We start from the raw sequence: 224,634 nt of genomic DNA, 5'->3' as shown, positions 1-224,634 counted from the left end.
GGGGGTTTGGGGCTGAATCCCATTTTCAATAATATCATTTAGTGAAAGTAGCATTTGGCCAAAGCAGAGTGTGATTTTCACAGAACAGCAATAAAATATTTAGCATGTTTATGTTCCGAAAAATTAAAAACCAGAACAAAATGCACAAAACGAAACATTGTGCTGAAATGGGCAGACTAGACTAGCCTTTTGCTAGAATACCTCTGGTTTTGCCCTTTGTCTGAGAAATGCTAGGCAACTGACAATTCCCACTTCATCAATAGGAGCTGGGTATGCTCCATCTGTGATGAGCTCTGATCTGTTTACAGTCCTGCTTACAGCTGCTATTCCAATTTAAAAACATTCTACGAGAAAGCTTTTCCTGTTTATAAGCTCACTTAGCCAGACTCTGGTCCTCCTGGTCACTTAAGCACACATGTAACTACTGTGCAGGAGCATATTCCTGAACTTAAGAGAGGCCCTGACACTGTAAGCAGGGCCAGGTTGTTTGAAGTTAAGCACAAGCTTAAGTGCTCTGCTGGATTTTTGCCCATGCTGCCAATCTTTTATAGTTAATCATTTATCACCCCGCTTATGTTCTGGTAGTTATGCTTCAGTGTGCAAATATGTAAATTGCTTTCATAAAGCTCTACGCACTGAGCACAAATAATGCTTCCTCAGCCCTTTGCAGGAGTTCTCCAGTCCTGTGACACCTCAGATAGATCAAGCGACACTTAGAACTGGCAAGAAAGTTACTTCTCCCTTAATTAAACAGAATCATTACCGTGTTCGTCTTCTTAATGGTGAGGTGCATTCACAGACTTGCAAAGTAAGCAAATAAATAATGGCCAGTTAGCTCTAACCTGACAAGAATCACACATTTTGCCTCTAGAAGCATGTACACCGATCCATCTTCCTCCTCCACTCCTAGAGTGAGAAAGGGATCAAGCTGTCAAACGTATCATAAGCATACTTGCATAACTTTGGCACAGGTTAAGTTAAATCACTGCCTACAAGGGTATTTGCAATGCATCACAAGGTAATTCTCCCAAACACCAGTGACCATTTTAATTTTTCTTTCCCTCCTGAGGTTAATTGCTGTGAACTACAGGGGAATGTCACCTCCACTTACCTGTGCTCTGTTGCTTTGTATTCAGAAAGCTCAAAGCTGCTGTGATTTTTCACAAAGAATTAAAATTGCCACGAGGAGAGAAAATATAGTTACTGCCATTCAGTTCCAATATATTTATTGGAATGATAGGCAGCAATGGTGCCTCACTGAAATAGAGCCTTAAAACACAATTAGTTGCAGTTCTATAAATTGCAGAGCCAGTTATTCTGCGCTCCTGCCCGTGGGCCTTCCATGCACCCACTAATGAAAAGGCTGCCTTTCCCCAGATGTCAGGTACTTTTGCAAAAAAACGAGCAGCAGGAAGGGAAAATGACAGACTCTGTTCCCTTGCTCTGTAGAACAACTTTTTGTAAAAATTTATTCTCTGTCAAGCAAACTGCCTGAGAAAAAAACACCACAGTCAGCTACATTTTCTAAGAGGAAGCTTGAACACTGCTCAGATTGAGTCACATTAAAACGAATTAATATCGCCAGCTGGTCTCACACTCATTACTTGACTAAAACTAAAAACTAAACCTCAAGCTTTAAGAATAAATTAAAAAAAAAACCCCAAAAAAACCTCCTAAACAAACAAACAGAAAAGCAGCAAACTAAGCAAACAGGCTCTCTTATGATAGACTGGCTGGATCATGACCCACTGAACAGGACAAAACTTGTCCCCTGAGCTGTCCTGGGTTTGGCCACTGACTGCAAAATGCTCCTAAGCTTCTGCTGCAGAGTTGGGCTGGCAAGTCAGGTCCTGGTCCACCCAGGACACAGATCACTGGAGAAGCAAGGGTAGGAGGGATCCTCAAGGGGAACCCTCATGCTTGGGAAAAAGAAATCTTAGGCAGGGTTCACTGCATGGCTGTTTTGGTACTGGAGGGGAAATAAAGCCCCAGGAAACGAGGAGCCTCAGACAAATTTCAGGAGGCTTGAGTTCAGTGCAGCGTCTGGATGAAGATTTGGCCATCATCCCAAATACTAGGAGGTTTTCCTGCACTGTGTAATTCTTTTAAAATGACATGCATATTCATTTCTTCTTTTGGCTGTAACTACCAGTTAATTACCAAGTTACATTAAAGCAAGTAAGTTTGCAGCATTTTAAAGGAAATATAATGTATTAATGTTGGTTAGAAGAGACACAGATAGATACCACTTTTATGAAAAAATGCATGGTGGTGAAACAGATATTTTCCTTTCACAGTAGGTCAGATATAACAAGCCCTTGATGGAAAATATCCACTCACTTCTGGAGATCTTGTGAGATGGAGACACAAACATCTGAGCAGCTAAATATAGTTCTGGATAGCAGTGCAGTAAGTTCTAGTGTCTCTTAACTTAATATGGAAATTGATACAAAAATAAAATCACAGCATTTTCAGTGCCTGTCTCTGCTTGTGTGCTCACCGGGACTCACACCACCAAGTTTCAGCCTCTGTTGAAATTACTCTGAAGTTTTTGTCTTGCACTGCCTCACATGCCAAGAAGGCAGAATAATGATGTCCATCAGTAAAAGGCCACGTCTATTGAGATATATAAAGGTTACTCCACAGAAAGTCAATATGAGAACTGCACTGAGAATGCCTTGTCCTTCAGCATTTCTGCAAGAGCAATAAGCTAAGCTTAATTAGAAGAGTCTAGGTCTTGGTCAGAGATTTCCCCAGCCATAAATGCCAGTGGTTCAATTTTGCAACATTTGTTACTGGGCACGCGCCCTTTGGATCAGTTTGGGGTTGCTGAAGCTTGGGGTCAGGCATAGGCAGGAAGAAGGAGGAAGATGAAGTAGTGGGAATCATGGTAGTGAAGAGCCATGGTAGTGACACATGGCTTTCTCATATTTCTCCTCCTTTCTCGCTTCGAGGCAAAAGCGTTGGACCTGGGTGTGATTGCTTTTGCAGTAATCTAAATTTAAATTCCCCAGGCCTGACTGCACTACCCCGTCCCCTGCTCAGCCACTGGCCCCAGCATCAGGTATGCAGGACTTGGTGGCTGTACACTGTGTCACAGAACAATTCAGGTCAGGAAGGACCTCCTCACAGCAGAGGTGACACCCCAAGAAGGAGGGTGCAGATGGCAGGAAATTCAGAGCAGAAGTGAGCTCCATCCCTGGTCTTGTCCTACTGCAGTCACAGATGGTTGGGGGGAACTTGGTCTGGTGCTTTCTCTCCCTGTCTCAGAGAAAGCACTGGATGATACCCAGCTGTTATTAACAGGTTTGTCAGCAGCAGTGACCTGAGTGAAAGGTAAACCTTTAAGTCAGCTTCACTTCATGTAACACTAGAGGCATTTGCTCTTACAACTCGCATGGAAAATAAAATGCAAACAAAACAAGGTGTGTTGTCATCCACTTTATATTATCCACCTTCAAAGCTAGAAAGTTATGCCAAGCATAAGTCAAATAAATAAGGAAAATATCAACAAGCTTGATTTCAAAGGTCGTGGGAAGAGGGAGAGTGCCATGCTTTCAGCCTCCTCCTTCCTCTTTTCAGTCCTCAAATGCTAAAATACTGTGCCCTGCCCTGGGGTGAGGAGGGAGCCCTTGCAGGAAGCAGCTGAATTCAGAGCCTCTGTAAGCCAATGAACTGAATTCAACACTACACATCCTTATGAACATAACTAGTCCAAGAGACACCAGTGAGAACTTGGTGACCATCAGTTGCTGTGACAGTCAGTTCTGGCTCACCACAAGTCCTGTCTCATGGATGGATAATCGGGACTACTCTGGGGCTGTACCACACACCTGGCAGCTCTGCAAGACAGGTTCCCAGATCTTCCCCAGCCATGGCAGCTCACAAAGCAGCTTCCCAAAGACAACACACAGGAGAAGAAAGTTTTTCACCTTCAGGCTGGATGGAGCCATGTGTTGATGGAAAAGGGGGCATCTAGAGCTGTCCCATCACTCTGACACACAGCACACCCCAGAGCAGGTGCAAGACAGAGAAGTTCTCTCTTCCTTACCACAACTATAGCTCCCAAAAATATTCTCTTCAGCTGGCTCCTGCTCACAGAACCCCACATCTATCAGATGCAGAAGCAAGCATGGCACCTTCCATGTTCTCATTCTTTTTGCCAAAGACATCTGGGAGAAGTACCCCCACCACTCCAAAGCCGTGGGAAAAGGGACTGAAGGATTCACATAGACAAACTGGAGAAGTAATGAGCATCACATCCTTACAGATTAGCTGAGGTGGAAGGAGCTGAAAAAACATTTGCATTTTGGCTTCTCCAAACTAGACATTGCAGTTTAAGGTTAGGGTGAGACCATGAATGTTCATTCACATATTTGTTCTCATTCAAGAATGTGAAGACTGTAGCAGACTTACAACTAACAGGCACGCCATGCACTGAAATTGCCAAAGCTTGCAAAATCTGATTTACTCGGTGAGGGAGAAGGGAAAGTTATTTCGTTTGAGTCATAAGAGGTCTTGATATAATCTAAGCTTCACCATTTCTGAAGAAACAGCTCACTCCCTGGGCAGATATCAAAAGGCTGCTGTGTACAGCCTTGATGACACAAAAGCAGAGAACAATTCCTAGCACTGGAGATTATAAGACCTTTGTATCAGCTGCTCTTCAGTACAGTTTCTCTTGCATTACACGACCTGATGGGCACTCTGGGTTTATAGTTAGCTCTTCAGGGATCCATGGATCTGAAATGAAGAAGATAGAAGCTTTGCAAGGCTTTTAGTTAAAAAAAAAATAAAAATTGTGCAGCCCTTTACATAAGCAATAATGTTGATCTACCTGCCTTTCCCTGCCTGAGGTTTTCACTCTCTGGAGCCTCACCTGCTCCAGGAGTCAGAGAGTGTGTAGCTCTGCTGCACATGAAAGAAGGCAGGCAGAAGGGCTTGGGGTAATTCTGCCTTCATGCCCTTCACAGAAAACATGAGCTGGAAGACCCTCCTGGCTCAGAACCCCCTTTCTGTGGCCTGAATCCTCTCTGGACCCCCTGAATAGGGATGATGATGCTTGAAGACCCACAAATAGAACAAAAGAAGGCTTAAACCCATCCAAGCACAACATTTCACTCCCTACCTTAGCTGCTAAGTTTGGGGGGCACTTTTTATTGCTGATGCCATTTGTTTCAGGAGAAGAACATGCATCTGTGGGAGGGAAGAGTCGACTTTGTCACACACCCCATGGGGTTGTGTAAAGTAGCTGAGTGGGAGAATTTTTGACACCTCTCTGTGCTGGAGTCAACCCAGAAGCACAGGCCAAGACTCCAGCAAGAGCCTCCCCTGGGGAGACACGAGAATAGCACAGCCAATCCTGCCTCTCCATGAGAGCTGCTCTCCAGCACTCCTGTGGCCTCCGATAGAAAATGAATTCACAAATGGCACAGAGATGCAAGGAACCAGAGGGGGAAAGGGAAAGGTCAGCTGAGGTTGCTACCACCATGGCCCAGCCAGAGCAAATGGCAAACAAGAACAAACCCCTGCAGAGCAGCACTGGGGAAAAACAACACGCATGTTGCAAATACTGCCCTGTGCTCATAGTCCCCTTTCTTCTCTTACAAGGAAGGATGTAAGAAACAAAACCCATTTTGTAGAAAAAGGTGCCATGGAAACCATAAGCAGAAAGAGTAAGTGATGCAGGTTGTACTTTGCCCATTCATTTCCACGTGCCTGCATACCAGAGTAGATTATTCCTGCTACCACAGATGAGCAGCACCAGATGCAGTAGGCTGAGATGCTGTTTTATTACCAGCCCCCTGTGGTAAGGAAAGGCATCAGGTTTGAGCTCCTGTGCATTCTCCCAGGGATCCTGCAGTGCCAGCAGTATGTACCTCCTAATAGGCAGGACATCCACTCGGTCTTGTCATAGGTAACAAGCAGTTTTGACAAGCTTGCAGAAGGTGTGACTTAAGGGTGGCAGCCCTGTGAGTCCCACATTCCTACTTTTTCAGTCAATTTCTTCACATCACACCAATGCCAGCTGTTCAGCTGCTCCCATGAGTGAATTTGTTCTACAAACAGTAGTTCTGCAAAGCAGTCACTCCAGCAATGGAGACTGGGATGATCAATGGCTTACAGCTTTGTGTACTGAAGGGACAGCACTGTGGCCAGAGGTCTCAAGACATCAGTTTGGTCACACAAAGCTGAGGATACAGTACCCACAGTCATACAGTATGCTGTAGATGCTTGTGGAGTGAGGCTGAGGCGAGGATAGCTCTCCATAGCGGACACCCACTGGATCCTGGAACAAGTGTGGCACATTCCCACACCTACACACAGACTTTGCTGCAGTGGCAACTTTCCCACTGCTTGTGGTTGTTCCTTGCCTTGGCTGTAGGGTACAGCCACCAGCACCAGGCACAAGCCCACCTTTAGGTGTGCAGTCTGCAGGTGCAGCCCGTAACAAGCGCAAAATACCTTCTGCAACTGAGGCCAACTGTGAGACAACATGCCCAGTGGGACCAGTGGACCACTACCTAGTGGAAAAAATTATTCCCTTAACAGTACTCAGACACTCTCATGAGGCACTCTGATGCTGCACAGATGACTGCAGACCTGTGATGCCATTTTTTTCTACAGCAAGCAGATGGAGGTTTGTGACCAGTTTCTCACAGCCAAACTTCCTGCAGAGGAATGACTAGCTTTCAGTGTTAAACAGACATGTGACCATGGCCAAATGCCAGATGGCTGGAAAGAGCATTGGAGCAGCCCTCCAATGATATATGTCTAGCCTTGGCTGCCAGCATCATGCACCATATGTATCAGCTCCCAGATAGAAAGGCCTGGCTGCAAGTTAGGAGTGTGACACACAGATATTACATAGCACAATTTTTAGTGATGCCATTGTAGAATGGGCCAGAATGAACAACATTTTTTCTTTTCCTTGCTTCTCACTTGTAATCAGTATGCAGGGAATATGCATTAGATTCATTGCGCAGCCATTACTGATGCTTGTAATCAGCAGCAGAACACAAGTGAAAAGGAAAACAAGGATAAAAAAAAAAGCCTCCACATGGCATCACTCTCTGCAAACTAGCAACTCCAGCTGCAGTTTCATGACCTCTTTATGCTGACCTAAGTCTGGGCTGCTATGGAAACAATAAGCCCTAACCTTCCTGCCCACCCTGTCATGAGCTGGCCCAGGGAATTTGACTGCTATTTAACCAGGTTCCTTTTCATTTGAATCAGCTACCTGAGTGTCATGCTGCTCAGCCCGCCCAAGCTCAGGAGGCAGCAGGAGAGCACAGTCAGCGGCAGCAATTTGCAGTGGGATGAGCTGAAAGATGTTGTCTTACAGCAACAGCTTCACAGCACACCAGCCTTAACCTGCCTCAACATATCTCACAGGCATGCTGACACGGCTTGCAGAAAAGCACAGCCCGTTTCAGAGATATTCCAACGCGTGTGCCACATCGGTAACACAGAAACCAGTGATCTGCCCAGACTGATTTCATTCATGCTTTAGCCTGGGACGTGCTTATGTGAGACATGAAACAAAGCTAGAACTTTGCATGCTCCTAATGAGAGTATGTGTAAACAAACAGCTGGCAGCCAAGTTATAACAACAAAAAAACCCCCATCTCCCCAAAAAACCCAACCCAAAAGATAGTTGCCTATGTATTTTAGAAAGAATTTTGTTGCTGTTTGCATTTTCAAGAAATTTGTATGCTTGAAGAATAAGAGCCTTTTCTATTCCATATTCCCGTTGGTGTCTAAAAATGGCAACCCTCAAATGCAAATTTCAGTCATGTGACAGCATTTAATCTGTATCAGCAGAGCACTCTGATCCCTGGATGGGATTTTGGCAGTCTAGTCCCATTAACTGTCATTTATGTTCCAGAGCTGGAGGTTGGTTCAGAGGAAGCCTGAAGATGCTTTATCACGTGGAATGGTGCTTAGTCCTTCTGGGATGTCCAAGTCTCTGTGTAGTTAACAGCTGGGCCAGTCCATTCATCACCATCATAAATATGGTCAGCGACATCACCAGCACATAGTGGCTGATGCTGCAAGGAAGAGACAGATAAAAAAAGTGAGAGAAAAATACAAATTTGCAGAGTAAGGAAAAAAAACTCTGACATAAACAACCCTCTGAATAATTTTTTTTTTCATTTTAAGTAGGTCTAATTTTTCACCTAGGATATAATTTTATATAAGCAGCTCTTAGAAGACAAGTATTATAGCAGCACTGTCATGTAAAAACCCAAGTCTGTGACAAAATAAAATTGGTGGGGGACAGCAGAAAACACAATGGAGTGTACACCAAGTGAGTAAGAGGTACCAGGTGTACTTTCATTCAAATGGGTAATTCAGTGTATGAGAATAAAACAATTGCAAAACTTTTATTTGCTGTCAACCATAACACAGAATCTAGAGAGAACTTGCCATCAGGCAGACGTTGCTTGCTAGTAAGACAACTCAGATATTTATGTCAGATGAAGTGCAATTTTCTAGAGAAAACACTATTCTAGTGACAAGTAGCTTTAAGAAGAAAAAAGCAACATACAGAACCAAAACCCCACTATTTTTTCACTCAACATTGCTAAAATCTGTAGAATTCTCTGCTGTGGTAGCACATGCAAAGAGATTAAAGAGGTGAGTTCAAGAGTGGCTAATAAACACAATATGAAAATGTAGCTTCTGGGTTAGGAAGGCCTTAAGCCACTACTGATTAAAAGGCTAACAAGCAGTGAGCTTGTTCTCCACTTGCTCAAATTCTGTTATCTGATGTTCACTGGTGTTGCAGATGGGCTATTTAGAGTCAGACTGAGATTTGACATTCAGTCAAATCTAGGACATTCAGTGTTCCGTGTTCAATGGGTTCAAGGCCCATTTGAAATTAAATCTGGCTAAGGATGTCAAGAATAACAAGAAGGGCTTCTTCAAAGACACCAATAACAAAAGGAAAACTATGGAAAAAGTGGGCCTGCTACTGAATGGAGCAGGGACCCTTGCAACAGAGACTGCAGAAAAGGCTGAGATAGTGAATGCATTCTTTGTTTCAGTCTTCGTTGCCAAGGCTAGCTCTCAGGAATCCCTGACCCAAAAGATCAGGGAGAAGGTCTGGAGGAAGGCAGACTTTCCCTTCATGTGGTACATCTGGGTTACAGACCATTTAGTCAAACCTGACATCCACACGTGCAGAGGCCTCCTCAGCAAGTTCACTGATGACACAAAGCTGGGAGGAGTGGCCAATACCCCAGAGTGTTGTGCAGGCCTTCAGAAGGACCTCGACAGGTTGGAGAGAGGGAGGTGGGCAGAGAAGAACTGCCTGAGATTCAACAAAGGCAAATGCAGGGTCCTACACCTGGGGAATAATAACCCCAAGCACCAGGACAGGCTGGGGGCTGACCTGCTGGAAAGCAGCTGTGCAGAGAAGGACCTGGGGGTCCTGGTGGGCAACAAGCTGTCCATGAGCCAGCAGTGTGTCCTTGTGGCCAAGAAGGCCAAAGGTATCCTGGGGTGCATTAGGAAGGGCATTGCCAGCAGGTCAAGGGAGGTGATCCTGCCCCTCTGCTCAGCCCTGGTGAGGCCACATCGGAGAGCTGTGTGCAGTTCTGGGATGCTCAGGACAGGAGAGACATGGGGCTCCTGGAGCAGGTCCAGGGGAGAGCTACAAAGATGATTAAGGGATTAACAGACTGGAGTACCTCACCTGCAAGGGAAGGCTGAGGGAGCTGGGCCTGTTCAGTCTTGAGAAGAAAGTGAGAAGGGACCTCTTCAATGTCTGTCAGTATCTGAAGGGAGGGCACCAAGAGGATGCATCCAGTCTCTTCTTGGTGGTGCCAAGCAAGAGAACGAGAGGCAATGGACACAAACTGGAACACAGGAAGTTTCACCTGAACATGAGGAAGAACTTTATTGTGCAGGTGACTGAGCACCAGAACAGGCTGCCCAGAGAAGCTGTGGAGTCTCCTTCCCTGGAGAAAAGCCAACCAACCCACAATCCTGAGTAATGTGTTCTGGGGGACCCTGCTTGACCAGGGAGCTTGGACTAAGTGACCTCCAGTGGTCCCTTCCCACCTCAACCATTCTGTGATTCTGTAGGATCTGAATCAGGTACTGTTAATGTAAACCACTAGTCATTCCGAAACCAGAAATCTTCCAAAGCCAGTGACATTTCAGGTTAGAGCTGCAGACGAAACAGTGCTGCACCCGTGTCCATTATGCATCCAGTGGGGCTTTGGTTTTTCCTGGGACTACTGAAGAAACTGGCACTCTGACATGAGAGGTACCCATACCTCCTGATGCATCCATACCTATTATTTCAAAGTAGATGGCTCTTTAGGACAAACAGAGTAACTTCAGACTCCATGAAGTCTGAGTTTAGTCACAAAAAAGGATTGCAAGGAACGCTTGCTGGCTTAATGACCTGGAATTTCTGCCAGAGGACTCATTCAGTTTGAGAGTTCAGCCACAGAAGAGCAGTAAAGCTCATAATGCCATTGCTATCAATCCTCACAACCCTGAGACTGTGACAACTCTGGCGCTAGCCTAGCACAATTTAGCCCTGTGAAGTGGAGAAGCACCAGCTCTCAACAAAGCTGGGCCACTAACAAGTGTGAGAGAATAAAAGTAATCCAAAAAGTTCTTCCACAGCCAGGGTGCCAGAAACCAAAGGACCAAACTGTACAGAGAACATGAAAACAGACTTGATGCGCACAGTCAGATTTTTCTGTTTCAGTTGAGTCTGACTAGAACATTGTCGGCATTTCGTCGACAAACGGGACGGGGAGCCCGGACAGGCATTCCAGGAGCCTTTTTATTATTTTATTCCTTTATCAGTCTCACATACAGAGTTGAGACAGATGGTACAAAGCTCACACCATCACAGGCATCCAAAGACTTCTTTGTTACAGAGCATTCTTAAAAGCTTCTTAGCAAATTAGCATGCTTCTAAAATTTACAGACAACTGTTTTAACCAATCCCCAACAGCGCACGTACATCTGTTGTATACAATACTTGCTTGTTATGCTTTTATATAACAATGTACAGTATTCCATTATTAAGCTTAAACTTATCGATCTTGCTAGGCATATTTTTTGCAACTTCAAAACCTATCTCAGTCAAACCTAGAAACTCTAACCATTGTTTTAATGTCCTTGCTTGCTATATAATTGTATCCTATCTTCAAGTTCTCAGCTAGAGCTGATTCCTAAATTCTTTTTGCTTTCTTTCTGAAACCTGCTTTTCTTTTCACACCTAACATCTTTTCCACCTTTTATGTTTCCCCACAATACATATCACAAATGCCTTGCTCAAAATACACAGTTTTGAGAAATCAGTTAGAAAAATCCACCAGCATAAAAGGGTTCAGACCTCAACAAGCATAATGGAGCAGCAGAGTAGCACATCTACAGGAGCCAAGCTCCTGTCCTGTTTCTGTGGGAAAGGTGTAAGAAGACACACCTAGAGTGTGAAGTCAGGCACAAAGTCTACTGTCACCTGGGCAGTGCACTTTGGACTTTGTAGTTCACAGCACATTTACAACAAAGATAACACAACTCCCTCAAGAGCTGCCCTTGAAAGACCACCGGGGTGTGGTACAGCTTTGGTTTCAGTTCTCCATGGGAAAGGACATACTGACAGATGAAATTTAAACCCTTGCTGCAGTTATCTTCATGGTGTAATGTGCCCTTGAGGATTGTACATTCACCACACGTAGATAAGGTTGCTGGCTCTTAAGGGAACAGCCACTTACAGAAAGCTATGATTTCCTTTGGCATACATACAAAATACATACATATATATGCCATGCATGGTCCTCAGACAGGTATCTGAGTTCTTGTGCACCCCCTAAAGGAGCTCTTGCAGATATCATCAGTGATTTGGCAGGGCATAGGGAGGGGCTTTCTCAAAGCAAAAAGGTGTCTTCAAACTCTGCTTAGCCACCTGTCAGATGAGGGACTGGATCCTCCATACTTTTGTAAAGAAGACAGTGTTGCACACACTTCTCCCTTGCTATACTGCACAAGGCTGCATAGTTGTGCGCCTTTAATAAAATATCAGATGTTCAAAGATAGATAGATAGATATTATGCCATAGAGCAATTAAAAACAATTTCAATCTACTTGTCATGTAATTACAAACAGCCAGCATCTCTGGGACTCTCAGCAACTAGTACTGCACTGCCTGCGGGCAGCTCTACCTGGTAAATTACTTCTTAGGCTGGGGTAATGCTATCTTTAAACAAAGAAAACAAGACTCTTACAGCTATATGCCACAATGGCAGTGGCAAAAATCTTGATCCCTATACAATTCAGAACCTGCACCCTTGACTGTATCTGTAGTTACAGTGAAGGAGGTAATTCTCAAAACAAGCTTTCTGTTTTGAGAAACAAAGCTGAGCTAATGAGAAAAAGGAGTGAGATTCTAGGATCCAGGCAAATTAGATCCACTTGGAGGAAGAGCAATTAAACAGGTACAAGAGAATAGCATAATGGAGCATGGTGGGGCAATGCTTATAAAGGATGAGATGGTAGAGGTAGCAGGTGTAGGGGATCATGGATGATCTACGGTAAGGCAGCACTGTTCAATGGAAAGGTGAGCGCCCCATGTATGGATCAATGTCAACAGGCAAAGATGGTGATAGTAAATTTTTTTTATCAGGGAGCAAGACACCTGTTTCAGCGGCAAGGAACCACAAGGAGAACATATGAGGTACTACCACCTCCTGGCTTTGTTTGTGACAGTGTATATTGGTGAGAAAAAAGAAGACAAGAAGAATCAAAGACAAGAAGAATCTAAGACATAAGAAAAATAAGGGGGGTAAGCAGTGGGAATCAATCTTGCTCCAAAACTTGGCTTTCTCCCAAGACAGGCTAATTCCTAAGATGACAGACCTCATTAGAAGCTAGAAAGACAAGAAGATGGAGTAAGTTACCATAGCAATTAAAGAAACTAGAAACAAAACAAGTAAAACAAAACCAACTTGTGCAAGGACTTGGACAAGCAGCTCCAGAAGAGTCCGGATACATTATTTCTATATGACATGCTCTTTGAACTGTTCCCAAGCACACACTGAGACCCCAGATTTAGATTCTGAATTTAAATTTCCTGCTTTTCCAGTCAGGATGCCACACCCTCTCTCCTCAGTTTCACCAAAACCAAATCACAAAACCTTTGTTTTAACAGTCAGAGCTAGAAGCCCCAGCATCCCAACCCTGAAATCGATTCCGTTATCCCTAAAACCTAAAAAACCAGTTTTGTGCTTTATCTATGTCCCCTGACCTCTGAAACTGCAGAAGAACAGTTAAGATCATATCTTTATCTTCCAGCACCTATAAAGAGAAGGAATAGTACAGTATCTGTACACTATACTGTGTCTGTATATAGCTATATAATAGCCATATAAAGAACCTTTAAGGTTTATCTTTACTATCGGGTTATACAACTATTTACAAAGTATGTATACTGTAAAGATATACTAGGCTTTAAAGGCTATTTCTCTCTCTTTCTGGAAAGGGACAGATACAGATACATAAGCACACCTTTTAAGCTGCAGAGAAATTATTTTAGTGACAAAGAAGCTGAAAAGCTAGCTATTCCATTTGGCTGTTATTCAAAAATAAAAGGATCTGTCAGAACAAACTTCTCATGATTGTGTATTACACACTGATACATCAAAAACACTAGGAAAACTACACTATTATTTTAAAGAAATTTAATGGTGTGTTTTTCTGGGGCAAATGATGCAGTTCAGGTATATAGGTAGAGGACAAGGTTAGCAGACCTTAGAAGCTTGTGTAAGCTGCTGCTTTGAGTTCCACATTCACTGCAAGATTATTATCCCATTATTATATCAAAACAATGAAAAGCACTCTCTGAAAGACAAGCTGACATTGATTTTGGCATGATCATTAAGAAAAGGGGATAGAAAACTTTCTAAGAAGCCATAAATATTTATGGTAATTGATAATTTACTGAGAGGAGGGAAACAGTGGTGCATTGATAATTTGCTGAATGTGGTAATACAGGACTGTATGTTGAATCTGTTGTTATTCAGCATTTCATTAATGAACTGGAAGAGTGGAAGAGGTAAAAATCCGTTTCCATTCAAAAGCAATACTTATGTGGCATGGTGAATTCCACCGGGAGAATAAAGACATCATATTGTTAAGGCAAATGTGAGGCATGGTAAAATGTCCTGCCATGTGGTTAAAGCAAGGTAGAATAGGATGTAAAAGCCAGGAGTTAGGCGTGAAATTTTTAAAAATAGAAAAGTCAGTTCAGTGAACAAACTTTACTTCCAAACAATGAGATCCACTAGGAAAGAAAACATCAAGGTGAAAAAGCAGTGAAGGTCTTTTTATCGCAAGGGATTTAAAGCCATCTCATTTACGTGAAACTTCGCTATTGGACAAACCAAATATTGCCTAATGAGACTCCTCCTCAACTTGCATATTCTTAGTAGAGAGAGAACATAAAAAACTTTTGAACTGTGGTAATTAAAAAGCTCATCACCACAAAAAAAGGATGAGTAAGGAAACATATATCAAAACTTTACAAATGTGGCACATACACTGCTGGACTCTGAGAGACTTTAGAGGCATGAACCTCCACCAGGCAATTAAGCTGCTGCTTTTCCAACTCTGATTTCACTGATGTGGTAACCAGTAATGTAACACAAACCCAGATATTTTTGCTGACACACACATGTGCACTTCCTATCAATGTGACAAGAAAAAAACAAAAATATGAGAGCAGCTGTCCCTAAGAGAGCTTCTATTCTTTGTTCTGTGAAATCCTACAAAGGTTTTGTTGAGATGCAAGGAGTTGGGGGAAAAAAAAGAACCATAATTTCCTTAACTGACTCAGCCTTCTCAGGAAAGTTTTGGCAACGTGGAACATGTCAACTGAGGCAGGGTATTTTCAGACCTTGCTGTCAAAGCAGCAACAGACAACACTGCAGTGAGAATGCCACAGAGCTGTCACACCACTTGCAACAGGAGGACAGGAAAGAGTTATGTTAGTATCTCACTCCCACTGGTTTTGGGAATTGCTCAAAAGCCCTTGAAGCTCATCCTCCCTTTCAGGAACAAACAAATAAAAAATTTTTGTGCTGTTGTCTGCTAATTTTGCCAAGCCTGAGGATCACACATTAGAAATGTGCTCAGAGGAGAAAGTTCTGGTGCTAGAGTAATGGTCATGCTAGATGAAAGAAGGACCACTTAGCTCTGCACCTATGGCTTCATTTCTTTTCTTATGCGACCTAATTATTTTCCTTATGTGCATATACACACATACATATAAAAGATATATAAAGAGACTACAATAAAATAACACAGGTGGTAGAGTCAAGCACTCAAAAGTGAAGTAATGACAGAGGCTGCCTGAACATTATGCATTTCCCTTGATGCCCTAGGTTTTCACTTTTTATATTTTTCAAATCCTGTACTGCCTAGTGTGTAACTCTGAAGTTTCTTGTGGCCTGTTAGCTGCTGTTCTCTCATGCTAGTTAGACACAACTAGGTTTGCTCTCCAAGGACACCCAGATTGTCCTAGGCCCAAGATGTGTAAACTAACATCTGAAGAGAAGGGCAAACTTGGGGTAGTTACATCATTAACTGGGGTTGTAATTGGAGAATTGATCCTGATATGCAAATGAACCAAACTTATAAAACTGTGAAAAATCCATGACCATCTGTCCATCTTGGGTGTAGCCTTTGGCCTGCCCAGGGTGTACCTTTGAAGGCCCTTCAAATAAATACTTACCTTTATTCCCTTATTCTTGTCTAGTCTCCGTTTTTAGGTGGCCACTTCAGGCATCACCATGTAAAAAATTAATCACAAATTACTCTTTCAAAAGGCCTTTTCCAGCACTTTCTTCACTGATCAAAACACACAGAGGGGCAGAATTACAGTGGTGCATAATGAGTTCTCCTAAACTCTTCAGAACAAGGCAACCTTCCAGCTGAAATAGATCCAGCAATGCATTACTGTTGTAAAGCTCTATGCTATGAAGACCATGTATCAGAGAGGAAGTTTTTGGGTACTTGTAATGACTTATATTTTTGCTGCTAACTTCCAAGTAAAAAGCTTCTTGCCCAACAGAACAGAAAATTTCTGAGGTCTTTAATATCCTTATTAACCTGCAGAAAAATTCAAACCAAGGGATGAGGCCATCTGACTTACCATAAACTGACCACAGCAAGGATCTAAGTGTACCTCTGCCCATTAGAAACCTTCATAAGGTAACGATAAGCAGGAATTGGAACCTCCAAAGAAAACAGGTAGAATATGTGTGCACATGTGTGTCCACACGCTGCTGGGAACGTTGGGGCTCACAAAAGCAAAGTACAGAGTATATGTAGACTGAACAGAATATTAACTATGGCTCACTCTTCAGCTTCAGTGTAAATAACAGTGTCAAGTGACCAGATTGGCCGGATTAGTAACAATGCAATCCCTACTAAGCTTCTTACAGCATTTTATCTATTTCCACAACTCAGGGAAGGTAAATCTGAAACGTGTATTCCTTGTATTTGAGGCTAATATGACTCATAATGCAAAACAAATTCTCTCATTTTAGCTGTGATTTCTATGTTTAAATGCTACACTCTTCCCCAGCTAGGGGGAAGATAAGTGCATGGGCCTTGGTAGCCACCAACATACTTACACAAGGCTCACTAATTCACAGTGAACTGTATGTGGAGGCTTAAGTAGATACAAGACAGTTAACAACTTTGATAAATTGTTATTTTAACAGTGATTACAACTAATTAAAACCCAAAACATTAATTAAGATAGGTTTTGTTTAATTACTGTTTAAACAAATCCTACTAACTGTATTTCTTGCCATGCTGGATTTATTAATTACTCCATGTTGCTCTGGCACAGATTTTAAGACACAAGTTTTAGCTTGGAATATGTATGCATATGTGTGCACACGTGTTCAAAGTATGTGGAACATCCCTGAAACATTTGATTAAGGAGAGTAATTGGAAAAAGTTCCAAGAGTTATGAGTAGATAAACAATAGTATGAACCCATGAAGCTTTAAAAATGCAACAGAAGCTAAAAAGGTACTGTACCTTGTTCCAATATCCAGCCAGCTTCCATAATCTTGAACCAAAAAGAAAAAATGCTAGGAAATAAAACAACTTTGATTAGTACATAAAAACTGCACAATTTGGAACAGAAAATTAAACGCCAATTTTTTCAGGCTGCTTACTCCAAATTTCTAATTCTTCACATAGAATAAGCACAAGACCTTTCCAGGAATGATCATTTGGACCACAGTAAAGAATAGTCTAGGAACCAGAAATAAATTTAACATGGTATCAAACAAAAACAGCAAGAGATGGACCAAGTTCTGTCTAGCTTGGCTTGCAAGAAACAGAGTAATACCAGAACTTTTTCAATTGGAAAAGCCAAGCCACTTCACTGTTTGAAATAAGAAGATGCCAAATAATGCATAGTGCCTAAAAGTTTTCATAGAATTTCAACACGAATGTCTTTGGGCAACTCTGGCAGTTCTCCACCTGTAAAGTGGGAATAATGTTGCAAGAAGATACTACTTGTCTATTAGTGAATTACCTTAATTCTAGCTGGTGGGCCCATTGATTCAAGACCACAAACATGTTCTCTTTTTTTCTCCTGCTACTTTCTCATTTCTTGATTTAGTTCCCACTTTCTCTTTTCTTGACAGAGTTCCTACATATCAAACCTTTTTGGTAATTTCTTTTTTTTTTTTTTTTGTACACCAAGTACATACCTGCTAATTGTTTCAAAATACTTAAACCAAAATAGGAGAATACATGAGATATAAGAATACATGAGATATAAGACCTGTATATACTGGGGCTTGCTACACACCAGTAAATACCTGTAGTCTTCTTTTGGTTTAGTTATACTGATTTTATTAGTGAAATGCTATGAATGTGGTTTATTGGTATACTATTTCTTTTCCTGTGGAAGTTACCCAAAATCAGATTAGTCACACAGACTTATCTGAAACTTGACATAACCAAACCTTCTCCTTTTCCCACTCTACAGAAAAATTAGCAATTATTTGGTTTTTACTCATTGTTTTTCCAATCAGGTGATATTTACAGATCACACTGTACTAGGAAATAAGATCAGGAATGCTTACTCCAAGGGACAAAACAAAACCAGCATGTATAAAGTGACAACACAAGCTCTACCTGCTGGTTTGAAAAGGTTTCTATTTACCTTGTGATACCCAGTGGCATGCGTGCCGAGTTGAAGACAGTTGGAGTGGGCAACAAAATACATACTTTTAATCTGCAAAACTGTGTTGGGGTATTGTTCAGCTTTGGGTTGTTTTAGCTAGCTTGGATTGTGGCTGCAGGCTTTCTGAAGATAGCATTTGCTGACAGCTTATTACAAAGGGCACAAAGTGTGTTCTCAGATGTTGCTGATCTCCTGGAGTCTGACAAGCCTAATGGAGCTGGTGGGTAATGCATTTCTCCTTTTCCTCTCTTTTTCAAGAGAAGTTGGGGTGGGTAAAAGGTTCAGAATTCCTGAACAATTAACTAAACCCTGCACACAGCTAAAACTGATATTCTTGTTTAATTTTTTCCAAGGAATTTGATTGCAAAGCACATGAGAAACTCCAAATGTTAACTTATTACTTCACTTTTGTCTCTTATTCTTATGAGAACATTGCTTCTTCAGAAGCATTAATTACATGAAATTTGAAGAGCAGTGATTGGAAGAGTTTTATCTCTAAGTTATGCTAGGATTTCAATCCAATTCTCTGCCCTAGTTACAAAAACTTTGAAGTCTGAAACAAATTCAGATCTCTCTTGATGGAATTAGGAAAACTCTCTGCTTCTTGATCTTATTTGAAGAGAATGTGCAACAACAACTTACCAAAGCCATAATGTCTGAAATCACAAGAACAATGAGGAAAAGGCTGCAAAGAAGAAAAACCCAGCAAAGTCAGACCATTGACCTTCCTTTATGGCCACAGATATTAAAAGAGCTTATTAAAACCCACAGAAAGAAATTAAAGTAAGATATGATTTCTTGCATTTGCCTTTCAAACACTCAGATACATTTCAATCTATTAGAAAACAATTAAAATACATGACTAGGACATCTGGCATTTATAATTTCACATTAACAGAGCTTCAATTTTTCCATGGAGAAACCTAACATGAGTCATATTTTGGAGAACAAAAGAATCTTACAAACAGCACCTGCCCATTCCTGAGGGAGCTGTGTGCAGGTTAGACCAAAGCAAGCTGATTTAGGAGCTTCATGATGGACTCAAAGAGCGAGGAAAACTGTTTGGCAGATTCCTGAGCCAATCAGTCCCTCCCTGATAACCACTCTGCTGGGTCAGAGGCTGCTGAAGGAGGTGCTTGCCTCCCTTCAAAATCTCTGGATGCCCATAACCTGCTCTGGGAACACCTTGCATTTTGGGGGCATGCTCCCAAACCTGTGAGCCTAAATATCAGGTAGCAGGTTACTTCTGGAAATTAGGCTGTGGCTAGTAAAATGAACCAGAAGGAAGGAGGCAGAGCTATTTTTTCTCCCCCATTAACCTAATCTTCTTTTCCTCAAACTATGTAAATCCTAAATTACATGAAAGCAATCACTATAACTGGTTAAAACTGGTTTCTAAGTTAATGACACTGAAGTAATGTTGCAAACAGCTGACCCATTAACAAAAAAGTCTTTAACTAGAATACAGCTAATTTATCAGTACTACCATCATAAAACTACAAATGGGTTTTTTTGGAAAATGTCCTGCTGCAGCATTGCATGAGCATGTACTGGGGGGATACCCATACCAATGCCTCCAAATGAGGAACTTTCTGATATTGCCTACATCATACATCTCAGACTCATGGAAAGGCTTCCCTCCACTAACCTATGGCTCAAGTAGGATGTTGCAATCTTATAGTACTTAGAAGGCACTCAGCTAGACGGCTGTTTTTTCACAGGCAAGCTCCAAGAACATATTGGGACAGAATATTCCCCGGGGTAGGGGGGGGAAGTCTTTAATCTATAAACAGGGAGTTTAGGAGCAATTTGTCCAAATCATAAAAATCCACTTTTTGCCCTTCTGAACTGCAGGAAGCCTTTCACAATAGAAGGACAAGACTAATTTCAGGGCATGTTATACACTGCAAAGACAAGATTGTTCCCAGGGATGGCTTAATTTATCTAGCAGGGGCTGCAAAAGCAGTATGAAGTGCAGCACAGACTTCAGGATGTGCTGACAATCAGAGCACAACCTCTCCAGGGATCCTGGGTGCTCCCTGCGGTTTCTGCCTTGCTCCCGGGTGGATGCTGTGGCAGTATCACTGCATTTGTTACCTGAGCACAGCAAAATGAAGTTGGCACAAACACCAGACAGAGTTACAGCCACAGCCTCATGAAGTGGCACAGAAATACTTGTGTCCCTTGGCTTATGAAGGCAGTATCTTTTCCCCTCTCACACACTCAGATGGACACTCCATAAAAGTTTGCAATATCACCAGTGCTGCCAAGGCAAGCATTCACAAATTGGGAAATGCTGACCTTTATGATGCTTGAGCCCTAGAAATGGAAATCACTAGCTGGTCATCTGAGCAACCCCAGGTCCTCAATGCAGCCCTGCTCTTGTACAAGCCTTAGTGATGAGGATGAGCACCCTTCCTTGGGGATCCAAGGATGGCAGAGGCACAGTGCACACACAGCTAAGGCAGAGCAGGTAAAAGGGGTGGTGAGCATCGTGCTGCTGCTCCAACAGGGAGTCAGATTTTGGGCTACCCCATCTCTCTGTGGTACCAGGTGGTGGTGTACAAGGAGACAACAGGCAGGAACAGGCAGGATGAAAGCAAACAGAAAAGCATCACAACAAGCGAGGGCAGCTTCCTCACGCTCAGCTGAGCAACGTGCAGGAGAAAGTCTCTGCAGTCCTCCTGCCACACACAGCAGGACTTTTGGTCAACCCCACATAAGATCCCACAGTGATAAAACCACATAACCATGTGACAGGGACCTCCTGCACCTCAGCACCATCCATAATATCACACGATGAGCAGAGGATTCAGTCATGCGCTCTGGGTCTGCTGAATGGGGTGAGCAGGGCTAACAAAGGAAATTAAAGTCTTGAGACAGGGAAAACATGAGGATATTTCAAGTCAAGGATACAGCACTCTGTGAGGCTGAGCACCCATACTCTCATTTCTGAAAAGTCTTTAGAGATGGGGAAATGACTGGCAGCCATCTGCTCCTACTGCAAAAAATACGTAATGCTGAACACATCTGGGAAGCACTGAACTGCAACGCAAGGACATCCAGTACCCCTTTTTTTTTTTTTTTTAATGCTATTTGTGGTGAGGTCAGTGCTACAAAGCTATAAACTGGTTACATTACAAATAGGCTATTTTAAAAATATTATGCTATAGGCAGAGACACAGTATAAAGTAAAAATCAGAATTTAAATTATGCTCATTTTTTAACATTATGGAGAAAAAAGTGCTCCTTCTGTGTAGTGTATTTCCAACAAAGAATATTAAATATCTGATTGTTTCAGACAAGGCCAACACTTCAATTTATACTCATTTATCACTAAGGAAAAACTCCTGAGCTTGCAGAAATCACTGAACAAAACCCCAAGCCCTAATAACAAATAAAAGCAACAATGACATCTAATAGAGTTTTTTTTAAATTTACACAGAGATTTGAAAATTCTGAATTCTTGCAAAATAGATTTGAAACCCATACTAATGCAGAAATATAGCACTTAACATACCTCTTAGAAGACAGCTGTGTTGTGACTTGAACAGCTTCGAAAGCACATGATACCAGAACAAACGGGATTGCAACCTGTTTAAAACACAAGCTATATTTTGGCTTACAGTCATATTTACAAAAGAATCTGGGCAGGTTGTGGAAACATTTTCCTGTTTTGGAAATTATCACAGAATGGGTGTGTTACAAAATAAAATATTGGCTAGACAGGGTAGAAAATAATTTTGCAGGAAACAATTTCAGTAAATGAATAAAAACCCCCTTCCATGGTCATAGCTGAGCTGCAGTGAAATAAGCCATGAGGTAATATGGAAAACTATAATTAAAACATATCCTCACTTTATTTATCCATTTTAGCACTAGCAATAAATACTTAAACGAAGCTAGAAGACAGAACTATTCAGATCCAGCATCTAACATGAGAGGCTGCAGAGTTTCAAGTGTAATAGGACAATCACATCACAACCACAAAAAAGAATGAATACAGAAGGGATTCAGTAAGGCAAGGATCACACTGCCCCTCCAGGGCCAAGTCAAGCAAATGTAAATGATTCAGTAAATTAAGAACACAACAAACAAGTTAGAAAACATGAATGTTGCCTTTTGTTCTTTGCAAAGTTGATTTGCAATCCTTAAGCTGGCAATGCATAAAACCTGACTTCTGGCATCCAGAAAGTTTGCACCACTGATCTGTGTCCTGCAGGACAACACGCAGTGTACCTGTAACTTAAGTCTGCTTTCTCTGGGACAGACACAGCAGAAAAGCAGAGGTAGGAAATACTGCTTATTTTAGTAATAACCCATAAATTTGGTGTCCCCCCTTCATACCTCTGGCAGATCCCCTACTCAAATACTAGCAAAGAGCTACCACACCCTGCCTGCAAACCAGAAGTGCAACCCAATCTTTGACAGACTATTAAAAAAATATAAAAAATAATAGCCATTGTAAAATGACAACCTAATCAGTAGAACATTCAAAGCCTCTATTTGACGTAATGTAGATAGAGCTAATTATATATATATATATCCTCAACATTTCCATAGCTATTATACACTGCAGGAAAAGCTTATAATTTTTAAAATTATTTAAGTATTTTCAACATTTGAAATTTCCATTTTAATACAATAAACTGACCTAATGCTGTTAAATTACACTTCCAAGAACTTTAGCTTCTCTTTTGGGAAACAGAATGATCTCTCTAGAAACACTACAAAGGCTGAAAGATTCACACATGGTTAAGAAGCCTAATGAAGCTCAAATACATAAATATGTTTTTGTGAATTGCAAAGTGACAACTATGTATGTGATATGTTATTTATTCCACAGTTCTTTGAGAAAATTTCACCAAGATAAGATTACTAACCTTCAGTAAAAGCAAGCCTCCCATCATGAAGGGACTGAACACAGTCAAGAAACAATAGACAGAAGCAGGATCAAAACTAGAGAAACATGAAAAAGACATTACATATCTTTGAAATGGTGTTTTCCATTAAAAAAACAGAGCATTTAATTACCCTGTAACACACTGGGTTGTATATACATTTTTAAACAAGGCTTCCAACTTTATCTTCTCTTGATGAAATATTAAATGAGCAGGGACTGCCAACCTCACTTTTCTTTCTCTTCAATTTTTTCTCTGATTGTGTTTTTCAAGGTGCCATTCTGTTGGTGGGCAACCAAGCTCTCTCTGTTCATCCTGTCAATAACTTCTAATGGAATTGAGACAACCTCACAACCAACAAGCCCAAGCTCTTAGGGAAGTTGTTACAGAGAGCAGAAACAAAATAAATTATCATTCCACTGATTACTGCTTTGATTCTGCTGCCCTGATTTTGCTAACTAAATTTACGCTTTGTATGTCAACCACAGGAAGAATTTTTTGTATTCTGTGTCTCAAATAAATGAGTAAAATTTACCTGTTAATAGAAGCTATGTTTCCAGTGCCAAAAAAGGCTGTCACTATGAAAAAAACCTAGATGTATTTAAGGAAAATACACTACAGAAATGGCTGCAATAAAATAAAACCAGCATTTCTCATCCTTCATTCCAGTTTACTTTCAAAATCTATCATGAAACCACAAGAAGCTGACTCACTGTTACAGGTTTACAATGCATTAAGAAATCCAAAGCATTTTCTAGCCCTACCCTAGATTTCACACACAACTATATCAATTTTAAAAGACACAGACTGTCTGAGTAAGGTTTTAGAGCCTTTCTTGAGACCCCTGTAAGAAAGCTGCAGCTGGCTTTTTGGATCCCTGCCTAGCAAGATAGGAACATCCGTGGACCACAAACCCAGCTATGCATTCAAACACAAGCTTTTGCAGAAAGTAATGACCTACGCACGTGCTCTACACACCAAAAGAGATGACTTTATTGAGGAACTGACCATGGAAGAGGTAGTTGGCTCTTAAAAAAGGCTAAAGGTTCCTATGCCATCCTTCCTATAGATTTTTTTGTCCAAAGATTATGCTGAGTCTACCCTTGGCAATATGGGACTCCCACTTTTGTCCTTACTTGAGGGAGAATGACTCCGGCAGTATCTGTACAGCTGGAAATTTTTTGATAAACCTTACTTTTTTCATCTAGATACAACACTTGCTGCTGCATGAGCCCATGAAAGGTATTTTTCTTGCTCCTGAGCTCATTGGAGCCCATTATAGCTCACGTGGCTACAGCTGAAGAATGGTTTTTAACTGGTTTTTAGCATAAGGCAGAGGGTTAGTCAGTGAGGATGGGCTGCTGTTGCCAGAGCTCCCTCTGGTCCTTTTGCTCCTGTTATGGCTCCTGCACTGGATCATCTAAATCTCTCCACAAACAATTTGTTACCAACTGTTCAGTAAAATCGCTGGGATTCTGCATGCAATATTTTGGAAGGATTAGGTCAGCATAACTGAAGAAATCATGCTTCCCAAGAGTATCACAAAATTTCAAGTTTAGTAACACAGCAGTCTAACAGCCTAGCGTGGTTCTGCTGGCTGAGATTTATAAGAAGAACAGGTCTGCAATAAAACAAACAAGAAAATACCAGTAACACATAGGTCTAATCAAAATGCTAAGCATGAGCAATTTGAATCTTTCCCTCAAAGACCTGCTGGTTTCTCAGCAGATGCCAGCTACTGGGCCTGGTGGAGGAGCCTTGGGACAACATTAAGACACACAGTTCACAGGGTCATAATTGCAGTATGACTGCTCTAGCAGAAAAGGTGTTTCCTCTACTACCACTATTTCTAAACATTAAACAGCATCTAAATTAAAAAAAGCCACAACATATTTTGAGCAGGTAAAGGAGACTGCAAATTAGTTATTTTTTCAGGAGCTGAGCAAAACACATTCAAGTATTTTAGATTAAAGTGGTGCTCACTTGTGGGGCAGTGTGAGGAGCAGAAAAGGCCTTTACTCTGTGCAAGCACTGTACTACCAACACTGTTGTGATCACAAATGCAAAACAGCCTCACAGTAGCTACTGTCAAGAAAATGAACTCCAGCCAAAACCAACACAGCTACATTCCAGTGTTAAAGAAGTGCTACACTAGAGTTTTAAAAAATACGGTTGGATTGCTTGATGGTTTTTGGCTAATATTTAGCATCTGACAGACAGCAGTAGCTTTACTGAAGTTAGCAGATTTTTTGTTAAAATAGCAAATGAAATTGATGCATTATTGCAAGGTGTCTCAGCTCTTTTAGGTATACTAAAGCAAACAGAAACATCAAACCTCTAGCAAATCATTTTGCCTTCTTTCTTAGCACTAATCTGCCTTCTTAAATTGGTATCTGTTACACTGTGTCTGCTGCAGGTTGCCAGTGTCCAACAACACGGTTTCAAATTCCAAAAGCATGGACTCTGTGACTGTGACCCACCCTTTCAAATCTGGTTATCTGACGAACCGTAAAGCCCATCTCTGTAGGAATCAGTACTGCGACAACTTCCTCCCCAGCTACAATAACTCACCTGCACTAAACTCCCCTGTGTTCTAGACTGACCCACTTTCTCTTCGATTTGCCCACCCATCATCCTTGCTGCCAAGTAGCTCTCACTTAATTGCAGTCCCACAATGAAAGAGAAAAATGACAATGTTATCAACGTACATTGTTTAAAAAAAAAATAACAGCTGCATTATCAGTTACAGGAATGCAAACTAACTGCTATGTTAGTGAACAAACAGCTGTTCCCTCCTAAACCCATATAATTTCTACCAGTAGAAATCACTTATGATATAAATAATTCTCAGCCATATTCTGGGAACATGTTTCACTAAGAGCCTGCAGGAACTTTCCTTCTTGTTTCATCTGCTTGCTACCTAACGTTTGCTTCCTAACACACTGCCATACTCTAAAAATGAGAATAATATCACCTACTTCAACTGATTTGTGAAGGTGAGCAAGTTCCCTCCTGCCAAAATGTAATGAAACAAAACCAAACTGAAAACAGAACTCCTTAGAAGAAAATTTACCTCAACTGCAATGGTCCTAAGTGGGCAAGGAGCCAGATTCTAAAACAGTGCATTTTTAACTGAGAAAAAAGCGTAATGTACAAGACCATTGCCTTTTGAGCAATATGAGTCAAATCACCTTTATCAGCTTCTGTTCCCAGTGAGTACCAGGCTACAAATTTTGATTGCAGATCCTTTTGAAACAAACCCTTTTTTCCCCCTGGAATGCAGCAAGCAGCAAAAGGATACAAAGAAGAAGGACCTCCGGACGTCATCCAGGTGGAGCTGTCGAAACTGAGTTATATCCACAGCACAGGTGAAGTTGAAAACAGCAAGCTGGAAAGACAGCAGAAGAAATCAATACTAAATATCAACTAATGGACTTTGATAGAGCCACCATATTTTTACTGAAATGAATGAGAAAAAAACCTGCTTCCCTATCATCTGTTATTAGAGTACTATAATAAGGACTGCAAACCTTTCCCATGTTTTCATTATATTTTAATGAATTAATGAATCTGCCAGAAAGACTGTACAAGTGAGATGATCAAATGAACAGTGGAGCTTCCGCTGTTATCTACACTAAAAATGAACTTCTAAGCCTTAGATTTATAATCATCTTTTTTCATCAGAAATATTCCTCCTACACACATACACTTCCACTGCTCACATAAGCATATGGATAAAGATCCTCAAAAATAAAAGACTGCAATTATCCTCATTTGACTTATTTTGTGAGTGAAAATAGTAAAATACTCTCCATCTCCTTTACTCAGTTCTCAGCACAATATCACTTGACATGAAGAGAAATTATCTTCATGGAATTTAAGAGGTCAATGAACTCCTTTACACTGGGGAAAAGAAAAAAATCAAGTAATAGACATTCAACACTGATAACATTTTAATTTAAAATAATCTCTCATCATCAGAGAATTGAGCTGGTTTCTCTAATACAAGATTTACTTTGCAGCATATATTAACAGGCATTCTAGGGATCATATTTTCTAATGTAAAAACAGGAAGCAGGGGTAAGTATTATTGTTCCTTTCACTTGAGAATGTTGACATACAGGGAGTGACAACTTCAAACAGAATTATAGCCTACCTATGTTCTTTTCATTTGCATTTGATTAATAAAGTGTTCATGGTTTAATACTACTTTAATAGAATTTTATTTTACAATAAAGAGAACACCAGACTAACATCAGACAGGCAAGCATCTCAGATGGCTTGTAACAAGATGCAAAAGGTAGTGTGGGTTCTAGAGTGGAAGAGAAAATACATCCCACAGATACTAAACACCTTCAGTCGCAATCGTGCCATCACACTAAGTGTAATTTTGATATTCAGATTCCATTTCTATTGCTTAAGATGCTACAAAACACACACAAATTATCATAAGTAAAGGTAGCACAAACAGAAAGTGATTCCTGGTTTTACTTCTGTTTTTTAGCCTTGAATTGGTAGAGCCTCTCTCAAGTTTTGAAACTGTCTTCCTTGTAGGAGCACCACAAAACCACAGTATGTGTCAGGTTCAATCTGATGACTGCCTTGGCTCAGGTTTCAACCTCCAGGACATTTCCCTAATTATGAGCTGCAAAAGGAAGGAAAAATGTGTACCAACACTTCTCTTCAAGTGACTCTGGCCACTCCCACACATCTGTACCCAGGAGGGCTCGTCTGGGAGAAGCCAGGGAGAGCTGTGGTGCACACCCACCTGGCTCCAAGGACCCAAACCACTGTAACTGGCACTTCGGATCTGGCCAAAACAGCGCCACAGCTCCAGTTTGTTCAACCCTAGACCTAATCTAAGAGCTAAGTTGCAGCGTGAGCAGCATGGCCTTTGCAAATTGTTGACAATATACTAAATTTTAAGGTGGAAGAAATTGTACTGATTACAAAATTCCCTCTTCTCCTCCAGGCAAATCTGAGAAGGTGCTATTTCCAAGTTAGTTTCCAGTTCCTTGTCAGTATAAACAGAAATAAGTCTCCATCTTTGAACAAAGACAGGACAAACTCAAATGAAGATTTCTAATATTTCCTATGGGTCTTTTCAGAAATCAAGTAATTTTTTTTCAGCCTCTCACTTGTGAGTCTGTGATCAGACCAAAAAAAGTACAGTGACATTGTACTTACTCCGAAGAGTTACTGCACCTTATGCTGAATTATCACTACATTTGACAGAGAGAGCTCTGTAGCCTACAGACCATACCACTGTGTCTTACTAAGTCAAACTGTCTTCCTGCATTCCTAGAAATGGCTCTGATGTGCAATACCTTCAATAACATGAGTTACAAGTCTTTCTTACAAGGTCATATTCCTAGTTCATGAAACAGCTAATACTGGCTTCCCAAACTGAAAAGAAATGCAAAGTGTTCCTCTCTGAAAACCACTCAGAATATTTACTGCACCCTCAAAAAAAAAAAAAAAAAAACCAAACTGTTAATTAACCTGATATATCTATCAAGAGCTGTTACCTTTGGTTTGAGTGAAAGACCATAATGCTGCAGTGCTTCTTGTTCCATATTTATCCATGCAAACATCAAACCAAACAGTGCCAGTGGAAAGAGAGCTTCATATCTGAAAAGTAATGTAATAATCATAGTAAGTGCAGTCACTGACAACTAATTAACATCAAATGCTGACATGTTTCTTCTTTCTTCACACAAAGGATATACCAAGACCTAGTGGCATTCTCCCCCTTCTCTCCCCATTTCTGAGTACCCACAGTTGGCTGAATTTTAAAGCCATACAGTAGTCAAATGGCAAAAGTAGGAGAAGCAGAGATTGATTCAGCTTTGTCATGTTTTGCATTTTTTTGTTTAATGGCTGCCACAATGTTGCATGAGTACCTTCCTTAATTTTAACAAAACTGGAATAAAGTTGAAAGAAACAGGAAAAAAAGAAACATATTTGACATTCATTTTCTGCAAAATGAGAAATTTTTTAATGAGAATGACTTGGAACTGAGGGGTTACAGTCCAACTTAAACAGCAACTAGAGATTGTCTCTGTAGGACCTGATCACACAAACTCATTATGGTGACCTCAGTTTGGCTCTCAGGAAAGAGACATCTGTATAATAAAAAGAGCATTACATTTTACTTCCGTGAAATGTTCTTTTCTTCACTGTATTCCAATCCTTCACAATAGCAGCATCAAGTCACACTCTAACCATGGCCACTAAGCTGTTCTAGTTACACTCTCAACCTCTGAGGAGTACTTCTGGCTCCTACAGCACTCAAATTCCAAAGTATGAGTGTACTTATGTGAGAGATTAAGACCCCAAGATAACATAAGGGTATAAATTGAAACTGCATAATACTCAGTTTCTCCAGTTGCACTTCATGGTACCTCCTGTGTTTTTTTCTTTCAGGATAAAATTATAATACTGTCACTGACTATAATACTGGTCCTGACAAGATTGTAAATGTTTTTCTTTTTACTTTTTCCTTCTTAGACACACACCTGTTTGTTTAAAAAATAAGGAAATCATTGCAGTTAATCTTGGTATTGTTTCCATTGGGCTACAAAGCAGTTTCAAATTGGAACAAAAAATTTTGAGTAGACATTTCCACTTTAATTATCTGAATGACAGGCAGCTAAACATGAAGACAAAACAATTGTGTTGTCACTAGTAGAAACACTACAACCCTTACAATGGTCTACACTTGCCTACAGATTAAATGCCTTCAGCTGAGCTGTTGACAAGTGGTTGTATGCAATGCTCTTCAGCTGGCTTCAGTACTTCCACTTAACTACCCCTAGAGAGGTGCTGCAATTACCCAGGCTATGTGCTGGGTTATCAGGACATGGTATAAGAGTGCACTGAGGAGAGAAACACTGGACACTGTTGGCACCAGTGCCTTGGGTTTTGTTTTCTTTTTTAAAAATTGTTCCAAATTTTTTGGGTCTATTTGGACATTGTAGGAAGACAGCAGAGAGCTGTCAGCATTTACATGGTCTGGTGCAGGGCCAAAATACAAAGAGGGAGATTGCCAGCCTCAGAGAGAACAACATTCATGCTTTATCCAGTAGCCAGCACAGGCTAAGAAGGTTGAATGTAAGAACAGGTGTGCAGTCAGGAGCAACATTAGGATCAAAGTCTTAATGGGGAAGTGGGAGAAAGAGGATGCAGAAGATTAGAAAAAAAAAGGAGATGCTTCAACTAAAATGAGAGTATCCACAGGAGACAGCTATTGTAAAATGTCTGCTGCAAGATGTTTTATTCCACTTAATTTTCCAGTGTAATTAAATTCAGAGAATAAGTGGGAGGGGAGGCAGAAAGAACAGTTCTTATACTCCCCATTAATTATGCTCTTAAGAGCTACCAAGTCTGAAAAAAAAAGAAAGGGTTGGCTGACACAGTGTTTTCTTCATTTAAAACATCAGAGAAATTGACTTTTATCCAAAAAGAAGAAAGGCCTGGTCTTTAGGGGGAACAACATCCCTTTAAAAAAAAAAATTACTTCCACAAAAATCTCTCAGAATAAAATTTTCCCTCATTTTAGGACTACCTGTTTCCTGGCATACATCATTTAAGCCATAACTAGACACCAGTGCTGAGCAGCTGGGAGAGAAGCTATTTCCTTTTGTTTGCAAAAAAGCACACATCAAAACAACAAATGGCATAAATTAAACCAAACTTTCTTATTTTGGTGCAAGGTTGTTTGAACACACACCTTTCCAGCCACTGCCTTGACTAGCTGAAAGGAATGTCAACAAACTAATGTTTATAATGCAAGGAGGAACATGAAAGTTCCCCTGAAATTTTATTTAGTAAACTAAACAAGGAGATAAATGCTGGAAGCACGTGTTACACCTTTAATAGAAATGTGCATGAGATGAAGCAGTTTCACATATAGCCCTGGATTTTCATAAGTAAAACCAACCCAAACAGATTAAGAATGAAGTACCCTGTGCTGAAGAGTAGGTAGGTGGACATCAGGGAGAGCAATATGCTGAACAGCCTCTGAAAGAGAAACGTGGGGCTCAGTAGCAGCAACACTGGGGAAGAAACTGCAATAATAAGAAGAGATCCATCAGTCACATCATGCAAAACATTTCATACTCAGTAACAAGATAACTTTCCTCAAATCTTGACATTTTATGTACAGAAATTCAATACAGATCATACATGACCCAAGTTACTTTTGCTAAAGAAAATCCAGTGTTTGGAATGTTTCACATTCATCAAAAGTAATTTCAGTTCTGTATCATTTTAATTCCCTGTCTTTCTACATCACAGCCTTTATAATTTCTCATGAACTGATGTTAGTAAGTCTTCAAGATGATGCAGAAGCACTACCCTAAACCCCAGTCAAACCTGACTGTTTAATACTACTCTGAGAACTACTTACCATGGCCCTGAGGACCCCTGGCAGCTCAAAGACTGCAGTGACAAAGCCACTGCTCCACTGTACTAGAACCACAGAAAGGCTTGGGTTGGAAGGGACCTTAAAGATAACCTAGTTCCAACCCCCTTACCATGGTCAGGGATACCTTCCACTGGGACCAGGTTGCTCAGAGCCCCATCCAACCTGACCTTCTAACCTTTGTAATTCAATTAGGGCTACTGCAAAAGTGAGTAAGAGGAAGAAAAATAGGAAAGATGGCCAAGGCTTAAAGATGGGAAAGGGAGAAGGAAAAGCATTGCTCTGATTTAATCTTTAAACCTGATTTTTTAAATTCGTATGAAAATTGCATGTTTATAAAAAAGTATGCTGACAAATAACATTCATGTGATCCTTTGTTGCAGTATAGTAACTTCACATTACTGAATCATTCAAAGGCTGCATCAACAGTAAGTCAAAATTAATCATCACTCTAAGGAACACAAAACTATAAGACATGGGAAGTACTCGCTTGTGATTATCATCATTGTATACATTAGTATTTATAGTAAACACATCAGTGAAAGAGGTGAGGAGGTTTCTATGTCCTAAGTCAGTGTGTTTTATTTCCTGGCTTTCAGCCTTGGCCACTGCTACAATTACAGAGTAAGTGACTTCAAGGGGCTCCAAGAAGGCCCAATTCAAGGAGGAACTCCAGGGACCTCACTGCAAGTCAGAACAGCTGGAAATAAATTCAGCATGGCAACTGGCCTCTGTGAATTACACTCAACATATCAGATGTGTATCACTCTGAGTACAATCATAGATGAGAACAGATGAGTGGCTGGTAGATGATAATTAATCTTTCTCTTCCATCTCTGGTGTGATACATCAGATATTAATCCTAAAAAGATCTGCACATTTCTGGCTGACCTAAACAAACCTCTGTATATGACCCCAGTACACAGTTGTGACACCAAATTCCTCAAAATTTGGCAGGTTGCTACAATAAATTTCCACAGGTGAAAATTTTAAGACATAATATACATTCATTTAGAAATATCTGCTAATATTAAGATGGTTCTGAAGGACATGGGAAGCAATTGAATTAATGTTACACCTCCTGGTTTTGCCTTTATGTTTTTAGTTAAGTACACTGAATGAACCATACAGTCTAACAGCTAAAGCCGGTTGGACACAGGCCTGCAGGAACCCAGCCATCACTAATTCATTTGCCTGGTTCCCCAAACGGCCGCCTTTCTCAAAAAAAAAAAAAAAAAATTAGGTCAAAGTTAAAATTTAAACAGTTAGGCTTCATATTAATCAGAATAAATAGCTAGGAAGGGTGCAAAAATTCCCTAGAAAATTTCAGAAGTATTATTAGCATCCTGACACAATAATAAATCAGTATTATTATGAACAAATACTGATAACTGTGTGTTTCTGGGTCTATAAATACACAGAGACATGCAAATTGAGAGTTCAGTAACAGTGCCATTCTTCTACAACTAAGGAAAAAGCTAAAGAGGAGTTGGGCCACCTGTAATCCCATCAACCTGGAAAAACTACAATGAGTTTGGTGCCTTAATTCTTATGGTGTGTCCCATCTGGTACACACTGGCAACAAGGCAGGTGCTAGTTGTGGTTATGGTAATGACAAGGCATTTCTCTCCAAGAGGAGTACTGAGGACATGTTGGATGCCTTGGTGTTTTACCTGCTTCCTTCTGTGTTTAATTATGGAGAGCAATTTCAGCAAGTACACAAAGCTCCTACCTTGTATATCATATTCACTTAGAATGATTACTTCCAGTCTGAAAGACTTTGTTAAAATATTCAATACTACTGTGGCAGCAAGTAAACATTTTGAGTACCTACAGTTTACTTCACTGTTAGCTTTATTTTTATCATCACCCACAACAAAGAGAATTTCTAATATACTTTTTCCTCATAACTCTAAACCTCTCTGACTGCCTGAATCATCTCTTAGATGAAAAATGTTTCTCTTTCATCCTTACACAGGAGAGAAATATAACCTTTACACTCAATTCCTGCTCCACTAAGCCAAGCAGGACTTCATCGATTTCATTGACTTTACAACTGCAAGAAATTCATCCACACAGAGATCCCCATTTAGCTTAGCAGGCTACAAAGAGTTAGTGGAGCATGATGGAAAGGCAAATGCTCCAAAGAAAGCTACATTACTAAGAAAGCATTGCTCACACACACACTGATCACAATCACTGAACTTCATCTTGAATCCATTTGCTCAAACAGAAGCAGGATTGCTAAAACTGACAAGATCTGCTTAAGTTAAAACAATGTCACCAGTACAGGAATGTACAAGACAACCAGCAAGTAGGTAAAATGCACCACAGTTCTTTCATTAAGTTATGCTTAAATTCCTGATCTTGGCCTGTAGCAAAAAGCTGCTATCAAACTTTGCATGGGATATGTTTAGCTCTAAAACAAACGCCACATTTCAAATCACTCAGGGATAAACAGTGCTTAACATTTTCTTATGGAGACCTATAGAAATTATTTTCTACATAAAAATATGAAAGGCATTCCTTCACTGCATTCCAGAACTCCAGTAACAATTCCATTTGCTCTGTTTAATCACACAATGATTTTTTGAGTGGTGAAAAATTCAGACTTGTAAATTGCTTTTTTCTTTAATAATTAGATTCTAACAGATATCAAAAATATACAATCATCATTATTTCACAGATATTTTGCAAGGCAGCTCTCAAAATCACTCCTACACCCCAAGGTTCTCTGCCATCAGATGCAGCTTCAAGTTTACACTGAATTACAGCAACAACCTTTGGTCATTTCCCTATGCTCAACCGGACTGCTTGTAGAACATCTCAGATCACCCATATCTGACTCCAAGTGAAACAAAAGGGGAATTTATGCCATTATACCCCTAAAAGGGGTCTTCAAAATATTCAGAACACCCAAAATAAAAGACAAAGCTGGTTGTAAATCAAAGGTATTTGCATTTTATCACAAACTTAAAAAGGAATAATATTTTAGAAGACTAACACATTTCTCAAAAAAACTCACTTAGGAAAGCAGACATACAGAAGAACTATCAGCAGTCAGATAAAGGAAAGTAAGATGCTAATGAAAAAGTGACATCACCCCCCACCCAACCTCAGACTCCACAAACTGCAGGCATAAAAGTTTGAGAGGGAAGATTTTCTTACCTAGAGTCATCCAGCTAATAATTTGATTCATTACAGGCAATCCCTGTTTGTTCTTAAGACTGTTATGGGTACTGCTCACAACATATGTTGAAAGTGCAACACTGAACATCTAGAAAGAAGAAATCAGACAATGAAACAAAATTCATGTATGGATCTCTGCCATCCCATACTAAAGATGTAAATATGCTTTAGAGTTGCATAACACCTCATCTGAATCACCATAAGAACAGGAAGTCATATATATAGCGTCAAAAATTTATAATTTTTTATAATTTACAATTACCAGCTTTTTAAAGCTTCTGTCTAAATTACTTTTTATTAGTATTCTTATTTTTCACTTTTGCTATTTTAAAGTAGCATACACAAGTGACCTGGATCACTGATTTGACATGATATGCTCTTTGTCAAGAGTAACTACTTAAACACACATGCAAACCACAGAAAACACGCCCCCAGCCCTTCAAGGTGCACTCGTCCTCAAACAGCAGCCACAAAGAACAAGCAGAGCCTTTGGCTTTGCTGCAGAATTGGGTAAGGGCAAAGGGGAAGGCTCCTGTAAGAAGAAGCAGAAGAAATTGGAGGTGGATTTTAAGAGATGGAAAGAAGTTGTTGGGTTTTTTCCCCCCAGTTAAACTGACTGAACCACCTCAAGCAGAGCCCTCTGCCTTGCAGAAGCAGAGAAGCTGGAGAGGTATTTTTTTCTTTGACTAATTCAAGAGACACCATTCAGTGATCAAGTACATGCAAAAAACCTTATGAAAATTACCCCATGAGTCAGTAATTTTTGAAAGGTGACAATTATCCAAGAAAACACTTGAGCCAAGTTTTCAATTACTGCTATTTATTCACAACTCTGCAGTTCCACTAAAAGGCAAATCAAGCATGCACAGTACTTTGCAAACGTGCTTTAAAACTGCATTACAAGATGTAATTGCTGTTGCGGCTTTTTTAGTGCACAGCAGCTACACTGTTCACATCTATCACTTTTTACCATATGAATAGCTGCTATTTCCCTGCTAGACGCAGTGCTACCTAGTGGGATCAGCCCAGAGGATACATTTAGCATCAGCATTCTTTTTTGGCAAGTTTCACAGGTGCTCAGTATCTGCTGCTTCTATTTAATTTCAGGCCATAAGAACATGTACCTCGTATTTCTTTGTGACATCAACAACCGAGGTCAAAACATTAGGCATCCAAAAGCTCAGGGAATTGGACCCTTTAGACCTCTGGTGTTTACTTTGGACACTTTTGCTGTATTCAGGTCAGATCTCTCCCCTTTGATATATCTTATCAAGTTCTTTTTAGTGTCATGAGTTCTGCTAATCCCTCTGATATCCCTTAGGCACTGGTGAAGTCCCTTTGCACTGACTTTGTGCCACCCTCCATAATATATCCTTTACCTTGGAAGACTTGTCCTGGCAACATTAGTAAGCACAACGTACTGCTGCTAGATCTATGCCAGTGTCCAGGGAAGGGCTCAGCACGTGCTTTTGTTAGAATCTGTGTTTGCCATTTAACTAAGTTCAGACAGCTCTTGGCTTCCACCAACATCTCCAGGACAGAGCAGAAGAAACTTGGAGGTGCACACAGAGGTCTCCAGCTAAGAACCTGTCTCCCTTCATCCTTCACAACCTTCTCTGATGCTCAGAAATAACTCTTGAACATCTTAAGAGCAGGTCTCAGACAAACATACCCGCAAGTCACAGCTAGAAAGAAGAAACCAAGGGTGACACCTGCAGTCCTGACACTGCCAGCAGCTCTGGCTGGGAGCCCTAAGCATCAACCATCATAACAACCCATAGGGAGAATGGCAGGAGAAACAGCGTCCTCAGCTGGGCACAAGGCTGGTAGAAAACACCCTTCCTGTCCCCTGGTTCCATCACTATGACATGGATTCCTACTGTTTACTTCTCCTCTTTTAGAAGACATGTAGATGTTGCACTTAGGAACATGGTTCAGTGGTGGTCTTGGTGTTAGGTTAATGGCTGGACTTGATCTCACAGGTCTTTTCCAAGCAAAATTGTTCTATAATTCTAATTTAGAGGAGGAGACTAATAAACTGACCACCTTGGACCCACAGGAAGTCCAAATCTCCTGAGAATAATAACTTGGTGCAACATTATCAACCAATGAAAACAGCATGATATCAGTACCGTGGCAAAAACTGGACATCACCTATGAAACTGATGGCAAAGAGAAACTGGCGCTCTCTCCAGCAAAAATGAAGTTATACAGTAAACACTGCAGCAGTCTAGCTGATGGATTATGAATGACTCCTGTTTTCATCATTACTGAAGCCTTAATGACCTCTCAGAGATCATAGAGTTAAAGAACTGTTTAGGTTGGCTCAGGTTTAACTCATCAGCAACCCCAAACATTAAGTAACAGTGTTATCAGAGGAAAGCATAACCTTTGATGACTGCCTCCAAACACCACCTATGGGGCACCTGAAAAACCTACTTTTAAGAAATCCCTTGGCAGATGCAAAGAAGGAACCTGATTGAGTGTGCTTACCTATTTGAATTTCAGTGGCCTGATCACCGTTTGCCACTAAAAAATAGGTATTTTCCCCTGACTAGGGGATTCATCTCACCTTTAAAACTGTCTGGGAGCTGTAAATCAAAACTCAGGATTTCAAAATGCTCCCAATGAGCATTTTTGAAGATTACCGCTTCCTGTTCCCACTGAGAAGTCCAACTCAAAGGAAAATATAAAAGTAGAATTAGGGAATTCCATTGCCTAGAAATACTAGTATTCTGACAAGCATTTTCCTTTTGTATTCCTGTATGTTTCAAAGCCGCTAAATGTAACCTAATCTCAAAACAAGATATTTATTTAGAAACACATATAATGCCTCTGTAATGTCCTTTTCTTCCTCTACATCTGAATAATATCACTTCCCAATCCTTCCCTTACCCAGAATGTGAATGGTGGATCCCGTATTTTCCATTCCCAATTAAGGTACCAAAACAAAAATCTAATAAGAGACTAGTAATTAGATGTCACTATTGTAAAATATCTTCTGATTAAGAGGCAATTTCAGGAACTTTATGATCTTCTTAAAAGTTGGGAGGAAAATGAAGATGTTACTTCCCGAATAAGCAGGCAGAACATCTTCATCTAATTAAGTATCACTCTGTGAGTGGATTTCCTGATTCTCTAAGTTTGCTCAAGAATACTCTGGCATTACTTTTTTTACTATGGACCTATTTTTTCATCATCATGAGATGCTGCAGCAGTTGTGTGGTGAGTTGGGTTGGCCAGTCACCTGCTGAGCTGGTCCCTCACTCCCCCATCCAGTGTAAGCTTTTTTCAGGCATTCCAGCAAGAAATCAATTGCTGAGTGTATGCTGGAAATTTATGTTCTAAATGCTTAGGAAAGGAACTGACATCTCTTTTCCACATGTAGGCTGAAAAAAGTAAGAGACATAACCACCAAATTTTACATGTGTTCATGCTCAGGTAAAGCCATTTTAAGCATCCATTACTCTTTCCCTTCCTCCTTTCAACCAATTTGAGCTCCATACCTAAATCACAGATAGAATGAGTGCATTGCTTTGCTCAGCAAGAAACGCCAGCACACACTAAATCATAACCAATAAAGCTGGTCCTGAAATAAAACCAGTATCTTGTAATAAGTTGAGGGGAAAAAAAATAACAAAAGACAGCAGACATGCAAGGTATTATTAGAATTTTAAAGCTCTCTAGAACTTAATTAGCTCCTAGTATGAAAAACACCTACCTATTTCATGAAGCTATAATTCACCTGAAAAAAGACTTAACCCACAGAAAACCAGCTCAGTATCAGTCTCACATTGTTTTTCTACAGCCAGAAACTGGAACTAGTTCAGCCTCCTGAACCAGCAAGCCTGTCCTCAGTGTGCACATGCAACTACTGAAAAGGTCTTTGGAAGCCATGTACACCGACCAAAAGTAGGACAAACTCTCAAACTCTCCACACGGAGCATCAAAATCTATATGCACATCTATTTATCAATCAATATAATTATGCACAGGATGGGCTTTTGGGAACACAGCATGACTATGTTTAAATACGTGCACATGGTCCTCTTGAAACAGCCAAGGAGAAAACTCTTAGGAACAGCCATTTTCATCTTGAAAATTGTGGCCTTGGTTGAAACATGTTCTTAGAAAGTAAAAATTTGCACATAAAAACCCTCTAACATACAGAATTACTGAAAAGTAACAACTGACCTGATAAAAATATACTTTCAGATCTTCATTATCTCTGTACTTATTTTCACTTTTACAAAGAGATGCCAATGAGAAGAAAGATATCAAGAGGGTCAGCAAACCAGCTGCTATTCTGCAAAAACAAACAAAAGAACAATAAAATTCCAGAAAATATCAACAAAAATGTCTTTTGCTGCTGTATGCTGTCTTGTTGCACTTGATATCCCACACCAGATTCAACCCCAGAAGCACTTTGGCTTTCCTAATCTATCCTGAATATTCAGTGTCTCCAGGTTCCTCCTGGATCATCTAATCCTGCTTTCACCCCTGTGTTTCCTTTTTATGACTGAGCTGAGTCAGGAGCTCCCTGCTCCTACCATACAAGTTTTATTAATGTACTGAAAAGCCCTGACTTGACAGATAGTGCCACTGCTCAAAAACAGAAGCACCTATTTCTCACTGGGATTCTGATTTTTCCTTCTTGTATCTTCTCCTCCAGCACCAATTTATCTTCAACATCCTGACGTGTCACATATACATATATTTTTAATTGCTGCTTCAAGTCTTTCCAGCTTCAAAACTCCCTTGAAAAGTTTCAGATAAACACAGTGTTTCAAAGGTAAAATGTTTCATCAGAAGAATAAACAGAAAGATGTACAGCCTGGGCAAGGTGAATATAAAGAAGTGTCAGAGAGGAAGATCTGATGGTAATTTAATTCCATTTTGATTTCTGAGCTGTGCACATACATTCTAAAGAATAGAAAAACCTCAGTTGGGACCAGCAGAAATACATACAGGTGTACATACAGCTGAGAGGCAGTAATATAATCCAAGCAAATCTGTGCTGAATATTTCTAATGTGCCCAAGGATCAAGACTAAGAAGGGTTTTCAACAGACAGATTTAAAACACAGTAGAAAATATTGAGGCAGAATGCCAATAATCTTGGAAATATCTGGGCTCTCAATTCTACCTGCAATCACATATTACTGCTTAAATCCCGTATTTCACTGAGGATCAAGCACCCTGGCTCTGCTGAGGCACGGTACCATCACAGTCTAGGGTAAATTCACTCTTTCTGCAGTAACTACAATGAGACCACAAGCCTAACCCTTCAGGCCAGCCACCTGGATTGCATCCAGATATGAGAGAACGCTCCTATGACCAAAGAGTGGCTCACAAGAGGAGAGGGACAGATAACAAAGATGTACTAGAAAAACAATGCAAATCAACAACTGTAGAAAATCAGACAAGCAATACCAGAAAGGAAGACTCAGGACAGAGATGCAGAAGTGGACAAAGAAGAGACACAGGAGACACTGAGGAAGAAGAGAGTTCTGCCTATCCTGTTTGTTTCCTTGAATATCTCATTAGTACAGAGTGCTATTCAAAGACAGATTATTCAAAATTGCATGGATAAATTCTGAAAGATGCTGTCAAAAGTATATTGCTTTTGACTGAATTCTTATTCATGGATCATAGTGCTGTTTACCATATTTGCACCCCACTGAAGCTTCCCTTTTAATGATCACCTCTATTTTCCTGTAAAATTTGCAAATTTTGTATTATGAGAAATGTTTCCCTTGACAAGAAATTACAGAATAACACAAAGACCAAATGGATATGGCAAAAGAATTAGAAGTCTATTTTCATTCTCATTAGTGAATAACTGAGGTCTATATAATCATGTTATTTAAATTCTGAATTTCAATTCCTGTCTCAGCCAGATTTCAATAATACAATTCCTCACACATACCAAAAGGCAGCCTAAATTTTGAATCAAAGAGGGAATAAAAAATTTAAAGAACAAGATGAGATTCTTACACCAGAGGAATGTTTGGTTCTCTTCCTACAACAGGCATTAATGGAAATACTGCCAGGAGCACACACAGGAGAGTCCAGATCAATGCTTTTGTCTAAAAGAAGAAGGAGGTCATGTGGACAGACAATTGTCTAATCATAAAGAAATACTTCAGGGAACTACTAATAGCTACTAGTATCTCCCATGAGCAAAGACCCTGCATGACCCAGGAGTAAAATTAGCTAAAAAAAAAAAAAAAAGAGCACAGGGTCATTGGTATTACAGCACTTCAATTTAACACAGAAAAGAATTTCATTTACATAGCTGTCAAAATCCCATCAAAGACAATGATAATTAAAGCTAAGTTTACACTTACAAGCACCTTCTCAAAGCGTGGCCTTCACACACATTGCAGGCACCAGAAATCTGTCAATTGACCTTATAGAAGGAAGGCATAAAACTAATATTCTCAGAAGGTTGCAGCAGTTAATTAGTCAGCATTGAGAGAGAATACTCTGAGAATATGGTAACATTATCCAGTCTTTGCATCTATGTGCCATTTGATTTAGCCACCATAATCATCTAAGTAGTTCTCTAAACTCTTTGCTAGGAAGAAAAAAAACCCTATCCCAGGTGTTTTATTTAACTAAAAACATTAAGAGCTGTATCATTTTAAGTTTTCAAGTTCAAGTCAAATTCATATTCCTGAAAGGAAATTTTATGCTACAAAACATCATCTGTGTATATCCAGCTTGAAGACAAGTTACTCGATAACTCAACTAGAACAAAAAAATTGTAAATTAACAAATACAAGCCTCCATCTTGACAGCTCTTAGAGAGCAAGACTTAGCAATTTGACTCCTTTTCTCTATCCCAGGACCCTAGGTTTTAGGTATCCCCTGAAATAAGAGATGTTGGAATCAATTAATGGAAGAAATGTATCTTAAATTAAATTTCATGCCACTTCATGAAAATTGAGGGTTTTTCTTAAGAAAAACAATACAGAAAGCTGCCTCTGAGGAACAGCGTGTCCCAGCTGATTAGACAATAATGAATTGACAACTGCCTTTCAGTTATCTTCAATTTTTTTTCTAATAAATGATCATATTAGTTAAATGGTGACACTTTCACCAATCATACATGTCAACACCATAATCACTGCAACAGTTTGATAACTGGTGTGCATTTCATATGATTGAGTCAAGCATTTTTCAGTGATCAACAACAGAAAACTGATAGCTAACTCATAGCTACCTCAAAACTCTTAAGCACTCTTACGTTGCATAACAGATCTAGCCAGATCATACTAAATTCCCTTGCTTTGCTACATGCTACCCATGACAGAGATTGGGAAAAGAGCATAACTGAAAAGGAATTCAAAGCAGCATTCCAAAGCATTCCCAACATCCTAAGATGCAGTCCAGCTGTTCACCATTTAAAACCTTGAGCAAAGCAATACAATACCTTAGCTTGAATCCACAGCTGTGTGATCACTGGCCAGCCAGCAAAGACAAGAAGGCCAATGGTGAGTGCAGAGCGGTAGAAAAAGCTGAAGACCTAATTTAAAAAAATTCAAGAAGGGACTGAAAATCAAACACATTAACTCCTCAAAGAGGTAGAATATTAGCAATGAGATACCTTTTTGATACATAAGGATAAAATACTTACTAGTATTTCAATTCCCAGTATACAAACCAAGAGGAATCCTATAGATTGACCCATATGAAGTGACAAAACATTTGTGGCAAGGTCTTGAATAACGGGAATTCTGTTCAAAATGATGGAACAAGATAACATTTATTAAAAAAAAAAAAACAAAAACACAGAAATAACATAGAATTTTACCTTTACAGGACAAGGATGGGGTCAGAACACAAAAAAAGTTAGAGGTATTGCTGGTCCTGCCCAGACCCCACGCGTGATGGCCAGATGATCATTCTGCCCAGTTTTACTTGATAGAAAATCTACAACAAAACCCTCCAGCTTTTTTCCTCCCATATTTGGCACATCTTCGCCAGTGTTTGGACAAGCTTCAGATTATTCACTACCCCAACTGACTCTGAGTATATGAATATTTTTGGTTTATGTTGTGCTTAATGTCTGTCATAACTGATGAAACATTCAGAAGCTTTATAGAGAGAAAAACCTTCCCTGTTAGCTTTTCCTGTGCTTTATGAGACAGCTCATTATCTAACTGCAGTTGGTCTCATTTTCTCTGAATAATACTGAGTTGGTATCTACAAATTGCCAGTAGATCAGGAAAGTAAATAGAATCAGAAGATAACAAGTATTTTTGGGCCTGAAGTAAAAGGAGACCCAAACAAGACAAATATATTTCAATATGGGAGCACATTCCTCAACATGACTAACATGTGTTCTCCAAAAGTAGCTGGTGTTCAGCACACTTGACACTTTGCAGGATCATTTTGCAAAGTAAGTCAGCTGCTACAGGTATTTGCAAAGATTTTAGCACTCTTTTGCAACAGCTATGAGAGTACTGAAATTTTTTTTCATGGAAATAGTTTATTTTATCTTTGCTAATAGAAAAGATATCTTCTAGAATTGGCAACTGTATCAGTCTGTTTGGACACTACTCATTATGTCAACTGAAATATAAACCAGAGTCCTTTGGAATGTCTCAGGAAACACTAAAGGAGGTTTAATAAAATTGTATCTAACTTTTTTCTCCCAAATTTATGGGAAAAATTTAATTCTCTACAAAAAGGAAGTCCAAACCTGGTCTTAAAACAGCAGTAATAAATTGCATTCTTTACTTACTCTCTCAAAACTGCATACCATACTGGCACTGGCAAGAGACAGTATACATAGTATGTCCAAGGACATGTTTGAATCAACAGAAAAAAAGCTATTATCATTCCAGCAGAGGCAAAACTGTAGAAGAGTACAGTAGATTTCTGAAAAACAAATGTTTGGACAAACATTCTTGAAACAGGAATAACATGTTTTAAACTACACACTATTTTCCATTTGTTAGTTACACAGTAAAACAAATGCTATTTTAACACAGCCACACAAGCTGCCATGTGTCTCTACACAACTCTAGACCAAGTTGTCAGCCAGATTAAAAAAAACAACAGTAGGGTTTGAAGATCTAATTGTAAATGTGTCTCTTCATAAGGTCCTGCAGTAAAATCTGCATGCAAAAGGCATACTTGTACAATCTGGAACACAATATATGCAATGTTTAATGGACACTTGAAATCCATCTGAAGTTAGAGATGCTAAGAGTTTTGGGAAAAAGAACTCTGAAGTTTAGATTCTAAAACCAGAATATAACCTATTCAGTTCAAGTTCATAGCCTTACAGTCAAAGCATTTAATGAAATTCCATCAGCATATTTCCTCCTCCTGCTTGAGACATTTGTAAGAGAAGTAATTAAACTAAAATATTAAGCATTAACTCCTACCAGAAAAAAAACACAACTATTCAGGATCTAGGAACAGCTACAAAAGGAGGATTGTGACCAATCTTCCACAGGAGAAACTGCCTTGCTCAAAGAACCCACAATTTCAAAATACAACAGAGGACTAGTGTTGCACAGCACTAAAAGGTAACATAGCTACAACTGTTATTATATTTAATCCTAACCTACAGCTCCTGCTTTGGGCTTTTCTTAGTAAAAGAAATTCGGTATGGGATTAGAATGTTATGTACTCAAAGAAACATGGTCTCAGACTGAGAGCACTCTTAAGGAGAAACATCAAAGAAAGAAGAAAAATGTTAAAATGGGTTATCTCAGACAGGCAGGTCAGTCCTAAATCATCAGATAGCATCTCTTTTTTGTGCAAAGAGAAGCATTAAACAGTCATTCTGCATCTGCCTTTTATCTGGTCATTGAACTATTCTTCCTTATGCAAGGACATTCAGATATCAGAAGAATTACTGATAAGGGAAGATTATGTACAAGTTTTAAATAAACAATTTAATCTGTATGCATTACAACTGGACATAGCAAAGGCAGCTTTTAGTGTAGGTAATGATGAAGACACTGTTTTCTTCTGCACAAATGCTAATTTTTTGAAAGAGTTAAGTAGACAGATACACAACTACATTAAATATGCTGAGAAGGAGAGACAATCAGCTAGCAGTTCACCTAGATGGATTAACATCTTTTCTGGCTCACCCTCCCTGTAACTGATGTACAACTGCCTTGATCTAAACTGACAGCAAATGCAAGTTCTAAATGATTTTTAAAATAGAATTTTTGCTAAGATATGCCATTAGACTAAGAAAGGATATGTCATATAGAAAGCTGACCTAGGGCAATTTTATTAGTTTTAAATTTTACATTTGCTGACATATAGACAGAACGAATATGTATATATATGATATGCACACAATATAATTTATCACTGAATAAGTAAACACACACAATCAACATTTTATTCCATATAGCGACATAAATATTATAGAGTCCAATATACTCAGTCATGCATTGAAAATGGAAACCAGATTTGCATTTCTGTAAATGTTTAAAATAGATTAAAAGGTTATGCTTCTTGCTAGGCAAAACAACATTCTATACCAAAAGAAAAAAAAACTGCTTTTTTTTCCATACTCAGCGTAAGAAACAAAAACTTTTAAAGATATACAGGATATGCAGTTCCATTACTCAGAGGCTCCTTGATTTTAAAAGGTGGTGCTTTGCAGGAGGCTATTTGTCAGTGGTAGATTACTCTCTGCAAATTTCTTTAAGTTGCTCCAATATAAGCTATAAACCAAATAACTTCTGTATATGAAGCATTAGCCTCGCTTTGTGATTCTCCAAGTATTTAGGAACACTAAAAAGGTTTCTACAGAAAAGGGCCTCTTATGAAAACTGAGGGAAGAGAAATTCTATCAACAAAGAACTAAGAAACCGATTTTTTTTCTGCCAGTGTCACTAGCATAAAATCTGCCTTCAACTAGTAAAATCAATATACCAAACTAAATCTACGTCAACTAAGAATGCAAATTTTTTCCTTAATGTAGTTATTAATATTCCTGATACTCAGTCTATTTATTGTAATTATTTTGTTTGTATCTAACATAACATGCATCCTGAATTATCTCCTCAGTTATTTGATGAAAGAAAACCTAAATCACACAGTACAGCACTTATGAATATTTTCCATTTTAATTTTGTTTGAGCATTTTCATTAAAGGTCAAGACTATCTCATTTCAGCCAGTAGTAAAAACCTCAAGACAGCATGATAGGAATCTTCTCAGCATATTATATTGAAGGCAATAAAGATGCTAAGTGAGCACTCATTCTCACCTACATTACAAAATGAAACAATTCCTTCTATTCTGAACAAATTCTTGAAGTTTGGGAGAATTTTCCCTCCCCTGCAGGCTTTAATCCTTCTCTAGTGAAATGCTAGCTTTTTGCCTATTCACCTTTTTGAGGTCTCTTTCCCTGATGAATGACTGAAAATAAATTAAGTTCATAGGATTTTATACTTTGTGAAAAATCAAACCATAATAATCTTGTCAAAAAGAGCTTCCTTCATCTTTCATGTCTTCTGCTGCACACTTGCAAATCACAAAGATCAAGAGAGCACACCAATCTGTGAAACAACAGCTCACCTTCTATCAAAGCAGGCTATACATTTTAAAAATGCCACAATTGGACTGCACAGTTTCTGAGAACAGATGTAAAATTGCCAAAGAGGGCAGGAACAAAATAATTTACGTGCTGGGGTTTTTTTGGCCTTACAGTGAAGAACATCAATGAAACTGGAAGGCTGTATTCTGTATTCTTCTAAACAATTATTATTATAACAGAGTGCTGTTGATGCTGAAAATTAAACCTGGGAAAATCAAACCCGGTTTAAAGACAGACCCTTTAATAGTTTTAAATCACTATGTTTGCTTACACTTGCATTAGCATCTCAAATGGACAGCTGCAGGAAGAAAAACTGAAGAAGCACAGTACTGCATACTCAGACTTACGCAGTTTAGGAATACTGATCCTAATCAATGGATTTAGCAGCAACACTACACAGGATTACAGTAGCTGGAAAACTCAACACCTTACAAAAGAAGTGTAAGGTGTGCAATTTATCCTGCACAGAGTCACTTAGCACACATATAATACTGAAAACTGATAGAAAAAAATAATTGAATGCTTCCAACCTACCTTTTCATTAGTTGGGACAGTCTTGGTCAAATTGGTGTGGGCCTTGATAATGACCAGAATCACGTAAGTTGTCCAGCCCACAAAACCCACTGCAATACTTAGACCCAGGAATAATCTATCATACTTATGGTAGTAAGACAAGCCTTCCAAAGCAAGGTTAATCAGGGTTTTGCACAGGGCTACCTGGAGGCAGACAAAACATTTAAGCAACATATTAGAAGAGTGTGAGCTTCCCATTCCACAAATTAACCTGACAGCAACTGGAGTTCAAGCAGTTCCACCACTCTTGGCACATGTGTCCTCTCCATGCTCAGGTATAGTGTTTTGGCCAGCACCAACTGCTGGAGTACACACTGCTTGGGACTCCTGCTGGATATCAATTCAACCATCACCTGGCTCCTTCACCATCCTCCCTGGCCATGACAGTCATTAGATGGTGAAAGCTACACAGACAGCACACCTTGAACACCACCTATTAACAAGCATGCCACTTTGTTTTCCCACAAGCATTTGACTGTATACGTTCCAGTGTAAGTTACCCCCTTAAAAAACAGTCACGTGCTTCTGAAGGCACATTTACATAGGAGAAGGATTATGGATGCAACTGAAACATGGTCACTCTCCACAGCCTGAAGCATTCCCTGCCTGGGGTTTGATGTCCTCCACTTCAGTAAAGCCTGATACTGCAAGAACCATTGGTGAATTCAGAGACTAAACTGCAGTCCCAGATTCATTCACAGAGCATCTGCTTGTAGCTCTCAGGACATAAATCACTTGGAAACAAAAAGGGTTGTACCCAGTTGTAGCAGGTTCAGTTCGTAAATTGGGCAGAAACACCAAGTGTAGTGGTTTGGTCCAAAATACTCATTACTTACTTATTTACCTTCTGTGAGATAAGAATTAGGAGAAAGCAAAGCAGGCACAAAACTTAAAAGAATATAAAGAAGTTTATTAACAGACCTAAAAGAAAGAAAAAAAAAAAATCATACCACACCTTCAGAACACTTCTCCTCCCCTCACCTTTCTCCCTTCTCCCACTGACAATGTAAAAAGACAACCCTTGAGATTTTCAGTCAGTTTACCACTTCCATAACAACCCTGTTCAGTTCACTTAGGGAGAGGAGCCTCTCTTGCTCATGCTATGGAGACATCTCCACAAGAAGTTCTCTCATGGCTCAGTATCACAGCGAGACAGCCGCCCAGGTTGGTTCTCTGCTCGCATGTGAGAGTCCCTTCCCACAACTCGCAGCTTTCCCCACAACTGCTTTCAAGGGTCCAATCTTGAGCTACTGGGGTACCATTTTAAGGTTGAGCTGTTCAGAAACAAAGGTTCTCTTCATCCATCTCTGGGAGCATCTTCATCTCTAGGAATAAAGGCACTCCCCCTTCCCTGGGAGAAAAAGGATCCTCATCATCTTCATCTCTAGGACTATCTCTGGGAGCATCTCTAGGAACTGAGGTTTTCTCCTTTCCCATTTGGAGCAAGAGTCCTCATCACTTCCATCTCTCCCTGTTCAAACTTCTCATCAAATTACAGCTGCTTCAGCATTTGCTTATTCCAGCACAGGTACTTTTGCTCACAAGTACAGTTTGAACACTCTATGCCCCATGCTTTCATGAAATTACAATGGGTACTCTGTTATATCATAGTCCATCACCACCATAGCTTTACAACAGAATTTCAGCTTCTAAGCATTTCCTCTTTCTCCTCCCTTAGGGTTTCAGCTCTTCCTTCTTTACTGACTTTGGAGCACTAAAAGGGTTAATCTCACCTGGGCCTTGCAGATGGAATTCGCTTATCGCTGTTGGTCACATGATCTTTGTTGGGCAGCGGAGCAGTTTCAGCTGAATCTTCAGCCACACTGGAGGGGGGGGTGTGTAGAGCCAGCCCGTGCCATCTGCACGGAACAGGGACATGGGGGCTGTGGGTGGAACAGGGCTACACGGCTACAGGATGGCTGTGTCCCGGCCCCGCTGGGCTGCACAGGCCCAGGCCAGTTACCTGTCCCAAGGCCGGAAGCAAGAGAGAGCTTTCCCGGGGCTTGTCCATTCTTAAATGTGGACCACAGAGGCATGTCATGCTTTTTTTTAAGTGGATTAAAAAACTGTCAATATTCAAACTAGCCAGTTGATAGGTTCTGTCAGGTCATAGAGGAAGCTGTAAGCACCTCTTGGCAAGAAAATCACTTCTGGAGCTATGCTAACCCATGACACCAGTCTAACCACCGGTCCCCTCACTCCATGCCTCCACTGGGGAGACACCATGATAAAGACCATGGGTTTTCCCACCATGAGTGTCATTTGGGTGTGCTGACCCCTGTGATTTACCCAAAGACGGGAAGCTCATCTGTGTGATTTGGAAGAGTACAAGAAGCAGCTGAACTTACACAATGAAGGTTTTTTATATGTGCAGGTATCCAGTTGGGATTCAAAAATGACAAACACAGAAAAAGGTACGGCAACTACTGAAGAGATCACAAGTCTGCCAGTGGGCAAACTCACCCCAAATGACATCTATTCTATACAATTATGAGCGCATATTTGCAATACAAAGAGCTGCAGGGTTCAGGCAAAGAATCATCCACACCCCAACTTCTGGGAATGGAACAATCTTTCTGCATTGCAATACAGGATGCTGAGGACAACCAGGGCAAGGCACAAGTCTGATGTGTGAGTGATCAAAGACTGAACTTAAACCCCTGGAGCACTCCAACAAACAAGGAGTAAGATTTACATATAACCAACAAGACAAAATTGCAGGTTCTACTCCTGAAATGTATAAAATGTCTCCTAAAAGTAAATGTGACAGCCAAGTAGAAGTATTAGGAAACAAAAAAGAAAACTTTCTCCCACAGCAAAATAGATCCATTTATTTAAGACGAACTATTTCCACTTTACAACAAAGCAAGTAAAAAGGCATAAGAATAAAATAGATTTAGCTGTCCTGTGCATAAAATAGTAATTTATTACCCTAAGAATCATATTAGGAAAAAAGAACTGAACCCTAACACATAATGGAATTCTTCCATGCATCTGGCAGGTTAAATATAATCTTACATATTCAATATTTTCATGTACTTTTTAACACAGAAGTCAATGACCAAACAAAAACTATTAAATTGAAAAAAACCGGTTAAAATGAAAGACTTCTTGGTATAATTTAGCTCTACAAATTCTTTCTGTGAACATCAGAATACAAGTACCAGTGAACCTGCACCCACTGAGTACTCTGTCACACAGTGAGTGTTAGCAAGTGCTTAGGAACGTAATACTGGAACTGAGAAGCATGGTTCTATGTATGGGTCCCAGTCTGACACACTGAAATGTGAAAGTGAAACCATGAACAGTTGGTTCAGGTAAAAGAAGAAAAAAAGCAGGATCTGTGATGAAGCAAGATACCACACTTTTTTTTATGCAACTAGCAGCCTAAGAAGTGTCAACATGAACTACATTCCTCAGTTTATCTCCCAATTTACCCTTTTCTACTGTGGAAAATAAAAACATACACTGTGTGTCATTATATTACAGAATGGCAACAAACAATTTAAGAAGTATGAGAAAAAAATACAGTAGGTCAGTATTATTCATTATAACTCATATCAAAATGCAAAATTTTGGAGACTTCCAGGGGGGTTTTGAGTCAACGAGAGGTGCATCATAAGGAAGGAAAAAAGTTTTATTTCTCAGTTCATTTTGATTTAAAGAAAACAAAATATTTACATAGAGCCAAAACAGACTTACCGCTTCATCGTACTTCTGCTGCTGAATATAGAGTCTTATTTTTTTTAACAAGTTGATCTGTTCAGAATCAGAAAGAGGTCTGTACAACAAAATAAAGAGATATTAATGATTAATTTTTTCTGCTCATGAAAAGAAGAACTTTGCAATTAGAAGAATTAGTCTGTAATGAAACCAAAATATTCTGAACTTCATTAGAAGCAATTAGGTAATTAAGACTAATCTATTCCTCTGCATTCATCTTCACACGTGTCAACACAGCTGCTTTTTAACTTATCTCAAAATCTTTGCATTAACAGACATTTCTTTTATGTAGTTGATCCCATCTAATCTGCTGAAAATTATCTCCCTTGTGCATTATTATTGAACATTGGTCTGGACAAGAATCATGGCACATACAAAAATTAAGCAATTTAACTGATTTGAATATGGCTGTAAGCAGTTTATAAGATAGCACTGGATGATTTGCTTAGGTTCCACGCTAACAGTAGATGATGCCTAACAATCTTCTCTTTGGAAAGTATGACCTTGTCTCCTGTTACACAAGCAGCTATCAGCTGAGTCCCCAGAGCAGGGGATAACACAGTTACCTGGCTACACTGAGGTCAGTGATAAAAATCTCTTTGATTTTAATGAATTTGATCATCAACCTAAACAATTGCTACCATTCTTCCCTTACAGAATGTAGTAACAAGGACAAATAAGCCAGTCAACCAAACTCCATCAAATGAAGGGAGAAGGACCTGTTGCTCCTGTACCATTTTCTTCCCAAGTTTAGGGACAGCAGCAGGCCTGAGAATCCCAGGCTGACCCTGCATAAGTTATAAGCCACAACACAGTCACTGTTGCTCTAGACACCACAGGCAAACCACCACGGGTCACAGCTTTCTGCAGCCAGTGAATGCACACAGCAGTTTTCCTTCACACCTTCCACAACACAGCAGAGGCACAGCACCAGCTCTCAGCATCCACAGCACAGGATGGCCCAATTGCATGCCTCTCTCTGCCACACCTGCTCCTTTACATGCCTCATAGACGGACCACCAAACTCATGTTTCAGGCAGTGGCAAATCAGGTGACTCCCACCATTTAAATCAGCAGCAGTTGCCTGGGTGGTCACTCAGCTGAACCATGGGAGCAGGTCTTGATTTTATGCAGCTGCTGCATAGAAATGCTCATTCCTGCAGCTCCCAAACAGCTATGAATCACTTTTGCCTACAACCCAGTTGATAGGCTGATACAGCAGTTGATACATCAGCAATACATACATATCATCCTTTGAACCATGAAATATATTCCACGTATTCTGTGCCTGAACAACCTGAATTTTTATTAGTAGTAACATCCTGGTATATTTTGATGCTATTTCATTAAGTTCAGAGCACAGTAGTATTGTGCAGGAATCTTCCAAAACACTGAATAATTGGAACAGCAACTGATCTTACTTTTGAGAAGAGTAAGTAACTGTATTAAGAAAATGTTTGTCTCTTTTCAATCTAGAAAAGAATTGAAGGATGATACCTATAAACAAGTAGGAAGAAAGAGGTCCCATAGAAAAGGAAAAAGGGAGAAAAAAGATGGTCACAAGGTCATGGTAAAAGTTTGATCACCTTAACTTTGAGGGGAAACAAAGGATTTTAGAAACCAGACTTGAAAAATAGCAAAGTGAATGTTGGTTGTTTTCTGCACCTTCATGACATGTGCCTCTGGAAGCCAACCTTACGTCTGGTAGAGGAAAGGGAGCAATACACCCACCCAAGGTGGGAGTTTCACCATGTGTGGAGATTAATAGGAGGAGGGGAAAAAAAAAAACAAACATATCTTAGATTTTAGGTAAAGATTAAAAAAAATCTGGAATAAATATTCAGAAGCTTTATTTAGGACTTAAACGCATTCAAGACGTTCCTATGTTCCCTGTCTCATTTTTATTGTTTTACCCATACTGTTTTCTGTGAATTATATCCTTGTCATATTCAATGCAAAATCTTCCAAGCCAAAATTATATTTTACTTCATATTTTTAGTCATTTAGCTATAACCCACTTATTATCTTTTTATTCTCACTGAATCATTATATTATTAATGAACAATAGTCTTCACCTATTCCTTCTTAGAGGACAGCACCTAGGATCTCTGTACATGGATGGTGTAACAGAATAAAAGGGGTTTTCAAACAGTAAAATGTTGAGTAAGTCAAACACTGAAAGCAATTATTTTGTCAAATGGGGTTACCATTGGCAGGTGCATTGTTAATTTTCAAAAGCTAATATTATAACACACGTTTTACCTTCCTTACATATATATAGTTTTCAAGAGGTTGAATTTACAATTGTCTAACAACTGTTTTTGTAAAATTTATGAATTTCACCAGAAACTAAGGATTATTCATATATAACTATGAAAATGCAAGGAGTGATCATTATCTTAAGATATTTTTTACCTCTGTATTAAACAAAAAAGCAAAGAAGTGATTAAAGAATTTTTGTATTTTATACCAGACTAAAAAGGTTACCAAATATGCTGATAATCCCTCAATTAAAGAATAGGCCTAGCTCACCATAAGCAGTTTATCATCCATTGAGGACACTGATTCACTTCCTGAAGCTTACAAAGTAGATGAGAGATTTAAAAGAAATCTAGATGTAGCAGAAAGCATAGAGACAAAGATGAGCCATGAACAAATATAGAAAGTTGCCTATGAAAAAAACCCATGGACTTTAGAAATGGTGGTTCTATAAAATCTACAAGACTTACCAAAAAACAAAACCACAAGGAACATTTAAATCTGAGAAGCTAAAGCTTGAGCTGTTCTTAGCACCACTTGATTTTAACTTAAAGTATTTTAAAGGTCTCCAGTAGTATACAGTGTTAGGAAATAATAAACTGATAAGATTTATCTCCCTGTGTTTTACTGTACAGCATCCCAGAGGCACTAGTAAATGTCAATGTATTCTCAAGGTGACTTAATACATACATCCACACAAGCAATGTTAATAGCAATGAAGTGAATTTACTGATCATCATTAGAAAGATTCTGAACTCTAGAAGGAAAACTACAGTGTATGTGTATATGCTCTTGCCAGCTATCCGTCATCAAAATCCAATTCTAACAAATTCAAGATGAATAGTCTTGACTAGTAAAATCTGAGGTCTTCTTCCATAACACAAAAATACCTGTCCTATTAAGAGACACACACAAAGAGAATTCAGTCAGAGGACTCAACTCTGTCCTTCTTTCCTTAAAAGTATTGCCAAACACATGCACTGAAAAGTGTAGTACTCAGAGGTTTAACTCAAAAAAAAAAAAAAAAAAAGCAAGAACTCCATGGTCACGTAGATTATAAACACACACACATCCACAATACCATCAGGATTCTAAAGACAAGATTACATTCTTCCCAGAAAACGATGGTGGTTCTGGAAGAGTAACTTTATTTTTCATTATGGCTAGCAGAGATTAACTTCCTGGTTCCAGACAGAAATCACAGCTTCATCCAAGAATAAACATAATTAATTATGAAACAAGATGATTGGGCTAATCATGCAAGTGCTTGTAAACTCTCTCTTCTGAGATGTGAGTTACCCTTGTCATAGGTATACCTGACAAAATTAATCTTTCCAGCACATCATTCATGCTTCATATAAGCTAAGCTATTTGACAGCAATTCACAACAAGACTGTGATGAAGAACATTCACCATAGCAATGTCAAAGGGATCTCTCTTTGGCCAATGAGTCTTGTTTATCATCACACTACAGAAATTACCATCCCCAACGTCATAGGTAGCATGATGCAGTCAAACCATGAAATAAAAAATCTCAGAACAGAAGGAGATGCCTTGCAAATATATCTGTATCCACCACTGCTAGTTTGTTAATTTTATTATGCCTGGTTATTTGGGTAAAGATTTATGGTAATTTTATTGCACAGTAAATTTTCCAGAATTCTACTACAGAAAGTAACCCCTTCGTGTCTGTCTTAGTTGAACACTTAAATTGCTGCAGATTTAATAATGAAAGTCAAGGAAGGATCACAGACCTGTAGATGAAAAGTACAAAGAGAAAGACTGAGATCTTCACCTAGCTCACTGTCAGATGAAAACAAATTTATTTCAGCTGCTTCACTATACACACAAACCCCATGTACCTGTGTCAGCTCATGCACATCTACACCCCTCTATCACTGCCTTTTCACTCTCCCCATCAGAAAAAAAGAAAATACTGTGCATCCTACAACTCTTTAAGAGTGGCAAGATTTGCAAAAGACAGTGATCACATTCCTATGACCCTTATCCAACAGCAAATCAGAAGAAGCTGTACAGCAGTCTTCTACCTTTTTATACTGGCTCTCTGGGAGATGGGGAGGAAAGCACCAGCTCCTCCTGTTGATGCAAAACTAAAAAGCTAAAGGAGATGGACACACATCCCTTGACCCTTGTGATAACCCCATGATGGGAGCAAGCATTTCAATAAAGTCTGATAGGATTTTGTATAGGTGACCTTCTGAACACCATATAAAGGAGAGCATCCAAGGCCTCTGCCATCCAGACACTGCTGGGGGCAGGTGCCAGTGCCTCTCTGCTCTCTCCATGGGAGAAAATTGCCAGCAACAGAATCAGCTGAGTATGTTCAAACTCTGTTGCCGCACATCCCTCTGTGAGAGCGCCATACTACAGAGAAGAGATGGCTTCCACTCCAGCAGTTCAGCAAGCAGCTGAAATAGTACTTACAGGACCCACTATTACTGCTTTGATCCACACAGCAATAATTTGATCCAGTGCTGGCAAAATGTCATCTTAAAAGTGCAGATATAAGACTGGCCTGATGTTTTAGCGGGGCTGCTATTCAAAAGCAACTGAGCCAGTGCAGCAACAGGCTTCAAAAATGCAGTCAGTCTCCCCTGAGAGCTGCCTTCAAATATTCCCAGTGCACAACAGAGACGGCGCCTGAGAAAGCACCAGGTGGGTAATGGGAGAGTAGAGACACAGATCTTGCATTCAACATTATTCATGTAGCAGAAACATGATTGCACACTTATTTCTGTTCTACATCAAATTTGCTGCAGTTAGCAACCCATGAGTGCAGACACTTAATATTGATGACAATGCAACCACAAATGAACCCAACTTTGCCATTCTCTTGTTTCTTTCCAAAGTACTGTGCACAGTCTTGTAGGAGCTGAATGAAATGCATATGAGAAAACTTTCCCAGCTCATCCGTAGCAGAGAACAATCAGAAAGACAATGAATGGCAAGGGATGCAAAGTCTTGAGTTCATTCAACAAAATGTGGAAAAATTGACCAAATAAATATTTCAAAAGTCAAAGTCTGGAACCATGATATTTACTTTCTGTTGAACTTGCTGTGCAATACAAAGTATATGATGTTACTGGGGGCAATGATCAGGAAAAAGAAAGCTGTTACAGTTCTGTGGACCTCACCAAATTACTTATTTACATTAATTTTAATGGCCAGAAGCCAATTTTCTCCCATTTTCAAAATGCGTTCAATTCCAGTTCTTTAGATGTGCCTTTTCAGAAGAAAGAACTATTTTACAGTATCTGCCAAAGACAGACTGAAAGCACATACTATGAGATACAGAGACAATCCTTTGCATACATTTTAGTTTTGATCAAAGAGTGAAGCTTCAAAGATTAAACAATTTGGTGGGTAACTCAGTGATCCTTAATCTGTTTAGATGGCCTTAATTTTACTGGTTTACTAAAATATTTTCAGGTAAGCTGCTAAAAGAGGCAAGTCCTAAGAAACCTGATTTTCATAATTAGAAGATACATGTTGATTACAGATTTTTAAAATTACAGCCATAGTTTTAGTATGCTAAAGTTGTGCTTTTTAAAAGAAAATGTGCTGTACATAAACCTACAATAAAGAGTTTATTACAGCTTCATAAAGCCCGGAACCCACAATATTCCCTCTCCCAACTTAATCTAATCTCTTTGCTCCTGCTGTTCCACTGCCAGGAGTTTCAGTTTTGGAGGTTCTAAATTTCAAGTGGGTTTTTGTATTTCTGGATTTTCTGACTACTGTGTTTAAAATTTTAGTCAGGTAGTCTAGTTGTAGGGTTGTAGTCAGCTATCTTTGCAACTCAGTTTTCCTTTTTCTTTTAAGAAGCGTTAAAAAGCACTGCTGGCACTCCAAAAGAAAGAAAAGGATTAAGGAAGTCAATAAGGCTCCTTTAAGTTCTGAGGTTTTTGTTCTTTAATGCATAATGAAATGAAAGGAGGACACACACTTCCACAGGCCAAAGGTAGCAAAAAGTATATTTACTGACACATTGCAAAAGCCCATCGGTACCTCTATTCTTTTGTATTCATCAGATTCACAAACATGCAGAGGAGGACAGCAGGACATCAGTGAACCCACAGGAAATGGTCTGACTGCTAATGCTCTAACCCTGGACTGTCAAGTCTCAGGAATTAAAACAGCCTTTAATATTCGCAAATCAGAATCCCTGATGTAGCATATTCAACTGCAGAGTGCCTTAGGATATTTATGTAAATCCTTTAGATAACAAAGATGAGAGAAAAAGGAGCTGACAACTAAACTGCCAGCTGCAAATTCACTGACCAGAGAAGCAATTAAGGTAACTGGGCTGCACACAGCATATTTTGCATGTAAACTACTACAGCAAGGGCTTCAGAGAATCAGAGGCCAGAAGGGAGGAGGCCACACTCTGAAATTGTCCCTCTGGCCCCCTTAAAGCAGAAGTGAGAAGCTGGATGCAGGCAGGGATCATCCAGGAGCTGGGGGTTTGTACAGAAAGCCATAGCAGGACATGATGCTGAAGTCTTGGAAAGGGAAACTGCTTTTCAGAGAAGGTGGAAGATCCTTGAAGGAAAAGAAAGGCACCATTTTTAAAGTCTCTTCTATTTTAGTACTACAGGGGAGGGATATGTGCTGACTCTAAATAACACCCTGCCAATGCTGCAAGTGAGCCCTCAGCTCTCCAAGATACATGATGATTTGTATCAATGACTTATGTATGATTTATAACAATGAGCTGGATCTAGGTATCTGCAGTGTTGTGGCTATGTAGCGTTATACCACAGCTCCTCTTCTGCTCCACAATCCTACATGCCAATCCTAAACCCTAGTGACCATTTTTCAACCAGCTGCATCCAGAGCAGGCAGTTTGTGCTGTGCTGGGCAAGTACCTACTAGCAGGGCCCCATGGCCACCAAAACACATCTGGGAGACCACCTGTACTGATCCTGACCATGAGACCATTGTACTTCAAGGAGTCAATGATCCACATAGCAGTTACCCTCAGTAGGCCCAGGCTTGTGGTGCCCAAATACCTTGGCCATGGGACAAACCCAGTCAGCTGGTAGAACAGAGGAGCCTGCAGGCAGTTCCCACTCTGCAACAGGGACTACACTGCCTGCCTGTCCTCATGTATGTAAGAGCTGCAAGAAGTTCTCATGTAAACCTCCATACTGACAACAGAATATATTACCAGAGATGATTTCTTAATAGAAAATAATATAGCAGCTTGAATGACCAAAACAAGGGAACTTCCCCACAGCCAGCATCTGTGTCGCAACATCAGAAAACTGATCCAGTGCTCCATGAACACAGGGTACCCAGCATCTGAAGGGACATACGATTTACTTGCTATCTGTATTCTTCTGTTTGTTTTATATTATTAAGACAGCTATTTTATTAAGCTATTGGTTATTAGGCCTTTATTACTGATATCCAGAAAGAGTTCTGTACTCTGCCCCTTACCTCATGCCCTGGAGCAGAGCATTCTCTGTCCATCCCCTCCTACCACCTGCTGTACACCCTCCCTCACCCCTATTGCATGAAGTTCCAAGAAAAGGCCAAAAGGATTTATAATACAAGGAAATAGAGAAATATACATTAATCTTGTGATGCTTTATCTTATACACCAGCCTTTTAGCTCCTTCTAAAGACCTTACCTACTTCCTACTTGATAGTATATCCAATTACATCCAGTCCTCCTGCGCAGAAGCCGCTGCCAGTTAGCTTTTCATGTACACACTAAAAGCTCCCGAGTGCACTTCTGAAACTCAAGACCAGCAGGATGTCTGCCTTCTAAGAGGATTGCATCCTCCCTGAGCAGCAGAGTGCTTCAGACATGGCCCATTCAGTGAGAGAGAAGCTGACAATTTTGCCAAAGAACAGGCATTGATTTCTCCCTAAAGAGATAATACCTATACTATTTAATCAGGAGGGCTTTTTGTGAAAATTAATACAAAGCCATTCTTTTCATTTGAGCACTTTGTCTCTACAGCACTGAAGTTCTACTTTTTCATGTATATACACAGGTTCTTAAAGTCAAGGGTGGAGGGGAGAGGGCTGCCAGTCTGCCTCCCACCACCAGCAGGCTCAAGGTGCCCACACTGGCCTGCTTGTACCAGCGGTCCCAGCAGCAGCCTTATGCCTAGATTCACACCTGATAACACAATGGGGACAAAGTAGAGAAAGGAAAAGGCTAGCTTCCTTTCCAGGGTTCACTTGAAATTGATAGAAGCTGCTGTCCTTCATTCTTGACCACAGGATAAACGGGCTGAAATCTCTTTGCAGATAAATCACTGCTTCTGCTAAATAAAAGGTCCTCTGAAGACACAAAGTGTTCCAACAAACGTGCAGGGAGAATAATCACTATTAGACTATCCTTCCCTACTGCAATATTTTCACCCTTTCCTCTTGGTATTCAATTCTTAATGTTTGCTCTTGCAAGCATTATCACATGTATCACAAATATCTTACGTATTACCAGTTATTTCAATAAATGTAATTTATTTAAACAAAACAAGAATATTATGTTTCAAAGGATGTACTGACATCTTAAGGAACCCTGCCTTGCTCAGTGGTGGAAAAGAAATCACTTGCTTCACTTTGATCCAAATGTCAATTTTGTGGGAATATCTATTATTTAAGTTTTGAAAGGCCATCAGACAGAGGGAACAATGTAGTGCTGTATCTCCAGTCATCAGAGAAAGGAAAAAAAGAGAGGTATTTGTGCACATGGCAGTTTTTTGAAGTTTCTGTAATCTTCAAAGACACTCTACACTCTATTTCCTTTTCTATCGCTGACAAAATACATAATGTGCAATTATGTGGAAAGACTCAGTCTCTACATGATTGATACTTCCTTGCACCAAATCCATACAAATGTTTAAGGGAGTTATATCTCAATTCATACTAGAGGGTAGAGCAAAGGAAGAGTTACATTTTCTTATGGAGAGAAGTACATTTTTATTTAATAGCTGTACACTGCACATTAAAAATGCAGTGACTGTCTATATAAATAGGCAAGTTATAACTCAATTATACACACAAAAATAATTATTTGAGATGATTAATATGTAGTATTCAGACAATTAGGTTACTTTAAAAATGCAGCATAAGGTGGTATGAGATTTTTCATCTATGAGAAGATAGCCCAAGTATCTTATTTAAAGTCAAGTTTCTATTTCCTGCTAAAAAACCCCCAACCATTATTGATATAAACTTCAAGCCATTCAATAAAAAAGCTCAGCTAGTGGTAAGCAAGCACTGATTGTACTTTAGCTGTTCATCTCTTGGATTTATTTCTGTGCAGTGGTTCTTAAACTACTGCTCCTGCCATCTTACTGTGAAGCACCACAACCTGAACAGCTGGAAGCACAGCCATCCCTGGAAGCACTGTGTACACCAGGACTATGCAAAAGGACTCCTGTGCTTCTGTGCAATTTAATATCTTAAATCTCTTGTACCTGTTGGGACAATCAAATTGCATTAATTGGTTACGCAGCTTTTAGGGCAACACTGATGCACCATTTACTCACTGCACTACACTGTCCTTCTGATACTTCTTGTAGGATTACTTCCACGGTCCAGAGATGCCAATTTGGGGAATGATTTTGCAACAGTAGCATCTGGCCCCTTGGCACACTCATCTTTGAGCTGTGCCAGCTTGGCAGTTGCCCTAAGGTACATCAAATGGTCAGAAAGCAAAGATAGTTCACTATCCTGGACATCAGTTTTCCTCTGTCAGCAGCCTTCAGCTTTGTCCTCTCACTTCCTTCAAAGCATCTGGTATTTTGGCACCTGCTTTTCTTACACACAAAGGTCAAAGCGTTGTACTTTTCTTCTCAGAATTGCAAGGAAAGCCTCTGATTTTGCTAAGCAAATGGATTTTGAAAATAATGTCTTTTGTATTTGAGAAGAAAAGGTAGGAAGAGAAAGGAAGTGGGAAGGAAACAAATTTCAGATAGTAACTTCTTTCATACATCCAACTGGAACTGCAGGTAAGTATTCAGTATCAGCAAGGGACACTATTCTGCTCTTGCACATTCACTCCCCTGGGAGCGGGCTGTGCACCTTGCCTTGCAGAATCAGACACTTGGAGCTGAGTTTCTGAAATGTATTCTCAACAGTTTCACAAGTACCCTCAAGATACACTTTTATCCAGATTTGTTCCTTGATGAAAGCACTTTGATAAAGCAAAAATGGCATTACAGGCAGCCAGACACATCCTTATTAATAGACAGAGCTATCTAAACTTTAACCTGCCTCAAGACTGGCTCTTCAGTAGACACTACTGAAGTTTCCATCACATAACACAATGATCAGCTCCATCCTTCTTCTCATCATTATACACCTGACAGGTGGATTTCAGATAGATGCAATTTAGATCCAAGTAGGAAAGGGCACATATCTACTGGCCGCCTTCATTTCCGGTCTACTGTGCCAGCCACATTTCTGCTAGGGATGAGATTCCCTGGAGAAATCAGAAGCTTTATATCAATTCAACATTCTTCTTCTGTTGCCAACACTTTAAAAATAGGCTTATTTTATCCATATATATATATATATATATATATATATATATATATGTAATCTAGCTTAATGCTTTTGGTGCAATATATTCAACATACAACTCAAACACTAGTTTTTGAGTCCTTGCAGCTGAAGGTCATGAACAGTTTTCACTCACCCAGTAATAAAACACCTGAAAAATCAAACTAGAAAACAGGATTTTCCCCTCAGAATACTAAAACAAACCTTTTAATGCTATTTCTGACTAAAAAATTAAGTTCGGGTTTTTGTTAAGTTGCAATTTCTATAGAACACATTGTTTGTGAATATATACTCCCCTCTCCACCCCCTCTGAAAACTACATATTCATTAGAAATTGCATCATCTCTAAAACCAGAATGTCCCAATCTGATCTAGACTCAGATTTCTTCTGGAGCTCATATTTACATTTCTATTATACAGACTTTATTCAGCTACATCTTTAATTTAGGTAATTTAAGAAATTCAGTTCTCAGAGATATCTTTGTCCATTTTCAGGTCATCAAGTTGCAGAAATAACACAAAATCTGTAATAATCACAAAAAAAAAAAATTTAAAATTTTCTACATAACTTCATGATCCCAAAGCACTTCAGACATGAATGAAACTTCACTAACCTCCAATAAACTATGAAGGAAAAAAGCATTATGTGCTGGAGCACACACTTTCTGAGCTTCAAGTTACATATTTCAGGCATCAGAAGGATAAAAAAAGGGTATAACTGCTTTGTACAACTGAAAATGAACAAAGGTGGAAGCAGTTATTTGTGTCTGAAGGAAAAGACAGTAGTGCAGAAACACAGCACAGAACTGTGCTCAGCTGCAGCAGCAGGTAAGGCCAACCATAGGTTAGTACAGATCAGGGGTCAAACCTGACATTAAACCTGGGCTGACAAGTCCCGAGAGCATACAGCTATGCAGAAACACAACCTCCACACAGTTACCAGTTACTCTGAAATGTAGCACAGCATACCAAGACTTCTCTTGCTTGGGACAGGAAGTAGGTGTCCCCACACCTCTGCATTTTTAACTTCTCCTGAAAAAGTAACCATACCCTTCTACACCATTTTCTCTACCACCAAAAAAGTGTCTCAGCAAAGACAGCAGAAGGGGATACATGCCTTTCCCTCTCTATCTCATTCAGATTCAAGCATAATTGTTTGAAGAACAGATGTGGTTTGCCTTACACTAATATATCAAATCATGCACCTGCAGCTGAAGTTTAGGCTTGTGTTCACTGCACACACATTCAGTCATCTGAATGTGAAGGAGGGGAAGGAGGGATGGATCTATAGACAGGTCATGCCTAATACTACCTCAGGTCTTCCTTCGGTTCCTGCAAGTTGGAGCACTAAGAAGTTACTCATCTGCTTAAAAGTAAGTTTGTGTTCAACCACTTCATCCCAACTATTAGTAACAGGTTGGACAAGACCCTTTTATAGCTTCCCAGACATGAGCCAAGTTTTGAAAGTCGAGAAAAGCTGTGAAGACTAATCAGAATCTGGCCAAACTACCCTCATCCCAGCACACTGTGGGTGAGTATTTGCAGTAATGTGTGACCATCCATGGTATGAGTCTTTCTGCTTTCCTAGAATGAATAAACAGCATCATCTTGAAACAACAAAGAAAGTCTTCATCCCCACAACATGTAAGCACAGGCATCTCCTGTAAGGTAGTGGATTCCCTGCCTCCTCCAGCCCTACTGGCTGCTCCTCAAAGCTGACATATTCCTTGCCACAAGAGACCCTTGGCAAGTGATTAATAGCATGCCAAACTTGCAGTCTTAGCTAACTAACACAATGGTTTGTTTGTGCATGTATAATCCTTTAGACACAAACCATTGACCAAATCTGGGACTAAGTCAGGACCCAGCTGCACCTAAACTCCCTCTGAGAAGGTGGTTAGAATGTAATGGGGTCTTTTCTGAACCTCACAACTCAACAGGAGAGTCTCCATGACAGCTTTTTCTGACCCATCCTCTATGCAGTAAATAATCAAGTGTACCGTGCCACAATCTTGTCTGTGACACTGTCACATTTACTATCAAACATGGTGAAATAGCTGGTTTATATCAATGAATGTGTTATTACTTCTCTCTGATGAGCGAGATGCATCACTCCATCCATGACATTTACAGATCCAAGGAATGATTTTGGTCTCAAATAAAAACCTTTCCCGGAAGAACTATTAATCCAAATTTTGATTCAGAAAAAACTGAAGAGTATCTGAAGAAAATAAACTTATTTTTGCCGTGGACCATACCAAAGTAACAATATGTTTATACCAGGTTTTAGTTGCGTTTTCAAAGTGATAAATGTTTCTGGCATTTCCACTTAAAACAATCAAACATATCATAAAACAGGAAAGACGCCAATCCATAAAGCAATTGGTAATACTTAGTTCCTTTAAAGATAAATATAGCATTAAGAAAAGCACATCCTATTTTATCGAATCAGTCTTAAGGAAAGGTAAACTTTAAAGAGCTGTGAAATCAAACTAATAGTCATTTATCAAAGAGGACTGGCCAAACTTTCCAGAAGGGCATTTTATTTCATACAGATCAGTAAAATCTTTGATAATGCAACTGTCATTCAGAATTTGTTCTAAAAGATTCATTATGTGCCCAAGATTAACTTGAGTCTCAGAGACTGTCTCAAACCTTTCCCTTTGAAGGAGCTAGAGGCATAAAATAACACAGTAAATGTCTGTTCAGACAGACAGCAATCATCTTTAACAATAACCATACTTCTCAGGAAGTGACTCGAGTACTTTTTACTGCTGCTATGATTTAAAGATCTTAATTAACATCAGCTCTATTTCCCAAAGGAAAACAGCTGCTCCTGTGACAAGGCATTTTTGGAGCACTCCACAAACTGAGAGCAGAACTGAACACTATCACGCACACCCATGGCAAAGCTTTTAAAAACCTTTACAGAAGAAAGGAAAAGGAAAAGGCACCTTTAATTAGATAAGACAGAAGGGTGAGGGGGGCAGTAAATGTTCCATACACTAGAATAGAGTTCCCAGATAGACAAATCACTGCAAAGACTCCTTCACAGCACTGGAAACACTAAGACTAAGCAACACAAATTCTTAACATTGTAAGGTTCTTTTCTGGATGCAATGTATTTTATTTATTCTTCATTAGAATTTAAATCGCAGAAGAAACAATCCTTAGTTCAGTATATACATATATACAAACTAGAACAGATTGCATTTGCTGACCCTCTAGAGATTTGTATCTCCCAAAGAATGCTGCAAAAACCATAGCAAAAAAAAAAAAATCATTGAAATTACTGTGCAATCTATATCACTATACTGTCAAAAAAAAGTTTAGACAAATAATCCTTAATGGCAAATTAAATGTAAGGAATAGATTTTAAAAAATAAATTTATTTTAAAGTTCTGGTGAGAAGTAGTAGTTAATTGCATAGAGTTCTAGTGCAAAGTTCCATAGTCAGATAAACACTGTCACCTAAAAGAAGACTTAAGAGACTGAATGTGTTGTTGCAGCTCACTGAAATACTGAAGCAAGTGATAAGACAAACAATCAGGTAAAATAATCATAGTTTTTACAGACACTTACTTGAATGGTGTGAAAAGAAATGACAATGTGGTTTTCTTTTTCTGACTCATCTTAACCTGCATAAAAGAGCATTAAATCATTACATGCAAGTTGCAACAAGATTAAAAATTGTATCAGGAATTAAACTACAAAAAAATCACAGAAGATTTCTAAGACTTTGGAAAAGAAATGAAATAACAGTGTCAATATACTGTCCATGAAAGTGGGTGTTATACTCCAGTATGTGCAACTCCTCTGAGTTCCTGGAAACTCAGACCTGCTCTACAGTAAATAAAATAAACCATGCTCCAGCCACTGATATTCTCAGGACTTCTACAGTTTGCAGGATAAAAGGAAGATATGGCTAGAAGTGCTATCAGGCTTCAGTGCCGACCTCCCTCATTGAAACCAGCACCATTTATGCCAGACAAGAACAGTATACTGCAGCAAACACCACCAAAGCAATGCTGTTAAATCAGTTAACCTGCACACAGACAAAAACAGAAGGTTTTGATGCCATCAGAGACACTTGGTCCAAGGTCCTCCAAATCATCTTTAAGGCCTCCTGCAGCTGCCTGACTCAAGTCTGACTGTTGGCATAATGTGCAGCCAGGAACTTTCTAAGCACACTACTTGTAAAACCTGACAGGTGGAAGCAGCAACCTACACATTTCATCCTATCCATCCAAGGCAACATCATCTCCAGGGAGCACAAACTGTGGTCAGGTCAGTCCATCACAGGGAAAGTAAAAATCCACTTGGCACATCTAAGCCAGTGCACTACTTCTGCTTCAGCAGAGAAACACAAAGGAAATTCAGACAGGATCATTCAATACAATGCTAGAAAGAAGCCAACAACAACAACAAAGATAATCCAGCACTACAGAACAAGAATACAAGTAAGCTCAAAGGAAAGGAGAAGCAGAACTACTTCTTTTTAAAATAATCTCAAAGATACCAATTTAAGTGAAAAAGATCTGAGTGACATCCTTAATTCTTAAAGCAGAGGTCTTCCAACTGCAGAGGCAATATCAGTGTGCTTCAAACTTCATGTCCAACCCTACCAGTCACTTTCCCTATCACATGCCAGCTTTTCCACTATATTTTTGAAAATGAGTCTGCTGCTGACACTGCCACCCTGGTATCCACACCTTTGTGAACCTGGCATTCACAAAGGGACAGAAGATGCCGAAGGTGCTGATCTCCTCATGTCATCTCATGCTGGTTCATTGTTTCACTATCATGACATGGATTTCCAGACAGGATAACAGTTCTTTCATGTCTCAGCTTCTGTCTGTGGAGGATGGTTTTCCCTCAGAGCATTTCTATGCCTTGCCAAAACTGGGATTTGGGGATTTTGGACAGTTTCTTACTCTACTGCATAGTGAAATAGAACCATTTTGTTTGGACCACTCGTGTTCTCATAATGTAATTTCCAATATTAAATGAATCAAGACAGAGAAGCCAGAGATGAACACTTGCAAAGCAAAACAACAGATATAACAGCATTAGCTAAAAGTTAATTAGGCCACTAATTTAATTTCTTTAATGCACAGGAGCCTATTACCTTTGTGATCTGTTTGTGTACTGACCCTGACTAAAAGCCTTGTCTCCTGGCCCCCATTGCAAAGGCATTATTTCCCTTCTCCAGCATTCAGATTCTACCTACATACTGCAAGTAGGTTTACATTAACACCAATAAACATCACCATTTTTGTTAAGAATCAAGAAAAAAGTCATTCATTCTCCTTACAAAAAAGCAACCAAACTTGTTTATTAAAGTCTTTCAAGCTTCTTCAGGTAAGTCTCACAGCTATTCAATTAAATGAATGTGCATTCAATTTTAATCCTTTCAATTTAGCACACTATGTATAGGACATGTCATATAATTATTTTACATATAGCAACAACTATTATTCAGGTAAGTTGGGGTTTTTTACCATATGTTTAATACCTTAAATTGTTCAAGAATCTGAACAGCGTTGGTGAACATGCTCTCTGCTTTGAAATGAGCACTACTGTTCAGATACTCCAAAGGGAGAGTTCCCTGAGGAAGAAAAATACACATAATAAGTAAAAAAAATTAAATGAAATAACAGGAATTTCTCTTAACTGAATTGCTGGCCAAATGAGCAGTAAGAATACTTCAAATTACTGCTGAAATAACTCATGTGACTCCTTTGAAAATACTCTTCTTGCACAGCTTTGCAACATCACTGGGATTGTTTGTAATACCTCAGCTTCTACAGGAATGCAAAAAACATAAATAACAGAAGTTGTTATTAAACTACATACTATAAAATAATATAAACTCAACCACTAATCAGAAGCCATTTTTGAAATCCCTAGAAGTCTTCCACCCAAAGCCTTGCCTGGGCCTGACTCAGTCCAGTACTTGTGATAGGAAAGGGAGCAGTTCCCATGCCACCCGCTATGCACACAACCAGCAAGGAGTGCAGGACAAGGTGAGAGACATTGGGGCAGAGTCTCCAGAAGAAATACTTTGCAAAATATGCTGTAAATAGGTGTTTTATATGGGAAACCAGCAGCATGAAGGCAGACTAATGAAATGCTAATTGTCAATTGATATTTATAAGGCAACTTTTGGACTATGTAACAACACATGAGAGAAATTAGAAGAAAAAGCCATCTCACTATTCACTAAATTAGAGGCACAAGATAACATCTGAAGGAAGTACACTAGTTTAATCAAGAAATAATTGAACATTAAATTGCAGGAACTAGCTTGTTTACAAGCTTAGCTTTCACTATCAAAATCACGCTATTCAAACCATATTGCATTTTTACCATCCCTAAAAACAAAGTAACAAAAAACTTATATAGCTCAAGAGTATAAAGTTGCAGATTACAATAGGACCAGCTGCCTTTCCAGTTGAAAGCCCTATACAACACATAAAAAGATTTAAGTCTGTACTCTAAACTAGAGACACACACATAAAATTAAAACTACGAGCAGTTTCCACACCTTATAGCACTTTCACAAATGTATAATCTTTCCCCTCACACACCTCAAGTCTTGTCCCCAACACCTCTTCCTCTATGGCAAACAGATTTTTAAAACATAGAAAAACATTTGTACTTCTTACCACAGAGTTCAGGGGGAAAGGCACACCGATAAGGGAAGCCATCAGTGGTGCTACATCAGCCTGTGCAAACAGAAGCATTCCCACGTTAACATAGTTTCAGCCTCTAGAGCTAATAAATTTAGCTTAATTTTAACATATCTGCATTTGCAAAAGGTAATTATGCAATACTGCCAAGTTATAACATAAAACTCTCCTTTATAGTTTTTTTGGTTTTTAGTTTCCAGTAGTCATGGCATGATTAGATTCAAAACGTGAAGTTCCACTGCTGATCAAGCTTCAAAAATACATTTAGTTTAAAAAGCAAATATAACCACCCCAGTATTTATTTGCAGGAATTCAGCACCTCTTTTACTGCACTCAGAGAGGCATATCACTTTTTATGACTATTTATATGACCAAAAGAACTAATTTCATATTTACAGTTTTAAGCAATATACTGGATATACTGCTCTTCACAACATTCCTTATCCCATGCTTCCACAGCATTGATTACTCACCTTCTCCCCTTCAGAGGGAGTTTCTGCACTTTTTTTATGTCGAGTCAGCCCTTGGAAAGGCCCTTCAATCTACACGAAGGCATTTCATGAAATAAGTTACCATTACCTTCTACTCGTGATAATAAACACTGCCTCTTACCAGTTTTATATTTTCCTTCAATATAAAACTATGCACCAAAATTCTTTGTTTCTCCAGCATAAATCTGAAGAAACTACAATGAAACCACAGGCACTGCGCCAGCCTCAGATCTACCAGGCAGACTCCAAACCATTATTTGTAGAGAACAATACACTTGGAGTGTAATGGTAATTAGAAGTCTCATTTGCTATTTTTACCCATAGTCACACATGTACTACAGGACAAAAGCTCTGTCTTTGGGAACTCCATTATCCAGGACAAAGCAATACTCAAGACTCTTCTATACAGTCTCAAAACAACATTGCCATAACTTCTACCAACCTTGAGAGGAAAGCTAATCTCTAGTTTTGTACCAGGGCTTTGCTGAAAGCAGTTGATCCAGAACATTCACGATTTGAACCTTCTAGCATGACATTATTTCCCTTGTTTGAGTAGGTTTGGAGTCCGTTATTCATATATTGGGTTTTGTAGGATGATAGGAAGCAAAAAGCACCATGGTTTAAAAAAGCTTGACTGATTACGGATCAAAGGATAAGGTGCTCACCTTCTTTTCTTCCTTTACAGTACTAATCATCTAAATTGCAAAATACTTGGGCCATAATCACAGATGAAAAAACCCCACAGTTTACCATGATAACAAGAAATGGTTTTGATTCAATGACAGAAGCTTGGGGGACCTGGTATATTGTACTGTGCTCTTCCTACAGCCATGTGGGATCACTTAAATGGGACAATAATGCATCTTCAGGAGAAGTTGTATGCAGCTGTCACATGTCAACAAGGAATTTAAACTTATCCTCATTATGTTATTATGGCTGCTGTTTCTAGGGAAATGGTACATTGGTATGATCATTCCTTCAAATTAAGTGAATTACTTTAAATCACACAAAACACATAATTTAAGGTGAAAATTTATGAACTATTAAATTAGGTACGTTTGATACCTGATTGACATCAATCCTCTTCAAGTTCTCCAGTTTCCATTCTGCAAGAAATAACAGAGCACCTGAATCTACACAGATTTGAAAGGAGTTATTCAGTTGACATTTAATATCTTGTTGCAATTTTCTGCAAAGTGTTGGTACTAATGAAAATTATGATTTTACATTAGGATGCTAGCTCAAGAAAGATGGAATTCAACAGGCAGGAACAACAAAACGCATTCATTTCAGCTTACATTTTCTTTTATCCAGCAGGATAAATTGCTGCCTGCAATTGTGACCTAGATCAGTTCAAGAAAGGCCAAGGTTTTTATTTTTTTCAGCACAGTGATGTATTACCTCCTGTGCCAACTAAAAGAACCAAACTTGGGTTTAGGAGACTTATAGAATCTCTTCAATAGTTTGTAAAAAAGGCTAATCCAAGGTCCTAAATGCACTGGTACAGTGTGGTACAAACATTACACCCTAAAGCTTTGGCACATCATACAAAAAGCTGGTTGAAAATTTTATTTTCCTGCTCTATGCTGGCCTCCAAGGAAATAAAGAGAAAATTGCTTGCTTTCTTTGGGGGTGGAGAGTTATTTAAAAACAGAGTTTAGCAAGGTTTGGTTTTTTCTTTCATATATTTGCAGTATTGCATACACCAAACTTATTTCCAGCAATTAGTTCATACCACTGCTAGCATGAGGGTCTGAGCACAGGTCCACTGTTATTTGGTCCCAGAAGCACCCTGAAGAGTCGATTTGTACTTTAACAGCAGCAAGACAGCTACAGGGAGCTCCCATGGCAACACAGGGGCAGTATTAGCAGCATTAATCATGAATTCTGCTAAACTCACACCAAAATGAACAAGTTTGCTTCCTTTTGCTTCCCAGAAAAGGAAATGGATTTATATTTCGGGAAACAGACTCTTACCCATATTTCTATTACATAAAGGAATTGCCTGTTTTCCTTTTAAGTACAATTTTCCGAAGAAAAACACTGGAAAACTGTGTATGCACACACAATGCACGTAAGGTAGGAAGAAACTAGGTCTGCTAGAGAAAACATCTTGATTTGTGAGAAGTTTTTTCATCTCCACATGCCCTACTCAGATATTCCAAAATGCAGAGCTGAAGACATCTGCTTTGGACCAGGAGCCATAGGACATTAAGCCCAGGAACTCCTGAGGACTGGGACACACCTGCAGACTGGCCAGTCCGGGCTGTACTCCCAGGAGTGAGGTGCCTTGGCTTGGTATGTGCTGCCCTCATGATTCCAGCTCACTGTCTAGGTTTCCTGTAGTGTTCAGCAGTTTTCTGCCCACTTGATAGGGGGGGTTTTTTTGCCTTTATCCTGCCCTGCTTTTACTGCAGCCTGCTGGGCTGTCAGATGCAAACAGTCCAGCAAAACAGCAGGGAAGTTCCAGTTCAAAAAGAGGCTGAGGATGAGGCTACATGAACCAAAGAAAATCTCACATAAAACCTCACAGAAGCAAAACCAGTGGAGGGTACACTGAGCTCCCTCAGCTATGGCAAAGCAGGCTGAGCCCTCTACAAAACAGGTTTGTGTATAGGTGTCATCAAGCACTCCGCGTTCTGATGCTGCAGGAGGCTGTGCCTTCACTCACAAACTCCTCTGGGCTTGCACCCCAGGGCCGACCATCAGCCCATGAGGAGCCAGAGAGCAGATCTGTATTCTCTTTCTCATGAAGGGTCAAACCAGTAGCCAAATGGGTAATAATACATGTTGCCCCCAGGACACAAGGCTGCCATAACAAAATCTTTCCAAGAGGATTGCATGACCAGGCCTGAGGGAAAGCAGAGCACAGGTGAAGAAACTAATGAGAAGGCTGTCATCCCAGAGCAGACTCTGTGCCCTTCTGGCCATCCAAGGAGAACATAAATTTCTCTGTGACAAACTGGACAAGCGAAGTCCTGCCTGTTGGCATTGCCTTTGGAGGTATGAACCGTCGATGGCAATAATGAGAAGAAAGACAATTCACTGAGCTGCCTACAGCCTGCTTGCACTGAACAGAGCATAAGAAGTTTGTCAGCATTAGAAACATTCTGTCGATATTTCCATAAACACTTAACTCAGAGAAGTTAAAAAGGATTGTCAGTAGATGAAAGAACTTGAACATTGGTGCATGTAACTAGAAATGTAAGCCTGACACCTGCATACATCAGTGACACAGCAGTCTTGAAAACGCCCTCTTCCCCTGCACACAGTCACAGCTGCACTTGTATGGAGCAGGAAGGACATATTCAAAGAATATTTCAAGAGAACTCTTTTGAACAGCTTTTCTTTTATATGTTAACTTTATGAAAATATCTGGGATTGTAACAATGGAGTAGCTGAAATGTATTGACCTGTGCAAGTGCCAAGTTCCACTTCAATAATTTTCTCTTTACTTCTAAGCTATGTAACCTTCTAGAAGGTTAAACCTTCTGATGCGCCACCATAGAGAGAACAGTCACTTTTTAAGAAGATACTTATTACTCAAATAGAAATTCAAACTCCCAAGATACTCAGAGAGACTCAAATCTCCAAAAGAGATGATCCTTGGCAATTAAGAATCTGTAAAGTTAGTGTCTAAACAAAGCAACAATGTGCTTGACAGACACAAAGCAAGTCCAAAATGAACGGAGTAGAATCTGATGTTTGCTTTGGTGTGCTCAGTTTTTTGTGTGGTTATTTGGTTTGCTGATTTTTTTAACCATCAGAAGGAAAATATGAAGCAGGCACAGCAGGGTGCAGTCAAATGTCCTCCTTTAAGAAAATACACATTGCCTAACAGATGAGGGCAAAATAGCTTCCCTTATTGTGCACCTGGGAGTCAGCTCAATACTCATCTTTTTTGAAATCTCTCACAACATTTGCATCATGACTTGAAGTCAAATCCTGAGGTTTGTACTAAAGATGCTGAGAATCAAGGAAACTGACAGATGTAAAATTCAGCGATCACAGATCAACCCTTACACATCAAGTGTCTTTAAAAGTCTAGCAGATCAGCCACCACAGACACCAAGATAATTTGTTTTATTCTGTTTTCCTGTTTTTTCTACAACTCATTTTCAATTTTATCACAGATGTCATAGTTTTATAGCAGCAGTTAGGCACAAAGAGTGAAATGTTGGCACTGTCTATATCTGAAAAGACCTAATCTGTTACCAAATACCTTCTTGAGAGCAGGGTGGAGTTAAAACCTCAGGGCTGAAGAAATTTTTGCCTGTTTTCTCTAATGTACCTTGACAAACAATCCAATAAAATAGAAAGTCATTACCTCATTGATTGTGAGCAACAACCCGAGACTCAAGACATCTTAAGAAACAGAGCAGGCGACAAGAATGGGGCACATGAAAGAGGAACAGTTTGAACAATTTAATTACTCATGATTCTCTAACCCCACTGACATTTCAGTAAGACAGTGTTTATTACATTATGTATGTGAAATAATAAAATTTTATTCTTTTTTTAAAAAGCTTACTCTTAAATAAATTACAAAAGGGAAAAACAACAGTGAAGAGTCAGAATTTTTCATTGAGAAAAGCTGTTTACATTTCCACAGCAGCTACAAGGATGCAAATGAGACAAGTGAGCCCCTGGAAAGTCTGCAGGGTTGTACTGTGAAGCTAGAAAGGAGTCTTTGAACTTGTGAACTTATCATGTTTCTGTACAAATAGTTTTCCGCCTCTGGGAGTCTTCCTAAAAATTAAGTCTCCTCTGGAACTAAGTTTTAGAAGCATGAATAGCCTCCTGTCAACAAAGAGAGAAAGTTTTCAATTCTATGATTAGAAAAGAAAACTGACTGATGTGATCTGCCCAATTTTGCAGTAGCTTCCTTAGGCATACCCTACCACCTTTTCTTTACAAACCACACAAAGCAAATCATACTTACTAAAATGGAATAGAAGTTAGTGAAGATCAACAGGTGAGATAGTTAAAAACATCTCAGTTTCCACCAGAATCTTTCACTTAAGCTTTATGTTTTACCTACCTTTCAAAAAATTGTCTTCAAAGAACTGGGATGTAACTTGCTGTGGATAATTTACCCCAGCACCCCAAACAATCAGTGGTGTTAAAGTTTCTGAGGGATGACCAGCTCCATGGGATCCTAAGACACACCAAACAAAAAAAAAAAAGTATAAACTTTAAGACATGTTGTAAAAATAAACAAAACCTACATGCAATAAAAATATGCACACATGTACTAAGTCTTGTTACAGACATACCAAAAGCCTGTTACAGACAACCTATTCCAGCTTCCTTCATAGCTTATTTTTATGTCACTAACAATAAAGGCTAAATTCCAAGTTTTAAATTGGGAAATCAGTTAAGTCAAGACTGTAAAGATAGAACTTTAAATATTAAAACCCCAAATATTTAACATACAGAAACTAAAGCCATAATATTTTGAAAGCCTCAACGTATAGAAGAGTTACCTGCTCAAAACATGTGCATGTGTTTATCCTGAGCATCTCAGTGAAACCAGGAATGGCTAATTTCAGTAGAATTAGGCACATGTGAAAAAAATACACAGAACTGATCTCTGAATAACAATTAGACTTCCACTTCAAAACCAGGAAGCAATATGCATTGCAACTGTCATCCTTTCCACAGTGATAGAAGCTCATTTTTAAGGTTTTAAAGTCTAGTAGCACATTCCTTAAAAATTGATAAAACATTACTTTCTTCCCTAGGGAAATTGATTCCCTCCGGATTAACATATCGGCCACCAAAAGCAGGAAGGTTGAAAACTCTGACATCTCAGCAGCAGTTGTACCAAAGCAGGAGCTACACAAGCTTGAAAGAAATGATGGTCATTGAACCCAGTGGGTGAGGTACAAGAATAGTGAGATAACCCAGCCTCAAAGGGAAGGACTTTGTTATACAAGCCCTATGTGGGTCACTGCATGGTCTACAAGATTACACATCTTCCTTGTATTTGCATAGTCACACGCTCTTCCCTGTCTACAAATATATATTTTAATGAATACAAAGGACAGAGAAAGCACACTGTTGTACAGCCTCAAGGCTATTCCCAATTTCATACCCAGTTCTGTCCTTAAAACAATCACTGAGGCAGAGCTGAGGAGCCAACTTTGATTACTTTAAACAGCCCAAAGCTTAAGAACACACTGGTCTAGGAATTAGATTTCTGATGTTCCTGGGTGGGCACACTCTGGGTTCAGAACACAGCAACAACTGCTCTTCTTTGCAGAACTTGAGGAAAAAAGCTTAGGGAGAGAGCACTTCCTCCATCTTCCAGGGAGCAGGGATTATTTCTTTTATCAGTTATATTCTTACTACTGCAGGAGGAAAGTGGTATTTTGGTGAGTTTACATTTTAGCCAAGCCACCAGCTCCATCAGCATTTCACTGAGATTCTGCCTCTATGAATACTTTAAGGTAGATACAGCTGAGAGAGGCAGCTGTATCCACTCCCTCCCTGTTATACAAAACGAGGTTTCAGACTGATCTGAATAAAAAGAAGGGAAGAAAAATAATTATTTTCAGCTGGGTCAGTTCCAGGTCCACTCCCCAGCACCCTCCAAACAGAACTTTTCAGGGGAAAGGGGGAAAAAAGGTGCTGTTGTTTAGCTCTCTGTTCCATGGTCCAGCATACCACAGAGTAGTACTTGTGCCAGGATGGCAGCAGGAACAAGAGGCCAAGGTGAAGGTGGGTGTGGAACACCCTGTGTTGATGGTCAGCAATTCCATCTGACAACAACTGAAGGCAAAATCATGGGGTCAGACTGAGAAAGTAAGTGATTTCATTGGCTTTTGCCAGCAACCACAATGTCCATGTCTAATTCACATCATATTCTTTTCCCTAATAGGTCACCCCTGTCCTTCCACTGTTTAATTTGTTTTAAAGCTGGTGTACATCCCATTCTGCAAATAACCACTGAAAGGCGGCAGCAGAAGCTGATACTACCAACCAGCTCAAATACCAAACCAGCTCCTGAACTGTCCTTCAGACAGCTCACAATGGACCTGAGTAGTACCTCTGGGTTTGCTCTTGGATTCACTAAAGTCAACTTCAAAGTTATTAACATTTCTGGCAAAAGATCAAGCTTTTTCTTCAAGACAGAAAGAGGTGACAGAAAACTGTGACAGACCAGTGGTTCTCAAAGCCTGAAGAAGCTACTCCTATCACCTTTTATTCCCTCTTCAAAGGATCCAGTACATAACGAGAACACTCCTGCAGCTCACTCTGGAAGTGAAGAAGGCCAACAACACCCCAGGCAGTGTTAACAGAAGCATGGTACGGGGAAGGGATTATCCTCCTTTAGTTAGTACCTGTGAGACAACCTCTAGACACTGGATCCAGTTTTGGGCTCCTCTGGTACTGGAAAGACACCCATCATCTGGAATGGTCTCAGTGAGGAGCACTCGCCCTGTGAGAAGCAGCTAAGGGACTGGGACTTGTTCAGCCTGGAGAAGAAATAGCTTTGGGGAGGACATACCAGAGCATCCTACCTGTAGCCCACTGTGAGGGGGTTTGACAGGGGATGGAGCCAGGGGGTCACTGTGGTGCAAGGTGGGAGGATGACAGACATAATTTGAAACAAAGGAAATTCAGATTGCAGATAAAGAAAACCCTTCCGCCCCCGTGAGGGCAGGCAAGCAGCAGAGCAGGCTGCCCAAAAGGGTTGGCTCCATCCCTTTGAGGTTTTAAAGGCCCTGCTGAATAAAGCCCTAGCATCTGTGTCTGACTCCAAAGCTAATCCTGCCTTGAGCAGGTGGTTGGACCTCTTAAGATCCCTATGATCGTATATATAAAAATATATATACACACCCCCCTTCCCTATAAAAAAACTATGAAATAATTTCTTGAAATATACAAAAAAGTATAGCAGAATTAAAATTTTATTGCAAGTGGCAGTCAGCTCAACAGTAAATAATAGTCAAAGTGGACTATTTTGCAAATGAGCAGATGGTAATTAGGCTGGTTTTGAATAAATATACAAATATTTTTGTCATCTCTGATGACAGAAAAAGTCTGCATCCCTTCAACTGAAAAACTTCAGAATTTCACACACTGAGTAAGATGCTGACTGTTGTTTCACCACAACCATGCCTGGAGCAGCCTTGGTTCAAAGGTATCATAGTAGCTGCAAACACACAGCATTGGAAAAGAGATTTATCATTTTCACTGGCTGCACACAAGGACAGGAATGTTCTTAAGATTCTTGAAAAAATAAGAAAGAACTAGGGAAAAAATGTCTAAATGAGTTTACCACTGTAAACTCTTCTCATCTGCCCTCAAAGCATTTGGCCACTGCGGCCATGCCCTTCCCAAGTGCCCTCTGTGGGTATCAGCACAGTTGGCCCCTGCCTCACTCTCCTCTCTGTACTCTCAGCTCCTCCACCTGTCTCCAGCAGCAGTCTCCTCCAGAAAGATAACACAGCAGTCCCATCCTTTCTGCTGTGCTTAGAAGGCCAAAATAAGCAAAACGATTCTCCAACCCCACTACAACCTCTCCCTGTAAAGTTTTTCACCGGCTCCTGAACAGATTTCCCACATTTTCGAGGTGCTTTAGAGAACCAAAATGAGAACTGTGTCTCCCAGAGGAGATGGAACAAGACCAAATTTGCTGCTGGCAGCCAAATAACACCATCTCTTCCTGCTTGAGGTGGTTTTCTGCAGAGATCTTTCTATCCCTAGTAGCAGTCACTGAGGAAGTAAAGCTTTACCTCAGTGTCTTTTTTCTGTCCAGAGATCAAATGTAGCTGTCACAGCAATTTGCATAGATTTTCATATACAAGCAATACTTAGGTTACCAAATCAAAGCAAGGGGTACAAAGCTTCTCATGGGACAGCTCTCTAATCATACAGCAGATGCCCATAAACTCAACTGACTTAACATTTAAAAAGACTCACCCCAATCTGTCATTCCATGGTCAGAAGTTAAAATAAATGCAGTCTTTCCATCATTTCCATAGAAATCGTCAATCAGTGAAGCAATTTCTTTCACACCCTCATCAACTTGTTTAATATTCTCCTGGTATTCCCTTGAAAAATAGGAAAAAAATGTTACATTCAAGGTGGCTCTCACATTTGGTATAAAGCAAGTTATCCATGATCATAAAGCCCAGTCCTTCAAGTACAGACAGCTTTAAACTCAAATGAATATCAAGCTAAAAAAAGGCTTCCTAGATGTAAAATCTTTCCTGCTTTAAGTCTTACTGAGATATTAAGTCATTGCAGCACAGTCTGCAGATTACTGAAACCACAGTTTCAAACAGATTTGTATTTCAAATCTGACCTATCCTAGACATAAGACTATAATTTTACTACTCACAGCTGTCAGGCAAGTTAAGCAGAATGCCAAAACTAAGGAATTCTGGAAAACTCAAACACCTTAAAAGGTAAGTTGCAAAAATTGCTTTAAACTGGTAACTAAATAGCAAAGAAAGATCTCACCAGGCAGTCAGTGTTTTGAGATGATTAATAGATCAGGACAGACCCTAGTTTTGTGGAATAGAGGCTAAATAAAAAATTTGTGTATTTTTAGAAAAAATGACCATGATTAACTTTCAGACAACTAATTTCCTATCTGTTGCTAAAGTCAATTTTAAAACTCTGTCTTCAAAACAATCATAATAAATGATCATTAGACATACAGCAAGTATGAACTTCAGAACGATGTAGGAAATCAGAGAATTTTAAAAGTATGCAGGCATCAAGAGAAAGATGTAAAATCCTGCAAAGCAGGATGTGAAGAAATGAAAAGGAAGTTCTCAAATAACGCACTTTAAGACTGGTGATCAGAGCTGTTAATTGAAACCCTTCTCTTTGTTTAAGCGTAATAAGGAAAGCCAAAACATAACACCAGAATTTGCAGCCATTATTGCTGAGCTTACTGTTGTCCATAAACTCAACAATACCACTTCAGCAGTGGGGTATGTGAAAACTGTATCCATTTTATGTTTAAAACTGCATTTCCTACATATCCTTTAGATTATGTGTTGGCTATAACTAAGACAATCTGCTAAAAATCAGACTTGAGTACAGGAATATGACCAGGCATACTGTACAGAGCAAAAATCTGTCATTTCTGCAGATGGGACCTTAAAAACTAAAATAACCCCAAAAGTTCAGAATGTAGATAATCATGGTGACATATATGACCCCCAACACTACAAGCTGTGTTTCTGGTTTGATAAATTTCACTGTTAAAAAAGTTACTATACACATTTAAAACTAGTAAGAAAGATATACTTAATATCTCAACTACCTTGAGTCTGGCCGATGAGCATGTCCATTGGTGTCTATGCCTAGCAAATGCAGGAACAGAACCACTTTCTCTTCATTCAGTGCAGAGAACAATGTTTGATTACTTCTGGAAGAATTAAAGAAGCTCTGTATGGAATAAGCCATTAATATATTAATCTGAGTAAAATGAAAGAAGATAAGCATCTTATAAAAACTAAAACACTGCTGTTTCCATGTCAAAATGCTAGTAGTTATTAGAGTTTAAAAAGAGGAAAAATAATGACTTCCCAATTACTGCTTGGAGGACAACTGCTATCAGTATGGTCATCCAAATTTTCAGCTTATCTAAGACAACATTTAAGTTGAGGTGTTCTTCTGTTGTTTGCGGGGCTTTTTTTCTTGGGTTTTTATCTGTTGGTTTGTTTTGGTTTTGTACAGGGTTTTTCTGAGTTTGCATAGGAAGAAATACATCATCCCTTCTTTCCTCCTGTATAAACAAATTGATGGACCATTCCTGAGTTCCTGAGACCATTTATGGCTCTATATTTCTACTGATTTACTGAATTTAAACTGGAAGCAAAGGTCTCAAATACACTTGCTTTGGAAGCAGGTTCTGCAGGACTGAGATACCAAGCTACAACTTGTTTGCAGAAACTAAATTAAAACAGAACAAAGCATGACATGCTTTGCAAATACATAAACTACAGAACACATATCTGCCTTGCACATGGCCTACTTAAGCATCCCTGAGGCAGATGCCATGGGAGGATTTTCCCCTCAGATTGAATGAGTCTTGACATGGCTATTCTGTGTTAGACCAGCCACATTACAGCAATGCAAAATGCAGGCAGACAGCTATTCCAGAATCAGCTCCTTAGTAACAGCACTGCCCAAGGAAACAAAGTTGGGTAGGGTTTTAGTTCAAAGAGCATCAGGAGAACCTTTCAGTACACTAACATAAGTGGGAGTGTCTTTGAACTTCATGCAAGAGTCCAGGGAAAATGCTGGTAGAGGCAGGGAACCATTTCTGCCACCAAAGGACAGGGCAGTCCACCACACAGCTGTGATAATGATGGAGCTCTTAAAATCTAAAGCTCATACCTTGTGTAAACAAAAGTCACTGTACCCAGAGGAAGACCAAAGTGGCAATGAGGATATCACAGGGAGCTGTGCCAGGAAACCATGGCAGTATGCAATTCCACTTTTCTAACTCCCTGAGTACACACAAGCCGCACGGACTAATATTTGCATGCTCTCAGCTTCAGCTCTTGTCTAAACAAAATCATGACCAAAGTCCAGAGATATTTTAAATAAAGATACAAGAACGAAATCCAATTACATTAAATAGCAATATAATTATTTTTAAGGAGATTTTCATTTCCCGCAGAGATCTGTCCACCTGCACATATTTGACCACAGACTGAGGAAGCTTTCCAGAGCACACCAGTAATTTGCAGGATACAATAAAACTCTGTTTCCTTAATTTTAATTAAATAAAAGGAAATCAAAACAAAGTATATCAAAACAGACAAACAGGAAACTCCCAAAATTAAATCCTAAACTGTAGATCAATATTAGAAGGCACACGTTTTTCTATCACGGAAAGATTAAGCAAAAGAAACCATTCAGAGGAAGGCAAGGCCTGAGCTTCTCTTCTCCCACCAGACAAGCATCCCACTTTCCCAGTCCCAGCCACCTCATAAGCCAGAGCAGCAGCAGTCATAAGAGTTTGCCCAAATTCTGGCCAATTACAAACAAGATGACTAAAGGAAGATGAGTGCAACCTAAGATGCAATGTCTTTTCCTAGAGCAAACAGTAAACTTTATCCCATAAAACTTAAAAAAAAAAAATCACAAAAAACAACAGGAAGCTCATCACAAGGAGTGATGGCTGATAAAGGTGGTGAGTTGGCAAGCAGGATACCAAACACACTAAGGGCAAAAAACACTTCACCTTCCTCTGGATATTGCTAAACTGTTTGTCCAGAACTATCCTTGTATCTCCTGATAAAGGCCACTTCTTTTTGGTACTCAGTGCTCACAAAACTTGAGTCCTACCTCTACTCAACACTAGTTTCCAACCCGTCACTATATTTTAACTATATCTACCTGTCTCACTCTTTTTTGTTTTTGCTTCCCTTTTATTTCCTCTATTCAGCAACATTACCTCCACTGTATATGTAAGCTGAATCTCACCAAGAAGTTTCAGGGACAGCAGTAAAGGACTAAGAGGCCGAGAGCACTCACTTTTTCCAGTCTCAAGGAAAAGCAGCTAAGGAGAGGTCCCATTGTTGCATACAACCATCTACCATGAGGGTGAAGGGAACCTCAATCCTCTGATGGAGCCAGACTGATCAGAGGGCCTCAGAGATGAGACAAGGGGAAACCCACAACTTGGAATGTGGGAAATTGCAGTAAGACAAAGAGACTTTTAAAAATTATTTGGTAAACCATAACTATAGCCAGATATTGGAACAGCTGCTTAAAAGGTTTGTCTGTAGATGCTCAAATCTTGACTGGGCAAGGCCCGAGCATGTTGCTGTAACTGAACCTCCTTCATGCAGAGAGCTGGACTCGAAGACCACTACAGCTGCCTTCCAAACTTCTTTTTAAACGACTCTGGCAACTTTTGTTTGATTTTCTGGCAACTAACAACAAAATAATGCACTGGTTATAACTGATATGCAGGTTGATGAGATGAACAGTAAGTTCCACATTAAAATTCTGTTGTAGTAGTTTAATTAGTATTACATTATAATTAAGTTCACAGCTTGCTGTAAATGTTTTAGTTATGACTGTGTGAAATCTTGATCTAATCATCTCCCTCCTCAGATGGGAGAAAGCAAAGAAAAAATAAAGACTACTTAGAAGGTCTAAAAAATGATTTACGGATGTCTGAACAAAACATGAACTTGAAAATGTTAAACATCTAAGTAGTTGGGAACCTTTTGTTCCCTCAGAGTCTTCCATGGAAGCATGATTCTTTAGTAGAGCTGATAAACTGTTGCTGACTGCATGTACTAGAGAGACCAAACAAACTTCTTCCTTGCACAAAGCTCCTTAATCTAGGACAACTTAATTTAATTGCCTTCTTAAAGCTGTGCACATTGATTTGTGCTGATGGGAGAGTTGTAATAGTTACGCCAGTTTTCAGACGCAAAACAAAAGTACAAAGGCAGGACAAGGCAGGTTTAGATCCATCGAGCATGATCATGCAGAAGACACCAACACATTTAAAAGAAATCATACAACCATTGTACTGTTAATGAGAGCAGAGCTATCTGCATTGAAATCCACTGGCACAAATCAACATCCGGTCACAGCACTGTCTGCAGAGCTTCAAAGTTTAACATAATTCAGTTCTGGACTCCGTCCACTACCCTGCACAGAAGGGACAGTCTGAAGGCTTGGATGGCCTTTTTCCAGCAGAAAGGGGACAAAGGAAGAATGGAATACTGTGTTCAAAATGAGAAAAGAATAAAGGAAAAAAAACCCACAATTTTTGGCCATCTGCATCTACATGTCCCTTTCAGTGAGAAGACATTAACTGAACATTTTGAGCATATTCTACCCTTTGATCATAATAAATTGTGGTTAGGCCATTACTGGAACTCATCTGCAAGACTGAGTTCCTGGAGTTTTAAACTTTTTACCCAAAAAAAATGAGTTGAATCTTCCAAAACTATTTTCCACTAATATTTTTAAAAATCAGAAATGCATCAAGAAAACCTTTTTTTTTTCCCATTAGTTGATCTAGACTCCCAGTATTTTGCTCCTAAGTTTCTTAGCACAGTCTCAAACTATGATTTAGGTAAAGGTTATTTAACTGAGAATCACTGAGCCACATCACAGTAGATTAAACTCCATTCCTTAATAATTTTAAATGCTTCTTAGAAAAACCCAACAAACATACCAAAAAAACCCCAAACAACCCAAAAACAAACAAAAAAAAACCCCAGTCAATCAATTCCATGCCCATGTGGAACTCCAAACAACTCCCAAGTTATTACTGCACATTAAAATTGCTGAGTTTTCATGCTGCTGAAGATAAAAAATCCATACAGCCTAGTCTATGGTATATTTTCTGTCCCTAGAAAGGGTTAGGATCACCTTGTATCACAAGGAGACATGACAAGAACTATCAAGTGTTTGTCTTGAACTATCAAGAGCTATCATTTTTCTTCCAGTCATGATTTACGCAAAGATACAAATAAAAAATAGTCAGTTTCCCACCTCCTGACAAATTTACCAGTAGCTGGCATTTTTAAAGAGAACAAGCAATTCGCACAAAAAGAGTGCCAGCACTAGCAGCCCAAACATGAATTAGCCATTCTTCATTTTATCCCCATTGTTTTTTGGGGCAGAAGAAGGTACAAGTGACCCTCACAATGCTTGGGACCAGCGGATTACACAGCAGAGAGGAAGTACATTTGGTGTCTTTTGCTTCCTAAAGAGACAGAAATCCAGGGACCACGTTGCCCAATATGAGTTAAACAATATATTGTTAAATACTCGAGATAAAACATAAAGGAGGAAAAAAAAGAGTAGGCAAAGCAAAATTTAGATTCCAGCATACTGCCATTCCTACGTATATATAATCTCACTAGCATAGCTGAAAGTTGTTCAAGCTATAATAGCAGAGTGACCTCGGTTTCAATAAGCCTCAAGTTTCACACTCCTGAAGCAATTGTTGATGTGTAGTTGAAGAGATGGTTAATGGAATGTGTGGCTTATGCCAGTCAATCAAGTCCTATCCATTCACAGTATGGAATTTTAGATGGGCAAAATAAGTCTTAAAAATAATGGTGCTGGCTCCAAGGAAAAAGTAATCAGTAATGACATGTATTTTAAATATATCATTACAGCTTGAAAGGATAAATGCCATTAGGTGTTCTGAAGCAAAAGAAAGGTAGTACCACCCTCACATACTTGTGCAGCTCCAAATGACAGCAGGGTGCAACTTCATGACAACAGCTATTCAAGTGTAACTGACAGCCTAATTTGATTTGTATTATTCATATGCATTACAACACACAACATGGCACAAGTGCACATTCAGGGAGAGGATGGCACTTAGAAAAAAACATCTTTTCACTTGCAAACTCAGAAAATCACTTCCTTTGAAAATTAGCAAACTACAATGAACTTTTGCACCCTATGTCACTGTTTAAAGCAGAACCACCCTTCACTTCCTGAATAGATGATGATTTGGTTTATTGATTTATTTTGTTTTATTTTTTGTTTGATTTGATTTATGCTGGTTAGCTATACTAATGCATACAGCCCAGAGACCTTGTGAAAAATGTTTTAAGTCTTAAACTCCATTAACACTGTTATGAAATCCAGAAAGTAACTCACTTCATTGCTTCAGTGATACAGATATTTATATACCAATGCCCACGACCAGCATTTCTTAACCCAGAATAAGTGAGGCAGCATGGAATAACATAAATATAGGAATTAATGAATAATCAGAAATCATGTGCCTTAGACTATTAACACTTATGGTGACAGTGTCACAGAAAACAACAGTCATGAACCAGCACTGACCCAAGTCAGCTGAGCACAGAACCACATCAACAAATTCTACAGCTCTATGGCCTACCCTGTCTCCATACCCTCGTCCCCCAAAACAAACTGTGACTCCTCTGGCAGCCACAGCATAGTGTGAACCACAGTGGAAAATTCGGAGCCAGCTACATCTATCAAGAAAAGCCACACTGAACTATTATAGTCAGGGTACAAGCTTGACAAAAAAAGTAAATAATATTGTCCATTTTGCTTTCATAAGGAAGACTTATCATTTCTGCCATGCTGCAATACCTGTTGTAAAGTCCTTAACTAATTGCATTCAAGATCTTAAAGGGGTCTGTAGTACTCCAGGATGGGTTTCACATTATAGGCAAACAAAACAAAGAAAAGCCAAGAATGTTTTTAAAGGGTACTTTTATTCATGTTAGTTTTTTAATTAGTATTGAATGACAAATACTTCCTTTAAGCATCCATTACACTTGTCATGAAAGTTGATTCAAGAAATTTTTACTTATGACCCCAAGTGATAGGTCTTTCAAAACTTTCTTACTTTCTAATTCTATGATAAAGCATTTACATGTTCTATGATAAAGTTAACATGCAACTGTGCTTTTTATAAACAGGTAGCACAAAAAGATTCTCTGCTTACCTTAACATGATTAAAAACCCATATGTCAAGCTTGGCTGCATCTTCTGCTCCAAAGTCTTCACTTTCTGCTGCATAACAAAATGTATAAACATGATCTCCAGTAGCACCTGCAGAAACAATATAGATAGCATACAAGATACAAGGTTTTTTGCTTTTCTCATAGTCAAAAATACTTTCATGCACAGGAGTACCAAGAATCTACCAAGAGTGATGATCCTGAAAGAAGTCAAAGAAATTTTCTCCTTATTTTAAACTTCCCCATAATTAATCTTTTTTTGAAGCCTGGATACCATTTTACCTCATTAGCTTATCAGCACCTCAGAGGAATGAGGAACAATGTTATCCAGTATGCTCAGGCGAGGAAATAAAATATGGAAAAGCAGATAGGTGAAACCTAAACCCCAGTTTAAGCAAATTCAACAGAATTTGGTTTTGAAACAAAGAATTTCACTGAGAAACTTCCAACCAGGGAAGATACATATTCATAGTCTCATTTGAACACAGTTTTGGGGGCAGGCTGTTTAAGAAAAATATGCTCCGCTTTTGGTAGTTCAATTGAATCACAGAAGACAATGCCTTATCAATGAGGTCTTTTCCACAGGAAAACATCATATATCACATATAACAAAGGCACCAGGAGGGTTACTGTATATCAATTCTAGCTATCAAAAGCCCAGGGGACAACTTCAGGGAGACAATATTCAAACTCTCCATCTTTTATAAAACAAGCATCCAAAACAGAAAAGGAGGAACTACTGGACTATGTTCAGTCACAAAGTACAACACAAGGGCCACTGATGTGCAAACACATCATCTGGATAAGGTGACTTCATTATCTATTGACTATCAAGGGAGCAGAGAAGGGAGCAGGCAGGGGGAAGACAAAGACTGGCAAGAAATTAAACTTCAGAAGTCCTGAAAAGATTTGAAGCTAGGTGAAGTTTAATTAAACAATTCAGTCAATGGCAGAGCTGTTACAGCTCAGGGGTGCCATTTATACTGTGACTATGTAAACTCCCAGAGGGGAAAATGTTCTTCGATCAGTTGATGGCCAGAGAGAATATATCTGATTTGCTGGATGTACAATTATATAGTGCAGTTCTGTAAGCTTCCAGGCTTGTGAATGAACTAACATCCTAGCATAAGGGAGTTACTTAGCCAAGACTATGTGGAAACCCACACAGAGGGTTGCAGGTATTTCAGGCCAGGAAGATGAAAGCTGGCACAGATTTTCTGGTGCAGCTCTCCCCTACACCCCGGAGATGTTACTACTACTTATAACACAGAACACTCACTGCAGTTCTCAGTCTAAAAGAAAAGGAAAAAAATACTGCCAGGCATTAAAAAGTGAATTCAGGAGCTCCAATTGGGGGATAAATCAGTTCAAAAGAAAAAACAAGTCCTGTCCATCACTGCCAGGATGACTGATAGTCTAAGAGGATAGAATGCTGTAGTGTTTTTCCACAGCGTCACAGCAAACCTGAGAAGTCCTTCCTTGAGAAGTGCCACACCAAAGAAGCCAAATGACAGCACACAGCAGACAAAGCAAAGGAACACATCTACCACTTACCCATTTCTAATTTCTACCAAAGCACTGCTATGAAGAGAAACAGTGGCAAAATGAAGTCATACCAGGAAAGTTTTGAAGTGGCTGCACAGCTTATAAAATAACTGTTTCTTTATTCTTTGGGGGTTTTTTAGTAAGAAATTCTATTACACAAGATTTTATGAAGTATTACTTTAGTTCTGTTGTTTGAGGGGGCAGGCAACAGTATGACAATGCTTTTTTAAAGTCTGGGAATGAGGAAGCAAAGATGGGATGGATAGGGAAGTAGAAGAAAGCTAGGGATGAAAACATCTTTTAGAGGCAAGCACAGAGCTCTGCTGGGTTTGATGATGCCATTACACTATGGGAAATAACTGGCGGTGCCAGAAACTTCCAAACAAGATACCACCTATTGCTTTTGCTCTCTTCTCTGCCACTATATCTCGGCATCAATATTCAAATATTAGGATCAGGGATCAAGTTACCAATCTTACAATAAGATTTACGTCCCGCTGAAAGTTAATGTCTTGCTCTGCTAGGGGGCAGTTCCTGTGTCTGACAAGCCTGCCATGGGTCAGAGTCCAGACCAGCAGGAGAATTTGCTAGCAAATTTTGCAGGCACAAAAGAAGGGGAAAAAGAATAAATGCAGAAAGACAGTCAGACACTGAGCAGGACAGAGTGTGGCCATCAGAGAGCTGTCATCAAATCCAGCCATGCGAGGGATATGAAAAATTCTGCACTGTTTAACAACAAGGAACTAAACCAGAAGACAGAGAGGCCTGTCTGTCCAGAATAACCCTGACAATGGTTTTTCCCAGTTGTTCCCATGGTTTTGATGATACCCATCTTCATACTCAAGTTAAAAAAATGACCCTAGCCTTTCTGGAAGCTTCCAAAAAAGAGAGGGGAAGCCCACAAAGCAAATGGCAATCTGGGTGCAACAGACTAGTATCTTCTTCCCTTCAGAGAAGCAACAGTCTCAGCTCCTTTTTCAGCATGACATTTAATACTCTGGAATATACTCCAACCCCGACTGCTGACAGAACAGTACAGGGTTGGATTTTTCAGGTCAAACCTCAAATCCTGGCAAGTCTAGAAGAGAAACTCAAAGTTTTAAGGAGTACTCTGGAAACAAAATAGGCATTTTTAAACCACATTACTTTTAGATCATTTCAAGGTTATAATCTAAAAACATCATAGAAAATAAGTTTAAAATTAGCACTGTGAATTTGTGTATCTTAAGTGAGTTTAACTATTAGAAACAAATACCTTTTATTATTTTTATATACTCAAGATACAAACGTACTTCAGACATTTTCTCAGACTGAAATACTAATCACACAGTCATTAAAACTTTGACAAATTTAGATTTCACGTATACCTATTTTCATATTTTAAAAAATCTGTGAGCATTTTTCTTTACTTCCTTACAGGACTCTCAACTATTTTCTTGAAATATCTATTTTATTACAACAAAAGTACCAGGAGAAAATAGACAGTGACAGGAAACAAAGGATTTTCCTATCCTTCCCAAAACACGGCCGGTGTCATATAGTCTTTATGCAACATCCAATGCAAGTGGTGAAACATTAAAATTCAGAACATTTTGGCATGATAAAATATACACAAGAAGAGTCCTGCGGCCTCACTAATTTGCAACATGAAAAGAAAGGGGCACATGGCTTAATTTCTCTCTATGTCCTTCTTGGCTTTTTTGTAAAAGTAAAGATAAAGAATGAACACTTGATTCCTTTCCCTTCTGTATTAGAAAACTTGGCCTCTTTGAAAGAAAGGGAACTCTTTTTCTAACTAAATGAAGTTAATCTGTCTTTCTATCATGAGAAACCATGATTCATGTTCTGACACAGCATCTCCTTCACAGATACACGGCTGCACTTTAACTTTGCCAACTTTGGGAAGTTTTCCTCCCCCCTGCAAAAGGAAGCTGCATTGTTGATACCACTCAGAACAAGCCGTATAGAGAGTATTATCCTTGCACATCTCTTCAGATAACATCAAAGCTGCTCCCAAGTCCTCTGCTTATCATCTTACTCAAACAAAACCAGTAGAAGGACAGGGCTCTGGGAAATTCTTAAATTCCCCAAATATTTTCCCAAGAACATATTCCTAAAAACACAAATAATCTGTGCAAGGGCAACTACCTTTCCCCTCTCCCCAGCCACCATCACACTATTTCTAAATACAAACGGCAATCTGAGGTCGTGGGAAATTACCACGAGATATTTTTACAGCTCATCATAAATTTATGAGGCTTAAGCAAAGAACAGAAAATAGGGGCGTGGGGGGGAATGTCAGGATGTGAGGGGGAAGACACATGAGTTCAGAAAAAGTTCAAGAATCATCATGAGAAAGATGATGTATATTTTTTCTAAACCAATGTTACATTCCACTCCTCCCCTGCCTACCCCATTTTTCTTATTTGTCAATACCAATGCCTAGAGCAGAGCAGCAGCATATGCCCTTAGCTTGTCCCCTTTCACTTCAGTCTGTTTATTCTGAGATTATGTGAAAGGGTGTATATGCACTCATTCTTCCAAGAAAACAACAATATTAAACTTGGAGAACCTTTAAACGTTTGAAGTGTCGCTCAGCAATCTCTGCATGCTCAAACACCAATTGCACTGGGCTGACAAGAGTTTAACAAACTGCACACCACGGGCAATAGACCTCAGCTTCAGGAATAGTACCAGGAAGTTCTTGCATTCAGTTCTTCCCCTACATATTAATGTTCTGAGTAGAAGTAGGATAACCCACAATAAGCTACTTCTCCAGCTCCGACACTGAAAAAGCATGGCTGCAGTTCTATCTCCCAACTCACTGGGAGCTGCAGACATACAAAGAAAAATCCCAGCCACAGGCTTGCAAAACAAGAGCTTCAAACCTCAACAAAAAAAAAAAAAACACTAGGTCCTTATAACTAAAGGTGTGTTTCTTTAGTATACTGACAGAATTAGCTAAGGTCTATTTAAATGAATGAGTAATAAATAGGGATATCCTCATCAAAAGCTTGCTTCCTTTCCTCCACCCCATCTTCATTTCACAAACTAGAAATCAAGTATACAGAAATACACAAACTGAAAATACTCACCTTCTTCTCTAACTCAAAAAATCTAAGTCTCTCTTTTACTACCTGTTGGGGTTTTAGTTTAGTCTTAGGTTTTCCTGTTAAAGGAATTTTCTTCCATATGCATGTTGCTAGGGGACAAATAGCTGTACTTAAGAAAGACAAAAAGGGGAGTGGGGCGGTCCTGGCTACTCTTTTGTCTACACCTGGGTGTGGGGTCAGTTCGCTCTGAGCGTCCGGAGAGAGAAGCTGCAGAGAAAGGAGCTGCTGCTTCTTTCTTTTTGGCCGTTCTTTCTTCCTGCTGGAAGCAACGCCGGGACCCCAAAAGCCGCTTTCCCTGCCCTGCTGGAGACCGAGCTGTGGCTGCCCTGCCCCGCTGCTGCTTCGAGCTTTCGCTACGCTGTAGCCCTGCTCGCCCTGCCTGCCTGGGCCTCCGTGGGTTTTTCCCATCTGGATACATCTCGTCTGCCACCCGGGATTTGCGTTCGTCCCTGCCGTTCCAGCCTGCTGTTCCTGAGAGCCCAGGATCAACTGCCCAGGGGTTTGTGAAGCCTTTGTTCCATCCTTCCCGGGATCCCAGGGCACCAGAGCCGCGGGTTTCCCGAGCTCGCTCCGGAGCGCCCCCTGCAGCCGCGGGGGAACCATCGCACCTGCCCTGCTCACCGGGAGCCGCCAGCGCCCCTGCCGGCTGCGAGCGGAACTGCACCCGAGGGGAAAGGGCCCGACAGCCGAGAAGGCTGGGACTGGGTTTGTGATTGCTGTTACTGCCATAGTTGTTGTTGTTTTGTTTGACTGGTTATATACATATATATATAGAGTAAAGAACTGTTATTCCTATTTCCCACATCTTTGCCTAAAGGCCCTTGATTTCAAAATATAATAACTTGGAGGGAAAAGGGGTTATATCTGCCACTTCAAGGGGGGCCTCTGCCTTCCTTAGCAGACACCTGTCTTTCAAAACCGAGACACTACCTGACTATGTGTTAAAGATGCATAAAATTAAGTCTTACCTTTTGCAAACATTGGCAAAATATCTGGGCTTCCCCAGCTCCAGGTATATTTACTTTCATTGAAAACAGAGTCAAATTCTACTGGATTCTCCTTCCATCCTGTTAAATAAATATTTAAATAAGCATTTAAATGGCATTGCCAGAAGCTCTCACTGACTGTTAAAATTGATAGTCCATGCAAAATGTTGTAGGGTTTTTTTATAAGTTTCCCCTATATTATTTCACAATGAACTCCAATTTGTGAATCTTGATTTTAATTCCATTTCAACATCTGTTATAATTAGCTCCCCGTTCATTGAGAAGTTAACTGAATACCTAGGCCAATCTCATTATGCAGGGTTTCAAACAGGCAAAGCACACAGCTGGTTTACCTTCTAAACAGCTAAAATTTTCCTGAATTCTGCATCTCCTGTTGTCTGAACTCAGCTCTTGGCATTTCGGGCAGTAAGGTACACACCTGTACATTTTCAGAAGTCATGTCACACTTCCTCACAATAAAACCTTCAAGATTTTTTGTTTCCACGAAAAGGCAATTGACAGAAATAGAGAGATGCTCTTAACTAGGTATTCCTGCCCATCCTGCATTTGTAGTGGTTGTCAGAAGGAAGAACCTTTTCATTAGGAACATGGACAAGACCAAGTAATTCCTCTCGCCTTCCCTGTCCAAAACCAACACACATGACTAGTGTTGAGGCCGGTAAACGTCGGGGAAAGCAGAGGAGCACACAAAAGACCAAGTCAGTAATTTGAAGGGTTGTTCCATATAATTAAGCCCCAAGCACTCAGTAACAGCTCTGGACAAAACACATGCTTGGGGCTTCTGCTTTATTTTGGTCTTCAACTCAAGCCAGCAATGGTTCAGCTGAGATACTGCAGCTCATTTCGTGTTTGAAGCATCTACTTAGCCATACCCTAGAGTATCCCAAATGATAATTGAAAACTCTGTTACATGAAGAGGTGAGGCCGTAAGATACTTCTGCTTTTAGGCTCAGGGTGCTAAATTCAACCATGTTACAAAATATTAATTTATGTAAGCTATTTTCCTAGCTATCAATATTAGAAGTAGGAAATCCATCCAAAATTACTGTTTTCTAAATGATCTTGGCATATAAACTACAATGCAGGTATTTATCAATAATCACCCAGAAGCCCAGCACATCACTGAAACACCTTACTTTGGAGGACAACATTCAAAGCTTTAGGACCAGCTTACCTTTAGCAACTGCACTGACATCTTCATAAAATCCAGCTATAAGTGCCACATGCCCCGGCCTGGATTCTGTTGGGACCCGAGTGTGAGAGATTCCCCAGCTGCCATTATTCTCTAGAATACTCCTGAAAACAGGATTCAAGGCAGTTAACGTTCATGACTTGTTGAACTACAACAAATTGCAGATAAAACGAGTGACCGGTAGATGTGAGGCAGGAAATGAAAAAAAAACCCCTAGACTAAAACAGATTTTCACTACCACCTGCTGTGCAGTAAAACAAGCAGAAGATTAACCTGCAAGTAGTTCTATATTATAACACTGCACAGAGAACATTACTATTGTGGCCCATCAGCACTGCAAACAGATGAGTTCAGCTGGTGTTCTAATACATGTAAAATTAACATATTGGTTTTTTCTGCTCCCTTCCTCTTTAGCTTCCTTTTTTTCCCCCCAACAGATTGTTTCTGCCTGGCGTTACTCTTCTTTGTTCTTTCCATTTAGTCTGAAAGTGTCTAGTTCAATCTTATCTTACTCTTTAAATACACTCCATTATAATTAGCTCTTGTGACCAGGTCTGCTTTTATCTGTGCTGAATCTTGGAAGAAACACCAAGAGAATTCGAACCCCACATAAATCTAAGGTGAAAATAATCTTGGCAACAAGAAGAAATTTAAGTAAACCTTGCATCTTTTTCAATTACACTGAAGTGAAGGAGAATACCTGCTCACCATATACACAGAAATACATCAAGTGTCTAGGGTTTATACATATACAATAAATAGTTACAACAGATAAAAAGCAAAGAAAACAGAGGACAAAGCCCAAGCATAAGAAACAGCCTCATAAACTATTCTCATCTGCCTAAGATCTGAACAGCTGGAGCCTGTCAGGAAGCAAGACGTGAGCATTACCATACGCTGTTTTCTTGTCTCCACCTTCTGGAAAGAGAAAGATTCACTGCTCGCTGTCAGAGCAAGAGGAGAAAGAAAACAAAACACAACAGGACATATCTTACAGTGACTTTTAGGAAAAACCAGCAGAATCTTCTGAACACATTCAAAGCAGTTTTTAAACAGTCAAGTTACCAGGAAATTATAATTTTGTTGTTCACGATATCAGCTACCAAATTTGCTATGTTTATGTGTTTTAGCCCAAGTAAATTCTACGTTCATGCCTTTAAACAACCTAAAACTTCAGGCTCCACTCCAAGCTTGCAGCATTCACTGTTTGTTTGTTGGGGGTTTTTTAAACTCATTTTAGACCTCACATTCTCAGACTTACTTGAAAGTTCACAGAACTACCTGGAATAGCCCAAATATTACAGTATATAAAAGCATATAGAGACACAGCACTCTAACATGTTATTCCTAACTCTCATCTCAGCTAGGAGATACAGTAAGTCGTACTGAAAAAATTCATTTGAAAAAGAATTTATGTATTACTTAAAGCGGTTTCTTATTTTTCTCACAATAGGCTGATCAGGACTGTATTGCACTAACAGTCATGGAAGACTTAAAACAAAAATAAAACACTTGCAGCTCTCCTCAGACTTCATTGTAACAACAGGTAGGAAATTGTTTTAATTAGAATTGGATTTCTTTTGAATTGGAAAGTAATTCTTTACCTTTGTTTGTCAAAAGTAGGATGACTTCAGGATCTGAAGTCAACAACATCACACACCAGGCAAAAAAAATGACATATAAAGATGTCATTTACCCATTCAAAATTCATTTAGATGAATACTTTGAATGACTTTAAGGCCTTTTACTCATAAGAACCACTGAAAAAAATTAATTTCCATGACAGTATAAACATTAGCTGCCCAAAACAACAATGGTTAGTATTAATATGATATAGTAATATGGCTGAAACATGACAGGCAAAGAAGAAAACATCTTCCCTGAAATCACCATTGCAGCAATTCAGGTCACTTACTGGCCCTCACAGCTGTGACAACACTGCTGAAAACCAGATTTTTCAAGGATATGTACTTGGTGTACATGTATTATCCAACAATCTGCTTCAAGCCTAATGGATATTTATATTTAATTCCACGTACCTACTAAAAATTTGTTTCTTTTAATAGCACATTGCTTCAAGAATGGTTCTTGCTCATTTAAAAATAATCTTTCCTTATTAACAATGCAGTAGTTCCCAAAGTATTCCACTTGGATAAGACTAGTAATCTGGCTGCAATGCTGCCCACTACTATAAAGTGGCTAAGGGACTAAACACTTGGAATTTAGGAATGAACATGCAAAAAAGTAAACTTCATATTAAATTGCATATGCTTTGAGTTAGTATTATTGAAAAAGGAATGTTCAGACAGCAGTAACTTGGCAGAATAAAGAAGGAAATAATTCCAGAAACTAACATCTGATCTTGTCATTCCCTTTACGAAGTTAACTCATGGAAGTTGTGTAGCTCAAAGAAAAGGTTCAGGGACAAAACACTGAGCCTGCTGCTTTGAAATTGTGGCAGCTCATGTAACAGATCTGAAGATATGCTCTGGGCTGCCTGAACCCCCCACATTTCAGAAGGCATGACATGCTGCATGTTTTTTTCTTTTCATCATCTCTCACATACACATGCTCACACACATATGTACTTCTTATGCAGAACCAGGGATGAGAGAAATACAGACAGCACTTCCCACCTCTGCTCACATTTTCTTCCACTTGGTGACCTACCAGCATCTTTGCTTGCTACAAGGTAGTTCTTCCCCTTCATTCACTCATGTACTTTCAGCACAGGCAACAATGCTTTATTTCTACAGATTTTGAAATAGAAAGTCCCCAACTCCACAGACAAGGTAAAGCAGAGACAGCAAAAGTCCCAATTTTCCAGCAGTAGACAAGCTAATACATGGTTTAACTTTTTTCTAGATAGGCATGATAATGCTGAATGGCTGAAACTTAAAAACTCAAATCATTTAGTGAAAAAAATACCCATTATACCTCTTCCCTGGCCACTACTCACCACTGCTCCTAGCATTCACACCTTGATGGTGTTGGTTGGTGATGCAAAAGACCAACAGTTTTACTGCTAAGAAAAGAAACTGCTCTGGAGTAAGTGTGAAGTCCACTACTAGAAGACGATGTAGTAAACTCAAATTGATGTGGCAGACAGCACCTCATAAAAACAGTAACAGCAGCAGCAGTAGGTATGAGCAAGCCCATATGGGCTGGCAAGCCCCGTAGCAAGGAGTCCTCACATTTCTGTACTACTTTTGCAGTAGTGGACTGCAAAAACCCTAAGAGCTTCAGATGACTGATTATCTGGGCTTGCTCTGATATTCAAGCCAGGTCAATTCTACCACCACATGAAAGTAGTCTTATTTAATACCACCTCTTTTTTTCAGTCTAGGAAATTAATTCTTATGATCAAGTAATTATCTTGATATAAGGAAACAGGGAAAGTTAATGAAAATTGGTTCTAAGCACACAAGGATATGACTTTCAACACTTTTTTAGCAGGATTACTTTTTCACAGCCTTAAACTAAATCATTCCTTTAAGCAATTAGACACACACTGTAGAGAGCACAAGGAAGGCAGCAGGGTCATGCAGACAGGAAGGGTGGAACAAAGAGGAAGTGGCAGTCTCCTGTTAGATCCATTCAGGACATCTCTTTTAATCACTCCTTAAAAAGTTTCGTCAGTAGCTTAGAATTAGAAGACAAGAAGTTAATGAACTACTACTCTTAAACTGAGCATCCAGGAAGCAGTTTAAATTAGCGACTGCCAGGCTTCAGAATTGATACCACACTGACGTGAATGGAGAAAGTTCACTCCCCTCTCAGTTACCGGCCATCTGTAGTGTTCAGGGGACAATATGGACTCAATTTACACTGTCCCAGTTTTAGTAGCTTTCCTGACAAGGGATACCAGCCAAGCTCACACATTTCTGCACAGTGTAGCTCTTCAAAGTTTGTTACTTCAAAGGCAGAGGGAAGGCAGCACTCAAGCCACCACAGTTGTCATTGTTCTTCTTGTTCTTTTTTCAGTGTTACCTAGAGCTGCCTCCAGAAGCAAAACCTTGTGGCTCAGTAGAGTTTTGGACTTACCGCAGGTAAGGTGCCCGGGGTGTGCCATTGCTGTTTAACTCATACAGAGAATCTGCTCGCAGACCATCAGCAACAAAAAGCACAAGACGTTTGGCCGGAGGCGGCAGTGGAGTCTGTTGAGGAGTCATTCCATGGACGAGGGGAGAGCTGAAGTAGATGTCAAAAATGGAGACCAAGAACACACAATGCACAAGGAGCCCTGCAAGTATGAAGACTGGTATATCCATGGCAGCAGCCGGCTGGCAAAGGCAAAGTCCAACACTAAGAGAGAGCAAGAAACCTAAAGTTAGGCAGATGAGACATCAGAATCAATATTTATTTCATTTGTTATGGAATGGCAGTACAAAAATCACAGTCATCACTCAGAATCCAGAATCAATTTCTGTTTCCAACAAGCTTTTTCCCCCAGAACTTCTGGTCAGAGCCACTGCATGACTAATTCAGAGTTTCAGATAATCATTATGTCTCAGCAACTCATCTCCGGTGTTTAGGGGTTTATTAGATGGCTTCAAAAGATCACTGAATCAAGCCATTTGTTTTGTGAGCTACATCAGCGACAGAAGACTCAGACAATGCAATGTCTCCGTGAACACACTACCCTCTACTGGCTGGTTGCACGACAGAGTTGAAGTCTGTTCAGGCAAATGCAAGCCAGACAGCTAAAGAAAGCCATCCTATAACAAACATCCATCCAACACTGCTTTTTTTTCTTCTCCAAGTTTGTCATCAAATCTGGGCTCATTATACTCTGCCTAGAAACTGAAACCTTCTTTTAAAAGAGCAAAGATGCTGTGCTGAGCACAGAATGCTATTCCCTTTCTAAAACAAGTGACAGAAGCGCAACAGCTGGAGAATCATGTTTCACAAATAATTATATTCCCTTTTTGAATGCTTTTTTCCCCCCTCCCTGTCATCCTCTGATGCCATGTTAGAGATACAAATATGCTTAATAACAGGTATGCTGGAAAATGTCCGTTTTTGCCAAGTGTGCTGTGGGGATCATGTGATGACTCCTGGAGATAAATATGAATATTGGCTGAGGTAAGTGTGGGACCTGAGCCTGCATGAGGCTCAGTTCTGACAAAAGACTTAGTGCTGTCCAAGTTTCTAACTTAGTTATTGAAATATTAGCTAATTATCCACCTTAACCAAACACCATCTCCATTCATCAATTAAGAAACAGATGTTCTTAACAGCCTGGAAGGTTCAGACTACCTACATAAATACGCAGCTCTCTCTAAAAGAAACAGGTTGTTTAAGAATCTAGTTAGTGCTTCTAAATGACTATATATATATATATTATGTTTATCTTGTTACTTTCAGAATTCCAGTAGCTGAACAGACACAGGCAGCTACCATATGGTAAACCTACCACTCTTATCAAGTAAGGATAAAAGGCTTCACTACCACATAACCTTAACTCTGATCAAAACTTTGAAAGGTGTTTTTTAAAATAAAAAACTTAAAGGGCCAGGAAAACCAGAGGAAGAAAAAGAAACACACTAAAAAAAAAATATTTAAAAGATAATACATATTATTACTTACTAATCCAAAGAAAATTCAGATCTGCATGCAACTTAACCATAACTTCCAATTCCACCCATTTGCCTTACTGAAACACAGATACAACAACTCCAACTCTAATCTGAAACATTACTATAGCAATTTCTCATTTTAGAGATTTGGAGAGAAAACCACATTAAAAAGCGGAGATAACAAAATACAACATCTCAAAGAGACATGTAGCAGTCACATTTAAATGAACAAACAAAAACTTTTTGTTAGTCGGGAACTTACATGCTTTTATGTCTACAAGTGAGATTCCAAGAGATTTGGCATATCTGTAAACATCAGTTTGCTTATTTTTTATTTTTAAGTATTCAGAGTTCCTGCATCAATTTAATATATGAAATCACAATCACAGAAATACCACTAAATTCAGTGCCAGAGCTCATTTTATTCAGTTTTATTTTCCATAGGGCTTTTTCTTTTGATGCAGTTGTGCTTGATAAGAGAATCCGAACTACTCACGCCTTAAACTGATGAGACGAAACACCCTACTAAACAAAGCAGTTACTTCTATCAGATACTTGTTGCATGCTCCCAGTGCTACAAAAAATTCTATAGCTTAGCATATTCTACGTTGTTCTAATTAAAGTATTAGTAACCTAATCTGTTTTCCGCACTAGCTAATTCTCTTTGCTTTAATTCTCCCCAGGCCTCAGTCTTTGCTCACAGAAAAAAAGAGCTCAAGCAACACAATTCAAATGTAATGCTTAGACTGTAGTATCTATAGAATTAGTGAGAAAAGAAAAAAAGAAAAAGATACTTTCTTTTGCAACCACAGTTTGACTACATTACACTAAACTATTTATCTGGGCCCAACACATCCAACTGCTCAACATCATCACATGGTTTCCAGACAGGCAGCTCCCAAAGCACCTGCTCCTGCCACATCCCTCACAGCCGCTCCTTCTGCCTGTACCTTAGCTTACACTGCTCCTTGAATGCAGGACTTTGTGTGTCACCACTGTGACACAACATTGTGAAAAGTATTCTGTCCTCAAGCTTACAAATACTTTCTCACAGGTACAGAGGCTTTGGAAAGCTCCTAATTGCACTCAGCTGAATGCAAATTTCTCTATAGAGCCTGGTGCTTGACTGTTCAAGACAAAAACACGAAAGGCATGGAAATAACAAGGATAACAATTTCAATAACAATTTCTTCCTCACAAGAAAAAAAATAACCAGGATAAAAGGAAAAAGTGGATTAAGCACTAGCTTATAGGAAAAACCAAAATCCACAGCCTGTCGAGAGAAGAAAAATTGAAAGGTATTAAGCACACACACTTTTGAGGATGAGGAGCCATATCTAAGTATTTATGACTAGTGTCAAAATATCTCTGCCCTCAGGTGCTTGGCCATCAAAAATGTGGATAAACAAACTGTCACTTGAAAATACATCTTACATCTTTCTGTCAAGAAAACTTAAGCCAAGGATATCTCAATATTTTTGTGTCCTATGATATTTTTGCAGGCAACCCCTTAGCAAGTGATTTAGTGCAGCACCTTCCACAGCCCTTATTTTCACAGGGCAAAACACAAGCTTTGCTCAAATTCTGACTGCATTACTCTGCTTTATTCTGTTAAGTCATTGCCTATCACACCAAGAAGAAAGAAAGAAGCTCTCAGTCTTGTAGATAAGAGAAGCATCTTGCAGCCTATTTGCCACATGTCATTTCTTACTGCCCACCCAAACACATCACTTGTTACAAAAGAATCCTAATACAGTTCAGACAGCCAAATCAGCTCCTTTACAGCCTCAGCCCAACAAGTAAGCAATATATCAGACTCCAATTTCTTCCTTTCTTTCTACATTTTTCACCTTCTGTCACCATCTCCTAAACCAAATACAGAACCAATGATGATACTGTCCAACCCCCAGTATGTCAGACCTTAAACTATTCCAATAAAATATTTTTGTTCAAACAATTTGGAGTCAAAAACACAAGCTGGGGTGTATTCTTAAACAAAGACCCTTCTCAGATCCTTAACAGGAAAGTACTAAAGATCCACCAGGCTACTCACTGCCCGTTAAATTCGAGTTGTTCACATGAACAAACGGAGCAAGTAGAAAATGAGCAGTGCCCAGGTGATGCCAGGGGCTGCAGAAGACTTCAGAGCTTCTCACTTCATTGGATGCTGTACACAAGCAGAGAAGAGAGTGAGAAGATGCAGGGGAGCTATCAATCTGGGAGACAGCAAGGCAGAACCAGCAGACACCTTTCTTAAAGTCTAGGAGATTAAAGAAAGAAAAGTAGCAAGGACCTTCTGACTGCAATTAATTACTTTTCCAGAATAAAGTGACACGTGCAGATCAGAGAAGGATTTTTTTGGTGGTTCTTTCCCCTCACTCTGAATTCTCAGGGAGAAGGTTAAGCTCCCAGCTGGTGGCAAATGGGATGAAAAGACTCTTTCTTTCTTTGTATTCACACACATCAAAACAATACCAAAAAATCGTGCTATTAGCTACAAGTTCCTCACCAGCAGCCATGTCAGTGCAAAGACTAAAACACCCAGACTGTGAGGGTGGCAGGGAAGCAAGACAGCTGCAATGTGCCACGCAAGCCCAAACCTTCTTCCCATGAGCTTTTCCCTCTTTTCAAGTTCATCTGTAATTTGCTGACAAGACTGCTTTTTTTAAAACCTTCTTTTTGACTCATGCCATAGAAGCTACATCCACAGCACACCAGGCTGGACCAGGTCCCTCAACAATTAACAGGAAAGCTGACATAATTAAATGCAGCACTCATTTTCCCCAAGTAATCTACATCTAAGTTGCATTGCCTCTGAAGTTACAATCTCTCAGCATTATTTATAAGGCAACGAAAACCATACCTCTACTGCAACACAATATAGTTCTTCACTAGAAATGTAACATTTCCCTTTTATATTTTTCTTTCTCCAAATATGCAATAAAACATGCACAAAATACTGCATGGAATATGCCCCATTGGCAGGAATATTTTCTTAAGGACAACGAAGTGTCAAAACAAGGAGCTCAAGGTACATTAGTCATTTCTTTTAGAGGGACCATGCTTCACTAATACTGTCAAGTCTGTTGATTAAGATGAATAAAATCCATTGGAAATGCATTTTCAATAAGCATCAATGGCCTTGGTAAGTATCTTTTACAGAAAAAAGAAATAGACAAGAATGTCTGCTGTGCTTCTGACTGACTAATATTTTTCAACTAAACAGTGTTGTGTATTTTGTAATTTAACTGTCAAAGTGGTGACTGTACAATTTGTCCACACATAAAAAATTATCCTTTTTCTTAGGGCAGAGAAGCAAATAGAAGTTGGGTGGTCTGACAGTAGTTTGAATGGTATGGCAGCTATACAACATCTAAGACGGTGTTAGCAGTCCGTACCCTCTTCTTTTATTAATTCAGATTTTTAAAGAGCTACACTAGTCAGGAAATGCACTCAAATCTTTCCTGCTGTCACAGCCCATGCACCTATTGACTGCACAAGGCTGGAATTTATACAAGAGACTTACCAGCCAATTCTGAGTAACTCCCATATCTTCACCCACTACTTAAACATAGGAAACCCCAAATCCTCATCTTGACTTCATCATGTATGAAGTGGGAAAATAATAAATTCCCTTTTCCTCTCTCCCAAATTTTCATTTTCTTTCTCTGCTGAAGTATAACATACTCTGCCAGACAATGAAACTGCAACAACAGTATTTCCACTTGCTCTGGCACTGAAGTGGCTTTTGTAATTCAAACCACCTGCTTAAAATTATTTTATGTTCAACTTGTTCACTGAAGTATTAGGGATTGTAATAACAAATGACAACTATTTTAAATTTTAAATGGGGTTCAGTAAAGCACATCCAAACCTGAGGCAAAGAGCTCAAAGAATATTTAATTTTCTTTTTAACATCACTTGATAATCAAAATTACTCTGCCTGCCTAGAAAAGTCTCTTTTGCCAGAATTTTTCAGGAAGAAATGTGACTATGGCCTGCAAAGCACCAATGAAACATCAAGTGTCCCAATACTTGAACATACTGCAAATCAGTCACCCCAGTGTCAGTCTATGCCATTTTCTGTGAATGATCCTTTAACATGGGAAACTGTATCCACAAGTCTCCCAGGAAAAAACCCATACCTGAGAACAACACTGAAAACGGGACAGCAGCGATAAAGAGAACAAGAGCACTTCTTTAAGAAACAATGACTGCTTTGAGGCATGAAAGAGAAAACAAGAGCACCACCCTTCGGTACCAGTTGTTAGCCAAGTGGAGGCAAAACAGAGTAGAAATTCAGCATTACATCCACTCAGTATGCAGGCAGCTAGAAATTCAGAACAAACAAAACCCAACAACAAGAAACCTTGAGTGATCGTGCTGTGAATTATTTCACTGGGTCACAGCACTTGGAGTACCTATGCCTGTTCTCTGGAGGTATCTGCAAATCCTCTCGCATATTTCTTGATTTCCAAGTCAGCAATACTCTGACAGCAGGTCTTCTTCAAACATTGCTGTTATACAGCCTAACATCATATTTTCATCTCAATAGGGATTGTTTAATTCTTTTTTGTGCTACCACAATTAGCAGATTCCCTCAGACTTCTACATTCTTGAACAAAACAAAAAAGTAGGGTTTTTTTCCTGTCACTGTTTTTTTTCTTAACCTGCTTGGAGATTTTGTAGACAGATTCTTCACATTAAAAGTTTTATGGGACACTTTTAGGGAAAGAACATCAGCCTGACAGTATCTGACAAAACACATCCCACCATCCCAGTTTCCACAGGTCAGGGTCAAGGGACAAGTGGCACTTAAAGAGACCACAAACACATGGAAGAGAGCTTGCCACAGCAGTCTTTGCTCTAACTGGAGCCCTTCCTCACAAACCAAGGCTGAAGGCTCCCTGAGGTATTTTTAAAGCCATTTGGAATAGAACTATGCAATAAAGCACACGTACCAATACAAGCACGACAGTTCTGCCCTTTAACAAGAAAAGGGGCAAGGATCATACTTTAAAGTCATACAACAAATATTAATGTAGAACGCACAGGGATGAGTATGGAAAAAAAACAACTTTCAGCTGCAGTCCTGCAAAACTAGTTTGCAAATGTATTATACATACACACAGAGGGGAAAAAACCACCCTTTAACAAACAAAAAACCCAAACAGTGTTTGAAGTATGTTCTGTAGAAGCTACTATGAATAAAGAAAGTTTAAAAAAGTTGGCACTAGTTGTTTTTCTTCTATTAAGTCACATTTGCTTATTGATAGCAACCATTACAAATAAACAGGAATTATGTCAAATAGTAGCAAGCACATCTGCTGAATCTTATATAGAAGCCTCTGAATGCAAATTTACCTATAGCTTCAGTTTGAAGGAAGAAAAAAAAAAAAAAAAGGACCACAACCTTCTAAGCATAGAGTACCACTTTCATAAAAGGCATACAGGAGTCAAATAACCAATCTGTAGTTTCCCACCTTTCAGAACTTGGGGTTTTTTTGGTTTTTTTCCTCTTACTTAGAAAAAAAAAAAAAAAAAAAAAAAAAGAACGGACTTCAGAACTTTTTGAGCTCAAAAGTACGACTTAGTTGTGCTAGCCAGTTGACTATAATGTGTAGCTGAATACTATTCAACTGGCTAGCAACATCTATACTTTATATATCTTTACCTGCCAAACTTCCACTCCCAACAAAGCTGACAGAGAAGCATGCTAAGCTCCCCCCTGAGAACAAAAACCCGTTTAAGACCAGAGGCGAGCACACAGCAGAAAGCAATCCCAATGGGAGGTGCACTACACGCCCCACCCAGGGGTGGGCACAGCTCGGAGGGGGCGGGGGCCGGTGCCCGCCCACAGCCCGGCGCTCTCCAGGGTCCTGCGCCGCTCTCGGCACCACGGCAGAGCCGGAACCTGGGAAATCCCAGCCCGCAAGAACACCGTCGGGAAGTACTGCTTCCTCATAAGGAAATATGCACAAGAGGGGGGAAAAAAATCCCAATTCCTTTGTTAGCAAAACAAACTTTTTAAAAGAATTGCAAGAGTCAAGCTGTAAAGTGTAGAAAAATGCCAAAAAGGACGGATTATACCCACTTTCAAAGAGCATCAAGTAGTAATATAAGCATACACAGTACTTGTCCAAGGATACGTTGAGGTCCAGTAAGAAATCTTTATGCAAAGGAATCACCTTCTCTTTAACTCTTCCACCAGCAGCCATACTTGCTAGCTGTTCACATAGGAAGCATTTCCTTAAGCTCCCACAGGACACAAAACTCACTGAACTAAAAATTACTGTGGCCTGAAATACTGACATTCACTTTAGAACAAAGTTCTCTTTGCTCCTACATCAGCCTCGACTAACCAAGTAGTTAACATTCATTAGCATTTATGATATATCAACTTGCAAACACCCTCCACTGAAGCCCTGTGAGCTTATATTTGGTTTTATGACAAAGCCAAGCCGCTTTTCATTTGTATAAGACACCTTTATTTTTCAGCTGCTGATTCACTCTAATAATTAACGGAGACAGAACATTACTCCTGAAAACAATCAATATCCTGCTTCTTTGCAATATGGGGAACTGCTGATTTAAAATGAAACCTCCCCAGCACTCAAACTCTTTCAGCAAATGAACAGCAGTAGATTCACTGTAAAGAAAAAAAGAGCTCAGAAAACAAACCAAAAACCACTAGAGAGAGACACAGAAACCTAGAGAATACAGATGGGCAACAACTCCCCGGTTCTCATATTTGAGGTGATCTGTGTATCACTTATTCACTTGTACCCTGCCACCTATAGAAACTTGCTTGTGACTAAAAGCATATTTTCCAAAATACTTGGGACCAGCAAGGCAGATATATTTTATAAGGTATTTTATACAAAAACAGCTGTCACGGGGGTAACAGTTAAAAGAACAAGAGGTTTTCACAGTTACAAATACTGCAAGAAAAACCAAGCCAGTACAGCTGCAGAGAGCTGTCCTGTCCTCCTCTGCTCCTACCCACTTATTCCGAAGCCAAATCTCTTCCTTGGGCTGGCACAGCCATGTGTACAACTGCATCATTAAGCACTCTAGAGAATTAATTCCACTGAAAATACCGTCAAGGGGAAAAAAAAGAAACCAAGCAGAAGGAAGAATAAAGACGACTTTGCTATAGTTTCGTTCCCTGAATTCCCAACACAAACCTCTGTGTTGGCAGCAGGAAAGGATGCCATCTCCTCCTAACAAAAGGCCTAACTCAGCATGTTCAAAGCCTGTCCTCAGACTCCTTCGTTCTTTGAAGCCTGCATCTCACATCAGTTGCAGTCAGCAGGCCATATAAGGAAAAAAACGGGGAATTTTTTTCAAAACTGTGCAAATACTAAATTGAAGAGGAATAATGTGAAACGGACAACAAAAGCACAGAGCAGCTTCCCTTCCCTACCTCCACTGCCCCTCACGATGGTGAGGCAGGGTAAGGCACCCATCTCAGAGCCATCTGTTACCCTCTGCAAGACCTTTCTGGGCAGCCTACAGTCCAGACAATGGGTTCCATCTTCCAGGCTAAGGTGAACAAGGCACAAGTAATTCAATACTCAAGTGTCAGCAGTGTCATAAAAGGTCACATCTTTGACTCATAACTTACACTTCTTCACTCAACTGTAACAGCAATTTTTGCTTATATATTCATTCTCACAAAACCATAAAAATACACATAATAAAGTGTGAACAAGTTTTCTAAAGTACTCCTTAGGCTCTCAGTGTGTTCGGTCTCTTTTTTGATGGTAGGCTTCCAAATACCCACTGTTTACAGTAACACTTCAAAACAGCAGTTTTGGAGGTAGAAAAACACAGCCAAACTTGAATTCAAAGGGATTTTGGGGGGTTGTTTTGTTTAATTCAGATTTTATCTGAATCACATTTTAATTCAGATGAAATCTGATTTCATGGGTCATTATCACATTTTTGGTGAGGCTGAAAATATTTCCAAGAGCCCCTTCACGCTGCTGTACTACCTTTACTTAAAATCCCAATTTAACAAACCCTTTATAAAGTAAATTTTTCTGGGTAAAGCTAGGTCTGAATGTAACACACAAGTAACCATTAACTACTGATACAGGCTATTCTCATTAAAAAACATTCACTTGAAACTGGGATGGACAGATACAATTTCAGAGACATGGCAGAGGTCTTTAGGCAGAAGCTACCAACATTATGAGTCTCAACATTTGCATTATTTGGCTCCTGCAGAATATCAAAGTATTTTAGAGCCTAGAGTTTACAAAGCACTGAAATTCATTTCTTAAGGTCTGAAAGCAAACATAAAAATCATAACTACCTTCAAGCTTCTTTTGAAAGGAGGCAAACGCTAGTCTTCAATAAACATATATAGACAAAGATTCTTTCGGGCAGCTCAGTTTTAGAAGAAAACTTAAGCAAGAGTTGGTAGAACTCACAGATGAGCATTATTTTAAAGTAGAAATCAGATTTGCTTCAGATATTTCTCCATTATTTTGCTCCCTGTGCCTTAATTGGGATCCCAATCAGATGAAAAAAAGCTACCCTACTTCCTTGTAGGACTCACTAGAACATAGTAATTCATATACATCAAGTATTCAGCACAGAAAAAACTCCAGTATGTACCTAACAGAATTAACTTCTTTGAATGAAATTAACCTCATCTGTGGAAGCTGAAACAGAAACCCCCTTAAATCTTGACTTAAACTGTGTGTTCACTGGCTGTGAGAATGGCTGATGCTCTACCAGAGTACTGCAGAAAGAAAGCACACTTTACACACCCACAACCCCACCAAACAGAAGAGGGAACCTGAAACTGGTCATATGTTTAAGTTCATTAAACTCTGAGGCACTAGCTCAAGAGTCAACACTCCTACCAAAATCAACAGATTAAAAGCAAAGCCTGTTTTTTTCTACTCATTTTTCATCTCGAGAACCATAAATTTAAAAGTTCATGAAACAAAACATGCATAGACTGAAAAAAATTGTTTACACCACCTCCTCCAAAAAAAATCTTCAGATATTTTTTATACAAGCCCATGTATTTTGGACACTTAGCTTTCCAAGATGTATTTAGATATACTGTTCTTCATAGAACTCAAATCCTTTAAAAGTTAGAAGGAGACAGCAACTCCGGTAAGAGACAAAGCAGCTTGATGAACAATCTGCCTCTCTCAGAATGACTACTGAATAACTTGTAGCTGTCTGCCTCAAGTAGACCTATATAATGCTCCATTTCCAGAACTCATGCACCTTTTTCTGCCTCACACATCCTCTGAGGCACTACACTATCAGGCTTTCTTCTCCAGTTTCTCAAAACAATATCCCTTTGGCATATAAGAAATTGTTTTAAGCATATTGTTAAAAGCACGTTTTTCTACCTACACTCTTCAGTCCTGGAATACACATTTCAGCGGAGTTAAGTTTTTTCCTAGCCATCCAAAAACAATTTTGGAGCAACTGAGCGACATCTGTAAATATTTAGTTTTACAAACCCAAATAAACCTCTTCCAAAGCACTGAAACAGTGAAATGCTTTTACATTGATTTTCGGTGTGGAAGAGTGAAAACAAGTCAGTCCTTACTGCCACAGCGCAGAGAAGTCGGCAGAAAGGCGTTTCTGAAGAGAAAGGCAGGAGGGAGCGCTCCGAGTCCCCCCGGGCCGCACGCCCTGCTGGCACCGCGGATCGCCACCAGAGGCCGCTGCAGGACCCCGGCACGGCTTTCCCTCCTGCCCAGAAGAGCAGGCAGAGCACCAGACCCAGCTCCTAACAAGTTCACTCTGAACACGCTCCAACTCGCCAGAAAGGAAAGGAAAAAGCAGAAGGTTTCTTTAAAGGTTTTCAATTCCACCGGAGCAGCAACACTAAAATGTTTTTGTCCCTATTTTTATTGTGATCCCACCACATACAACTATTTTACTTCATGCTACCACCAGTTCATGCTCTGCCACTTAGGCTCTTTTTGTGTATCAAGAACATAAAACAGTAAAGCAGTAATAAAATACAAAGTTTATTACAGGACAGAATGCTAAATTGATTGTAAAATTCATGGGAAAATTATGCAAATCCAAAACTGGAAAGCAGAGTCTTTTACAGCACACCACCATGTGAATGGAAGAGTTCAGAGTGAGTACTCAAGAGTGCTTTTACATCTCCATGTCACTGCTAAACAGTCACATTATTCTATCACCAGGAGTTCAGCCCCAATACACAAGCCCTAGTGAATCAGCTTTACACAGAACTTCCATTAGTGGGAATGGAACGATATTTTCAAGAAAACAAAATAGAAATCAATGCTGGCCCTGTTTCAGTGAGCTGAACTTCCTTCAGTAGCAAACACTACCGGCTGCTACACTCCGGCTTCAAGTTTTTTGCCAGGTAACACACAAAGTAACCATTTTGCATCATCTTTTTAAAAGTGGTAACTTCACACTTCCAGATGCACAATTTCATGGACTCACAGAATTGCTATGGTTGGAAAAGACCTAGAAGGTCATCAACCATTAACCCAGCACTGCCAAGTCCACTGCTAAACCACATTCCCAAGTGCCACATTCACATGTCTTCTGAATGTTTCTAGGGATCGTGATCCCACCATTTTCCTGGGCAGCCTGTTCCAATGCCTGATCACCCTTCCAGTGAATAAATTTTTACTTACATCCAATCTTACGGATATTAGGAAAAAATTCAATGGCACAACTTGAGGTCATTTTCTTTTCCTCCTATCACTTGTTACCTGGGAGAAGAGGCCAACCTCCACCTTGCTACAGCCTCCTTTCAGGCAGTTGTAGAGAACAGTAAGGTCCCCCCTGAACCTCCTTTTCTGCAGGCTAAACAACCCCAGCTCCCTCAGCCAGTCCTCATATAACTTGTGCTCCAGACCCTTCACCAGCTCCACTGCTCTTCTCTGGACACACTCCAACACCTCAATGTCCTTCTTGTAGTGAGGTGCCCAAAAGCAGACACAGGATTCCAGGTGCAGCCTCACCAATGCCAAGTACAGGGGGATGATCACTGTCCTGGTCCTGTTCACCACACTATTTCTGATACAAGCCAGGATGTCATAGGCCTTCTTGGCCACCTGAGCACACCGCTAGCTCATCTTCAGGCAACTGTTGACCACCACTCCCAGGTCCTTTTCTACTGGGCCAGTTTCCAGACACTTTTCCCTCAGCCTGTAGTGCTGCCTGATGCAGCTTGTCCAGGTCCCTCTGCAGAGCCTCCTCACCATCCAGCAGATGAGCCCTCTAACCCAACAGGAGTATCATTCTGCTCGCTGTTCCCTTTTTCTGACTCAAGGACTGTGCATCCTGAGGGTAACTCATGTTGTTAAACAGTGAGAAAAAGAAGACATTTTGTACCACAGCCTTTTCTTCATCCTTTACCACTGTTTCCCTCTGCATTCCATAAAGGATAAACACTCTCCTTAGCTCTCCTTTTGCTGCTGATGTATCCATAAATACATTTTGTTGTCTTTTACAGCAGTAGCCAGATTAAGTTCTGGATGGGTTTTAGCCCTTCTCATTTTCTCTCTGCATGACCGCACAACATCCCTGTAGTCCTCCTGAGCTGCCTGACCCTTCTTCCAAAGGCCATAAACTTACTACCCATCTGTGCCCTCCCTAATTCCAGCAACACCTGATGCTGGGAGATGGCTCACACGCCCACTGGGAACGCCGAGTTACAGAACCACTTAGGTTGGGAAAGGCCTCAGAGATGATGACACCCAACCCATGACCGAACACCCCCATGTCACCTAGACCATGGCACCGAGCGCCATGTCCAGTCTTTCCTTAAACACCTCCAGGGACAGTGACTCTACCACCTCCTTTGTCAGTCCAATGTCCATCTGCCCGGGGACCCTCGTAGGGCGCTGCTTTCCCCGGGAAGCCCTACCCTGGCCCGCTCAACGCAACCCGGCGAGGGTCTGAGCCCCGAGACCGGGCTCTGAGGCCAAGCCAAGCCCCGCATCCCTCCCGTCCCAGCAGCGCCCTGAGGCTATACGGGCTGGCGGCCGCCGTGGAGGCCGCGGAGCGGACCAAGCTTTGCGGAAGCGGGGAGGCGCCGCCCGTGCCCAGCCCCTGCCCCGGGGGCAGCCTTGGGATCCGCCGCCCCCTCCCCACGGGAAGCGCTCGGCGCGCACGCGCCAGGACTCACTCCTCTTCCCCCGCCGCGGCCCACGGCCACTTCCGCTTCCGCTTCCGCGCGCCGGCCGCGCCCCGGCCACGCCCCAGCGCGGGTGCGTCACGGGGCCCCGCCCCCTGCGGCCGCGCCCCGCGGCTGTGGCCACGCCCCCGGCCCCGCCCCGCCCCCTCGGGCCCCGCCCTGCGCGGCGGGGGCGGAGCGAGGGCCGGAGGGGGCGGGGCCGGGTGCAAGGGCGCCGCTCGCGGTTGGCTGCGGGAGTTCTCGCGAGAGCGAGGATCCGGAAGCGGCAGCAGGGCGGGTGGGAGGCCGCCGAGGAGGCGGCCGGGAGTCGCTGTGGCCGCCAGTGGCGGCAGCGCCCGCAGCAACAGCAGCGTCGTCAACATCAGTAACACCATCGCAGGGGACTGGCAGCGCCTCGGGTCCCGGCCCCCGCCAGCAGGGGCGTCTGCGGCGGCGTCTCCGCGCAGGCTCTGCCCGCGGTAGCGCCCCGGCAGCGGTCGCGGCGCGCCGGGCTGTAAGATGGCGGCGGTGGCGGCGGGCGGGGGCGGCAGTGTGAACCCCTTCCTCAGCGACTCGGAGGAGGACGAGCCCGAGGAGCCCCGGGCCGGCGGCGGCAGCAGCAGCAGCACCGAACCGGGCGGGCCGGCGTACCCGCAGCAGCAGCCGGAGCCGGCGGCGGGGAGCCCCGAGGAGCTGCCGGGTCTGCGAGCGGCGGCGCCGGGCGATGCTACCGCGGGGGCCGGGGAGCTGCCGCGGGTGCCGATGGACGCGATAGCGGCGCAGCTACTGCGGGACCAGTTCCTGCTGACAGCGCTGGAGCTGCACACGGAGCTGCTGGAGAGCGGCCGGGAGCTGCCCCGGCTCCGCGATTTCTTCTCCAACCCGGGCAACTTCGAGCGGCAGAGCGGCACGCCGCCCGCCGGCGGGGCCCTGGGCAGCCTGGGCGGCGGCAGCGGGCTCGGGGGAGCTGGTGGTCGGGAGCCGGGGCCGGGCAGCTCAGTAAGTGACCCTGGCTCGGGGCGGGGGGGGCTACGGGAGGCGGCGATGGGAGCGCGGGGCTGGGCGGGGTTGGCTCTCGGTGTCGCTGGGCGGCCGGGAAAGGCGTTTGGCATCGCTCCTTGTTCCAGTCATTCCTTGCTCTCTCTCTAATCAGCGTGGGACTGGAGGAGGCTGTAGGAGTGGGGCAGGCGGGCGCTGAGGAGGTGGGGTGCCAGAATCCGTGTTACCCTGGTCCCACAGGCGTAGTTTGATCGAGCTTCGGTATCCCTGTGAACGTCACGGGTGTTTGCCAAATGCGGAAGAAATGTGAGGAATGGTAATTTCAGCCTTGATTTTCAGCAGTGCCTTTAGTGCCCACTGCCAAGTGATAAGTCATACGGTTGTAGGAGAAAGAGTGGGGTGTTAAGCCGTGAGTGCTACATTTGAAGTCTAAAAACTGTCAGAAATGGGGTATAAGGAGCTAGGGTGTTATTTCTGCTGGTGCATCTAAAGATAGGTCTGAGTTTCAGAGGTCTTGCACAACTAATACGATGCTTCCTGTAATTAATGCTGCTATGTTTACCAAGTGTCTGTAATCTTTGGTTAGCCATGTTGGGATTTGGAGATGGGGAACAGTAAATATACTGAGTTGGTATAACTTCAGGGAGCAAAAGGAGTGCAGATATTGGGACAGTTGTTGCATAGCTGGCCTTAAAAGCTTTTGAGTTTTAAAAGTAGCACACAGGGCTTAGAAAAAAATCACTTGTGTGTCTCGTCAGTGTTGCTGTCAAGAAACGTAAGATCCCTACAAAGGAGATAGCCTGTGGAAGTGGCTTTGGGAGACAGAAGCTGCCCAGCCATCTGACTTTTGAGGACTTAATGAACTCGGGGGAAGGTATTGAAATGAAAGGAATTGTGGGTAGCAGACAAGTGAAAGACTTAATTATGTGTTTGCCAAGATACCTAAAGGCATTTTGTAAATAGTCCTGTATTTTTGTTTCTTTTAAGAGTTTCTGATGTTGCAAAGACACGAAGTTACACTTAAATTTTGGAAATAACTAATAGCATCTGGAGGGCTGGGATAATAGAGGCATCTAAACTTCAATTTGTTAGTGCATTTCAAGATCTTTTTAAAAATGTATGGCTTTTTTTAAAATTCCTGCTGTGTTGTTTATGTTCTGCTTGTCTTGTTTATGAATAATTAGAGTTTCATACTTGTCTTTGTCCAGCTGAGATCGTCAATGTGGTCGTCTTCATGATATGATTAGTGAATGTTGGAAAAACTTGTGCTTCAGGGCTTTGAACTGATACAAATTTCTGTTTCATCCCCAAGGTGTTTCCTTGGGGATTCCAGTCGATTAATCTGATTGATCAAATATTCTCTTTTCTTTGTTAACATAAAACGTTGTTCCCACTTACTGATACTGCGCATACTCCACAATTAGAAAAACAGCAGCCTGTGTAGCTGTGTTGTTATGCACACAAAAAAAATGACCTTTTGCAGTCTTAGACCAATGTACACTTATGTAAGAACATCTTAATTATTATTTTGCTGACCTGCTAATGGTTAGATGCCTGTGGGATGTCCCTATAAAAAAAAGGAGGAAGGAGGCCGTAGCAGTGGGGGGAGAGAGAAGGGGGGACTCACACTTAGTTTGGACAAATTTATTAATACTGAAGTGCTAAAATTAATATCATGCTAGACCTTATCCTAAAGGGGTGCCTTCAAATCTGATATCTACAGTAGGTTAGTGCATTTCAAAGGGGTTTTTTTGTTTCAACAGTGATTCAAAAGGCACTTCACATTAAGTGACATTGAAAGGTGACAGATGCAGAACAATGAAAAAATATTTTTCTATAGCTCAAGCGGCTTTTTTAACTTAGTGCCATCACACTTTCTTGCAGTCTGGAGTCCAGCATTGAGCTAGCAATTGTGACAGTGCTGTTCAGATGGATTCTGGTTGAACAAGAGCTGATAATCTCATACTTCTGCAGTTATGTCATTTTCCAGCTACTAAAAAGTAGATTGCAGAAGACTCTGGTGGGCTGAAAATCATGGGGTTTGGAAGAGTTCCCTCGCTTTTTTCTTAAGCATCTAGTATTACTTGATTTAGGTAGATGACTGAGCTACAGTTCAGATCCAAGAATAAATCTGAACAGTTTCCTAAGTTAGTCAAAATGTCCAGTTGTGTTGAGAGACCCAGCCTGTTCTACCTGCCTTTGTGGATCTTCACAGGGAGACTTGCAGAGAGCGTATGAGAGAGTTGTGCACGTACCTTCTCTTGCTTTAACATGCCCAAAGGTATTTGAGAATAAACTACTAGTTTTCTTAATAGAAACTATTGATGTAGAAAGTAGTGCAGGTTGGCATGATTGCCAGTTCAAGGTCATGTGAATTTTATGCTTCAGTGAAAAAAAAGCGTCACATTGTTTAAAAAATTGTTTCTATTGATTTCTAAAGTCAGAATTTCTTCTCAGTGCTAGCTTTGTACCTGCTCCTCCCAACCCCCAAGTAAGATGAATTTCTCTGGCTTTATTCTGAGATTTTTCATAATTTGAGTGGATGCAGAAAAACTATGACTGGCAATTCTTATTGAATGTGAAATATGTTTGGAATGCTGCCTGAGGATTTCCACTGAGCAATAGAAAGCTTTTGTACTTTATGTACAGAATGGGAGAACTCCCGTACAAGTGTTCATTGCCTAAAAGGACTCTAAGAAGTGCCAGTCTAAACTCTTGAGTGCATGCTGGAATTTATTTTGGTGTGCTCTTTTTTTTCTTCTCTTCATCTTCAAAGACTGTTACAAAGAGATTTTACTGAAGTGTCATTGGATTTGAACCAGCATCGTGTGGTTAGTGAGTGACTTAGAAGCTGTTTTGTCTTTGAACCGTGCTTCAGAGTGCTTGGTTGCAACAGCAAATGACAGATGACTGGTATTTCTTACTTTGCAAAACACCCTTCCTTTTTCCATCAGCAGCAGCAACATCACATCTACAAACTGAGATTAAGATATGTTGTAATGAAAAATGCGGAAATGTATCTTGTGTCTAGCAATTTTGCTTTTCTAGTTTGAAGCAAATTCAAGCCGTAAAGGAAGTAACACTATTCCTTTAGATGCACAGCACCTGGGTACAGTCATCCTTCGTGTCCTGTATCTCAGCTAGATGTTCCCAAACTTCTGAGATCTTCTTCCATTGCTTACAATAGCAGTTGCTCCGTGTCTGCTAGATCATTTTGATACCACTTTACTAATGCTGGTCATGTGAATGGTATGGTTTGGAAGTCCCTCCTTCTTACTGTATTCAGATCTTTTACAAGGCTTTAGTTACCACCTACACATTAAATATAAATTTTTGTCCCTATCATTTTTGCATAAGAAGGTACAGTACAAATTGAGACACTCAAAATTTAAACTGTTGCTCAAATGTCTCATCTGAGTTCCTGGACCACAAATGTGTTTATTATATGCATGACCATAATTCAAGCTTGTGCATAGTGAGTGAAGAAAACTTTTTTAAATTTGATTGACATGATGCCCTTTGGTTGCTCTGTTTGATGAATGCCCTTTCCTGAAGGAATGCAGCTTATACTGGTAGAACTAGTGTTACTCTTAAAATTTGCTGTTTATTTTGTTCTTAATGGCTACAAAAGCTCAGCGTTCACAAAATTTGAAATAGCTTTAATGAAAATCATAAGGAAGGAGTTTGAGCTCTTACGTTACATTTGTGGCTTTCAGGAGATGATTTTTCTCTAGTTATTGTCATAATAAAATTGTTTATAATTTTCCAGGGATTTGATTCCAGTTAGATTAACCTCATCGGTAAACACAAAGATATAAAGTATTGCTGCTTCTTCATAGTAAGCTCCTGGCTTTCTTTATGATTTGGGGTGTTTGATTTTCCTTTGGGGTTTTTGGCGGGGCAGGCTTGGGATTTGGGGGGGGCAGGGGCTGGATGGAATATTGTGAAGCATTGCTCTTTTTGCTTGTAGCCTTTGAAATTCAGATGGATCCTACTGCAAAAAGCCAAGCAGGAAGAGTGAACAGATTCTACTTTTGTAAGAGGGGGATGTCTTGGTAACAACTCTTCTCAATCCCGAGTCACAAACATTGTAATTTTGTGCGGGGCTTTGCCATGATTGGTGTTTCAACATGTTCTGAATGAAAATAGAGCAGAACAGGGCTACCTCCGAACAGTTCATTATACCTCAGCTTAAGTAGTCTAAATAAGACAGGAAATTGGGAAGACGGCAAATAATTTTTATTCTAATGACTACTTGTTAGGTGATTTGGTTTTGTCAGCTCAAGTACTTTGGCTTGTTACTTTATGAAAGCAAGCAAAAATATCTAGTCCTGTTGGCTGTATCTGCAGATACTGGGAGGTAGAATGGTAGCTTGTGGGTAAGAGTGGTTTTTCTACCTGAATTGGAAAAGGTGCTCCCCTGAGAAAGGACATGATGGAAAGGTGCGGATAAATAGGTAATCAAAGCTGCTGGTGTCAACAGATGGGAAAGGCTGATGGTTGTCACTTTTAATGAAGTACAGAAAACATTTGAAAGAGTAGAGGTTTGTACATAATGCTGAAGGGAAGCAGAGTTCACTTCAAACGTGCCAGAAAAGAGTCATGCCTGAATGAAACCTGAGAGGCTTCATAGTGCTCTGATGTTGGCTTTACTGATACAGAAGCCAGGTGAACTTTTCCTGTTGTGACTGCTTTAAACCCACTCCATTTGACTGACACTGGTGTTTCTGACAAGTTTTCAGTGACATGCACTTCATAGCTTACGAGCTTCTTAAGGCTTTTGCAACTGTTGGACTTGTCAAATGACTAAAACTGGGTCTGCTGGAAGCTGTCCCTGATGGATGAGTCTAAGCTTTGGCTAATGTCTCTGTTGGGCTGATTCGGGATATAATGGTAGATTGTTCAGGAGACAGGTTAGTCCCCATAAGTATGTAACTACACAAAGAAGTAACAAGATAAGGTAGCATGATAATCATTGCAGTTATGGACCAAGGAGGACAGAGTAGAAGCCACTACTACTAGGCAGGTAAATATCAAGTTATCCACTGAGTAATGAGTGACTATGATGACTACATTGTATTTTCCCCTGTAGTAACTTAGTGCATGTTCTGGTTCTTTTAGGATCCTCACAGCTATGATATGGGGAATTTAATTGCTTTTATCCTGACTTCTGTTCTGTTCCTGTGCCAGAGTTCCTGTTACTTTTTGATGTTGGGGAAAGCAGAAGTGAACCTCTTTGTATAGGCACTGTAGCTGGTTCAGTTATGTGTGAGTTTAACCATCCTGTGGCTGAAAGCTTCAGCAAGACAAGCTGGATTTGTGCTGAAGCAGCACACTATCCTTCTGATGGTTTTGCTGTTAGGGAAAGCAGAGATTGGGGTTTGGGTTTTGGGTAGGTGGAAAGAAGGAAATTGGAACGTTGAGCTAGAGCGTTGCATTTCAGAACCAACCACTGGCAACTTTTCTAAGTTCTCCCATGTGTAATTTCAATTCCGTATAAGTTACATTGAATTTCCTGTAGCTTTTTTTCCCCTCTGAGAATTACCTTTTTCTTGACTGAAGATGTGACTCATAAACTGTCCAGCTGAGAGAATGCTTGCTGAAAATTTCACACGGGTTTCATTACCTGATAAAAAAGGTTTGTGTAGTATTTGGAAGCAAGTTATTATCATGTAGCTACTGGTATCAGCTATGTTGGAAGCCGATCTGTATGCAGTTCATCTCTGCAAATTGAAAACTTGTGAATACTGGACTTCTATGTTCTATAAACACAGAATTAATGAAAATATGGGAAAAAGTATTTTTCAGGATGTTCTTACACTTCCCAACTAAATTAAGATTTTTTGCAAAATCTGAGCTAGGTAATTTATATTATGGAGCTCTTTAAAATACACCATGAGAAGGGCTTTTTTTTATGTAACGGTTAGTCCTGAAACCTTATATTGTTTGGTTCAAATTGACAACTTCCTGTCTTCAGGGTGCTACTTGTATTTGGTTTTCTAGTGTATTGTAAAGTTGCCGATTTGAGCAACTGAGTTGAAATCTCTAGCACAGGCTAAAAGATAGCATAATTCAATAAAGGTTTTAGGCCTTATTTATTTATGATGTGAATGCCTGAGACATGGCACTAAGCATATTGAGTGTGTTGGACAAATAGTTAAAAAGACTGTAATTTTTTTTTTTAAGACAAAGTTGAAAAAGCTTTTGAGAAACAGTGAACTCTTTCTTCCAGTGCACTGTAGGGTAGAGGCAATTTTCTTCCTCCCGTCCTGCAATATATCTCTGCACGATGGTGATGCAGCTGATTACTTTGTTGTTTAATTGAAGGAAATACTCTTACATAAAAAGTCACAGAAATTTTGTATTTATATAACAAGTACTTTTTCACCTTGTTTGATGTTAGAGAAGAGAGAAAGCCACAAGCTGTTTTGTCATTTGAAAAAAACTTCTGGAGTAAGAGAAATCATGGCAAAAATTATCTCGGAATCACAGCGTGGCTGAGGTGGGAAGGGACTTCTGGCGATCATCTGGTCCAACCTCCTGCCCAAGCAGAACCACTGTGACCTACAGCTGGTTTCCCAGGATCATGTCCAGATGGCCTTTTAAGTACCTCCAGGGATAGAGACTCCATCACCCCTCTGGGTAATCTGCGCCAGTGCTCAGTCCCCTTACAGTAGAAGTGTTTCCTGATGTTCCAAAGGAACCACCTGTGTTTCATTTTGTGCCCACTGTCTGTGGTCTGTCACAGGTATCACTGAGAAGAGCCTGGCTCTGTCCTCATTGTGCCCCCTCTTCAATTATTTGTACTCCTTATGAGACTCCCCCTGAGCCTTCTCCAGGTTGAACAGCCCCATCTCTCTCAGCCTTTTCTCATAGGAAAGATGCTTTGACCTCCAGTTGCTATTTTCCATTATTTTTTTAATTCTCTAGAGACTACGTGGACACAAGTTAAAAGTTAACTGGAAAATTTACTACTATCCTAAGATAAATGTAGAAAGTGGGCAAATGAGAACTTACCAAGATTTAAATATGAAAAAAACCTGAGAGAATACAGTGCTTGAGAATGAAGATAAACTTTACCTATGCGCTTTAAGTAGTCCTTCAGCAAGGGGAGCCATTTAAGGACTAAAGCGATACAATTTTGCTTGATATTAGCATATAACAACGGAAAGCTGGGTTACTGCAACAAATGGAAAAATCCTTGTGGTGCAAGTTAATGGATACATTTTGGACAATGCAGTGCTGCAGCACCAAGCATATGGAGTTAATTTGATGCTGTTGATGCTTTCTGATTTCTGCTGAAGCCAGCTGGGCTCATGAGCTGCGAGAAGTACCTTCATGCCATGCTTGTCCCTTAGCTGTTCTGTTTTGGGAAGGTCTGCTTGCTCAAGCACATTGCAGCTTGAGCTACTCCCTGCACATGTGTAGAGAGTCAGGCTGGGTTTGATGCTTTCCCCAAGGTCACACCCCTCTGGACCTCAAGTGTTCACTGCAGAAACATTCAAATGGCTTTGTGCAGCACTGGCTTAATTCTTTCAAACTCCACTAATTTGGATGCTGCCTGAGAGTGTCTATGCAGTAAGCCTCCCTCTAAAAGCAGCCTGGTCTTGGTATGGCTCTCCAGGAGATCAGCCCGGGTGCATCTGTATCGTAACCTAGTTCTGTGAGCCTGTTATTTCTGTGCTAGGGTGCACGATCTTATCTATTTTTTACTTGTAATTTCATCTTTCTGATGAGCTTCTGCAGTGTGCCTGTCATGGGAGTGAGAGTAATACCTTTTTATTGCAATGTATCTGCAAAATATTTGTTTTACATATCTGGTGGTTGGGTTTTTTGTTTTTGGTTGGTGGGATTTTGTTTGCTTGGGATTTTTTTGTGTTCTTGGCCAGCAAGCACAGGTTAGTTTTCCCTAACCAGCTTTAGGGGTTTACCCTCATATGCTTCCTATGAATTTTTAGAATTTGCTATTAATATGAAGTAGGTAAGTGTATTGATCATCTGTTTTCAATCTGCTGCCCATCATGGAGTAGTATTGAATGTCTGTTCAAGGTAATTGGTAAGTAGATTGCTCTGACAGCTTGGAAGTTAATTTTATTCTAGTAGCTTTACTTAACTAAGTTTTGTTTTCATTTGATGAGGGTATGGAGTCTTCTTTTCAGAATATACCAACTTGGAAAATTCTGCAGGTCTCATTGAATAAGAACATCTGGAGAGAGCAGAAGAGGCACTTGAGTTGCAAAGCAAGGTTGGTAGGTCAGGTGCTTACAATTTAGTGCCTGATACAGTGAATTAATTTAAGACTTTTTATTCCATCCCAGAGTTACCATAGTGATGTGGAATGTGTCGATCTGGTAAAATTTACTCTACAAGTTCAAGTTGGTTTAAAAAATAGTTACATAAGTCTGTTCCTACTGTAAAGGTTGCATGCTAGATCAAATGTCTGCTGCAATGGATCAAGTTTGCTTTGCTGAAAGATCCAGCATCAGTAAGCCTGGAACAAGTTGAAACATAGCAGAAATTTTAAATGCAGCAGACATTTAAAACTTTTCAAAGAAATATTGCTCCAGAGATGTCTTGTGAAATGTGGTACGGTTTAAATAAATTTGCAGTATCATTTATGGGAAATTAAATAGTTTAATTCTTTTATTCATACATACTGCACAACATATCTATTTCAGTTGCTGTATAATGTCACAAATACAAACTGCGAATTGATGATCACTTATTAAAGGGTTAATGATGCCTGATTGTTTGATTTAATGTAGAAAGGACTTCATTAAAACTCTTTGGGTTTTCACATTATCCCACACCTTCTATCACATGTGCTCTCTCTCTCACAATTTGGTTTATTCACATATGCATATATGTGGTTCGGGACTAATATGGGACTTAACCATGTACAGATAAATACAAGAAGAAATTTATTCTTTTTCCCAGTTAGCCTCTGTCCCATTTCCTTGGCTTCTGCTATTTTGTGCCTATGATATCGTACAGGATAGCTGAAAATACAAGTTATTCAAGGACATGGTTTTTTCAGACCAGTATCTCTAGAATAGAGCAGGCCATCTGCTGCATGACCGTACTGGCTAGTTTGCTCTAGGTCTGGAATGTTTAAGGTAGGTAAAATACCTCATTTGCAGACTTTTTTACTGCCAACAGAAACAGACCTAAAATGTGTATTTATACATCTGCATTTCCTTAGGTCTGAATTTCAATAGTTCTTTTATTGTATCTGTAGCACAGAGAAGAAAGGAAAAAAGTGTCAGACTTGAGTAATTTTCATAGAAACTTCTCAGTTGGGATCTGTTATCAGAGTACTTGCTAGTTGGCCTGTGTCTTTGCATTTAAAAATCAGGTAGGTGTCCTAAAAGTAAAGATAAGCTATACCACATAAAATGTGGGTACTGTTGTCCTTTGCAAGATGTCTGTGAAATTTTTTTCCAACCTTTGATTTCCAGACACCTTAAAGTTTCAGCTTTGATCTCTTCGTGACATAATTTTCTTTTAGATGGAGAATTTTCCATCAGAGGTTCCCCCATGCAAGAAGGGGTTTATGTGTATATTGGGAGGAGGGACAGCTTAACTCGTAGGAATAGCACAGGTCATCAGGAAAAACTTGTGTGTTTTCTAAAGTTAATGGAACTATATGATTATTTTAAAGCTTGTCTTAGTAATAATCCATGGCTTGTTGGTCAAAAAACATTGCGGTAGGGGGCTTTTATAGCTTCTCACATTTTATAGATCTGAAAGAGTATCTCAGAGTAAGTTGGGGGGTTTTTACTTTAATTCTTCCACATAGAGCTGTAATTGTATGCTTTTCTGACATTTATAATCCCCAACAACTTTTTTGTATGATAGTTCATAATTTTTGGAGTCTAGTTTACTGCCGTGTGTTAAGGTGTAGTGTATTTGTGGGTTGAATAATCCTGTTTTGTTTTGGTTTTTAATTCATAATTCAATCAAACCTTAGCAATTCCCTATTTTAATAATTGTTCTACCAAACAAGTTTTCAGTGCCCAGTTCAAGAATGAAGTGCAACTTATTTCTGTTGCTGCCGAGAATTGTATTCTGGAGTCATATTGGGTTTTTTCTTACTTAGCAGTAGCCATCAAGATGATGATGCTAAGCAATAATTTTTGATAGCCTCAGTCATTCACTTATGTAACTTTCAACGTCTGGTTTTATTCAGGATAAGCTAGAAGGCATTAACCTGAGATGGCTTCTAAGTAGGGTTGTACCTGACTCTGAACTGGGATGCCTTGTTGAATGTTTGTCCCTAGTGAAATTCTATGTAGTGAAAATTTAATTTAGTGAAGAGTGTATTATTGTCAAATGAAATTACTACTAGTGGATTAAATTGCTTGTAAGATAGTTCTAACACTAATGTTAAAACATTTTAACTTTCTCTAAAGTAAAAAATAAAAAGAAAAAGACTAATGAAATAAAAATTCCATGCTTCTAGAAGCAGAGCTCTGCTTGGGTGAGTATTCAGAGTTCTTGATATATATCTTTCTAGTATCCAGCAGCATGAATATTCTTAACAGTTTTTTCCAAGCCTGTGCTATGTTGTGTGTTCCCGTTTGATAATGCTACAGTAATTGACAAATAAAATTGTATTAAGCAATCAGGTAGAATGTCTTCAAATAGTGGGTTTTTTGTTTGGTTTTGGGGTTTTTTTTTCAATGCAAAGTCATGTTTGTTTTTTCTTCTCCAAATAGTGGTGTGCGAGGGTGGATGTTGGGAGTCCAGCTGATGGCCCTGATATAGCATGATGGATATTAAGTTATTATCCAGACCTTTTCTATCTCAAAAAAACCCAAAAAAGATTGTATCTCCCTATGATATGTGTAAGCTATCTGCCTACATCTGTTTCATCCTCCATATAGCCATATAATTCATGTAAAGCCTAGCTTAAACTGGGAAATATATTGTCCTAGTATGTGCAATATCTGGTGGGATATTGCAGTCTGATCCTGACTGGGAAGGATTCACTTCTAGTTCCATATGTATGCTAATCAAAACCCGACTTCCAGTGGCCAGTTATTTCTTCAATCAGTTTAAAATGTGGTTAGCCAGCTATTTCACCCAGCAGTTTGAAATATAGCAATAGTCTGGTTTCAGGGTTACAAATATTTTTCAATACAAGTGAACATTTAGTTAGCATTGCAAAGTGAATCTGTCTTGTACAAGCATAGTATCATTTCTTCTCTTTGAATTTCAAGGAAAAAATGTGGAGTTCTTGGTCTTCATATGCTCCATTTGGTTAATTGTTAGTACATGATATGATTTCCTGCGATCTTAGAGGAAATATTACAACTGGGCTGTTTTATCAACTAGTAATTTTTTTAAGATCAGTTGGATGTTTGCAAAGTAAATGCAAACAGCTGCTAAAACATTAAAAATATTTTTTCTTGAGCCTTCCTGTCAATAAGTAATGCTGCTTAATTTGGCTGCGTTTTTAGTTGATTTACGGTGTCATGTGCATGTAAAGGTTATTTAATGTGATTTTATAGAAGACTGCAACTTGCTTCTGCTTAATGCACATACTGTGACAATATGGCTAATATGAAAATACAGCTAATAGGGTCCTTGTTGGTGTCCTTTAGGGTAAGCTGGTAAAAAACAATCTTTTTATCATCAGAGTGAATGAAATGCAACCTTTCTCATATTATGTATGTCAGTGGAAGGGGATGTATCACTTTGAGGTTTCCTTACATTTTCCTACTTTGGTACTTATGCTCAACTTGTAGGGAGAGCTGGATATATGCCTAGGGAACAGAAGGTGTCAGCAGAAATCTGCATGTCATCTGGTGGCAGTTCTGGGAATAAGGAAGGAATTAAAATTCCTTTCCTCTGGAATGAAGCAATATTTTAAAAGATTGTGTAAGTTAGTAATCAAAATGTAGTGTTGAACATGATTTTTAACTTCACAAATGAAATTAAACACATTGGATTTTTAAACAAATGGATTAAATAACTTCTTAACTTTGAGTATCTTTGAGTACATGAATATTGGCATTCTGATTTCGCTCATCCTTTTCCAGTGGTAAAGGTAAGAGACAAGAACTGTGCACAGGCTCTCCTTTATTATCCCAATATGTCTCCTGGAATTTCACTAGTATGAATTATGAAAACCCTAAGCCAATTTCAGTGCTTCCCTATGCACCCGTGGCACTTTCTTGTTCCATATTGAGGTGATCCATGTTCTGCAGTTGTTTGTGCCTGCATGTCAAAATTGTTCTCATTACTTTGCTTTTACTGTTTCTGAAACATGAAGCTGACAGCAATTATTTTGCCACTATTCACTAGGAAAGCTTTTAGCAGAAAGGAATTGCTAATTCTAAAGTGTTTTAATTCAGAGAAATAAGTCTAAAATCCATGCACAGGAGACTGTTGGTAAGAATGCACATACCAAGACAACAAAATGGATTCCTGCTGCTGTGTTTCTTTCTGAGAAAGAAGCAGATTTCAGCCAAAGTGTACTCCTTTTTCACAAGTTTCTCCACAAGAAATTCCTTCGATATTCTTTGCCAGATAACTTAAGGCTAAGATTTTTATTTTTATTTTAAAAATTACTTAAGTATATGTTTTCTTCTAATTTTTTTTTCTTTTCCCCTTTCAATTCAGAAAATAATTCTCTTTTCTGAATGCTGTAGTTGAAATGCTTCCACTCAGTGTCTTGGAGTACAACTATTTGTACTTCAGACAAATGATGATATTTCACATTCTTCAGGTGAGCTGTGTGCCTGAGCACAGCCCTTCCCTTTGGTTTCTTTCCTTCAGACAGCCCTGTCCATTTTCCTAACAAATGAGGCTGTTGTGCTGCCCGTAGGGAGGTACCTTTTACACCCTCTGATCCCTTGCGGAGCAGGTACGTCCTTTATGGAAGTGTAAAATACGAGGTTCTAAGATGTTATTCCATGATTTTTCCGGACAATGACATTAGTTGTAGGAGTTAAAGCTCTGCTGATGCCTGCCTACAAAGACAGCGGTAAGCAGCGAGGCCCCAGACTCCGTTCGGTGACATTTTAGGTAGGGGAGGCGGTGGCGCGGGCTCGCTGCTCTCCCCTGTGGGCGCTGCTCAGCACCGCCCTGCCCGGCGGTGCCTGTGTGCCGTGACTCTGCTGATAATGAAACTTCTTGCGTTAGGGGCTGCGGTACTGGGCGTGTGCTTTTGTGTGGGAAGGAGGGTCAGCATTACTGGCAGAGTGAAATCATGGTAGCGGGAAACAGGCCGTGGGGTTGGTGTTCCTTAGCAGATCTTCCTTGGTTTCATCAATCTGAGTCTAGCTGCTTGTGTGTCTTCTCAGTGTTGGCCTGTATGAAAAGGAAGTCAGATGTTTGCTTTTATTATGAACACTGTAATGATAAAGTGAAGTCTAAATGGTGAATGTACAAGTTTCAACCCTGAAAATTGCTGCTGTGCATGCAGGGGTGGTGCTTAAGGCAGTTTCTGGGTGTTGAAATAGTAAACCCCCTTGGTGTTGCTGAGTTCCTGTAGGACCATTAAGGTTGTAGAACTGATTGATATTGTGAGTTGTTGGATTCAGTTGCTGGTATGATCTTAAACAGCTTCTGTTGTGTACATCCTGACAAAGATTGTGATTACCCCCTTCTTTTCTCTAGGCAACTGGGTTTTGGTGGTTTGGGGTTTTTTCAAGAAAATTTTGGCTTTGGCCAGTAAGTTTGTGTTTTATGTCCGGGTTTATCAGTTTTCAGAGGAGAGCCTTGGTCTCTGAAGTGCACCACTAGTCATATAAAGAAATATTGTGTTGCTTATGGCTTTGGATGCTTCAGTAATTGTGATGTGGTTGACTTAAGTTGAAAATTTGAGCATTGTTTCTCTGATATTACTTTGCTTCTGTTCACAGATCAATTAGAAAATTGATCTGTGAAGATGGCAAGACTGCAGGAGGGAACTGTTTTATTTCTGCATTTGCCGTAGCGATGCTGTATGTGAGACTTGGTTACTTCTCTTCAACATCAGCTTGTCACTGAGATCTCCATTTGAATGTTGTGTATTAGATTTCAAAAAATGATCTTATAACTCCCAGTGGAATAAGTTGGAGCAGTATCTACTCATCACGGTGTTGGGTGTTTTGAAAAGTCAGTTCTAAAGACTTTCATACTGTGCATGCAAAATTCATGTTTGCTTTTGAACTTAATCTCTTCAAATGTGATTCCCCACTGGTTTGTTTTCACAACAGTCCATTTTCCAAAGATGATATAAAACAAAGAGTTTGTACTGTGTTGCTAAGCTATAAAGAACAGCCTACAGAGAATTATTAAATCAGATTAATGTCTGAAAAAATTGGAGAGGGTAAGACTGGAACCTGCATATGAACAAGGATGTTTAAAACCGATGACTGAATAGACACTCACTGAGGAGCAACAGCCTGTTTCATTGTTTGGATAAGAAAACACTGTAACAGGAAAAAACCCTGTGGTTAGATATAAACTGTATACTGTCATATACTATATGTCCATGGAACAGACAAGTTATGGTTTTCAGGCAAGTTTTGATATTGTGGAACTCAGCTAGAGTTGGTAAGTTTAGTATTCTCTGTATCTTTTCAGTGTAAATACTTTCATCAGTCTTAATTCAGGTGTTATTATTTGAGTGCAGTGCTGGTCTACATGTAGAGAGGATGTCACAAGACCTTACAGTACAACTTAGGCACAAATATACAAAGAAACTCATTAATAGAATTTTTTTTGTTCTGTTTGTTCTTTTTTTACATAATGCAGAATGGGAGGAGAGGTTAAATACTTAGTGATGTTAGTCATGACAGAGTTTGACTGACAAGTGATGAAATTGCTTCTATTTCCACTGACAGTTAAGAGTTTTTTTGACAGCTCTGTGGAGTTTGTTCTTTGTTAATGTGACTACAGTTCTAATGTAATTATTTCTGAACTGCTACATAGAAATTAATTTCAAAGGAGAAGAAAGATACTAAGGTACTTAATATAATTTCTGCATGTTCAATTGTACTAGGAACATGTTCAATTTATTTTGAGTTCTGTTACCAAGTAATTTGTGCATTTTTATTATAAAAAGGTGAACATGTGCTTCAACAGACATATCAAAATTGCATTTTGGTTGATGGTTTTTTCTTTGCCTTTCCCCTGAAATGAAAAATGTCAAGATCAGGTCCAAACCTTATGTTGGTTATGGAATTTCTTGATTTTTTTTCTTTTTTAAATTAAGAATTTAATTGTAGAGTGTGAATGTTATACCTGCAATAGCATGAGCTGTGCTTCCTTTGCTTTTGTTAGATACTGTGTTCCTTAGTAAATGTTGATTAAGTGAGTATGTACTGAAGTTAAAGGCTAGGTCAGGAGATTGTAAAAAAGTATTCGGTCACGTTGCCATGCTTTAAAATACTAGAAATGGGAAAAGGAAGAAGAGTATTTGAGGCAATTACAGCTTTCTGTTAAACGGGAACTGCATGAAACTTGTCACACAACAGTTTGGTTTCTTTTACATTCTCACCTGTGTGTCCAAGCCAAAGTCCCTGGCCCTTGTGGAAAAGGGGAAGTACTGCAGTGCACTGCTCCTCATTTGCTGTGGACAGACTAGAAATGCCATCTTTTAGAGGGAGCAAGAATCTCTTACAGTCTGTGTTCAATGAACTTGCTGTAGTGCTGTATTTTTGGTTCAAATTTACTGATGTACTCTTTACTTACAGACCTTTGGAAAATGCAGTAAAACTTGAGTGTTGCAGAACATGTAGCCTCCAATTTATAGCTCCTGAAACGAGATGCTGTTTTGGCTTTCTCTAGAAAAGACTCTTCAGGATTCTTTCTGATAATTTTTTTTTCTCCCCCTTAAGATCGTGCTGGAAGCATCAGTACTCTTGATTCTTTAGATTTTGCAAGATACTCTGATGATGGCAATAGAGAAACCGATGAAAGAGTAGCAGGTAAGTGTTTCATATGTTTTAGGAATCACAGGATGTTAATTTTACTGTTTAATTTGTTGTTTCTAGCATAAGTATATTTAAATGAACATTTCTGAAGATGACAAGATTTTACTGAGGTGGTTTAACTAGGTGCTTAGTGACAGCATCATGCTTTAGACACTTCTGCTGTAGTTACTGTAAATGTTCAGGCAGGTGTCCTTTTGTATGATTCCAGATGTCACCAGTGCAGAAACAAATACTATAATTGAAAACTGTGCCCAGCTTTTGACAGTAGAACTGTGTCTTGATACTGCCTACTTGATATTGACTACTGCTGTTCAGCTGAAACATACAATTAATTATTCTACATAGTGGTCTGTGACTACTACATGGGTGAGAGCTTTCTGATGTAAAGATCTGTTGCAAGTCATCTTTTAAATATGGCTTTCATGGAGATCAAATAAGCATTTCCAAACCCAGAGCAAATTTGGGATTTACACAGTTCCACAAATCTTCTTTGCTACAAATCTTAATTGTAGTGCTTTTCTCTCCAATTTGATTCTTTGATTTTATAAGATTGGTTTAAAGGAGTGTCTTTTTTTGCCTTTTGTTCTGAGCCTTTGGCACGTTTAATTTTGGATCTATTATATCACCAAAGGCAGAACCTTCTCCTATATTTGAAATTATTTTAGTAACCACTTTTGCATGTGATCCCTGTTTCTCTGTCCAGGATTTTTTCCAAGTTCCTATATTAAGTTATTCACAGCTTCCACTGAGAAACCCATAAAAGCTCTCTAAAAATGGCTACAGAGCTCTGTTTGCTTCCTGTCAGTTAATACTGTTCAATATCCTGAGCTCATGGAAGTTGTCCGTGCTGTGACTTCTGCTCACATGATTGAGCTTTATGAAACCTGAAGTGATGCAAGCAGCTGTCTCTCTGTTCCATTCCATTGTCTCTACTCTAAAAGCAACAGAAAGGCTGATGAAACATAGTTCTGTAAAGGATCTTGATTCTGAAATTTCATCTCTGGGTCAGTGTGAAATGGTGGGAAAATCTCATTTTTCTTATCCAGCCAGTGTTGCTGAATTAAAGGACTGGATGAAATTCACAAACACGAAGCAATACCAGTATTTTGGTGTTCTGGCCTAGAACTATAGGAACTTGCTGTTCTTCAATTTATGTGGAAACTTCTGGATTCTTATTACTATCTAGCTACTCTCTTTTTCAATATGTGTATTGTATATGTAGTCCTTTTCAAGGAGGCAATAGTTGTAAATAGAAAACTAATCTTATAAACAAATTGTGTTCAAGGAACCCAAGCATTTATGAATTGTGTCCTGGAATGCAAGGAAGAAACAAGCAAAATCCCAGTAATTTATTTCTTTTCTTTATCTTGGTAGGTTTTTCCTGATTCTAGTCAGTATTTCTTGGCGATAGTGTTAGTAGAGAACTAGTCTGATGTTTGCTTGGAGCTGTCCTTGGAACTGGGTTAGAGATGCTTATAGAAAATATGGACCAGTCAGAATTTGCATCCAGTAGAACCAGTAATCTTCTGACAGAACATTAGTAACAAAATATTGATTACTTCCAGTATGAAATCAATACAGCTGAAAATTAAGTATTAAGTAAATCTTAAAATTGATCAGTATTTTTGATAATTACCATATAGTGATTGACTCCTGTCATACGTAATTGATGAGGAAATTGTATGTCAGGGTATTTACGTTACAGTTCTGTGTTCCTTTAGAGATGTTTTTCAAAGAGTTCTTAAAAAGTAACAGAAGAACAAAGTAAGACTGAATATTATTTCTGGATGTTTGTAAAGACTGATAGTTTTCAAAAATATCCCATTTCTACTTAAAATTCTAGTTCGGTCGTAATTGCTTAAAATGTTGCCTCAGTTCTGTTAAAAGCCATCTTCCTGAGCAATTTCGAAAACTGATAAGTATTTATTTTGTACATTAAAAAATTATGTCAACAGAGGTTTCAAAACTTTTGCAAATCCAGTTCCTTCTTTAAACAAACTCTGGCTTACAACTTCTGCTTTTGAAGTTGTTCTTAGCTGCAGATGCACTTTGATACCTAAGTGGAAGTCCATCTTGCTTATTTCTTCTAAAATTCTTTCTGTTCAGTTAAGAGCTTTGATGCTTAGGAGATTAAAATTGTCATCTGTTGTGAAAGCTTGAGGCTTTCATATGATCGAATAGTCATATTTTTCTTTTGATAGTTCTGAGATGAGGTTTGAATAGTTTCTCTTTGAAAATGCCCTTCTCATGCTGCTATCTTTGTTTTTTACTGTTTGGACAGAACACATGATTTCCATCAGTTCCCTATCTTATCAAATGAAAGATAGGAAATAAATGCACATCAGTCACTAAATGAAACGGCTGAACTAGTTCCAAGTCAGAAGAACTTTAAAACTGAAGTTATAACATACCCACTTTACAAATGCTTTTACATCTTGGCAATGTTAGAAAGCCCCAAATCAAAAAAATGTCTGCATGCATCATCCAAAGCCACCATATTCCATTTGCCCGTTATGGGTAGTGGTAGACTTAGCTGCTATATTTTTTTGTTTTAACAATCAAAAAATTCCTGGAAATAACTGTGTCAACTTTTGTTTGAAATTGATTTCAGTATTTAAAGACTATTAGACCACTTCATTTCATCTGGTATTAGAATCAAAATTTGACCTAGAAGCAAACATGTTTTGAAGAGTTGCTGTGAGCTTTTCACTTGAGAAATCTGATAAAAGGAAGCTACCTGAGCCCTTCTATAATGTTATTATCAGCTTGACTGAAAAGATGCAAGTCACAGAAGCCAGTCAGGGTGTGGATAAGTATGAAAAAACTAACTGCAATTTAGAAAACATAAATTTTCTTCTTTATCTACCCTATCTTAATGAAAATGAGAGTTACGTAACAATTTGGATAATACATTTAATAATGTATTATAATACAACAATAAGATAAAAAAAAAACCAAAATGCATCCTTACAGCTTGCAATTTACTAGATGGAAACAACTTGTTGTCTAAGACTGGTGGTAAGTTTTGAATCCTAACTCATGTATTAAGTGCTTGAAATAATTGTTGCTAGGATAAACTCAGTACTGAAGGATTTGGTAGGGTTAGTAGACCTCCTCCAAATACTCATAATTTCCATAAAGCAGCTAGAGAATGGAAAACCTATTCCCTTCCTGTGTAATAAGGATATGCCTAACTTGAGTACTCACAGCATTTGCTTTAAATAGGTTGCCTGACATTCAGTCTAAAGAAATGAATCTTCTGCCGCATCTTAAATTTGCCATGGTCTAAACCCCCTACTTTGCATAATTCAAAATGTTTATTATTGCTATCCTGCCTTTGACATAACTGAGAATCTGATCATTTTAAAAACACATGCTGTGTTTTCAGTGATGATAAAATTAATTCTTACAATCAAACTCTATTTCAATCATACGTATTCTCAGATTTTCCTGTATTAGCATTGATTTCTAGCTAGGCTGAGTCTCTGATTAGCAGAATGAGATTTGAAGGGAAGAGAGAAGTTCAAAAAACACTTCATTATTTGTAAGAATTTCATTTATCTAGACTTAGGTTCACAGTTTCTGCTTTTTACAGAGCCCTTTTGTTTTTCAGTAGATACTATTAACTTATGCACACCAAAATCAGAGGAAAATCTTTTTAAAAGATCAACAAACAAAATTTAAAAAACAGAACACAAAAGGCATCTGTAATACAACTATCACTTGCTAACATTGCACTTTGTTCATCCTGAAAGCAGATCTGTTTTTGTCGTCTCGCTACCTGTCTTAAGCCCTCTGAAGCAGTTATAAGCCTCTTAAATTTCTTTCCGGGTTGAAGGTCTCCAGGGGTTGAACCTGAAGACAAGTCTGCTGTAGTTCGGGTCTTCTCTGTAGCTGGTCCTGTCTCATTAACTTCAAAGCATGAATGAGGCTACTGAGTCAAGTGTTGGCCTCCCACTATTAGAGTGACAAGCTGTCTGATACTTGCTTGTGAACTCTCCTGCTGGTTTTAATTTTTGTCGTGTGGTAGTCATCTCTTGTGCTGAAGCACGGCTTTTTGATTCGGGGCTGTTTGTGTTATGTGCTGAAGTGTTTCACATTTCAAGGCCACTTCTTTTCTTAATTCTTATATCAGGAAAGTGGGAGTTGGGAAACCTCAGGTTCTGAAGTACGTTTGTGACAGTGGCTGCGTTGCTAACTGTTGCCAGAGAATTTAAATTTCTTCTGATTGACTCAAAATGTAGGCACAGATTCATCAAATGTAATGGGATGTCATACAAGTTTTAGAGGGCATGATTTAGGACATCTGAAGTTCTACATTTACTTGGCAAGGAGGAAAGACTCAAAATGGCAGGAATAACAAAGCTTGTAGCAGTATGAAAGTTTGAGGAAAGCTGGGTAAGCGCAGGGGCCCTTGATACTTCAAAGGAGAGCTACTTTTAAAAGAAAATGTCCAAATGCCATATAGTGGTTTCACAACATAAAACTACCCTTCTACCATTATCTGAAGTACTGAGTACTTCATAATGAAGTATGCAAAAATCTGACAAGGTAATTCATATGTACAATATAATGTTGTAATAGAATTGGAAATAATACTGCTTGTACAATGCAAGTGCTGGATGATTTTAGAAGTACTGTTTATTTCCTCAACTTTTTGGCCTTGGCTCAACAAGATTGCTGTTCATGTAAATCTCAACTAGTTCAATCCCAGATTGCAGGTTGTTCTTCATAGGTAACTTTTCAATCTATGTAAGTCAATAGAATAAGACCCTTGAGAAAGTTTAATTTTGAAATTTCAAAGCTCAGCAGACAAGCTACTCATTCCCGATGTGCACTTCTCTTTTAAGGTGTATTAGATTAGCTGCGTGAAAGCTGAAACATTTAAAAATGGCTGTCTGAAAGCCTTGGTCCAATGCATTGTTGCTTGCTTGAAAGATTCACCCATTTTAAGTCAGACTTTGTAATTTTTTCCAGGATGGTAGCTGTAGTGATTAGAAATTTTTAATAAAGAAAAAGCAGAAGAGCCATTGAGATTTGGAATAGTTTTCTCTCCTAAGACAAACTAAATTGTTCAGAAATGCCCTTTCCTTGTAGGAAGATTAACCAACTTCAAGGCTCTAAATTTCTGTTCTTTGCTTTGCTGGTGTAGAGGAGTATCTGTATCCTTCTAAAGTATTCCTTTCTTAGGCTGTCTGCAGCAAAACTTCTGTGCATCATTCTTGAGGAGTGTTAGCTCCTTCACCAAGTGCTAGGAGTTCTACATGTTATCAGCCTAGTCAACCACGAAATTAAACCTTAGCTGGCTTTGTCAATGCTTCTGAAGGTGTAGTTTCAGCCTTGTAGCAGGAGAGGGGAGGGGAAGAGGCATCAGGTCATTTATATTAAAATCAATACTTCATAATGGTTACAAAGAAAGGGGTTTAAAAGTTGCCTTTTTATTTAAGAGAATGTTTTAGAATCAAAAAATGAGGGTTTCTAGTGTTGATTTCATTGGTAGACATGTTGAGTTAAAAATCATTACATGTTTTGGCAGAAGATCACATTTCAGTATAACTTCAAGAGCTTTTAATCACAGTTTAACATTTGACTGAAGTTAATGTTATAGCTATTTACATGTATGATTGTATAAACATGTACAAACTTCAAATAAAAACTACATTTGTGACTGACTTGAAAGCATCAAGGTTTGTATGATGGCAATTATAATGGTGGCATTAGTAAGATTAGATGGGGTACAACTGTGTAACAATGCTGTGTTGTGGTAGAATTATGTGGCTGTTGTGATATGCTACCAAGTGACAGCTTCTCAAATATACAATGTCTAGAATCTTCTACTATGTAACAGAAACATGCAGCAGAGTAATCTACTTTCAAGGTTGAATGGGGAAAGTCCTAATGACTTCTAGGAATTTTCAGCATCATTACAGTTCACTAAAAATCAATTCTTGCCGTCTGACATGGGTTTGTCTGACATGAGTTTTTTGGCTTTCTACGCCTTCAGACATGTCTTATTCCTATTTCCCTTAATTGGATTCCTGAGTTTTTATAGTTTGTGTTGTTTTTCTAACTTTTTTTATTATTTATATCATTCTAGTGCAGGGCACTCCTGATCTGCAACTGTTCTGGTCTTCAAAAATATTTTACAAGAGTAAAATGTTAACACACAGTCATTTCCATAAGAAAAATTACTTAATTTGAGTTAAATTTTTCAAAAAGTAACAAATTAGTATCTTACAACTGTGAATAAGTAACTCAAATGTGAGGAAGTGCTAAAATTAGGTACTTACTTTACCATGAGAGCATTTTCTAACTTTGTTGCACAGAAGTATTTGCAGATCAGCATTGCTGAATGCTAGAGAGATTTTACATATTTTATTCATTGTATCCTCAGTTGCGCTTTTGTATTGCTGCAGTAAAATTCTGTGCATCAAACAAGTTACTTTCATGTAGCAAATGTGGTGTACTGTAGTTACTCCTTCAGTTTTTATGCAGAACTGCAAACTGAGTGAATCTTTTTTCCATGAGTGCTAATTATCAAAAGAGTCTCAGTAACAGATGCTCAACAGAGGAAATGGTTTCATTTCAGTAACATTTTTTACCAGCAAGGGCCAATGCAGTGTTTCTGCTGTGCTTTGTCCTCTGAAAAATGCCGTGTTAAATTGTTTCCAGGCAGTGATTAAAGATCTCATTGAAACTTTCTTGTTAAAAGGTGCTACAACACTTTTCGTTTTGCAGGGGAGTAAAGTAGATACGCAACTGTTCTAAATAGGTTATCTAACACTTCAGCGTGGTAGGTGTTCTGTGCTCATCTCTTCTAGTTAAGTATGAGAGTCCTTCCTTCTGGTAACTGTACGTTTAAGTGTGATGAGATTAATCTGAGAATTAATGAAATGCATATATTTATCTGGTAATCTCTTAAATAGGTTTCCTGAGATGTTCTAACTGTAAATGGTTGTTAAAAAGAACATTTGCTGTGTGTTTTGCAAAGGTCCAGGGGGTTAAAATTTGAAGCCACCACATACATATAACCTCAGCATCAAAACACATGAAATCCCAGTGCACACAAATCACCACTGGCCCTTTTTGGAGGAAACATTGGAACATGAGAAACACATAACAATGACTAGGGGAGTTGAAAGGTGAATTTAAGAGAGAATGGAAAGCTGAAATTAAGTATTTTTGAATTTAAAGCTGACTCTAGATCTTTGAAAATCACTGTAAACTTTCAAGAATAATGGTGCAAAGACTTTTTTCTTTCAAGCTTTTTTATAAGTACTGCAGAAGAGCTGCATTTTTTGGGTATTTTGGTCTTGTGCATCTCTTCATTTGAATTCAGTGAACTGAATTCAAAATCTTAATCGACTCTAGGACATTCCTAAAACTCCACTATTTTTAAAGAGAAATTTAAAATGAGATTATTCTTTTTAGTAAGATAAAGTACATTTCAAGATCTCCCATTTAAACTGCTAAAATTTTGGTGTATGATCTAATTCTCAAAAAAAATTCTGTGGTTTCAATGAGACTGTACATTACTTCATGGTTTAAGCTTTGCTACATGGAGACAGCTTCCTCTGCTGCCATGGCGTATTTGCTTCATTTAGATCTGTGTTCTGATTGCCCACATACTCTTCTTGCCCCGAAAAAACAGAACATTTGACAGCATCAGCTCCCAAATATTATCCCAAAACCTTACAGCGAGTCCTTGTCAGACAGCTTGAAATTTTGACTTAGCTAACCTAAGGCCAGTGAAACTATGGAAAATGTTCACCAGTTTGCTTTCAGACCAACTCTGCTGCATGTGTTCATAAGTTCCATAAAGATTGCATGCTTTATTTTTAATACAAACAGTATCTTTTTTTTCACACCCATCCTTGCTTTTTATATTTTATTTTTGTTTCCCTTGCCTTGGTTGGATGCCTGTGTGTGTTTAATCCAAATCCCTGTCCAGTCCTGGAGTTTGAACTGCGGAAAGCCAAGGAGACCATACAGGCCCTTCGAGCCAACCTGACTCAGGCTGCAGGTGGTGTACATAAACCTTTTCTTAAGTCTCTACTTTAAACAATGTAGAAGTATCTGAGCTCATCCTCTGTGAGAGAGTAAAATTTAGTTACTCTTTTTTTCCTCCCCAGAAAATGAAGTTCCTTTGCAGGAACGAAAAAATTATAAATCAAGTCCTGAAATTCAGGTAGGTGGCTGGTGATAAATGAGCTTTGCATGGATTTTAGTATGGATATGCTTCCATAGTTGGAAGGGAGATAAACCAAAGATCTAGTATATTTTCTTTTTTTTTCCAGGAGCCAATCAGACCTCTTGAGAAAAGAGCTCTGAACTTCCTAGTTAATGAATTTTTACTGAAGAATAGTTACAAGCTTACATCAATAACATTTTCAGATGAAAATCATGATCAGGTAAAGTTTGCTTGTGGATTTGTTTGGGGTTGTTTTACATGCCTGCTTTCCATATTCTGATCTTGTCATAAAATCAAGTGAACTTAAATGATTTTTCCTCTGCATGTAGTTTGCTTTGTGTGTGTGAGTATGCTAAAGGTTAAATATGTTAGTTAGCATTTTCATATATAAACCATGGTTTGAAAGCACAGCAGTTTGAGCAGCAGTTTCCCAAAATTTGTAGGAAGGAGACAAGAATGCTTGCATTCTTTAAAGGAAGCAAAACAAGAAGTGAAATACTGTGAGTTGTGTATTTCTTTATATTCTGGTGTGGCACACGTTCAGTTAAACTCAAGGATCTGATTCTCAAACATAATCTTTTCCTTAAATCCTGCTCAGTTGACTTGTACAGGCTATAAAATTTACCCATTGGTTGTCTTCTGGGCATTTGTATGTGTGTGTGAGTATACTTAATCACCTGTGGCACTGAGTACAGTATTGAAGAAGTTCTTGGTAATAAGGTGTTATGCTAGATCTTTCTCAACATAGCTGTGCTTGGATGCATTTTTCTTAAGATGATCAGTTTCAACATATCTCTGTTGGCTTACATTTGATGGAAAGAATATCTTTGAATGTTTGGAAGGTTCTAATTACATTCTGACTGTTTCTGGGTAGAACACCCAGTAACATCAACACCCAATATGTATTCATCACAAAACTGGAATATTACCAGAAGAATTAAATATAGAGTTTCATCCAGTTTTATCGGTAACTGGTCTTCCTATACTTTTCCTGTGTTTCATATCCTAATCGGTAAAGCAAATATGTTGTTAAATAGAATTTCTGAATCATCACCTCCGCTGAATATTTGCACTTAACGTCCAAATACTTGTGAGAATACAGCCCCCGAAAGAGAAGAGATGAATAGTTTGTCCTTACTATTTGTGTTCTCAACTGAGAATGTTTTGTGTTGTGAGACAATTAGCAAAAAAAAAAAAAGGCAAAATTCTTAATTCTAAAAGGTAAATATAAATATACTGCAATTAGCATATAGTAGGCACATATTTTTCTACATTATTCACATAATTCTTTGAGAAAATAATCCTTCCTGTACATGACCAGACTATGGAAAAAATACAGTGAAGGCTGGGAACAACAGGAAAAAAGTTTAAACAAATACTTAAATTTACTGTCATTAAGGAGACCATCACACCTCTTGTGTAACAGTGCACGTACTTATTTATATATACAGACATGGAGTAATCTTGTACTAATAGGATGATAAGATGTCAATGAGAAAAACATAGAGTGATGGTTTGAGACAGGGAGGCCCTTGTATTGTTTGCACCTCACTATCAGTCATCTACAGAGCTGTTTGAGCTGTTTTGAGCATCAGGAGGAATTTCTTCATGGAAGTGTTAAACGTTGGAACAGACTGCCCAGGGAGATGGGGTCACTGTCCCTGGGGGGGTTCAAGAAATGACTGGACATGGCACTTAGTACTTGGGTCTTGCTTACATGGTGATGATCAGTCAAAGGTTGGATTCAATAATCTTAGAGGTCTTTGCCAACCTGAATGATTCTGTGATAATGTGACTGTCTGCCTCAGGGAAATTACACCTGCACTTGTAAATGAAATGGGAACAAAACTGGTATCTCTGCCTTGTATCAACATGCATTGGCTTTTGCTAGAATTTGAGCAATGTTATTTCTGATTCTAAAAAGTGTTCATGTCTTAGGAAAAAACAGTAACATATGTGGTTTTGGAAGGTTCTGTCTCTAGTATGTTACCTAGAGTTGCCTTTAGAGTGAGACTGCTTTGTTTCATGAAGTGGATCCTTCCTCTACTATTGTTTCTTGCTGAGTTAAGCTTCTATCTGATTTACTACAATGCAGTCTTGATGTGATTATTTTGCTATTGCATCACCTGTGGTCAAATGAGGAAGATAAATGAAAATAAAAGGAAGTATATTGTATGCTTTAGTTTCTTTTATTCTTTTGAAGGATTTTGAACTTTGGGATGATGTAGGATTGAACATTCCAAAACCTCCTGACCTGTTACAACTCTACCGTGACTTCGGAAACCATCACGTTACTGCGAGAGATGTGGTGGATGCATCAGTTGGAGTAGAAGATGATGAGTTAGAGGTTGACACTCCTATACTTGGGACCGTCCCTGTGTTTGACACACCACCACGGTCAATAGAAGTAAGGCTGTACAGAAGAAATGCTGCAGCTGTTTGCTGAACTGCTTAGCTTTATTGTACTAAACTCTTTTGTTTCTGTCTTGTGTTTAGCAATGTTTAATAGTGCAAAAATTGGAAGATCAAATTAGTGTGTTAAACAGTGAGAAATGGTCTTTGATGGAACAAATCCAAAGACTTGAAAGGTATGTACTTATCAACCTACTTGACTGCTGATAAATGTTGAACAACTTTTCCATGTTTTTCTAGCACGTATATGAAAACATAACTTAGATATAGGAAATTACTAGGAATTCTTCAGGGCAGTCTTTCCTTTTCAATACATGGTACTTGATTTAGAAAAAGGAAGAGACTTCAAACTGACTATTTCCCTGTTATTACCTATATAATTTAATTTTGTAATCAGTTTTGTTCTTTCAATGTAACTTCTTTAGTTCTTTGAAAGCCGAATCACTTCTGATCTGTTTTACATAGGTTTTTTCTTCAATTAGCTTTATGTCACTCCTTGGTACAGCTTGCAAGTACTGTCAAAAAGATGCTTGTTTTAACACCAAATGTCTTCTTTCTGAAGAGCAAGACTAGTAGACATGACAGTATCTTTAATAACAGCAAAAAAAAAGATACTTAAAGCTTAGGTCAAAACATAATTCTGTAAGCCACAAGATATCATTCCTCTTATGAGGTGTACTAATGCAGCATCTGGGAAAGTGCATAAATTTTAAGTGGCTTTATTGACTTGCATACTTACCATTTCAAAGCCAGATAGGATAGTACATATTGATTCACCACTGTCGTGTTTTAAGTTTTGCATCCTAGATAGAGTTCCATCTTGTGACAATTTGTGTCTCAGTGCTCATATTTCAGCCAGAAGGAGATAAAACTCGTTACTCACTTGTTTCATTGATTCACTCAGAGTGCAACATTTTTCCTGCTACTAATTATTTACCAAAGTACTCAATGAAACTAGTGCTTATTTGAGCAATTTGTGTGATGGAAGTTATTTCTGTTACAGGAAATTTTTACACACATGAATTGAAGAAGAGAGCTCTTGAGTGTGTTGAGCTCTTCAGTATGTTGTCTTTATTTCTGTGCTGCAGTCGTGTGATTTGAACAGCATTTGCATGAAAGCTACAAAAATACTTCATATTTTGCTCTTTCAGTGAAATAGATCTTCTCAAGAATGAAAACTTTGCTGTGTCAACAGTTTATGGTGTAGCTCCCCATCCTTCTTTAAAACAAGTGCCTCTCACAGTCTCAGAGGACAATGGACGGTACTTGGATATCAAGAGCTCTGAGAATGACAATAAACATGGAAACATTGAGGAAACAAGCCTTGCTTTATCAGCTGAAGTGGATTCAAGGACTTCTAAAGATGATATGCTAAATTCTGTGCCCGCTAAAGAGGCAGAGAAACTGTCTTCACGTACTCCATCATCTAAAGCTGCAGTCCACTTTGATAAACCTAATAGGTTAGTGATAAGTTGTAAACTGCATGTTATAATTAAAAATTCTTGTAAAGTGAGTAGATATTTTTCTAACAGTGAAATTCTGCCAAATGAATAGATCATTTGTGTTTTGAAGGCAAATAAAAGACTTAACATACCTCTAGGGTACAGTGCTGATATTTTTATATTGTTCCTAATCTCTTTAGGAAGGAGTACATATGATAAACCTACAGTTTTAGTATTAAGTTTCAGAATTTCTTTTCACTTTCTACTTGTTTCTAAAACCAGCCCTGTTTCTTGCAACAAAAAAATAGGTACAATCAGAATAGTGAATGGGAAGACAAGATAGTTCCATTTGCTCTTAAGTTTTAATTTCATAATTCTCTTCTGTTCTGCTTGAAGACTTGTTGGAAAAATTTTTTACCATTTCTATGTAGATGTGTATAACTCTCCTAGAGAGCAGTACTATTTTTCATTTACTTATTTTTTAGCTATCAGAAAGGTATCTAATGGCAATACTGCATTTTTGAGTTTTGATTTTGTGGCAAGCCTTCACTGGGTAGCTATGATTCTATTAACTAAAATAGGGTATTCGTGTTGTGTTATTACTTGGAGACTGAGTTTGTAAGTGTTCTTGAGAAAGCCCTTTCAACCTGTACAAGTGTTTTTATAGTGAAGAGGGGACTTGTTCATTAAGTGATAGCTAAACCACTGTAGTCATCAGGAGTAACATGGACCACAAACATAATGAGGGGTATGTACAACTTGTAATTATCACCACTGTGGACAAAGATATGCACATAGATCACCTTATGATCTTACCATTTCTGTTCCTAGGGAAGCAGGCAGCCATCCTGCTTTGTATTTTATCAGTTCTCTTAGTGAGCTTTTGCTGGTGTTGATAGTGTAATTTGTTTCTAGAATTACCTTTCCATCTGAAAATACCAAGTAGAAATCTGTGTGACATTCTGTGCAGATGGAAAAATAAATGCAAGCTTGTAGTGGGGGGAAGAAAAAGAACACCCAAAATAAGAGTTGCTAACCCTGCTAGTAATTTTCTTTTCTTGCAAACCCTAACAATCCTGCTTTTTCTGGAGTTTCTGTACTTCTTGCACTAACTTGTAGGGTCAGGGCTGCATTTTCAATGATATCTTAACTTTTAGAATTGGATAGGAGGAAAGATTTCTGATTTCTGAATATAATATAGAGTCTCATAACAAATTTCTTCTCTCTTAGTTGACACTAGTGTTTAACAGGAAAGTAGAGCAGCTTAGGTTTTTCTGTAAAATGGTCAGGGGTTTGATTTAAGCTTTCCAGATTTTTTTCTTTTTCTTTCGTATCCTAGCTGAAAATCTAGACTATGTAGTAATCAAAACTTACAGCTGTTGTGCATTGATTGCTATATACTTGTCTATCTGCTTTCATTTGGCTTGTTGCAAGTTTCTTTTTGCTCAGATTAATGGTGAGTGCTGGGTGGCATGAAGTGCATGAATATTAGATTGATGGTTTGGGGATAGTGAGGATGTATATCAAAATAGGATTAAATCACTGAGTGAGGAGTGAACTGTGTATTTCCAGTGGAATTTATGACAGAGTCTAGAAGAACAGCATTTGTTTTGCTGCTCACAGCTGTTTTAAATATAACTGCACACAGATTTATTTGAAAAGTAGTTCAATGAAGCCATGAATCCCCATTGAGTTAACTATAGAAGTCCCCTCAAATGCAGTTCACTGCAGAAATAAGTAATGCATGTGTAATATGTAGCTATTTTTGTACTCCACTTTGGGCTTAATGTGTCAGCGAAGGGTCAAAGGAAAGCATATTTGTTTTATAGATCAGTGTCTAGTACTAAATTTTCTTCCTGGATTGTGCCCTAGATTTGTAATAATACAGTATATTTTTTTTACTAAGAAAACAGATTATTTGTTAAATCTTTTGAGGTCTATGGGAGAAGCAGCAGAATAGAAATGCTGGATATTTATTGATTTCAATCCAGGGTTATTTGTAGAAGACAATTACTGTAAATTATTCAGAATGTATTAAGGGTTAATAACTAAGACTATCCTAAAAGGCAAGATTGTTACTACTGTATCTGTAGAGTGTATTCTTGGCATAAATCTTGCCCAGATGGGAAGAGAGAAGAGGAAGTGAGTCTGTTTTGTGTGACTGCACTCAGAGCAGCTGTGTGTGCATGCTGGCAAATGAGGACATGGCCATCATTGGAAAAATGCCTCAGTTAACAGATTGCAGTACAAAGCACTAGCAGTGGCTTAAATAGACTGCACCACATGTGTTTATTCAACTAATTTAAGGTGTGTGGTAATTTGCACCAAATACAAGGTGTCTTCTGTATACAGCAGTCCTGGCTTTTTGAGTGAATTGACTCTTTTGTCCCAAAGTATATGGAATAGAATAATAGTGCTCAGGTTTTTATTCTTTGTACTTTCTTATGTTTGAACGTCTTCACTACTGGCATCTGTTGGCCCTTGAAGAGACTTGCCACTGACTTGTGTGCAAGAGGCCTTGGTCTTCTATCGTTTTTGTCCAGCGTAGCCATCAAGGATGTTTTTTAGACTTCATTAAGGAGAAGCTTTCTGGACTCCAAGTATAGCCAGCAATTGTAACAGGATCCACGCTGCCCAGAGGTTGCTGTTACTGACTGCACAGGGACATTCAGTGACATATTGTCATACTTACTTTTCAGCCTCTGCAAAGTGGGAATGGAACTTTGCCCTTATGTAGGATTTTAAGTAGGATTCCAAGTGGAAAAGGATATGACATTCTGTAGAATGAATGCTAAGTTGAGGGACAGCCTGGGCAGAGGGCTGGCCAAGGCCTTGCCTCTGTGTTAATGTTAAGCTGCTGCTTTGCAGTGCTTGCTCATGTTCTCCAAAAAACTGTAGAGTCTTGAGTAGAGCTTGTAAGTCTGTCAGTCAAGAATATTTTACAGCATAAGGACTAACATATTGTGAAAGAGATCCTTTACAACTAGCTATCATTTAAGGAGTTTAGTAACTTTTTAAAAGTGAACTTTGCACAAAACCAAGCTGATTAGAATTAAAACAAGCTTCCTTCATTAAAATTTAAAATTTACTTTAAAAATCCATACTGTTAAGAAAGAAAATTGATTTTAAGTAATAAATAAAAATTCTTATTTATCATAATTTTCTAAGTTGTGAGAAGAGGAAAACTGGTATATTCATCAATATCAGATTAGTTTAAGTAATTATAAGTAGGAGCTTTGATTCTTAATGGGCTTTTTCAGTTAGAAAAGGGTGAATGATAGTGTATTTACTGTAAGAAGTATTATGTTTCAATCTATTAGATAAAATGCACATCCATGCCCATAATTGTGTGTAGGATTCTGTGGGCATTTTTGTGTAGCATTTTTGAGGGTTCAAAAGTGTTACCAGTTTCCACATAATAAACAGGAGTTGTCTCCTCTCAGTGTCTTTGGAGGATTCAAACAGCAGATGATGATAATGAGTGAGATGCTTTCTGTGCATGTTTTGGAAGACAAATGTTGTTTTTCTTCTTTAAACATAGTGGATGAAGCACTGTTAGATTAGCATCTAAGTACAGGCCTCAGATAAGGCGCAGAGGAAGTTGTCATTACTGGGAAAAATAGAGTGCTGCTGCTTGCCTGTTTAATGTAGTGGTCAGTAATTGTTTTCTGAGAGCATTTCTGCCAAATTATCCTCTTCAGACAAGGCTGTTTTGAGGCTGTTATCAGGGTTTGATATGGATGCGTAAGGCTTTGAGTAGCTCAGCTGTGTTGGCTGGTGCTAGATGTGGCCATGAGGCAGTGCTTGTACAGAGGCACCCTGTATGAGGACTTAGACAGCAGTTTAAGGTTGATTTTGAGGTTCTGGCTGCGTTTGAATCCAAAGTTAGATCCCAAAGTGGCAGTTGAGCAAACTCTATTTAAGCTTGAAGCTTGTAACTTGACTGACTACTCAAATGCTTTTGTTCAATGTGCAGAATTGGAGCATTAAGCAAAATTACTGTTTTGTGTGATTTTTGCGCCCGCCCCACCCTGTTTGCATAATTGTATGCTTCCTCTTGTATTGCCTAAGCTTCCTTTTCTTCATGCTTTAGTCCTATTTTTGTCTGTGCAGCGGTTTGAAAAATGTTACATTTTTTGGAACTAAAAGTAACTTCTTAATTAGGACACTCAGGTTTTTTTCTTGCTACAAACTAAACACCCTAAAAGTCAAAGATAATTTTAAAACTTCTGTAGTATGCATCACTTAAACATGCTTTCTGGATGTCATTTTACCTAGCTGATTAAACCAGAGTGAAAGGACTTGCTTTATCACCTTTCTGATTTATGCTTTTCCCCCCATTCCCTTTTTGATGATATTTCAGGAAATTGTCACCAGCTTTCCATCAAGCACTACTGTCTTTCTGTCGGATGTCAGCAGACAGCCGTTTGGGATCAGAGGTATATTTCCAGTTGACATAAACTAAAAGATCCTTCATTTTGCATGGCACCAATAGGTAAACAAGCAATAATCGCTTTGAAACAAGACATAGATGGAGAGATGAATCTATGTGCATGAAAGTTAAGAAATAAGGATATGCTTTTAGATTTTATGCTTAATAACGAACCTAGTGATAGAAGTGTAATTACCGGGAAGTTTTGAGTCTCTACAAGTGGATTCATGTAAGTCAAAAACGTACAGCTTAATGTGTGGGAGTAAATTAAATACTTTTCTGGTAAGTGATCAGCCTGCTGCAATTTTTATTATTCCTTTCAAATGGTATTTTTCTGTTCCTGCGCTTCTAAAAAAAGCAAACAAGCAACTTGGTTTTCTAGGTGTCTCGGATTGCAGACAGTGAAAAAAGTGTCATGTTAATGTTGGGACGCTGCCTGCCTCATATTGTTCCTAATGTGCTGCTTGCAAAACGAGAGGTGAGGAACCCTGAAATTTTACATTTTACTTTTATCATGATATTTTGTTGTTCATTTTGAAGATGCTGTGTCCAATTTCATGAAAGTCTATTACTTGCAATCATGTTCTTACTTTTGTGCATGCATCTCTGCTCCTAGAAAATGGTTTTACACCTCTGTCAGGTGAGTTCAGTAAATCTGCATGGTATCCTAATATTTCTTCCTCTGCTTAAGGCACCCATTAGCATTCAGCAAGACTGTTACTGTAGGTCCATCTATTTGTGGCAGCACAAATGTTTTTGTTAGGGAATACTGTATCAATGTGCATTGTAAAGAACAGGGGCCATGAGTTCAAACATTGTTTGGTTTATTTTGTCTATCAGTTTAAATAAGGAATAATGTTCAGGTTCTTTTGCAGCACTATGTACTTCAACAAAAATAATTTTCAGCAAAAAAAATTATTTTACTGTCTTTTCTTCAAAGCTCCATGTATCAGCCAAGTAAAGGTTCATCAAAAATACCTCTTCATAAGAAAATGAGCAATCTTGCTTATGTGTTTTCCTTAACTTTAAAATGAGACTAACCAAAAATTATGAACATGTAGTGTATATTTTGAATGTAACTGAAGGTGATGGTTTGCGTAATCATTCATGCTATATAGCATGAGAAAGGAAAGAAAAAAATGGCTGGTTTTGAATTGCTTTGTCTAAATATTGCACATTACCAAATATGTTAAAACAAAAATAAACTGAAGAAGACATATCAAACAAAAATTCAGTGTCCCTGTAGTTGACACTGAAATAAAAGGTTTGAAGTAGCATATCTTGTTGAGCAAGTTTTAGTCCTTGTCGAGGGGACCTACAGTATGGTAGACTTAGTTGTGTGTTTTGCATAAATTCATTTTAAGGCTTTGAAAATTCCGCAAGAAATTTGTACTGATCCTGTAATCTAAAATTTTATACCATACAACTAATTGTCAGCAGCTGACATGGTGAACTTGAGATATGTGCCATGTTTTGAAAATTCATAAAAGACTTTTTTTTTTTTTTCTGAGGGGGATAGGGGTGTTAACTGGGTGCTCTGGAAATGCTTCTTTCTTTCACAATAATTCTGTGAATGTTCCTGGATCAGTGCTTAATTTCTGATTTCTTATTTATTCCTTTCCTTCCTTCTGCTTGGCAGGATGTGGTATTTTGGCTTCTTCTCACAGCTTTTAGCATAATCTGTGTAATGTATTGAACATTTTTGTGGCCTTTTAGTCTGTTTCCTACTTAGGTTGTTTTACAGTGAAAGTTATATTTAATTACATGTATTTTTGCCTTAAATTCTCTGTTTCAGTTTAATTGAAAAAGCCACAAATGAGAATTGAGTAATTGGATTACACAGGATGCTTAATGTTTCAAGAATTGAAATTTGCTTTAAAAATACCTTTTTTTAGTTACCTGCCACCTTTTGCTATAACTGTTGCAATGTTCTTTCTGATGTAGTCATGGAGCTTGAAGGAAAAGTTGGGTAGATCATCTGTCAGTATTTATCATAATCAATATTATGAAAAGCTAACCTAAGAACTAGGCTCTTCCACAAGGTATAACTTTGAGTCTTGTCCAAAAACAACCTTATAATGAGACTTTTGCACAGAGAAGGGTGTAAAAATATACCTAATGATCACTAATTGGAGAAGGATGTGTAACAGGTTCAACTCACAATGCAAAGTGTTTGCCAGTCTCTTCTGAAACTAGAAGAATGGTAGTATTTAAGATCTTACACTATCAATGTGTTAGGATTAGAGTGAAACATAATTTTTTGATGGCTCCCTGAAATATCTTTGTTCTTTAAGCATTCGTCATGTTGAAATGGGTTGCAAAATCTTAAGCTGAAAATTACATGCTATGCATCTCCATTTTGGAGAAACTGAGTTTGCAGAGGTTGACAACCTCTCAATAGTTTTTGTCCTTTAGCAGAGACTCAGAAGCCATGTTTCCTATGCTTTTAAGCATCTTAAGGTCAGTAGCAGCCTGCCTGATCTGGTAGTCAGCAAATATTATAGTTGACATTCCTGAAATTATTTCTTATTTTTATATATTGGTGCAGCTTAATTGTTCTTTAATGTCTGTAGTTTAGATTCCAATGGAAGGTAAGAAAGAAGGAAAGACACAGTACTGAGTAGAGTGGCTGAGGGGATCATTTCAGTTGTTTCTAAAAAAGCAGTTCAACTGTGTAAAATCAATAATGCACCGTACAGGAAAATTGCCTCAAAGCAATTTGTAGTTATCAAAATTCATGTAACAACATATAAATTTAGTTTTGTTTTCATCTCAAGCATCTAGGTTATCTTAATTCCCTGAAAACTTGTATGTCAGTATTTAGATTCATATGTGAACGCACTCACAAATAAAGGAGGTGTTGCAAAAAATCCACATAAGTGAAATGAGCAGTAACAGAATGCTAAAACCCAATTCTTAAAAAAAAAAAAAAGCTCATTGGTTGGGTATGCAGTCTGTGATAACACTTCTTGCAAATGAGCAGCTTGGGTTCATAAAAATTGATCTACATTGGAATCTGCTTTCTCAATTATCTTTTTACCACTTAAAATACATTAACAATAAAAAAAAAAGGCCAAAGTAAAATCAGCCACCTTCAATTTGTTGACAGATGTACCATAAAAAAAATTCCTTTGGCTAAAATGTAATTAGAGGGAAGCAGTCTTTTAAAACTTTTTGCAATAACTAATCAGTGCAATACTCATTTCTTCACACTTTCTAAGATATTAAAGTCAATGGTTTTTTGTCAGGAAACAAGAGTAACCTTGTATGTACAACTTCCGTACTCTGCAGTATGTAGTCCTTTAATGGAGTGATGCCCAGAGTAAATGTTTTGCTTAATATCTTATTACTCTTGTTCTTAATCAACACTTTCATTGAATTTTTTACATCTTTCATCTTGCCCATTATTCCAGTATTAGTCTTTAACTTTCTTTTGTGTTATGCAAATTTAGCAAAATCATAATAGTAGTGGTCTACTGAATATGCACCACTAAATATTTATACTGAGAAACTGTTATTTATAGAGAGTTCAACATGTTAAGAATAGAGTTTTGCTTTTATTTGTTTGTAAAGTTGAAGCAAAGATAGTGTTGAATTTTCAGTCTCTGAGTTGATGCCATTCTCAACTCCACTAGATCTCCACTGTAGATTGAAAGTAATCACATTAATGTGCGGTAACTGCATGTAAATATCACCAAGGCGCTTTAATTCTCTGGCATGTCTCTTAAAACACAGTAGAGTTGAGTATCTTACTACAAATTTTCATCTCAGTCTTATGCTTTAAAAGCCATAAAATACTTGCTTTGTTAAAGAAATGTAAAAGAGTACTGTGTCAGATCTTGGCAGTATACTTAATTGTCTGTTTCCAGGGTTGTGTCAAGCAGATTTCTTTCTGGTTGGATATGGATAAAGGTACATAAACCTGAGTTGCTGGGCATGAAAATTGTCAGTTATCAATATCTTCTAGATGATCACTTTAATTTCACATTAAAGGGGAGAATAAAGAAATCTAAATGAACAATTACAATACTTTGTTACTCTGTAAAACTTAGGTTGCTCTAGACTTCTGCAGATTGTTTCTAAAAAACAGGGGTAGTGTTGACCACAGCCTGTTTGCTGGTCCTTTTCTGGTATATATGCTGTATTGGTGTTGGCTTGCAGGGCTTTTTTGTTCTGGGGGTGAGGGTGCTCCAGAAACATGAGACACAACAATTTTTTAAGTCCTTTTGTTCCCTTCTCCTTGATATGAGGGCCTAGCGCAGCTTCCATAGAGTAAAATAGCTCGGTCTCATAGAGTGTCCTTTTCTTCTCTAGTCTGGAAGCTGACGTCTTTCACAATTTTTTCTGTAAAGCTTACATAGGTCATGGATGCAAGGAGTTGAATTTTATGTTTATGAATTGAATTGCCAGCTTCTGTTGTATCACAAACTTTTATATGTGTGTTTTCAAATAAACAATAGATACAGACAAAGAAGTACAAAGTTTTTTCACACCCACACCCTACCATTGATTCTTATGTAAAAGCATCCCTTTGGGATCTCTGAGAGGCTTACTTTGGATCCTGGAATAACAGTCTCACCCCATGAAATGTAATTAGAGCTGTGATTTTAATATTAGTAAGATTAGTAGCACAAAGTTTTGAGTCATGCCGTAATCCTATGATTAAATATTTTTTTCACTTTAAAACTAAAAGGATAAATTCTGAACTTCAAATACATTCCTGCCCAAGAAAGTTCCCATCAGTGGTTTGTTGGTACCTGCAGCTATTTCATTTGCAGACAATAAGATTATTTTATTTTATTTACTTGTTGTCAGAGGCTAAGATACAGAGTAATTTTAACATAGCATTAGTTCACAATATAAGTATTGACTATTAAAGAAGATTAAAAGGAACACATTAACAAAATTGATCATGTCATCCTGGTTTATATACTGTCACCTGCTTGCAATATTAATACATTAATATTTGGAGTAATAAAAAATATTATTGTTTGAACCTACTGAAGTAACCAGTCTTGACACTTAACACTAGTTAAATTTATTCTTTGAGATAATTACTTTGCTTATGAACATTCCAACAACAGGACAGTAATAAATGAGAGCAACTAAGATGTAGAAGACTTGTTGGAATATTTAGCAAAACATAGATATAATGATGGAAACAACACTGACAGAAAATTCCTTGCTACCTTCTAAGATGCTCACTATATGCTGCACTTTAAAAAAACCCAAAGTTTAATATTTTGTTGTAATACTTTTAATACGTAGGAGGAACTGTCTTGCATATAGTTCAGGTGGTACTACTTACTATTAAAAAGCCACATTCTTTTGACCATAGGGAAAGCTACTCCATATACCCATGTAGATGTTGCCTTTATTGAGAACTTTAATCAACTCAAGTCGTGAATCCTTTTCAAAGATAATGGAGCAAGATGTTTAACTTAGGAAGAAATTTTCCAGAGATACTATGGTGAGAAAAATGTGAGTTTTTCTTTGGAGAGACCTACATGGAGAGTAACACAGAAGCAGACCAGAGAGAAGATGGGCTGTTTCAGTTCTCCTGTGCAGTGTGTTAGGTCAGCCTCACAGAATTGTCTGTCAGCCACCTGTAGGTAGCTTCTCTCACTGTAAAACCAAAATAACTTCTTTCAGTCTGTTCTTTGTGTGGGTAGCTCACAGATAAACTGCCTCAGATATGAACTTGGCTTTTCAGTAGTAGAGGTGGGACCTATGACACATAATGTTTTATTGCATCAAGCTGCAAGTGCTGACAGCATTATGATGTCCGTCTGCTTGGAATCTAACAGGAAAACAGTATCAAAGCTGTGGAAGTCTGTCTTCTTGCTCTGGCCATGAAAGTCACTAGTCACTCCTGTTGACTAACACCAACATAAAGTATCAAAAGTTGTGTTCTGAAACTCAGAGGCAAAAGAGAAAAGAAGGACTTGGGGATGAACAGGATATTTAGGAAGGATCCCAAATTAAATAGAGAGAGAGTTGTTGGGTTTTTTTTGAAACTTAAGTTCTTGCTTTATGACTGTCAGCACAAGTGGTATTCCTTCCCAAGGAATGCAGAGTGTTTCAAATAGCACTGGAAGTCCACTCCTTGATTATTAATAATTATATAGAGTCTCTGTAACCATGTTGTGAACATTCCTCTTGAATTTAAACAACCAAATACTAATCTTACCATGTCTTACTGGAAAATTACTACTTTCTATAGCTTCTCTGCTGGTTTCAAAATCTGAGATCTGTAAAAAAAATCTACATCAAAGGTATGACCCTTACCAACAGGAAGAAATGAGCTCAAACCTACCTGTAGTTTGGTTTTCGTAGTTAATGCTCCTGAATGTCCTGAGAAGAACCTGCCCCTTATAAGTCTTTGGGAGACTTCGCTTGACCTGTCTTGTCCCTCTGTAGAGCATTTTTGTTCTTCTGGTCCCACAGTCCTCTTTGCTTCCAGTTCTACCTTGCTGTCCATGAGGGCTATATAGGGAGTACAGAAAACACTGTTGAAGACTTCTCACTCTTTCTCCACTCCCCTTAATAGAAGGAACTGTAGAAGCACTGATGCAGCGTTGCAGAGAACACTCTCTTCTCCCATAGTATGCATGAGAGAATGTGACCAATGGACAAGAAAATACAGCTAATTCCATCAGCTATAATAACCAGCTTTCTGCAAGGTAAAGAACCAGCCTTGTATCTGCCCCATGTCAATGCTGTTAGGTTACTCATTAGCCTTTCAGACACAAGGCAGTAGTTTCTAGGTGAATATTCTCAGGTGTTTTCCTTCCATGCAGACTCAGCTGAAAAAAGACAACTTGAACTTCCTTAAATTCAATAAGAAGCTTAAAAAAAAACCCCTCCTCATGTCACTGTTTTAAAATCTTGCAGTAGTTCTGAGTAAGCAGTTGAGATTTTTGAGCAGGTACTCAAACATACTAAGAAAGTGAAGTCAATGGGTTAGTTTCAACAGATGAACCAAAAACCCCATAAATGTCCCTTTTCATGGGGTATATTCTTTATTAAGTTTTTCATAGGAGTATTTAAGAATACTTGCAAGAGCAGTTGAGTAATGTGAACTTAGGGTAGATTTCAGAAATTTAGGTTTCACTAAAGTAACAGGGGTTTTTTTAGCTTTAAGTTTTATAATGAGCTTATTCTTTATGGTGAAGGTAGTAATTTTCTTCTGTATCTACAAATTGCAATCAGATTTCCTATTTAAAAGATTTTACTTTAATGTATAAGTAGTGGTATTTAGAGTGGTGTTTGGGGTGGGTATTATTTTAGTAATATTCCTTCAAATCTTTTTGAATTAAAGCAGTGTTTGCAGGAGAGAAAATTATTCTGTGCAGTACAAAAAAAAAGTTAAATAGGTTAAACCCCCTGACTTCCCAGAACTTTAAATGAGCAAAAATCTTAAGTATCCAAAAATAATAAAATCTAACATGCAGATTCTAGAGGGAAAGAAGCTCTCAGCTGAAGAAAGTTATTTAGTTCTTCATGCAATTTAATTTGTAAAGTTTCTTTAATGCACGTCTGCAGTTCATGTTATTTTGTGTTGTGCTACACTTATTTAAAACCAACCCCGTTACTCTTAAAAGTATTAAGAAATGGAAATGTTCAAATTATTCAAATTTATTTTTTATTTCTCATTTTCTCCTTTTAGATTTTTTTAAGTGATAGGTAGGATATTTCCATGTTTTTTCCTCTGTCATAAATTCCCTAATCTGTATCATAATTGAGTTAAATATTGCCAAAATATCTTCCAGAATCACGGAACGTTAAATACAGTTTAGGTTGGGTCTTGGTCATCTTTGGGGATGGAAAATGGCAGACTAAGTAGAATTCTTGTAAAATGAAAAAAAAAGCTTGTCAGCAGTTGACTAGCTTAGACACTGCTCTAAAATGGAGTACTGTTCTATGTTTAATATAAACATAGCTCCTGCTGTTTAGGAAAATACAAGTTGAGCAGTGAGGATGTTGTCAGTGGTGCCTCCACAAGTCCACAAGAGCATCATAATTAGGTCACTTTGAATGTCTGCAAGAAGAAATTGGCAGCTCCCTGCAAAGTCATTTCAAACCACCACAGATTTTTCCAGGTTTTATATAATCTCTCCTACTAACATTAGAAGTGTTTCCCTCTGTCACCTGCTTATTTGTCACAACTTAATAATTCACAAAAAGTCTTTCTGCTGAAAATGGCTCCAAAGTACACAGCAGGTGTGCAAGGTAATCTCCAGATTACTTGCCCATGTTTTTTGCAGACACTGAGGTTTTTCTTATTCTTTTTTTCCTGATCTCTCAGTGTGATGTTTCTGTTCCTAAGATATTAAATCACCTAGAAACTGTCTGGCTTCCAAATTCAGTTGGAGTAAAAGCTCACATCAACAAGGTCAAGGGAAGGGACTTCCAGACAATGTTTTAGAAACATTTGTTTCTTTTGGGAATGAATACCATGAGCTTTGTAGGCATATTTAGAACAGAGAAGGTCCTCACTATGAAGATCCTTATATTTTCTCTTGGTGTTTTACATAGTATTTTCTTCATAATTTGTTCCTTAAGGGATTTTAATTGCTCCAAAAAGAAAATTCAGCTTCAGAGATTGGTTCTGTATGGAAAAAAAAAAATCATAGAACCTTTACAAAAATCAGATCATTCTCAGTCGACACAAAATCTGTCTGCAGTCACCTTTACCAATGTATGTTTCTCAGTGCTTATTCAAACTTGTGCACAAAACTGTGTGCACATTTAATTGGAAATTTTAATCTTTAACTCCATGGCATTTTTTTCGTAGGAGCTTTGTTCCATAGATGTCTGTGGAGCTTCAGTTCAGTAGGTAGTGAAAACAGTTGAAACCATGATTGTTCTCTTAATTCTGGTTACAGGTGACCTGCATATGTTAATTGTAATCTTTGCAGAGCTTTTCATTTTATGTGCTGGTTCTCCCCTGATTTCTCCTAGCAGGAAAATAATTCTAACTTTTGTAGACCTTCACTTTCCCCAGGTCACTTAATAAGACATCACGACTCCAAAGTATCTTTTCTAACTTTTTTGATGTTATGTGGTGTTAAATTTATCTTCTTAGTTTCTTTTGTTGTTAATGAATGTATGCCCAAAGCGATTTTACTTTGTTTGGTTTTCCCCTACCCACAACTTTTTAGGAATTGATCCCACTCATACTGTGTACAGCCTGCCTCCATCCTGAACCCAAAGAGAGAGATCAGCTTCTGCACATACTGTTCAATTTGATCAAACGACCAGACGATGAGCAAAGGTGTGTTTGCGCTTGTGTGGTGTGGGACAAGCAGGAACATTTTTCTCTGTCCAAGCAGCAGAACTAATAGAAATTGGATATTATTGGGTGGTATTAAACAAGTTTCGTTTAAGCTGGTATTTTGCTTATATAGTATTGACAAATTTATGCCAACTTCAGGATTTTCCATTTCCATGACCTGTGCTTCCTAGTTACTGAAATGTAAAAATATGCTTGTAAGCTCCAGTGTAACATTTCAGTTCCTTTTTTTGTTTAATGATGAACTTTAACTGTTTTGTTAAATCAGAACAGCTTTTTTTAAAACCTGTCTTAGTGTGTCTTAGTGATCTACATGTTTGTTAAGATAACCACCACATTTCTTTGCAGAAAATAATGCTCCTTCTACTTATGGCTCATTACTATGGTAGCAATAAAAAATTCAGAAGAATGTAGCATTGATCTACATCTGAGAAGTGTTAAGAAATTTGTTTCATTTTGGTTAAGACTGAAGCAAATTACACCTTTTGTTCTATAAATTTAATTCTTCCCTAATGCTCAGGAAATCTGACTTTGTACTGATCTTGATGAGAATACCCTTAAGGTTGAAAGACAGTACCCAAGCTGGTATGTTTCCTTCTCTAACTGTGGAAAGATGTTTCATGCATGATCTGTAGTTCTTCTATTATTTTCATGAGAGATGTTTTGTAAAGCATCTGTATCTTTTGTTGCTCTAGGCTGTCTTTAGACAAAATAGGCTTTATGAAATAGGTGGAAAGCATTTCTTTTGGAGATTCTCCAAAACTGAAGTGTTCAGGCATAGTTTTAAAGCATTCCCGTGGTAAAATTTAGAGATTAGGTATAATTTAAAGCCATGGCTTTGGGGATTAAAAAAAAAATGCCTAAATAAACAAAAGCAACTTGTAGCGTAGTGGCGCCATGCAGATGGAAATTATGAAGAGATGCAATCCTGGTTTTACTTCAGAGTCATTAGAAATCTGCTTCCGAAATGTTTTGAATGTCTCATGTGGATTGAGAAGCTAAATTAATTTGTGGTTGAAGGGGAAAGAAATTACATCTCATTTGGAGTCTCTTGTGGTTAATTTGTTGCAGGATTGGTAGCCTATCAGGTAGACTTTTCATAGCCCCCTTTAGGTGCATTAGGTGTGTCTTTTCCAGCAGTTAAGAAAGAAGAAAAAGCTTTTTTTTCCTTGAATTTGTTCATTTTTTATTATGAATTAGAGATTTAAATATAAAAATAACTTGTTTTCATCAGAAATTTGGTAAAAATAGTCTGCCATAAACTCCAGGACAATGCCATAAAACTCCAGAAAAATGCCATAAACTCCAGGACAAAACATGCGTATACATAATATACATTTGCACACATAAAAATAATAGTTGATTTTAAAGGTACCATAACATGATGGAAAACCAGTTAAGATTCCATTAAATAAAAGAGATTCTGAATACTTAATATTTTTATAATAAGTATATTTATATTATTATAAATTTATATTAATATAGATTTAATATTCTATTTAATAATTAAATAGAAAATACTTATTCAGAATTTCAGGGGGGGTGTATTTAAAGATTTGTATGGTAGTATTTGTATGCTTTGTTTTTATCTAAATACGCTTAAGTAATGTTTTAGCAGTCTTGTGCAATATGAAGTGAGCAAAGACATTCAGATTTAGTCACCAGAAGGATTATGTCAATTATCTCTTGTTAATTTGTTTACCTTCTGCTACACTGTACAGGCCTACTACATTGTACCTTGGTGTAGCAGCTGATTAGTTGATGACATTTTTAATTTGCTAAATGCAAGAGACTGAAATGTGACATTGCATTTCTAAGAATGAACCCATTAGAAGAAGTATTTTATTTTACAAGGTCAAATATCTGAAGTATGTTTACAATTATGCGGAAAGCCTGGATTATGCCTCTTGCCTATGGGAGATGCTTTTTGGTGCTTGGCATATTGCTGTCGTCTTGTACACTAACCTTATATTTAACAAGGCCACTTTTATCCTCAAGGCTTTGCTTGTTAATGTCCCATTCAACTTTTAAAAATGTCTATCAAATTCTCTTTTGCAAAGGAACAAAAATGTGTTCACATAACCTCCTTTTTGTACAATTATAGTAGTTTTGGAGGCTAGGAGCCATGAAGAAGTGATATTAATGTTTGGCTCTAATAGGACAAGATTAAAACCTTGCTTCAGTCACCTCTTACTGAGATCCTTATATCTTTCCTTTCCCTGAAATGCTGACTGTTATCATATACTGTTAAAATGGTTGCAAAAATATTTAAAATCTTATTTTCAAATATTTTTGAAATATCTTCAAATTCTCATCTCTGTAGGCAGGGCAAAAGGAAATGTGATTTAATTTTGAGATTTCAAATCTTTTTTTAAACGGTTTGATTTAAGAAAAAATGCTTTGTTTTATTCCATTTCTAATGCAGAAAATTTCAAGGGATTGCTGTGTTCTGCTTTTTTCTAATATGTTAAAAATGTATAGTCTGTTGCTCATTTCTGTGATTAGGTGCAGTGTATAGAACCAAAGATAGTAATTCAAATGCCTGTTTTGTTTGCAGTAGAACACAGAATTACCACAGGCCTTTGTCTCCATATTGCTGAGTCTTATCTAACCATTTTTGTTTTCTCCCTACTTTTTACCTTGATCAAAGGCCTGGTTCTCTGAATGTGGTAGTGAGGTTAAAAACCCAAATACACACAGCACAAAACAAAAGAGTGTGCTCTGATTGTTGGCCTAAAGAATGCTGGGATTAAAATGAAACAACCTTTTTGATAGGATCTTTGTCCTAAAAAATTCTTAAAGCAAATGAATCTTTTTTTGATGGTGTATGTTCTCTAAGGGGTTCAAAACTAACCAGCAGAACTTCTGCCTTTCAACCTTAAGGGGTGCTATTGGTACAGAAAAAATTTAGGAGTTTAGACATGACACTAAAATGGTAACAAATTAATTCTGAATTACATTTCTTAGTGTAACAATAATAAACTCTGAGTAGTGTCCTAATCTTACTGAGGAGGTGATAAAATTGAGTCTCATGTCCACACATTATCATTTGAAACTGGGTATTTAAGAGTTCATGTAGGCACTAAAAGTAAATAGGACTGGTGAATTGCATTCAAAGTTGATATTATTCCAATCCTATCAACAGGAGAAATAGAAGTAAAAAACATCTTAACAAGATAGCCACTCATTAAATAAAGTATCACAAATGACAGTTAAGTACAATCTTACTGAAATTTTAAATGTACCTCTGTGCCTATGAAATAGATGGAACAATGGCAATTTCTTGCAATCTTTAATGAAAGATAAAAAATGGAAGAATATGAATACAAATAACAGGTGATGATAGATACTACTGGTTGATTACTTGCTTTTTTAATGAGCTTTGGAAGATTTCTCACAAGAGTGAAGTCCAGTATTTTGTGGGAGATGACAGTAACTTGCATGTTAGAATGTTGCAAAACTGTCATAAAAGAAACAAGCTTCTTGCTTTGAAGAAAATTCATTCCATCTCACAAATGCTTCTAAGTAAAATCAAATTACTTCCATAAAATACTGATGGTATGATAGTATTAGGTAATTTAGATCCTTTACTGCATGATAGTATTCAGTACTAAGAATTAAATGAGAGATTTAATCAGAGACTCCCAATCTCAGACGTTAGAAAATCAGAAATACCCAAATCAGAGATTCTCAGACTGGTTTATGGAGTTGAGGATCTGCAAGATTTTGGGAAAGGCATTTTGAATATAAAACAAGGTAAAATCATAGAATAGTTTGGGTTGGGAGGGACATTGAAGGTCATGAAAGCAAATCCCCACCCTGCAATGAGCAGGGATAACAGTGGCTTTCAATTTAATATTTAGTCGGTAAGTCAGTGTGAATGGTGTGAAATCTTGACTGGGACTGCAGACAGCTATCTATTGCCTGTCAGCATGTGCTTTTCCTAACTTAAAGAACATATGTTATATATTACAGAACTTCATAAACAGATTAAATTTGTATTTTCAGACAGATGATACTGACTGGGTGCGTGGCATTTGCCCGACATGTTGGACCAACACGTGTAGAAGCTGAACTTTTACCGCAGTGTTGGGAGCAGGTAACTGATTATTGTTTGCTTTATGCTCCAAAGTCAAGTAAATGTTCATAAATTTGAGTTTTATTTGTTTGAGGAGAAGGTTTTGGGTTTGGTTTTCATTGAATGGCAGTTCAAAATATTTTTCAAAAAGACACTGGAATGTTCTTTGCTCTCATCATATATATTTTTATCTAACGTTACACACACTTTAGAAGCAGAAAGGTTATTAAAGACTGTCTGGAGATTGTAGTTACCTGCTTGTACCTGCATAAGCTTGTTATATGGAAGTGTAGGTAAGCACATGTTCATCATCAATGTTGTGTAACCTATTGCTAGGTAGGTACCTTCATAATTTTACTGTACCTTCCAGCCTCTTGGAAATCCATTTTCATTCAAATATTTTATTTGCTGATTCTTTCTATGTTGTATTAAGTCCCTGGAGCAGTGTCCACACTTGAGCTAGTTTAAATTCTTAAACAGAAAATCAAAGACCAAAGTAGTCATAAGCAAGTCTCTTGTAGATGGGCACCTGTGAGATGAGCCTGAAGTTTACATGTCACTTGTAGAATCACAGTGATCTTTTTCACAGATACTCCAAATTATTAGAAATAACTGAACAACCAAACTGAAATGTTTTTACTGTTTCATCTGAGGTATAGAAGCAGAACAACATGAGTTCAGGTGAAAATGTGTTGTATTTTCCTACCACAGTGAAAGAAATGGAGTTCATCACTGCCTGGAAAGGCAATGAATAACTAAGCCATGACGGAGTGGGAATGCCTGCTTTGATGGCAGAGTCTTTCTGGTCTGGTAGTTTTCTACTGTTTCTTGCATAACACAGCAATCTGTGTTTCACAATAAAGTCTAAGCTTTAATAGCCTTAATGCTTTCTGACAGTAGAAGTACAAATTCTATGCAGCATTTGTGCTCGTTGTGAATGACTGATGTATCTGTTGATTGAGAGGTCTCATGACAGCAGTAGTTTGAAAGGAGCCATACAAAGAATTTTGTATTTTTGCCTAATTTTGTAAGCAGCATTTTGTTTTCTTAGTCCTTAAGAAATTTAAACTGTTTGAAAAAAACTATCTCACCTCAGTAAGAGCACATTTTTCTCATCCACTTCTTGCTAATTGCTGATGCAAAAGAGAAACTAGTCCAGCTGTAACAGTACAGCATATCAGACTGCCAAGTCCTATGTCATAGTGCACTTATGTAATGCAGTTTGCCAGATTTTATTTGCAGTGCTGGAACCAAGTCATTATTTTCTCCCGTGAAATACCAGCTGAATCTTATTGTCACAAGCTTCAAGTTTATAGAAGGAACTCAAGTATAGACATAATTTTCTACTTTTTGCAGTAGATGTGTAAATCATGAAAAGGATTCATGCCTTTGGTCTCCAGCCAAAATCTATTTACAGATGCAAAGGACCGGGCCCTCAGAAAATTCATCATTTTCATTGATACCTTCTGGAGCTCAGAGTTTTCAGGCTAGTCTTTGTAAACTCTCTACCTGCTCTTTTGCAGGTAAGACTTGGTAACTGACTCAGTTTAGTGGAAGGCTCTGTGAATGCTAAAAAGGTCACTCAAAACTAGTGACCAGTTACTGGCTTCCAAAACTGGAATACTGCTTATTAAATACAAAAGGAAAATAAATTGTAATAAACATTTTAGCTACATTTAGTTTCCAAGGGCTGCTTATCTTCCCTGAAGACAAACCTGACAGAAATTTGAGTCTTTTTTCCTCCAGTATGTCTTTGCAATATCAAGGGTGGTATTTATATTGCCCTACCAGCTGAAAACTAGTCATTGCTGTTTCCCTCAGAGCTCCAGAAGAGGATGTGTATCTCTGCTGCCAGTGGGGAATTTGCATTTGAAAAGATGGCACATAAGTCAAAGATTTTACAGAATAATAAAAAAATTAGGGTTGGAAGGGACCTTAAAGACCATCCATTTCCAAGCCCCATCCAACGTGGCCCTGAACACTTCCTGGGCAACTTGTTCCAGTGCCTCACAACCTTCACAGCCTAGTAGGTTTTAAAGCAGCCTCTCACTTGTCCATAGTATTTTTCATCTATGAAATCTCCATACTTCCAAAATTATTACAGGTGCTCTAGATGAATGCATGCAAAATAATGATAGACACACTCAAAGAACATTCTCTCATGCTTGAGACTTCAGTTTAGTCCTGAAGCTTACGATTTATTAATTTAAGTTTCTTTGAAATCATCTTTTTCACACTTCGTTCTTGAGAGAGTTCTCAGTAATTTCATACCAGAACAGCTGGAATCAGGCATCGTTGCTGAGTGTGCTGAGAAAGTCATCTCAGAAAGTTGTCAGGTTGGTTGTGTGTCATTTTTTCCATATAAATACATGCTGGCTATTTCCAACCACCTTCTTGTCCTTCAGATGTTTGGAAATGTTTTGTAAGACTGATTGCTCCAACACCTTCCCAGGAGCTGGCGTGAGGCAGACTGGCCTGTGTTTCACTGGTTTCCCTGTCTTGCCCTTCCTGAGGGTAGCAGTGACATTTGCTTTGTTCCAGTCCTCAGGAACTTCCCCCATTGCCACAACATCTTGTTAGTTGTCAAGAGTGTTCTTGGAATGACATCAGCCAGATCCCTGAGCACTCATGGATACATCCCCATCAAGGCCCACAGACTACTGTATGTCCGAATTCGTCAAATGTTTCCTGGCCTGCTTATTTTCTGCCAAAGCTCCTTCTTGTGCCAGAATTTGGCATGGTTTTTAGGGACTTCAGACTACTGAAGGCAGGTCTTTCAAGATGGAGACAAAGGCGGCAGTGAGAACTTTGGTCTTTTCTCGTGGTGAGATGGCTGCCTCACCAAGGTTATACACTGCATAGCAAGAAAGAAAGAAACAGTTGCACCATATGCTGCATATCCTATTTTATCTGACAGCAGCAAAAAATTCACATTTCACTCTCAGCATTTTACCGTAAAATTTTTTATTCACAAAGTGTATTGAAATATATTGCTTGTTTCATTGTACAGCCATTACACAGGCCACTAGATCTGACTCCAGCAGAAGGCAGATTTGATTCCAAAGTGTCAATATTAAATTTGTAAGGCAGAATTTTCAAGCAACTTTTGAGTAGAAAGGGAAAATAGCACAGGATCAAGAGGTTCTTGGTAATACGCATTGTTTTTAGAGGTGTGACATATTTATGCTGGCCTTGAGAGCAGAACTTTAATAGCATGCAAATGAGTTCGGCTTTGTACAGGTGTCTTCTTTTGACTCTGATTCCTTAGCAAGACCTGGGCAGCTCTGCTACACTGGTTGGCTCAGAGCACTAGAGGGCACTTGTGTAGCTCTTGGAGGAACTGTGCTCCTGGAGGGCTTCGTAAGACAAAGTATTTCATTTCATGCCAGTTCAGGAGTTAAGCAAATTGTTTAGAGTACAGCAGCCCATACCTTGCTTTCCTTTTTATTGCATATGCATCCATGCTTCTCATACACATATGTGCTTCTCTGACTCTTCCCTTACAATAAGCACTGTCTTACAGGATAGCTGCCTTACCTTTATGCCTCAGTGCAAGTATTTGAGGCTGCTTAGTACCCAGGTGCAACTTCTGAGTTCAGTCAGTGTTTATTGAAGAGGTGCAGACACATGCCTCCATCGCAGTTCATTCTAACAAATTTTGAATGTTGGTTACTGCAAAGCAAATAGTCCATCTGTTTCTCTTTACCAGATCAACCACAAATACCCAGAGCGACGGCTACTGGTAGCAGAATCCTGTGGAGCTCTAGCACCTTACCTTCCAGTAAGTATTAATAGACTCTGAATACCTGCTAGTGAAAGCAAGGTAAAAAACTGATGCATAATGTAAGCATCCTTTATAATTTTAAACATTACCAAATATGTATGTTATGCATAGACAGTCACTTTGCTACTTTGTATCACACGTGAGATTTACTAAGTCACTTTAAGAAGGAGAAAGTTTATAATGAAGTGCAGGTTAACCTCGCTATAAAATATTTCTAAAAACAATACGAATACTCAGTAAAAATGATGTAAAAAAGAGATTATTAGGACCAGTTAAGGAAAACAATCTATGAAAAAAGAATTGACATTCAACTGTAGCATTCTTCATGCACTGTGGAATGTTACAGCAAGAGTGCTGCCAGTTGGAAGAAGCAGCGAAAATTGCGTCACTGGTAAACTAGAATTTGAAGCTTCAGAGAAAGGGTGGGGGGAGGGAACCTAAATTAAAACTCCCACTTCTCCAATTTAGCAATGCAGTGATTATGTAGTGAGTCTAGGTCTATAGTAGTTTTATTGCTCTTAGTTATTTTTGGTTCCGTGTGAATTAAAGGACCTTAGTTCTTGCTTAGTAGGACAAAAGTCTCTAATGAAGCTATTGACATTTTATATTCATTCATCTTCTGTTGTAAAAACTGAACATGTAATATTCATAGAGGAGTTTATGGTAGGAGGGAGGGGCACTAATAGAAGTGCAAACTATTTGTAATAGTTGGTACAAACCCACATTGCTTGTTTCATTGAATTTAACAAATGTGTTTCTTGTTTATGAACAGAAAGAAATTCGTAGTTCATTAGTACTTTCCATGCTGCAACAAATGCTAATGGAAGATAAGGCAGATCTAGTACGAGAAGCTGTGATCAAGAGCCTTGGCATCATTATGGGCTATATTGATGATCCAGATAAATATCAACAGGTATAATTTGGTTTGGGTTCTGTAGGGATAAAATGCTTTCTAGTGATATTTCATGAACAGGGGGTTGTATAATAATAGGAGGTTGTATAAATTCCTGTATTTTTATCAAGTCTTTCCAGATACTTTTAAAAATTATGATTGTTTATATGAATGTTGATTTTACTATATCACCAAGACAAAACAGAAAAACTACAAGTAGCATTAGAATTTCAGGTGTAAGCCTTATACAGAAGCTGCTCTAATAGTTCATAATTTGCCTTTAAGAACATACCACTTCACTGCCCACCTGATATTATTACCCAGTTTGATATCATCACTTGCTAACACAGATTCGTTTGCTACAACAAAGCCTACCTGTAGGTCAGCTTTTAATGCTGCCCAATAATGTTTCAGATAAGTGAAAATAAAGAACTTTCTCTTTGAGTTTTTGAAGGCAAAGTGGTAAAACATGTATATAAACTTTTGAGAAATAATAGCATTCTTTAATGTCTTTTACCAGGGTTTTGAGCTGCTGCTTTCAGCTTTAGGAGACCCTTCAGAACGTGTGGTTAGTGCAACACATCAGGTATTTTTACCTGCTTATGCTGCCTGGACAACAGAACTGGGAAATCTACAGTTCCATCTTATACCTACACTGCTTAATAAAATTGAAAAATTGCTCAGGGTATGTCCTCAGCTGTTTCTACATTGGAGAATTTTCTTTGTATTCTGTACTTGTACTGTGGAAGAAGGTAAAAAAATCAAGAAAAAACCCCAAAACCTCCCAGACTAAACATACTCTTCTTTAATAATGTTTTGTTTTATAGCCTAATAGCATTTGCCCCATGTTTAAATTGTGTAGATTTTAGTAAACTTCAGTTTTTATTAAATAATCAATAAAAGTATATTTGAATGGTTATGGTAGGTCATTTCCAATTATGATCCAGTTTGCACATTTCATTTGATAGATATCTCAAAAGTTCTGGGAAAATTTGGTATCTCATAACTATCTAACAAACTGAAAGAAGATGCTTGCTTTCAGAGTACAGGGGACTAGTTTATTCACTTTAGGTGCCTTGGTCTCTGAGGCAAAGGATCCACATTTCGGAAATGTGCTGAAAAATGTTCTTTCAAAGTATCTGTCTGTTCATCAGCATGAACTGCTAAATGCCAAAGGCTGTATTGCCTGAATCTTTTGAGTAGAGGTGACTTAAGGGTGACAAAATATGCTTATTATTAGGCTAAATCACTTTGTAATTAGTGTGTATGTGTAGTAGCTCATCACAGATGTGTTGATGTCTTGCCAGGGAATACATACCTAAGGAACATCATCCAAACTGAAAACTTTGAAGTAAATGTCCCATTTGTTTCAGGAAGGAGAACATGGCTTGGATGAACATAAGCTCCACATGTATCTGTCTGCCCTGCAGTCATTGATTCCGTCACTGTTTGCACTGGTGCTACAGAATGCACCTTTTACAAGCAAAGCTAAACTTCAGGGAGAAGTACCACAGATAGAAGGTAAATGATTAATTTCTGATACATGGATTCTTTTCATATTGGTCTGCCTTAGCAAACTCTTAAGTAATGATGCTTTTTTCCACCCCATGCTATTCTTGAGACACCTGATTATCAACAAAAAAAAAAAATTTGTCTGTTTTTCTCTACTTCTTATACAAAGCTTTTAGAAAGCAAAGCAATTTTTAATTGTACTTCCTAAAGGTTTCTGAATAACTGATTTCCATTAATAGCCAATAATAGCTCAGGAAGGCTGGCCTCAGTTTCAGTTAATTCTTACAAATTTATGTAGTGGGAAAAACACAGCATAATGCAGCAGCATCACCATCTGTTGTCTATCTATGTAATATCTTAGAAGACTGTCCCATCTCTGGCAGTGTTCAAGGCCAGGTTGGGTGGAGCTTTGAGCAACCTCGTCTAGTGGAAGGTGTCACTGCCCATGGTAGTGGGGTTGGAACTACGTGATCTTTAAGGTGCCTTCCAACCCAAACCACCCTATGACTGAATGGCCTCATGGTGAAGTTGTCCTTAGATCAGCAGTCCTAGTCTGTAGAGTGTTTTCTACTGTTGCAAATACTTTTTAAAGATGTTATTGGTAACACCTGCCACATGCTGATAATAGTGCTCTGTGTGAAGATGCAAAGAAAAGGTAACAATTTGAAGGAGAATTTGGAAAGTAGCTAGTGGTACATTACTGTCTGATACTCCTTTGAAAATGCTAAACATGCCATGGTAACGTTCATCTAGCTGACTTGAGTAATTTGAAGATGAGCACTTTTTCACTGAGTGATTACTACTTAAATAAGGCATTCAAAAATTTCAGGTTTCAGGCTAGTCTTCTCCAGGCTGAACAAGCACAGCTCTTTCAGCCTTTCCTCATAGGAAAGGTGCTCTATCTTTTTGTTCACATTTTTGTAGCCCTCATTGGGACTTGCTCCAACAGGCCCATGTCTTTCCTGTGCTGGGGACCCCAGAGCTGGATGCAGCACTCCTGGTGAGGTCTCATGAGAGAGAAGCAGAGGGGCAGAATCACCTTCCTCATCCTGCTGACCACGCTGCTTTGGATGCAGCCTAAGATAGTGTTGGTTTTCTGGTCTGCAGGAAAATATTGCTGGGTCATGTCCAGTTTTATCACTCACCAGCACCCCCAAGTCTGCTCTCAATCTCTTCATATCCCACAGCTTGTATTGGTGCAGAGTGTTGCCCTGACCCAGGTGTGCAGCACTTTGTACTTGGCCTTTGAGCCTCATGAGGTTCCCATGGGGCCATTTCTCAAGCTTGTCCAGGTCCCTCTGGATGGCATCCTGTCCCTCAGATGTGTCAGCTGCACCACTCAGCTTGGTGTCATCTGCAAACCTGCTGAGGGTGAACTCAATCCCTTTGTCCATGTCATTAATGAAGATAATGAACACTACTGGTCCCAGTATGGATCCCTGAGAGACACAGCTTGTCACTGATGTCCGTCTGGACATTAAGGCATTGGCCACTATCCTCCAGATGTGACCATCCAGTCAATTCCTTATTCACTGAAAAGCCCATCCATCAAATTCATATTTCTCCAGTTTAGAGCAGATGTTTTGGGAGACTGTCAAAGGCCTTACAGCAGTCCAGATAGGTGACATCTATAGCTCTTCCCTGTCCGCAGATGTAGTCTCTCCATCACAGAGGGCCACTAGGTTGGTCAGGCAGAGTTTGACCTTGGTCAGACTGTGCTGAGTATAATAATAACATAACCTCCCTCTATTGGTATTTTCTCTTTTTAACTGAGGGTTACATAATCTCTTCAGAGATTATTTTAACTCACTGATTTTTAACAAGCAAATTGATAACCTTATAGAGAAGGCACTTAATGAGTTTCACAGTTTCTTAGCTGTTGTTTCTGACATCGCCTCCATGGTCTTTTCATCTTCTTTCGTTCATGGTTGCTTGGTCTGTGCTGTTACAGTCACTAGGTTTCCCCGACCCGTGTCGCCTCTTCAGGACGTCGCCGTCATAATTGGAAGCCGCGAACAACTGGCGGTGTTGTTGCAACTGTACGACCATCAGCTAGAGCATGAGGGCACCACAGGCTGGGAGACTCTGTTATGGGTAGTGAACCAGCTGTGAGTTAATTTGTGTCTTAGGATACCTAATTTTAAAATGTGTCAAAGTTAATAGTTCTTAAGCGTGGTCATGTTTAACAATTACTGAATATAAGAGTGCTAAAAATGATTGTGTTTGAGAATTATTAAAGAGGAAACTTTATTTTAGGAGTTCTAATTTTCATGCTGAATTGACTTTGATTTTATTCAGAAAATATCAAGTCTAGCAGAACATGTAGGTAACTGTTTTCACTGAAAACTTGTTTCTTTTATTTTTGCATTGGTATAGTTCTCTTGTGAAGTAAAGATTTTTGTATTCTGACTATCTCATGATAGCAACAGATCTTTGAAAATATGAGTCAGACTTTTCTGGCACTTAAACTCTTGCTTTCTTCACAGGTCAGGAATTGTACAGAACATGTAGTTAATTTTACTAGAACCAGTAGTGCTCTGTGTGTGCATGTACTTATTAATATAAGCAGTAGATCTATACAAACGTAAATGGACAAAAGCAAAAAATTAGAGTAGGATTTACTATCCTTTCATTTCCTGATTTTTAGGCTACCGCAGCTTATAGAAATAGTTGGCAAGATCAATGTAGCATCAACTGCCTGTGTCCATGAATTCTCTAGATTTTTCTGGAGACTTTGTAGGACATTTGGGAAAATTTTTACAAACACTAAGGTAAGATATTATCTTAAATATTCTACATAAATAGTACCTTGATAACACATATTCTCTATATTTACAGTATGTCATTTGTGACATATTTGTGACCATTTGTATTTTCACGTTACACTGATGCTTTTCTATAAGTACATTTAAACCTGCTATTTTTAGAGCTCTATTTGTGTCCTATTTTGGTTTTGGTCATTTTGGAATGGCCTTCTCATCTTGCCCAACCAGGGACAATTTTTTTTTTTTAACTTTCTTATTCTTCATATTTCCTTTGTGAATGACAGAGAGAGTAGGAGAGATCATAAATAGCCAGAAGTAATTCTGGTTATTTAACAACTTTCTTTCTTCAGAGCAGCATACTGTTCACTCTTTGTGGTGTGCATAAGTACTCCAGCCTTACTTGATTAAAAAATTTAAAATCGATGCCTTCCCAGCCTGAAATATTCTCTGTAGGTGATATCTAAACATTTTTATCAAGGAATTATGTAATAGTTCTCAGTAAAATAACTTCTGAATATAATTAGAAAATACTTTCAAGGGAAATTGTCAAACATGAGAGGATTACCTAAAGATAAATTTGTAGAAGTGTTAGCAGTATGTGCTGCCTCCAGAGAGGAAATTATTGTTGTTTTGGTTTGGGTTTTGGGGGGGGGGTGTTTAAATTTTATTTTGCTTTGTTTTGCAATTCTTTTATTTTTCTAAGTTAATTGACACTGGTGACAAGTTTTCTTACATGGGATTCATCATCCTTTGCATAGGTAAAACCACAGTTCCAGGAAATCTTAAGACTGTCTGAGGAAAACATAGGTAAGTAGCTTTTTACTCAAATGAATTCATCTTAACTGCAAACTCTCTTGTTCAAATAACATTTTTAGGCTGCAGTTCTCAAATTTGTTATCTTTGTGAAATGTTGAAAAATCTAGTCTTAATCTGAATGGAACACTCTGAAGTTGTAGATTGTATGTAAGGTAAAAAAAATCTCAAATCCAAATAGCAATATTTTAGCAAATTGGTGTATATATAAAAAGGTGGTTAAATATAATACTTAAATACACATATGTAAGTCTACTATATATGATATATATATTTTATACTCATATGTATGTATAAAACCTAAACTCTTCACTGTGTTTCATTAGATTCCACAGCAGGTAATGGAGTGCTAACAAAAGCCACGGTTCCCATCTATGCAACAGGGGTCCTTACATGTTATATTCAGGTAGGTTTGGGTTTCTGTTTCCTTGTTAAATATAGAATGGTGTGAAAAATTTATTTTTAAAAAAATATCTATACATTACTGTGTTCTTTGAAAACTTACTGTTCTTGTGCTTTGAAGATAGGTAGATGAATGGGCAGCTGTAAATACATTTACAAGCAAAGTTTTCTAGTTGGATGGTGATGCACATTTAGATCATGTTGTTACCATGTCCCTCTGTCAAAACTCTATTAATGTTTTTCCTGAACTGGGTTCTCAGCCATTTAGCTGTGAACTTTGCAAACATCATTGTGCAAAATTTACTGAAACAGATAAATTGCCTTTTAGGGCCTACTTGCAGTCTTAAAATTTTAGTGTTACGTGGTACTGAAACAAACACACTATAAATATTACCTAATCCTCCAGCAATGATCAGTCAGGTTCTAGTTTATATATGCCTTACAGGAAAAAAAGAAATTCTTCATAATCCTACAAATTTTTAGTGGATTGTGACCAATTATAAACCTTCAGGAGTCATAAATGTGCTTAAGTACTCTTCTTAAAGTTTCTTTAGCAAAACAATTTATGCACGAGTATGTGCTTAGTTGATGGAACACAATCTCTTTGTGTGTTTGCTTTGAAAGGCTCTTGTTCTTCAACCACATTTTTGAAGTTCCTAAGAAAATTGTTAAATGCTTAACCTTGTTTGTTCTTTTTCATAGTTTGTTGACTCTGTAGCTGTTGGTTGTCATTAAAACCTCAGCAGTCCTTCCAGCACATTCACCACTGTACTGCCTTCTTCCCTTCTTTCAGGAAGAAGACCGCAAGCTGTTAGTTGGATTCCTAGAAGATGTAATGACCATGCTTTCACTGTCCCATGCTCCTCTGGATAGCCTGAAAGCTTCCTTTGTGGAACTAGGGTAAAGAATATACCTTGGGGTTGACTACATCTAAATACATTAGAAGCTTTTATTAAAAGCTGCTAATATGTTTGTAATTTTAAATAACTGTGATGCTTTGGGTGAATAAAGGGTGTACTTGCTTTTTTCCCCTGGTGTAAATGTAATTTCTAGGTTAAAAATGTAGCAGTTAAAAAAAAAACAAACCTGAAATGTAAAATAGGAACACCAAAACCCAAAGAAAAATTTTCCACAAAAATAACTCTGAGAATGGAAATTAATTTTGTATTTACCATACTATTTTCATTTGTTCTAGGTATGTATTTGTATTCAATATAATAATTCATTGAAAATTATGGTCTTAAAGTTGGGCTTGGGTTTTTTTAATTAACTTAAAAATGCAGCATATTTTCTAGACTGCAACATATTGCAAGTCCTTCAGAATGAGATAAGTATTTCGTATCCTTCAGAATGGATAAGTGCTGGAGTTTTAGATTTGTTGAACAAGGAATTCTTAAGACTGCATTTTTTAGGTAAAGAACATATCTAGGGCTTGGGAGTATTTTTGTTTGATCAGTTACCCAACTGTTTTCTTCTAGTGCAAACCCAGCTTATCATGAGCTGCTATTAACTGTTTTATGGTATGGGGTTGTCCATACTTCTGCTCTTGTTCGATGTACAGCTGCTAGAATGTTTGAGGTAAGTGTTATCCAAACTTTTTTTCACCTTTTTAAAACTAGAATTTATTTTTTAAAACAGGGATCAATCAGACAATGTTGCTACATTCTTATTAATTACAAAGACATAAGCTGTGTACTGTGTGATGGAGCAGGAGGTTGTTGTTCAGTTGTTTCTGTATGTGTTCTCTGTTCAACAGCACATCTTTCTATAGGTCTGTAGTTGAACATAAGCATCTCTGAGTTTTAACTTTACTTTTGCTATACAGCACATCATCAGTAGTCTAATATACAACTTACCATTTGCAGTAGGTCTTGTGTATGCTCATACAATGCACTTACATTGTAATTCAAACTAGTTTTCTTTGTACCAGATATGGTGGTGAAGACACACATGTAACCAACTTTGTATTCTTTGTAAAAATTAAAAGAATTCTAAAGAATTTACAGTTACTTTACTTGCTTCATAATGACAGCTTCATCTTTCCCTTAACATCTATAAATTTTGGTCAGAATAAAGACTCAAACATATACCTAATAAGTTTGTTTTTATTTTCACATCATGCCTTTGTTTCATCACATGTTCATTTTAAAAGGCATATGCAAAAACTCCGGGATGTACTCCATTGGCTGAACAAGGAGAACTGTTTGTCCTCTGCATGTTAGAAACGTATATTCTAATCACCATTACTTTCTCCTTCTCTCTTTTTTTGTGCATTTCTTCTACATTGACTTGTTTGGATAGCTTTGCAGGGGACCTCTAGCTGAACCTGAACATCTTGTATCCATTTGCAAAAATTAATCTCAAGTCTGCCTCAGAAAAAAAGAGCACTTAACTTACCCATTGACTTTCTTTACTGGCACTCTGCAAGTCAGAGCAGAGAGAACAGTAAACAACCACAGCAAGCTCCATCCTTAGACTTCAGTTAAAAACATCCAACAAGGTCCTTTTTTTCTGGGGTTTTTTTTTGCCCCTCCTTTTAAAAAGGAGATGGCAATTTTTGGACACCCTTAAAATGTATTTGCATAGTTTCCATCTCACAAAAGCAATTTTTATATCATATTTGTAATAATAAGCTTTTTTTTCCCTAATAAACATTAGCCAAACATGTGAAAGACCTCAGTTACAACAGGCTGTTGTCGTTGTTGCATCTTCTTTTCAAATTCAGCTGCATGTTGATTATTTTTAAGCAGTCTATGCATGCTATTTCATATCTTGTTTCTTAGCATACTTCAATTTTAACTAAAGCCTAGGCAGCTTTCTTTTAGATGCTTTTCTTACTTGAAAATAGTAGCATATTGCCATTTCCTGGATAGCCATAGCATATGTATTTATATGTGGCATTATGTAAATTTGGGAAGTCACCTAAGCAAAGAGGTGGTAATAGTTGGTTTCACTACTGGAAGATTCTATCACTCAGAGGCTGCTGAATGGCAAAGCCCATTTATGATTAGATAATACGATGAAGAGTATGTGACCTGCAGGACAGCTATATGAGAACAGTTAAGATTCTGAGCAGCATGGAGAGTGCAGGCCCAACTGCTTTGCCAAACCTTTACAGTCTGTTAAGGGTTGGAAGGACACAGAAGTGATGTGGGGCCTTTCCACTCCTTTGCTCCTTTGGGGCAGGAAGCTTTGTGCTACCATTTTTAAGCTCTAATATGCATAAGTAATGATTTAGAGGAATCAAAACAAGATAAAAATTTACATTGTCTGTCTCACTCTAACCTTACGTGCTGCTACATGGCTTTGCTCATCCAGCTGTTCCTGTTGCTTCTGTATTAATGTTTTTGGTCAGTAGTTTCCATTTGAATGCTGATACAAACAGATTTGATTGCTCTGGTTTGAATGTGAAGCACATAAGCTTTGCTGGTCTGTTTGGGTTCAGGGCTAGGCACACATCTTCAGAATGACACTTGTATTATAAAGCATGTTTTACTTTCTGTATGATGGAACGCATCTGTTTATCATGCTTTACCATACTTAGAAATGTGGCAGACCAGAAGGGAATGAAGCTGAGATCATTCTACATTATTTGCTAATTATACAAATCCCAAGTGTTTGGTTTTTTTTTTTTTTCAAAGCACTGTATAACTGCTAGGCTTTTCTCAAAATGAAGGTTGGTAAAGAAAACTCAAGTCCCTGTTTGTCCAGGATTGAAAATTATAAGCATTCTCTATTTTAATAAATATGAAAATTAGTAAAGCTGTATATGAGAGTAAAACCATCACAAGCAAACAGCGAGCTATGTCCTTAAGAGCTGTTTGAAGAGTAGCCCCTGAACTCAACAGATTGGCACTTGGAGTTCTTGCCAGTGTAAATAATTGTGAAATGTATTAATGTTAAAATGTTGTAGTTGAACTGACATCCTAATACTTTCTGAATAACAAGTATAGGATGTTGCAACTTTGCTCCTCCAGGTGCTTTGCAGCAACAGTGTCTTATGTTTTTACTCTGCTTCTCCCCATTCTTCCTTCTCCAGTTACTGTCTGTGAGGCCACACTCTGTTCTATGTCTGTGTGCACTCATGCATGCATTCACATACAGGCACACACAAATGTTGCTTAATAAGAATGACTGCTTTATATGGAAGCTTCTGCAAAGTCAGGTTCCTTCCAATCTTTCACAACTTAATTTGGTTTAAATTCAGAGTTCGTAAAGCAGGAATGTTCTAACAAATAGCTGAATGTAAAATCTTCTCTAGTTAGAGGATGTAAATAAATAATGCCTGGTTTTGGTACTGATAAACTGACAGCTACCACTTTTCCCAGGGGAAGATCTTAGAATTTAATTTGTGTTCATTATGCAATATGAGTAATTAGACTACAGCTAAATATTAAAAAGACATTTCATATTTCTCACATAAACTTACTGATAAGCTTTTTATATTTATCTCCTAAAACCAGCAAATACATGCAGACTTCCTTACATGAGACACAAAATGTAAATATTGAATCTTTCCTATTTTTATTGATGAATACAAAACCCACCATTCTGTTGAATATGAAAAAAATTTGCAGCTTGACATTTTTGAAAATTAGTAGGTTTTCATAGGAATAAAGCATGTAAAGGACATCTGCAATATATGCAGCAAATGCTTGTGTATAGCTACATAGGTAATGTAAAAAAATTGCCTGGGAACATCTGGATTCAAACAACTTTGTTGTGTTCAGGGATAATGAATTTTACTGTGATTTCAAGCTTTTAACATTTGGGATGCACTGCAACAAATATATCTCTTAGTTTGCAAAAAGACTTGAGGAAATACACTTCATGGATAATTTAAGGATTCTCCGTTTTCTGCCTGCATAGACCAGCATGCATACTGCTTGGATGGTAGTTAAATATCAAGTAGTCCTGAATGACTTTCAGGAAAGCTTTTTGGCATCTGGGAAGGTGCTGTTTGTCATGTTGTAAAAGGTGTGAAAGGTAGCACTCAGTGTGGGGAAATCTGCACACATCTGGCCTAGTCAAGACTTCCGTATTGCATGTGACAGCCACCCACTATGATAAATGCTGTTGTATTGAGTTAGGAACAGCATTTACATGAAATTGTCAAATTCAAATTGACATTGCTTTAGTACTTATTTATGCATAACTTTATTTATAACTGTAATACATAATTACATTAGTATCTGAAATAAGACATGCAGTTACTTGCTAAAGGGTCGAGTTCAAGTTTTAAAATATCTGAAAATAGAGAAAACATTGTATTGTTGAATTTGTCATGTTTGTGCTGATTGCCAGACCACTTTAGCTTTCTTCACTCCTTTGCATTTATGAAGCTCTAGTGTAGCAGTATTTGCTTAGCTTCTAATTTTGGTTTGCTTTTTGTGTTTTTTCTTTCTCTCTCTTGGTTGTGCCGTTCTTCTTCCCATGATACTGTGCTCGCTCTTTCCGTGCATCACCTGTGATACCCCCCTGCTCCGACCATTCAGCTGTTGGTGAAGGGGGTACATGAAACTCTGGTAGCTCAGAGAGTTGTTCCTGCTCTCATTACTCTCTCCAGTGACCCTGAAATGTAAGTTCCCTGTCTTATATACCTAGCATCCCTCTTAATACATAGAAAGAAATAACCATCAGTTATGTCTCTTAATCTAGCTGAACAAAAATTGAATTACTTTTAAAGGAAAGTAACCTTTAAATCACTTATTTCTAAATAAAAAGCTTTACTGCAACACCTGGAATTAAACTGTATAAAAATGCTGAAGAAACTTTAAATAGAAAACTTAAATCCATGTAATTTAATTTTTGTTTTTGTTTTCTATATTTAATCATGTTGTCAGTTTTCAAATTTGCTTACATCATTTCTAGCAGAAAGCTGGATACTATTATTCACTAATGCTATCAGCTTTGCTGCTGCTGCAAAATTAAGTATCATCTGCATTAATGAAATGCAAAGTAGTTTTGGCTGCATCTCATTTCTGATAGACAACTGTGGCACTTCATTTCCTGGACATTCTGATGTGGTATTTCTTTCAAGCTAAAGAGGGATGCTTTGCTAATCTCACTAACAATTTGTTACTAACAGATGCTACAGCATGAGTAGAGTCTTAGTGGCTTTAAAGTCTTGTGTGGGTGACTAAACCAAGAACAACCCCAAGAGTCTGCCTGCCCATCCTCAGTCACAGCTAACCCAGTTCTTCAAGTTTACCAAAGCGTTTTTTATTGCATGTTGACTGGTTTACAGCTGACTCTTCGAGGCATGAGTGAAGCATTAGTTGACAAGCGGGTTGCTCCGGCCCTTGTTACCTTGTCCAGTGATCCTGAATTGTGAGTGTCAGACTGAGACCTTGAGTTAATCCTGTCTTTTTCCTGGTCTGCTTTTTTTTTTTTTTTTTTTGTCATTGCTAGAAACTAATGTAACTTAAAAGTACTAATTTTTAAATTTTGCTTTAAGTCATTTTGTTCTTGGTGTTGAATACATCTTAAAGACTGTTCTTCCATTGTAGTTCAGTAAGGATTGCTACAATCCCTGCTTTTGGGACCATCATGGAAACTGTTACTCAGAGAGAGGTAAGATGCCTGTTGCCACCTGTGTTCTTGTAGCATAAGAAGTGGATGACTTTTTTATAAATCCAGGGTAAAAGAAAGGGCAACTCATAAATTCTTTCTTTCTTTTGTTGTCATATTCTCTTCCAAAATGCTTTCTGGTTTTGCAATGGCTTTTTTTTTTTTTTTTTTTTTTTTTTTTTTTTAGACAAACCAGCCCTCATAACTAACAAAAGCATTTCCTTCTAAATCTCAAACAAACATAAACAAACAGAGACAGATAAGTAGAGGGGAGGCCTGTGCTAGAAGATGGTAAATCCCATGCTCAGAATGTTTTTTAAAACCTTCTCCAGTACAGTTGTGAAATCTAACTCAGTTATTTCCAAATGAAATAGTTCTATTTTAAAATGGTGACCAAAAACGTCTGCATAAGTATCTTGTACTATTTTAGATGCTTTAGGATATCCTGCTTGGCTCCCAAGTACTTTAGAAGAGCACAAGACTCTTGTTGTTCCAGTCATATCTGCTGGTTTAGCCCTTGGTGTCTGAGATGGCACTGAAGGACATAATGACATTACCAAAGTATTCCTTGAAGATAATGTAGAGATGCAATTCCTTCTTGTTTTTTAAATGATGATACTATGGTAAAAGATAAGAATTCTGAAGATACTCAGGATTCTGCTGTAAGCAGTAGAAAGCTGGATTTTGTTTCATATAACAACTGTGCAATCCAATTGCTTCTGTAAGTCCTTGCAGCTTTTTGCAGAGCTTGCATTCTTCCCGTAATTTCAACACATTCTAAAAGAATGTGTTTGAGGAAATGTGAGTAATGTGAGTCAAGTCAGTGATGACTCACACGTACTTGGAAGATGGAAAAGTTAGAATTTTGTAGGTTGGAATGCATGCCTATAATCAGTTGGGAAGAATATTGTTTTGCTACCACACAGAAATTACTGTATCCATTGCACTAATTATAATAAGCCTTAGAGTACGGAGGTGATAGCACCTTCCAAAATGTATCATAAAATGTTACTTTTTCAACTTTGTCATTTTCAGTTTTCTAGCCTTTTGCTGAAGAAATCTTTTTAATTCCATTGATTTTGTGATGGTTACTTTTGAATCTCTGTCCTCTGCAACAACATTTTCAGCCTATTAATTGAGATACATTACAAAAAACTCCATTACTTAAGTTGTAATTAAACAGGAAAACTCTGTAGTTATTAGTAGTAAGAGGGAAACTGTAATAGGAGGTACAAAAGAGAGTATCAGACTCAAGGAAACCTCAGGAGGAAAGATCAGCTGTATGGAAGCACCTGTCTGTTGTTAAAAGATAGATCAGATTAAAACCCTGGAAACAGTCTTTAAAACATAGAGGTGCATTTATGAGCTTGGAACATCTGCTAGAAAAAAATCTGTAAATTAGAAAAAAGTCTAAGATCTGTCATCTGAAATATGGAAGGTTATAAACATACTCTGAACCGATCTTAACAATTTCTAGCATCTTCATTCTTTTGTGTTTTCTGTTTCTCTGGAAATATTTAAGCTTCTGGAGAGAGTAAAAATGCAGCTGGCATCTTTCCTGGAGGACCCTCAGTATCAAGACCAATATTCTTTACATACAGAAATCATAAAAACATTTGGAAGAGTTGGACCTAATGCTGAGCCCAGATTTAGAGACGAATGTAAGTTGCATTCATGGGAAGATGCAGTCTTCCTTTCTCTGTCCAAAAGCTAATAGGTATGCTGGTTATATGAAGGGGTTTTCCTTTTTCTTCTGCAAACAGTTACTATTTCAAAGGTAATAATAAAAAGATACTCAAAGGTATCTTTTTATTTTAGGTGGTGCTACCACAAATTTTTATTTCAAGTTTGAGTCAATCCATTAAATGTGCAAGGGCAATCCCATCAAAAGCAATTGTTTGCAGTTCTTGCATGCTGATGTGTGAAGTTTCAGGTGCCTGCAGTTGCTGCATAGCACCTGTTTAATGCTGAACAAGTCTGTGGAAAGCAGACAACTTACTTGTGTACCACTTGTGTACTTGTGAACCACAACTTACTTCTGTATTTACTTTTCCAGTTGTTATTCCGCACTTGCACAAGTTAGCCTTGGTCAACAACCAGCAGTCTGTTGATTCGAAGAGACTGGATATCGCTACCCACCTGTTTGAATCCTACAGTGCTCTTTCCTGTTGTTGTATCCTTTTTTCTGGGGAAGTTTAGCTGTTATTTCTCTGGTGCTGAGAGAAGTTTAATATTTGGGAAATAAATAAGTTTGTCTTTGAATCTGTGATGTAAAACATGATCTATTCAGCATAAGGGAGAGGTTTTCAGAGATGGTGAATATCATGGATTAGCTGGACATCAGGTGCCCACCAAACCACTCCCACTCCCCTCCTCAGCAGGATGGAGTGAGGGTGGGGGAGAAAATCAGATGGAGGAAAACCTCATTGGTCAAAATAAAGGCAGTTTAATAAAGCATAAGCCATGCATGGAAGCAAAGCAAAACAGAAGATTTATTCTCTATCTTCCATCAGCAAGCAATGTCCAGCTATTTCCTGGGAGTTAGGGCTTCAGCACATGTAGCAGTTGCTCTGGAAGACAAACATCATAATAACAAATGGACCCTGCCCCCATTCCCACTTTCTCTTTTTATATCTGAGCAGTCATCATATGGTATGGAACATCCCTCTGGTCAGTTTGGGTCAGCTGTCCAGGCTGTGTCCCCTCCCAAGATCTTGCCCACCCCCAGCCTGCTGATGGGGGGAATGTTGAGAGACAGCACTGATGCTGTGCCAGCACTGCTCAGCCGTAGCCGAAGCACTGCTGTGTTCTCAACACCTTTCTAGGTACCAGTGCAAAGCACAGCACTGAGGGCTGCTGTGCAGAACATGAACTCCAGCTCAGCCAGACCCCATACAGTGGAATCCCATAGATCCTTTAAGAAACAAAGCTGCAAAAACAAAACTCTTAAACTTAACCAATAAATCAAGAAAAAATATTAAAATAATTGTATGGATGTATGAAATACATTATGTTAAATATGTTTAAGATCTTTTTTCCTTTTTATGAGTCATGAAGTGTCAAATGCTATTCCATTTTCTTAGTTTTGCTACTGTCCTTGTGTTCCATAGAACAACATTATCAGAGGACAGAAAACAAAAAAGTATAATTTCAGAAGGCAATCCTTATAATACCTTAACAACCTGGATTTTAGTTATTTCAGAGGATTTAATGGTCAATCACTTTTTACCAGGACTGAAGTGTTTACGAACTGACATGGAACATCTCTCTCCAGAGCATGAGGTGAGCAGCTGTGTTTACTAACTGAGTATGAGATGTAGGTGGCAGAAGTTGAAATGTAATGGGATTTAAAACCAGAAGTTAAGGAGAGCTGCTCATAAGTGGTATCAAAACATGGCATTGAGGAGTTTTTTTATAAGGGTCACATGATTCCAACACCAGTAAAATCTTGTAAAATGTATTTCGAAGCTGAGGACCTCTGCAGACAAATACTCAATTGTCAGAAATGCATGTAAAAACACAGGTCTTCCTAGACTGAAGAAAAAGGAAACATTTTTACCGTCCTTAAGTTAATCAAACAAAGGATACACTAAAATCACTGGCTACAATATATCCAAGGAAATGCCGATGAAACTTGGTGCAGTGCGGGGAAGAAACTATTAAGGATTAGGGAAGTAGAGTCCTAAAATACCTGGGATACACTTCATATCTGGAGTACTGTGTCCAGTTTGGGCTCCCCAGTACAGAAGCATGGTATTAGTGGAGAGAGTCCAGTGATGGGCTGCAGGAGAGAATGAGAGAGCTGGGCCTGTTCAGCCTGCTGAAGAGAAGGCTTGGGTGAATTTTATCAGTGTACAGATAATACCTGAAGAGAAGGTCCAATGAGAACAGAGCCAGGTTATTCTCAGTGGTGCCCAGTGACAGGAGCAGAGACCATGGGCAGAGTTGGGGGGTTTTTTTATTGTGAGAATGACTGAGCAGTGGCACACATTGTCCAAAGATTGTGGAGTCTCCGTGCTTGGATACTCAAAAGCCATCTGGACATGTTCTTCCTGGGCATTTGGCTTCAGATGGCCCTGCTTGAGCAGGAGTTGGACCAGATGATCTTCCAGAGGTCCTTTCCAACCTCAGCCACTGTGATTCTGTGAATTGTAAAGAGCAGATTAAAAGAAGCAGACAGGACAACATGGGAGTGAACAAGATCTTCTCTGGTAGTGGGAGCTTACAGAAAGCAGCAAAAAACAAAAAAAGTTAGCTGAAGAAGTCAACTTGAGCAACTTGCAATTCTTGGCCATATGTACTTTTTTGGTACATCCTTGAAGAGGTTGAATACTAACAGAGATTGAAACAAAGAGATGTCATTTAGTTGCATGTTGGGGAAAATCTTAACAGGATGGACATTTCAAGGAACGGAGGAAAAGATTTAATCAGAATGTATAGAGGAATATTGTTGTAGTCTTTGAAGGTTAATACTGCACTTTCATGAATTACTTTGTATGTGAGAAAATTAATTTATTTTCCATGTGTTTGCAAAAGTGACTGAATTGAGATTACTGTATTCTCTAGGAGTCCTAAGTTCTTATATTCAGTAACAAAGTTTCTTCTTCCAGTTACATTTTCTATCTAAAAGCCTGTAGTATCAATCTTATTTTCTGTATATTATTGGAAGAACTTTTCAACCTGAAAGGAAAGAATCTGAGTCGAGGAGGCTGAGTTGGAAGGAACAGTAGTCACCTGAGCATCACTCAAAGGCAACAGAATTGTGTTTCCTTACTACAGGCAGCACTGGAGATGTGGCAGTGATAGGTACTCTGTGTTCAGAGAGAGCTGGAAGATGGACTGGGAAGTCTTAAGCATATGTCTGAAAGCTGCAGTAGGCAAAAGTTTCATTTTCTTTCACTAATGGGATCACTGATACAAATACTGCTGCTTCACTTTTGTAGTTAATGTAACTTCTAAGATTTAAAGAGACAGTTCAAAAGATGCCCTGAATTAGAACAAGAGGTTTGATTGAGTTTGAGGACTGGAATAGGATTAAAAATAAATCAGTAAGTAAAGACAGCTCTCAATCCTCCATTACCACATTCTGCATTACTGTGTGTGACTTCAGGCATGATGCCAAGTGCTTTGTTTTTTTAGCCAGAGAGAAATATAAAATTAAAAATATTTACTCCTGCTCCAGTGGGCTAGAAAACTCACTACAGGCTTTACAATTTTTATCCATTTTTTTGTATAAATGGGTATCTGGTGCTTGATCAGCTTCCTGCTTCAACAGGATGTTTGTAGGCATCATGATAGAGGCTTTTGAGGCCCCAGTGAGTTCTAGTGTCTGTCTTGGTAGCCTTCTCTCTTAAAATCATGTTTTCTGAAATGAATGCCATTTACTGGCTCAAATAATTAGACATTTGCATAAACAGAACTAAGCCTTTTTTCATTATTTTGGCTACTGTGGTGTTATTCAAATGGCGTATCACTTGACAAACACACATTTTCTAAATTACAGAGCCTTAGCTCTAGTGTCAGTACAGAGTTTATGCTCTTCTTGGAAAGGTAACATTGTGGAATTGGCTTGTGTGGTCCTGTCAGGCAGCATTTACCACTCATACCTCATGCTTGTTTTCCTTTCTTTCGTATAAATGAAAGTGTAAGTTGGGCATTTAGGTCAGACCTTCTCATCTTTAAAAGAAACATTTCACCTTGTGCAAACATTCAGATACTTTACCAGCGTCTCTAGTTCAATGTCAAGTCCCTTCTTCCTTGTTTTCCACTTGCCTTCTATGGGCTTTCAAAGTAACTGGATTTGAGTTGCATGATAGTGCGTCAGTACTTGATAAAAATATTTAGTCCATATACTGCAGTATTGTTTATAAGACTTAAACATGTTAAGTCTCTTAAGTGTCCCTAAATATAGTTAGTGCTCTAAAATATCTCTCTCTAAGGAGATGCAATTTCATAATCAGTCCTATGACCAAATAAAGAGAACCCAAGGGAATAGCTCTGAGCAGTATATGCAAAGCCATAATGTGGAAATTTAGAAATTAATTTGGGGAAGAGGGAAAAATTGCTCCACTTCATCCAAGAATTACACAGCCTTCCCAGAAGGAGCTGTGCAATGGATGGGAACTCCATCGTGTTATTGAAATGATCCTGGGTCCTTGACGAATTATTCTCCTCTTTGATCAAGACTTTATATTGTTGATATTGGAACATCTGGACTCAGATAGATGTACAAAAATGTAGGGAAACTCCAGTGCACAGGTAGAAATGCTGAGTAACAAAAACTATGGTGACTGTGCTTAGAAATTTCAGGGCTTTTTTGATACAGAACAAAAAGCTTTCTTTTTCTCTGGAATTCTGAATGTATTTCTCTTGTACCTCTGTACTCTTGAGCATTAAGTATTTGTATAACATTTTATGTAAATGGAGGACAGCAAATTTAGCAGGAAGAGCTATAGTCCAGTTTGAATGCCACTCTCTGAAACACTCGAGGGTATGTAACACCTGCTACCTAAAATGTTTCAAAATGCTGAAGTAATACTTGTGGAGAAATACAGTGAGCAGTGGCACAGATCTGCAGACCAGGCCACATTTTATCAGTGTAATTAATGGTTGTGCTGCAGATGTCCAAAGTGACTTGACAGAAACCAGCATTTTAATGTATACAAATACATTTAAAAATAGTTACCAGTTGGTAGTAACCATTAGTGACTGATCTGTATTTTAGAGATTGGAAATAGGTTTTTTCCTTTGTTGTATATATTCAGGTTTGGTAAGACACTACTAATTTTAATTGCTTGTAGCTTTTAGATTTTAAATTTAGTGTCTTAAAAAAATATTTAGCTTTTTTCTGAGCTGTGAGCAGAGGAATTTTCCATTTATGCAGTGTGTGTATATATATATATATTTATAGTTTCATACTTTGCATTCTAACTCTTTTGCCTAAATGTTTCAAATGCTTTTGTCTTAATGTTTTAAAACAGTACCGTTGTGAGCAGGGCAGGGAGGCATTTACCTGTCCCATGAATTAATTGTAGGGTTTTTTTACTCTTTTTTTTAAAGCCTACTATTAGGAATCATTCCTTTATTTTTGGAGAAATCTAAAAATGTCAGTGCGGAGGTGTTTTCAGTCTTAAATACTCTGCAGAAACCTTTAGCACTGTAATTGCTTAAATAAAGGAAAAAAGCCAGGAGTCATAGGAACTCTGGAAGGCACCAGTGGAATGATACTGAGTTGATTTTAGCACTTCCTTCCATTAAGAGGTTGTCTTAGGATGCCATCACACTTTTTTTTTTCTTGCTTTTTCTTTCATGCATAATGTTCATGAAGATAATAGTGTGTCACAGAAGTGAGTGCTTTAACTTTGTTTTTAAAAGCCTAAGGTAAAAGGAGGGAGTCTTGAACTTCTGTAACTATTTGGAAAATGTTTTCTTCTTTAAGTTGTTTTGAACGTTTTTGTTGTTTCTAACCACAAGGCATTATCAGATAACTGGAACTCAAAGGCACTTGAAAAAAAAACAGGGAAACATTTTGAACAGTTCTGCTAATGTCAGAATCATTTGCAGAGTAGATTTCATAAGAAGTATTAATGTTAAAGGAAGAATGTCAAATGTCATGTATCTCTCTCTTCCTTATGTGTCTTAGGTTATTTTGAGTTCTATGATAAAAGAATGTGAACAGAAAGTGGAAAACAAGACCGTCCAAGAACCACAAGGGTAAGACTTCCACTTCCCTTTTTTTATGCGCCTCCGGAGTAATTCTGGAGAGTTCTGCAGAGTGTATTCCATAATGGTGTCCAAGGTTTGTGACCTGAAATCCTGCACTGACATATGCTGTATTTGAAAACAGATTTTAGAAACTTTAATAAAGTGGTTCTTTCTGTCTTCAGTGTAAAACACAGGACAACAAATTTTTTTATAGGGATTATGTTCTTTGTTCTCAATTTTTTATTCATTTAAAGCAGTATTTAAATTTCTGTCCTGAATGGAGAAAGCAGGGAGTACCTGGCTAAGTGCTTAGAGCAGTGTATGTAGCAGACACTTTGCCACCCATGGGGGTGGCAGCCTGCAGGCTGAGGGAATTGTTCTGGTTCTGGGAATGGCTTGCTTCAGGCTGCTGTCCTGGTTTGTGTGTGACTGGTGCACATGAGAACAGTTTCTTCAGTGTATCAACTGAGTGTGCTGGCTAGGAAGTATGCTGCCTTTGGGAAAATGCCACCTGTGTTGCACTTTGGTAAAACATCCTTTCCACAAACAGAGCAAACCCGGCTCTCCAGGGAGGCATCAGACACATGGTGCATGTGCATCCATTTGCCTCACATGGTAGAGATGGTATCGTATGTGTGCACTTCTGATAACAAAAGTAACCAACAGACCCACGTGGGACATGGAAATTCGGAAAGTTCAGTGTCATTACAATGAGTTGTATGTGCTCTGTTGCCTGCTTATTGCCTGGAATGACATGCCAGCAGGTAAATTCTTGTGGATTGTTGTATAGCTTAATAAATCCTTAGCAGTGTTGCCAGGAAGAGTGTGAGAGGGTATCTGAATAGAGAATCTGTTCTCAATCACAATACTTTGTCACGAGAATTGAGACAGTTATTTAAGCTTGTTCATGTCATGCTTCCTTATCTGTAAGAAACTGATAGAATTTACTTCTTGAAAGAGCTTGCCCATCGTCCTGGAAGCAACTGGTAGTTTGAGAATGACTAAAGTGGGACAGGTGTACAAGAATTGAACAGAAGCGTGAAGTAGAAAAAGGGTCAGTCTCTCATGCACGACGTAAAATACTTCAGGCTTTACTAGTAGTAAATACTTCAAAATCAGAGTCAGTCCTATTAAGCCATTGCAGAAACAGATAAATCCAAACCTGATACAACATCTAGTGTATTTTCTTCTAGAATGCAGCTGCTGAAAACTAAGATATGCAAAGGATAAGTCTTCGCAATGTGTTCCTTTGTTCTTTAATTAGCCTTCCCCTTTCTTATTCAAAATCAGGCTATGGTTGCAGTCTTGTACTGTACAAAATTAACAAGAAATATTTTACCACTGAAGAAATGACCTTTTCATATACATAAATATCTCTGTTTTCTTGCTAAGCCTTTGCTAATTTCAGTTCCTAATTTCAGTGACAAATACATATTTGACAAAGGATTTAAATGCAACTGGGATATAAATCACTGGGGTTTGTTAACAGCATGGGAATGCATGTACAGAAATCAAAATGGATGCAAAAGCAATCATAAGATGTTATCTTGTCTTTTCCCTTTACTCTTAGAAAAAGTTGGTTAAATGATATGGGATCAAAGAAATAGGTTTTTTCAGAACTTTGCAATTTTAAGTATTGGATAGCCAATTTTGTTAAACATTTTATTTAGTAATTAACAAGGTATTTCAATCATGGGCAACAACTTATGTTTCAAACTGATTGTTATAAAATGCCCACCAGGAATGTTTGTTTTGGCCTAGAGCTTCCCCATAAAACAGGCAGAACTCTGTGTTAACATCAGATTCATCTACACACCAGGAAAAAATTTGATGTTCACACATTGTTTGTGGGTTGGGTTTTGTTTGGGTTTTTAAATAATGAATAAATGCAAGGACTTTTCTGTGGGGCTGATTGTTTCTAACAAGATATACTATTGCTGTGTTGGGTTCTTTGATTATTTTTTAAAGGTGTGAGACTCAAATTATTCCATTCCATATTAATTTTTACTAAGTTTAAATATTCAATTTGCATAGTAATGGAAGTACTTTGGGGGCATATTTAAATTTTTAAGTATGCTGGGTGCTGTGGATTATGTTTCTATTTACAGTTACATAGTATTAGAAAACATGAACAACTTGACTCTGCAGTTGTTGATTTTTAATTTTTGACATCAGATGGCTGATACCCCCAAACTGTTTCAAAAATCAATGGAATACTTCCTTGTTTTTCTCAAACTTATATGGGATCATTAGAATAATGAAAGCACAGTTTGTTTAAAACTACAGGTTTGTCACCAGTTGCTAGGCTTTCTTTTCTGAAGTGAGCAGTTTTATTTTCTTAATGCTGCTAATGCTTGGAATGTACAGTATTTCCTAAATAAGTTTTTGTAGCTACAAACAATTCCAGGATACCTCATAGTCTGAGATAGCTTCTTGTCCTTAACCAGCTGATAGTGTAAACTGTTATTTACATAATTTATATGGCCTTGCTTTATCATGAAATCAAAGGGAATTGCATAAGACATCCATCTTACAGTAGCAGTAATTTCTCTGCTGAGTTTTATCAGTTGTAAATATGTGATTCATTAGTTGACTGGAGATGTTTAATCAAGCCAAAGATGTCTGGCTGCCTGATTGTTCCTGAAATAAATATTTTACTTTAGAAGTTTATAATTAAACTATCTGCAAATCCACAGTACAGCTTTAGTGAAAAGCTTCCCCTTTATTTTTAAGGTGCTTTAAAAAGAACCAGAAATCGTTATCACTAAACATCTTTTCTTTGTGGTGTGAAATGGGAGAAAGTACTGGGTGCATCCCTTCTACCTTTGAAGAAATCATTCAAGTTCTGTTGAAACAATTCAGAGTTAACTTCAGTTTGATCTCCTTGATGCAAGTGTATCTAACAGAACTGTTTATAACTTTTCAGACTGAAAGGTCAGTTCCTGCAATCTGGCCTTTGCCAGTAAGACAGATTTTGTGGTCTTAGCTATAATTTTGAAATGCAGAGTCCATGCTGAGTTCACAAGGGAGAATTTATTTGGTGGTGTTTTCTAAAACTGTCCTTGTCTAATGTTGAAAAACGCTTGCCATTTTGACTACAAATATAGGAAATATGGAATATTTATTAATATTCCTGCTATGTGTATCTGCTCTGTCTTGAGACAGATGACTCTTGCTGTGCTAAACAGTCATATATATCTGAAGTTGAGCTCACTGATATGTTGTTAATTTAAAAAAAAATCTGTAAATTTCACAGCATTAGGATAATTTCTTAACATATTGTTCAACGCTTAGCATCTTGTAGCTTCAGCATTGATTGGATTGCTCCTTCCAGTCCAGTTTGTGGGAAACCTACGGACTCTCTATTGTCCTATCTAGTATGTCTCAAGTAGGAACATCCAAGCACAGGTAACAGGAGCCACATTGACAACAACCAGAAGGAGAAGCTCCTTACCCATCAAGAGGCTGACCCAGTAGGACTCAGAGTGGGGTTTGCAAGAAATTTATAAGGAGATCAAAGGAAAGCTGATTAAGTAATGTAAAATAAAGATTTATTGAGAGTTACTAGGTTGAAAATCCTCACCAATTTTCAACTCTGCTCGGGTGCAAGTAGTTGGAAAATAGAGTTGAAAATTAAGGAGAGAGCTCTCTGTTTTGTACTTACCTTGCTTTTGCTTTTCTGTACACATCTGCTAATGGTCACTGTTGGAGGCAGGGTACTTGAGTTAGAAAGGTCTGTGTCTGAACTAATTGTATTGAACTTAGACTAAATAAACATAAGGATTGACATTTCTGGTGAGAAGGCAAAGCCAGTCCTTCACAGAGGTATTTGTCACTACAGCAATTCCCAAACAGGTAGCGAATGCTAGTGTGGTGACATACAAAGCTACTAAAAATTAGTGTGCACAAAAATATTTTACCATTTTCACAGGCACTGTGAACACATTATAATCAATTTAACAGTGTATATATGGAACTAAGTAGTGATGGGTTTTCAATTCTTCTTCACAGACTGGTCTTTTTTGTTGAAACCTCTGAAACACAAAGACAATTTAATTGCTTAATAAGTAACATAACAGCATAACGTTCTTTTTAATTTGTAGTCTTATGCCACTAAATGTTTTCTTTTCCTAGCTCAATGTCAATTGCAGCGAGCCTGGTGAGTGAAGATACAAAGACCAAGTTTTTGAACAAAATGGGTCAGCTGACTACATCAGGTGCAATGTTGGCTAATGTGTTCCAGAGGAAGAAGTAAGATGGGAAAAGGAACTCCCAGCTAACACTAAGGTGGACCTCACAGAGACTGGTTCCTGTACTTGAAGTACTTGCCTTTTAATTTCTTCTGTCTTATGTTCTTGTAGTATAATTTTATTCTAACCTCCAAAGATATTTGCACTGCTTTTGAATATCGCTGTGTATCTGTTAATTTTGGGTTAACTGTGGTTGATATAAAACTGAAATCATAGTCTGTACCAAGTCCCTGTTCTGTGTTCTTGTCTTTCCAGCATAATTTTTTTTATATAGTGGAAGGTTTTGGTTTTTTTTATTTTCGGACAGGATATCAGCAAATATCTGTATTATACATGGAGCTATTCTGACGGTACTTAAAATAATGTAAATTTGAAGTCATTGTCATGAAGTAATAAAAGTGGAGATTACTTATGTATTTAAATTATGAGAGAGTAATGCAGATTTTTTAATTATGTTTCTAAAAAGAAGAGGAAGAGCCACCAGCATTTGTCTGTGCTTCTGGGGTTGTTTTTGTAAGTATTGTGCATCTTGAATCCAGAGGAATTGTAGTATCTTATGTATGAGACTGCTTGCACTGCATCAGTCTGCAGGGAATGCTCATGTTTCAAATGCTTTATGCTGACATTGTAAATGCTGTACAAAGTCCTTCAGATAAAATTCTCACATCTATGTGGTTTTTTGAGGGATTTCTTTTCTTTTGTTGGGTTTTTTGTTTTATTTTAAAGCACTTTACAAGTCCACACATCCACAGGCACTTCCATTAAGTAAAGGAAAAACATGATAAATTAATAAATGTTAATAAATGTGTAAGCTACTACACAGGGTCCCCAGTATAGTTCTGCAGCCAGAGGAAACCTTATGCAGGAGAGAGACAGCTCACAGCTGCACTCAGTGTGCAGTTCTGCGAACTGTGACAACTGAAGATACTGTGTTGTTTAGATTGAATTTCAGTTCATATTTAATTTTGGAGTATTTGAAATTATGTTGAGTTTGATGTGCAGTTTCTTTAAAATGTTAAGTAGACTGACTACATACTTTTTGAAAATGACATTACAGGGAGGATATTCAACAACTACTAAATACTTTTGTTTGCAAGGAAGCATTAACAACTAAATCCTTTTCTTCTTACGCAGCACTTTTTTTCCCCCTCTCTATGTCAATGTAAGCTTCTGAAAGTAAACTCAAGTGCATGCATGAACTGGTGTGAGGTAGCAAAATATAAAAGCTCAGGCATTCTCTGACATGGTACCATTGAGCTGGAAGTATGGACATCTTTGAGGACAGGGAAAGCAAAAAGAGTGAGGGAATAAAATATTCCCTCCTGAAACAGAATAGGGATGGAATAGCACGTCAGGTATCAGCCTTAGATGGAAATAATGGAAATAACTTGAGGCTCCTGAGTGCTTCATGTTTGTGCCTGTGCTGTTGCCTGCCACGTTTGTGTTGTGACAGGGCCTGTTGCTCACGTGCGCACCATCCGTCCCCTTACACTGCACTGATGAAGCATTTTTCTGGAGGTTACAGACAGCTCCATGCCTTTGTGTTGCTCATTACCATGAAAGTATGCTTTTAGCAGACTGACTGTGAAATGGAGACATTCCTGAGGAATGGGAAGTGGTGACATTCCTCTCTATTGTTCTGTTGTCAATAAAAAGTTTTGTATACCTGCCTTGTCTTGTTACTTCTGCTCTTCCCTGAATAAGATTATCACATCAGCAGAGCTATTACAGGAGAGACCTCTAATGCACAGAAAGTCCTTAGCCTTAACTCTTTTTACATAGCAGCTGGTAGATTGAACTTGCTCAATTTCCTCTCTGTGTGCTTGGCTTCTAGACATGCGGCTTCACTGCCATTTTCATGCAGGGTCTCTTCCTGTGTCTCCTGTGTTACAGTTTTGGTTTGGGGCTTTTTTCTCCTTCTCTTTCTGACTTCTCCAGCAGTTGCAGTGCCAGAGACAGCTTTGTAGGCATGAGACTGAAATAACACATCCATGGTTAAGCTTCTGTTTTCCAGAGCGGGGCTGCTCACCTACACTGAACTTCATCCAGTGTTTGGAAAACTTGCAAATCAGCACAAGCCAAAAGACTGGGACAGCAATTTAACTGTAAAGAAAGTGGGATGAGACTCTTTAGTCTGTTAGTATAAATGTAGCATCTTTACCCCAAATAGATTCAGTCTCTTGAAAAGTGTAGCTTTTGCTACTCAGGGTTCTATTTCACTCTGGTTGTAGGAATTTGAGCAAGGATCCCAGGAAGAGCAACACAGTAACTACTGAAGTGAAAAAATTACTGTGTAGGCAGCAAACTTCCAATGCAGGTTGTCTTCAGGAGTTTTGCCTTCCAAATTTCAGGTGTCTGTTAGTATATGTTGGTTGCAGGAGTTTTTGAAAGTGCTTATTACTTTTCAAATATGAGCAGATTTTCAAGATTGCAAAAAGTTGTTCCGTGTGGTGTTTGGGGATATTTGGGTTTTTTCTGAATATTCATCCAAACTATGGCACTGTAGCATTCAGGGCTGGAACAGAAGAGAGAGACCCATTTAATGAGAAGAACTACCAGAATATTTTAAATTAACTTTTCCCCCCACCCCCCCCGCCCCCTCCCCCTTTCCTGTTCAAAATAAGTGAACCTTTTGGGAGAAAATGTTTTGTTAAAAGAAAGCAGTTCATCCCCTAAGGGTTGTCTTTAATTGCTAATGGCTCTGCCTGAGTAAGGATTCTCTAAGAAGCCTAAATGTTTGCTTTATTGGCATTGCCTGAACTTCTTCAACTTGATGATTTTAAATGTTGAAGGTCTCATGCTGCCCCTAGTGAAATTTCAGACAAATTCTTAGTATCTTTATTTAAAATATTGACTCTTGTGTTCTTAAGCTAAAGTGGTCAGTGGGCTGAAGGTACCTGGCTGCCTGAATATATGTTTTCTGTAGATTGAGCATAAGGCTAATTGATACTATGCCTGTATTTTGTTCTGAAAGAGATTGTTTTCTAGAACTCTAAATTAGGCAATTTGCTCTTTTTGTATCTTGTAATCAAGGTGAATAAAGGGAGCTCCTTAAGAAAAGCTGCTCAGTCTTCTTCTGTCAGTCTCTTCCCACTCACCTTCTGTCCCAAGAAGAAAAACAATCCTGCTATTACTGTACATGAAAGTCTATTGTGGTTAGGAGAACTAAAAGCAGTGTTTGCATGGATTTGGAGCTAGGGAAGGTGAGGAAGCTAATGGATTGAAAGATTAAAAATTATCCATGAAAAACATCCATTGTGAAGAACAAAGAGGTTTTGTAATATATTGTGGGAATTCATTGCTACATAGGGATGATAAGATGATTCAAAAAGGTGCAGAAAAGCGGATTTGTGGGGTATTTCTACTGTCTCTGTTGTGACACTGTTAATGGCATTTTTCTGTTCTAGGAGTCAGTGGCTCTACATTTTAGTGCATTTATTAAGGTGAGTATAATGCATTCAAAATGTTTTAAGTAATTTCCCATATGGAACTTACTGATGTTGGTATTTAAGTAAACCACAAAGTACTATCACAGGTTCATGGAGCAGAAAGTTGCTGATGTATTGATACAGCAAACTGATTGGCATGGGACTGATCCGAGGTGGAATCACAGAATTTCCTGCACCAAATATAAGTGCTGATGAATAACAGGAATGAAGGCAACAAGATTTCAAGGAAACTGATCCACTGTTTTTCTGAGTGCATTTGGCTAGTATTTCTAGCAGAGACATTCTTATCAATAGCTAATTTGGTTTAGACCATGAAAATGGTCAACAAAAGCCCAGAGGAGCATGGTTGTTGAATAAAGCCGCTCAGGTCCTGGATGTCAGCAGTGTACACTTATATATCGTGTGTTAATTAATCCAGATGAGTAACCATGAATGGGTAATCATTTTTCCAGAGAAGCTGTTCCTACAGTGCTCTGCCTTTAGGTTTAATGCTGGCCAGTTTTCATCCATACAGGTAAGCTGTAGGAAAAGATGATTCTGCTTACAGAGTTAGTAACAGGCAGGTCAGTAGTAAACAGCGTCTATCTTTGGAGGCATCTGCACTACATGCTGAGCTTGAACGTCCATCACACTTCCAGTTTGGTGAAAGACTTCCTTAGACTGAAGATTTCCATTTCCTAGAAACTTCTGAGCATGAGCAGTTCTACTGCAGAAGTCAGTGACTTGAAACAGTGACTCACCACTTGTTGTCAAGGGCCGACACCGTGGCAGTGGTCAGTCTGGTTCCTTTCCCAGCACTCCACCAAGCACTGGGATTGCACGTGCTCACCACTGCATCCCTCAGTCACCCCATGTCAGGGTGGTCTGTGCCCTACCCTCTGACCTCACCATCGCACAGGGGCAGAGGGTAGAATGTTTCTTCTACCATTTACTGTGTGTTTGCAAATAGGACAGTTTGCTGGGTACTTGAATATTGCCATTCCCAAAACTATTGTGACTGTGGTCTTGTGCTGCTGCTCCTTGTCCTGCACTTTCCCAGAGATTTTTCCCATTCCACAACCCCTGAGAGGCCTCTTCAGGAGATGGAGGCAGCAGAGCGGAGTCCTGCTGAAGTGACAGCAGCTGTAGCAGAGTCTGTGCCTGGTAGGATCATGTGGGTTGTTCTGTCAGGCATTTGCACCTTCCCTTTAAATACGCTGCAAGGGGAGGGGAAGTGGTGGTGGGGAACAAGCAGCTGCAATGTTTAATAGGCAGTAGGGGCTCATTTAGGTCTGATCCCTTGCTGACAGATGAATGTATTCCATTGATCTAAGTATGAGTCATCTCAATCAGGTGAGTTTTCGAAGGAGTTTGGGATCAAGTGTGCTGTTAGATAAGATGGCAGGGTGGCTCTGGGGAGCTGGTAATGGGGTGTTGTAAAGGATTTAGGGTCTCAGTCGCCCTGCTGAGGGGTTGGTGGGTGTTTGCCAGCCTTAAAGACTCATCTCCAGGGCTTGAGGAGTAACCTGGGCAGAGCACGCTCCCCAGTTCGTGCCAGTATTGCTCTTGTCCCAAGGATGAATATATGACTCAAGTCTTGGAGGTCAACAGGTATCTTATAAACATCAAAGTTAAAAATTCACCACGACTTTGTATTTCCTTCCAGAAGTACACAGGCATAACTACTGCCACAGTGGCTGGTGATAACCTATCAGCTCAGCATCTGCTTGCACGTGCTTCAGATATCTGACGTACTAGCGGTGGGTGGTTGAGAGCATTTTTCTTTTGAACACTACAGACTTGAGGTTTTTGGACAGGCATTTAGCAGTGGTACATTTTTGTGGGATTGTAAAAGGTGTGTTGTGTAAACCACACCAGTGTGACTAAGGAGCTTTATTATAGTTGCTCTGTCATGGGAAATATTTGTGTGTTTGAAAATTTCAAGGAGACTGGGCAAAAGAATGCTATGGAAACTTGCCTTTCACTGGAAGAAAACAGTTTCAAGTTGATAACATGATTTTGTGTATAGGTTGGGGTTTTTGCAAATAATAGATTTACCTTTTTTAAATTTATTTATTTTAATAGCTAGAGTTCTCAAATAAAACTAGAGCCTCCTGTGCTAAAATGTGCAGATATTTTTCAGCCTTTTTTCTTCAGCCAAATGTAGAAAGATCCACGTGCTGGGTCATACAGTAGGGCTCCCTCCCTGTGGCAAGTGATGAGGCAGCTGAAGGCAGCCTTTCTCCCTGGTCCATGGCAGACTCTGCATGGATTGCTGGCACTCAAGAAGCTGCGAGCATCCACCTGGTTTAGAGAGATCTAGATCTTTCATGGAGCTCTAACTTTGCACTGCACTGCCTTTCTTGCTCACCTGCAGAGGAGCAGGTGCTTGTATTTACAAAGCCTGTATTTAGTCCATAGTCTGAAACCCCAAATAACCTTTGTGACACATATTGATAAAAAAACATTGATCTTGATTGATCAAAACCCTTCATCTCATTCTCTATCCCTCAACAGCATGTGAGAGGCAAGGGGATGCCTTGCTGCACATGTGAAAAGGTTTCCCAGACTGAAACTATCTGCCTTTCCGTGTTGCTTCTCTGCCCAAGTTTCCATCACATCACTTTGAATACTTGGATTTAATACAGAGCCTCCAGGTTCTCCCCCCTGGGTAAATGGGGCATCACAAGGTGTTGGTGTCCATGTGCAGGTAAGGGGAGATCATTGGCAGTGATAAAGTGAAGGAACAGCTGGGGATGTGAACATGAGTGTACAGGTGCTGCTCAGATGCCCTGGTGTATCCACCAAACCATTCCTGAGCTTTGCTTTTTGGGTCGAAACTTTTGGAAAGATGGGAGACAAATTCAGGCATTGGCTGGCAGTGAGTTGCCATTTATCCAAGCTCCTGTAAAAGAGGAGTTTTTACACTGGTGCTGAGGGGGTTAATTTTCACACAGCTGCAAAACTCACAGTATTACATTGATGTGCTTCTTTTAGAATAGCATTTAGCAGGTAATACCCACTTTTCTCTCTCTCTCGGCCATACTGACTGCAGCCCTGCTAATCGGTCAGCCAGGCTCATGGTTTGTTTTCTATGGCAGGCTTCACCAAAGACGGGATCCTGAAATTCTCCAAGGTATTATTTTCATTCTGTTGCACCTCTAAGGTTGCACAGGGTTTTCCATCTCTCCTCTTTCATAAGAGCTTCCCAAAGGCAAGTCCAGTTTATGCTTATGTGCCACATGGTGAACAGAAACAAGAGGCACCCAAATATCACTGTTAAGTTTGAAACCTTAATATTTCAAGCATTTTGGTTTTGTTCAGAACAGGTGCTTTGCAAAGGTAGCTGAAAAAATAACGTTCTGTAAGAAAAAAAATTCTAGAACAGGCTGACAAACCAGTTTTGGTATAAATTTTAAGGTTTTACTTGTGCTACACAGAATGATATATGTGATAAGTGTGAGAGAATTGACAGCGCTACACATCCCTGGTTCATATTTTATAGCATTCACATTTTAGTTTCTAACAATCTACTGCAATCCATAATTAAGACTGTAAAGCACCCAGTAGTGGCTTCTGCGGGTTTTGGCTCAGAAACATAAAATTTAACTCAGAGGAAAATGTTTAAGCTTTCAAAAAGAGGCTGTTTTCGCATAGTGGTAGAAAATGAGAGAAATTTCAGCCCAAACAAGAAATATTTCAGGCAGGATCAGGGGTGAGAATGTAAAAGTAAATCAAGCTGATGTGCAATACTGAATGGTCTGGAGTTCCTCTGAGCTGCACAGGGCTTGGCTTTACTCAATGCCTTCAAACCCTTCACTTGACACCTTCAGAGCAAGCTGATAACACATCTAACTGCTCATGAGAGTGTGAGTTTGCTCTTGTAAATCTGTGGTTAGAACGAGCAGCTGGTAAATAAACACAGCCTATAGCCTCGGTGTTGTGCTAAATGTGAAAAGGGGAAGAGACTTAACAGACTGTTCTGTTTAAAAAGAAACATTTCCTTGTACCATAAACACAAACATTTTAAAACATCCCGGCTGGCACAGAGCTGCATGTTTTCAGCAACGGGTGGATGAGGCTCTGGCAGAAGGATCTCCCCCCGGTGCTGTCCCTCCCTCTCAGTGGGCTCCTTCCGGGACCAGCCAAGGCTAACACCGCTGCCAGCAGCCGGGCACACACCTTTCCCTTGCAAAGGTGGGCACACACTTACCTTGCAAAGTCCTGGTGAAAGTCAGCTTTGCATTTGTTGCCTACCAGGCAAGCTGGGTGCTGTGGCCATCCCCCCTCCTCCTCGCTCCCAGCTCAGTTCCGTTTGGTACCAGAGCTGTAGCCTGTCCAGCCCAAGTGTGGTGAGACCCTGACTCCTTGGGCAGGGTGACAGGACTCTGACAGTGCAATTGCAAGCTCGATGGCTTGCTGAAACCCATCAGCACAACCCTTGCCCAGTCACCTCCAGAAGAGTGAGGGCATCACGAGCTTTCGCTGGCCCTAAGCCAGGCACATCATGCAGCGTTGTTTGGAGCCACAGCCCACTGTGGAGCATCAAACCCACCAAACAGCCACGTGGTGTCAGAGGCCAGGCAGGGGAATGAGGATACCAGAAACTGCTTGAGCACAGATCAGGCAGGGCCCAATGCTTGCTGAGGACAATGGGGGTGTCAAACATTGAAAGAAACTTTAGGGAGATTAAAAAGGCCTTACGGCCCCTGGAAACTATGTAGGTGTGAAGGTCATAGCTTCATTTTGCTGTGCAGGCAGGCCCTCCACTAGCTACAGGAAAAAAGCCCAGCAGCCCTTTCTGTCCTGAGTGTATCCTTGCTCTGAGCAGATGTAAGACAACAGCACCACCAAGGAAGGAGGAGTTTTTAATATTCTCTTCATCTTTTGTGTTTGAATGTAATTATTTATTTGAAAACAGAGCAAAACTAGTTTTTTTTCCTGGTCAAGGGTTAAATCTAAATACATAACTTCCTTCTTTGCCTAAGTCAGAAACATGCTCCCAAGCTTATTTCTCAGCATGAGAGCACAGGGCAGGTTTTGTATCCACAGGGTCAGCTCTGCTGGATCCTCAAGCTCTGTAAATAGCCCGGTCCTGCCGTACCGCAGAGGATTCCTGTCCCTTTGTGAGACGAGGGACATCGCGGGCCGTGCCGGGCATGCCATCAGCTGCAGCCACTCTTTTCCAAGCAGGGTGGCTGCCGCAGGGCTGGCGGTGGTGGCGGTGGAAGCTGTTCTGGGGGTCAAGAGGCCGCCCTGCACCGTTCCGAGTCAGGTCGCAGGGACTGGCCCATGCACGGCGTGGAGTGGTTTGGGAGAGCTCCCAAAGCACATCTTCCGCTTTTCTTCCCCTCTTGGCAGCAATCCCGTCCGCCAGCTCCCGACATCAACTAAAGTACGTGGAGGGGGAAGGGAGGGGACCTCGAGCTGTGCCAGAACGCCGAGGCTGGCACCACATGTCGCACGGGCGCGGAGATGGGACAGGGCATGGGAAAGGATGGGACAGGAGCTTTCCTCAGTGCTGCGGGCAGAGCCAGGGCTGATCAGGGGGCGAGGTGGGAGGCTGCCTGAGGCCCAAGATGTCCTCTGACAGTGACAGGCGATACCCAGGGTGGAGAGGAGAAGGCAGCAGTTCCAGGGCAGACGCACAGCGAGGGAAAGTGCTGGGGGCTGGAACGGGAGGGCGCGGAGGCGGGGGCAGGTGGATGCATGGCCCTGCCGAGAAGGACTGACCGGGAACGCAATCCCCACCGGCCGGAGGAGGGACGTGGGCATGGTGACTAAACTTCTTGTAAAAGGGGGTGGAGAAAGGAAAGGGAGGGACAAGAAGCGAGGAAAAAAAAATCTGCATGTCAAGTCTGAGGAAATGCTGTGGGAACTACAGCCAGGCGCCTTTTTTTTTTTTTTTTCTTTCTCGTCTTCTTCTTCTCTCTTCTCCCCTCGTGTAGCTGAGAGGAAGGAAAGGAAGAAAGAGAAGTAGTCAGCTCAAATGCGCCTCGCTGCGCTGCCGGGGCGCGGGGGCTTGGCTGGAAGGATCTAGTTTCCCTACGGTGGCAGGAAAAGGAGCCACGGGAGGAGGCAGAGACGGACACCCAGACATGCCCGTCCCGTCAGGCTGCTGGCTCCTTCTCCTGTGCCTCGCTGCCGCTGGCAAACAGGTAAGGCTGGGAGCCGGCGGAGGGGGGAGGTGGGTGTCGCGTCCCTCCCGCGGGGTTGGTTTGCTCGTCCCGCTGCTCGGGGCAGTCGGCGAGGTCGGAGCCCGCCGCATCCTGCGGGGCTGGGCAGAACAGCTTCGCCTGCCTTTCCCCCCCGCTCTGGTTGTTCGGGTTTTGGTTTTGTTTTTATCCCAGCAACTCACAAGCTTCTCTCGCTTCTGTAAAATCAAAGTAGTCCAAACCCAAAGTTGCAAAGGAAGCCAGGGGATCTGCAGGGAAAACAGCCTGCTTCTGCCCAGGGCAGGGTGTGAGAAACCAGAAAATATTTGCAATGAGGCTGTTGAGGGATATAATTTGCATGTAGAGTAAAAATAAGGCAGACTCCACCCTACCGAACCGATTTATTCGAGAGAACGTGGGCACACTTGTCCCTCAGGCGTGGGACGCGGGGTTTCGCAGCCCAGGTTCAGCTTTGCAGCTTCCCCCCCGGGATGAGTCCCCTCACGCTCTGGCCATCCCGCCATCCCAAATGTTGGCAGCTCCCGAGCGGCCCCGGGACATGGGACGGGCTTGTGAGCCCGGGTCCGCGAGCGGGCGGCTGAGGCTCAGAGCGGCCGCAGAGCTCGCTTGGAGGTTGATGTGCTGTTCATGACAGCGCCACGAACCCAAGCCCGGTGCCAGGTCAGCTGCCCCCAAGGGCAGCCCTTTTCTCTGACGGGGGAAGATCTGAGCGAGGTTTGGCTCTGCGGTTGTTTGCAAACACAGCGTGCTCTGGCTGCAGCTCTGTGAGATGCCAGGTGGCCGCTGGTCAGCATGCTGCACTTGGGATCGTGGCTGGTCTTCCCCTGCTCTCGGAAAGACCATTTTCTACAGCCAGCTCTTGCTCAGCCCTGTGAATGGCGTACATTGCGTTTCCTCCAGAGGTTTACATCTGCAGAATCTTGCTTTGCTCTTTCTAATTGTACAGCTTAAAAATTACCCCTCCCTTCTGGTTTTTTAGACCCTTCTAGACTGGCAGGATTTACAAATCCCATGCTACCCTTTATTTACATTTTATTTCCTCCATTAATCAATGTTTGGCAGCCTTGCTACCATTTGTATTTCTTTCATCTGAACTTCTGGTATTTTTCTGTGTCTTGTTATTCTTGATGACTTATGTAACTTGAAGTGCTTCCCCCAGCATGGTGCTGTAACCGGGCCATGGCTGGGTTCCCTGAGAGCAAGGTGCAGCTTCAAGAAAAAAAGATAGAAAACCCAAACCAAAACAAAAAACCCTCTGCTGTCTACAGCTTACAATTTAATGTCTGACCGCACAGTCCTGAGAGCCTTTCCTTTGGATCCCTGGTCCTAAATATGTTGCCTGAAACCACACAGGCCTTTTTTTCCCCTCTAAAACATACATTTCATTTTGTCCACCCTAACTCTCAGGCTTCTCTGAAATTGCTGCTTTCCAGGTGTCCTCCATATGTATATGACTGAGCCTGCAAATTTCAAAAGTGGCTTTTACATCAAAGCCTTCAGGTGGTTTGTCTTGTTCCTCGGTATCCTCTGTGTCTCTTTTTTTCTGCCCTGGTGTTCAATACTGTTCAATGCAGCAGGAAGAACAGACCTCAGTGCTCTTCGTACCTTTACATCAGGTCACTAACCATTACCTGCCTGCTTCCTCTGGAGCCATTTGGGTTTAGTGCAGTTTTTCCCTTTGGAATATTCTCACTGCCTGGAACTGGCTTAGCTTTTGACTTTCAGATTTCCATGGTATAGCTCCTAGCATGTTTCAGGTACCCTGATGTAGGAGCCACAGCTCCTCATCATTTCTCACCTCTTGATTCATAGCCTTTCACAAGACACAAAACAAGGAACTTGTATTTATTTTGGGCTGATGTGTAAAGTCTTTCCACTGCATCCAACACGTGCTTAATTCTGAGTCTGTGTTTGTACACAGTGCAACTTTGCATAGCCATTGCTTTGGACAAGTAGCAGCACAAAGCTGTAGGGAGCTCCAGGAAAGCTGTAGTGTAAGGATAAGGATAAGATGTAATTTGTCAAAGAGTCCATTAATTTAATATTCTGCCTTCAACAGTGAGCAGAACCTACAAGCCAAGAATGTGAAAGCAAGGCAAGCTTAGAGAGGTGCTGCTCTGGGACAGCCTTTCATTTTCTCCTTTGTCTGACTGATTTGAATAGTGGTTTCTTAGAAGAGTGATGCTTTCTGATGGAACAAATGTGCGAATACCTGTGGTGGGGCTGAAGTCTTTCTGATGCATTTGTGTTAGTTTAGACTTGATAATAAAGTGGAACAGTGCTCAAACAGTGATATTTGCAATGCATTTCCTGCAAAGAATGAGAAACATTTAGAAATGTAAGTTATTGCATACTCACTCATAATTCTGCTGAGAACAGACATGATCATTGTCATCATTTTCACCAAAGAGGAAATGGGAACAGAGAATTCGTGACTTGCTCTAGGTCACACACCGAGTGTGGAGCAGAACTTCTGGGAGCAGAGCTCAGCCCTGCTTATCTTGTGCTTCAGCCACAACATGATCTTTCCAAGTGATTCATTTTGAACACCTGTCAGAGACATTTTGCTTTCTGAGGCATGATCTGCTCAGCTTCTTTGCACAGAATAGTCACATCCCTTTCCTTGCTTAACACCAGTGAAGAGCATCAGCATTACTATCAGATGGGAGTCAAAGTATCTGAGAAATGTGCATTTGCAAGTGTGCAATAAGCCAGTTGCACCACAGATTCATCTCCCCTTTTGTGGCACGGGATGGGTCATTCCACTACTCTGTAACATCTACTTCGTAGGGAAGGTTTGCTCATTGCAAGCATCTGGAATTCTTTGCAATATAGAAAAGTTTTGGCCAAAATATAGATTTTTCTTTAACTTCTTAAAATGCACAGTCTGTATGATGAGAGAGGGGAAAGAAGAGGGTAACAGTGACAATACTGTGTTACATCATGGGCTCTCCTGGTCCCTTATTCCTTCTCCGATCAGAGTCAAAGGAATCATTCAGTAGAGCAAAACTTCTACAATATCTGATATAAACTCCTGGATTTATTCTACCATTAACAGCATGGGCTTCAAAGCTACTGTAATTCAATTAGTTCATTTGTAAAAATTCCCTTGCAGCAATGGTTCCCATGAGGGACACTGGCAACTCTTTAATTGTTTTGCAGTTCTTCCCAGAACGTGTGGAAAATCTTACAGCACCTCATATCAACAGAATATAATGTATGTAAAACTACATCATCAAACCCACAATTTAAGAAATCTGTCCCACTTCTCTTTTCATGTTAAGCATCTTCTGTCTGATGTAATTTCTTCTTTCCCACCTACAGGACCAAAACAAACCTTTGCTACATTTCACAAGTTGGTAGAATTCAAAGCTTATCAGACATCTCAAGGTACTGGCCAATGTCATTTAGGGCACAGGGCTTTCTTCATACTGTGCCAGAAGAAAAAAACCCAAAGGAACAGGTCAAGCAGAGAGATTAACTGCATCCCTAAGGATCTTTTTTTTTGTTTCTATTGCCCATTACTGTCTATTACCCTCAAGCTCAGGAAAGTGGGATGTAATTTGACAGCTGGGCAAGAACCAATACAGATGGTAAAAGGGATGCGTGCATAACCACAACACAGACAATCATGGAAACCTCAAAGTGGTGCCCTCTGGCATTTACACCTTAACACTATTTAGAGGAATCAAATTTGAGTCACTTTGCTATGTTTATCCATCCATCCCTTGGAGTTAAAGTGGTGAAAGACTCTCCTGTAGTAGGTACACGGGCAGATGCAATGAAAAGGTAATGCTTACTGCAAAGCTGTCCTCCTGCTTCTCCCTGCCCACTTCCTCTCTGTATGACCAGGTCTCCAGAAAGTCTTTCTGGTGACCAGAGCCAGGAGGGTTCCTGCCACCACATGCTGTGACCACAGAATCCAGATCTCCCTCCATCCCAGGCCTTGTGCTGCAAGGGGCGGCTCTGCAGCAAAGGCTCCACTTGGCTGGACACTTGGAGGAGATGTTTGCTTCAGGAGCTGGTTGAGCTTACATAGGAGGGAAGAGGGAAACAGAGATAGCTGGTTCATCATGACCTCAGCTGCAGCTCCGCTCCTTGCATAGACTGTCCCCTTCCTTTCCATGGAAACTCAGCTTGCCAGGCAGCACTGGCTTCTGCTGCAGCCATGCACCCCTATTTTTAAGGATGCCTTGGTTGGCGTTTCTTGCACAGAGAAGCAGCTGCTCTGAGAATGGCTCATCATTGCTGATGGAAAACGCAAAGGCAAATATTTGTGTGTTATAAATGCAAGATAAAACTTAAGTGATGTTTAACCAGGTTGCACTCTGGACTTGAGTAGGCCTTGGTCTATGTGACACAATAGCCTGCCTGCAAGAACTTGCCCCTTTTTATGACTTACTCTTCTTTGACAATGGTCCAAAGTTCATGTAGTAGAAGAAAAACTCCACAAGCAGCAATGGCTGGAAGTCACAAGGTGGGCTGCAGGTGGGAATCCGGCTCTGCTGGCTGCGCTGGCACTCAGGGCAGCCTGCTGTTGTGTCTGCCCTGTGGGAGCAGGACTTGGTGCGATGCCTCGGCACTGGGGATATGCAGGTTTCCTGATTTTTCCTTGTCTGTGTGTCACCGCAGTATGCTATCACATTTGTGATGGGGTGCATTCTGGAGGGCTCAGCACTGCACAGGAGGAGTAATGCTGACATCACCCTGGCACTCCAGGACATCCTGGTTTGTGTCCCATACCTGTGTAGCCACCTAAGCTGCTTTGTGCAGGACTTCCCTTTTGTTTGCCTTCTCAGGGTGTGAGTCCTCAGCATGGCTTTCTTTGGTGTTTGTGCAGTGCCCAGGGTGTCATGGCTGCAAACGAAGCCGGAGAGTCATTAATCACCTTGGGATAGCGCCCCATCCGTTTCCCACCAAAGTTACAGGGAGGTCTGCCCGTGCAGGCCCGGGGAGGGAGTGGATACATTGCCCTGGCCAGATGCCACGGTGTAGGCTGCAGCACCCAACCCTTATCCTTGTTCTCTGGGTCCTCTGCTGCCCAGGAGCCCAGCAGCATCCCCACGGCAGAGGCACATTCCCTACACTGCTTGGCCAGATGTGTTTGTGGTGCCTCCCTGCAACGTTCCCAAAGGAGTGGCTGGAGCAGGGCCTGTGGCAGAGGATGGCAGCACAGTGGGCAGGCAGAGAGCTGAGACCCAGGGTTGCCTCTCAGCCTCTGCAGAACCCTCTGGCTGCCTCCCCTCTTAAAATCTAGATAAAAGAGACCAGGAAAGGCTGTGTTTTGGTAAAAGAGCCAAGCTAGCCAGTTTAATCCACCCTGCAAGAGCCAATTAGCCAAGGAAGGGGAAAAGAAAAAAAAAAGAGGTCATTCACCCTCACCACTTTGTGGCTACTCCAAAAGAAAAAAAAAAGTATATAGGATCTGTTCAAGAATGACAAAGAACAACATTTGTGACTGCAGATGGGAGCAGAATATATTTAGTCAGTGGTCAAAGTGGAGGGAAAAGAAAAAAATCTCGTATGGAAATAAAAATACTGTGAAGTTTTGTTAGGCAACCCATTAATCTGGAATGCAGAAATACAGATAGGGAAAAATGTGCAACTAGGTTCATATGAAGTCCTAAAATTGCTTGTGTAGCACACAAGGAAATTATTTTAAGTGCATTATTTTGCCACAGCTAAGAGTTTTGCCCTATGAGCAACGTATTCTTCAGTAACTTTGCATTGTTTGGTAGCAAGGATGAGATGGTTCCTTGAATCTGATCTCACAGGAAGAAAAGCTCTCCCCTGCAATACCACATGTTGTAAAACAGGCTGCTTATGAAAAGGAGCCAGAGCCTCTTCAAATCAGGGAAGAATATTTCCATAGACATTACTGGCCCACAGTCACTGGCAGAGCCGGTTCCTCATGATGACACCTGAAGAGTGAATTAATACATTCTCAGTCCAGTCCTGAGCCCTTTAATAAAGGCAGCAATTCCTTCACGATGGAGAAGGTGCAGTACAGTCATACAATCCTCCCTCTAACTCACACTGAAGCAGAATGGTCTGTGGGTGTTACATGCGTCCCTCCGGACAGCCATCATCCCAGGCAAGGACTGCAGCCCCACCACTGCCCTTCACATTTCTGCCTGCAGAGTATTCAGCATTTGTTCTGCAGGCAATGCTAAAATCCAAGAGAAGGAAGCCAAAGCAGAGCATCAGGTGGTGAAAGCAAGCTTCCCCTCTTCTACAAGCTCTCTCATTCTGCCCAGCAGCTCAGCTAGGATTGTGGGATCTCGCCTCAGATTGTAAGAGATTAGTATGTTACGTTCCACTCTAGGGCGTGCTGGAAGGAAAGGGTACATAAAAGCCTAGAAAGTCCCCATTGGACTCCTAATCTGGCATCCAGCCCAAGAAGTCCATCATGGTCATTTCTTCATTAAGACTCAACTTCAGCTGATGAAGCATAGAAAAATGATCTGCTGAACTAAAATGCAAGAGGAGCATGCTCCCCCTAAATCACTGTGGCTTTAGTGTCTTTTTTTTTTTTAATTAAGTATAATTAATTTTTTAAATTTTAATTAATTTAGGGCGTAGAGTTACTCATGAGTCATTGGGACTGTACCTGGAGTGGTAAGGCTGCTAAACTTTCCTTTGGAGCACTGCTCTTGCACCTGTTTAATTTAGAAGAGATTTGCCTCTGCAAGCCTTACCACAAGCACACCTAGGTATTATCTTTGATCATGTCATTATTCTGCAGTCTTTATTTCTGCTTGATATGAACTGTTGGTCTTGCCTTATTCTCTGATTCTTATTTTCTGATTCATCTTCAGAGTATTCTACCTAGTAGCTGTTAGTCTTTGAATTGCTGTGGCTGTGGGGGCACATAGGTTAAAGCATGAGGTTTTGCACCAAAGTGCAGGGGACATGCAGGCACTACTGAGTGCCCAGGCAGTGAAAATGTTAAGTATGCCCCTCTGGCTGCCGTGTGGAGATGACTTGGTCTCTGAATGACAAATGTTGTGCACGTGATGAGAAATCTTCAGCCCACAGAAGAAGGCAGACTGATTCACAGCTTCAGTCAGTTGCTGTTTCAGCCCTGCTGTCCCTTACCTCCTTTGTCTCCCATCTGATATATCTGATATACCTGAGGTTCCTGTCTGCCTGCCCCCACCCCACCGTGAGAGCCGTCAGTGCAGCACTTCTCCTTTGCGTAGCTGCTGGCCAGAAATAGCTCTGGTGGGTTTGAGATTGAGGAATGCTCCTTCCCACTGGTGGAGCAGCACCAGTTGCTCAGGTGTTTGCTTTTGGCTGCATGCTGGAGCAGAGGGACGAGGGGAATAGCGAGGACAGGGCTTTTATCACCATTTGCCCACGTCCTGGCCACACGTTACAGTTTTCTCTTCAACTCTTCATTATCGGTTTTATCCCTCACACTCTTTCTGGCCTCTTCAGGCATTCAGGCTCTAGCAAGGTTTTAAGGACCTATTTTTAAAAGTGAAATAATATTTAGTTTAAGCTGTTGCCATTTCCCGGCTCTATTTTACCACGTGGTGGTAGTTCTGTGATGTGGTTTACTGGTCACTGGAAAGTTGACATCACCAAAAGCATTTCATTCACAATCTAAGATTTTTGTGATGAATTACAGGCCTGCAAGCAAATAACCGGAATTGCAAAGCTGTGACTTGGGCGCTGCTTTGATTTAATTTTTATCGACAGTGAAGACTGTCCATGAGGGAACTGTCGCATGCAACGTGATTATGATTAAGTCTTTAACACAGGACTCCTCTTTCCCCTGGTACACCCGCAACTGTAACATTTTCCAGAGTTGTTACTATTATGTGCCCCTACAGAGTGCTGGGAGCACCAGCCACAGAGCAGCGCCCGTCGAGAGCCGGATTCTATTTTTACTCTTAAATAATTTTTTAGGAAAGCCTCTGAAACTGGCAGTGGGCTGCAGAAATCTGGGGTCTGGGCTGAAGAAATCTGGGGTCTGGTTAGCCGTACTGCTGACCCAGATCGGGTAGGAAGCTGGAAGGCTGCGGGCACAGTCGGTACCTGTGAGAGCAGAGGCAGTGGCTCATATTTGAAGAAGCAGCAGCAGACGAGTGCAGAGCCTGTCTTAGCTGTGCTTGCAGGGGCTACTTCAGTTCGGGAAACATTGCTCAAAGCTCACTCCTGGCAACAAAGGCAAATAAGGCCCCAAATCCATGGATTTTTTCAGTTTTACAGCAAGCAAGTCTAAGGACCTCAAAAGCAAGTGGTTTGAATAAACCTGGGCTCCAAAGTATAAAGAAGAAGTGGGGTGTGCAAAGCAGGACAGACCGTAGTTATCTTTCCCATAGGTACTTCGATGCTGTAACAATAAATGGAGAAAAAAATGTGCTTTTCTCAGTGAAATGATGACAGATTACTTGAATACTTTCCAGAAACAACTGCACTGATCAAGAAGGTGTCATCTTAAAAGATAGTTACTCCTTGACATGTCTCTTTACATCTCAATTTTTGCAAAACTCAGATTATCGCTAATGAGCAATGCTCATTGAGGCCTCAGGTTCTTGTTCAAAAGTGTCATGGGAAAAAGACTGTGGAAACCCCCGACCTTGTTCTTCCAGATTTTTTCTTTTAAGGGAAAGAGGCCCATGCAACTCTATCTTTTCTGAAATGTGAAGAGCAAGAAGAGTAATTTTAGCATCCATGACACACAGCTTCTGCTGCCCTCCGATTGCTCAACAGCACAAAGAATAAATATTTCCTTAAGCCTGAGGACAGGAGTCTGAATGCTGCTGGTTCTCCCCTTCAGAAGCACCTGTGTGTGTGGTTTTTTAAGGTATGAGTAACACAGTGCTGCTTTGTAGTGCTGTCATCAATGTTCTCCAATCCTAAAAGCACAAGCACACTCTTGCTTAGTGTCCTTTTCAACAAATAAGCAAGAAAAATATCCAAACCTGAAGCTGAAAAGGCTGCCTGCAACTCGACACCAAAACACAATCTTTCTGCAAGCCTTGATGTAAGCAAGGCTTTACAAAGAAGTCCATTGTGGTACTCATGTGCTTAAAGGTACGCAGGTCTTGGTGTGCTTTACCAAACTATATCTACCAAGCCTGGAGGAGGTTTGTCTTTTTTTCCCCTGGACTCTTCCCCTGTTGGATAAACTTGTTCTGAGGTAATATTGATCAAATGGGAAAGCTGCCTGGTTTTTTAGGAACTGGTGCAAATATGGATGCTTTGCACACTTTTGAAGTGACAAATTAAACTTACACAGGATACCTAGAGCTCTTTGAAGCACTTACTTGCACATGGTGGTGGGATTTAATGAGCAGCTTCGTCAATAGCAAGACCATTAAAGGAATGACCAGGCTGGGTTTTATCTCATTTAAGCACTTCAGAGGAAGTTGGCACTTTCTCTCTCTAGATAAGAACTTGGTGGTGTCCAAATCACTCTGACCCATAGGCCAGCATCCGATGAGAGGAAGGATGTTCCAGGGGTTACGGAGCAAACTTGAGCCTTGGGAGACTTGGTTTGGTTTCCTGTCACCTCTGTAAAGCCAGATGGCCTCCTGGTACAAGTTCCTCATCTGTAAATGAATTGCACTTCCCCGTCTCAGAAGGACACACTGGCAGGAATGTGCTGGTGATGGTGAAGCATCAAGTCATTGTGCTGCCAGCAGCACAAGTACTTCTCAGCCTCCAAAGGAAGTTAATGTACAGTTTGAGACAGACACGTCTGCCTGGCAGAGGGATTAACAAGGGATAGCCTAACATTAACAGAGCTGTGTTAGTAAAAAGTCCTGAGTTTGGCTCCCACCATAAGAAAACTCCAGGTTGCTTTGGTTTCCCTTCCTGTCCTCTGTCCCCCAGCTTTCATGCTCAGCAGGTCCAGCCAGTCCATACCAGGCTAAAATCCCTCACCTTCACATGGGGGTTAGCCTGTGGGTGCTGCGAGCCTTGTCTTTGCACCACTGGGCATAAATGAAAAGAGGGAGTGTTGCAGCTTCATGAATGTGTTGGCTTGTGTGAGAAGGGGAAGGACACGGGCACAGAAGAGGCTGCTTATTGGCACAGAGCACAGGTTAATGCAGCTGCGAGCTATTCCATAACAACAGCCCTCATCATACCCTAAAGCCTGGTGGTATGAAACAATCTCCAAAAGGTGGCCGAGCAATTAGCCTGCTCCCTTTGCCTTGGTCCAGGGCCCTGCTGCTTCTCCTCAGGCTGAGTTGTGATTCTCAGAAATTACTCCAGACCCTTTAGCTGAATGCTCTTTAGCAGATTTGCATATCCTTCCGTAAAAAGGATGACTTTGCCCTTGTTTGACACTTCATAATTTTTTTAGTCATTTTGTCTAAAGAGGAACTATTAAACAGGGGCAAACGAGGAAGAAGAGGACATTCTGTAACAAAAAGGGAGTGACTGGACCTGCTGTTGGTCTCACCACATTTGTTACCTTTATGGATGACTGGGTAGAGAATCAACTGCTCAAGACACTCTTTGTGCTTGGTTCCACGTCGTCACCTCAACCCTTTGCTGGCCATCTCGGGGTTTTAGCCTGAAGTGCGCTACAGAAGACAAGCTCCTTCGAGTGTAGGGGTCACTGAGCTGTGTCACTGTTCAGCTGCCAGGCTGGCCCAGCTTTCCTTTTCCAAGACTGCCTCTTCCCTCTCCAGCGCTGGTTGTTATCCTGTGCCCCTCCTTGGAGGTGCTGTGTAAACAGGGAATGCAGTGTTTGTTCCAAAAATGTGTTATCTAATTGCAGGAAAGGTTCTGCTAATGAATGCAAAGTAAGAGACAAGGAAACGATGAGACAACAGAAGACTAGACTCTTAATTTGACCTGGAATTGTTGTAATGATTAAAAAAGGGGCTGTAAGTTGTTCATACCCTGCAAAAATATGAAAACTCAAGAACTCTGACTTGTGCTACTTTTTCTGTTCCAGACACAGCTAGCACAGTTTTGATAAACAGAAGTCATGCACCAACCCATGGCTCAAACTCCAAGCCAAAAGGTGGTCTTTAAAAAAAAAAAATCAATCTTTTTTGGTCATCTTTAATTTACAAGATGCTTCCCAGCATTAGAAGAGGGCAAGGTGCTTAGGGAAAACTATTTTATTTTTAAAGAGATTGCTATTGCTTAAACTAGAAAAGGAGGAAAGAGAAGATGTAAGGACTTGGAGGAAACAAGGGGAGAATGCTAACTAGAGGAATGGGAACCAGTACCAGCAGGCACAGGGTTGTCATGTGCTATTAGGTGGCAAAAGCTCCCTTTAACCAGCAGCAGAAGCTTTATTGCAGCTTTGTCCAAGTCAATGAGGTTTTAAGAGCTGTATCCAAGAGTGAAGGGTTCCTTGCTACGGGCTCGATTTTGAATCACCTTATCTAATTGCAAGATCAACAACTGGTTGTGACAGTGTTGAGTTTGCCTTGAGGACTCTGGGCTGCCAGAGCAGGGTCAGGGAAGGGCTGGGCACAATGCTTGGCTGGCCAGGATCTCCAGCACAAGCCCTGAAGCCTGGGCTGTGGGTGAGCCCACTGTGTCTACAGGCAGCTGAGAGCTGGGGCGGGCTGCAAAGGCCCATGAGGGTCAGAGGCAACCCTGCTGCCCACTTTGCAAATGCCCTGTCATGTACCCATTTCAGGTGGTTGGGTGGGGGGCATGGTTTGTGTTGATTTGTGTTGGTTTTGTTTTGGGTTTTTTGAGACACAAAAAGCTGTTGGCTTAATTGCATCACCTTTCTGGATGGCTGCCTCAGTTCCATGAGACCACCTCTGCAGGACAACAGTGGGAGCCATAAAAAGCTGCAAAATTTAAGTCCAGTATTTTATGGGACTAGCCAGGAACGTTTGTATCCCAGTGGGAAGTTGGGAACTTCTTCTTTTTCAGGAATATAAATCATTCACCTTGCTTGTTTGCTTAATGCTCGACATTAAAACTGGCAGTTTCCCAGGTCTTGATCTGAGGTAATTCCTGTGGAAGAGACTACAGAGGTATCTCTATGCCTTTTATTTTCTTTACAATTGTTTTAAAGTTGTAGATTTTAAATAATAGAGTACTGTAAGAAAAGGTTATTTAGCAGGCCAAAAGTTCATGACAATTTGCAAGATGGGTTATTTATTTGTCACCTGGCTCTATTAAAAGTCCTTGTGTCTACAGCGTCAAGTACATACCCTTAGCATGTCTACAAAGGACCTTTGAATTCACAAATGTTGGGTAACCTTTATTGCTTGGCTATCCACAATGCTATACAGAAGGAAAGTCTTCCTTCTCTCTGCCAGCACCATGACTGGGTAGGTCTGAAGTTCTCCAGGCGTATTGGTTCTCATGTCCTCTCTTTCCTTCCCTGCTCCAGTTGTCACTACAAATCACTCCACCATGTGAAAGTGAACAACACTATGAGTACTCTGGACGGTGCTGCAGGAAGTGTGAGCCAGGTATGTGAGCGCTGACTGGGCTGTGAGGCTGAGAAGCTCATGAGGAGCTGCTCTGCGGGTTGCCGGTGAGGCAGGTGAGGCAGGCGGCTCTCGTGACTGCTGATGGATTGGCACATGCCCTGCAGGTGCCTGATCTCAGGCTTACAAGTGCCTTCCTAGTGCAGGAGTGCTCCGGCTGGCCTCAGCAAGGGCCACAGCACCTGCTTTGTTGGAACAGCACTTAACTACTGCGGGAGATGGAAAGCAGCTCAATTCTTGTGCTCCCCAGGCCATCCACTTCACAGATGTTTCAGTGCCAGACTAAGTGGGGACCAGATTGACAAACTGAAAAGGTGCAGGAAGAAATGATTGTCCGCAGCAGTGTTAGCGCCCAACCTATTATTTTTGTCCTCCTTAGACAGATGCTCTGCAGCTTCCAGATGACTGACTTGTCCTTTCCTCAATCACAGGGAAGTACTTGTCTGCTAGATGCACTGCTACTTCTGATAGTGTGTGCCAGCCATGTGGCCCAAACGAGTATATGGATGTCTGGAATGAAGAAGATAAATGCTTGCTACATAAAAGATGTGATCAAGGTGAGCTGTTCATACTACAGAACCTTTTAATCCCAATTAGTGAAGCGTGAAGATGGGAAAGTGGATCTAGGGAAGTTGCTTTGTTCAGGTGCCCAACACTGAAGGCTGAGCTTGCAGAAGAGCCTAGGAGAGGGAGAGGTCCTCATACAGCAGAGATTCTGTGCTGTGCAGAGCACCATGACTGCAGTCTCTGTGCTGCTGATAGTGATTATCTTCACTGGGGCCATTCACCCTTGTGAGCTGATTTTAGAAGTTGTCCTTTTGCCCAGCACACTCTGCATTCACTTCCCCTAATGTGTTTGTCTCACCCTTGCAAATGCTGTGTTTATTTTCTACACAAGCCACAAGGAAATGTATTGTTCAGGAGTGCAATTGGTGAGGCGCCCTGTGCTGATCAAGGGTCTCCCGTGCTGCCTGAAAGACACCATTTCCTCTAACATGAATGGTTTTGCATCTGCCATTCAAGCAAAGCAAGTAGGTAGTTCAGAAACTTGAGGCTTGTTATCAGAGAGATTTTTACTCTCATCTGCTTTCTCCTGTAGGGAAAGCCTTGAAAGAAGTGAACCCAGGGAACAGCACGTTCCAGCGGCAGTGTGCTTGTACGATGGGCTACCACTGGAATGAGGACTGCGACTGCTGTCAGCGGAATACCATGTGTGCTCCCGGCCTTGGAGTCAAGCCTCCTGGTAAGATACAGAAAGGGGATGTACAAAATGCCCAGCTCAGGCCTACTGGATGAGGCCAGCATCGTGTGGGTTGTGACATTAGGGAGGGTACTTTAGACTCTCAGAGGACTGTCAGCAGAAGATGCATGTCTGAGTTGTTATTACTACTGCATATAACCCTCCTGGACTGTTCACATTTTGAAGGCTTCTGCCTCTGTAGTTTAAATAGTATCTTGGATCAAGTGACTTCTGCAAGATGTCATGCGGACATGGCAGTAGTTGCAAGGTGTCCAGTACATTTCTGATGTTTGCTGAGGTGTCTGACTGTGGGTCACTAGGTCATGGGTCGCTCCCGTATTCAAAGAGGCACTCTTTTGCGGGTTGTTCCTGAGGTCCAATTTTGCAATCTGGTTTTGTGCAGTGACTTTGCTTTGCCATTTTTTAATGTTATAAGCAAGTTAAAAGTGATTAACACTTTTCAGGTAGCTCATGTGTTCTGTTTTAGCAAGTATTCTGTTTTGTATGGCTAGTAATGCAAAGGTTTATTAGAGACATTTAATTTCCTCTCAAGTCTAATTAAAATAAGATGCAGGTGTTTTGTGGGTAGAAAATAGACAGTCAAGTTCAGAGTTCTAGTGAACACTGGGAACAGCTGCATCAGGCATAAGGAACCCCAAAAATACAGCAAGTAATAGAGTAACAGAGGAAGAAATGCTGTATGGGCCTGGAGGACAGTTGCTGTTTTTTCTCCAGCCTAGCAAAGCCTGATACAGCATTTTGTTTACTGTGTCTTCATAGAAGTGACAATACCAGTCAGCGTCACTGTCTGCGGCGCAGCATCGTCGTGAGGGAATTGATAGAAGGGGAAGGATGTAACAGCTGTGTGTTGTTTTACAATAACTGCAAATGGCTCCTGGTCATTTCTCATTTTGGTCATGTAGAGAAGTGCTCAGGTGAGACTTTCCAGGGCTTACATGGGACTCTCATTGCTGCCCTGATATAACCTAAGACCCCAGTCTTTAGGAAAGCTTTTAGGGCGTCTGTGGAGGGAGAGTGGAGCGAGAGGATGGGGAGCATAGTCACCTTCCTCTCTCTTGGAAGGAACCCACAGAAACTCATCTATGACATTTTTCTTCCTTTGCTACACACAGTGCAACAAGACAAGGACACAATGTGCATACCATGTCCCAGAGGCTACTTCTCAGATGTCTCTTCATCCACTGACGAGTGTAAATCCTGGACCAAGTAAGTCCCTGGGTGTTGTAAAAGGACCACACTGGCCAGAAGACAGGGAGAAGCTTGGGCAAAAGCATTTCTCAGTGGGGTGTTCCAGGCTGCCTGTAGAGCACACGGAGCATCAACACTGGCTATGCAGTGATGAAAGCATTCTCAGGCTGAAGCTTGAATTCTCCTTAGAGGAGAACAGGAGAGAGCAGTGACAACAGAACTACTGAGCCAAAAATAAAGAAAGTATCTGAGGCTCTTAGGGGTGGAGAAATGTGTTTTACAACAGAAAGTACTGCTCTGCATAAGCGTAGGAGGCACAACAAGCTTCCTTGAGAGAACCTAGCTTCTTTGTCTTTCTTTTTTAGCTGTACAGCTCTAGGAATGGAAGAAAGCACGCCTGGGACTGACAAGTCTGATGCAGTTTGTAAAGAACGGAAGATGCCTGAGCCATCAGAAGATGGTTTGTGTCCTCATACAGATTGTCTGTTGGAAAGTAGCAGGGAGGAGAAGCGATCTGATTACTAGAGGTTTTGGCTGGCTTAAATCCATTCTCATTGTGGGTGACTCTAGGGAGAGCAGCTGTAGACCAAGAGAATGCTCTTGGAAAATCCCACCTTTAAAAGTTGCTTCAGACCTGGTGACTCTAGGGCCTATATCCACTACTAAGATGAGTTTTACACCTCTCACCGAAACTGCATGGCAGCATTGCTGTTATAGCCATGTTATACCCATGATTCCATCATGTTTACAGCTTGTTCATTTTTATGTGCTTTCCACATACACATTACATGTATAAAGAGTAGCAGCTCCTCTCCTTGCTTATTTTATAGCAGCAGATACAGTCTTAGCCTAATCCCTCTCAGATATCTCTTCTTGCCCACTGTCCATTTCCTTCTCCAATGTGGATATGGTACCAAGGAGGTTGCTTTCCTGGCATGCAGTGATCCATCATAACCTGAGATAAAGGACAAATTTTTCCACCTATATCTATAGTCTCCACAAGATGTATGTCCTCTGTTCCCTGAGTGAGATCAACCTCAGCCCCATGGCTTGCTGGCAGCTTGAAAGGGAACATTGAGAGAAGCCTGACCGGACAACATTGCTCTGTAACACCAAGATTCTGGTTTTTATGGAGATATCTTGGTACCTGGTACCTTCAGTGAGGCTGCTTGTCACAGAACTGCACAAGTGCTAGAGCTGTTGTTCTCATTATAGAAACTAAAGATCAAGTAGGAAGGAAAAACAACCCTCTGCTGTAGAAAAGCAGGTAAAATGAGCAAGGATTGTCATACTGCTGAGTGCAGGCTGCGTGTTGATGGCACTATCTTTTTCACACCCTGCAGGAACAAACAGGATCTTATACGTGTTGATTGTCATCTTGTTTTTTGTGACACTAATTGGCATTGTCGTCTTCATCGTATACTACAAGAAGAAGGGGAAAAAGCTGACAGGTACATCATAGCTAATGGTATTTATGAGTGTGACAACTGTGGCTCTCTGTGCACTCTGATTTCATGGGTAACCAACAGATTAAGAAGCTCGGGAATTACACTGGAAGGTCCATGCTATCCCTATGTCTGTCTATATGGATATGCTTTACCTAGCACAAAGCCAGGCTACAAATTCTTTTCCTCTAGGCAGGCAGTGATTTACAGTGTATTATGCTTAACCCAGGGAGTGACCATCCTCAGGGCTATTTGACCATGTTTGGAAGGAGGAGGGCTGGTGCTGAGGGCTTTCACAGCAGCCTGGCTGCTCTGCAGCACCTGGCACAGCTGACCCCTTGGCTGAAGGGAAGCAGTGACACATATAAGTCCTGTCTTCTTCACCTTACTTTCCATTCTACCCAAAAACCTACATCTGGACAGGTGAAAATACAGATTTCAAGACAAAGGCCTGATGTGTATTTGAGAACATGATGGAGACAATGTTTTTAGCTGAAAGCTGAAGTTCTGATGAGGTATGGAAGGAATACTAGAAGGAAATAGAATGAATAGTTAAAGTAGAAAAATAGAAAAATCCTAACCAAAGGCATACTGGATAACAGTGGGATGCTGAGTTTATTATTAATAAACTGGAAATACCTTCACATTCCTCCACTCTTTGTTAAGCCCTAGGTCTCTTTAGTGAAGGACATACCTCTATTGTTCTGTTCATTTTTAATTTTTTGCCCTCCTAAACATGGAAAGCTTTTTCCATCATTTCCTTTCCCAAGCGCTAGCAATTTATGAAAAGTGTTGGGAGCAGTGGAAAGGAAGACAGAACTCACTTCTTGTAAAGCATATTTCAGCCTGTGTTTTAGAAATAGGCTGCCTCTGCCACACTAAACATGGGTTGTGCTAAATCTGGAATTTCTGGGATGGGCTGGAGGAAATGGTGACTCTGCTCTCAAACCAAATACTTGCGATGCAGAGCAGGTTAGGGGGGAATGCAATTTCTTTGGTGTTTCTATTGCCCTGCTGCTCCGCAGTGACAGTCCCTCGCTGCCTTTGCATGGGGAATCCTGCTCACCTGAGCCTGGGAGAATTGCAGGCTCAGGAAGAAGCCCTTCCTGCTTGGTGTGGGTACTGGTGGTAAATGTGCAGACTCAACATCAGAGCAACAGAGTCATTGCTGGGAACTGGCAGTGGCTGCACAGCTGATCTATCTTCAGCCATGCAAAAACATTGTAAACTTCAAATGTACATGGGACTTGAGCCCTGCAAAGTCTCCTGAATGTATAAACACAAAACAAGAATTGCTCACTGTGTCAGTTGTTGCCCTAAAGCATGTTGGACTTACAGGTTTTCCTTGGGAGATATTCCAAAGAAATTGGAATGAATTTCCCCACTAAGCATACCCTGATTAAGTAGAATATGCTATATTTGAGCCTGCCATCCTGTGGTTTCAATGGCTTACCCTCTTCTCTCCAGGCTTCTCACTCCTGTCTGGGAAGGGCCTTTGGGCCTTCCATGTGACTTCTCTTGAAATAGACCATTTCTGCTGTGAGCGGGTCGTTGTTGGGCCAGTCATAGCTTGGTGTGACATATGACCAGGAAAGAAACCCCATTTGATGTGGAACACAGTTTAACCGTGGTCTATTTTAGGAGCTTGGAAACATTTGTTCCACAGAAATATATCCCTGTTCCAGTTACAATGAATCTTCAGCTAGACCGATGCTGGGACACTTGAACAAGCAGTAAAAACAGGCTTGCTGGTTTTATTTAATATGATATTGCGGGTTGTGAATGACTGTGGGTGTTTAGGTCTGTGGTTAACTTAAGTGCCTGCTATATGTTACAGCTACTCTTTTGTTTTCCCTACAGCAGATCTACAGAACTGGGCTAATGAAGTGTGCAGCCAAATAAAAGGAACAAAGGTAAAGTCAAAGATGGTAGCATTTTCTCTTTGGTTTGTGTTTTCCTCATGACATTCCTGACACCCCTTCTGAAGCAGACTCCATGGTAAACTTTGGCTAGAAAACAAGTTTTGAGTTCCTCAAAAATTGCTCGCAGCTTTGGCTTTTTCAGTCTGGTTTTCTGTAAATGTGAGGCATGTGAAATCACCATTCACAAATAGCTTCTGAACTTGCTCTCTGGTTTCAGCCAGTTTTAACAGAGATAAAGGTCTCGTGATTATTTAATATTTATGACGAGAAAGTTAAACATGAACCCACTGGTTGCTGAATACCTGAGACTGCCTAGGAGAGAGCCTATCTAAATTCTAAGTGCAGGAAAAGCTTCAGCTGAGTTTGCCCCTTGTTATATACCAGAGTGCTCACAAGGAAGAAACCTGGATTTGGGTCTATGCCAAAAATGCCAGGCATGCAAGGCATTAAACACAGAGCCGTCAGCTGAAGAAACTGGCTGTTTGACTCCTTAATTCTAGGGAGGAAGAAATCCTGCTTGTGCATTCCAATATGAAATAAGTAGGAGCTTTTGCTCTGGAAGTACACCAGCCCCATGCTTGAAACACTCAGCTGGTGGCACTGGTTCAAGTTCTTGTGCACAGCCTGCTTGACACCATGGATGTGGATTGAGGTGTCCCAAGTGTCCCACCATCCCTTCTAGGAGCTGTGATGAGCTTAGCTGTTGAAAGACTCAAATTTCTTTGCGTAAAAGAAAAACCAAACATACCAAAAAAACCCACCTTTCTGAGCAGGCAGTTCCTCTTTTGTCTCGTAAGTCTTCATGCAACCTCCTGTCTTGGCAGCCGCTCAGATCCTCTGGGACAGAGGAGTGAATCAACAGCAATTAGTGGCTGGCAGCACTTACAATCTCTTTTCTATCCTGGAAGATCTGAACAGACACTAGAAATTAAAGGTATCAGTTCCCAAATACCCATCTTTAAAGCACAAGTTGTATCAACTGAAGAAAACCCCTGAAGTACTTCCCAGCCCTTTTTTTGGAGCTGCTACCAAAAATGTAGGTTTACTTTCTCGAGTACTGTGACAACATGATGTCATGGGCCTTTGCATTTGTTGTCCTAACCTTTCAGGTTAATACAACCTTGTGGTTTTTTCTAGCTTGTCCCGGAACTTCTGAATCAACCCAGGTTCTTTCTTCAATCATTGCTGATATTAAAAATTCAGCCCGCCGTAAGGCCTTCACAGATCAACAGCCCTTCAGACACATGCAAGGGTTTCCAAAACCTTATAAGCAGTTAGGTGGGTCTTACTAATGGTCCATAAGGAACAGCAGAATCCAGCAATTCTTCTAGATTTATTATCTCTTCTTAAGTGCCCTCAAAAAAACTAGGAATAGTTGTCTCACAAGATTAAATGTTATTACCCCCTAGGCCACCAGATTTTGTTCTGAACACCTGCTGAGCCTAGCATCACCAGCCACAGTTTTACAGAAGAATAGAATTACACTTCAAGACTCAAATATAGCAGTGCTGCTCAACCTCAGCAGCTCCACACAGAGGAACGACCATGATCTGCCTTTTCCTTCTTTGTCTAAAAAATAACTTTTTGGTGATCTCTTTATTAAAGACCTTTTTACTTTAACTTTCTTTCAGGAACCCCCCAGAGATGCATTTGTTACTGTGAACATCACGAATGCTGCTGTCCCCCAGACCTCTGAAGACACGTGTCTCCTGGGCCCCTCTGGCTCTCCTGTCCCTGGAAACTTGTGCTGCACCTCTGGTCACACTCCTTGCAGGAAAGAGAGCCCCAGCACAGAGCCTTGTGAGGCAGGAGACTTTTCTGTGGTAACCGAGACTGATGATTACCAATTCCCACCAGTTCCCACGGAAGATGAATACATGGATAAGGATCTCGATAACACTGATTATTTATCTTTACTAAGTCGGACTGCCAGTAAAACCATGTCGTCATTTTCAGAACCAATGGAGGCAGGGGAGAATGACAGCTTGAACCAGTACTTTTCAGGTATTGGGAGCACAGAGAACATATCAGTCTCTCAAGGCTTTCACCCTCCCTCCAACACAGATGGGGCACACATTGCCACAGACCAACTTCTTCAGAAATCTTGCCAACATGCCTACAGTTGCCTGAAGGAAACAGGCAACAAAGACACAGATCATTTTGCAACAAACTGTGACTCAGAGAAGATCTGTGCGAGGTGTGGCATTTTGTACAGAGAATCTCCCCAAAAGTGTAGCAAACCCTGTTGTTCTGTGGCTGACAGCACCTCCACCTCCCCAGAAACTGGTTCCTGTGCACAGTGCACCTGTGGTTTGAATTTTCTCTCTGCTGGTCAGAGCACTCTAGCAAACGATCTTGGTATGGAAGATGCATCTTCAGATACTACCAACATGAAGCACCAGAACACGAACAGAAGCACTTCAGGGACACACAGAAGCACTTCAGGGACAAACAGCAGCACTTCAGACCTCCCTCCAGCATCTGGTAAGCCCATTAGGCTTCACCCATACTCAGTTGTGTAGGATTATTCTCTTTGCTAGCTCAGTAGTATTCAGAGGATCTGATTTAGGAGAAGAATAAAATGATCCTATTTCACTTAATTGCCCTGAAGCTAGTCTGAAAAAAAATCTGAAATGTTAAGGCCATTTGGTTTGTATTGAATTCTGCAAGAAGAATGAGCCCAGCAAGGGAGCATTGTCCCACCCTGATCTAACCAGCAATGCAGAACCCACCTTTTGGCTGTCACTGCAGAGGCCAGGCAGTTCTGTTAGCAGGTGTGTGTATTGGAGAAAACAGAGAAAGAAGACAATAGAGGAACGTAGAGGCTGAGCTAAGGAAGGATGCATAATGCTCAGGCAGATACTTTCCATTCACCAGTGTCTACACACATTTTTGCCATTAGGTTTAAGTCCGGTTACATTTATACAGTGGTCAGTGAAACTCCAGCTGGAGCTGTAAACTGGTGGCTGTGACTGGGACTAAGAGATTATCTACAATTTTCTGCTTATAGCTCTTTGTTTTTATTTGTTAGGATATAAGCGTCCACATAAAATAGTTTCATACAGACATTGTTTCTCCATACACATATGCTTTGTCCCCTAAACAACTCTGAAACACTGATTAGTTTATGCAGAGTAAATATATCACAACTGTCAAATGAAAACAGGGGAAAAAAAATCACTGAAGCAAAACCAGCAGAAGGGAAGTTATGTGCCTTCTCTGGATGAAACTTTCCTTCCCCAGACTTCTCTTCAATATAAAAGTCTGCAATCTGCTTGTCATATGTTATTAGTCATTTTAGATTATAATCTCGTAAAGTTGGATGCTCTATTTTTATTTATATCAGTGCACTGCCAAGCATAATGAGACCTTAGTGTTGAGTGGGACATCCAAGTATTACTGTAATACCCACAGCAGTTGTAAGCTGTTGCCCTTCTTTAAAACCATGTCATGCCTTAAATTTCTTACGGAGACATTCTTGTCAGTCTGCCAAAGCCCCAAAACAACACACTTGAAGGCCCTTCCTCTCTCAACATGCATTCCATATGGGAATCTGAAAGTGTACAGCATTCATCTTCTGAAGAGCAGAAACTTTCTGCTGCTTCAGTTCCCTGAAATCCTGACACAGTTTCACAGTCTGGTCTATATAAATGCAGCAGGAGTAAAGAGAACACAGATTATCTTTTTTGTTATTGTTGGAAGGTGACTCTTGAGGTACAACTGAAAGTCAAGTTATATTTGGTACTGCTTTTCTTTCTAAATATGACACGAAGAGAAAGAGAAAATGTTAAGGAACAATAGAGCAAACAGGAGAGCTTGGATATAAGGGCCGTGCTATCAAGTGCCATCTTAGATCTGCAGCATAATTCTTTTTATGGGATTTTCATAGTGTCTGTGCCTTCGTATATGTACATGCTATAGTGCCATCTGGTGAAACCTGAGCACAGATACCGTGCTCCTAATTTGCCAGTTTTTACTCATGACTGCAGGAAGATACTGACAGAGCTGTGGGCAGCATCAGAGCGTGGGTTAGTTGATCTGTGGGTAACCTGGCTTGCTGGCAGAGTAATTTTTCTGCCCACAGAATGGCCGTGGCCCGCCTGGCAGCGCCTGGTTGCATGAGGACTGGGACAGGGCTTAGCCATAGGTTCCTCACTGAAGTACCCCAGCCCCACCGGGGCTGCACGTGTGGATGCATCAACATCTCTCATTTTGCTAGACCTTGTGACATGCCCAGATGGAATAAAGGTGCATGTAAAATAATTTTCTGTAAAGCTTCTCAAAGCAACTGAAGCCACCAGGTTTTGCACACAGTTATGCTAAATCAGAATGGTATGGAAGAGGGTTGATGAAAAATGGGAAGAAAAAGACCATGGGAAATTCCATGAAGTTTTGTTCTTAGTTCATTAACACTCAAAATGACAACAGAACTGGTAAACTCTGTCCCTCCTGTGTAACAATCCTAGAAGACCAAAGTGAACCTCTGGACAGGTGTCCCTTCCAGGGGTCACCACTGGAGATGGAGGTAAGCCTTCAAGCACTTTTTCAAACCCCACTGAAGGCAGTGAGAACATGAAGGGTCAGTTCAGGCCCACCTCAAGGCCTGTGCAGGGCTACAGCATAACACATGAGTACAGGAAGGCTTAGCTGACTCATAGTTGGGACTGGATTTGCAAAGCCTTTCACTTCCAGATCCCAAACCAGCTTGGTTTGGCAGTGACGAACAGTTCTCACCACCTAGAGGCCATTAAATGTCTCAGAGAAAATTATTTGCCTGCGTTGTTCCAGTTCATAGTACAATTACCACAAAAATTAATCTGTCTTTGTAATTAATATCAGGTAGTCTGAAGAGATCAAAAGCCTGAAACGCTGCAGAGAACAATGCCTTCACTCTGAATGTGTCCCTTATACTTTCAGGTTGGAAGCACTTTTCTTGGCACAGTCTAGGAAGCTCTTGTGTCCATTTTTTGTGCTTTTGGGCCTCAAATATCCTTTTGTTTCAGCATAGTATCTTCAGAAAGCACAGAAGGTTTGCCAGCCACATTCAGCTAAACATTATAAATGTGTTAATCTGCCTTTTTTTTCCCTCCCCACTGTCATATATACTTCTAAATTTTTGATCTCGTGCTGAGCACTGCTAACCTTCATAGCACCTTTTGCAAGCGACAGGCAATCTGTTTAAAGACAAACAGTTATTTTTGTACTGCCATTATGCCCAAGAGTTTTGTTTGTGGCAAACAGCCAAACTGAATCAAACACAGGGGAAAGAACCAGCAGGGAAAATCTCCCGCAGAGAAAACCCTTATGGACACCTCATGTTAATCAACAGCACTTGGAAAGAAAGCAAAGAGCTGCCAGTGCAGTGGTTTAGGTGAAATAAATAAGATTGCTTAAGGAGGGCCTATTAGAGAGACACTCAAGTGCTGCCCAGGCTCAGCTCTGAGCAGGCACAGATCCTGACTTCTCCACACAGCTGGAGACCAGTGCCCAATGCTGGTGTGCAAACATCACCCATGGCCACTGGAAAAACAGAATTTCTCTGGGCTGGGCCATGCTTATCTGCAAGGAAAATGGGAATGTTTCGAGTGTTGAGGAGTGCAGTCAAGAAAGGCACAAAATGTCTAAAAGGTGTCAGATCAGTCTGCAAGTAATGATGAAGTGAAGCACAGCACGAAAACCATTTCTTAGTAAGTGTGTTCACAGGCCAGGAAAATTTTGTTTACTTGGTTTCTTCAGCTTGTTTCATTTTCAAACTTTAACAAGCCCGTTAGTTTGATGTTGGAAGTTTATTCTCGGTTATTTTCTTTCTGCTCTGAGGAAAGTTTATTAATTCCCAGAGCTTGGTCCTGCTGTCACTTAGGTCACCAGCCCAGTCTTTGAATAGCAGAAAGATTGAATTTATACTGAAAAATCTCTAACCTCAGGCAGACTGACTGAAACCATAACTCTGTTAAGTTGCTATAATATAGACTCTGTGTCTTCCCTGGCGTCAGTCTATATCTAGCTAAATCCAAGAGGGGGTTAGGTGAGTGCCAGAGTGTACCTAGAAGGATGATCTGGATTATACGAAATAATTGTATAAGCTCTGTGTCATTTGAAAACTATGCAACTGTGTGATCTGATGTTAAGTCTTTCATTATTTATTCAGTAAGCCTGCTATCTAACCCAAATAGTAGGATTGATTGGGGTTTTATTGCCTCTTTGGTAAAGAGTGTGATTTCTGGGACTCTAGGAAAAAATAAATCTCATAATCAGATATAATTAGCATTTCCTCACAAACCACAGGCAGAGGCAGATTGGACACAGCTTTGTGCATCAGGCAGCAAAGGGAACATGAGATCGTCGCTCTCTCTCTGGCTTCCCAGATCACAGCTCAAAGGGAAAATGTTTCCAACCCTTCCAGACAGGCTCCCTGTGTATGACAGACTTTGTCCTGAGGAGATGAAAATGGAAATAATGAAAAGGTCCAGTGGAAGGCATTGATTATAAGAGCATCCTCATGTCACGGGGGAAAAAATAATGGAACAAGAATAAAGCCACCACAGCAGATTAAGTTCACTGCACTAAGTATCCACCTTGTGAGGGGAAAATATTAATCATGTGTGTCTTCTTTTCTACCCCCTCCTTTCCTAGGAAATGTGACTGGAAACAGTAACTCCACCTTTATTTCAAGTGGACAAGTAATGAATTTCAAGGGCGACATCATTGTTGTCTACCTTAGCCAAAACTCTCAGGAGGGGGCAACGGCCTCGGGGCTGAGCGAGGAGAACGTGGGCAGCCCCGTGCAGGAGGAGAACCTCAGCCGCTGCGAGACTTTCGCCGGCAATGCCCAGCACTACAAGGAGAAGTGTGCGGAGCTGCAGGGCACCCACCCGGCGGCGGGGAGCAGGGGGCCACGATGGCCTGGTGGAGCCCTGGCCCAGGAGCGGGGCCCGTCCTGTGGTGGACAAGCCTCCCAGCCTGTGCAGGAGGAGGGGAAGCTGGGACACTTCTCGGAGAAGGTGTTGAACTGAGGGGACACGGTGTCCTCACTGCGGGCCAGGGCACCGGCAGGCAGCCCCCGATGGAGTGTGGGGCTGCTGCCGTGCTGCCAAAATCCTGGGTGTCACGACAGACTGCGAGACTGTTGCTGCCCCTGGTGTCTCCTGGGAAATTTTACAGCTGGAAGGACCCTCATGGTGCACATGTCGGTGGTGGTGGTGCTCTGGGTGGAGGTGGCCGATGGGGACGGGTACACGCGTGAAGCCGGGCGCGCTGCCCCTGTTGCAGAAGCAGCAGCTGGGCTTTCTCCTCTCCCCCAGGGGAGATGGGCTCCCTGCCTGCCCCCCATTCCCTTTCACCTCTCCCTGGCAAGTGGCAAAAGGGAGCTGGGATTCGTCCACCTGGGGACTCTGTGAGGAGGAGAGCACTGCTGGTCAGGTGCACAGGATGCTCCCAGAGAGGGGACGACGTGGCCAAGAACTGGACAGATGGGGGCCCCTGAACTCTGCCTTGGGGTTTCCTTTTTGCAACTAAGCTGTACCCATTTTGCTGGGTCTTGGAGGTGGAAGGAAGCCATGGTGCTGCTGCCAACCTTTGCCTCCCTGTGGTCATGTGGCAGGTGGCATCATCCCTTCTCATCTTTCCCCAAGGAAGCAGACACTCCAGTCTCAAACCAGCGCCAGATCCAAGGTCCTGGTCTGCCGCTTATTGACTTGTGGGTATAAATAGGTGTGTGTAATGCTGCCACGAGCGGATGATAACATGCAAAATACAGCTGATGTGCCTTAAAAGCATATCAGATTAATCTCGAGCAAAGAGCATTTATAGTGACCCTGGTTCACCTCTGCCTTATTGCACCTCTCCAAAGGAGTTCAGACCTCTGGAGATGAGAGTGATGTGTGCCTGGTATACTGCTGCAGGAATAACATCACTATAGTTTTAAGACAAACAGCTGCTAGCAGGTGGAGAAAGGGTCTGTTACAACCAGCTGTGGATATTTCCTGAGTTACAGGAGAGGGAGAGATTACCCAAAGATAGAGAATTTGGTCAGGGTCAAACATTCATTCTTTTATCTGCCCAAACAATTTTGTCATTACCTCTGCTATTTTCACTAATATGCAGAGATTTACTTAGATAGCATGAAGCTGTTTCCAGAGCTTGGCCTGTGTGAGCTGAAGTCAGAGTGTAGCCTTTGTAACACTGAAAGCTGATGAGCAATGGGACCAAAGGTTTGGCATTAAACAATAATAGTAGTTGTATTTAGAAGGGAATCTTGACTACTCAGCTGGCTTTGGTTCCTGTCCAATATCCTGTAGCCTTCTCCAGCAGCCACTGTGGAGAGAAAGATAAAGGGAACAGAGTGTCAAGGAACTCCCAAGAGAAAAAGATAACATTTTTAATGATTTCCTGACAAAGGATAATTTTCTGACATTCTCCTGCAGGTATGAGTGCTGCAGGAATCTATCTGCAGCCAGAGCCTTCAGGAGGGCAAGTGCTCTTTTTCCTGCCAGACGGCAAAGGGATCTCTTACCTAGTGTAGTTTTGGGTTCCCTGATGGAAAAGGTCTCTGGTCAGAAGGCTTCTCCTCAGGAAGGTTTTAAAGCTGAGGGGTTCACTGCATAGCTGCAATGTTTGCAGTAGTACTGCTCTGTGGGGAAAGAGCACCTATAAAGCTGACAAGGTGATCACTGTGTCACAATGAGCTTCTCATGCATAAAACAAAAGGATGGACTTAACCACCTTCACCTCTCAGGAGAATAATTCTGCATTGTTATATATCTGGGATGTAAAGTTCAGTACAAATGTGTAAGACCTTCTCTTGGGTGACTGGCAAAAAGGGCAAATGAACAACCTCACTTTCACCCAAGTCTCACTTTCACCTCTATGTGGCCTTCAAAAAACTAGATCACCCTAGCCTAGACTCAGCCAGGCAGGTAGATTGTCCCATTCAGTGATGGCCCAAGCTACCTCTGCCTCTCTGAAGGTGTGTAACTGAGGCTCTCTTACCTGTGGTATTCTTTTTTCTTTCCTGCTGGATCTTTTACAACCTCTTTCTAGCCTCTTCTGAAGTAGTTCTGCATCCCCTAGGCACTGGTACAATAGGGACAAGGAAGCAGAACCACCATCACCTTCAGACAAGGTGGTGTAGCTATTTTCCCACTTCATCTTAATTTTTTCAGTTGCACTTTTCTGGAAAGCATTCTCCAAGGCATCAGCCCTGCTGGAAAGTGTCCAACCAGCCCCATTTACAGGACAGGCAGGACTGAATTTTTGTGCTCATCTCTGGGTAAATTACCTGTCTGCAGGTCTGTCTTCTTCTCCTTCTGCAGCTTCTTTCTTCCCTGGGTTTGTATCTGCCACCAGAGAGCAGGCTCAAAATCCTGGTTTGAAGTGAGACAGTGGGAATTTACGATGTGTCCTCAATGAGGACACATTTTTCACTCATTGAATTTCAGGTTCCTACTGAGCAAGGATTGAAACTAGGATCATCAGCAAGCATGAAGTAGTAAGTCCCATATGGCAAATGGGATGCAGATCCAGTTCTTTTTCTTCCTCTAGAGTCTATCCCAAAGTGAAAAAACAATATCACAGCCATTAACATGCTGCATGTTCCCTGGGTCTCTGCCTGACTCCTTAGACATGGATCCCAAAGGGACTTCTTTATCCTCGTGATTTCATTTGTCATCAGTTTGGAGCTGAGGGTGGTTTTTAGCATCTGTTTGTACAACAGGGACCTGTGCCTTGGGCACTAATTTGGAGGCTTCTGGCTGCTGTTGTAATACACATAATTAATGGTAATAAAAATCTGAAATATCTATTTGAGAAAAGGTGAAGATTTTATTTGCATAAATAAGGAAAATGAAATACATTAGCATATGCCTGTGCCTGTTTGAAAAAAAAAAAAAAAGAAAGAAAAAAGAGCAAAATGTGAATATAATTACATTTCTAGTTAGGCTTTTGTAACATTTTTGTATGTTGAATTGTTTTAACAAGAAGTTCTTCCCTTCCACATATTCTGCACCTGCACTGAACCAGATAGGAGGTCTCATAGACCTGGTGTGGTAATGCTTTACTGCTGAGAACTAGGCACTGATTCCAACTCATTCCTGAAGTCTCCTCCTCCACAGCATGCACTTTTACAAGTCTTCTAGTCTGAGGAGTCACATGCATTATCCTTGGTGAATAGACTAGATGTTCTTGAAAGTCAGCCACTTCAGACCTGGCAGGACAGGAGTAATTCTGCATATAGCCATGGGAAAGCAAGGGCACTGGAGCAGCCCTTCTTACCCCCATGGAACACAATATGGCACTGAAGATCAATATAGACAATAATTGCTGTTAATCTGTGTACTTTGCTACATGTTCACACGGAGACTGGAAGTTACTCTGCAAGGCTTACAGCATACCTGGGAGTATCACCACTGAAATGTAATTTTTACTTGTCCGTTCAGGTTTCCTCCTTTTTAACATATTGATGGTATCCGAGCAATTACACCCCTGTGTCTATCATAAAACAGAACCCTGCTGAAATATGTCTTTGTGCTAATCAGGTATTTAATAGAGCTCTCATTTTATCAGATACCTCCATGCAAATTAGGCAGCATTGCCCCTGTAAAAATCATCCACCATGACTGGAGAATTCACTTCTGCAGCACCTTGGCAGACCCCAGCATATACCCCTGTTTCCCCCTGCTCTCACTTTAATAGTGTGGTGGCTTGTTTTTTCCTTCTGCTGGGCATCCAAGTTGGTTGTGGCCTCCAACATGATTGTGTTGTCTCTGCAGCAAGGGTTGCTGAAGTCTTGCCTTCAGGCCCTCCAGCTGACTTGTCACATTATTAAACATCTGTTGTGTTGTAAAATGTGAACATTCATAAGCGTGAACTTTGGGAAGAAATGCTTCATTACAATTCTCTCTGCCTTTGAACAAGGCAGTGACAGCATGACATTAAGGAGCCCCATTGCAGTAGGTGAGGATGCCAGAATGTCTGGTCGGATGTGTTTTAACACTGCTTTTTTATTTCTTCTTCTTCTGGCTTGTTGGCTTATGGTTTCTTTGTTTTGGCTGAGGATTACCACAGCTCTTCTGGTTCATTTCTTAGCCTGCCTGACCACTTGGTCAATCCATGGATGTTGCACCAGTTTCTACTTGCATCAAAGTTGACAGGTCTGTTCCATCATGTTTCTATTGGTGGTCTCACATTTCTATACAATATATGCAGATGGTCATACATGAAATTACTCCTGATTTCGGCTTCACAGGAAACTGTTAGAAAGGTTTCCAAGGAGAGCAAAGGAGCTCAGGAGTGTTTGGGACCACCTGTACAAGTGGGACATACACAAGTCAATGGGACTTGGCAAAATGCATCTGAGGCTGCTGGGAGGGCTTGGCAACATCATTGCAGAGGCACACTGCAACATCTTTGACAGGTCATGGAGTTCAGGGGAAGTCCCAGCTGACTGGAAAAGGGCAAATATTACACCCATCTACAAAAAAGGGAAAAAAAAAGAGATTTGGGAAATTACAGATGAGTCAACCTCACTTGAGTACCTTGAAAAATTATGGAGTGGGCCCTCCTGGAAGCTATTTCCAGGCATGAAGAAGAAGAAGGCAACTGGGAGAAGTCAACACATACCTCAGCTAACTCAGCGCTCTCCCACTGTCAG

At 39.8% G+C, this 224,634-nt stretch overlaps 3 protein-coding genes across 7 annotated transcripts; 2 read left to right on the top strand and 1 right to left on the bottom strand.

Annotated features, from left to right (window-relative positions):
- Nucleotides 1-3,425: 3,425 nt before the first annotated feature.
- PIGN (phosphatidylinositol glycan anchor biosynthesis class N) lies at nucleotides 3,426-109,735 on the bottom strand. Of its 2 annotated transcripts, XR_005601417.1 has the most exons (30): nucleotides 109,679-109,735; nucleotides 95,987-96,247; nucleotides 91,925-92,046; nucleotides 90,712-90,810; nucleotides 85,070-85,176; nucleotides 78,911-79,035; nucleotides 77,554-77,684; nucleotides 73,664-73,780; nucleotides 69,688-69,728; nucleotides 68,108-68,167; nucleotides 66,955-67,047; nucleotides 65,022-65,077; nucleotides 50,613-50,691; nucleotides 46,872-47,054; nucleotides 43,507-43,643; nucleotides 42,397-42,496; nucleotides 42,193-42,285; nucleotides 40,752-40,843; nucleotides 38,950-39,061; nucleotides 34,735-34,843; nucleotides 31,108-31,210; nucleotides 28,670-28,772; nucleotides 26,443-26,529; nucleotides 23,677-23,732; nucleotides 23,124-23,199; nucleotides 21,761-21,834; nucleotides 18,883-18,925; nucleotides 17,079-17,131; nucleotides 9,701-9,863; nucleotides 7,977-8,051 (listed from the first exon to the last, which is right to left on the bottom strand). XR_005601417.1 is itself a non-coding variant. In XM_039548843.1 (29 exons), exons 2-29 carry the CDS (start codon nucleotides 96,211-96,213, stop codon nucleotides 7,928-7,930), a joined length of 2,802 nt encoding a protein of 933 aa, XP_039404777.1. In that variant the 5' UTR covers nucleotides 96,214-96,247; nucleotides 109,679-109,735; the 3' UTR covers nucleotides 3,426-7,927. The 2 variants fall into 2 exon arrangements, 1 of the variants encoding a protein (XP_039404777.1); XM_039548843.1 differs by lacking the exon at nucleotides 9,701-9,863 and having other exon boundaries at nucleotides 3,426-8,051.
- A 213-nt stretch (nucleotides 109,736-109,948) lies between these two features.
- RELCH (RAB11 binding and LisH domain, coiled-coil and HEAT repeat containing) lies at nucleotides 109,949-186,806 on the top strand. 3 transcript variants are annotated; one of them, XM_039548408.1, is made up of 29 exons: nucleotides 109,949-110,669; nucleotides 126,499-126,588; nucleotides 134,546-134,617; nucleotides 134,727-134,782; nucleotides 134,892-135,005; nucleotides 136,989-137,192; nucleotides 137,282-137,373; nucleotides 138,349-138,657; nucleotides 143,003-143,078; nucleotides 143,454-143,549; nucleotides 152,236-152,348; nucleotides 156,375-156,465; nucleotides 160,154-160,225; nucleotides 161,001-161,141; nucleotides 161,641-161,805; nucleotides 162,494-162,641; nucleotides 164,584-164,740; nucleotides 165,280-165,403; nucleotides 166,156-166,204; nucleotides 166,537-166,616; nucleotides 167,406-167,512; nucleotides 168,091-168,190; nucleotides 172,860-172,942; nucleotides 173,122-173,185; nucleotides 174,705-174,843; nucleotides 175,239-175,355; nucleotides 176,376-176,464; nucleotides 180,825-180,895; nucleotides 185,021-186,806. In XM_039548408.1, the coding sequence occupies exons 1-29, from the start codon at nucleotides 110,186-110,188 to the stop codon at nucleotides 185,139-185,141; spliced, it is 3,624 nt and encodes a 1,207-aa protein (XP_039404342.1). In that variant the 5' UTR covers nucleotides 109,949-110,185; the 3' UTR covers nucleotides 185,142-186,806. The 3 variants fall into 3 exon arrangements, with proteins under 3 accessions (XP_039404342.1, XP_039404341.1, XP_019135212.1); XM_039548407.1 differs by lacking the exon at nucleotides 172,860-172,942 and adding an exon at nucleotides 172,108-172,190; XM_019279667.2 differs by lacking the exons at nucleotides 109,949-110,669; nucleotides 126,499-126,588; nucleotides 134,546-134,617; ... (6 more) ...; nucleotides 143,454-143,549; nucleotides 172,860-172,942 and adding exons at nucleotides 149,655-149,754; nucleotides 172,108-172,190 and having other exon boundaries at nucleotides 185,021-185,395.
- A 7,554-nt stretch (nucleotides 186,807-194,360) lies between these two features.
- On the top strand, nucleotides 194,361-223,499 carry TNFRSF11A (TNF receptor superfamily member 11a). 2 transcript variants are annotated; one of them, XM_039549558.1, is made up of 10 exons: nucleotides 194,361-194,722; nucleotides 207,072-207,153; nucleotides 207,603-207,728; nucleotides 208,271-208,414; nucleotides 209,545-209,638; nucleotides 209,986-210,080; nucleotides 210,964-211,071; nucleotides 212,929-212,978; nucleotides 214,619-215,471; nucleotides 219,621-223,499. In XM_039549558.1, exons 1-10 carry the CDS (start codon nucleotides 194,663-194,665, stop codon nucleotides 219,998-220,000), a joined length of 1,992 nt encoding a protein of 663 aa, XP_039405492.1. In that variant the 5' UTR covers nucleotides 194,361-194,662; the 3' UTR covers nucleotides 220,001-223,499. The 2 variants fall into 2 exon arrangements, with proteins under 2 accessions (XP_039405492.1, XP_039405491.1); XM_039549557.1 differs by having other exon boundaries at nucleotides 194,362-194,722; nucleotides 212,926-212,978.
- Nucleotides 223,500-224,634: the final 1,135 nt, after the last annotated feature.

This window comes from Corvus cornix, chromosome 2 (assembly GCF_000738735.6).
Source record: "Corvus cornix cornix isolate S_Up_H32 chromosome 2, ASM73873v5, whole genome shotgun sequence".
NCBI classification, from domain to species: Eukaryota; Metazoa; Chordata; class Aves; order Passeriformes; family Corvidae; genus Corvus; species Corvus cornix.
This window is presented reverse-complemented; position numbering and strand designations above follow the sequence as displayed.

What these genes read in the sequence shown, in the direction of transcription:
- RELCH (XM_039548408.1), top strand. Translation starts at nt 110,186, where the DNA reads ATGGCGGCGGTGGCGGCGGGCGGGGGCGGCAGTGTGAACCCCTTCCTC. An exon ending in CAACCTGACTCAGGCTGCAG is followed by an intron (nt 134,618 to 134,726) that starts GTGGTGTACATA and finishes TTTCCTCCCCAG; the next exon opens with AAAATGAAGTTCCTTTGCAG. An exon ending in CAGCTGCTAGAATGTTTGAG is followed by an intron (nt 168,191 to 172,859) that starts GTAAGTGTTATC and finishes ACTGGTTTACAG; the next exon opens with CTGACTCTTCGAGGCATGAG.
- PIGN (XM_039548843.1), bottom strand. Translation starts at nt 96,213, where the DNA reads ATGGATATACCAGTCTTCATACTTGCAGGGCTCCTTGTGCATTGTGTG. An exon ending in TGTCAGTGCAGTTGCTAAAG is followed by an intron (nt 90,811 to 91,924) that starts GTAAGCTGGTCC and finishes TTTATTTAACAG; the next exon opens with GATGGAAGGAGAATCCAGTA. An exon ending in TACCTACTCTTCAGCACAGG is followed by an intron (nt 28,773 to 31,107) that starts GTACTTCATTCT and finishes ATTACTTTTCAG; the next exon opens with ATATGAAGCTCTCTTTCCAC.
- TNFRSF11A (XM_039549557.1), top strand. Translation starts at nt 194,663, where the DNA reads ATGCCCGTCCCGTCAGGCTGCTGGCTCCTTCTCCTGTGCCTCGCTGCC. An exon ending in TCGCTGCCGCTGGCAAACAG is followed by an intron (nt 194,723 to 207,071) that starts GTAAGGCTGGGA and finishes TCCCTGCTCCAG; the next exon opens with TTGTCACTACAAATCACTCC. An exon ending in CCTTGGAGTCAAGCCTCCTG is followed by an intron (nt 208,415 to 209,544) that starts GTAAGATACAGA and finishes TGCTACACACAG; the next exon opens with TGCAACAAGACAAGGACACA.